Below are 216,014 nucleotides of genomic sequence, written 5' to 3'. Positions count from 1 at the left end.
CCCTCTGTATCCTATCCCTACCCTCCAGCGTATCTACCACTCCTCCCAGTTTAGTGTCATCCGCAAACTTGCTGAGGGTGCAATCCACACCATCCTCCAGATCATTAATGAAGATATTGAACAAAACCGGCCCCAGGACTGACCCTTGGGGCATTCCGCTAGATACCAGCTGCCAACTAGACATGGAGCCATTGATCACTACCCGTTGAGCCCGACAATCTAGCCAACTTTCTACCCACCTTGTAGTGCATCCATCCAGCCCATACTTCTTTAACTTGCTGACAAGAATACTGTGGGAGACCGTGTCAAAAGCTTTTCTAAAGTTGAGGAATAACACGTCCACTGCTTTCCCTTCATCCACAGAACTAGTTATCTCATCATAGAAGGCAATTAGGTTAGTCAAGCATGACTTTCCCTTGGTGAATCCACGCTGACTGTTCCTGATCACTTTCCTCTCCTCTAAGTGCTTCAGAATTAATTCCTTGAGGACATGCTCCATGATTTTTCCAGGGACTGAGGTGAGGCTGACTGGCCTGTAGTTCCTAGGATCCTCCTTCTTCCCTTTTTTAAAGATGGGCACTACATTAGCCTTTTTCCAGTCATCCGGGACTTCCCCCAATCACCATGAGTTTTCAAAGATAATGGCCAATGGCTCTGCAATCACATCCGCCAACTCCTTTAGCACTCTTGGATGCAACGCATCCGGCCCCAGGGACTTGTGCACGTCCAGTTTTTCTAAATAGTCTCGAACCATTTCTTCCTTCACAGAGGGCTGGCCACCTCCTCCCCATGCTGTGCTGCCCAGTGCAGCAGTCTGGGAGCTGACCTTGTTCGTGAAGACAGAGGCAAAAAAGCATTGAGTACATTAGCTTTTTCCACATCCTCTGTCACTAGGTTGCCTCCCTCATTCAGTAAGGGGCCCACACTTGCCTTGGCTTTCTTCTTGTTGCGAACATACCTGAAGAAACCCTTCTTGTTACTCTTAACATCCCTCGCTAGCTGCAACTCCAGGTGTGATTTAGCCTTCCTGATTTCATTCCTACATGCCCGAGCAATATTTATATACTCATCCCTGGTCATTTGTCCAATCTTCCACTTCTTGTAAGCCTCTTTTTTGTGTTTAAGATCAGCAAGGATTTCACTGTTAAGCCAAGCTGGTCGCCTGCCATATTTACTATTCTTTCTACACATCGGGATGGTTTGTCCCTGTAACCACAATAAGGATTCTTTAAAATACAGCCAGCTCTCCTGGACTCCTTTCCCCCTCATGTTATTCTCCCATGGGATCCTGCCCATCAGTTCCTGGAGGGAGTCAAAGTCTGCTTTTCTGACGTCCAGGGTCCGTATTCTGCTGCTTTCCTTTCTTCCTTGTGTCAGGATCCTGAACTCGACCATCTCATGGTCACTGCCTCCCAGGTTCCCATCCACTTTAGCTTCCCCTACTAATTCTTCCTGGTTTGTGAGCAACAAGTCAAGAAGAGCTCCGCCCCTAGTTGGTTCCTCCAGCACTTGCACCAGGAAATTGTCCCCTACAGTTTCCAGATTGTTTGGAACCACTGCAGTCCAATCCCGATGCTTTTTAAAAGTAGGTATACAGTGTATGTGTAGCCATGTCAGTCCCAAGATATGAGAGCGGTAAAGAGGGTGAATAAACATCATTAGTAGTGGGGAAGCTTCAAAAGTGACGGCGGTTGGGTTCCTCTTGCACCTAAACACTGCATTGATTTTATGAAATTTATCTGAATCTCCCAAGGCTGTAAAGTTGCACTGGGATTATGATGCCAGGCTGAGGTTTCAGAAACTGCCTGTCCGGGTTGGAAATAGTGCAAGGAAGGAAGTGTTCATGTTCTTGCAGCACTTCCAGGCCTGGCAGGCAGCCTGAAACTATGTGGAAATGCAGACCCACCAAAAATTAATTGGAGTTAGGTTCAGCAGCATCCCTTTGAGTAAATCCTGGGGGAAGAGGTTTCTGGACCACTCCTTTTCTGAGGCATAAACCAAGGTCTATAGCCTGAGATGACAGGGAAGATGAAGGAGAACCCCAGTAATTCCCCATGAAAAAACTCTCCCGCACTATGCGAGCAATCACTTTACACTGTGGGATCTCCTTTGACTGCTAAGGCAGAAGCTGAGGCAGCTATTTGCACTTGCTGGGCCTGATTCTCCTGCTGACAAACCAGCTTTATTCAGGGCCTCATTCTCCACAGCCTTGTATCTCACACTGTCATTTAGTCCTGTGCAAAGTTGGTGTAAAATGCTTCTTTGGTAGGAATTACAGCCATTTGAACTAATGTGACTACACAGATGTAAGACAAACTGGCCACAAGTGAGTATGGCCATCTGGACCTTGGCCAATATTTACAACACTCTACCCCAGCAACACAGAGAGAGATTTTGGCTTTGCAGGGCACCATGATGCATGGGCTTCAGCACAGTCAATGGAAACATTCCTTCAAAGTATGGGAGGGCGGGAAGAGAGCGGATAGACTAGCCACTGCATTGTTCCCATGGGTAAATTCTTCTTTGCCATCCTACATGCGAAGCGCTAGGAATCCCAGCCAGGCACAGTCAGGTTTTCCTACTAATACTGCGCACATTACAGACCTGAATTAGTGAGCCCTTGCAACACCCCTGCCATATGATCCCCATTATACGGCGAGAAGAACTGACATGAAGCGATGAAGTCACTCAAGTCACGTGGCAGCTGTAGGCGCTTGGCAACTTTGAAGCCATGGCCACACAACAAGGGATCAGAACTCAAGAGTTCCTGACTCCAAGCCCCAGGCTCAGTCCACCCCTCACACTGTCCTGCATCGCCCCTAATAGCAGCTGCAGGCATTTTAGTCAACAAGCAATTAGGGCCAAGGGTAGAAGAGGGACTGACGTGCACAGACACTTGTTTGGCTTGTCGTATGAGGAAGAGAAACAAGATGACCTCAATCATCTTTTTGCAGATGCAGCCAAGTGGCAAGAAGAAGTGTATTCAATGACAAGGCTTACTTTTGAGCAGTTGTCTGGAGACCAGATACCAAGTGCTGTGCTCAAAGAACAAATAAAAGAGGAAGTAGCTCCGCTAGAACGGCCTGCCTCCTACAGATAAAGGAGGATGGAGTGCAGCACTCTGCCCAGCCTGGAAAGGTGAGCGAGAGACACAGAGATAGGTAGGAGGTGTATTGAAATGGGGGCATTTTGCCTGAGAAGAGGAGAGGGGCAGGAGGAGAATCCAGTGGATTTCTCTATTTGATTTACCCCGTCCTGTTGCGAGACACCTCTGTGATCATGCGTAATTGGACTAAATTGATGACTAGCGGATGTGAGCAGAAAGCTAATCCAGAGCTGCATGCTGTTATCTTGCTGTGCTGCGTGGCTGGTAAGGAATTGTGGGACATACTCAGGATTCTGTGCTGGGGGGGAGGTGTTCGTTTGGCTCAACTGGCAGAGAGCACTTGCTGGAGAGAGCTAGGGCCTCTGGGAGCTCCATCCCATCCCTGACTTCTCTCTGTTTAGACACACAGGTGCATGCAGATTATTACGCTGTTTTTTGAGGGATAGTAGCACTGTCAGAAATCCCTGGCCACGTCAGACAGTTGTCACTATGCTGTACAGCATAGCCAATCAGATCTCCAGGGATGGAAGAGAAAGACCTAAGACCCCCTTGCTCCAAAAACTCAGACCCGGCTACTTGAACTAGAGGAGAATTTTTTTCTGTTACTGGTATAGGGTCTATGATACCTCAATGAGCAGTTCATATGCATCCACTAGGGGGTAGTGGGGCAGCTGGATCCAGCACCACCCTGGTTTTGGTCACACCCATTCTGCTGGGAATTGAAGTCTGGAGGGACAGCTGAGCATTAGAGGCTATCACAGCAAAGAATTCTATGAAGGGGCCAGAAGATACCACCAGATCCCTTCCCACTTAAGAGGGAAAACTGATAAGAGGGTCTGTTAAATGGCCATGCAAGCCCAGAAGGCTGAAGAAGAAACCCCAGGAAGGGGAAGCTTGTTTAGTCTGGATTTTGTTATTTATTTGGACTTTTGCTCCTGGACGTCTAAGAAAGCCTGAAGACAGCACTCCCAACAAGGGGAAGTTTGGCTGGAGAGCGAGACGCTGTTACACAACAGACCGTGTAAATCCTTCTGGGTCATGAGGGAAGTACTTTGGGAAGAGGTGAAGGAAGTGGCCTTGGGGCAAAGAAGCTGAGAGGGTTTGAGCCTTATATCAGTCATCCGCTTCTTTTTCAAGGTCCAAGGCTGGACCTCCCAATAGTGGGTGGGCAGGAGCTCCTCTTTCATTCCCTCTGCAGTAAGGTGGGAGCTTGTCGCATACACACACACTAGCCAGGTCATTACAGTCCCTGTAGTTATAGTGAGACCCCTTAATTGCCAAAGGGACTGCTGGGTAGCTACAGTGTATAACACACTGCAATTAATAGAGAGGAACTCTCTCGAGGCCAGAGATTTTACTGGACCTTAGGGAAGGTGCCCACCCTACCCAGCTGATCATTAGCACAGGTTTCACTGGACATGGTACTTTTCATCCACAAGGATCCCAGAGCATTTTATAAACCACAGGTGGGCAAACTACAGCCTGTGGGACCCTCCTGCCCGGCCCCTGAGCTCCTGGCCCGGGAGGCTTGCCCCCAGCCCCTCCCACGCTGTTCCCCCTCCCCTGTAGCCTCAGCTAACTGTGATCCTGGTGCAATGCTCTGGGCAGGGGGGGCTGCGAGCTCCTGGGGCCACGCAGCTGCAGAGCCCAGCCTGACCCGGTGCTCTGTGCTGCACAATGGCATGGCTGTCTCCAGCCGGGCTCCAGCCACCGGTTCTCCAGGCAGTGCGAGGGTTGGATAGAGGGCAGGGGAGTTTGGGGGGGGTGTGACATGGACAGGGGTTGGGGCGGTCAGAGGGTGGGGAACAGAGGGGTTGAATGGGGGTAGGGGTCCTGGGGGGGCAGTCAGGAAGGAGAGGAGGGGTTGGAAGGGGGCAGTCAGGGGACAGGGAGAAGGGGTGGTTGGATTTGGCAAGGGTCCCGGGGGGTAGGGGGGGAATCAGGAAGGAGAGGGGGGGTTGGATGGAGTGGCGGGGGCAGTCAGAGGGCAGGGATTGGATGGGGCAGGAGTCCACGGGCTGGGGGCGGGCCAAGCCTGGCTGTTTGGGGAGGCACAGCCTCCCCTAACCGGCCCTCCATACAATTTCCGAAACCCGATGCAGCCCTCAGGCCAAAAAGTTTGCCCGCCCCTGTTATAAACCAAGGGTAAAATGTTCTGTTCTTATATGCCAAACAACCCACTAAATGCTAATTTCGCCCTTATTGCAAGAATGATGTTCCTGTGTCAAACAAATCCTGAACATTGCAGGCAGCAGAGATCCCCACGTCAGTGAGAGAGAAGAATTTTGCCCTATACCTGTATAGAGTTGTATAGAGGTCATTCACATCACCTGAACACAGCCACCTCTGGGACGGATCATGGCAGCTATTCTGTGCTAGCAACACTGTAGATCAGATTTATTAGTGTGATGACAATTAAGAAGGGGAATGGAAAATAACTTCTCCAAATGAAGCTGCAGAATAGTTAGTCAGGCAGAATGTAATTCCTCAAATTAGAAGTTGGCCAGCCAGGACGCTGGAGCTTTCAGAGGATCTTTAATTAATGACCAAGAGCCCAACTCACACAGTTCTAAGCAGGAGCAACTCCACTGATTCTAAAGAAGCTGCATCCTCTGTCACTGTTGTGCATTTGCTTCTGTGTGGGTTGCAGGTAGGGCCATCCCTGGCTATTCTGGGGTGCGTGGTGTGTGGGGCCCCAGGCCTCCATGTGGGGGGGCTGGCTTGGGGGACAGGAGGGAACCACCTCCCAGCCCTCACCAGCGGCGCGGCTAGGGCCAGGTCTGTACTTCCCGTGGCTGGTGAGTGCAGGCCCGGCCCTGCTGCAGTCCTTAGGGGATGGGGGCGGGGATGGGGCAGAGCAGGGGCAAGAAGAGGCGGGGCTGGGATGGAGCAAGGGCTAGAGCAACATGCAGCTGCGTAGGGCACCAGGAAATGTGGTGCCCCAAATTTCCTGGTGCCCTACGCAGCTGTGTACTTTGTGTATGGGTAAGGACGGCCCTGATTGCTGGCCTCAGTTTCAAAAACTGCAACTTCCAGTGATTCCATGTTTGGACACTTTACCCTCCAGCTGAAGTTGCAAACCATCCTGTAGGCTCTTTCAGGTTTCTAGTGAGATGAGCTAATAGGACTCCTTCCCAGGCTGCACACTCCCCTTTTTTACCTGTTCAATGTAAATATTTGGTTTTGGACCTGCATGTGGCGCACGGACAAGGTTTGTTATCAACCAATGTGCCTACTGAAAGCCCAAATCACATTCTTTCCTTACCACCTTGCCCTCTCCTTCTCCTCCTTGAAAACATACAAAAGAGCCATAAATGAAACATGTTTGTAAAAAGGGCCTTCAGATTCCCTTCTCCTTCTCCTGCTCACTAAAAAATGACAGATGCGATCCTCCTTGTTTATTCTCAATCTGGAAGGCACTCAGGTGTTATAAGAATCTAAATGGAATAGACTAAACCAGGTCACTAAACGAAGTCTTGGAGATGGGCCCAAACCAAGCTCCTAGATTCAAATGCAGGATATGGGTGGATGCTTCAGAATCTGATACAAATTTTGTAGCTGACCCTTTCTATCCAGACCAGCTGTTTGGATCTGAACACTGCTGAATATTGGTGGGGAGCTGGAATTTGAATCTAAGTTATGCCCTTTGGGCCTATCTGTACTAATTGTAATTCATGACATTTCAGCATGACACAAAAATACTCCTCAGGCAGAAAAAAGAAAAGGTTTTTTGTTTGTGTGTTTTTAAAGTATCATTGCAGTGTTTGTTTTCCAAATGGCAAGGGGTCATTTTATTTTCATTTTGGCTTAAAATAAGTTGCTGGTGATTGAGAGAGGATTTTTTCTCCCCGTAAGAGGGGAGCAGCAGATTGAGAGTCACTCAGATACACAGGAAATAAATATCTTCCAAGCTTCCAGGCATATGAAAATCACAACACGTTTGCAAGAGTCACGGGGATCTCTACTCAATTCAGATGCAACGGCTCAAACCACTGTGCAGCACAGCCACTGTGGGAGGAAGAGAAAAAAGGAGTTTGTCTAGAAGGTCCATTACATGTCTTTAGTGGAACTACATATGGGCCCTGAAACTATGGATCCAAACACCACGGGACTTTGGGGAAGATTAGATCAACATCTAAATTTCTTTTATGGGGTAAACAAAAACCCACAGATCCAATTGCTCTTGAACTTTGGGGAAGTTCAGAACTGGGAGCTGCTTCAAACTTTGCAAATAGGCCACTCTCTTGGGATGAGAGAATGCAACAAAAAGAGATGCATGATCTTTAAAAAAAAAAATCGTGGAGCCAGATTCCTCCCACATCTTAACAGGATACAACGAACTGCCACTGGAATCATAGTGGGGGACTGCCATTCATTTTTCCACTTGGATTTTCCCTGCAGAGGAAGGACTGGGCCTCATTACTTTTGAACAACTTTGGTTTGAACAATGAAAACCCTCATTTAAAAAGGAAGGGGTGGGGGGAAAGACATGACATCTTAAAAAGGTCTTTTTCAGGTGCTGTTAGGTCATTTAGTTCACCCTCTGCCTCTGCAAGAATTGTTCCCTGCTGTGCATTTTCTAGTGGTTTGCTCCACTTTAAAAGAAGAGAATGAAAATACCCATAAGGATATCATCTCCTAGACAAATGGAGGCATTTTGAATAAATTCTCTCTCACTGTATGTGTGATAAGTGTTCATTCTCTGGAAGAACAACTACTGGCTTAGGAAGGATTTTAGTAAGAGCTTTTTGTCTGAAAAATCTCTCTTTCGCTGCTGAATCTTCAGTAGGTCTCCTGTTTGAATCGCTATTTCATTTGTTTATAAAGCTGATAATGGACATCCTGAGGAAATATGTTTTAATTGTGACCAGTCATCACAACAGTTTAACCATAGGGTAGTTTGATGTAACTAGCCTTACCTCAGCCAAAGAGAGCTGGATGACTCCATTCTTGTCTTTGTCTAGGAGCTGGAACATTTCTGAAGAACAAAAGAAGGGAAGAAATAAAATATAAGTAACACGGTGTCTGACAAAATATGGAGGCCTCCCTCCGTGGCCTATTCAAATCTGGATTCAGGTGCAAATTTTGAGTCACAATTGGATAGGAGCATTACAGATTATTTCCCTCCCTTCCTCTTAAGTATCATTCATAAGCCACTTATAAGCATGGGATAGCATATCAGGCGGGACCCACTATGACACATTGTGTGTTCAGAACAGGACAGCCACAAAGCACTGGCCATTTCACATGATATGTAGGGATGCACCCATGAATCTGAGATCTGACCCAGGCACAGATAAGGTAAACTATATCACTAAAGTGATCTGTAGCTCACGAAAGCTTATGCTCAAATAAATTTGTTAGTCTCTAAGGTGCCACAAGTACCCCTTTTCTTTTTGCGAATACAGACTAACACGGCTGTTACTCTGAAACCTGAAATTAGTCTCTAAGGTGCCACAAGTACTCCTTTTCTTTATATCACTAGTGGGAGATGACTAATGTGGGGGCAGAGCACTGGAAACATAGTGCATGTGATTATAAGTCATAGGAGGATTAAGAAAAGCGTTTCACCATCTTGGAAGAATCCCCAATGGTCAGTCAAATGGAACAGTTAACATTAGACTGCATTCATTCAAAAGAGTGAGTTCTCCTCTTTTGTCAGCCCATCTCTATCAACAATCCCTAAAAGAATCAGACTGTCCTTGATCTATTATTATACTGGGTGTTTCTTCAGAATTTACAACAGGAGGTTAGATGGCTACTCCTTTTCCTCCCTCCCATAATCCTAGAGTACAACAGCTTCTTAAGTGGCTGATTAGATACAAAATCTGATTTTTATAGCCGTACAAACCCATGAAACTCCTTCACTGCCCCGAAACAAAAGCATATTCTAGATTTCCACTGTCTTCTCAATGTGAACATTGAGTTTATTTTTAATTAACCAAGCCTCAATACAAGAGAATAATCTGCATCCTTGACCCTTTTACAGACAAAGGGCTTTGAACTGGTGCTGGGCAAACCTTAAAAAGGGTTCAGAGGTTCATTTGAGATAAATGGCACCCAGAAATCATTTGAACAAGTTAGAGAAGTTGGTTTGGTTTCGGTTTGACTTTCAGGTGAAGATTTGGGCCAGTTCTTATTTTTATCAGAACAGCTTTCACCTTCCCCATTTTGAAACTTTGCCATTCTCAGAACTCATTGGAGTTGCTAAATTCAGTGTGGACTAGAGAACCGAGGAAAGGGCAGGCCATGGTGGCAAGCCTCCAGCATGGATACATTTGGTTGGCTGAGCTAGGGATGCCTAACTCCTGTTCCCAGTTCTGCCCAGGGGCTTCCTGGTTGGCTTGAGGCAAGTCTCTTAACCTCTCCGTGCCTTCCTTTCTTCACTTCTGAAATGGAGCTAATGGGGGTGCTGTGAAGATTAAAGAGGTATGGCTTGCAAAGCTCAGAGGGACAGATTTTTAAAGATATAAAGTGCCTAAAGATGCAGATAGGTATCTAGTGAGATTTTCAAGACAACCTAGGCACCTAACTCCCATTAAAAACCCCACTAGGCACTCATCTACATCTTTAGGGACCTAGAACCTTTAAAAATGTGTCTGTAAGTGCAAATTTACGGCTAGATTGCACAAGCCTTACTCATTTGGTTGAACATTTACTAACACAAATAGTCTCATTGAAGCCAGTGGCCTACTTGCATGAGTAGGAGATTCTTCCAGGCTGAGTAAGTGCTCCACAATCTAATCCATGACTATTGTCTAGAAGAAAGATGATTAAGGTTTGGATCTGGACTGAATTCCTCCAGTTTTTGTCTGGGGCCTTCTCTATTGGTTTGCGCAGCAGAGCCAGTTTTGCTGGCTCCCTTACACTTCCACACAGTACTCTGCACTCAGCACTCCAATTTAAACAAAAATACCAAGCACTGAACAAACACCCCCGTCCCCCCCCGCAATGTTCAGCAGTTCTGCTCAGCGGCTTCGAAAGAAGGAACTTACTGAAGAGGGTCTCTAGGTGGATCATACAGGCAACAAAGCCGTCAAAGTCAATGGTCATCTTGCTGCTGGCGTAGCGGATAGCAATGATGTTTTGCACCTTATTGTTGAGAGTGAAACCTGAAAGCACAGAAATCACTCAAGCAGCAGTTACATACACTTTTTAATGCAGGTTGCACATGGAATTTTTGCAGCTGCAGAAAGACGTGGCTGAAGAATTATGGACTATTCCTCCTAGAAGAGTTGTTGGTCTCCATTATCTCTACTGTGTATTCTCCTTTCTATAGCCCATTGTGCTATGGTGGAGACAGGCATAATTCTCTTCCCAAAACCTTGACAAACTGTATATGTTCCACTTGTTCTGCAGAGTTCCTTAGCCCAATATCCTGAGATAAGCACCTAATTAATATGACTTACTGCACTCCTGGGGCCTGAGCCAAACAGCAGCAATTGCAGCAGAGTCCATTACCTACATAACACGCTGGTGTTGAGTTTTAGGGCTTGATTTAGGATCATGTTAATGAGACGTCTTCTGGCCTAATCCAGAGTGCAGGGACCCACCCACAGAAAGTCCCCCAGGAAAGAGCTTGCAGAGGTACAAATCGTCCACAGAAAAACTGCTCCTGCAGGGGGTCCAGAGCTGGCCAGCACCACCCCAGAAGTGGACAGTACGGCCAAGGAAGAGGCATGGCCAGGGGATATATATGGGGATCAGGAAGAGAGAGAGGCAAGTCAATGATGTCACCACAATTATGAGGCTACGAGGCAGGAGGGATAGTAGAGTAGTCAGAATGCCTCAATATTTTCATTTTTTTAAAATATGGAATACCACATTAGGGCATCCTTTCTACACGTGATATTTACCTGCTTCCTTGAGGGCATTTCGCATCTCATGAGCATCTATGGTACCAGAATAGTCCGTATCCACTTTCTTGTAGATCTCCTGCAGCAGAAGAAAGAGGAAGTATTGAATCTGCCTTTAGACTGTTAGGAGCCCTATCTGATTGACTGGGAGATGCATTGCTTCTGCCAGCCAATGCATCGCTACTGCCAGCCAATGCAGCTTTTCTCTGAAAGTGTAAATGACTGAAGGAAAATTTTCAATTAGCTAATGGCAAACTGTGCCCTGGGAAACTATTCCCAGTGGTCTGGCAGCTTGCCCATCGGCATGTTGTGCTGTGGCAAACAGGCCCTTAAGGAATATCGCCCTCACTCAGCAAACACTGTAATATACAACTTCCATTTTGGTTAGCACTTCAAAAGAAACAACAGGCAGTTCTCACAGCCAATTGATCTGCTAGCCAGCTCTAGCTGAGTAATTAGAAACTATTCTGGCCTGCAGCTCAGAGGGGAAACTGCACTTGGGGCATGTTTTCATTTACGCAGGCCATCTACTCATTGCATGCTGGTGATCAGAATGTGTCCAACCTGTGAGGAGCTAAGCACCTCCTCCTTGGCTTCAATGGAAAAGGAGGGAGCTCTGCACTTCACAGGAGCAGGCCTGTAATGCGTACCATCCCAAAAGCTTATCTTAAAGGGGCATTATCAAGTAGGTTAAGTCCAAACTTTGGCCTTCTTTAAACTGATTCTGCAGAAAATCTTCTGGATATTAAACTTTCTATGGGGGGGGAAGCACTTTCGTGGAGACTGTGACACTGCACCCCATATTTGTCACAGTAATATTATATAATTATGGCATAATTATGATGCATTTTGTACAAGATAAGTCATGTGAGGTGTGATTGGAAAAGTTATGATTTGCTGAATATGATTATCCTATATGCATGCATGTATCATTTTTGTATCTGATGTTATTAATATTATGTATCTATTATGAATGTAGTTATACCAAGTTGATACCGAATAGGCAAAATGCTTTCAGTCTAGATAGTGGGTGGGGATGGGCCTATTCAGGTAATGGGCCATTAGGAAAAAACAATAAGCCTTAGGAGAAGCTTATCCATTACCTGGTGAGCCTCCCTGAGAATACTCGAGGGCCTGTAAGTAATGGCTGTTATGACTCAGCAAGGTATGCAAGGTCCTGTGACCAGGCCATGTGACTCTGGACTCCAGCTTGGGATGTCAGTATTTTTCCACAACGTGGTCTGGGAACCAAGCTTTGAAACAAAGGGTTCCTGCCATATGCTAAAGCTATATAAGGCAGGGAGTGACATCATTGGTTGTTCTTTACTCCCCCCACAAGAGGACTCCTGGAAACACCTAAGGAACAAAGACTGAACTGGGGAAAGTTCTGGATCCAGGCTAAAGGGATTTCTTGCCTATGTATGGAAACCTGAGAAACCCAAGCTGCAAATTAAATGCAGCTTGTGCTTTGAGAATCTGCCAGACTGCTGGTATCATCAGTCAGGGTGAGAAACTGCTAATTCATAGTCAATCTAACTAGTGGATTAAACTTTGTGTTTTTATTTGTTTGCTATCCCTTATAATCACCTAAAATCCAACTTTTGTAGTTAATAAATTTATTTTATGTTTTAATCTAAACCAGTGGGTTTGGAGTGAAGTGCCTGGGAATCTTGGCTCAGAGGGGCTGTTGCATTTCCCCTCCGCACTGAGTGGGAGGTGAACAGGGAAATAAATTCATAGTGGTTGTGGTTTGGTCCAGGGCAGGATAGTAAAGCTCTGGGGTCCTAGGCTGGGAAGCTAGTGGTTATTTTGACTGTAGCCTCTCTATTGTTGGTTCATGCAGTGGCTGGTCAAAGCGACTGCATGTAACTGCAACTAGGTGCTTCCATATCTGTGCGTATGCTGGTGGAAGTGCAAGACCAGGAGCATGTCTGCAGCTTGTCACAGAAACACAGTGTGAGCAGGAGCCCAGGCTGGTGGGTCAAAGGGCTCAGTGGTACCCCAGTTCCAGGTGGCACCCAGGGGGAACCCGTCACAGAGACATTTAAAAAAAAAAAACCTAAACAATATCTATTTTAGTCAGCCCTGCAAAAATAGAATTGCCTTGTATTCTGCTATAGCAGTTAACTATAAAACTCTATTCCAGAGCAGGTATTAGAAAGTTTGGTGCACAAGTAATTATGTTGCACAGCACAACAACAGAGCCGTGTTCATTTCAGCTGTATTAAAATGCAAGAGGTGGGGATGAATCCATGTTTGCCTAGCAGGTAGGAATGAAATCACCAAGCAAAAGGAGTTGTTCAAGCTTCTAAAAAAGTGTTCCAAAATAGAGTGGGAGGGGCTAGGGTGGAAGAGGAATTGACTATGTCTCTTTAAATCAGAAATGTATCTGAACTAGAGCTCTGAGCAAAACTCCAAACATAATGGGAAATTGGGACCTGTTTCTGACCTTGGTGGCTTGGACCCATCTCTGTTTAAATCTGTATTTCACAGAGCTAGATAGGGGCAGGGAAACAATGAAATAAGTTAGTTACCAAATATTTTTGAATCTTCAGCCAAAGTATCTTGAATTCTACAACATCCAAGGTGCCAGTCCCATTGGTCTGGGTATGTTAAGGCCTGGTTCAAATTCAGAATGGATCAGTTTCTACCCATATCAAAGAGGAAGAGTAACCGGCACTGATACAAATAATGACCCATTGCAATGTAGTGTACTTATTCATAGTAGTTTTCATTTGTAATCCACCCATTAGAGAGAGACTTGCAGTTTTAAATTTGCTTAGCTAAGGGTGTGCTAAGAATTCCTGGGCTATCTGCAGTACTGTAGTGGATTGTTAAAAAGGTACTACACCTATTAGATTACACTCCCATTTCATACAGAGAGGAGTAACCCACTACTGAAAGTTCTTTTTTAATAGACTACAGGTATGTCTACGCTACGAAATTAGTTTGATATTATAGAAGTCAATTTTTAGAAATCAATTTTATACAGTCGATTGCGTACGTCCACACTAAGTGCATTAAGTCGGCAGAGTGCGTCCTCACTACCATGACTAGCAGAGGCTTACAGAGCAGTGCACTAGGGGTAGCTATTCCACAGTTCCCACAATCTCCATTGCCCATTGGAATTCTGGGTTAAGCTCCCAATGCCTGATGGGGCAAAAATATTGTTGGGGGTGGTTTTGGGTACATTAGTCGCCCTCCCTCTTTGAAAGCAATGGCAGACAATCGTTTCGTGCCTTTCTCCACCCCGTGCGAACACCATTCTGCTTTCAGCAGATGGTGCAGTAGGACTGCTAACTGTTGTCATCCACCGCTGCTCTGCTGCTATTGTCTCAATAGCGAATTTCTCCATGTTGTCTGTCACGGGCTCCTGGGTACATGTGTTCTTCCTTGGGAAATGTGTGCGGTGCTAACCGTAGTCCTCCACCACTTCCGCTGCCATGCTGCTCTCCTGAATCCACCTCACAGGTCCTCTCATCATTCTCTATAAATATCTATTCTCGTGGCATGTGTCATCAGCCACCGCTTCCGCTGCCACTCTGCTCTCCTGCAGACGCCATACCACAGCAAGCATGGAGCCCACTCAGATCACCGTGGCAGTTATGAGCATTGTAAACACCTCACGCATTATCCTGCAATATGTGCAGAACCAGAACCTGCAAAAGCAGGCAAGGAGGCGACAGCAGCGCGGTAATAAGAGTGATGAGGACATGGACACAGACTTCTCTCAAAGTACGGGCCCTGGCAATTTGGACATCCTGGTGGATGACCTTACATTGTGATTGACCTTACAATAAGTGATTGACCTTACATTGGACACTCATTAGCTATCAGGATCAGAAGCTGCCCTGATCTATGCTGATTACATCTGTGCTGAGCCAAGAACCTCTGACTGCTAAAAAGAACAAAGGTTTCAACTAATAAGAGATTCTGAATTAAATTAAAGTTTGCAGGTGACACAAAAATTGGGGCAGTGGTAAATCATGAAGAGGCCAGGTCACTGATTCAGAGCAATCTGGATCACTTGGTAAACTGGGCGTAAGCAAACAATGTGTGTTTTAATACTGCTAAATGTAAAAAGTATACATCTAGGAACAAAGAATGGTAGCCTTATTTACAGGATGGGAGACTCCATCCTGGGAAGCAGGGATTGTGAAAACTGTTTTGGGGTAGTGGTGGGTTCAGCTAACATGAACACCCAGTGTGATGCTGTGTCCAAAAGAGCTAATGAGGTTGTGGGATGCATAAACAGGGGACTTTCCAGTTGGAGTAAAGAGGTTATTTTACTTCTTTATCTGGCACTGGTATGATCACTGCTGGAACACTTTGTCCAGTTCTGACCCCCACAATTCAAGAAGGATGTTGGTAAATTGGAGAGGATTCAGAGAAGAGCCATGAGAACGATTAAAGGATTAGAAAACATGCCTCCTAGCAATAGACTCAAGTTGCTCAATCGGTTCTTCTTAACGTGAAGGTTAAGGGGTAACTTGATTAGTCTGGTTGGCTCTTCAGTCTAGCAGAGAAAGGTACAACACATGCCAATGGCTGGAAGTTGAAGCCAGACAAATTCAGACTGGAAATAAGGCGTACATTTTTAACAGTGACAGTAATTAACCATTGGAACAATTTACCAAGTGTTGTGGTAGATTCTCCATCATTGACCATTTTTCAATCAAATTTTTAAATCTCACAGCTCCCATTGGCCAGGAATGGTGAACCGTGGCCACTGAGAGCTGCGGGCGGCCGTGCCTGCAGATGGTCAAGTTAAACAAACTGTCTCATGGCCTGCCAGTGGATTACCCTGACCGGCTGCAGGTTGCCACCACCGTCCTAACCCTCGTCCTCTGGCCATATGAAGCTCATCTCCCACAGGAGGCATGCAATGGGACGGGGCATGCAAAGCCTTTCCCCATCACATAGTTCCTCTGATCTTTCTCTGCACCTTTAGGGCTATACTGTGTAAAGAGAGAAGACCATACGGACCAGCAGAAGGAAGTTCATAGTGTGTATAACAACCACTGCACAGCTTCCCAAGCACACTGGGTATGTCTACCCTGAGCTCCCATTGCTGCACTAGGTGAATTCTGGCAGAATGCCCCTGCTGTGCTGCAGAGTAGACCAGCTATGTCTAAAGAAAACATTAACATATGAAAGCCACAAAGCAGGGGTGGTGAAGATCTGGCCACTTGAGGGTTAACGTCTCTGCCACACTGTGCTGACAGAGCCACTTTTCTGAATTTTATGCCTACAGCAAGTGAAGGCAGATGCACTGGGAAAATCGGAAGTGTAAATCTAGCCTTATCTAGTCCAAGGTCTTTGCCAGGGAGATCTAGGAACTTCAGAGAACAGTGAAGTGACATTTAAAGGATACATCTAAGAGACTGATCATCTCTCTACAGGTGTTTATGGTGAATCCATCACTTTTAATGTCTGCCCCTGAATAAAAACAAAGTCAGAAATACTTTAGACAAATATTTTCTGCAGCCCACAGAAATACAGTCCACCCACAGTCAGCATCTGCTACTAGGGCAAATACACTTTCATTACTACCAACATTTCTTCTATGCACCTCCTCTCCCAACTTATTAAAAAAAGAAAGTGAATATTTAGTACAAGCGAAAGGGTTTGGATTAAAAAAATACCAGAGAGGAAAGGTCTGTTTATTCACAGAACATATACAGCATGGGCAATTGCAGTACATGCTTTTCCCAAACTGCCCTGGCAAGGATCTATGTTGCATCCATTGTAAAGAAAGAGCTTCTGTGTTTGCACTGAACAAAATTGATCCTTTTGTGATCAATGTAGGTTACACAGAATACACTATAATGAACCGGGTAGCGTGTATGTGCAGGTGCCCTCTACTGGTAGAATCAGAGTTGCACATTCTATCATAAATCCTGTACTGCTAATAGAGATTTCCCCTTAGCCCATGTGGCAGAGGATTGTGCTTTTGGAGCAGGAAAACCAGATTACATCTGTGTTGTCAATATAGGGGCCATGGTGTGCCACACAGCAGCACCTCTGGAGTCCTCCTTAGGCATGGATTTCAGACAAGTACCTGTACAGTTTGTTAGGCCAGATCCAAATGTAGAAACACACAAGGAGTGAGACCCAGTCACTTCTCCCAGGGCAAGCCCTGACCTCTCTATTCAGACTCCACATTCCAGTCCTATTATTTGGGGTGACAGTTATCTTACAGAAAGATTCATTACCCTGAACGGATCCCAGCAGTTCTCTTTTAACATTATTACTTGTTTACGTGCTAGCAGAAAGGACCATGGTACAGAAATTCATTGTGAATCAAAGAGAGATCCTGTATGTCTTACTTGCAGCATCTGCCTACCACCCTTGCTCAGTGTGAAACATCTAGTGTCACTTACTCTTTGCTAATACCCTATTCAGAAGAGTTTGAAGTTCATTTGCTGTCATTTCACAGTCCTGGAAACAAGAAAAAAAAAACCACATTTCAGGTGATAACATAAATGTTTGGAACAAACCAATTGAGCCTTCATTCACTGCAATACTCCTACAGACAACTCCACTTCTCATCCTTATCTTAAGGCTTGGGACTCTAACGCTAAGGTCTCCCGTGTAGCTGCTCTATACCGACAAAAGTTTTGCCGACAAAAGTGCTACTGTAGACAAAGCCCGAGGACACACCACAGATATTTCCTTATACTTAGAATGTGAAGTGAGTGGTATCTCAGGTACCACAGTGTGGCAACCCACTAAATGTGACGTGTCTACCAGCAACCACTGGCTCAGTTCCTCAACTAAGGAGATTCAGAAACACATCCAGACTTATGGAAACTGAAAGGGAAGCAGCTGAAATTCACCAATCACAACTCAAACAGGCTTCTCTGGCTAAAAATGATGCTCTCACACTTAAAATTGGCCCCAGGTATTTGCTCCTTAAGAGCAAACCCAATGCGACAGCTACAACTAGTTTGTGCAGCAGGATCCTGCAGATGCCAAGGTCTCCTATGCAGTAGAGAGTGCAATACTACCCTCTAGCTAAAGGATTCCTGAGTCCAGCAACTTCTAACCAACAAGGAATATAGTCCTAATATCTATTAGTACAACACTCCAAATTATGCACCAGCACCAGGTAACTGACTCCCCAGGTAATTTATATCACCACATAGTAACATCACTCACTTCCACCATTCTTAAAGGGAGGCTACACCTTGAGAGAATCACATTCAGCACCGATATGAGGAATAACGTAGTACAACTGTTCTACTGTAAGGTACATTAAATTGGACCAAAATGGTAGCTGAGAGTTAATAAAAGGGGAAATCCATTCTATTCTTCAGAAGACTAGATAAACAAGAGAATTGGTACTCAAAATAGTTTTCTACCTCTGTATTAAGATGTCACTATCTTTTTCTCTCTTTAAACCACTCACCTCTCCAGAAAGCTTCTGAAACAGGCTCTTGAACTCCTTATCTATGCCCTTGTCATCAACATGAGGCTAAAGGGAAGAGAGAACCAATAATGTGGTTTATTATTCCAGACACAGGTGCCAGGAAATGGGTGGAGGTGTTTGAAATTGCCAAACAAAATTTCCTAAATAAATGGCTTAATTCCATTTGGAAGATGAGCGGGGTCAGAGAGCTCTGGCTCAAGCCCAAGCCTGAATGTCTACGCAGCAATTTTATAGCCCCGCAGCCTGTCCCAAGTCAGCTGCGGATGTTTAACTACTGTGCAGTCAGACCCTGATTGGAAAGGACTCTTGTGTTATCACATTAGGATCACAAAATAGATGTGGAGAAAAATTATATTGAGCCTGTCTATAGCAATTACACAGTTCCTTGGAGGTCTGCTTTTGAAATTCTTCTTTATGGAAAGGATCACACTATACCACGGTATTATATTCTCCTTGTGTATATGTATTCTGAACTGATGTACTACAGCTCAGTTACAGAATTGCATGGGCAAAATTTTGCCCCAAAAATGCACATGGAACCTGTAAGCCAGATAGATAGGGAAAGGAGGTTTTCAATTACAGGGCTTCTTTACACGAGTATGGATACTCTGATTTCAGCTCAAGCCAACCGCAACAAAATCCCAAATCAAATGTCTGCTTGCCCAAGAAGCTGTTCATTTAGACCTAACTGGCATTTACCTCATATGGTTTTGCAGCCACTACATCACCAATTTCCCTGAGGAAAAATAAAAATAAAAGAAATGACCAATCTAGTATTTACAAAGCAATGGATCCTTGTATAGGACTGCGGTCTCTAACACGGTAACTTGAGCTTTTCAGTCTGCAATAATCCTACCTCAGCACACACCACTACATTTTTAAAATCATGCACACCAGGTGAGCTTTTCTTTTGCCATGTATTCAGCCTCTCCAGCCTTTTCCTTCTACTGGCCACTTTGTAGGATATATATGCTTGACGACCGTCTCTTCCCCCACACTTCTGATCCTTCCTCTGAAAACATCTGCTCAATGTACAGTAGCAGTCAAAACAGCTAAATACTATGAACCATTAAGAAAGGGACAGATAATAAAACAGAAAATTTCAATGCCACTATATAAATCCATGGTACACCCACACCTTGAATACTGTGTGCAGTTCTTATCAGCCCATCTCAAAAAAGATATTGGAATTGGAAAAGGTGGAGAAGGGCAACAAAAAAAGTTAGGGGTATGGAACAGCTTCTGAATAAAGAGAGACTAAAAAGACTGGAACTTTTCAGCTTGGAAAAGAGAAGACTAATCAGGGATATGATAGAGGTCTATAAAATCGTTATTTACTTTCTCCACACCACTCATGAAGTGTTATTTACGCCTTCACATAACACAAGAACCAGTGTCACCCAATGAAATTAATAGGCAGCTGGTTTAAAAAACAACAAAACACAAAACAAAAGTAAGTACTTCTTCACACACACAGTCAACTTATGGAGCTCCTTGCCAGGGGATATTGTGAAGGCCAAGACTATAATGGGGTTTAAAAAAGAAAAAGTTCATGGAGGATAGGTTCATCAATGGCTATTAGCCAAGATGGTCAGGGATGCAACTCCATGCTCTGAGTGTCCCTAACCTCTGATTACCAGAAGCTGGGAGTGGACAACAGGGGCTGGATCACTTGGTGATTGCCTGCTCTGTTCATTCCCTCTGGGGCACCTGGTATTGGCCACTGTCGGAAGACAGGATACTGGGCTAGGTGGACCTTTGATCTGACACAATATAGCCGTTTTTATGTTTCCCATGGCACTTTTTGACAAAACTTTTACTCTGTAGACCCCAGGTGGTATTCAGATACTACAGTAGTGGGTGCTAGAACATAGTGGACAAGCCATTGCTCTATAATGTGGGCTGGAGCACCCACAGAAAAAACAATAGTGGGTGCTGAGCACCCACCAGTGGGCCCTGCCAATCTGCTCCTCCCCCCACCCTCACCTCCAACCCACTGTGGATCAGCTGTTCAGTGGCAGGCAGGAGGCCCTGGGGGAGGGGGCAGAGCAGAGACAGGGCGTGCAACAGGGTGGGAAGAGGTGGGGTGGAGGCAGAAAGAGGGCGGGTGGAGCTCGAGCATCCCCAGAGAAATGAGAAAGTTGGCACCTGTGTGTGGATGTATTGACTGATACAAGTAGCCCTGAGTTGGGGGCCTTAAAGGTTCAACTCGCAAGTCTCCCATGTAGTGTGGATCATTCCACCTTGCTCCTTGCATACCTCACCTTGAGCAGACAGAATTATGAAGAAGATACATACTGAGTTTTAGCCTGTTTCTCAGAGAAAACTCTAAGGCAGAACTCTCCATCTTTGAAAGGCTCGAATGTGGATGGCACAATGAGGTACTCTCCTGGGGGCAGTTTGAGACGGCTGGAGACTTCGCGCAGGTTAACATAGGTGTCAGACCGGGCTACTGGTCGGTGGGTTGTGAAGAAATCTCGGCTCAGATGGACATCTGTGTGATTTTTCAGCTGGCAAAAATAATATTCTATTAAAAAAAAATCAACTGGATAAAGTCACCAGAAAGCCTAATTTCCCTAGTTCTATTTCATTGTTTAAAAGCCATCCCCAGAACTTTATGCTACTTGGAAGCAATATAACCTCTGAGTGCAGGCAAGGGAGACAAGCACGAATGTTCTGCCATATCAACATAAAAAACAAACCCAGAACAGGCTGAACAACAGAAAGGGGATGGTGCTTAACTCTATCAGGATCAAACTTATGTGTCTCTAATGTCTGTGAGACAATAGCAAATAGAACCATGTTAATGTGCACTCACAGCTTGACAAATTTGTTGTGAATAAGTTGTTCTGTTAATTTAGCACTTTCTTTTCATGAATTGTACATGAAAAGACTGATTTTTTACAAATTTTGTTCAGCCTATGGGGTGTTTGCAAACTGTTCGCTTTGACTATTCATGGCATGTGATTGGTCACCTAAGCCACATAGTGCTGCCAGCCCTCCAGGATTGGCGTGGAGTCTCCAGGAGTTAAAGATTAATCTTTAAAGATTATGTCATGAGATGAAATCTCCAGGAATACATCCAGTGAAAACTGGCAACCCGAAAGTCACATGCTGTTTCTGCTCTGCGATTGGAGGACTAAATTTTTTTAAACAGGAAAAGAGTGAATAGCTAACACGCTTGTTCTCATATCACTGTGGCGTTCGTGAGCACAAAATATTCAAGAGGACAAAACCCTAGTCATGAGAGTGTTCATGTATAGCAATAAGGGACACACATATGAACAAGCCAAATGGCCATTCAGAATTCATGCAGATGTTTGTTAGCATTGAAGCTCTAGTACCTATGTACCATGGCTAACTCTCAGATTTCTTCAGTCACCTGTTTCACCAGCCTCACAGCCCTATCATCTATTCCTTGCTTCTGACAGTATCCATAATCCAAAACTGTGAATGGATGCAGGTTGTCCTTCAGCAACACTACAAACAGAATATTCTTTTTATTGGCTATGTTAGGTGAGCTATGAGCTGCTGCAATGGAAACTTCAAGCACCTTCTACCTCTAACAGTAGGCATAAGGATAACATGGCTTGAGGTTTTCAAAGCCAACGAGGGGATTTAGCCACACAACTCCCCTTCATTTCAGTGGGAAATGTGTGGCTAATCCCTTATCTGTTTTGAAAATCCAACTCAACAGTTCCATGAACTGATAATCTGGTTACACTCTACAGAGTTTAAGCAAATCAGCCACTCATAGCGGAACACAATTAAAAACAAGATCCCAGTGCGAAATACACCTTTAGAAATCTCATTCAACTTACCTTTACTCCATAAACTTTTCCTTCAAAATGTGTGACTCATCAAGGCAATGATACAAGAAAGGTGGAGCATGTTTGACAGAGGGTGTGCCGACTGCTACACTGATTGTATTTCTGGCTTGACTATAAAGCCAGGTCACAGGGTAAATGAGCTGAACTCATTTGTAAGGGTGATCAGATGTAACTTCTTATATAAAAGTAGTATATTTAACAATAATAGCCCTAAACACTACAGCATCTCTGTTGTAAGCTATAGAATAATGTGGTGCCTTTTCTCTTTTTTTAAAGTAAGGATTGGGTTTTGGTATAATCAGCTATTCAAACTATTTCTCCCCACCCATTCTGAAGTGAAACTACACGCAATGAAAAATTCAGAAATCAGATCCAGCATTTTTTCAATGTATAAGTTCCATTTCCCTTTGTGTCTGAAGCTGTAAACAGAGAGCAGATAATTGGTACATAGCTGCACATTACGTTATTGGGCAAGAACAAAGGGGATGAAAAAAAAACAGCAAAATTGGCAGCACAGAATGCTACACTATAGTAATGAACATGACTCCATCTAGCTCTAAACACCCCTTTGTGGTCCTAATTTTAGAAATGGAAAGCCTCTTTATCTTAACATTGACACTTGATTGAGGAGATAGAGTTGGGTAAATTGATGACATTGTGCCACTGCCCAGCAAAGATAGAGGGAGCCACAGAGTTTGATATTTCTTTAAATAATGTAAACTGGGTTTCCTCTAAGCAGGAAAGGAAAATACAGTATGGACCTTGTTCTGCCATAATCTTTACTAGACACACAGATCCAATTCTGATCTTAGTTATATTAAGATCAATGGCAGTCAATGGAGTCACTCCATATTTAGACTAGTGTAAATGAGATCAAAATCTGACTGGGATGAAACCTCATCCTACAGTTCCTTTAAAATGGCAATTCAGAAGTGCAGTGTTGGTCTTCAAATATCAATTTAGTGATTTAAAAAAAAAAACACCCCAGTCAAAGTTCTCCCGAAGGTTTGTAGTCAGTTTAGAAGGCACCATGCTTTAAGCAGCAGTTGTATTAAACAGGTGGTGGCCATCTGGAGGATGGAAGTCTCCAGTGGAATGTACATACCTCTTCAGGGACCTGCAAAAGAGAAGTTAATAATGAAAAGAGGCTGCTTAGTATCTTCTGCAGTCAGTTGGGTGAAATGTTAACTAATGCCACATTTTATAGACTCAGGTAGTTTGTCTTTCATTCCTATGTACAACCATTTAATGCAATTCTAGTCCATGCACAAAGTTTCCACTTGTGCTAGCACTGTTCCAAAGGAAAATTAATTTCAAGATTTGGCCAAATGTTCTGCTTTTACTCAGAGGCAATGAGAACTTAGTTCAAAATTGTTTTGAAAATTTATGAGAACAGGCATAAAATCTATTTGCCTGCCATTACCATAATACTGATGAGAAATGTAATGATGATATCTGTTTTGACTTGCGATTAAAATATTTGCCAGAAGGCAAATAGTTTTGCAAAGCAATTTTAATCTGTGTAATTTAGCCCTTGATAAGTTAATAAAATAGCTAAAAAGCACTGCTGCAATTTGCACTTATGAATATAGGACATGATTTTCAAAAGCACCCAAGTGATTTGAGAACACAAATTTCAATGGGACTTGTGCTCTCAAGTCACATAAGTGCTTTTGAAAAATTCACCCATAGCCTCTTAGCCCTGGTCTACACTAGGACTTTAGGTCGAATTTAGCAGTGTTAAATCGATGTAAACCTGCACCCGTCCACACGATGAAGCCCTTTATTTCGACTTAAAGGGCTCTTAAAATCAATTTCCTTAATCCACCCCTGACAAGTGGATTAGCGCTTAAATTGGCCTTGCCGGGTCGAATTTGGGGTACTGTGGACACAATTCGATGGTATTGGCCTCCAGGAGCTATCCCAGAGTGCTCCATTGTGACTGCTCTGGATAGTACTCTCAACTCAGATGCACGATTGTTTGCCGTTGCTCTGATGGAGGGAGGGGCGACTGACGACATGGCTTACAGGGTTGGTTTACAGGGAGTTAAAATCAACAAAGGGGGTGGCTTTACATCAAGAAGTATTTCAGGCAGGACTTCACAGAGGGTTCCAATAAGAAATGGTGCACCTAAGTTATTGTTCTTATTGGAACAAGGAGGTTAGTCTGGCCTCTGATTGATACATGGCTAGATTTACCTCGCTGCACCTTCTCTGTGAGTGACTGCAGTGTGACCTAGAGGAATGAGTCCCCTAGACGGGGGGGGGGGGGGGTTGCAAATGAGTACAAAACAAATCTGGTCTATTTCTTGTTGTGATACACTCCATCTATCTTTTCCATCTTTGGCTGGCAACAAACGGTGCAGAAGGACTGCATGCCATCCACATCTCATGGCTGCTCGGCAAAAGATGATGCAATAGGACTGCTAGCAATCCGTATCACCTGCCTGCTCACCATAAGATGGTTCAATAGGACTGACTGCAGGACTAAAGAGAATGACCTGATCAAGTCACTCCAAATTTAGTCCCTGTGCCCATGTCTGCCCAGGCGCTCCTGATCAACCTCACAGAGGCAACCAGGAGCACCTCAGACATGACGGTGACGGCTACCAGTCGTACTGTACCGTCTGCTGCCACAAGGCAATGGGTTGCTGCTGCTGTGTAGCAATGCAGTACCGCGTCTGCCAGCACCCAGGAGACATACAGTGACAGTGAGCTGAGCGGGCTCCATGCTTGCCGTGGTATGGCGTCTGCACAGGTAACTCAGGAAAAAAGGTGTGAAACAATTGTCTGCCCTTGCTTTCACGGAGGGAGGGAGGGCCTGATGACATGTACCCAGAACCACCCGCGACAATGTTTTAGCCCCATCAGGCATTGGGATCTCAACCCAGAATTCCAATGGGCAGCGGAGACTGCGGGAACTGTGGGATAGCTACCCACAGTGCAACACTCCAGAAGTCGACGCTTGCCTCAGTACTGTGGAAGCACTCCGCCAAGTTAATGCACTTAGAGCATTTTCTGTGGGGAGACACACACTCGAATATATAAAACTGATTTCTAAAAAACCGACTTCTATAAATTCGACCTAATTTCGTAGTGTAGACATACCCTTATAGAATGTCTTTTATGTCTAGTTTAGATAGGAGTGCATTGGTTGGAGGCTCATACCATATAAGAGTATAAGCCTGTGCACTCAGTTGTAAGAGTTATTACTACTGTAATTGTCTTTCAGTTAGCTTCAGTGACATGACTTATATAAGATTCTACCAGGCAGGTAAGCTTCAGTATGCCCATTCTCTTTTCTTGTTATACACATCTGCTCAGCATTTTCCTGACTAGAGTAAGTCTTCCTTGGCCATAGTCTCAGCTGAAATTATATCCATCCATAGGCGAAAGCACCAGTGGTAGCTTGTATCATGGATGAGCGTCCAGGTTAGAGGATTTAGCAGCCCTTCCTTTCAAGGTAGAGTTCATTTGTTAAGAGTTACTAGATCTACCCTAACAAGTAAAAGATTATTAAGTGGGCAGGTGAGTGACAGACAGAAATACACTAAGACAGAAAGATTGTGTTTTGGTCTGTCTATGGTGATAGATAAGTAGAGAGAGCCATTCTTTAATGTGCAAATTCTAGAATGCAAATGGATTGGGTTGCCTGGTATTAAACAGATGGCATGGGAAACACAGAGCTAGCTGTGTGCACAGACACGCTAGCACCAGGGAAAACCCTTGCCAATTTTGTACCAGTGCCACATTTTCAGCCCTGAAGAAAAGCTATCCCACATGTGCAGGAGATAAGGGAACCAAAATGCACAAGCTACTTTAGCAAAAGTTAGTCATTCCCATTAAAGACCTTTGCCTATGGGAGTCTATGCTACACTTCATGATCTCATATCTGCAGAAAAGCAATGAATTATGATATCAGTTGGAATTTCAGATTTTTTGTTTTGTTTCCATGGCATCACAGAAGTTAGAGATAGAAAAGTCCTACTCCCATCTCTGGCCTCTGCAGAATTGTTCCCTACAGTATATTATCCAACTGTTTACACAGACAGTGGTGACGCAAGTGTTATATAAAACCAGAAACCAACAGAACAATACTATGGTAGGTAGTGAAGCTAACACAATCTGCATATTCAAAGAAAAATAATTCAAGCGAACAGCAGGAACTAGTGATGGGCCTAAAACTGAACCATTTATCTGGAATCTCCTTCCATTATGAACCAGCACTGTTTAGGCTTTGCAAGAGAAAAGACCTGAATGAGACTGTTGATAAATTAGCCACCTCCACTTTTGAAGCGCTCTGTTAGAAACTGAATGGTACAAACCCTGAACCATTTATCTGAACACTCCCATGCGACGGGGGTCAGATCGAATGAGAGAAGGATTTGAACCATCTCGCAAAACCAAAACCTGACTGAGGTGATGCTGAAAAGTAAAAAGCCTCCCTGAGCGTTGCTGATCTCGAGGAGAGCACAGCATTGAGTAACCCCTTAAAAGGGTCTTACTATACCTGATACAGAGAATAGCCAATACTGAGTAGACCTTCCCCCATCTTCTTCTGTCTCCTGCGGTTCTTCTGCATAAGGCCCACCAGCACAGTGCTTCCTTCATCATCATCATCATCGGGCTCATCCAGCTTGATTTTAAACTGAGGATTGGTCCAGTATGTCACTAAAAAAATCCCAAGAGAAAATTATAGGAAAGAGCATTTGATTTCACTGCCACTGAGGTCATTCTCATGAGACGTACAGAAACAGCACTTTGGAAAGACCTTCTTTGGGGTTCAGTCAAACCTTTCCATTACATTATATGATTCCATGTTTTTCCAGCTGTGCTGTATATTTATTTAAGCAATAACAAATTACAAAGACATCTCCTGGGGAGTAATGACTAGCTGGGAGGAGCCAATGCCATAAACACCAAGTAGTCATTTAGTCCCAGGAAATGTCCTCTGCTGAGACTCTTGTTGTTATATGGCCAAATCCCAGAGGGCCTCTCTTCAGGTTTGACCTGAAAATGCAAGGCCAAATTACGATACTCTGTGTCTTTTAGTGTTGAATTGTGACTGTATTGTGGCTTCCACAATCCACTGGTGATTAGTCCAGTCAGAAGCCTGAGTAATACAGGCAGGGAAAGTGCATAAAGAAAGGTTTCAGAGTAACAGCCGTGTTAGTCTGTATTCGCAAAAAGAAAAGGAGGACTTGTGGCACCTTAGAGACTAACCAATTTATTAGAGCATGAGCTTTCGTGAGCTACAGCTCACTTCCTCAGATGCATATCGTGGAAACTGCAGCAGGCTTTATATATACACAGAGAATATGAAACAATACCTATTCCCACCCCACTGTCCTGCTGGTAATAGCTTATCTAAAGTGATTTCCAGCACAAATCCAGGTTTTCTCACCCTCCACCCCCCCACACAAATTCACTCTCCTGCTGGTGATAGCCCATCCAAAGTGACAACTCTTTACACAATGTGCATGACAATCAAGCTGGGCTATTTCCTGCATAAATCCAGGTTCTCACATCCCCCCCACCCCCATACACACACAAACTCACTCTCCTGCTGGTAATAGCTCATCCAAACTGACCACTCTTCAAGTTAAAATCCAAGTTAAACCAGAACATCTGGGGGGGGGGGGGTAGGAAAAAACAAGAGGAAACAGGCTACCTTGCATAATGACTTAGCCACTCCAAGTCTCTATTTAAGCCTAAATTAATAGTATCCAATTTGCAAATGAATTCCAATTCAGCAGTTTCTCGCTGGAGTCTGGATTTGAAGTTTTTTTGTTTTAAGATAGCGACCTTCATGTCTGTGATCGCGTGACCAGAGAGATTGAAGTGTTCTCCGACTGGTTTATGAATGTTATAATTCTTGACATCTGATTTGTGTCCATTTATTCTTTTACGTAGAGACTGTCCAGTTTGACCAATGTACATGGCAGAGGGGCATTGCTGGCACATGATGGCATATATCACATTGGTGGATGTGCAGGTGAACGAGCCTCTGATAGTGTGGCTGATGTTATTAGGCCCTGTGATGGTGTCCCCTGAATAGATATGTGGGCACAGTTGGCAACGGGCTTTGTTGCAAGGATAAGTTCCTGGGTTAGTGGTTCTGTTGTGTGGTATGTGGTTGTTGGTGAGTATTTGCTTCAGGTTGCGGGGCTGTCTGTAGGCAAGGACTGGCCTGTCTCCCAAGATTTGTGAGAGTGTTGGGTCATCCTTTAGGATAGGTTGTAGATCCTTAATAATGCGTTGGAGGGGTTTTAGTTGGGGGCTGAAGGTGACGGCTAGTGGCGTTCTGTTATTTTCTTTGTTAGGCCTGTCCTGTAGTAGGTAACTTCTGGGAACTCTTCTGGCTCTATCAATCTGTTTCTTTACTTCTGCAGGTGGGTATTGTAGTTGTAAGAAATCTTGACAGAGATCTTGTAGGTGTTTGTCTCTGTCTGAGGGGTTGGAGCAAATGCGGTTGTATCGCAGAGCTTGGCTGTAGACGATGGATCGTGTGGTGTGGTCAGGGTGAAAGCTGGAGGCATGCAGGTAGGAATAGCGGTCAGTAGGTTTCCGGTATAGGGTGGTGTTTATGTGACCATTGTTTATTAGCACTGTAGTGTCCAGGAAGTGGATCTCTTGTGTGGACTGGACCAGGCTGAGGTTGGTGGTGGGATGGAAATTGTTGAAATCATGGTGGAATTCCTCAAGGGCTTCTTTTCCATGGGTCCAGATGATGAAGATGTCATCAATATAGCGCAAGTAGAGTAGGGGCTTTAGGGGACGAGAGCTGAGGAAGCGTTGTTCTAAATCAGCCATAAAAATGTTGGCATACTGTGGGGCCATGCGGGTACCCATAGCAGTGCCGCTGATCTGAAGGTATACATTGTCCCCAAATGTGAAGTAGTTATGGGTAAGGACAAAGTCACAAAGTTCAGCCACCAGGTTAGCCGTGACATTATCGGGGATAGTGTTCTTGACGGCTTGTAGTCCATCTTTGTGTGGAATGTTGGTGTAGAGGGCTTCTACATCCATAGTGGCCAGCATGGTGTTATCAGGAAGATCACCGATGGATTGTAGTTTCCTCAGGAAGTCAGTGGTGTCTCGAAGGTAGCTGGGAGTGCTGGTAGCGTAGGGCCTGAGGAGGGAGTCTACATAGCTAGACAATCCTGCTGTCAGGGTGCCAATGCCTGAGATGATGGGGCGCCCAGGATTTCCAGGTTTATGGATCTTGGGTAGTAGATAGAATATCCCAGGTCGGGGTTCCAGGGGTGTGTCTGTGCGGATTTGATCTTGTGCTTTTTCAGGAAGTTTCTTGAGCAAATGCTGTAGTTGCTTTTGGTAACTCTCAGTGGGATCAGAGGGTAATGGCTTGTAGAAACTCGTGTTGGAGAGCTGCCGAGCAGCCTCTTGTTCATATTCCGACCTATTCATGACGACAACAGCACCTCCTTTGTCAGCCTTTTTGATTATGATGTCAGAGTTGTTTCTGAGGCTGTGGATGGCATTGCGTTCCGCATGGCTGAGGTTATGGGGCAAGTGATGCTGCTTTTCCACAATTTCAGCCCGTGCACGTCGGCGGAAGCACTCTATGTAGAAGTCCAGTCTGCTGTTTCGACCTTCAGGAGGAGTCCACCTAGAATCCCTCATTCTGTAGTGTTGGTAGGGAGACCTCTGTGGATTAGTATGCTGTTCAGAGGTATTTTGGAAATATTCCTTGAGTCGGAGACGTCGAAAATAGGATTCTAGGTCACCACAGAACTGTATCATGTTCGTGGGGGTGGAGGGGCAGAAGGAGAGGCCCCGAGATAGAACAGCTGCTTCTGCTGGGCTGAGAGTATAGTTGGATAGGTTAACAATATTGCTAGGTGGGTTGAAGGAACCATTGCTGTGGCCCCTTGTAGCATGTAGTAGTTTAGAAAGTTTAGTGTCCTTTTTCTTTTGTAGAGAAGCAAAGTGTGCGTTGTAAATGGCTTGTCTAGTTTTAGTAAAATCCAGCCACGAGGAAGTTTGTGTGGAAGGTTGGTTTTTTATGAGAGTATCCATTTTTGAGAGCTCATTCTTAATCTTTCCCTGTTTGCTGTAGAGGATGTTGATCAGGTGATTCCGCAGTTTCTTTGAGAGCGTGTGGCACAAGCTGTCAGCATAGTCTGTGTGGTATGTAGATTGTAATGGATTTTTTACCTTCAGTCCTTTTGGTACGATGTCCATCTGTTTGCATTTGGAAAGGAAGATGATGTCTGTCTGTATCTGTACAAGTTTTTTCATGCAGTTGATAGATTTCCACTCCATACGGCTAAATGCAGTGCCTTGCATAATGACAGGTTTCAGAGTAACAGCCGTGTTAGTCTGTATTCGCAAAAAGAAAAGGAGGACTTGTGGCACCTTAGAGACTAACCAATTTATTAGAGCATGAGCTTTCGTGAGCTACAGCTCACTTCCTCAGATGCATATCGTGGAAACTGCAGCAGGCTTTATATATACACAGAGAATATGAAACAATACCTATTCCCACCCCACTGTCCTGCTGGTAATAGCTTATCTAAAGTGATTTCCAGCACAAATCCAGGAAAGACAAATAAAGAAAAGACACTGTGCAGTAAATTAACTGCTCAAGTGAGGAAAGAAACCCTGATGAGAAAATGGGTCTGAATCAGGTTTTGATTTAGACCACATAGGTTTGGGTTAATATCAACACGTATAGAAAATAGGTAAAAAACCCTAGAGAAGGAACTTCAGATCCAAACCCTTCTGGCTCTTAACTGCTTTCTAAGCTTCTCGTTCCAAATTAGAGAAAAGGAGACTTGACCTATTTTCTGAATCAGGCACTGATGCAGCCCAAGATGGCAGAAATCTCATGAAAATGACTGATCTCAGATTCCCAGCCAGTCCTGATAATGGAAATCTCCAATTACCAGCTGATCTCATGAAATTTCTGCCACTTTTGGCTGAAATCTCATGAGAGCACTTGCAAGTTTTCAACTTCAAACCCAAACAGACAGTCCTGATTCAGCCTTGAGCCTAGACCCCGGACTAAACCAGTCCAGATCTTTGCTTCACCTCTTTGATCCAACTATAAAAACACCAGAACACACACCTCCATGAAACAACCCACACTGCTGCTTCAACAGTGATACAACATGGAACCTGTGTTGGAAGAAATTGTATCTATTTCTTCACCACACAAACAAGTTTCACCTGGGTCTTTACCTGGATAGTTCTGGCAGCCACCAGCGGTAGAACCCCGTCTCCACTGACCATTGAATAAGGTCAGGCCCCATTTATGAACCTTGTCATTCGTCAGGGTGTCAGGAGTCAAGTTGCAGATTTCAAGCCGTGTAAACTGTCTTTGAAAATCTGAGAATGCCATCCTGACAAAGAACACAAAGAGACCATGGTGAATTCATGAACTTGGAACATAGCCAGACCCACTGTGAATTGATCCCTTTTCTAATGGGGCAGAAAATAGCAGAACCACAGGAGAATTCCCTGAAATTCAGTCTAATTGAACTTTGGAACTAAAATTGGCTTTTAGGAACCCCAACCACCCCTTTAAGGCAACAGTTCTCAATGGCTAATATTCATTAAGGGCTCAACTGTGCCACCTTTGCTCATGCTGAATCATACTTTAGTACCCAAATAATTTCACTGAAATCAGTGCAGCTATGTGGGGAATGAGCCATACATCCAGATAGTCCCAGAGATTTAAAAAAAAAATAAATTGGTTATCCTTCCATTGTTGATGTTTCTTACCCCCCTCTGATAGCTCAGCCTGGGTAACATTCACCTTATTATTACATTAGAAGATAATCAGGTCATGTTGCCAGCTACCCAGGAAAGCAGGACACACTGCCAACAGATATTCAAGCACTCATGGGGACTGACACCATTCCTTGCACTCAGAATGATTCTGATTTCACTTCCACTGGCATAAATCAGGCATAACTCCATCACTGTCAGTGGAATTAACACTGAATAAATCCACAGCAAAGAAAATCTGAATCAGATCCGTCCCTGATTCTCCACTGTCTTGCACCTTGTGTAGCTATTTACATTTGCACAAAGAGGACAACTGCCATTCTAATTGAGGGTAGAGTTCTACAAAGATCAATTCAATATTAATCCATGTAACCAAATACTGGGCTGGATTTTCCACTCACTCCCGGTAAATAGATGCTACCAAGCTATAAAGCTGAACTTCCTCACTACTATTTAGCCAAATCCAAGCCACAAAATATTGAGCATCTGAGCTACATCCTTGCCACCTCATCATGCTATAGAAACCCTAATATACAGGTCATATTTGAATGGGAAGGGAGATAACCAACAGGCTCTCTCACACATCCTGGCTGTGTTATTAACCCTTTGGATAGTGGTATTTTCCTCAACCACCATCCAAAGCAATGCTGTACATCTCCATGTACAGTTTCCTAAGGATTAATCCCACTAAATGATTCTTACCAAAACTCTCCATCATCTGCTTGCTTATCCAGAGCCTGTTTTTGTTTAGGATCAATATAATTCCATTCTAGAGCACTGCAGGCAAAACACAAGAGGCAATAAGTATAGTAGTTACATTTTACTTTATAAAAATGTCAGGAAGTTGGAATCTTTCTATACTTACAGAAGATAAAAGTACATATTTCCTTCAATGACTGGATTTTTTACTCATTCCAAGGGCTGTGCAAAATGCAAATTAACTCTATATACAGTTGGAAATTTAGACAAACTGGTCAAAGAATCAGGCTTTACATTTAACTGTATTTGTGGCAAATGAACCCCACATTTAATCATAACTGCAAGTATGCACAGATATCACTAGGACTATCAGGAAATGTTCTCTCAGTGTGAGATCTATTCTAATGTCTAAGTCTCCCAAGCAGAGTGGTGAAACCTCCATTATTTGGGACATTTTAAAACAAGAATGGAGAAAGAGCACTAGAAAAATATACTACAGGGAGCAATCCTGCACTGGTCACAGGGAAGGACTAGGTATCCAATGCTTCTATTCCATCTCTATCATACTATTGTAGAGTAGGCCAGGCTCTCATCTGATCCCATAAAAATCTGGAGTAACTCCATTGATTTCAGTGGAGATGATCCACAGTAAAACAGGTGTGACTGAGATCAGAATATGGCCCTGTTAGTCTATATGAAGCAGACTACTTTTAGGGTGAGCAAACCAGGTCCAATACAAGTAAGATTCACCCTAAAGCTTTGCTCAAGTTGCACACAAACTCAATGCTATAATTTCAGCCAGCCGGGATGAGAAGCAGATATATCAAAATCCTGCGTGAGAAATGTTCATGCTATTTTCAACCTGACCAAACCCAAGAAAAATCTTAGAAACGTTGTGACCATACTTCTCACGAGATACCAAGCCCACCTTCCAGCTCAGAGCGGTTCAGATGGGTATTCAAATGTTTGGGTGCTTAGCTGAACACAGAGCCTTTTGAGCTTCTCCAGCTGCAGTGAAACATTGCCCTTTCTTAGGCCTTGCAGTCCCATCGATGGCGTTGCACAGCAATTTGGCCCTATTGTGTTTTCTAGCCATGGAAATTGACTGAATACTACACTGGTATTTCACCAGCATCAGTAGGATACAGGCATGAGGAGAGTCACCTTGCGAAATGACATGGGTCTGACTTCCTTGGTCCTGTTCACAGCAAGAACTACAGACTACTCTCCACAAATAGAGAGCCCTGCCTAGACAGCAAATGTGAAAAATCGGGACAGGGGGTGGGAGTAACAGGAGCCTATATAAGAAAAAGACCCAAAAATCGGAACTGTCCCTATAAAATTGGGACATCTGATCACCCTAGTCCTGTCTGGGGGGAGGAGGTAAATCCCATGATGAGAACAGATCAATAGCCAGCACTGCTAATTTATGAATAATGCTTTACTTCTGACAAAGATCAATTGATTTAACACCTTTTCCAAATGTGCTGTGTGGCTTATTAACTGCAGATATTACCAATTTAATTTTTAAAAGATATTGGAACACAGTGAGGAGAGGGATGGCACAGAATATAATAACCTACTTATCACTCCAGGCTCCGGTCCACTCCACTTCACCCCAGGGATTTCTAATCCTGACTAGCTTCTCTGGGCGTCCACGGTAGTTTACCTGTAGGATCCACAGCAAGCAGAGTCTGAGCATTATGTTAATTTACTCATTATCCTGTAGTATGCGCTTTTACAGCTAGAGAAAAAAACCCACAATTTGCACTCTAGTGGGATGTCAAGAGAAAAAACCCACCAAACATCTCCCACCCCCATCATCATTTTACTCTCCCCTTCACCACCAACCCAGCACTACAAAAATAGCATTACTTACAGGCCTAATGGTGAGTCATACAATATATGGGTAACATGCAAGGATGAGCATCAGCTACAGCACAGCACAAGATCTGCATTCTCCACAGCATGTGACATTTCAGAAGATTGTACCAATTATGCTGCTGCACTAAGTTATTTAGCAGAATCTCCTCTATAATCACGGTAGCTTGTGATATGTAGGGAAAGCTTGTGAAATGTAAGGTTCAAGTGAGTTTATAATATAGTCAGTTAGTACAATGCAGGTCGCAGGCTATGCTAATTTGCTGAAGAAAACTGGTTTGAATAAGGTATCTGAGAGGTTATCACCAAGGGGAGAGATTTCAAGCTAAAGAATTATTACAGTCAATCTCTGTCTCTGTGGCTGTAAAGATATTAGCAACATTTTCATATGGGGTCAAATGTAGAGAGCCATCAGCAAGTTGTCAAAGGCCGTGTAGTATCACAAACCCAAAATTATGTTGTTTGTTAGACTGGTAAATCATTCTGTGTGATGGCAAGTTTCATCAACGCTGTATAGGTCAGGTTTACCCATAGGAAACCTAATAGGTTTAGCCATTATGTATGAGCTTACCTCTTCTGCTCCAGTGAGAGAGTAAGCATGTCCCTTTACCAATTTCTTACTTGTGATAGCTTCAGTTTCAGCTGCACTGGTGATCTAGGGCAATGAAAATACTGTGATATATTGCGCGCGCACACAGTTTTAAAGACCAAATTAATGCAGTTGCAGATATCTAAATGGTATTCTAAAAAAATTCAACAATACAAACTGTGTTAAACAGAAATGGACCCTAACCCTGGAGCTCTGCTTTGTATCTCCAGAACCCCAGTTCCAAACACATCTGTGACTTGGGATGAGGGGGAGCTGAAATATGAATCCAAATTTTCTCAATTTCAAAGATTCAGGTCCAGTCCATTATAGAGAGAAGTTTCAGTTACAAACTTTTATTTGAACTGAGATCCAGAGCTCAGCTCGGCTGGTTAGAATCCAGTAAGTCAATAATAAACTCAGCCTCTGGTGAATATAAAGGGCTCAGTATGCCAAGATTCAGATATACAACACTGACCTTTTTACTGTGCAACTTTAAAAAAAAACGTTGAGGGACAAGAGGAAGAAACAAATTTGAAAGATGTGGGCTTCTTTTAACCTATCTAATGTTTTCTATAACTGCTGAGACTGCCTATTACAGATGTCGGTGATTTATAGGATTGAGAAATGGAGCCAACTCCAGGTTGTGTGTGAGGAAAAGGGTGAGTGTGGGTCTCAAATGACTGACCTAGAGTACCTCATAATAAAGCATACTTGAAAGGCACCATAGAGCGAATGTAAGATATTCTCAAAGAGTTTGAGTCTGTCACCTTCTCCCCATTTGGGTGTCTGGGGCTGTAGGCAGGCAGCATTTGAATCCGAACAGTAGTTAGAATTGCATTTTAGAAGCTGGATGAACCAGGCAAATTAGTCGTTTCTTTTCCAGTGTCAAAGGAATGTGGTCAGAGAGGAAATATCGTGAAGGAGTCTGAGCTGACATGCTGTCACTAAGTAAATCAGACTTGGGGCAGATTGCCACAACTCTATGAGGGACTCATGCCATCACCGGTACATGTGATTGGAATAACAGAGACTTGGTGGGATAACTCACATGACTGGAGTACTGTCATGGACGGATATAAACTGTTCAGGAAGGACAGGCAGGGCAGAAAAGGTGGGGGAGTTGCACTGTATGTAAGGGAGCAGTATGACTGCTCAGAGCTCAAGCATGAAACTGCAGAAAAACCTGAGTGTCTCTGGATTAAATTTAGAAGTTGAGCAACAAGGGTGATGTCATGGAGGGAGTCTGCTATAGACCACCGGACCAGGGGGATGAGGTGGACGAGGCTTTCTTCCGGCAACTCACGGAAGTTACTAGATCGCAGGCCCTGGTTCTCATGGGAGACTTCAATCACCCTGATATCTGCTGGGAGAGCAATACAGCGGTGCACAGACAACCCCGGAACTTTTTGGAAAGGGTAGGGGACAATTTCCTGGTGCAAGTGCTGGAGGAACCAACTAGGGGCAGAGCTCTTCTTGACCTGCTGCTCACAAACTGGGAAGAATTAGTAGGGGAAGCTAAAGTGGATGGGAACCTGGGAGGCAGTGACCATGAGATGGTCGAGTTCAGGATCCTGACACAGGGAAGAAAGGAGAGCAGCAGAATACGGACCCTGAACTTCAGAAAAGCAGACTTTGACTCCCTCCGGGAACTGATGGGCAGGATCCCCTGGGAGAACAACATGAGGGGGAAAGGAGTCCAGGAGAGCTGGCTGTATTTTAAAGAATCCTTATTGAGGTTACAGGGACAAACCATCCCGATGTGTAGAAAGAACAGTAAATATGGCAGGCGACCAACTTGGCTTAACAGTGAAATCCTTGCTGATCTTGAACACAAAAAAGCTTACAAGAAGTGGAAGATTGGACAAATGACCAGGGAAGAGTATAAAAATATTGCTCGGGGATGCAGGAGTGAAATCAGGAAGGCCAAATCACACCTGGAGTTGCAGCTAGCAAGAGATGTTAAGAGTAACAAGAAGGGTTTCTTCAGGTATGTTAGCAACAAGAAGAAAGTCAAGGAAAGTGTGGGCCCCTTACTGAATGATGGAGGCAACCTAGTGACAAAGGATGTGGAAAAAGCTAATGTACTCAATGCTTTTTTTGCCTCTGTCTTCATGAACAAGGTCAGCTCCCAGACTGCTGCACTGGGCAGCACAGCATGGGGAGGAGGTGACCAGCTCTCTGTGGAGAAAGAAGTGGTTCGGGACTATTTAGAAAAGCTGGACAAGCACAAGTCCCTGGGGCTGGATGCGCTGCATCCAAGAGTGCTAAAGGAGTTGGCGGATGTGATTGCAGAGCCATTGGCCATTATCTTTGAAAACTCATGGCAGTCCGGGGAAGTCCCGGATGACTGGAAAAAGGCTAATGTAGTGCCCATCTTTAAAAAAGGGAAGAAGGAGGATCCTGGGAACTACAGGCCAGTCAGCCTCACCTCAGTCCCTGGAAAAATCATGGAACAGGTTCTCAAGGAATCAATTCTGAAGCACTTAGAGGAGAGGAAAGTGATCAGGAACAGTCAGCATGGATTCACCAAGGGCAAGTCATGCCTGACTAATCTAATTGCCTTCTAGGACAAGATAACTGGCTCTGTGGATGAGGGGAAAGCAGTGGACGTGTTGTTCCTTGACTTTAGCAAAGCTTTTGACACTGTCTCCCACAGTATTCTTGCCAGCAAGTTAAAGAAGTATGGGCTAGATGAATGGACTATAAGGTGGATAGAAAATTGGCTAGATTGTCGGGCTCAACAGGTAGTGATCAATGGCTCCATGTCTAGTTGGCAGCTGGTATCAAGTGGAGTGCCCCAAGGGTCGGTCCTTGGGCCAGTTTTGTTCAATATCTTCATAAATGATCTGGAGGATGGTGTGGAGTGCACCCTCAGCAAGTTTGCAGATGACACTAAACTGGGAGGAGAGGTAGATACGCTGGAGGGTAGGGATAGGATACAGAGGGCCCTGGACAAATTGGAGGATTGGGCCAAAAGAACTCTGATGAGGTTCAACAAGGACAAGTGCAGAGTCCTGCACTTAGGACAGACGAATCCCATGCACCGCTACAGACTAGGGACTGAATGGCTCGGCAGCAATTCTGCAGAAAAGGACCTAAGGGTTACAGTGGACGAGAAGCTGGATATGAGTCAACAGTGTGCCCTTGTTGCCAAGAAGGCCAATGGCATTTTGGTAGGGGCATTGCCAGCAGATCGAGGGACGTGATCATTCCCCTCTATTCGACATTGATGAGGCCTCATCTGGAGTACTGTGTCCAGTTTTGGGCCCCACACTACAAGAAGGATGTGGAAAAATTGGAAAGAGTCCAGCAGAGGGCAACAAAAATGATTAGGGGACTGGAACACATGACTTATGGGGAGAGGCTGAGGGAACTGGGATTGTTTAGTCTGTGGAAGAGAAGAATGAGGGGGGATTTGAGAGCTGCTGTCAACTACCTGAAAGGGGGTTCCGAAGAGGATGGATCTAGACTGTTCTCAGTGGTAGCTGATGACAGAACAAGGAGTAATGGTCTCAAGTTGCAGTGGGGGAGGTTTAGGTTGGATATTAGGAAAAACTTTTTCACTAGGAAGGTGGTGAAACACTGGAATGCGTTACCTAGGGAGGTGGTGGAATCTCCTTCCTTAGAAGTGTTTAAGGTCAGGCTTGACAAAGCCCTGGCTGGGATGATTAGTTGGGCATTGGTCCTGCTTTGAGCAGGGGGTTGGACTAGATGGCCTCCTGAGGTCCCTTCCAACCCTGATATTCTATGATTCTATGTGAGGCCGTGTCAGACATCAGGGCTGAAGAGATAGTCAGGGAGTCACATTAACCTAACATTTAAGAAGTTTGTGCTGATAATAGCACTTTATACATCTCTAGCTCTTTTAATCCAAGGATCTCAATAGCCCCAAATTAATAAAACCTCTCACAATTCCTGTGAGATAGGCATGGCAGTGCTAACCTATTTTACAGATGAGTAAAATGAAATGGTAATGAGAGGAAAGTCAGAAATAGAACCCAGAAATATGGTTCCTAGTTCCCAGCTCTAATTATTAGGGTCTTTCCTGAGCAGGGAGACACGATGGGTGGTTGCCCATTCAAGACCTGAACCAAAGCCCACTGAAATCAGTTGAAAGTCTCCACTGACTTCAGTGGGCATTGAAAAAGGCCCTTCCATAGTAACAATGCCTGCTGCTGACCTGAGCTTTTCCTGCTACACAGATCAGAGTTCTGATGGTGAAAGAATAAAATACTGATGGTATCTCACATCAATGGAGCAGCCAACCAATGACCCAGTTTGAAGGGCCTTCTGGATGATCTGATATAGGTCTGGTGGGGCCTTCCTCAAATCGTAAGACTCAGCGATGCCTCCCGTGAAATCCTCAAACCCTTCTATACTGGAGCCTCCTGTGAGAGCCTCATATGATCCATTCAATCTATGGGGAAGAAAATAAGATAACAGAGATGCAACAAGGAGCATCTGGCCAGTTTCCACACACACCCCCACACATTTGCATTACAGAAATAATGGTGTAGAACCCAATCTGTTACTGTACACATAAAAGTGTTACTTGTGAAACTAGTAGATAAAACATCTTGGGGCAGAAGATTGGCAGTTCTCCCTGAAGTGTTTGTGGGAAACAAGAAATGGTGTGGAGAGAGGAAGGAGGAGGAATAAGAGACTGACACTAGGGCAGAATGTGTTGGGCCTGGCACCAGCATGGGTTGAGACAGTCGCATTCCTTGCACTTATTATGGCCTCTCTCAGAATTAGCCCCACTTACTTAGCATAGGCCTTCTCCAGCAGGGCACTCCAGAACTCATTGCCTTCCTCTGAGTGAAGGAAGAGCAGCTGCCCATTTTTGGTGGGCAGCCTGTCGTCAACAATAACATCCACCCACTCCCCAAACTGCCAGAACTAAGGAAAGAAAGAAAGGGTGGTTAGAGTGGTGTGCTACAGTTACCTTCCTGCTAAAAATCCTCCTGCCATTCTCTGCTTCTCACTGTCCCCTGTGCTATGGAACAGTGTCCCACTTCTTGCTGGCCATTCATCTTCTCCTCTCCATCTCCACATCCCTCATGAAAACCCACTTTGAGGAATCCTTCCGACACTGGGCTCCTCCCCATTGATTTCTCCTCAGTCTCCCGTATTTGAAAACATATTTGCATTTTGTCCCATCGATATTACGCTGCACATCATTTGGAACAGAGACCAATGTGTTTTCTATGCTCTGCTTTACTAGGTTCTGTAAGGCTTTGGTACATTTACAAGTACTATATGAAGGTTTATTAATAGGTAATGTTATTGCTGCCTTGGAAGGAACATCTAGAACATTCTCATAGTGTGGTCCATGGAGTACTTTTCGTGTTCACAAAGACCTGGCTGGCAGCTGGGATGTATTAAGGCCTAAATTTTGAAAAGTACATTAGGGTGCCTAACTTGAGGCACCCTGAAGAGGCTTCATTTTCAGAAAGTGCTGTGCACCCACCCACAGAAAAAATAAGGCCCCCTTAAAAAGTACTTCAAGTTGGGGCACCCAAAAACACTGGTCACTTTTGGAAATGTAAGCCTGTGTACTTAGCTAATATTTATTCTCTGTGTAAGTAGCTGCTGGAGTTGCCACCAGGATGTTATGTGATCACAAATGAGGGGGCAGATAGACAACCAGACAAAGTTTGGGAGGCAGGCAAATCCACAGGACAATCTCCCTGTGGAGATGAAATGTGGCCTATACTGTGAAAAAGTTGGCACCTGACCTAGAACATTCTGCTCTAGATCACAGTGTTATTAATCTGGAGTAACTTTCTTGCCACCAGTGATGCAGCACCGGGTTTACACAGGTGTAAGAGAGCAGAATTCTAGCCAACAGAGTATGTATAATTCCATTTTGTTATAGTCTCCTCTATTCTCCCCCTCCCTGTCTATCTCACTTGCACACCTTAATTGCTGAATATCTAACTTGTCATCAGCAATGAGACAAGCTACATTTACCTAAATATTGGATCTTTCTTTTGTTCCTCACATCTTGATCCTGTTTGATGGATTAGCAAGAGTTACCTGGAAATGAAAGATCCCAGCGTAGTTATTCTGGAAGCTCTGATCTTTGGGAACAATTCGATACAGGATTTCTTGATCCAAGGTAAGAGATGCAATGGCTGCTAGGAGCCAGCAGTCACCTGGGAACATGCAAGTTTCAAGATAGAAATGTGCATCAATAAAATATGGCCTTGCAGTTCCTTCATTTTGTCCTACACCACTAATTGAAATACTCTTTGAATAAAATGCCAAAGTAGAGTGCCCTGTGAGATCCTATTGGAAGTCTAGTTGCTGGATTGTTTTGTTTGTTTGTTTTTAAATATATCTATTTTGCTTATTTTTCCAGGAGGGGTGGGCAGATTCTAGCTTTTGTGTTTTTAATACTGTTAGGCCCAAATCTTGATTTAAATTCTGCCAAAGTTTCCAGGGCTGATGACACTGGTGGATTTGGTGTTCCAGTCTGGGGCCTGTAGCAATGAGACAACCCACCAGCACAGCACCTCCTGCTGGACCTCCTGGGAATTAGCTCTCCAGAGCACCTTCTGCAGGCCAGTGTCTCACCTGCACTGGCCCCCATGTGCCTCCCAGACCCTGGTGTCCCTTTACCTTGGGGTGCTGCCCCCTGCAGTACCCCCATAGTCTCTGGGTCTCCCCTCCCAAGGGAACACCCATCCTCTATCCCCACCTTGCCTCAGTGGCTACTGCCAGTCACCATCTAGCCTGCGCTCACTGGGGCAGACTGCAGTGTGTAATCCAGTCATCATTGGCAAGGAGGGTTTGGGCCTGCTGCCTTTGCCTAACCATGAGCTGCACCTCTGCAACCCCAATATCTTTCCCAGCCTTTAGTAAAGCCTGCAGGCTGGAGCTCCCCCACTCCTCTAGCCTTTCCCTAGCCCTGCTCCACACCAGGTACCCATCTCCCTCAAGCTGCCAGATCCTTCTCTCTCCACTGCTAGAGAGAGACTCTCTAAGCACCTGGCTCACAGCCCTTTTATAGGGCCAGCTGTGGCCTGATTGGGGCATGGCCCCAGCTGTGGCTGTTTCCCCAATCAGCCTAAGCTTTTCTCTCACCCCCAGCCCTCTCCAAGGGCTGGCTTTTAACCCTTTCAGGGCTGAAGTGGGGTGACGGCCCTGGTACAGAACCACTTCCAAATTTTATTGGTGTTTAGACCATGTTTTTACATGCTTTTTAATGCCTTCAGGGAGCAATTTATGTGACTGAAGCAATCCAAGGTCTGGGCTTCCCACAGAATTTTAATTTCTGGATGATGGAAATACCATGGGGGGGAAAAAAACAGACTTCATGTTCTTTCATGGCCCCAAATGGCTCCCTGAGGCATTAGAAAAAGATCAGGAAAACAAATACTACTTCTGAGATATTTGCGTTGAACCCAGCCTTAGTTTCTTCATGTGGACACACATAGCAATATCATCAGTTGGTGTAAATCAGCAGCTGAGGATCTGGCCCAAATAGTCTAAACTGGTGTGTGCTTTAACATCAGAGGGCAGCAGTTAACTTCTTAAAAATTAGATAAGTGTATTCACTGTAGCAGAACGTCCAACCCAGTTCGGCAAGAGGCTGGGAGCCGCATGCCCTTGACTGTCACTAGCTTGAGATTAACCTTGAATTGGAATGAAGGTGCCCAGCACCTCCCAGCATCAGAAGCCTAATTAGGAAACTGCTGATGGTTAAACTGCTGCCCAGGAAGTTCTGAGACATGTTTGTACCAATTCCCATAGATGTGCCCATCATTTAGCGAAATGTAACTCTCAAACTAAAACATGCATAGCTCTCCTAGCATTGTAGTTCGTGTTTTAAGGCCTGGCTCTTAAAAAAAAAAAGTTAGCTGATATAAGCGGAGATGAGAAAGATCTCTCCCCACACACACACACACAATGCTGGTCCGAGGGGTAAGGAAATGCCATACTGGTGTCACCATGTTTCCAGGATACCAGCACGTACCATGAGAGTATTTCAGTACCGCTTTGCATACAGGCAGGGTCCATACACGTTGCTAGCACTGAACTGTAGTATCACACATGTTTTGCCCCACATGAGCACGGTTGAAGAAGCAGAATTAATCATGGTCCTTGTGGTAGCAGGGGGGTGTGGTAGAGGAGGGGCTCCTGATGTGGAGAGGAAAACAACAGCTTTTGAAGTGGGAATTTAAATCCTCATCTTTCTATGTATCCCAGCTACTGGCTCCCCTGCCTCCAAGTTCCTCGGCTGCTGCTGCTGGCCTGCTCTGAAGCACACAGTGCTAGTTTTGAGGAGATGGTGGAGCAGCTCTCCTGGTATTCCTGCTATAACAGCATCCAGCGGAGAACAGACACAGCCCATTGGTAAGGACGAGTTAGAGTTCTCCCCATATGTGATGTCTGGAAATGCCTTCTCTGTGTTACAGGCCAGGCTGTTGCAACTATTGAAATAGAGCCTGCCCCATTAACTACTGTGTGTCAGCAGCTGGGAATTGCTTGACCTCAAGGATGGCAACCTTGGGAATGTTTAGTCAGCACAAAACTATATAGACTCTTCAATTAAATGAGAAGCCTTCCCTGTGCTCATTCTGAGTCTTACTATAGTAATGTAAGGTCCTGTTCCCCTAGGACAGCATGCGTGCCCACAGAGTGAAGTCCTTCACAAGAATTCCCCAGGGGAAATCTCCCTCTGTCCTAGCATTTAGGCGAATGCCAGCAATTCCATCACTCAGTCATTTCTACTTCCTTCAAAGGAGGCTAGATCACAAAAATATGGGGTCTTGCACGTTGTTCCAGTTAGGAGGAAAATTTGATGATGGAGTCAGGGACTTTTGATGCATCTTGTTTATTTACAAGGAGTGTACGAAGTCCTATTTCTCTGAACAGAGGAAGAACCAAACAATAGTTTCCTTGCTCACAGCACTAAACCTCTTTTAGCCAGCACCAGACCCAGGGGGGAGGGATAGCTCAGTGGTTTGAGCATTGGCCTGCAAAACCCAGGGATATAAATTCTATCCCTGAGGGGGACATTTAGGGATCTGGGGCAAAAATTGGGGAGTGATCCTGCTTTGAGCAGGGGGTTGGACTAGATGACCTCCTGAGGTCCCTTCCAATCCAGAGATTGGAAACTTAACTGTTTCTACTATCTTAAATGAAGGGCAGTAGTTACACCCACCAGCATGCGTCATGAGCTTTAATCCAAACTATAACTATATTTTAGATAGACATTAAGGGCTGGTCTATCCACCCACAACTCACACCAAAAGAACTACAGTGCTTTTAAGTGGCACCATTTGTTATTTTGGCACAAGTCTATGTGTGGATATTCTTATTTCAGAATAGAACACTCCTATTTAAAATGAAACTGTGTGATATCCACGCACAGCCTGGCACTGAAATAACAAAAAATGCGAATCAAACCCCATTTAGTTATTTTGGTACAAATCTGTGGATAGATCAGCCCTCAGTCAGGTATTCTTAAATAAGGAATCATGGTTCAACACTGACCTTAATGCTGCACGTCAGACCCTTCTCACCGTGCAGGGTCCTACAGACTTGAATGTGGCTCAATGAGGGTGCTGGAATTAGCGATGTCAAGGCATTTTCAGGATTGGGCCTAATTAGATTAAAGAGCTAGGCTTACTTAGAATGTAAGCTTTGGGGGCAGGGACCATCTCTGTTTGTACAGTGCCTACAATAGGGTCCTGGTCTTGACTGGGGCTGTTATGCACCACTGCAATAACAATAATAATACACGGATAAAGAAAAGGAGGACTTGTGGCACCTTAGAGACTAACAAATTTATTTGAGCATAAGCTTTCGTGAGCTACAGCTCACTTCATCGGATGCATGCAGTGGAAAATACAGTGGGGAGATTTTATATACACAGAGAACATGAAACAATGGGTGTTAACATACACACTGTAATGAGAGTGATCAGGTAAGGTGAGCTATTACCAGCAGGAGAGAAAACACACACACACACACACTCACATCCCTTTTGTAGTGATAATCAAGGTGAGCCATTTCCAGCAGTTGACAAGAACGTCTGAGGAACAGTGGAGGGGGGGAGGAATAAACATGGGGAAATAGTTTTACTTTGTGTAATGACACATCCACTCCCAGTCTTTATTCAAGCCTAATGTCATGGTGTCCAGTTTGCAAATTAATTCCAATTCAGCAGTTTCTCATTGGAGTCTGTTTTTGAAGTTTTTTTGTTGAAGAATTGCGACTTTTAGGTCTGTGATCAAGTGACCAGACAGATTAAAGTGTTCTCCGACTGGTTTTTGAATGTTATAATTCTTGACGTCTGATTTGTGTCCATTTATTCTTTTACGTAGAGACTGTCCAGTTTGACCAGTGTACATGGCAGAGGGGCATTGCTGGCACATGATGGCATATATCACATTGGTAGATGTGCAGGTGAACGAGCCTCTGATAGTGTGGCTGATGTGATTAGGCCCTATGATGGTGTCCCCTGAATAGATATGTGGACACAGTTGGCAACGGGCTTTGTTGCAAGGGTAGGTTCCTGGGTTAGTGTTTTTGGTGTGTGGTGTGTGGTTGCTGGTGAGTATTTGCTTCAGGTTGGGGGGCTGTCTGTAAGCAAGGACTGGTCTGTCTCCCAAGAGCTGTGAGAGTGGTGGGTTGTCCTTCAGGATAGGTTGTAGATCCTTGATGATTCAATGGAGAGGTTTTAGTTGGGGGCTGAAGGTGATAGCTAGTGGCATTCTGTTATTTTCTTTGTTGGGCCTGTCCTGTAGTAGGTAACTTCTGGGTACTCTTCTGGCTCTGTCAGTCTGTTTCTACACTTCAGCAGGTGGGTATTGTAGTTGTAAGAACACTTGGTAGAGATCTTGTCGGTGTTTGTCTCTGTCTGAGGGATTGGCACAAATGCAGTTGTATCGTAGAGCTTGGCTGTAGACAATGGACTGTGTGGTGTGGTCTGGATGAAAGTTGGAGGCATAAGTATAGCAGTAAGTATAGCGGTCAGTAGGTTTCCGGTATAGGGCGGTGTTTATGTGACCATCACTTATTAGCCCTGTAGTGTCCAGGAGGTGGATCTCTTGTGTGGACTGGTCCAGGCTGAGGTTGATGGTTGAACAGCTTAATGGACTAAATCAGGGGGCCCAGATAATCTTCATCCAAGAATATTAAAGGAATTGGCCCATGAAATTGCAAGCCCATTAGCAAGAATTTTTAATGAATCCGTAAACTCAGGGGTTGTACCGTACAACTGGAGAATTGCTAACATAGTTCCTATTTTTAAGAAAGGGAAAAAACATGAGCCGGGTAACTACAGGCCTGTTAGTTTGACATCTGTAGTATGCAAGGTCTTGGAAAAAATTTTGAAGGAGAAAGTAGTTAAAGACATTGAGATCAATGGTAATTGGGACAAAATACAACATGGTTTTACAAAAGGTAGATCATGTCAAACCAACCTGATCTCCTTCTTTGAGAAGGTAACAGATTTTTTAGACAAAGGAAACACAGTGGATCTAATTTACCTTGATTTCAGTAAGGCATCTGATATGGTTCCACATGGAGAATTATTAGCTAAATTGGAAAAGATGGGGATCAATATGAAAATTGAAAGGTGGATAAGGAACTGGTTAAAGGGGAGACTACAGCGGGTCACACTGAAAGGTGAACTGTCAGACTGGAAGGAAGTTACTAGTGGAGTTTCTCAGGGATCGGTATGAGGACCAATCTTTTTATTACTGACCTTGGCACAAAAAGCGGGAATGTGCTAATAAAGTTTGCAGATGACACAAAGCTGGGAGGTATTGCCAATACAGAGAAGGACCGGGATATCATACAGGAGGATCTGGATGACCTTGTAAACTGGAGTAATAGTAATAGGATGATAGTGAAAAGTGCAAGGTCATGCATTTAGGGATTAATAACAAGAATTTCTGTTATAAACTGGGGATGCATCACTTGGAAGTAACAGAGGGGGAGAAGGACCTCGGAGTATTGGTTGATCACAGGATGACTATGAGCCGTCAATGTGATATGGCCGTGAGAAAAAAGCTAATGCGGTCTTGGGATGCATCAGGCGAGGTATTTCCAGTAGAGATAAGGAGGTGTTAGTACCGTTATACAAGGCACTGGTGAGACCATTGTTCCCTCTAAACTGTGTATGTGTGCGCACGCACACAGATCTAAACCCCGTGCACACGGCAAAATGCCGCACGCACAAAAATTTGCACAGAAGCACAATTCGCACAGAAGAAATTATTTGCGCACACGGCCTGTCAAAAATTAGAGGGAACATTGGGTGAGACCTCATCTGGTATATTGTGTGCAGTTCTGGTCTCCCATGTTTAAGAAGGATGAATTCAAACTGGAACAGGTACAGAGAAGGACTACTAGGATGATCTGAGGAATGGAAAACCTGTCTTATGAAAGGAGACTCAAAGAGCTTGGCTTGTTTAGCCTAACCAAAAGAAGGCGGAGAGGAGATATGACTGCTCTCTATAAATATACCAGGGAGGGAGAAGAATTATTTAAGCTCAGTACCAATTTGGACACAAGAACAAATGGACATCAACTGGCCATCAGGAAGTTTAGACTTGAAATTAGACAAAGGTTTCTAACCATCAGTGGAGTGAAGTTCTGGAACAGCCTTCCAAGGGAAGCAGTGGGGGCAAAAGACATATCTGGCTTCAAGACTAAGCTTGATAAGTTTATGGAGGGGATGATATGACGGGATAGCCTAATTTTGGCAATTAATTGATCTTCGACTATTAGTGATAGATTTGCCCAATGGCCTGTGATGGGATGTTCGATGGGGTGGGATCTGAGTTACTACAGAGAATTCTTTTCAGGGTGTCTGGCTGGTGAGTCTTACCCATATGCTCAGGGTTTAGCTGATTGCCATATTTGGGGTCAGGAAGGAATTTTCCTCCAGGGCAGATTGGCAGAGGCCCTGGGGGTTTTTCGCCTTCCTGTTCAGCGTGGGGCACGGGTCACTTGCTGGAGGATTCTCTGCACCTTGAAGTCTTTAAACCACGATTTGAGGACTTCAACAGCTCAGACATAAGTTAGGGGTTTGTTACAGGAGTTTGTGATGCAGGCAATATGCAATTTTTTTTACTTGTGAAGTGAGCAAATTGATATCTCAAATTGTAAGAAGAAATAAACATGAAATCCCACAATGTCATTTTTAGAATTACTTTATTGACTACACCCTTCATTTAAAACAAATTGTTCCTTCTTCACAACTGTACCGTGCTAACTGATGTTCTCTTTGAGTAATGCTATCAGCTTCCTGGTTTGATAAAATAATCTCAGTGAATGCTAAATCTGTGGTAATCTTTGTGGCACCTTAGAGACTAACAACTTTATTTGGGCATAAGCTTTCGTGGGCTAAAACCCACTTCATCAGATGCATGGAGTGGAAAATACAGTAGAGAGGTATAAATACACAGCATATGAAAAGATGGGAGTTGCCTTACCAAGTGGAGGGGGTCAGTGCTAATGAGCTAATTCAATTAAGGTGGAAGTGGGCTATTCTCAACAGTTGACAAGAAGAGGTGGAAATCACTTTTGTAGTGCTAATGAGGCCAATGTAATGAAGGTGACCCATTTCAAACAGTTAACAAGAAGGTGTGAGTATCAGCAGTGGGGAATTAGTTTTTGTAGTGACCCATCCACTCCCAAACTGGACACCATCAAATTAGGCCTGAATAAAGACTTGTTTTTGCTGATACAGACTAACACAGCTACCACTCTGAAACCTGTGGTAATCTTGGAACTCTGACTCAGATTCCTGTATAATTATATGATATTTGCTCACCTGTGCTGCACTCATGGTGACTATAAAATAAAATCCACAAGAAATATTTACTTAGAGTCACACAGAGGCTTCTTTCGTTAATGCTAAAAGTGTCTAAACTGGTAAGAATTTAATTCTCTAGTCTTAGAGATGGACCCAAACTGAAAGCCCAGATTGGAGAGAGAGAGAAAGAAACTCCCCAAATTTAGAATTTTTGAAACCCAGGTCTGAATTTTGCAGCTCAGAGGCATCTCTGTATTAAACTTTTCCTGCTATTTCAGCAAGCCCTTAAGCTCAGAATAGATCCCAGGCAAAATGCTCTCACTCTCTTCGTTCCCAGCCTGTGATCCCTTCCTTCAACATCTGCCCTCTACCCAGACTTGACTCTCAGTTCTACCCTTCACTGCCAGCACTTGCCATGGAGCTCACAGCACACAGACTAGACTACCCGACTTCCGCAGTGCAGTGGATTACAATACATTAGATCAACAAGTTTATTACTTTTAAAGGAGGCCTGTTAAAGTTTTATACTAAAATGAGTTAAACTCTACAATTGTGTGTTAAATGCTGCAAATAGAAGAGGTGCAAAGGTACATTCAACAAAGAAATAGGCTTTTAGGTTCCTCAAAGTCTATCTAGTTGGCCTCAGATCCCCTGATCCCCAGAATGCATCAGTCTGTGATATAGCAGCTATCAGAAACCACACAGCCTATGGAGATAGGCTTTATGAGGGTTATAAACATATTATACAGTGAAACCTGTCACAGAAACCACTAGTATTAAGCAAACTCCTGTGTTAAGAGGCCAAAAAGAATCCCCAAATATACGGAGTACAGTTCAGATCCACCGTTATTAGAAGACATCTCTCCCAGCTAGGTTTTTGCCTGAATGAGCACTTTATCTATGCATATATAATCGCTACACATAGAGAGAAAGTGTGCATGGGACAGATCTTCAGCTGGTGTAAACAGGCATAGCTCTATTGGCTTCAATGAAGCTACACCCATGTACACGGGCAGAGGATCTGGCCCTCTGTTTCTGACGTGTGTACAGTGCTTCAGGAGCCTTCAGGATGAACGGCACTTTACACATGCAAATGGCATGGATCTGGAAAGCTATTTTAAGTGTATTTTTTCATCCCAGTGGATGTAAAATACTATTTATTTTTCAAAAATAAATCTCTGCCACTTGCTATTTGAGGCCTTCAGCAAATAATGTTGGGGTTAACTTATTTGGATAGCTATAAGGAAACTTCAGAGGTCACCTTTAAATAATAGAGTGTGTGTGACTCTGCATTTTAAGTTGTAACGAGGCCATCAAAAAGAAATGGTTCAAAGAGTGCATTTAAAATATTTCCAGTCTTTCAAGTTCCCATCAAACTCACCATGCTGATATTCATCTAACTTACGCTGTTGTCAACTAAATAAAGTTTAATGGAGTGAGACTGTAACTCTGGATTTCCTGCTTTTGTTCCTATGAGCTCAGACCTGTAGTGTTCTTTTTAAAAGCAAAACATGTCACAAAGAAATATAAAAAATGGAGTTTATTCCCCTAAGGGACTAGTCAGTGAGTCACACAGTTGACTTATGTAAATATGTAACCAAGGTTTGTTTCACTAAAAGTGTTTTACATACAGGGCTTAATAATCAGCACTTTGATATTCAAGCTATTAGATTAAATAACAAAAAGGCCCACTGTGGCCTCAGCAGTGTTAAGCAACTACCACCTGAACATTAAAAAATCTGCTCCCTGGTTATGCTCCAAACTCAAGTCAATTTTATGTATGTATGTATGTATGTATTTTTATAAAGAGACAGAGTACTGTGGAGCTGATAGAAGTGATTCTATTCAGAGATGCAAGCCGCCCTGCATTATATTATCAGCCTGATTTTCTACCCTTCCCACAAGCCAAAGAGGATTGTTTTGAGAGATGGGCTCAAGCCAGACAATTTTGATTCCGATTTCAAGAACCTCCCCAAAAGTTATGGGGTGATCAGCTCCCAGGCTTTGGGGTTCTCCCTACAGGACTCTGTTAGGAAATCTCAGAAACATGCCCCACCCTCTAGTTCAGAGGAGGGGGATTAGTTTTGGCCCATCTTTATTATTCCTGCTATGTGATTTACTTTGGCATTAGTCCATGGTGAAAGTCTCTGTTTACAAAATGCCGCAAGGCCGTCAGACTTCCACGCGGGGGCTGAAATGAAGAAGGTAAAGAAGGAGCTGGAACAACTGGCCCTGAGGGAGCCTGCATTCTATTTAAGGTGTTAACCAAAACGATGTTTGTTATGTCTGTATGTCAGACTAGACAAGGCTGGAAGTATGCTCCAGTCCCTTAGCTTGTAAACTGCCATGGAAAAGGGGTTTGTGTTCTGGGCATGTAAAAAATTCACATCCATTACAGAAGCTTCATAAACTGTGATGCTGACAAGAAATGAAGCCTTTACTATTCTTACTGAACAACCCTCTGAAAATGCAGTAAGTGATCTCCTATGCCCAGATCCATAAGTGAGTAAATATTCTGGAGCAAGTATAGGATTGTGCCTCTTATTTTTAGCAATTGGAACACACCACACTGAGGATTTTCTAGCAATTGCTTTAATGGAGCTGTGTTCACTGGGGCAGCACTTGTGTCATTTACTGTCAATGACTTGCAGAAATGGCATGAATCTTATTTGCAGAATTGATGAGACTGAGGTAAGGTTAGAACTACTGCAGTAAGCACCTTGGAGGGGAGGGAGCTCAGATGCAATCTAACTAATCTATCACGTTCTTATTACAGGGCTTTCAGAATTTTAGGCTGTGTGTGTTGGCAAGAAAGCCTGTAATGAATGCTGCTGCTGCTGTTTTCCAAAGATGGATCTTATCAGTTGGGCAGCAAAGAAAGAAAGCATGTGTTGGGTTAGAATAAGGCCTTAAAAAGGAATTTAAAAAATAGTTAAAGACCCTATTAAAGTTCTATGTAAAGCAGCATTGGAAAAGCGGGTAAGGAAGAGTCAGCTTTGCTGTGATGAGTGATAAAACGTCTTCCAAATGTTCATCAATGTTGCTCTGCCATTCAAGGAGAAATGTCTGATGCCACCTTGCCCTGCTATACTTAAACTGTGTGCCTGGTGTACGGTCTCCCCTTTCTTTCTCCAGTATTTGCTACTGTTCTGCACCAAATGCTGTAGAAATAGAATGTTCAACATGAAATTGGAACAAATTACTTGTTAAGGGTGACCCTGCTTAGCTGATGTGCTCCGTTAATTTCTGAATGACGTGGTCAGCATTCCTAACTCATGGCCATGACCAGATGGATTGTCTTGCCAGTATGTTGATCTGGCAGATATAGCACTGACCACTGTTATTCAGGTTGTAAAACAATTTCCATTTTAACCCCTTGTTCTCACATACTCAGACCTTTCGGAAATATTGAGCTTCTGGGATGAAACTGTCCATGCTCACTACCTGCTCTAAGGTGAAATTGTTTGGAAAGCCTGAATAAAATCCCCCAATTATTTTAAATACATGACAATGTTTTTTTAAAACAAAAACAAACAAACAAATTTTTATTGTAAAGTTATGACAGGGTTAAAAAATCCCACAAACACATATTTTTCCCTAATATAAAAAAATTCTTACTTTTTTTAAGTGATAACTTAAAAATAGCTGAACTTCAAACTTGCTATGTAAAGAGGAATGAATGAGCATTATGTGTGCTGCTGAGTTTGGGGGGAAATGATATAAAAACCCCTCCTGTTGATCATCAGCAGGGTTTGAACCTGAGACCTTCAGCACGGATTTCAATTATTTGATCTAAAAGAGTAATTCCATTAGCTGATAGAAGTAGTAGGTCCTGTCCTTTTGCTTCTGTGTAGCGCAGAATGGAATACACTTAGCTAGTGTGTTACATGGCTTTTCAAATAACAAAAGGTATTTTCCTGTCTCTCAAACAAGCAAAATTCTGCTCAATTACTCTACTCACCCAGGATCCCTTGGCGAATGTCTGTCCGAGTGGCTCCTCCAACTATAAACTGAGGATTGGTACATAACTCCTGAAAATAATTTTGTTAAATTCATGTTAATCTTGGCAGTCTGACAAAAGCTGCAGTTTGTTTCTGACCTATTTCAATTCAAAATCCAGAAAAAGACGAAATGTAAACATAAAAGATCAAGATTTAAAAAACGCTTTGGAAAAATATTCTTTAACTGTGTTATTAGCAACTTCTCAGGTTATAGATTTCAGAGTAGCAGCCGTGTTAGTCTGTATCCTCAAAAAGAAAAGGAGTACTTGTGGCACCTTAGAGACTAACAAATTTATTTGAGCATAAGCTTTCGTGAGCTACGTGAGCATAAGCTTTCGTGAGCTACAGCTCAGTGAAGCTTATGCTCAAATAAATTTGTTAGTCTCTAAGGTGCCACAAGCCTCCTTTTCTTTTATCTCAGGTTATGAAAACTCAGCTGAACTTTAAATTCTAATGTACTTTACACCCTTTGAGCCAAATCCTGATGCCCTTACTCAGTCATTTCTGCCGTTGACATCAATAAGAATTTTGCCTGAATAGGGAGTGAGTAAAAACTGAGAAGGAACTTCAGGGTTTGGCCCTTTTTCTTTACTCTGCAATTCATTGGGCTCAGTCAATTCAACAAGGTTGGTCAGTTTCACTTCCTGGTACTCAGGCACCAGCATCCTGCTGTTATTTGGGCTTGTGTTTGAACTTCCCACACCTATTTTCAATGCACTGAAAGGATACACATGCAAACATTTCTATTGCTATTAGCTTTTGTAATTCTCCCACTTTTTTAGAATCTTATTTTGGGGCCAGTCAGGGATTTTAAGTTAGAATGTCTTCTCTCTCCACTGCAAGTCTGAATAGCCGAGTTACAATTAGGGATGAAATTGTCCATACTCACTACTGTACTTGCTCAAAGGTGCAATGTTTGGAAAGTCTGAATAAAATCCTCCAATTATTTTAAACCTAGGACATAGTTTAAAGTCTCCCTACTCTCTCCAAGGACAAAAGTCTTCACTTGCTCTGAGCACTTCACCTGAATTTCTAAATGAAGGTGATAAGCAGCATACAGAAGAGTTTTTGGGGTGTAGGTGTTAAGAGAGAAGCTGAGATTCTTTCCCAGTGGGAGCTGGGCCCTGTTGACAGAGAGCTTGCTTCAGAATACGCATCTTTGGACGGTGGGGGAGCCAGGGTGGGTCTTATGATTTATGCTGCCCCAGCAAGAGAGGTTCCTACAATGCCTGAGAGGAGAACTAGTCCATTAGCTGGTTCTCCCTTTAGTCATGCTGCTGGAGAGAAAGGTGGGTCAGCTTTTGAGTCTCAGCTTGCATGAGATAAAGCTCTCTGAGGTGCTACTTGCTTTGCTTATGCCTGCTTTTGGCCCGTTGTCGAGCAACCCCACCCCGACCGCCCCGCCCACAGTATCCTGTTCTCTGGGTGGGTAGGGTGTAGGAAGGGGGCTGGGGCACTGAGCAGCCCCCTCCCAACTGCCCACATACTGCAGATCTCTGCTGCAGCAGCACCTCATGGCAAAAAAGTCCAGCGTGACTCATTTTCAGTTAGGGTACGTCTACACAACAATTAAAAACCCGCAGAGGCCGGTGCCAGCTGACTTGGGCTTGCAGGGCTCAGGTAAGGGGCTGTTTAATTGTGGTGCAGATGTTCAAGCTTGGGCTGGAGTCTGGGCTCTGCGAGGGGGGCAGGTCCCATCTACACCACAATTGAACAACCCCTTAGCCTGAGCCCTGTGACCCCAAGTCAGCTGGCACCAACCTCCATGGGTTTTTAATTGCAGTGTAGATGTACCCTTCGATACCTGTCATTTCTGAATCTATGCCAAGTGACTAGACAGTAAATATCTTCCTAGGCATTGTCTACTTTCCTCCAATCAATTTTATACAAAACCTAGTGACAAAGCACAGAAAAGAGGCCTGTGATGGAAGGATATCTGTCCATAAAACGGAGATGCACTAAGCACCAGGTGCGGGGGTGCATTTAGCACTGAGTGTTTGTTTCATGACTGGACATTTTCCCAGCAGGAACTTACAGACTCTGTCCAGTTCAGACAAAATCAGGTGAAGGGTAATTTCATTCCCCCAGAATCCAGGGCAGAGCTTACAGCAAGAAAACCCCCTGCAGAACAGAGAATCCAGGGGGGGAAATGAGCAAGACCTTTAAGCATGTTACTTGTCACTGAAGATTTCCATTCCTTTCAAAAGTCAGAGTCAGAGCCTGGTCCCTTCTCAGGTGAACTAATAAATGGAGGGTTAGGAGCTGCCCTTGTAGTTGCTACCGCATCCTTTGTGGTTGCTACAGCGTCCTTGAGGCTGCAGTAGTGTTCTACACAGCCTCTATGCACAGGGCATAGTCCAGCAGAGCTTTGTAGTTGTAGATTGTCTATGATTCTGTCCCTCCCCCAGGTTCCTTTCCACCACTTTGCTGCAACGTGCAGGGGATAAAAAGTTCCTGCCCCTGCCCAGGCTGGCTTTGCACCATTCAGAGCTGGAGGATTTAGCCCTTCTATTAATCTTTGGTGTTAACCCTAAGGTTGTCCATGACCAGCTAACATGTTGGTCATCGTGACTCTTTGTCTACGCTAGGCACTGAGTGGTGTTTAACAACATGTTAATTCAAATGTGTGAGTTAAAATGTTTTCTCATCCAATGCCAAGTGTGGACATATACAAGATATGTTTCCCTAGCACCCACGCATGAAATATTCAAGTGCCAAATTAGGAGGTTGTCAAAAAATAAGGGGGTTAGGGTGGAGACTTGTAATAAAAAACATTTTAGTGCAGCAAGTTTTAATTTTTCATTCATTTGAAAATTTTTGCAACATTTTTTAATTTTTTCATCTTGGAGGAGGTTTGTGTTCAGTGTTACAGTTTCACTTCCCCTCCCCCCCCTCCGCTCTTCCCCTGTGCACACACATTCTTTTTTCCTTTTTACCAGTTTTTCCTTTTGTCACTGAAGGAAAAAGGGAGAGGGAAAGGGAGAGAAACAAGGGAAAAAAGGAAACCCAATAAACAAAACGAAAAAAGCCACAAACCCCTACATTTTTCATTTTCATCGACAACACTAATTTTTTTCTATGAAAAAGCCTGTTTTTTAAAATTAAAAATAAATTTCATTTAAAACGTTTCAACCAGCTCTTCAAATTATGGTATTTTGGAGGTTGGAATTTTTAAATTTTTATTTTAGTACAAGCCTAATTTTCCTGGAGTAATACCGGAAAACACATGACACCAGTAATAAGCTTTAACTGGCGACCAACAATTCCCAGGAGGTTTGAAGGTTCCATTTGGATAAGCATCAAAAGTTCAGATGCTTTTCTCAATTGTACTGAAACCTCTCAAATCGGCAGCGTGGTGCTGGAAATCTTACGAGAGCAGGCTCTCCCTCTGCATTTCTGGGGCTTCTCCCATCCCAAAGGGCTTGAAGTTGGACAGCAGCTTTTTTTATGATACTCCATTACTTTCACTTCTCGTTAGAAGGGGCGGGGGAAGGGAGATGATGAAAGGTGGCAAAGAATGAAAGGGAAGGCTAATCTGTGCCTTTTCCAGACTTCAAGAAAGTTCCAGCTCAGATTCAGTTTGGATTTTGGAGTGAAAGTTCAGGTTGAATCTGATTTGATCTGAATCTAGTAAAACATGTAATGATGAAGCTCTCTTACCGTGGGTCGCTTCCAGACAATACCCTGCGTTTTAGGGGAATATGGCCCCAAGTCCCTATAGCCCAGGGCAGAAGGACTGGCTGGGAATTCTTCATCCTTAAACAGAGTGCCAGACTGCAAGCACTGCTGCCTCAGAGCCTCATAATCCTGATTTAAATACTTCACTGCCTTCTCATTGGAGCCAAGCCCTTCTAATACAGCTCTCTCTTTGGACAACTTAGCTGCGACTCCTGCCATCACCATTTGCCTCCAGCGTGGTGGTGTGTGTGTGGACAGGACAGCTCCTATCTCATGAACAAGAGGGAATGAATATAAGTGAGTGGCCAGGTGGGGTGGAGCGAGTGAACACATTACACAGTCCAGCACCTTTGGAGGGAGGAGGCACAATGCAAATGCACATATGTACTCAAGACAAGAGGAAAGAGAAGCTGGGAGGAGACAAAGTTCCTGGGCCGATGACTCATTGTAGATTCTGGCTCTCATTATCTTCTCTATTTGTATAACAGCGTGGGAGTTCCCTCTCTATATATGTTTAGCAGAGGGCAGGGAATAAGGGGGAAAGTGTTTTAACACTAAAGATGGCTCCGAGCCACATAATTAAGATCAGTTCTGAGCCTTCATGGGTGCTTGGATCCAGGGGTTTTGTTCAGCCTGTTATAGAGGACAGATCAGGATCACAGTTGGGATTCTGATACCTTGGTCCTCCTCAAAGTTCAGGGATGTTCAACTTGGGGGAACATTATCAGAGAGATGGGGGCTAATCACAAAATCCAGGTCTGGATTTCCACCATCACCAAAGGATAGGGGTGCTCAGACCCAGGGTCTCACTGAGCTTTACAGTGTTTTACATTCAGAGAAACCTGCCTTACGTGACATTGCAGGTCAGTTTGAACCAAGTTGAAACATTGTGGCTTGTTGAACTGAACCAAAAGATTTTATTTAGAGTCAGTTCATCTGCATCCACCTCGATACTGCAGTGCTCCGTGGCCTGATTCTCTGCTCTGGGGTGGGTTCCTTAGCGAAATTACATCTGCCATGATGCACTGTAGTCACCTCTCTGACCAACCCATCTGATGCACCATGGGAATCCATGACTGCAGGTGCATCATGGGAAATGCAGTCTGGCTGGAAAGTCCAGGCTGTAGGACAGAATGAGGGCAAGAGGCATCCAAACTACAGCTCCACTGAGGCACCACAGCACCGGGTGCAGGTACAGTTTAATGTCAAAATGATTCCAAGTGAATTGCTTTGATTTGGCTCAACAAATTGAAATGAAATATTTCAGTTCAGAAATGTTGAAACATTTTGCTTTGAATGAAACTTCAACATATTTTGGAACTTTCCATTCTGTGACTAATGTCAATATTTCTTTTTTTATCCTGAATCGGGGCAAAAACAGATGCTGAAATATCTGAAGTTCTGATTTTCACTCAGCTCTAACTCTAATAGAGGTCATTGTTAAATATTCTTCTTGATAATCAGCATAAGATTTTCTTTGTTGCTTTCAACCCATTTCTCTTAATTGTGCCATTCCAAATCATTCTGCTCCTGCCTTTGTGTTTACACCCACCAAATACTTGTAGACAAACAACCTGACTAGCTTTTAACAGGTTCCCTTATCTCAGAAGAGGTTTCCTCCCCTAAGAAAAATTCTTTCTCTTTTCAACCCTGCTGCCTAAACTTACTCATATCTTCTGTAAACAAAGCCATTATTTACACAGGCCTGCACTGGTTCCAAAGCAAACTCTGCTTGGGAAAGCGTGATCATTCTAAGAGAAGGCAGGAGGGTGAAGTTATGTGCAGTGGGGACTAGCCTCCAGAAAGTTGCAGACATTGTACAGAGAGGAAGTTGTGCATAGGTCAGCTCCAATTGTATTGGCGGAACCAGAGCTGTTACTTTCAAGCTCCAATATCTGATTTAAAGAGACACTGCCACACCAGGGATATTTGTTCATAAAGGCAATAATATTTTGCATGTATAAAGCATCTTTTTTCCAAGGATCTCAAAGCATCATACAAATGTTGGTTGATTACACTTCACAACAACCTTGCGAGATAAGTAAATGCTGTTATCCCTGGTTTACGGGTGGGGAAACTGAGGCACATAGCACTTAAGTGATTTTCCCCAGGTCACACAGTGAATCTGTGGCAGAGCAGAGACAGAACCCTGGAGTACTCATTACTGGTCCATCTTAGATTTGACTGATAAGCACAAGACGCTGCCTCCCAAGACTTTCATGTAGCTTGCTGTTTGCAACATGTAGGTAAGCCTATTTTACTGGGCCATACTTCCCAATATTGCCAATGGCTAAAGCAGGATGCAGCACCACTCAGGTTTGGCCTGCCATCCCTCTCTGTCTGGAGAAGTAGAGGGGCCAAACCTGAAGTGTCATTGCAACCCTGTGTACCAGGTCATAATGCCACTCGGTTTGGGGCCCCTCTCAAATAGGGGGGCCTGGGGCAAACTGCACTTCAACGAAGACAGGAGGCTTTCAAGGGTCTAAGTGGGACAGTTCTATAAAACCTGGGGCTGCTGGGAGGTCTGCTGGGCTGGGTATATCACTGCCCTGTACTGGACAGAATGTCAAAGGACGCTAGTCTCCAGCACTGTCAGGGCACACCTTCTACTGGCACTAAATTAATTCACAAATGCATTTCTAAAAAAAAAAAGAAAAAAATCACTGCATCTCATTAGAGCAACCCCACTAAAAGCCAAGACACTGTTATTGTAATTAGAGATGGGTGCAAATTAAATACCAGCGTCCCACGCCCTTAAACTCTGGGGGAAGGAGGAGCTGGGGCCTGATTCTCAGCTTGCAGGTGGCCTCTCTCTGTGTAACGGATCACATCAAAACCCTGGCTCTAAACACCTTCACGTTTTGAAGTGTCTGAGTCCCAGCTCTGATCACAGTACATGTCTTTCCTTCCCCTTTCCCTGGTATGCTGCACAGGACTCTTGCTGTGCTGCTAAAAACAACTGTGTAGATGTTCCAGGTCAGGCTCTGAAGATTAGGGTGGGGGAAGGCTGCAGAGCCCAAGCTGCAGCCTGAGCTGCAACAACTACACAGCTGTTTTTAGTGCTGTAGGGCAAGCCTGAGTCTGTTGACCCGGGGTCCGAGACTCGCTGCTGCGGGCTGTGTGGACACAGCCTATGGTTCCCAGGCTGGGAACTTCCTCAGACCCCTTGTCTACAGGCTATATAGATTCTCTATTCTTACATTCAGTTTTGGGGGGTATTGGCAGCTCCAGGCTACAAATCTCAATTGCACTGTTTATTGAAATGCAGTGTTCTCTGGGATGTGTGAATCATCATTTAGGTTGAGAGACTGTCACTTCCTCTATGTTCTTTGGCGAGCAGGCAGCTCCACGCTGCAAATATATTAGCTTATGTCACTTATATTACATCCTGTCTACACTGTAACTCCTACCAAAGTGGGGGACTTAGTTGTAAAGCCACGGCATGGTTAAAACATAGTTTGTTCCCGTCATGCACCGCATGACTGAACTGTCTTTTCCCCATCTCAGTGCAGTACCATGTTGCTATTGGGACCACCACGTTGTTTTTACCAGGTAGACAGGACCTTAAAGATGATCAGCTGCATGGTGCAAGCTCAGAAAGCAGAGCATTTTCCTCTGCTCCCTCCTCTGATAGAAATGCTTGTTGTGATGTTATCAGCTCTTAAAGGGAAACACAGAATCCTGAACTCAGGGGCAGCAGGGCAGGTAAATTTTCCAATATTTTGTTTTTTAAAAGTATTGTAACAAACCCATGGGATTTCCTAGTTGTGTGACCATACTGCACACCATGACCCCTTAGAACTTCATGGAGGCAGCAGGGATAGAACGCAGATTGTCCTACAACCAAAAGCCCTCCCCCTACCGCTTCAACAAAAGGAGAATCTCCACAATCAATCATCAGTAGAGGGTCTATGATACAGTTGAGCAGTTTTGATTCTGTTCAGTGGAGGAAAGTGATGCACATGCACTCTAGCCAGTTCATTATGTTAAATATCCTAGAGCAATACCAGACTATACATGTAGATTTAAAATTATAATTCCAAAAATTATCTACAGTATAAACCATTGAAACTTTTAACAGGAGAAAGAGCAACCTGACCACAGAAACACTGTTTCCTATACCTAGTGCAGTGCTTTATCCAATTCTGACCATACCATGAGCATGCTAAGAGATGCTTTGGGCATGAATCCTTAGATTTCTTCACCTTTGCAGCAAATGATGTAATTGATGATCTTACGCTGGCTGAAAAAATTCCTCATTGTGACACATTAACTGTATGTGAAATACAAACCACCATACTGAATTCTCATTGCCAGTCTAGCTTTAATGGACAGAAGATAGGAAATGTAAAGTTGAGACTGATGTTACACTTTGCCTCATGCCACTGCAGCAAGAAAAGGAAGCTAAGCAGGGCGAGTTATTAACCATACATTTTCTGGTTGGTATCCCTTTGATGTCCCTATATTGCTTGGAATGATCAATTACTTTGTCCCAGACACAAACCTCCTGCACTTTCCACAATAGCTGATTAGCAGGGAAACTGGTTGTGACGAAGTGGGACTGTTCTTAATGTTTCCTCTGAATAGTGTGAGGGTGCCTCAGTTTCCCCTATGCAGTTCTTAAGTATCTAGGTGGTAGGGTAAGGGTGTATGATCATTGCAGAGCCCTAGAGGGCAGGTGTGTGCAGGGGTCTGGACACAGAGAATGGCCGACACCCTGTTTCCTGTCAATCCCCCTTCGTTTTACTGCTCCCCAGTCACTTACTGCAGGAAGCGCCGTCCAAGGGGTGCAGCACATCCCACCACTCCCACCAGTTGTCACGGAGTCCCTGGGCGATGCTCTGGAACTGCTCCCCATGAAGCCAGTCAGGACTCTGGAGCAGTCGCCTTTCTGTGAGCAGCCTGTCTTCAGGACACACAGCTCACATGGCTTCCACCTTCCTGGGTCTGACCTCAGAGCATTCAGCCTCCTCTGCCCCTCCGTGCACTTCCCACAGCGAGTCCGCCCAGGCGGGGTCCTGGGGAAGCCAGAGGGTCCTGCACCCCAACTTCACAGTCAGACATGACTCTCAGCCAGCCAGTAAAACAGAAGGTTTATTAGACAACAGGAACATGGTCTAAAACAGAGCTTGCAGGTGCAGAGAACAGAACCCCTCAGCTGGGTCCATTTTGGGGGGCCGTGAGCCAGACAACCACGTCTGCACTTCACTCCATGTCCCAGCCAGCCCCAAGCTGAAAACTCCCTCCAGCCCCTCCTCCTCTGGGCTTTGTCCCTTTCCTGGGCCAGGAGGTCACCTAATTCCTTTGTTCTCCAACCCTTTAGCTCTCACCTTGCAGGGGGGAAGGGCCCAGGCCATCAGTTGCCAGGAAACAGGGTGTCGGCCATTCTCTGTGTCCAGACCCCTGCACACACCTGCCCTCTAGGGCTCTGCAATGATCATACACCCTTACCCCACCACCTAGATACTTAAGAACTGCATAGGGGAAACTGAGGCAACCTCACACTATTCAGAGGAAACATTAAGAACAGTCCCACTTTGTCACACTGGTCAGGGACTGGTTAAATGTGCCTGTCTCAACAAGCCAAATGGAAACACATTTGTAGGGTCCACTTGCCATCCTCTGAGGATTACAGGATCAGGATTCGTCTGTTGCCTACTCTCTTAGCCTTCATGTCAGGGTCAGGACAAAGATTAATTTCCATTTCCTGTTTCCCTTTTAACTCCCATTGTAGATCCCCCTGCAGGCCCTGGTGATCTAATGGGGATTTGGTCGGTGGGAATCAGGGGCTTCCCGAACCAGGACACGTCTTTAACTATTGTGCTCAAGGTCTGAGCACTTCTGCCATTGGGCACCTTCCGATTCAGTAAAGATGGGTCAGCTGATGTGGGCTATGTGGAGAAGAGGAATGGTTATGGTTTTACAGGATAAAAATAAGCAATAGTTAACTGACCTGTATTTCAGGAAAACTTCCCACAGGGGAAATCTAGAAGATAGGAATATAGTTTCCCAGGGAAGTGGTAAAAGCCCCACCACTGTCTATCATACAGAACAATCCTTCATGGACTGGGAGATGGACTGGACGACCTGATTGTTTCGTTTCCACCTCAAGCTTCTGATTCTAGTGATAAATCCTAAATTTTGCACTTCTCCCTTTGCAGGATTGATCAGTGTCAGCACTGTCTATTGCCAGAGTAACATGGAAAACGATACACAAGCACCACCTAGAGACAGCAAAGAGGATTGAAAGGAGATGATCACTTATTCCCATTCAGCGATGAACAAATCAAGTCAGGTTTCAGAGTAGCAGCCGTGTTAGTCTGTATCCGCAAAAAGAACAGGAGGACTTGTGGCACCTTAGAGACTAACCAATTTATTTGAGCATAAGCTTTCGTGAGCTACAGCTCACTTCATCAGATGCATGCAGTGGAAAATACAGTAGGGGGATTTTATATACACAGAACATGAAACAATGGATGGTACCATACACACTGTAATGAGAGTGATCAGGTAAGGTGAGCTATTAACAGCAGGAAAGAAAAAAACCTTTTGTAGTGATAATCAAGGTGGGCCATTTCTAGCAGTTGACAAGAACATGTGAGGAACAGTGGGGGGAAGTGGGGGAGAGAATAAACATGGGGAAATAGTCTCTGGTCACTCGATTACAGACCTAAAAGTGGCAATTCTTCAACAAAAAAAACTTCAAAAACAGACTCCAATGACAGGTTTCAGAGTAACAGCCGTGTTAGTCTGTATTTGCAAAAAGAAAAGGAGGACTTGTGGCACCTTAGAGACTAACCAATTTATTTGAGCATAAGCTTTCGTGAGCTACAGCTCACTTCACGAAAGCTTATGCTCAAATAATTGGTTAGTCTCTAAGGTGCCACAAGTACTCCTTTTCTTTTTGCAGACTCCAATGAGAGACGGCTGAATTGGAATTAATTTGCAAACTGGACACCATTAACTTAGGCTTTAATAAAGACTGGGAGTGGATGTCATTACACAAAGTAAAACTATTTCCCCTGTTTATTTTATTTAATGAATATATCTAGAGCTGGTCAAAACATTTTCACTAAAAAAATGGCTTTTCAGAATGTGAGAAAAATGAAATGATTTTTGTGTAATTATTTTATATCATTCAAAATGATCCAGTTTTTCATCAAAGTAAAATAATTGCTTTGGATCAGTTTTGTAAGGATTATCTTTTTTGCCCCATTCTCTTTTTCAGGGGGAAAAAGGGGAGGGAAAGGAGGGAATGAACTATACCAGGAAACAAAAATAATAGTTTCAAAAACTCTATGAGCCATTTTCGAATGAAACTAAAATTGTTCAATTTTCTTTTACATTTTTGGTATAAATTAATTTGCCATTTTTCAACCAGTTCTAGATACATCCTTTACAGGGGAGATTTAATTGTAGCAAAATTACTAGTGTAACACTGCTCTCTACTGGAGGGAATCAGAGCAGCTTAGCAGTGGTGTTGGCCCTGTAGTGAAGAGAAATTCTTTTATTTTGACCAGTAGGGGGGCAGGAAAACATGAGATCTATCTCACTATTACTGCAGAGTTCTGTATGGCCCATACTAAGCAGCACAGGAAGAACCATGACGTTCCTAAATGGTTCCAGGTATGGCTCTGAAAGTTTTTTTCCATTGCAATCTATGATGATCCAAGAGATTTTCCATACCGAGGTATGAGGGAGTGTAAGATGCCATTAAACCAGTGAGGTTTTATTCCACGCAAATCCAAAAAATGGTGTCCATTTCTTAGACCTGGCTGGGGAAGAAGATGGCTCACTTGCACCAGTAGCACTCATGTTCTGGTTGCAATTATGTGACAGGCTGAAGTTGCCACCGCATCTTGGCTCATACCCCAAACTGACAGTACAGTGGCATTACAATGCAGTAGTGAAGTGCAAAGAAGGGCTGCACTTTTAAAGATGACATACATACAGCTCGTGAAGTTTTGGCCAATATCTGCATCTATGCATACGTGTTTGAGAGACTGAGGGGCTGACTGCCTTGTAGTGATCAAAACACTTTCTCTCCCAATAAAACTGATCCCCTAACATCGAGAGGCGTTTGTAAACTGAGTACAAAATGGCTGCCACGTTCCCCAACACTGCTTGCTAAAGGGCTTTAGGGGGCTGTAGAAGATGGTTGAACAGGCTGTATGCAGAATTATATGTGCCACAGCTGCCGGACGAAATCAGAGAGGTCTACACAAAACTCAGTTCCATTTCATTGCCTTTTTGCTGAAAAATCACACAGTGCCGATTTGTGGCAGCTATACACATCTTTACCACTAAGTGGAGCCACACACATTTTGAAAAGCAGTCATAACAATTACATCCTACATTGCAGATGAGCCATGATACAGCATAGTTAAATTCTAGGCTCGCAGGAGGTCATCTCATCTTATTGTCCCCATTAAGCAGATGAACTTCTTGCACCAGTGACTGCTTCTTTAAATAGGCCTAGTCTTTCACAAGGTAGTTGTTCAAATGTTCAGTGCTGTCTAGTGAACAGGTTTGTGGACCTAAACTTGTCTCTACTACTGTGCCATGTACCTGTGGTGTCTCACTGGACCTGGTGTGGTCTTATACAGCTGTCAATATGAAATTGAATACTATCATTTAAGCGTGCAGCTCAGGGATCTTTGAGAGAAGAGGTCTTACATGTGGCCACATAGGTCGAAGGCCTACAGTTGCTTCTGCTGCAGTGGCATGTGACTTCAAGGAATTTGAATTTGCTGTTTGATAAAATATGTTCAGATGCAAAGAAGGTTTGTTCCTTCATTGGGTCAATTTTTCTACAGTATTTAACTGTGCTTGCCAGTTGCCACACAGCAACAGCAAAAGCCACTGGAGAACCCAGCAGTGAGCTCAGCCACTGTCCTCATGTTTGACTGAATACACACACATACTTTGAGTCAAAGGCAAGCCAGCCACATTCTTGGTGTCTGACTTATAACAAAGGTTCTGAAGGCTTCCTCTGATATAAAGTGTTTAATGAATGCATAATGTATGCCACATTTTCGCATTTGGTAGTAGTTGCAGCTTACATTGTCTTAAGTGAAGGATAAATGTATATGGAGCTAAGATCATGTGTAGTACCTCTTAGTATAGTAGAGACATTTGAATTCTAGAAGATACAAAGGCAGCACCAGACGCACAGAGTGATGCCCTAGGGCCACAATATTAAAAATAAACTTTTTTCTTATTTTTCAAGAAAACCACCCTGTCATACAACTGAGGTATTTTATGATCCTTTGCATTATTACTGTTTGAAAATATTTTTATCTGATCAGATAGTTGTGAGTAGGTCCTTAGTAGATACATGTCTTGGGATGCTAAGTTTTAAAGAAAGTCCATCTCTTAAAATATAAGCCAGATGGTCACTGAGCACAGAACATGGATGCAACGCAGAATGTTAAAGTGCGTTCAGTCAGTGCACAGAATATTAATACTCTTCACTGGAAAGTGAACTGTGATTGGCTTCAAATAATCCCTGACTCAGACAGAAAAATATGTAACAAACGGTTTTAATTTCCCCTCAGGACAAAACAATATTACATTGGCAGCAACTGGCATGTTAGCATGCAGCTCAAATGAAGAAACTGCCTAAATATGTGTCAACTACTTAAGATAAACAATCTGTTCCATCTTGTATTTAGCTGTGACACTCTGAGTAAGTTTCCCAGACCTGAAGAAGAGCCCTGTGTAGCTCGAAAGCTTGTCTTTGTCACCAGCAGACAGGGACGGCTCCAGGCACCAGCTTTCCGAGCAGGTGCTAGGGGCGGCATGGAGAATGGGGCGGCAATTTGGCGGCAGCTCCGCTGCTCTTCCGGGTCTGGCGGCAATTCGGTGGCGACTGCTTGGGGCGGCACAATTGGTAGAGCTGCCCCTGCCAGCAGAAGTTGGTCCAATAAAAGATATTACTTCACCCATCTTCTCTTGCTAGTGCAAGGTACAGTCAAAGCGTGTTTGGCAGGGAATTAGCAGCATGCAGGTTAGAAGCACAAAGGAGAATGGATAGATTAATCAAAACAATCGCAGTGGTAGATCTTCTTCAGCCACCATGAGCAACTCCAGCCCTGAGAGTAATTTATGGCTGCAGCCATACTAGAAAAGGTCAAAGAGGAGGAAAAGGGTGAGCAGGGACAGCAGGAAATTGCAGAGGATATAAGGTGACTGAGCGCAGATTTGGACTCTCATCTATGTATTTATTCTAGGTTTGAATTGCTTATTATTTCACTTTCAGAAGGAGACATTATATAGGAGCATTTTTCAAACTTCAGGTCGCGACCCAGTATTGGGTCACGGCATGTCAGGCACTGGGTCACTCTGGTCAGCACCGCTGACTGGGTCATTAAAAGTCCCATTGGCGGTGCTGCCCAGCTAAGGCAGGCTAGTGCCTACCTGTTTCGACACCGCGCTGAGCCCTGGAAGTGGCCAATAGCAGGTCCGGCTTCTAGGCAGGGGGGCCCAAGAACCCACACTCCCATTGGCCGGGGGTAGGGGGCGGTGTCTGTGGGCGAGAGTCATGCGAAGCTGCTTGCGCGCCTCTACCTAGAAGCCAGACCTGCTTCTGGGACACAGCGTGGTCTGCAGCGCCAGGACATGCAGGAAGCCTGCCTCTGCACCCCAGCTGCGCCGCTGACCAGAAGCTGCCGGAGGTAAGTCCACGCCCCAACCCTACACTCCAATCCCCTGCCTCAGCCCTGAGACCCCCCAAACCTGGAACCCTTTCCTGCACCAGCCCAGAGCTTGCCCCCCAAGTCGAGAGCCCTGAGCCCCTCCCGCACCCCAATCTCCTGCTCCAGCCCAGAGCCCCCTCACACACCGTGAACCCCTCATTCCCAGCCCCATCCCACAGCCCTCACCCCCACACCCTAAACCTCTGACCCAGCCCTGAGCCCCTCCCACACCCCAAACCCCTCATCCCCAGCTCTGTTGGGTCGAGGGCATCAACAATTTTCTTCAACTGGATCTCCAGAAAAAAGTTTGAAAACCACTGCTATACAGAGTAGTGAACTGGCTACTGTGTATTGCTGCTCTCTGCTGGATGGAATCAGAATTGCTCAATTGTATGTCAAAGGTAAGGCTACAATTTAATCATGGGCATTTTTAATAAAAGTCATGGACAGGTCATGGGCAAGAAACAAAAAATCATGGCCAGTGACCTGTCCGTGACTTATACCATAAATACCCTTGATTGAATCTTAGCAGGGGAGCCATACTGGGGGAAGCATGGGGTGCCCATGGCACCAGTGGCCAGGGAGGGGAGCCCTGGGGGGACAGGGGCTGCTCCAGCTGCCCTGGGATCGCTGCTCAGGCAGTCCCCGGTGCCAGCCGCATCAGCCACTGCCCTGGTGGTCCCGGGGGCCAGCTGCCTGGAGACGCCAGAGCAGCGGCCAGTGCAGCTGGCCAAGGAGCCGGGACCAGTCCAGTCGTGGCTGGTGAGACTGGCTGCTGGGTCCCCGGAGTGGCTGGCTTCAGAGCCGCTCCAGCAGCAGTTGGTGTGGCTGTCCCCAGGGCTGCCTGAACAGCTGGCCCCGGGGCCACCTGCTTGGCTGGCTCTGGAGTCAATCACACTGGCTTCTGCAGAAGTCATGGAGGTCACAGAAAGTCACGGAATCCGTGACTTCCACAACCTCCGTGACAAACATGGAGCCCCAGTCATAGGTATATCTATGCTTGCAGCCACATATAGAAAACTGACACCACATACTCAGCTAGCACAGGCATAAATAGCAGTACAGATAGTGAGGCATTGCTTAGGTGAGTAGCATACAGACACACAACCACCTTCGGGTATGTACCCTACACGATTCTCTATATGTCCAAGCAGCGTCTCTCCATCTACACTGTTATTTTAACACTGCAACGTCCCGCTGCTGGAGCCTTTCCCCATTGCCTCCACCCTAACACAGCATTTCACTGCCACATGTAGCTGCACACCGCAGTGTGGCTGGAGCCTGCTTTTCACTGCGGCATGTAGCTATACATACCCTACACACCATTGCAAGTGCAGGCAAGGCCAAAGGCCATATAACGCTACCAGCTAAAGCGAATTCTCTAGAGAGGAAGCGGTAGAAGCCTGTAACTTTGGCACAGGTGGATCTGAGTTGCCTTCCTGCTGCTGCTGAATATCTCAGTGGCTGTGGCGTGCAGCGTAGTGACAACCAGGAAGTCCATCCAAGGATTTGTTACAACATGAGTATGCCCCTCCATTATGTTGAGCAAGATCTCCTATTCCAGTCTGACCAGTATACTTTTATTTACCTTTAATGAACTGTTATTTACCTTTTCTTTGGTTTAATTGTGTATCTTTTGTCCTTAGGGTTAATGGCAGTTATCAGCTGTGACTCCTTTTGCCTAAAGGTTGTCGTTCCTTCTGCATGGAAAGTAGAAGTGCTCACTTCCTCTTCTGGTAAGCAAGACTCTTACTTGTCCCCGTTTGACTCATCAGTTCAGCCGAACACACTTGAAGAACCACCCATAGGCTTTGGATTTAAATACATTGAGAGGAAAGGCACGGGCGGCTCTAGGTTTTTTGCCGCCCCAAGCAAAGACATTTTTGCCCTTGCCCCCTTTTTTTTTTTTTTTTTGGCTTTTACACGTTTGCACTTTACAACGTTTTTTGTTTTGGTTTGGGGTTTTTTTGACTGTTTAAAAATTAAAAAAAATATGAAAACAGAATCTGTAGTTAGTGAAATAAAACAATTTCCTACTAGTGTACTCATTTAATTTTAACAAAGTCACAATTACAAACAATTTGGTTCAACTATATACTGTAATGAAAAATGTTAGTGTCTTCCAGTGTGCCCAGTTTCTCCTAAATTAAAAGATTTATATGAACTAAATTTTTCTGTTTTTTATACTTGCGTAGTCTTAATAATTCAGTGAAATCTAAATTTTTTGCAATGGTACTTTCAATTGAAATTAATGCGAGTCCTGACAAATGATTTTGAGACATGGTGGACCTCAAATAATTTTTAGTAATTTCAGTTTTGAGAAACTGCGCTCACCAGAAGCCACTGATACTGGTAATGTTAAAAGAATGCGTAATGCTATAGCAGTGTTTGGAGTGGGGTGCTCAGGGCTGTACATCCCGCCTGTGGGCCCCCAGCCCGATCTCAGACCCGGCCCCACCCCCGCAGAGGGGACAGTAACTGACAGAGTGGCTAGGGGGCAGGTTAGCCATGGGGAGGGGGGCGGACCAGGGTAGTGGGTCCCTTACCAGCCACTGGTCCTGCCCCTGCTCCGCTTGGCTCCGGCTCCTCCAACGCTTGTGACACATGCGGCAGGGGCGGGGGGGAGGAGCTGCATCACTCCACTCCCCTGGCGGCAGAGGGCCAGGGCAGAGACCACCCCTGGACCGGGACCCCCACGCTGAGCCCGCCGTCCTGCCCCATGCAGGGGCTCATTGGTTGACTGAGCAGGGCCAGGGGGAGAAAAAGGACAGCCAGAATGCCACCCCTGGAAATGTGCCGCCCCGAGCACGTGCTTGCTTTGTTGGTGCCTAGAGCCAGTCCTGAGGAAAGAGCTTCTCACAGGCAGAGTTTCAAAGGCAATTATCAGCAGCAGTTATTCTCTAAGCTAGAGCTTCCCCCTCATCTACAGGGCACAGGAGAGAGGCCAAGACCTGCCTCCTAGAAACCATGCCCCTCAAGACAGAGATTCTTAAGAGCTTACTCTACACAAAGTCCCTCTGGAAGGAGAAATTCACTTAACTGAGCTTATATGGGGGCTTTGTGATTCATCATTATACAACAGAAATTGTAAGCTATTCTCTCTCTCTCTGAGCTTTCACTGAGCCCAGCAGCAACAGAAGTGGGAAACCAGACTCCAGGAGACACAACAGACCCTCTACCGGAAGATGAGGCGGTTAGTACGCTGCAGTACAGACCCAGCGCATAAGAGGGCGCTACCCCTCCCCGACAGGCACACACCAGCAGACTGAGCCTGAACAGCAGCACTGGTGTGGCTCTGGTCCAACTGCCCCTTGCGCAGCACAACTTTTGTGGGGAAGGAGCCTGCCCCTTTAATGGCGTAGTCTCCTCCACCTCACACACACACCAGAAATAGCAGCGGGGAGTCGGCACGAGTAGTGCAGCTCTGGCCCAGCAGCCCATCCTCATCCCCGGGAACAGTACTAGGGTCGCCAGGTGTCTGGTTTTAGACTGGAAAGCCTGGTCGAAAAGGGGACCTGACAGCGTCTGAGCCGTACTACTGACCGGTCACCAAAAGTCTGGTGACCTGACTGTCCACAATTGGCTTCCGTTCCGCTGCTGGGAGGGCGGGAAGAGCAGCTGCTGCCGGAGCTCGCGGAGCATTCGGGAACTTCCTGGCTCCGGCAGAGAGCGGTACCAGCGGCCGGCTCCTGGGGGAAGGGATACTGAAGGGTGGGGCATTTGAGGAGTAGGGCCGGTGACCCTCACTATCCAGGCCCCTTTGCCCTTGCCCCACCCCCGGCGTGCTGCCCCCTGTCCTGTCCCAGTCAACCCCAGAGTGGGGCTCTCCCTCCCCTGTCCTGCCTTGCCCCAGTCACCCCTCCACCCCCAGAACATGGCTCGCTCTCCCTCCCCCATCCTGCCCCAGTCACCCCTCCACCTCTAGAGCCCTGCTCAGCTTTCAGAGAGAGGAGATGAGGAGAGCAATGAGCTATGGGGAGGGGGAGGAGAGAGGAAGAAGAAGAACAGGGGGCGGGGCCTCGAGGGAAAAGACAGAGCAGGGGCGGGACCTTGAAGGAAGAGGCAGAGCCGGGGTGGGGCCTCAGTGGGAACAGGTGAGGCAGGGTAGGGAGTAGGGGAGGTTCTGGCCCTCAATGTCCAGTTTTCACAAATTAGAAAATTGGTTACCCTAAACAGTACCGGGGTGGCGCCAGCCCAGGGAAGACCTGTGTAGGGGGGTACCTACACAGCAAAATGTCTAGCACCATCCCTGTAGGAGTCCAGACTTCCTGCAATCTCACTCCATCGCTTTATCTCTCACTCTACAAATAAAAATCCACTGTAGCACTGGCTTCTCATGCCCTGATTACAGACTAACAACAGTTTCCTTCAGCAAGCAGCAAGTTCCCTCTCTGTTTGGGGAAAGTTGACAGTTCAAATGGCCAGCAGTGGTGCAATCACATGGAAAAAGTAAAGCCATGCAACCTCATGAGTAAGGAAAACAACTCTGGAATTCAGTCACCCCTCCCTTCCCTTCTATGTCCTGTCAGCACGGCTCCCATGACCAGCAGCCATGGTCACAAAGCTTTGGGCTCCACCTCACCAGCTGCAGGGCTGGTTATTGTTAGCTCCTTTGCAAAGCAGTGAATGGATTTTGCAAGCATACAAATGACAAACCGAATTAATGCTGACTTGAGAGCAGGGACTAATATGGGATTTCAAAGCAGTTAAAGTTCATTAACTCTGCCACTCTCCAAATGGCTTGAATCATTCAAATAAAGAATCCAGCTCATCCTAAAAGGCTTGTATTACTTTGAGTGTTTTACTCCCCCTCTGTGGGCTGTCTGTATTGTAACTGCAGACAGTGTAGGACAATGCCGTAATCTTACTTACGCAAAACTTTCTTTCATCCCAACAAGAGTTTGGCCTGAGCCAGGACTAGACCCAACGTGCAGGCTGGTGTCTGTGAGGGTTTAGGTTTGGCAGTGAGAGAGTGGGCGAAGGCAGTTCAGAGAGCTGGAACTGGGAGATTTCTAAATGGGGAAAGGCTGGATAAAGCATTTAGGATTTTGCTTTTCCTATTCCTGAAAGAGAAACAAGCATTTGAAAGAAGAAAAAAAAAAGTCACGGTTTTATTTTAGTGCCCTGAATGTGAACACATCAAAGTAGCTCTTTGTCTAAATAGAACCTCATGATTCCTCCACCCAAACTGGGATTATACTTGTGGTTCAGGTTGCAGGAGTAAACAAAGCAGTCCTAGCAAGGTGGATCTGCTTAGAGACAGGTGTGGCTTGGTGTCTTTCATCACTCTTCAGTAGTGAGACAAGAGGCTGAATTCTGTGTGGATTTATGGCACATGCAACCTCAGCTGTCACTGGGACTGCACAGGGTGTATATCATCAGCAAGTTGGCCTAAGGAACTGGTAAGGGGTGCTGTGATGGGGTGTTCACCCCCCACCACCCCAAAAGGGTCACCATGGCTCACAAGAGACTATTTGACAGGATTGGCTGCACTGGGTAAGGTGTAAACTGGCTATACAGCCTTAACTGAACCTGACACAGCTGGGCAGGAGGAGGCGGGGCTCTTATAAAGCCAGAGAGAGGAGAGCCCAAGAAGGCTGCTACAGGGAGAGAGAGAGTCAGCAGCAGTTATTCAGGGTGGAGAGAAACGAGTAGGAAGAAGCCTAGGGAAAATAGGCATAAGCATGAGACTGTGTAGACCTCAGCTGCTGATTTTGTGACCCCTGGGCTTCTTCCTACTCCTTTCTTGCAACCCTGAGAGTAACTGCTGACTCTCTCCCCCTGCAGCAGCCTCTTTGTGCTCGCCTCTCTCTCTGGCTTTATCGGAGCCTAGCTGGGGTTTAGTATAGCCAGCCTACACCTCACCCAGGTGCAGCCCCTCCTGTCAAATAGCCTCTTGTAATCCATTTTAACCCACTCAGGGGTGGTGTGGGATGAGTTCAGTTGCTTGTCCATTCTGCTGTTCAGAAAAGGACAGTACCCACTGTGCAGAGCATCTTCTTTGTGCTGGTTTTATACTGTTCCATAAAGCATGCTGTGCCAGCTTCTGACTCAGGGCTTGTCTACACTCACAGCTGTAGCACTTAGTGAAGACGCTATCTATGCTGGGGGGAGAGCTTCTCCCTGAGAGGTGGTAGCTTCATTCCTGGGGGTTCGCTTGGTATAACTACCTTACTCAGGGGGGTGGATTTTCAGCTAATGTCCCATGTCAGGTGGCACCACTAGCAGCCACTGTCTTGAGAGTCAGAGTAGCTGAAGCCCTTCACTTATAGCCACACTATATAGGGGACTAATAGTGGGTGGAAGGATGGACTGGGGTTAAAACACTGTACTGGGATTCAGGTGAGCTGGGTTCAATTCCTGGCTCTGCCACAGACTTCGTGTGTAATCTTGGGTAAATTACTTACTTTCCCTGTGCCTCCATCTATAAAGTGGGCGTAATAATACTTCCTTTCTCTGTTTAGACCAGTGTTTCTCAAATGCAGCCACCAGCGGCTTTTCTTGTGGCCACAGCCTTCTGGGTGGTTATGGGGGGCAAAGCAGTGGCCCCGCTCTGGAGACACAAGAGCTGGAGTAGCCAGTGAGTTCCCCACCTTCCCAGGGATGGTGGGGTCAGGCTTCATCCCTGGCAGGTTCCAGGGCTTTGGGCTCCATTCCCCAAGCACATCACCTCTAGCCCGCACTGCCCCTGGCTCCCGCTGCCTCTGTACCCACCTCCCCATCCAGGGCTCAATTTGTCCCCAGGATTCCCAGGGTTGTGTAAGTCTGCTGTGGAAAGTGATATTTGTGTGTTTGTTAATATCACTTTTCACAGCAGACTTAGTAGCTAGCAAGTCTAAAAAAAAAAGCAACCAGAAAAAGAAAAAGAAAGAAGTCAAGAACATGCGAAGCACCTTATTAGTGTTTCTATTCTGTTTAGGTCCAGTAGGAATAGCGACAACTGTACATTATTTTTATTATTGAGTCTGCAAAAAAAAAACCTACATAAATAAATTACAATGATTTGGACATGGATATGTGCATATTCATTTGTTTTTCCTAAAGTTAATTGAGTATTTTAGGAAAAATTGTCAGAGCGGCCACCAGCAAGAGCTGGTGGTTGCACTCTGAGGCCATCAAAAAATGTGCTGTGAGAACCCCTGGTTTAGATTGTAGGGCAAGCACTGGTCTCTTATTCTGCACTTGTACAGTGCCTAGCTCAATGGGGCATCTGCTGGAATCTTGAGGTGACACTATAATATAAATAATTAACAATAACAGAGGTAATTGTAGATATTTCTTGCTACCTGGAACTCCAGGAAAGACAACAGAACAATGCAAATGGGGGAAAGGACCATGCCAGCCATGTGTACAGCTAATGTTCAGTTTTCTCCTTTTCCTAGGTATTTTGTACAGCATCAATAGAAAATGTTTCAGGATTTAAGGATCCCCTCAAAATGTAGCTCGTCAAAGGGAAAGGTGATACTAATCCTCCAGAGCCTTAAATTCCAGAGGATCCCAAAGCATGTTACAAAATATAAGCATTGCATCACCCATTACTGTCAAATACAGCCAGTTTTGGAGTGGAGGAACTAAAGAGGAAATGCAGTAAAGAGAAGTTTTACATTCAGTACAGGCTGTTATCCCATTTAGTTTACAGGGTAGAGGCCTGGGCTTTGGTGCCCAAAGGTTTGAGTTTTATTCCTGCTGACAACCCAAGCCAGAGATCACGAGAAAGTGATGGGTATGGGATTTTTACTCCTGCGGACCTCAGATACTCAGAATAAGCTACCCTGACAGTCAGAGTGTATAACACAGTGGCTAGGTGGATCATGTCCCCTTCAAATGGCTGATCCATGCAGCGGTTAAGAGCTGATTCCTACCAGCTAAGAGGTCACTCCTTTAGTTCAACTGGCAGAGTTCTGTGCTTTGGAACAAAAAGGTCCCAGATCCTGTTCCCATGTTGAGGGCCAGTTTTTGAAGACTTCTGATGGAGGGAGGAAGCTGTTCAAAAAAACAAAGAAAAGGACATCTGCTTAAGGGGGATAACAGGCACTGGAAAGGCACATCCCAGTAAGGAGGATTGCACCTTACCAAACAGGCAAGATGTAACTGTCAGTAACACTAGCTGACAGATGGTAACACCCCGGCACCGTGCATCACTGCCCTCTAGTAAATACCCTCAGAGGGACACTAGGGGGAAGCTAAAAGCTTTAAGCACGAGCCACACCCAGCTTTTGCTGCAGATTCCCCCCCCAACCCCCGATGATTCACCAGCGGTTCTGGCTCCCAATACAGCTGCTGCTGTTTACTTCAGGTTTCCTACGTCTCTGCTCAGCTGGAAGGTTTGCATTTTTATGTTACCCACAGGAGAGCAGACGGCAGCAAAACACCAGCAGCAGCGGGAGAAGGCAAACATGTCTGGGATTGCAGCTAAATTAGCTAAGGAGAGAGAAACAGCCAGGGGCTTAGGCTCCAACGCAAAGGCGTTTAAGTACCTCAGTCAGGACTTTGAGAGGCTGAGGAACGAGTGCCTTCAGGCTGGGAAACTCTTCCAGGATCCATCCTTCCCTGCGATTGCATCCTCTCTGGGGTACAAAGAACTGGGACCAAACTCACACAAAACTCAGGGCATCACGTGGAGGAGACCAACGGTAGGATACCTGCGTGATGGGCCCCCTGGGCAGCAGGGAGGAGGGCGAGAGAAGGGGGTCAACGTAAAGGGCAGGGCAAAGCCATGCCGTTGTCAGGAATAGCTGTGCTGGCTTGGCTGGTGCGGGGAGTGCAGTGATCAGGGTGAGCTTCCCCTGGAGGGGGGGGGTTCCCCCTTCCACCCCCATGCAGGGGAAGTTCTGGGGGGGAGGAAGATATTTCTAAATGAAAGAGTCAAAAGATACTGTCTATAAAAAACTGAGCTGGACTTTTCAGTGCATCATGACAGCATGAGAACTGCAGATGAGCTCAACCCCCTGATCTTAACCTCCAACCTCTGAATTTTTAGGGGCAAGGTGGGGGAGGGGTCTGCTCTGAATTTTGCATTAGGTCCTTCTCTTTACTAATGAGCCAAACCCAGTCCCTGGGATGTTACTACCCCAAAGTGGTTGGGGATTCGGATCAGGATCTATTGGCTTGAGCCCATCTCTAGCAGGAAGAGAGATTAAATTACACCTGACTAGGTTATAGAAACTGTCTCTCCTTAAAGGGAGAGGGGGAAGACACATGGATTGAAGGTCCCTGGCAAAGCAGCGCTACCTGACAGCTGTTTAGCCAGGGAGGATGAATGCACTCTTTCCAAGCTCAGCACACACAGCAGTGAAAGCCTGTCTATTGATCGAAAACCTTTTCCCCATCCCATAGAGAAGAATGCGTATTACTGGTTCCTGCTAATGGGCAAGGGATGCACGTCCAAGTTGCCTGGTGCTGTCACACAGCCAAGATATGAGGGTGCAGATGCAGGCAGTTAATGGCTCAGTGATGTATACCAGGCAAACCTAAAAAGTTCCAGCAGTTCGGTTTGGATTTATTCAAAACTCTTTGGTCTATAAAACTAGCTGGAAGGTTTGTGGGAACTGTGGAAATATCTGGGCTTGAAATGCTGAGGCACAAAAATGAACAGGAAGGTTAAGTGAAACTCTGTTTGAACTTCAAAGAGATTCAGTCCAGTTCAAGGGCCAGAGTCACCTGGTGTAAGGTCTGAGTAACTCCATGGGAGTCAGGGGAGCTATATTGATACAAACTTGGGCCCAGATCTTCCTCTCACATCAATTTTATAATTATGCCAGATATCTTGTTTATCTTGAGTTCAATACAGGAAATCTTTTTACTTTTAAGACAGGAGCCAGTATTTGAAGCCAGCCAGAGCCATGGCTGGTTTTCAGTGCCAAACTCCATGAAGGGCAAGACACACAAGAATCCGCATTCACATTCCATTGCCCTCCCACTATGCTTTCAGTTGAAGAGGGCTTTTTTTAACATGTAATAGCCAGTGGGCTGTTCTTAGCTGTTAGTTGACTCATTTGTTGGCATTTCCAATCTATATAACTCATGCCTGTTTACACCTGTTTGATATGAACAAACCCTGCTGATTTAATCCATGTCCCAACTCTCACACCATCCCCACCCTGAGATCCACACCCTGCAGCTACACAGGTCTTTTGTGAACTATACCTGTCAAGTTTTGGAGTTGTTACAATGGATTCTGTCCCCATCACTACTTATTTCTTTTCCTTCTCTTCATCCTACTAATGTTGCCTGCTTCATTCTTCATTTTCCAAATCTCTGTGATAGTCTTTCCCACTTTAATGTCCCTATTTACACACCCCTTCCCCCTGCCCTCTCCATATACCCTTTCCTCTACTCTGACTGTTACAGGGAGGTTATATTTTCCTGCCAGCTGTCTAGCATCCCTTACCACTTTGTTTAGTGCCTATCTTTTGTAGAGGTACAGCTGAATAAAGCTTCTTTGCACAGGGCCACATTCATCCTTGGTGTATTAGGAACTCATTAGGGAAGAATTTGGCTCAAAGTGCTCCCAAGGAGCATTGAAACAGGTCCAAGAACAAATGGAAAAATCCTTCAGGGGTAAGAGCCAAACAACTAGAGCCCAATCAATATGCTATTTTATGAAGGGGCTGGTCTCCAAGCCTCTGTTTACTCAGGGAACCCACTGTGGGGTGGCCAACACTGTACAAAGTTTTCTCTGCTTATGTTTTGCCTTAGAGCCTACACCACCCTCTGCAGACAAGTATGTTAGCTTTGGGTACCATTGCGATCGGTCACTGCAGAAAGCTGCTTTTCTTAGCACAGGGATGAGTTGTCTGAGACATGGAGGCTGTTCTATACAATGTGCCACTCAGCCTTCATCCCTGGCAACTTAAAGGAGCTCGTGCTTACTATGCAATTTCCAAGCACCCATTCAGATCCCAGCAGAGTCCTCTCAGCTGTTAATCCTTCCAAAGCAGATATGGGTTCCTCGCAATTAATTGTCTCAGGGTCCTTCAAAGATTAGGCATTAAAATCTTGTATGTATAAGCCTGAAATTGTGCCTGTTGTAAAAACAGATATTTGCCCTGGTTTTCCTTGGCCATGATTTCCCTTCCCCATTGTTGTGCTGTGTTACCAGGGCCAGCTCTAGGCACCAGCAAAGCAAGCAGGTGCTTGGAGCGACACATCTGTAGGGGCGGCATTCAGGCCATCCTTTTTTTTCCCCCCCCCCACTTCAGGGCCGGCCCTGCCAACGCTCACCCAGGTAGATGCTGTCCCAGCCCCCAAGCTGCTGCCGAAGACCAGGTGGAAGAGCCACAGCGAGTGGCCAAAGCTGGCCCCGGGACTGGGGTCCAGCAGCAGCGGCGTGGGGGTTGCCCTGGGACTGCTATGGTTTGCGCCGCCGGCGGGCTCCGACATGTGGAGGGTGGGACACTTGGGCTGGGGTAAGAGATTTTTCGCAGGAGTGGTGGGTGAAATTCTGTGGCCTGTGTTGTGCAGGAGGTCAGACTAGATGATCATAATGGTCCCTTTTGACCTAAATAGCTATGAAGTGACGCAGGGTGGCCGTCCCCCAGCGCAGCAGCCGGGGCTGGGCGAAGTGGCCTGAGCCGCCCAGGGGCCGCAGCAGGGCGGCTAGGAGCAGCAGTGGGGCCATAGAGGGGACCGGTGCCCAAGGCGCTGCCATGCGGGGCCTGCGTCCCGCTCTCTGGGGCTCTGCTCCCTGCTGGCTGCTCCCTCTGGGGCTGCCCTGCCCCGGCTCCTCAGTGCCCTGCCGGGGCGATCCACCTGGCTCTGCCCTCCCGATTCCTGGCCGGTCCTGTAGGCAGAAGCCCCGGCTGGAGGGACCCTGGGCTGAGGCATAGCCCGGGAGCCCCATTGCTTATCCTGACCCTGACCCGGACGGGCTGGAGGTGAGAGGTGAGTGGGCGGAGTCAGGGTCCCCTGGGTGCCAGGAAGGAGTCGAGTGGATGCAGCCTCTGCCCCTGCCAATGTCATGAACGGGATGCTGACCACCCGCCCTGGGAGTGAGTTACCAGTGACCCAGGGTTGGGGTGGCAGGGGGTGCGGGTGGGGTGGGGGGGTGAGAGCCCAGGGCTGGGGCAGTAGGGGGCTGCGGGTGAGGTGGAGGAGTGAGAGCCCAGGACTGGGGCAGCAGGGGGCTGCGGGTGTGGGGGGTGAGAGCCCAAGTCTGGGGCAGCAGGGGGGTGCAGTGCAGGGAGGGCACTGGTGGGGGGGAACCCAGGGCTGGGATGGGGGGCAGCCCAAAATTTTTTTGTTTGGGGCAGCAAAAATCCTAGAGCCAGCCCTGGCTGTGTTAGTACACCAGACGCCCCCTGCCCTTCTCCATTCTTGACACGACGGTATCCTCTTTATGTAATGGTTTTGATATGCTTTGCAATGGAGGGGGCAATCATAACTAGGGCTCCGTTTTAGTCACAGGTATTTTTAATAAAAGTCATGGATAGGTTATGGGCAGTAAATGAAAATTCATGGCCTGTGACCTGTCCATGACTTTTACTAAAAATACCCCTAACTAAAACTTGGGCCAGGGACTGCGGGCACTCTGTAGGGGCGGGCCGTGGGTGCTGGGTGGGAGGCGGTGCACGGCCTGGGACCAGTGCTGGGGCGGGGGGTGTTGGCAGGACTGGTAGCCTCCCTACACAGCTCTGACTGGCATGTTTCTGCAGCTCCTAGGGGGAGGGGCGGCCAGGGGAGCTCCGTGCTCTGGTCCTGTCACAGCGCCATTTCTGCAGCTCCCATTGGCTGTTAACCGTGGGGGTGGTGCCTGCAGGGAGCCCTCCTGGCCACTTCGCCTAGGAGCTGCAGGGACATGATGGTAGTAGCCTCCCACCTGCCCCCCCCTCGAAGGAAAGCACCACCATGCACCCCAAACCCCTGCCCCAGCTCTGAACCCCCACCCACACCCCCAAACTGCTGCTGGCCACTGCAGAAGTCACAGAAAGTGACTTCTGTGACCAACACACAGCCTTAATCGTAACACACCATGGCTGCAAATGTACAGAAACTAAGATGGTCAGTAAGGAACAGACTTGGGATCTCCGGCATCTTAAGTACACTGCCTATCCCATGTCTGTCTATTTATTAAGTACTTTATGTATTTCATTCCAGGAGCTGTGTTCTAATCCCCAGTTTATTGTTGGAGGTGCCACCCGCACAGATATCTGCCAAGGAGCCTTGGGTAAGACAGAGATCACCTGTTTGATTTTCGGTTGTGGTATCTTAACATGCTGTCCAAGTTCCACACCGTTAGTGTTTCATGTTAGACTCTTAAATAACTGTTTAGTTCTCTCTCCAGTTTCCACCCCTTTGCCTTTTGCCATCTCCCCTTGTATTGTTGATGACCACGTTTTATCTGACCTTCGCTGAAAGCTCCTCCAGATTGGATTCTGTTTTCTTTGTCCATTGTATGCAGCATCACTGTCTGAATTAATAATAATATTTGTGACAAGTGGCAAATGCTATTCTGGTGGGGTCCTGTGTTTCTCCTTCATGTGATGGGTCAGGGTGCTGCCTCTATTGTTGACAGCTCTGCTAGTGCCCTGGTGGGGGAGGGAAGGGGAGTGGGGAAGGGACCCAGGCCTGCCCTCTACTCCAGGTCCCAACCCAGGGGCCTTAGGGAGAGCAGCTGAGCACTTGGAGCTATAGTTCTTTCCCCTAGGCTACCTCCCATTCTGCCCCTTCAGCTTCTCGGGCTTCTTACCCTCTCTCCCACTGGGCAGTCCCTCTGCTCCAGCAATGTTTCCCTCCCCTGCTACTCTGGTCATAACAGTGCTCCTCTAAACTACAATCAGCTCTTCTCCTCCCTTCTCACTGAAGCAGGGGTTTTTATTAGGTCTCTGGCAGGTCCTTAATTGGCTCCAGGTGCTCTAATTAACCTGTAGTAACCTCTCCTCAGTCCACAGGCTCTGATCATCCTGGGGCCCTTATACTTCGCATGGATGACTATCCTGCTGCCATCTGGCCCTGCTGTATCACATACTACGGTTAATTTTCTATTCTGTATAGGTTCTAATACCACCTTCATCACTGTAGCGGCTGAGCATCTTTCAGTAGTGCCTTAAGTGATGTGACTAATAGCTGTCATGTGTGGTTTGTTCTCTCATCCTCTCTGCAATGTGCAGTGGGGTGTTTTGGTTTTTTTTTAAATTAACAAACAACTGTGCAGAGTGCACTAGTCCTGCAGTTTAAAAAAAAAAAAAATCAGTGAGGAAGGAAATGTTATATGCAGTTTCATTGGGTAAAGGAGCATTTCTGAGCATTCCCTTGGGAACCACCTCATGATGGACCTTCTGGTGTATTGACCCATTTTGATTTTTAAAACACTATCAGTTTGGGGCTCAGGGGTGTGGTGGCCTAGTATGGTCTCATCTTGACATTTCTTCCTCCACAATATGTCTAAAATCCATCCTTTTCTTTCTGTCCAGTCAACACTCTCATCCAGCATCGCAACTCCAGTCATGACTGCTGTGTTATTTATTATGTGTATTGCCTTAGCACCTAGGAGCCCCAGTTATTGACTAGGATCCCATTGTGCTCAGCACTGTAGAAACACAGAACAAAAAGATGATCCTTGCGCTGGAAAGCTTTAATTCCTTCTGTTTGGCTGCCCTAACACCTGCATCACCTCCATGCTGCCAAGATCACCTTTCTTGTCTGTTGTGATGATCACGTCACTCTCACACACGTACATCTGAGACCCTCCTCTGACTCCCTGTTGAACTGCATAAAGTTCAAGCTTCTTGTCCTCACCTTCTAGGCCCTTAACAACTCTGCTCCTCCTTCTCCACTCTTGTCTCCTGTTACATCATCCCTTGCTGCCTCTGCTTCAGTCAATCAAATCACTAAAGGTTGTGGTCTCATCCCTCAAGCACACTGTGCAGTCTGCCATGACTGGCATGTTCTTTGTGCTTCAGAGGAAATACAGATTGATTTAAAGCAGCCTGATCCACGGTCTGCCTGTGGTTAGACCATCTATGGCGAGACAGTATCTCTTTTTAAAGATCTTGGCCTCTCTTTCCTTTGGTCACTTGTTTGGAATTGTCAGATTTTCTTCAGTCTGAATGACTGACTAATTTTAAGTTAAAGGAGAACAACAAAACAAGAAAGAACAAAAGTCAAATCTCAGAATGGCAGCTGGCCCTGCACACAGGTAGGCTCCTGAGAAATTTAAAAGGTGCAGTACAGAGAAAACAAAGCCACGAGCACATATACCATATCTCTGAACAAGCTGGTATTAAGCTAAAACTAACAGAAGGGAATGTATATCCATCCCTCCTGATAGATATGTCTATTACTGGCTCATTCCTGAGCTGCCTGCCACTGAGCTTATGCAACTACAGGTCCAACCGGTTCCAGGAGTAAAAAGTTCAAGGTGAACCACGGAGCAAGGTGAAAGTGTAGGGAGTGGCTATTCCAGGGAGGGATCTAAATCCTGCAGTGAAAAATCTCAGTAATCTACTCCAGCCCCTCTGTGCTCCCACCCCAGGCAGTTAGCACTGCTAGGGCTGAACTCACCAGAGGAGAGCCTCTAGGCCAGACTGCAGTACTGCACTGGCTTGTAGTGTCAGGCAGGTGCTGGCAGCAGGGGAAGAATGTGGATACAGGCAATGCTGCAGGAGAAAGAAACTGATTAATGAGGGAGTAGATGATGCGGCTATGGGGTGTAATGTAGTCTTGATATTTTTTTGTGTGTGTGTGCAGGAACTCTGCCCTGACAGGTGTGATTCCTTCCCCTCCCAGCCCCCAGCATGTTTCTGTATAAAAGGCGCCCTCCATCTGGCATGACCGCACAAGTCCAGTGTATGTGAGGTCAAAAGTGCAGGAACATCTTTCCCACTGGTTCCCACCCCACTGCTTTACTCAGCTGTAATACACTTATCTATAGAGAACACTTTTTTGATTTCAGTTTAAAGTGATAAATGCAACTAACTGAAGGGAAAACTCCAAGAATAATTGTTTAGTACAAAATACAAACAAAGGGACGAACGTTCCCAATATTTGCAGTTGTGTTTTCACTATTGTTTTTTCAGTTGGAATTGGCAAGCAATTAAAGGCCAAAAGCATTAAAGGTTGCTTTTCATCAGAACGATGTGGAGGCAAGACACCCTACATTGTTCATTTCAGATCCTACTGCTGCTGTTTTCAAGTTATGGTTACAATTTTTGCACTAATGAGGAAACTGGGTTTTGGTTCATTTAAGAAAGGAAGCTGTGATACGTGGTGGCAATCAGAGTGACTTCCTACTAATAATAAGTAAGGCACAATTTCTGTAAGAGTCCTGAAAATCAGAAACCCTACTTACATTGTGACAAACCTCTGGCCACCTATGGCGTCACAGTTATGATGACGCTGCACGTCATGACCATCTAGAAAGTCACCGTTACAGCAGGGATAGAGAACACCAAAACCACAAGATCCTACCTCTTAAACTTAAGGAGCATCTCTCTTATTTGCTCACAGTATAGAGTGTATTGTTGAATCGTTCTAATTTTATCCAGTACAGGACTGTGATACACACACACACACACACACACACACACACTGTAGCCGTTCATTACAATGTAAAATATATAATGCATTAGGTTCTCAAAAGCACCAAATATCTCCCCTTTAGGGTTTAATTTTTCAGGAGAGGTGCTTTTATTATTAATTATTATTATTATTCCACAATTCTTACAGTTCTGGCGACAATTGTATTTAGTTCAGCAACATCAGATCGAACATTACTCAGCTATGGTATTTGGCTAAAAAAACCCATCAAATGGGATGTAGTGACTCATTGTGGCAGAAGAAAGGAAACAATGCCCATTGCATAGAGGATGCTTATTCATTCTTTACAATTTTTTTCAAAAGGAAGTCACCATGGTATCACAACACTGGAGCATACACAGCACGGTATCTCTCATCTGTGTATAGACATAAATGGCGCCTCCCTAGAAAAAAAGTTTGAAAAATATAACAAAAATCAGATAGGGTGAAGTCACAAAATTAGATGCGTGTTTTCCTATGATGGGTTTACTGTGTTGTGAGTAACTCATCCATTCCTCTCACTCACTCAGACAAATTAAAACCTGGAAAATGTAATGCCTTATCAAAAAAATTAGTCACTGTACTCTAAGTAATAAGCATGTCTGCTAGATGCTTCTGATGGAAAGCCCCCCTGGGGGAAGAAGAGTAAAACATTAGATATCATAATGCAGTTCACCACTGTGACTATAAAGTGTGTCACATGGAGGCTACAAGTGAGTGGACTATCTTCACTTGATCAGCTGCATCCTGGGCTTGGTTGATTGATTGATTTTTGACCCTAGCATGGGATGGAAAGTCCTTGGAATTATCCCATTTGCCACAGTGAATCCCACCCTGCAACTCCTGGTCTGCCACATGCCAGTATGTTCAGGAGCATACGTGCTAGGTGCAGTGAGTATTGGGGGTAAATCAAAAGGTTACATACACCAGGAGTCAGAATGCTCAAACTTGTGTATGGACCCATCGGCCAATATTTTAAAAGGGCTTAGTGAATTCACAAGGGAGCAGTATTTGCAGCAACAGTCATTCTCAGTGACTAATTAAGGTGCCTTGTTTGAACCAAGTGCAGAGGGTTCACACCAGGCATCTTAATTAAATGCTCTGTGGGGCTGGGGTTATGGAGGGGTGCGGTGGCCAATAGGGTGCATGTAGAGTACACAAGGAGCAACAGCCACTGTTCCAATCTATAGGCTGAAAGAATGACCATGAAACGAATACATCGCAGACTCCCAGGACTGAGAGTCACCTTGTTACCTCTTGCCTGCAACGTGAGGGAGTCTTTCTGGTGGTAGCTGGGTGTCAGCTGCCTAACACTACCAGCCTTTCAGGCACTCTTTTCTGGACTATGCCAGCCCTGTCCATGCCTTGCAGGTTAACAGTGGGTGCACTCCAGTCCCTGAGACCCTTGAAGCATTCCCCTGTGATGTTTAGCCCCTGACACCAGTACTCACAGAAATCCGAGATCCTCTGCCCCCAAAGGATCAGTGTGCCCAGTTTACCAGTTTTACCTTAAAGCTCTGTCCCTGTAAAATGTACAGCACTTAAATAACCCTCCTCTTCTTTTACTGCAAGAAAGAATAGAGATTCAACTAAAAACAGCAGAGAGTGGCAAAAACAAATGGTTACACTACAAAACAAAAATCAGAAAATGCAAACTAGGGCCTACACTTATTAATAGTTACCTTTTCTCTCTAATAAAGTAGGTTTCCCCTGCAAAGTTCAGTCTGTTGCAGAGCTTCACAGAAACCAGAATCCAGATTTTCACAAAAAACATGTCCGTTCCACAAGTTGCACTTCTCCCGGACTTCTGTTATCCTGAAAAATGTTTTGTCTCTATTCATAGACAGGGCGATCCCCTGTCTGTTGTAATAAGAAAAGGAGTACTTGTGGCACCTTAGAAACTAACAGATTTATTTGAGCATAAGCTTTCGTGAGCTACAGCTCACTTCATCGGATCATCTGATGAAGTGAGCTGTAGCTCACGAAAGCTTATGCTCAGATAAATTGGTTAGTCTCTAAGGTGCCACAAGTCCTCCTTTTCTTTTTGCGAATACAGACTAACACGGCTGCTATTCTGAAACCTGTTGTTGTAATGTTCCTTTTTTACCTCCAAGTGGTTTCCGTTGTTTGCAGTTGTCTCTGATGGTTTTCCATGGTTAGTTTTGGGATGCAGCAATGCTAGACAATTAAGCCTTGTATTATATCATTGGCTAACAAGGAAGGGGTGGCAACTCCCTCCTGCTGGAATTATCCCATGATCTCATTTTTACTCCAAGATCATAAAGCATACTTTCAATATAGTTACATTATTCCTTAAATATTATTCATACATACGTCTCACAATGAGTCTCGCTACATTGTGAGCTCTCTGTAGATACCTTACATGTTACCCCTTATGGATAAATACGCTACAAGACATGTATTTGGTGTAGTGAGTTTGTCAGACCTCAGATGAGTTGTTTGACAGAGGGTCCCCTTTTCTTTGCAAAGGGCCTCTCTGTCACAGTAACTTCACTCTCTGCTAACAGGTTTCAGAGTAACAGCCGTGTTAGTCTGTATTCGCAAAAAGAAAAGGAGTACTTGTGGCACCTTAGAGACTAACCAATTTATTTGAGCATGAGCTTTCATGAGCTACAGCTCACTTCATCGGATGCATACTGTGGAAACTGCAGCAGACTTTATATACACACAGAGAATATGAAACAATACCTCCTCCCATCCCACTGTCCTGCTGGTAATAGCATGCTCAAATAAATTGGTTAGTCTCTAAGGTGCCACAAGTACTCCTTTTCTCTCTGCTAACAGTAATCCTACCTTGTGTGTCTTCTTGGTCTGAGCCTCTTGCACACACATGCAATTTCTTACAACCTTGGGCTCAAAATCACAAAGGCACTAGCAGCCTTCACGTTCACACTGAGCCATTAGCATTACAGAGGCATGTGCCAGGCCGGTGGGTAGCGGGCCCTCACTCTTATCCCTGGTGTACAGAGTGAAGACATTTAGGATGATAGGATCAAGTCAGTCAGAAGTCACATGCTACTGCAACAGTGGGGCTTCCTGACTACCATTGCCAGGTACCAGCACTGCCCCACCCAATACCCCTCTGTCTGCATCTTTGTTTACCCAATAAATGCTCCCAGTCCAGGCTTCTTGAGATCCCATGGCAGATAATTACCACTGGATTATCACAGCTGCTTCCTTCTAGCCAATACCAGCTGTGACGACATATTTGCATTTCTTTAGAACAGGGGTGGGTAAACTTTTTGGCCTGAGGGCCACATCTGGATGGGGAAATTGTATGCAGGGCCATGAATGTAGGGCTGGGGCAAGGGGTTGGGATGCGTGAGGGGATGTGGGAGGGGGTGCAGTGTGCAGGAAGGGGTGAGGGTTTCAGGAAGGGACTCAGGGCAAGGGATTGGGGTGCAGTGTGCAGCAGGGGGCTCAGGGCAGGGGGTTGGGGTGCAGGAGGGGTGTGGCAGGGGGTTGAGGGCTTAGGGCAGGGGGTTGAGGTACAGGAGAGGGTGTGGAGTGCGGCAGGGGGTTGGGGTACAGAAGGGTTTCGGGGTGTGGGCTCCAGCCCAGTGCGGCTTACCTTGAGTGGCTCCGAGGGGGCAGCGGCACACAGCAGGGCTAAGGCAGGTTCCCTGCCCTGGCCCCATGCCACTCCCGGAAGCGGCCAGCATGTCTGACAGTGGCTTCTGGTGGGGCAGGTGTCTCCATTGCGCACTGCCCTCGCTGGCTGGTACCATCCCCGAAGCTCCTATTGGCCATGGTTCCCTGTTCCTGTCCAATAGGAGCTGTGGGAGGCGGTGCCTGCAGGCGAGGGCAGCACACGGAGCCCTCTGCCCCCCCACTTCGTCCCCCAGGTGCCACTTTAGGCCCGCTGGCCCAGATTGTGGCCCAGCTTGAAAGCCCTGATGGGCCGGATCTGGCCCGCGGGCTCTAGTTTGCCCTCCCCTGCCTTAGAGGGTAGTTTAAATACATACTTCCACTGAACCTCTGCAAATGACTCATGGGGGAGTGCTGACCCCCTCATCTCTCTATATTTTATGGAAGAATAGCTAAACTCTTATAATTATTAATGAATAATCAGTCACTAGTGAGGTATATTAATATTTCTAACACTTATGACTATAATCTAAGTTAATGCACCAAGAGATAGGTAAAGATAGGATGAGGAACACTGAGCCATTTATACAGGAAATACAGTGACAAAAATAATGGATTCCTCATACTTATCGCAGAGGACGCTCTATGCATAGCATGCCTAGACAGATGTGGGGTTAATTCTGGTGGAATCACAGTGGGATTTCTGTAACCTGCCACTCCTTTCCTAGAGGTTTATTAGACAGTCTGTTCTTCTCACACAAAGTCTCTGTCACGCCTTGGGCTTGGCACTCCTGTCTCTGCCCAAGGACAATCTCTATCCAAACCTGTCAGATAGCTAAGCTTGTAAAAGATGCCAGTCCCTGGAGTCCAAGGGTGATGGAGCAGTGTTTCCTCACACATGGCTAAAACTCCGTATTCCATCACCAGGCTCTTTACTTGTACAGCCTTCAATTTACTATGACTTAGTGGGCTAAATTTCCAGTAACCGCTGGAGTAGTGGGACCTGAACAGTAACAATCTTCTACTCAAGGTGGTCCCAGTGCTCACATCCCTTCCACACATGGAAACCGTCAAAGGCTCCTGCTACCCTTCACTTCCTGGATTTTGGGGTGGGAAAAGGGAGAATGTTGTGTGTCTGGTTTACACCTCTGGAGCCTGAGAAGCCCCCATAGAGAGGATCCATGGGTACAGGCTCCAAGTTATGTCAGATCCAACCCCCGCAAGCCCAGGAAAGAAGGCAGCATACATTACAACAGACAGACTCAGAGAAGTTTACAGTATTGTTATGGTTAGAGTGAGCTCACCCCCAGGCTCTTGTATTTGCATTGTGGGTTGAGCAATCACGAGGAAAAAGTGCCTCCTGACCTGAACCTCCACAAGCTAGGAGTGTAGAACCTGCCTCCAGCTGTCCCACCCAGCCCACAGAGCACAGGCAAGGGGACCAGCTGTAGCTCTGCTCGGTGTCTTGTTGTACTCCACTCTCAGAGACCGACAGCTTTATCTGCCTCCCCAACCAGGCACTACACACACTCCTGGCAGCCCCTGAACTCTTCTTCTTATTCAGGCTGATCTCACTCTTGGCACATGGCCATTAGCTGTGAACTAAGTCTGGTAAAAGGTGTCTGGCCGACTAAGAACCCTGGAGGCTGAAATCTTCTCTGCATGCAGCTCCCACACATATGCCTTAACCCTGAGCATGAGGCGGTTGAGTCTCCAGGACCCATTCAGTGTCTGGACTCTCTATGGAGATGGCTGGGCCCAATTAATGTAATGGTGGGTGTGTGCGATTTGCAGATCAGTCCACAGGAACTAAACAGTCAGCGCAGTTCACGCTGGTTGTTAGCCAGGCATTGCCCTTCAGTCACTGCCAAAACAGGACAGAGTTGCACTGGGCACGGGGAGGTGAAAGCTCTGAATTCCACAAGGCTGGGATGTTTGCTTTGTCTAAGTGTTGCTTTCAGTGCTTTGCACTACAAACAAGGGGGGAAAGCCCCGGCATACTGCAGTGAAGATGACCCATCCCAGCGTGAGGGAACAACGGAGCCAAAGCCCAAAAGGAAGGAATTAAAACACATGACTTTGGCTACTGTGCTTTTTTTTTTTTTTTTTAATGTTTCTACATTCAGAAGGGGAGTTTCAGCTGGAGCTATTCCTTCCTGTGTCTCCAAATGCACAGGAGGGGGGAGGAGGAGGAGGTGGGGTGGCCAGACCAGAGAGCTCTTTATTGATTCAAAATGTGCTCAGAAATCTCTGCAGTACAGCTCAGCTGTAATAAACTCTTGTCCCATACAGACATAGCCATTAGCAGGGATGGAACCCAGGACGTTCCTTCAGTGCCGAAAGCAAAAGACCCTAAAGGAATAAAGCTGTTAGCTGGGCATATGCATCAGGCTCTTAATTTTGCTGGGCTCTGTCCATCAAGAGAGACATGATCTCATCCGCCCCCTGATCACCAGGCCCACCGACAGCAATTCCGGGCCCCAGGGCAGAATAGTCAATGGGCCCCCATGCATGCACAAGCCACGCCCGCGCGGACTTGGTCCACCTGACATTTGGGAGATTCTGCGCCTGTGCTGGCTGGTGCCCAGCAAGCTGCTGGCTGTGATGCTGGGCGTGCTCTTCCGGCACAGCCAGGGCTTTCATATGCCCGCCTGGTAGGGTTGCCAACTGCCTAATCGTGCAAACCCAAAGACCCTTGTCCTACCCCCTGCCCCGCCCCTTTCCTGAGACCATGCCCCTGTCCTGTCCCTTCTCTGATGCCCTGCCCCCTGCTCACTCCATCCCCCATCCCGCTGTTGCTTGCTCTCCCCCACCTTCACTCACTTTCACCAGGCTGGGGCAGGGGGTTGGAGTGCAGAGTGCAGGCTCTGGGAGGAACATAAGAAGATAAGAATGGCCCTACTGGGTCAGACCAAAGGTCCATCCAGCCCAGTATCTTGTCTGCCGACAGTGGCCAATGCCAGGTGCCCCAGAGGGAGTGAACCTAACGGATAATGATCAAGTGATCTCTCTCCTGCCATCCATCTCCACCCTCTGACAAACAGAGGCTAGGGACACCATTCCTTACCCATCCTGGCTAATAACCATTAATGGACTTAACCTCCATGAATTTATCTAGTTCTCTTTTAAACCCTGTTATAGTCCTAGCCTTCACAACCTCCTCAGGCAAGGAGTTCCACAGGTTGACTGGGTGCTATGTGAAGAAGAACTTCCTTTTATTTGTTTTAAACCTGCTGCCCATTAATTGCATTTGGTGTTCCCATGATATAAGAACTAGGGGCCAAGTAAATAACTTTTCCTTATTCACTTTCTTCACACCACTCATGACTTTATATACCTCTATCATATCTCCCCTTAGTCTCCTCTTTTCCATGCTGAAAACTCCTAGCCTCTTTAATCTCTCCTCTTATGGGACCCATTCCAAACCCCTAATCATTTTAGTTGCCCTTCTCTGAACCTTTTCTAATGCCAGTATATCTTATTTAAGATGAGGAGACCACATCTGTATGCAGTATTCAAGATGTGGATATACCATGGATTTATATAAGGGCAATAAGATATACTCCATCTTATTCTCTATCCCTTTTTTAATGATTCCTAACATCCTGTTTGCTTTTTTGACTGCTGCTGCACACTGCATAGATGTCGTCAGAAAACTATCCACGATGACTCCAAGATCTCTTTCCTGATTAGAGGAAGTTTGGGTGCAGGAGGGGATGATGGATGAGGGCTCTGAGAGGGAGCTTGGGTGCGGGAGGGGGTGAGGGGTGCAGGCTCTGGGAAGAAGTTTGGGTGCAGGAGTGGTGCAGACTCTGGGAGGGAGTTTGGGTCTGGGGTGTGGTCTCTAGGCTGGGTCAGGGGGTTGGGGTGCAGGGTGCGGGCTCTGGGAGGGAGTTTGGCTGTGGGAGGGGATGTTGGGTTGGGCTCTGGGAGGGACTTGGGTGCAGGGTGTGGGCTCTAGGCTGTGGCAGGGGGTTGGGGTGCAGTGCTTACCTCAAGCAGCTCCCAAAAGCGACCAGCACGCCCCTCTGGCAGCGGCTCCTAGGCAGGGGGGCCAGGAGGTCTCTGCGTGCCGTTGCCTGCAGACACTGCCCCAACAGCTCCCATTGGCTGCAGTTCCTGGCCAATGGGAACTGTGGAGTTGGCACTCAGGGAGGGAGCAGTGCGCGGAGACCCCCTCCCCAGGGGCTGCAGGGCTTGTCAGCCGCTTCTGGGAGTGGTGCAGAACGAGGGTGGGCAGGAAGCCTGCCTTAGCTCCACTGCACTGCCCCCAGGCCCTTTTAAATCACCCAGGCCCCTGGGCAATTGCCCCCTTTGGTCGGCGGCCCTGCCCATCACCACCATATCCTACCAGCATACTCGTGCTCGCAGCCTTTGTTACTATTTTTATGGCTAGTAGGAAACCATTTATCACTCTTTATTGTATATGATAATGATATGCGGTGGAGCATCTTAACCAAAATACCAGACAAACTATACCTGTCAGTGGCTCCAGGATTTTAGGAAGAGCTCTGATCTTCCTTAAACCTCCTTTCCCTTTCCTCTGGGCCAATAACTTCTTTAATTGTCCTTGGTGGAGACAGAATGAGCCAGTGACCAAAACCCTCTCAGTTCAAGGATTAAGAAAGAAGAACTTGTGTAAAAACAAGATCCTCAGTGTGGAAAGAATTTCTGGGGATTCCTTTCCACGTGCATCTGAACCCAAGCGGAGCGCGTGACTGTTTGTTTGGGGATTCCTTGGTAGAAAAACAGAAGAACAATGGCACTTCTGTACAGACAGGCTGTGTATGGGAGAGCATGAGGCCTCTGCATTCATTAGCCTAGAGGGCTGGTTGCAAGGGGCCCTGCAACCTTTCCCTCCACAAATAGGATCATTTTGAGGTTCTGAATAACCCAGGCAGCAGGGGACAGAGGTGTTTGTAACTAATTGCAAACTCATCCAAGGCCAGAAAGGACCATTGTGATCATCTAGTCCAGAAGTGGGCAAACTACGGCCCGCGAGCCACATTGTTATACCAATAAAATAAAATCAGCAGGATCTTATTAAAGGGAATAAGGCAAAATGCCACATTTATTGTGAATACAGAAAGAATCATAGTAAGCAGTTAGTTATAGCTATAACATTCCATTCCATTTCATATTTATTCACACATTCATTCATACACACATGCACAAAGTTCTGCAAGGTTGTCATCATAGTTACCAGCCTTAGAGTTGCTTGTGCCAAGCCACTGGCCAGGTGGCCTGGACATGAGGAGGGAAAAGGACCTTGTCAGATGCCCATCTGATGCTCCTGGAAGTTGGTTTGCAGAATCAGACCCCAAAATTCTCAGTTTCTAGAGTCCATTTTTATAGGAATTTATTCCTATGCCAGCCTATGGGAATTGGTTCATCATGCTGTTGCTGAATCAATCAGCAGATGGCACATTCCTGGTGGCTCCCTGCTCCCAGATGTTATCTTGTTCTTTGATTCTCCCATCCTTGAAGCTGTTGGGTGGATTTCAGTCTGCCCTCTGGGGGTCCTCTGGTTGTTTCCACTTGATGCCGTCTTCAGACGATGGACACTGGATTCTTAGGCTGGCACCTCCCTGATCATTCAGTTATTATCCACACCAAGCATCCATCCACATACATCCTCTATCTCTATTTTAATCACAATTGTTAACAAAGCAAAATGAATACAACAAAAGGGCGGGGAGTCTCTGTGTGCTGTTTCTGTTGTTACAGAGTATTGCTTTGAGTCTCTCTGTGTGTGTGTAGTTGTTGTTACAGAGTATTGCTTTGAGAACAGACTCTGTTTTAGGATGTACTAACACAATTAGCAGCTTGCAAGTTTCACACAGAGGGGGAGAGAAACAGTAAAAATAAGAGACCAAAAACCAAGAGATCTCTTAATTAGTAATACCCTCGAATTTAAACTATGGGGAATCAAACTAATTTGTGATTTTAATACAGAACTTCTTTAATATGATCCACCATAACAACATCTGGCCCGTGGGACTGTCCTGCCTGGCCCTTGAGCTCCCGGCTGGGGAGGCTAGCCCCCGGCCCCTCCCCTGCAGCCTCAGCTCACTGTGCCGCCAGCACTCTGGGCGGCGGGGCTGCGAGCTCCTGCCGGACAGCGCAGCTGTGAGAGCCGACAGGTGTAGTGTATTAAATTGCTTCCCACAGGAATGTGCTACTTATGGCTTCCAGACCTGATGCTCTGAACAGCATGGTAAGGGGGCAGGGAATGGGGGGGTTGGATAAGGGGCAGGGGATTCCAGGGGGCAGTCAGGGGACAGGGAGCAGGGGCGGTTTGATGGGGCGGAGGTTCTGGGGGGGGGCATGGTCAGGGGCGCTTGGATAGGTGTGGGAGTCGCAGGGGGCCTGTCAGGGGACCGGGGGTGTGGATAGGGGTCGGGGCAGTCAGGGGACAGGAAAGAGGGGGGATTGGATAGGGGGTGGGGTCCCAGTGGGGTGGTTAGGGGCAGGGGGGTCCCAGGAGGGGGCAGTCAGGGGACAAGGAGCAGGAGGGGTTGGATGGGTCAGAGGTTCTGAGGGGGGCAGTCGGGGGTGGGAAGTGGGAGGGGGCCGATATGGGGAGGGGGTCAGGCTGTTTGGGGAGGCACAGCCTTACCTACCCGGCCCTCCATACAGTTTCGGAACCCCGATGTGGCCCTCAGGCCAAAAAGTTTGCCCACCCCTGATCTAGTCTGACCTCCTGTTTAGCACAGGCTAGAGAACATCCTCAAAATAATTCCTAGAGCAGAGCTTTTAGAAAAGCATCCAAGCTTGATTTAAAAATGGTCAATGATAGAGAATCCCCCATGACCCTTGTAAAGTTGTTCCAATGCTTAATTATTTTCACCATTAAAAGATTACACCTTATTTCCAGTCTAAATTTGTCTCGCTTCAGCTTCCAGCCATTGGATCTTGTTATACCTTTCTCTCCTAGATTGAAGACTCATTATTAAATATTTGCTCCCTATATAAGTACTTACAGACCAGGGGTGGGCAAACTTTTTGGCCAGAGGGCCACATCAGGGAATAGAAATTGTATGGTGGGCCATGAATGCTCACAAAATTGGGATTGGGGTGTGGGCTCTGGGGTGGGGCTGCGGATGAGGAGTTTGGGGTATAGGAGGGTGCTCTGGGCTGGAACCGAGGGGTTCGGAGGGCGAGAGTGGGGTCAGAGCTGGGGAAGGGGTGCAGGTTCCAGCTGGGGGTGCGGGCTCTGCGGTGGTGCTAGGGATGAGAGGGTTGGGGTGCAGGAGGGTGCTCCAGGCTGGGATCGAGGGATTCGGAAAGCAGGAGAGGGACCAGGGCTGGGGAAGGGGATTGGGGCATGTGGGGAGGCTCAGGGGTTGTGGACTCTGAGCGGCGCTTACCTCCCGGAAGCAGTGGTATGTCCCTTCTCCGGCTACTACATGGAGGTGCGGCCAGGAGGCTCTGCACGGTGCCCCGTTCGCAAGCACCGCCCCTGCAGCTCCCATTGGAGCATGTAGGAGCCAGAGCGGGGCCATGCCACAGCTTCCGGGAGCCGCGTCATGCAGCCCCAACCCAGCACCCCGGCAGGAGCAGGGCTGAGCTGCTGGTCCAGCCTCGACCCAGTGCCCTGGCCGGAGCGGGACTGAGCTGCTGGTCCAGCCCCTGACCCAGCACCCCAGCCGGAGCACCAGAGCGGGACCAAGCGTGTGGTGCAGCTTGTGGGCCTTACTTTTCCCACCCGTGTTATAGAGGGTAATCAAGTCACCCCTTAGCCTTCTCTTTGTTAAGCTAAACGGATTGAGCTCTTTGAGTCTATCACTATAAGACATGTAAATAGCCTGTTAAGAATGTATTTCACACCCCAAATGCCTTGTGTCCATATCCTCTGCCCATTTCCTGAGCACTGTGGCATTCCAAAATGAGTGAACGGAGCTCTGTTCCTATGATGACTTCCCCTGTACTTCATCTTTACATTTTTAAGGAGTCTGCAAGGGCAGTTGGCATTTTGTGAGGCAGAACTGATGAAGCATCTTACAGAGGAGCATTATGCTCTCTCCTGGGAAATTGACTTCTGCTCTCTGTCATTGTACTTTAATCTACAGCTAGAGTCATTCCAACTGGAAGTGTGTGCTTGGTCTTTGTCTGGAAAAATAACATCCCAGCTAGCAGGGACTCCTTTACAGCAACAGAGCTGGCCATTGGAGCTCGGCTAAGGGGTGGGTTTTAAGGTTTATTTACGTTTCATGCCATTTGGTATAGGAAATGGGAAAAGGAAGAGGGACTCAAGCCTGCAAATTATTGTAAAAATCCACCGCTTCCAGCTCTTCTTTGAGATGTACTGAGAGATAAATCCAGTCACTGTGATCTGTTGACAGAGAAAAACTACAGAACAGAGGGGGTGCGAGGGAGTTACAAGGTCCCCGTACTTCTCAAAAGGATGGTGTTTGTGCTGCAGGCGTTAAACTTGTGGCAGCACTCAGTGGTGGATTAAGGCTAAATGACCCCACCCCAGACTTCCTCCCAGGCACCCAGCTGAACCCTTCTCTTCATCCCCTTCACAAGTCTTTGATCTTCCTTCCAGTGGTGACAGCTGGCCGTCTGACAGCCATTGGTTAACTGCTGCTCCATCCAGCCCCCTCTTGCCATGAGTCTTGGACCCCACAATCCCCAACAGCCCTTTTGCTCTCCAACGCCTCATCTCAAGGCTCTCTTCTATATTTGGGGTGCACAGGGAGAGGAGGAGCATGACTTATTTTAGAGATGGGGGAAACTGAGGCATAGAGATTAAGTGTCTTACCCAAGGTCATAAAGCAAGGCAATGGCAGAAATGGGAATGGAACCCAGGAGTCCTAACTCTTAGCTTCCTGCTCTAATCAGCAGAGCCTTCCCTTGTAGGCTACAGGAGTAAAAAATCAGTTGGAAAAGTGCAGTCAAAGGAGCATACCCTGGAACTCAGCTCTTTGAGATCCTGAGGCTCTTTAAAAGCACTAGTCACCTCATTAACATGCTGCTCAAAGGGTCTGAGATTGCACATAAAGGTGATCTTTCACTACTGAACTCATGTTTGTTATTTCCTAGAGTAACTACAAAAATAGATAATTTGCTGTGTGTATGGAGTCAGTCTCCTCTCCCTCCCCTCCACGAAGGCATGTTTTTCTGTCTGTCTGTCGGAAAAGTACATTGCCGGTACTGAATGTGAGGCTCCAGCCTGCAGCCAGAGTGTACGTTGGCTTCGTCCCAGAGAGGGCAGAAGGGCTTACCGCACTAAGAAACAGGGCTGGCCTTCAGACCTTTTCTGACTTGTGGGTGGCAAGTCTCGGAGGCTGGAACTTTGGGCTGGATCAGGAGGGCTTCAGTGAATTTCCACAGAGACAAATAAGAAAGGTTGGGAGATTGAAGGACCTTGGTTTATAAATATCATTTAGGAGGATGCTGTATATGGGAATTTGTGAGAGCGTCAGTCCCTAGAGTATGTCTCTGCAAGAGCAAATCTGCAGTCGCTCATGAACTGGAGAGGAGTGGACAGGGAAACATATCCTCTGCTTGCCTAGGCAAGTACTGGCCCTACGAATGAGGAACATCCTTGGAGCTGCTGCACGTGCCTAGAGGCACCATGCTTTCTTCCTCCCCATGCCACTCCGTTCCCTAATTTGTAAATAAGCGCAGAACGGCTCATTTTCTGTAAAATACATTAAATGCATTCACGTGGTGGAGCTTGTGGTATCTTTTGCCTTTTACAGAACAAACAAACAAAGAAGAAATCTGGGCACAAACTGAGTCCCTAAAAACAGTATTTAGTAAGTACCCACAAACACAGGAGGCAGTGAGCCCCACAACGGGGTTCAGAACAAACTATTCAAAGGGATACAGAGCCAACTACTTTCAAACTAATTGAGCCCACACTGGGGTTCTGCATTTCTTCCAGGAACAGCTGAAAAGGCATCCATGGTCCATTGTAGACAACAGTGTTAAGTTTCAGAGTAGCAGCCGTGTTAGTCTGTATTCGCAAAAAGAAAAGGAGGACTTGTGGCACCTTAGAGACTAACCAATATATTTGAGCATAAGCTTTCGTGAGCTACAGCTCACTTCATCGGATGCATTCAGTGGAAAATACAGTGGGGAGATTTATATACATAGAGAACATGAAACATCACAAACAGCCCATTTCCACCTCTTCTTGGATACAATGCAGCATTTGCATGGAAATAGCCTACAATTATGCTTATTTCTCAGTTATGCCTAGAGGCAAAAGTGGTGGCTTAGATTGAACAGGGAAGGAGGCTCTTCATTCCTGAATGGGTCAGGCATCTAATGTACTGAAAGGAGAGAGAGCCCTGCAGGCCTGGAGAAGCCAAGAAATCGTCCTGCTGACTCAGCAAGGTTAACTAGCATTATCTTTGCAGTGGAAGGACACAGGGCGGTAGTGATCCCAGTCTTAACTGAATCTTCTTTTTAAATGCACATATTAAAGCTGGTTTCATTCATCACTAATGTTTGTTTTATCAAGGATGGGCCAAGCCACACCAAATTTGTTGTGTAATGTACATCTGGGTGCTGTTTAAAGGCGGCCCACAACTGACAATCTCAGCGGACAGGCGTAGAATTGAATGGGCCATTGGCTGTAAATTACCCGCCACCCCCACCCCTCAAAGGTGTGTGCCCAGCTCAGGATTGAGGCACATTGGCAGGGCAGAGGATGCAGAAATTTGCAGTGATGCTACCTGTGCTGTGGTTTGACAGAGGACTTCACGCGCCAGGGCTGGCAGTCCAGAATCTTTCATCAGAATCAAAGTCACTTCATGTTTTGTAAAGGCTGCTGTCTTCTATCGCAGTGGTGATTACTGTCACGCTGTCTGGAGTGGTTTGTAACTGTGGGTGCCAACCTTGGGGAAGACTGTCAAAAAGCAGGGCAGACACCCCAAACTGATTGAATGTTCTCTAATTATACTTCACCAACCCAGTAACAAATGTGAACTCCTGAAGCACTCTAACAGTGTGACTATGGAATCACGGAGAGTTCCCCTGGGCATTCCAGTGTATCTTGTCACCCAGGCAAGCTGGACTTAGAGATAGTTGGTTGCTATCCATCAAAGATCACAGAAGATTCAAGTTGCTTCCGGTTCCAAGAGACCAGTCACTTACCTCAGGTCAACTGGTACCCCCAATCTCAAACCAAAGATAATGCTTGTAGCCAATCCTATAATAAACTAATTAAGGATTTATTAACTAGGAAAAAGAAATGGAGAGTTATTTACAGATTAAAGCAGGCAAACATATGCACAAATGAGTTACAGTCTATGGTTCTGAAAGGTGACAGAGTTATAGTAATCTGTCAGCACTGAATGTCTCTTAGGGCTAACCCAGGTTGACCCAGGAGATCTCTGCTTGTTTCCTACCTGCAGCCATGAGAGTCCAACAGCAGAAGATTAAAAAATTTCTTGTTCGCTATCTCGAGTTCCTTCTTCCAGAATTCAAGCTGATGGGATGAGCCCTTTTGCACGTAGCATCTTCATGGCTGCGTAGGGGCAATTAACAAAGTTTCATATTACGATGTCTCACAATGGCCCATTTAGTTTTGGTAGAAGGGATCAGCTCTTGTCCATCAGGCAGGAGTGACAGGCTGACCCTTTCAGAGCAAACATTTTTTACAGTTATAAAGCAAAAACTTAAATATTACCTTATAGCGTGTGATAAAGACATTACAAGTGAAATTATGAAATGCTTGTAAATTGCTGCATGCACTGAAGTCTAAACACTAGTTGTTGGTAGAAGTCTAAGCACGTTGTTAGAAGTTCAGTACCCGTCTGAACCATACCAGCACACAGATGTGAAAGACTGGCTTCCAGCAGTAAATTTGTCAGTGCTTGGTTGAGGCCTAAAGCCTTGGCAAGAGCTAGCACCTGGTTTGCCAGCGTCACGGCTGCATTTCAGTGATGGGTCAAGTGATGTTAGTGCAGAAAGTTTGCAATTATGTGTAAAGTTTGTCAAGCGCATTGAGAGGGGCCATGCATGTTGGTTATTTATCACCCCCGTCATCACTATAGCTACACTTCCATTCATTAAGAAACAAAACAAGATTTTCTGTCAGACCCAGGACTTGACCACCTGGTTATAGCCTTGAAGGTCTGATCAGTTATGTCAAGTCCCTGAGCTCCGAGAATAGTAGAAGCATAACATGAAGCAGAGGTGAAATCCTTCCCTGTCCCTATTCTCAGACATATAGAAATTCCTTCACAGTACGAGAACTAAGGGCTAATACTTTCTGGTGTGTTCACAGGTGACTGCTGGCTGCTGGCCGCCATTGCGTCTCTCACCCTGAATGAAGAGATTCTGGCCAGAGTTGTTCCCAAAGATCAGAGCTTCCAAGACAAATATGCAGGAATCTTCCACTTCCAGGTACCTGACTTCTGCCTTTTGCTAAAGAGTCAAATACTGACAGAACGTGAGGAACATGGTGGGTCGGATCACCTCGTGTAAATTGGTATAGTTCCATTGAAGTTAATGGAGCTGCACCAATTTACACCAGCCAAAGAACTGAAAAGGCATATTTTGGTTACTGTGTCTCTCAAAGATCAGTGGTGGTCTGTCAGACTGGAGTGTGGGTTTCATTCCAGTCCTGTAGTGTTTGTTGTCCAGATCCACTGTGTAGTCCCCACAAAGGACCATTCCCTCCACTCTCACTCCAGAACAGAGAAGTGAAGCATCTCAGAATAAGGCAGGATTCTTCCAAGGATCCCTGCCAGACTGATCCTGGATACGGAAACCATTATCTGTCTGGGGAAGTTAAACTGAAGGAGGTACTTCCAGCCAAGATCATTAGCATTAGGTGACCAGCTAGAGAGTTTCAGAGGAATTTCGATTTCCTCACGCTAGGGGTAAAGGCCTTAGCAGACCCAGCTTCTTATGGGAAGTTTCCCAAGCAACATTGTGATGGGGGTGGAATGCTGGCTGAGTCAGTACCATGTTTCTAAGCAGGTGGTTCTAAATATTCAGCCAACAGCCCTTTCACTGCTTATCATAACCCAAGCAGTAATACAACCTGAGTTAACACTGTCTGGGGTAACCAAGGTATCACTTGATGTCTATGGCAGAGAAGCACAAACTTGTGGCAAACAAACTTCAAAAGATTAAAGCAAGTCAGTTTTTCACAAGACACCTGAAAGGTCATGCTTACCCGACCCCTGACCTTTCCTGGGGGCTTATTCTTTTCTCTCCTACACTGATGTAAATCTGGAGTAACTCCAGGGAAGTCAATGGAATCTCACGGGTGTAAAACTGGAGTTAGGGGCCCTTCAGTTTGCAATGTGGGGCGCTAATCTGATAAGAACAAACTTTCCAGAACTTCCTCCTATCCATGGATCCAGAAACATGAGGAGAGCCGTTTCTTGTACCCTGGTTTGGCACTGACATTTGTTTCCCCCGAGAGAGCCCAGTTGCGTGAGTTATCCAGAGCTTTTTGAACTTCAGAAAAGTCCCATCCTGGTTCAGGTTGAGGCTCGAATGAAGGATCTGCTTGACTCTGAAATGCATCCAGACCAGTCTATCCATCTCTGCAGCAAACTAAGCAAGCAGAACTAATCAAATAACCCTAAAGCCCACAGTACAGCTGGTATTGTGCTATATAGTGAGCCACATAACAATATATACTTTACATGTTCAAAGCACACAAAAATCCATGCAAGACTTACAATGAACTAAAAGCTCAAGAAAAATGTTTAATGAGCAGCCAGGCAGCGAACAGGGAGACAAAACCAAGGAGAATAGAAGAGAATGCAAGAGAGGACATGCACGGAAACGAAAATCAGCTGTGAAGGTTCTGTCCAGAGCATGGCTATGTAACCCATGCACTTGGCAATCAGCAGCAACTAGGTCCTTTTCATTCTCTCTTTCAGTTCTGGCAGTATGGGGAGTGGGTGGATGTTGTTGTTGACGACAGGCTGCCCACCAAAAACGGGGAGCTGCTCTTCGTTCACTCAGCAGAGGGGAGTGAGTTTTGGAGTGCTTTGCTGGAGAAAGCCTATGCCAAGTAAGTAAAGGGTCAATTTTTAAAATCAAAGGAAACTTCTTCCTTTCTGCTTCACCTTTTGACCTCCTCATGCCTAAGCTAATATCTGGTGGAGTATCTGTCCTTTATCTGGAACTATGTGGAGGTAGTGTCAGTCTAATTAGTCTTCTAGGGTACATATCATTGACTGCTTCAGCTGATTGTATAATGTGGGCTTGAGACAGATGCTACAGGCTGTAGCTGAAAAGGCTAATGTTTGTGGTTTCTTCTGGGGCCAAACGTTTTCTCTGTACTTAATCTCTGGTAGTCCAGGTTGTGGAAGAAACATTACACGTGTCCCAAGAAGGTCATGACTGAATACCAGTCGCACTGCCTTATTACCCAGCTGACCTCTGGGGAGCTCATGTTATTCCAGTTCAGTGTGTGCAAACCTCTGATTCATGGTAAGGACACCCAAGTCTGACGTTCCAGTCTCAGGAAGGACAGGAAGGAACTCTTGCATCTAATAGTGGGAATCTTATTCTGAATGTACAGGGCCAGATACTTGACTTCAATGGAACTATGCTGACTTATACCAGCTGAGGTATAAAGGAGTCCGAGGTCTAATTTCTGTATTGAACCTGGGGGCAGAGGGCGCATGTGCTTGATTACATACAGTCTTGAGCATTTGTCATTGCATGTTTGGGCATATCAACCCATATTCCTGACGTACAGCATGTTAGTTCCTACGTGTGGCTTTTCTGCCCTGAAGAGGTAGGAAAGACATAGATGGAGAGGATAGATCCTCAGCTGGTATAAATGGTCATAGCTAAATTGAAATCAGTGGAGCTCCATTGACTTCTTCTTAGCTATGGTATTTATATACTAGGTGAAGAGCTGCCTCAGAGAGAAGGTTGAAACAGTACATGTCCTTTGTGCAGGGTGAATGGGTCATACGAGGCTCTCTCTGGAGGATCCACCACTGAAGGCTTTGAAGATTTCACCGGTGGAATTGCAGAGTGGTATGAGCTGCAAAAGGCACCACCCAACCTGTTCAAAATCATCCAGAAAGCTCTTCTAAAAGGCTCCCTCCTCGGATGCTCTATTGATGTAAGTCAGTCCAGCTCTCTACCAGACTGTTGATATCCCTTGCAGCAGGAGTAGATAGGAAGCAATCAGCATAGTGCTGTGCTCAGTTACCACACAACCCTTGGGATTTTCTACTCATGCTGCTAGCTCAGGGAGGCCAGCTGTCCTCTATTTCATGGCTAGAGAATTTGACACAGGAGTATTAGGGGCAACATAATCCTCTGTGGGGTCAGATCACAGAATATGAAAAATTCAGCCATTACTGATCAGCGATTTAGTGGCATATAAGAGCCAGAGATCTTTTTTTAGAAGGATAATTTATTAACACTTCTGATATGCCCAGATTACGTGGGAGTTGGATTTAATGGCATTGTGTACCACATCCTTGCTTTCCACTGTGCATCAGAGACCTAGATGGGTTAAATAAATCCCACTGGTTTGGCAGGAAGTTATTCCTGGCTCTGGATTTTGGGAAAGAAGGAATCTCAGAATACTTAGGCAGGGATCCCAGCATATTGCTGCTCACAACGATTTCTGCAGAGTTGGGACTGCAGGCCACTAGCATTGCAGTAATATCTTTACCTTATTGCTGCAGAAATTGTTCCCAAGGGTTGCATGAAATTCAGGCTGAAACAGGGAAGCTAGATACATTGGCAGTCTTTTAAATGGCCCTAACAGAATAGGCCCACTGCCAAAATCTCAGTCATCATGGTGTGTACTTTATCTGTATATAAACAAAAAAAAGAGCTTTAGTACTTCAAAAACATTTGAACATACCCCCTAATTAACACAAAGCAAAGAATGTCTAAAGGAAATAGACCAGGAAAAGAAAAAGCCCTAAAGACAGGCACTTTAAGCCAAAAATGTATCGTTAGTACCATAGATTGAAGTTCAGATGATATTAAGCACTGTATGCTTGCTAAGTATTGTCAGTACGGGATAGTCAACTCTCCTAGGGATCATAGATCTTATTTCTTTTTAGTGGGAGGGTAAGTCGTTTAAAAACCTCCATTCACAACATAAACTGAAATATTTCCTCCAAATTTGAGTTAAATCGAAGAGCTACAAGAGAGAGAAACTTCACAATGGGAAAAATAGTTTGCTAAGCACAGTGCACTTCCCTACTCAGGATTTCCCTGCATTTTCTAGGTCCTGTTTTTCTAGCATGCAGTTTGATAAGCATCTGACATCTGGTTTTCTACCCCAGAATGATCCAGGTTTTCAAATCTCCTAGCTGGGAAGAGAGAGACTAAAAATACTGAGCTCCTTTGTTGAAAGGTGTTAGAGAAGCACAAAATGGTTTTATAAATATTTTAATTAGTTCAACCTCAGAACACCCCTGCAAGGTAGGGAAGTTTTATACCCATTTTACAGAGGGTAAAACTGATGCTAAACAACATGCCCAAGATTACCAGCAAATTGGTGGCAGAGCATGGATAAGAACCCAGGAGTCCTGAGTTCACAGCTCCTTTGGTGCACACTAGATAACGTACCTTAAAAATAAAAAATGGCGGATTTGCAGCCTGCTCCTTTTAAGACTTTACAGCTTGTATACAGATTTAGACAGCTGTTGAGTGAGGATGAATGTTCAATGTGCAGCAAGATGCACAATGGGCAAGCTCTTGTCTCCTTGGTTCTTCTAGCTCTGCCATCTCAATAATCAGGGGTCCGAATGCTACTCTTAAAAACCTGAGCTACTCACACAGCATTGCACTAAAATGTGTATCTGTGATGTTCATGCTATTTACCATGAATTGTGATACTGTAGCAAGTCGGTGGCCACTTAGGCCTTTATGTGTGTCCTATGCGCACCTGTGGCCACTGGGAACTTCATGGGCACATCAGGAAGTAAACTCCTATCCTGCTACCAAAGCAGAAGCTCTTCCAGAGCTCAAGGAGAATGTCCGTTAGATGCCAGCTGTATGGCACAGAGCTGAGTTTAGATTGCATCCACTACCAGAGCACCCTGGGACACATGGACACTGGCTGGTTTCAGAGCTCTGTTCAAACACCCAATTGATCCTTCCAGTACCCCTGTGCAGCAGCTAAACTCTTGCTCTAAGGGAGCTTTATAAAAGCTGTAGTTTGTTGTATCCTCAGACTTGCAAGCAGCTAATAAGCACCACTGAATTGCTCTGTGTTTCCAGATCACAAGTGCTGCCGAGACCGAGGCAGTCACTTCTCAGAAGCTGGTCAAAGGCCACGCATACTCCGTTACAGGAGCCGAAGAGGTAACCTCTCTCGCGTTGTCCATGGATTGTATTTGCCTGGTGTCCTGCTTGCTTGCATCACAGTCACATTTCACTGTTGTTGTTTTTTTAACCTGTTGGGTAGGTTGAAAATTTTCTGTCAAACTAGTTTTTGACAGAAAATTGGGTTTTGATTTGTGACAATTTTCACAAACATGTCTCCTCCCCATCGCAACTTTCAGCTTTTCACTGAAAAAAAAATCAAAAACTTTTCAGCTGAAAACAAAACTTTTTGGGTTTGGCAAGAAACATTTTACATCCCCTCCCTCCCATTTTCTGACCATTTCTACCCTTGCAGTGAGAGCCTATATACCGAAAACTGTTGAGTCCAACTGCCATCTTGTGGTTAAATTACCTCACAAACATTTACAGTATGCAGAATTTTTAACATCACTTATTACTTATTGAATGCTCTTTTTTATTTAAAAAAAAAAACCCTAAAACAATGTGCATAAAATTGGGTGGATAGAGCAAAGTTCTGAGTTCTCTCTGCGTTTGGAACGGTTAGCCATTCTGCATTGTTCCAGTGTTCCCCAGAGGACTGGGCGTTGCCGAGGCAATACCCAGAGTCTCAGTGTGTGCTGGGTTAATGTGACTCTCCGTGCGTCTACAAACAGCTGGGTCATTTTCCAATCAAGGTCAACAGGCTTGGGGGAAGGAGGCACTTTCCCCTAGTCACCCAGGAGAATATTCCCTCACACACTATCCCTGTGTTTTAGACTCACTGGGCCTCAGCTTTTGGAGTATTATGTTTGGAAAATGGCATCGTCCTAGACTGTTGTTACCACTTTATAATCTTGGAGCTTGATACTGTAAATTGTCCCCGCACAGAGCTCCCAATGGGAAATCCAAGCCCAGCACACTGTACTGTGGGTGATTATTACTCTACTCTGAGTAATGAGGCAGTTCAGAGAACAGCAGGATGCACATATGAGAGAAAGAGGAATGCATACCCAGGGGAACGACATATTCATCTCCTGGTATAGCTGCCCAGCAGCTCCACTGGAAGGACTGATGATCTCACTGTGTGAAAGACGTTTATCTGTGTAAAAGAAGGTGAATTGCCTTGCTCAGTAAAGGAAAGATGGGAGAGGATAGAAGGGAAGCAGACGGATTATGGAAACAGGGGGCCTTGCCACTGATTTTCAATAGTCTTTGGATCATGGCCCTATTCATTACTCCTGAAATGCCCCTGCCTCTCAAATGAAAGTGGTGTCAGTCCCTGGCATGCTGCATACAGGCTGATGAAGCTAAATGGGAATTGGCAGCATGCAGGATTGCAGCTAGCCTTGCTTGTTGGCTCTCCCCCTCCCAATGACAGAAGTCAGTGGGGAGTTCTTCTGTTCCTGACTCAGACATTAAGAAGGCTGGGCCAGCTTTAATCTTTGGAAATCTCTGCAGGCTCTTCCTAGTGGCTGTTTCACTTCGGAACCCCGTTAACCTTCTCAGACCTCAGGCCCACCAGTAACCCCCACAGGCTTCTCTGTGCTGTTTCAGCTACTGCATGCACCATAGTGCACCGGTCCTCATGAGAAAGCGTATCCATTTTCTTGGCTTCAAGCTCACACCCACTGTGCAATTCCCTACTTAAATGAATCCGGTGCCTCCCCCCAAATAACACTGATTTCTGGTTGGGATTTTTAAAGTTCCGAGGGGTCCTAACCCTGATGTCCAGAGTGTTTGTGGTGAGGAAACAGCCTGTGGCAGTTTTTACAAGAACAGGAGCAGTCAACCCAGTGTCCTGTATGTAGTCAGTTGCAGGTATGATTCTGAATACATGTGGGGGACAGAGCGGTTGAGTAGGAAGGTACCGTTTTTACTCAGGCGCTTTTTAGAGTAAAGCCACACTGTAAGAATTGCCGTTGTGCTGTGAATAACCTCACATTCCCTCCGCAGCTCCGCTCTTTATTATTAAACTCTCTTAGACGTGTCATTCTTCCAGTACAAGAATGATTTTGTTTGCCCCCAAGCACACAAATATTTGATTTGCACACAATCTAAATTTCCTGTCTGCATGCATTAGGTAATCAAAGTTTATCCAAAGCCAATGTGGCTTTATGCCTCTTCAACTAAATAACCAGGTGCAAAATTACATAAATAGCTAAGGAATAGGGTGCAAGTATTGTATTTCAATCACTGTGCTTTCTTCTGTGTTTATTACTACACAGGTTCCCTGTGTAACTAAGTCCCTTCTGCACTTCTAATCCTATCAGGTGAATTGCCGAGGAAGCATGCAAAAGCTGATCAGAATCCGAAATCCCTGGGGGGAAGTGGAATGGACTGGAAAATGGAATGATAAGTGAGTTAAAGGTCTAGGGGACTTATACATTGTAAGAGGGTGTTCATCCCAGTGGCATGGCTAAATTTCCACTGGGAATTGCATTCTCCCTACCTGAAATTCCCCCTGAAGTTACCGTTGGACCCAGTATTCTGTACTTTTTATCCTAAACTGTTGTGTGGTGTTGCTTTGTGCTGTTTAAAAGGACCATAGCTTTCCCCACAGAGACTTTACAGTATGCTCTGCTCTCTTTATAAACCCTATTGTAACACACTCTCATGTAAGTTACAGTATTTTGGCTACAGTATAGGGTTACTATAAACCCTTGAGTCATTTCCACCTTGCATGATTAAAGACTTGGATCCCAGTAAGGTCTTCTTCAGAAAAGACGTCTTTGTAAAGTTATACAATTCTTGACAAAGAACTTAATATTTGCTGTTACACTGAAAACATAGATCTGCTGTCTTCAGTGGTAGGAGATCATTGGTCCCAGTTCCTCCTTTTCCAGAAGGAGTTATCCTACTGATGGACAGTTCATTAAAGCAGTCATTTCTTAAAGGCACAATGCCTAACTTTTCAAAAGTGTCTAATGAGTCTGGGTGCCTCCATTTTTGAGTGTCCAACCTGAGACACCAGGCAGGATCCTGATTTGCAGCAGACAGGCAGGTGCTCCACACTTACTGGAATTCAGGCACGTTTAAAGCATCTCAAGCTGGGCCCTCATATAGTGAGGCACCCAAAATCACTAGGCGCTTGTGAAAATTTGTACATGTCTTAACTGTACATGATCTAAATTGCTACCATACTCCACTGAGTTTGGGAGTTCTGCTGAGCTGGGCACAGTAGCATATTGCAATCACATGGAGCCACAGGAGAGCGAAGTGACCCCATCAAAGTCACTGCATTAGGGATGGACTTTGAGCTGTCATTTGACAATTAAGCAAACTCCCCTCTTTATGTTGTAGCTGCTCAAACTGGAACAGCGTCGCTCCTGATGTGAGAGAGCGATTGACCAAGAGACAGGAAGATGGAGAATTTTGGTGAGAAGCTCTGGGTTTTTGAACAGCAGGGGAGATTGGTTGTTTTCCTTCATTTTTTAACATAAAGTACCGTGGGCCAACAAACAGTGACTCAGATAAATAGGCCTGGGGATAATATGGAAGTGCACAGCTATCTGCGAACCTGAGCAGAGACGTTGTAGCCTATCCCATTGGATGTGGGGTCCAGGATCCGGATCACCAGAAATGTGATGGATCGGTGTAGTGGCCATATAATCAACGTAGGAGTGATTTCAATCACATAATACCAAAGGTCCCCACAATGGCTGGATAAAGCACCTCATCAGCCTGGCCAACAACTGTAGTGTCAGGTCATAGTTAGAGTTATTAGAGGGAGGATTAGGAAAAGCGGCATGTGGGAAAGTCTCCCATTCTAAGCAGAATTAGTGTGTGGTATTGCTCTTCACAGGATGTCATTCAGTGATTTTCTGAGACATTACTCCCGCCTTGAGATCTGCAACCTGACTCCAGACACGCTGGCAAATGAAAAATACAAGAAGTGGAGCCTGACCAAGCTTGATGGGAACTGGAGGTGTGGCTCCACTGCTGGGGGTTGCAGGAATTACCCAAGTAAGACCTCCCACGTGCTACTTCTGCATTCACAGAAAACACACATGGACTTATTCTAGCTAGGATTTCCTTAGGGCGTGGGGAGTTCTATAAAATCCCCTCAGTCGGGGCTCATCCTTCAGTGTAGCCTCTACGAAACTCCCATTTCTTCTTTCCCTGGCAATTTTTTAAAAATCTAGATCGTTGCCTTTGGCTTAATCCACTACTTGTTTAAAACGCTCAAACAGCCCCTGCCAAACACCAGCTGGATTCATCTTTCTCCAGGGATGTGTCTAGACAGAGAGCTATGAACTAGTGATCTAACCATGGGACTGGCCCCTGGGAGCTTGGGGGAGTCTAATCCTGGTTCTCACGTTGACTTCTTTTGCAGCCTTGGGCAAGTCCCTTAGGCCAGCGTTTTCTGGTATCTACCAACTATCGGGTGATCGGGTGCTCATCTTGAGACACCTAGAACCTGATTTTCAGGGGTACTGAGTCCCCGCAACTCCCATTGACTTCACGGGAAAATAGTTTCAATGAGAGCCACAGGGGCTCATCGTCTCTGAAAATCAGACCACTTGCATAGGGGCATAAATCTGGACAGTGCTGCTGTTCTTTATGCACCCCAGTTTGAAAGTTTAGGTCTGTATCTTTAAGGACACGTCCAAGCTACCGTGGCTGCTGAGAAATGTCAGTATGGGCTGGTTTCAGAGAAGGCTCTGAGGGGTTTGTGTCAAACTCTGTTTTCTCAGATACTTTCTGGATGAATCCGCAGTATTTGATTAAGCTGGAGGAAGAAGATGAGGATCCCGATGATCCTGAGAAAGGCTGCACCTTCTTAGTTGGCCTGATTCAGAAGCACCGCAGGAGGCAGCGGAAGATGGGGGAGGATATGCACACCATTGGCTTTGGGATCTACGAGGCAAGTAGCGCAATGCACATACACATGCAAATTCCTTGAGGGGAAGAAACTAGAAAAAGTTCCCAGAACTTCAAAAATGGGGAGGGGTCATCAGTGAATGGTTCCTCTGCTTCCCTGCCGTCTAACGCTTCAGGAACAAGACACAAAGTCAGATGCAGCAATGCCCGTCCAGCACCTGGTACGTCTAGCCCCTCTGAGTGCCAGCTGCTGAACACCTCTGGTGTACAGGGGCAGGGTAGGGGATTAAACAATGAAAAGTCAGAAATGCATTCTGGGTTCCACTCACCTCAGCCTTTTTCAGTTGATCAAATCATGGGGAGTGGTGACAGAATGGGAGTGATTCTGGCAGGGGATGGGACACTAGTTGGGGATCAGAGCTAGTGTGAAAAAGATCGGCCCAGGATCAGAGCCAGTGAAAGCATGTGTAAGACTAGCTGGGATAAAGGACTACAGAAAGGGGCTGGCATTGGTGTGTGCATCTAAACCAGCTCCACCTCTATTTCCTAATAAACACACCCAGGCTCACTGGTACTTCCTTTAAACATAGTGCCATCTAGGGCCTAATTCCCCAAGTTCTAGTCCCAGTTGTGCCACAAACTTGCTGTATGAGCTTGGGCAAGTTACTGAACGGTATTCTGCTGCCATTTCCAAGGCTGGAAAATAGATGTCACACCATCTGCTCCACCTGGGCATTGTGAGACTTAAAGCAAGTTCAGGTTCTCTGAAGAAAGTTGCTAGACAAGCGCAAGATTCATTAGTTATGGTAATGCCAGTAAATGAACAGCCTGGTCCCTTTTGTGCATTTTTTTGTGGGACAACAAGCAGCCCATTCTACAGAAGAGTTGCATGCAAATCCCAAAGGAAAAACCCTGAACTGGGTGCTGCTTGAAACCTCCTGCTGTTTGGAATTGTTAAATCCTTGGCAGTTTCATGCCAAGGCAAGTGAGCCAGAAACCAGCAGCATTCCAGATTCCTTTCAGTACGAGAGTGGACAAAGGGATGGAATGACCTAGGTTTGATGTGCAAACTAAACGTGTCCAATGGAGAGCTTCAACAGAAACCACAGTTTCTCATCTTTGATTTAGTGGGTCAGTTTGCAGAGACTACAGTGCCCACCATGATGTAAGAGGTTTTCCATTCAGATCATGACAGAGCATTGCATGATGGGATCTGTAGTCTCCAAAGGCCATATTGCTGTTTTGAAGAAGGAGATGGCTACTAATGGCTCCATTTTATACAGATTAGGTGTAGCCCTCAGGGTTCTGACAAGTTGCCACATGGCCTTTAATTGGATAAAGCTTGGGTGCCCTGTTTTAATACAAGACAGAGACTATACCTCAGCTACCAGTATTGAGTATAGTCATATCTATCACAGTGTATTTCACTAGATATGTGTCAGAGAGGTGCAGAGTGAAGTATCAGCAGAAAAATGTCATGACCTTGGATAATAGTAATAATTATCTAACCTTTCTGCTTGTTTCCTTTCAATGAACAAATGAATAACTTGTGTCCCTTTCTGCTTTTTCTGCAGCTGCCCTCGCAGGTATGTAATGTGCATTTTCTCTTTCCTCCATTCTCGGGTTAATGTTCATAGACGGGGCTTAATGGCATGGATAAAGAGAGAGCACTCCACTGGACAGACAATATTGACCTTGCTAAGTCTATAAGTAGATCTTCCAGGCCGGAAGCTATTTGTTTTTGTTGTATTGCTGCTCTGCACATGGGTAGGATTCTTTGCTGCACAAACCCAGCAAACCCCCCTTGGGTAGCCTATTTTCTCAGGCTGGCACAGGGTCCAAATTTGGCACAAAATGAATATTCCAAATAACGATTTTCTGTTGTCCCTTTTGGTCCCTATTGTCAATTGCATCTAGTTAATACAAGCCTGGGCTTTTGTATACTATGACAGTGTTTGAGGGCAATTGCAATAAGATTGATTCCCTGGACACTAACAGCTCCTAAAATTATGCTCTGTTGTCCTAAACCAGTAGACACTGACTTGTATCAAGTATAATATTAACATACACACACTGCATTAGCAGAGAGAGAGACCCTTAGACATCCCTGGCTTTCCAGGGTGGGGGGGATGTGAAAATAGCACCCAGCACACGTCTTTAAAATCCTAAATATTTTGCCAAATTCCTCCCAAACTGTGTAACATATCTAGAATTTGACAGCCCAGGGTAAAGGTTTTATTGACCCTCATTTGGAATGACCTGCGTAACATGCACTATCCCTCAAACTCACAAGTAAGGTGACCATCGCAAACTCATGCCAATGAAACCTATATACCAAGCCAATATTTATTCTCTCTCATAATTCTCTTGCATTGATCTTTACCCAAGGAGGATAACATGTTACTGTTCTGTTTTCACCTTCTCTCTGAACTGAAATAACTCGTTATTTGTTTGAATAAGTTTTCTGGCCAGACAAACGTTCATCTGAGCAAAAACTTCTTCCTGACGAACAGAGCCAGAGAAAAATCAAACACCTTCATCAACCTCCGAGAGGTACTAAACCGATTCAAATTGCCTCCAGGAGAATATGTCATTGTGCCATCCACTTTTGAACCCAACAAGAATGGGGATTTCTGCCTCCGAGTCTTCTCTGAAAAGAATGCAGATTCACAGTACGTAGCTAATGCACCCTCTCTCTCCTCCTTATGGTAATCCAGAAATATTATCCTGATAAATCTGATGTCTCTGAGGGACTGGATGGCTCTGAGAATTGCTAATGGGATCCCCTTAGCTCATTGCTTTAAATGTAGAATGATCAAAAATTGCTACTATGGCCCATGTAAAAGGAGTTCATGGTTTTGTTCCATTTCCCCGTGGACAGGTATCTGCATTAAAGGAAAACCCCACAACCATTGGCATCCTTGTTGAGAGCCTCATCTGAGAGGCCAGTGATCAAAGGCACCATGGTGTCTGAATTACCCTCTGATCTCTAGTGGTGGTCTCTTCTGGTTAAGGACTGTTTGTCCTATATGCAGGGAAGTTTCCTGTTATTGTTAATCACATTTATTGCAGTAGTGTCCAGGGTCCAACCAAGATCAGTCCCACTATGCTAGGCAGTATAAAAACCACAAAGTAGTAGACAGCTTTGCCCCCCCAAATAGACAAATGAGACAATGTGTAGAGGAAAGGGATGTAGCAAACCAGCAGAGTGATCAATGTGACTGCGGCCAATGTCATGTTAGTTTCACAGCTTGCAAAGGCAGGTTAGTTAGGAGGGGATTAGCTCAGTGGAAAGACAGAGAAAGGGAGTGTGGTGAGGGGGACAGAGCTGGTGAGAAGAGGAAGGGAGATGAGTCAAAGGTGCAAGGGGCAGATGTAGAGTGACGCTGAGGTGAAGTTTGCATTGATTCCCCCTCTTATACTGGATGAAGGACTTCAGTTTCCAGGGCTGTCAGTGCAGCATCTTTAAACTCACTCAGAATCAAACATTGTCTTACTGAAACCAACAGGGCCCAGCTAATGCAAGACAAGCTCTGTCTTTCACTCATACTGCGTACTTAATAATCCAGGGTGAGCATCTAGGCCAGAGGTAGGCAAACTACGGCCCGGGGGCCGCATCTGGCCCTCCAGATGTTCTAATGCGGCCCTCGAGCTCCCATCGGGGAGTGGGGTCCGGGGCTTGCCCTGTTCCGCGTGGCTCCTGGAAGCAGCGGCATGTCCCCACTTTGGCTCCTAGGTGTAGGGAGCAGCCAGGGGGCTCTGCATGCTGCCCCCACCCTAAGCGCTGCCCCCGCAGCTCCCGTTGGCCAGGAAACATGACCAATGGGAGCTGCAGGGGCGGCATGCAGAGCTGCCGTCCACACCTCACCGCGTAGGAGCCAGAGAGTGGAACATGCCACTGCTTCTGGGAGCTCCTTGAGGTAAGCACTGCCTGGAGCCTGCACCCCTGACTCCCTCTCGCACCCCAACCCCCTGCCCCAGCCCTGATTCCCCTCCCACCCTCTGAACCCCTTGGTCCCAGCCCAGAGTACCCGCCTGCACTCCGAACCCCTCATCCCCAGTACCATACCCCCAGCCGGAGCCCTCCCCCTCTCCCAAATTTTGTGAGCATTCATGGCCCGCCATACGATTTCCATACCCAGATGTGGTCCTCAGGCCAAAAATTTTGCCCACCCCTGATCTAGGACCACAGAGCATCAGCCTGAATTCCAATTTCCTCTTTAATATGGGATTGAATCCAACCCATCATCAACTTCTTCATTGCTTCTGAGCACCAGTGAGGAGAGTTCTAATTAAACGCTGCAGAAGGTGAGGGGCAGATTTCATATCAATCCTGGCAGCGTAGGTGCTGATTATTGAGCAGGAACCAATTGAGTCTTAAGTGTTAAAGAAAGCACTCAAGAATAGCAGGCTGGGCTCTCTGACTCACGGAAATGTTAAATCTCACAATGAGGATGTACATTTCCTATTGCCTCTAAAGCCCAATTGCAAGACTAGTGCCCACAAACAGACACAATTAGACATAAGAGGTGAGCTCACACCTTTGAAATCTTGCTGGGAAAAGGCCCAGGGAACTAGCCCAGCTGAACGTCTTCCTTGATTAAAAATATGAAACTTCAAACACGACTGATTCGAAACGGCACCATTTGGGAAGTATGTGGAATAATCATGATTCTAAAGAGAAGAGAAGAATTTCAAAACTGTCACCATGTGAGGAAGGGATGGCTCAGGGGACTGGAAACGTGTTAGGAAGCTTTTCATCTCTAGGCTTTTCAAACCCTGTATACAAACACAAAAGGCCACTTACTCTAGGCCTGCACGTTACACGGCCCCCTGTGAAAGCTGGGTCTCCTGCCACATTGTTTATTTTCAGCCTTCAAGTAGCTATTCAGTTTTAGTTCTACCCTCAACCATAACTCACCAACACTCCTTCCCCAGGTGATAGATCCACACAAGTAGCGGCAGATGAGCTGAATAGCTCCTCCTTTGGTTTGCTGCATCTTGTGTACTAACAGAATGGGATGGTCTAATCTCAATGGAGGAGTAGGAGCCAGGGACTCCTGGGTTCTAATTCCAGCTCTGACTCAGATTACTTCTGAAGCCTTGGATAAATTACTGAAACTCTCTGTGCCTATTTCCTTCTCTCTGAAATAGAGAAGTTAATAGATATGGGTTTGATGCAGGCATTAGTGGGTGAAAAAAAAAATCTATGTAGGAGCTCAGACTAGATGAGCATCCTGGTTCATTCTGGCCTTAAAATGAATCTTCTGTGAATCTGTAATACTGCCTCATAGGAGCGTTGCATGGTTTGTAAAAGTAAAGTGCTTTGAGGGTGAAATGAACTAAAAATTATGCTGTCATAACTGGAATAATGTTAATGGCACTGGTTTGCTTGAAAGTCAGTTTCTGTGGGCAGTCATCCACAAAAATCAATATTTGGGCCTCTGCCTCAAACATTGATTATTATTAACTTGATTTTCAATTAATATTTAAATGGATTTTTCTAGAATTTTCTAAAGCTATATTATAGGAGTTAAAAGAACTAGTATTGAAGTAAAACTTCTGCTTAAGCTGCTTTATTTTTTATTAGTTTGTTTTAACATCAATCCTTTTATCTTTCTAGGATTGTAGATGATGCAATTGAGGCCAATATTGAAGAGGTAAATCTTCTCCCCTCCCTCCCCCTTAATATTGCTAATTGAAGCGATCCTATCACAGACAGAAAGGTGATAGTTAAGGATACGATTCGGTCACGGAAGTCATGGATTCCGTGACTTGCTGGGACCTCCGGGACTTCTTCTGGGGCAGGGATGGAGCAGCAGTGCCTGGGGTTAGGTCAGCGCCCTTGGGGCAGGAGCAGCAGCCGGGCGAGAGAAGCTGCCAGCCATCAGCCCTGGTGCTGCTGCAGCAGGAGCAGCAGCCCCCAGGCCCACCAGAGCAGCAGCCAGGGTTGGATTAGCCCCTGCAAGCCCCTGGCAGCACTGTTTGTCCTCTGCCACCCTCCCCCGGCTGGGTATTTTTAGTAAAAGTCAGGGACAGGTCGTGGGCTTCTGCGAAATTTTGTTTATTGCCTGCAATTCGTCCCTGACTTTTACTAAAAATGCCTTTGACAGAATCTTAGCCTTATTGATAGATCATGCCTTTTTTCCATTTATCTGACTCCCCTCTTTCTCGAGCAGCACAAAACATTCACAGTATTGTAGTCTTTTTCTATTAGTCCATAATCCGTCAAGAACTTCTATTTCATCCTGAACCCAGATTCTTGGATGTACACACATAGCTCCCAGTGAAGTCAATGAAAACATCTGAAGCAGCTTTGAAAACAGATTTCAGCCCTTACCTGCAGCAACAAAACTCAGCCTGTTCAGATACCAGATCAGACATTGTTCATTGAAATGATTCAAGCCTCGGCAAACAGGCTTCAGTTTTCAAATGTAGACATTAAATCCACATTTGAGTAGAGGGACCCAATCCAGCAATACATAGTCATGTGAATAGTCCCACTGACATTATGAGATGGCTTGTGTAAGGGATGCAGGATAATATGTATAGTTTTGTAAGCAAGAGCATGTCCTAGTAGTTAAAGCAGCAGATTACTTAATTAGCATGTATGTAAATCTTTGCAGGAGTGGGATCTGAATGTTTTACATATGTTTTTTTAAACAGACACTCTGGGGTTCAGTTTAGTCCAATATCTGGTTTTGTTTAAAAAAAAAAAAAAAAAGACAGACAGACTCAATGGTAAAAGTTAGATTTTAAAAATTCTTTCCTTTGCAATAATCTGCAGTGTTGCTTGTACCATAGCTAAGGAAATGCATTCGTTTAAATGTGATTGCTAATGAAACAGCATCTCCGACACAATGTCCCTTCTTATAACAGGTTGATTTTTACCATTTGAACCCTTTTCTAGAATGACATCAGTGAAGATGACATTGAACCCAGTTTCAAAAAACTTTTTGCGCAGTTGGCTGGAGCGGTGGGTATTTCTCTTACATATTCTTATCCATTATTATCAGTGTACATGGTTCTCCACAAATCTTCTGCGTCTTCTACCCCAAGGAGCAGTTTAACTCAGATGTGCTGGCCAGATTTGCAAAACATACATACACAATTGTGCATGCCAAAATGTCCACAGTTGTGTGCCTAATTGCCACAGGCAATTGGTCTGTGTAATGGGGTTTACTCACCACTCCGGTGCCTCCTTGTGGCTGAAACGGAAATTAGCTCTGGTAGCCAGTGCACCCTCCTCTGGTGGTTCCTCACTGCCATCACTTTTGTTCCCAGACCCACACCACTCCCAGGACTGAGGCGTCCTCTTCATAAACACTGCCCTCTGGCTGTGCCACCCTCTGTGTTTCCCCCTTCTGGGGGACAATATCACAGTCCCTGAATCCAGCCACTTCCTCAGTGGCAAGTGGGGGTGGGGGGAACTCAGGCCCACTCACTACTCTGGGTCCCAGCCCAGGGACCCTGTGGATGGCTGCCACTTGCTGCATCTCCTCAGTTCATTTCCTTGGGCCACTGTCCTACAGCCTCCAGCACCTTCTTCCCCTTACCTCAGCACTTCAGCCTGCCAGTCTTAGCAGCTAGCCAGCTCTCTCTAGCTTCCCGGGTCCCTGCTGGCAGCACTGCTCTGTCCAGGGTGCTGGCACCCCTTCCTCCTGCCAAGAGTCTGAGCTTCCCTCATCAAGCTCCAGGTAGATACTGCCACTGCTCTGCAGCTCCTCTTATATAGGCCTGCCCAGCCCTGATTGGCTGCTTTCTCCACAGCCTCCCTAGGGCTCCATTAACCCCTTACAGGCCAGTGTGGGGTGGATGTCCCATCACAGTCTCATATAGCCCCCAGCTAAAGAACTTACCTCTTTGGGTCAAGCTCTTTAGATTCATGCCTTTAGCTCTGGAAGTTCCTGGTTCAGCTCATCCAGCAATCACAGCAATTAAGCATGCAAAACATGCACATGCACTTTTATGCACCCTGCTGAGCACATGCCCTTCTGAAAATCTGGCTTATGGAGTAACCAAGTATGACAAGGTACAGGGGCAATATCTGGTCCCCAGAGAAAAAGGCTTAGCTGAGCGTTCCCCTTGCATGGGTGCTCAGAGGAAAGAGCTTCCTGGCTATACACCCAGGGCTCCTGTGAGTGGAGCAAACCCCAGGCAGGGAGAGTTACTATTACTCTTTTTATGTGACATTATCTTGTTTTAGACTTACTCTGGTTAAGCCCTCTGCTGATTGCACCTGCGGTTGTTTCTGCTGAGTCAGGCCCCTAGCTCAGTGGTTTTCTACCTGGGGTACGCATACCCCTGAGGGTGCACAGAGGTCTTCCAGGCAGTACATCAACTTATCTAGAGATTTGCCTAGTTTTGCAACAGGCTATATAAAAAGCACTAGCGAAGTCAGTACAGACCAAAATTTCATATGGACAATGGCTTGCTTATATTGCTCTATATACTATACACTAAAATGTAAGTACATTTATATTCCAATTGATTTATTTTATAATTGTATGGTCAAAATGAGACAGTAAGCCATTTTTCAGTACTAGTGTGCTGTGACACTTTTGTATTTTTGATGACTGATTTTGTAATCAAGGAGTTTTTAAGTGAGGTGAAACATAGGGGTCCACAAGATGAATCAGACTCCTGAAAGAGGTACAGTGCTTTGAAAAGGTTGAGAGCCACTGCCTTAGAGAAGCAATGGAATCCAGACCTGGCCAGTGAGATCAGCATAGGAAGGTTTCACAGAAGGACTTCAAATCCTTCCATAAAACCCACTCCAAGACAGAGTGTGCTTGGAGCACGAGAGGTGATGGGAAATTTCAGGGGTAAAAGCTAGACCTGGCAAACTCATCAGAAGGAGTCCTGAGCATGCCCGGTAACTGCTGTTAGCATATGAGGTGATAGCCAGATTTAAACTGTCTGCATTTTCTAAGCATTGCAGAGCTTTTGATTTCATTTGTGCAAATTTTATTCAGTCTGGGTAAATGCAATAGATCTTCTAGCTAACCCTCTCACGCCCTTCCCTGTTACATAGATTCCACATCTGGCTTGGCTTACTATGACTATTTTGTTACAACTGTTTTGTTACATTTCCACAGGATGCAGAGATCTCTGCTTTTGAATTATGTAATATCCTGAGAAAAATCATGGCTAAACGTAAGTGTTTTCCTCTCCTCTGAGAATACATTGTCTGTGATGGCCAGTAGTAGGTTAGAAACAGAGCACCCACAACTTCCAGAGAAGTCAAATGTGCAGACATCGATCCCAGTCCTGTGCTTCACAGAGATCTCAAACTAGCTGTGCCCCTAATTCCTGCACTCCAGAGCTGCAGGAGAAACTCTTGGCAGTCTGAGCTCAGGACTGCTCAACACCACACCGGCATGAATGAGGAACACTCCTTGTGTGTGTATAGGTGTTACTGGGTCTGGCTAGTCAGATAGAAGCTGGTTAGCTCAAGGGATTGGTAATGGACAAGAGTGTCACTATCCTCTAGTGGTTTGAATCCAACCTAGATTGATATTGATGTGAAATAATCAGATTATGTGATCACATTACTCAAACCAATGAGCAGACATGCTGCTGGATTCTGAATAAGATGCAAGCAACACCAAGAAGCACTGCAGAAGCCTTACTATGAGTGAATTACAATGATCAGGGCTGGTGTCAGGTGTCAAAGGCATAAACTGCTCTTGCAAGTTCCTTGTGAAATAATTATGGTCACGGCCTGCACAATTGAAAAAAAAATCCACCTTTCCCTGTACCTGAATCAGTCACAAACTGGCACGTGGTGCCAACTGGATTCCGTTGATTACAACAGAGGTGGACTGTGAAGACCATGTTGCTGTCCTTAAAGGGCACTGGTTCAAATGAGAAGAAGTTGTTGGCCATCAGATTTACTTAAAGAAAAGTGAATCTGTTGCTTTCAAGATGAACCAGCATCTGAGAGAACTTTGTTTGGGGAAAGGTAAGAGTAGGGGACTAATGTGAAACACTGAATGAATGGGAATGTTAGGACGCGTACAGCTCCTCTTTCTGGTTTAGAAGGGGGAGTAACTTACACAGACAGCTGCCTATTTTAAGCCTCCAAGGTTAGTGACAGCACAGGCAACTGGCTAGGGCTTCTCTCAGTGATAATGGAGGGGTGTTTCTAATCTTGTTTTTCTTGCACAAAGGGACTCAGGACTTGTTACTGGTTTAGTCTCCCCTTGGACACTGATAAGTTCACAGAGATAAAAGCCCCACTGATTTTTACAGACATCAGCCAAATAGACAGGGAGGTCCATGCTGTGCTTTATCCCCCTAGATGCACCAGCGTGGTATAGATTGTCTTTCCTGTATAACTGAGCTCAGTCTCCTTCCCCTTTCCTTCAGTCCCCACAGGAGCACTTATGTTTACTGACAGGACCAGAGACACTTGATCTCTGCAGCTCACATACAAACCATTTATGCGTGGAGGTTCTGCTTCGAAAATTTCCCAGCAGCTTTTACGCTTAGGACTCATGGTCAATTGCCTCAAAGTGCTGAGGATGCTGATCATGGGCACTTTGCCCATCCCCTTCATTCCAGTCACGTGACCCGCCACTGTGCAAAATGAGAACTTTCCTGCAACCCTTTGCAGAGGGTCCTCATCCCGGTAGACAGACCCTCACAGACCCTGTCCTGCTTGTAGACAGCCTGCTGTTTAGCATGAAGCCACTCTGTATTCCATGCCAGTAAGTCTTGTCCCCCTACATCCCAGCATCTACTGTAGGCACATGCTGTGTCCTTTGTTGAGGGAGAGCAGGATCCAGCAGCCGAGAAAGCAGGTTTCACTAAGAGGGCCTGCAAGGGGAGACGAGGTTTCCATCAAGCAGGTAGGAGATGATAGGATTCTCTGGAGGCAGGAGTCCTGCCCCAGGCTCTCCTCCCAGCACCCTCAGACTCTCCCTACACGTTTCACACCAGTCACATAAAAATTAACCAGTCCCCTGGCAATGTCCAGCTGAGAACTATCCAGTTTCCTAAGGATTAAAATTACATTTGTTAGGAGCTGGAAGCAGTTCCTAGACTAGTGGGTAGCACCACCTACATCTTACTATAGGGAGTGGTTGTGAGCGTATGTATGATTTTTCCCTCTAGGCGCTGCTCCACAGAAAAAATAAGGGTCTTGCTAACAGGAGCTAAAGGAATTTCACTTTCGTCCGATCAGGAGAGCCTTGTATTTTTGGAGCTGAAGGCCCAGGGTTCTGTTAATGGCTGCGTGCATACGTGTGCATGCAGGTGGTAGTAATGTTACCTCCCTCCAATGGACCTACCAAAAAGCATAGAACAACGCTAGCCTGGAATCAAACTAGAGACGGCTCATTGCCCCATCCAAGCCCAAAGGAAAGGTTCAGGTACAGACACTGAATTACTGGCTATTGAACAGCGGAAGTAGTAGAAAAGGCACTATAGCCCTGAGCTTTCTAGGCGTGAGTTGTTGGTCTACACAACATTAAAAACACCCAGACACAGTTGGGTTCCGAAGCACTCTTCACTATCTCTGTAGACAAACCTACAAAGTCTAGCTCCATATCTGCACAGCTGTACTTGTTAGGGGCTGATGGCTTCTGCAGTTGAAGACAGGGAGGCCCACTAGGAGGTTTCCCAAACTATTTAAAGGGTTACTATCCAATTCCCATACACTTCCACATATAACTAACCTGCCTTCTGTCCTCTTTCCTTTCAGGCCAAGATATTAAATCAGATGGCTTCAGTATTGAGACGTGTAAAATCATGGTTGATCTGTTAGATGTATCCTTTGATTGTATTAGCTAGACTGTGTTCCTCTATCAATGCTGAAATGGATCCAGTGGGGGAGTGGGGATGTCCCTATCAATCCATCCCTTCCTACCCACAACCCCTGCAGGAGGGAAGGCCAGATCTGCTTGTGACAGCCACTCTTTAAAGACTCTCTTGCATAGAGACTATACATATTAATAGTACTGCCAGTTAATGCTGAATCTACGGTATGTCTAGCAGTGGGAGCCTGTATTTTTAGAGCAAAAGGTCCTGTCTGAATTCCAGCCTTGATGCTACATGTGTGGTCTGGCTGGCAACAGCCTAGGAAAAGATTGATCCCAACATGGAATCGGTATCATGGGCTCATTTAGAGGACTGAAATCTGTATATTAGAAGTGATATCAGTACATTCAATCCATGTCAGATTTGGCCAGAACATAGTAAAATCACAAAGATTTCACGGTTAAAAATAAGGGAAACCAGCTAGAAGCACAGTCCCAGAACTTCTTTCCAGACAACACATAGTTTTTCTGAGCCCAATGCTCTAGGAAGAAATCTACCATGATAGCCATGCTCAGTTTCACTGGCAGGAGAGGGGAAGGGGTTTGTTTGATCTTTTAAACCATCGCAGGTTTGAGAATAACGTGGTTAGAAAAAGAAAATTACCGAACAAAATGAAGCTCTCCTGCAATTTGTTGTAAAATGTGGCAGAGCCCAGGATTCCACTGTTGTAGTTACAGTAAGAGACAGACAGTGATGTTGGGATTCTTTTGTTAGGGGTTTTCTGAAGACCTACAAATTCTGTCAACAGCAGCTCTTGATTTTGGTTATGTCTCTGTTTCAAATCCAGACATGGTATGACTCAGATTCCCATCAATAGGTGAACCACCACTGGGGAACAGAATGGCATCCTCTCGGTACACATACTGAATAGTTAAAGATTACCTGTGGAAGGCACTGAAAAGGCTTGGGGAAATATTCAGAGATTCAGATTTAATTCATCCAAACAGATGATTTAGAAACTTAAAACACAACTGAAGAAAGAGAGGAAGAGTCCCTAGATCCTGCAGGATGAGCCAGAGTAAGCCATGCATCACAAGATGATTTGCATCCTTCTCTAAATTTGACATCAGAAAAACAGTGTTGAGATTATATTAAAGCAAACCTAATGTAGAGGAGGGAAAACATTTCTTTCCTGCCATCCAAAGAGGTTGCCTTAACTCTTCCTGCAGTCGGATGGAAGCGGTAAACTGGGACTGAAGGAGTTCTACATACTCTGGACAAAGATACAGAAATATCAAGTAAGATATGATTTCTGTAGAAGGGAACATGCAGTATACTACTTGTGTCAATGTAGTCTGGTCTGTTCAATGGCTGTTGGAGCACTGTGGGTGTAAATCTATATGTATATTGTGAGTACAGTATATCTATCTATATGGGCAATTCTGAGCACATATTGTTAAACGGAAAGATTGAGTTCTTCAGTAAAAACCTGCTCCCCGGCCCAGTTCTGTGAGGCACTGAACTTCCTCCACTCCCACTAAGTGAGTGGGAGCTGGGGACACTCAGTGCCTGACAAGAGGGACACAGCATCTTGCAGGATGGGGCTCAGTGGGACTAGCATGGCCTTGAGCATCACAAGGCCATGGCACACACAGACCACAAATGCAGAACGTAAAGGCAGGACGGTTTCAGTCCTATCCTTTCCTCACTGGGAATTCCTGCTCTTACTTGCACATCAGCTTCACCAGCCACTCAAATTTTAAAAAGTTATTTTTATAAAAATAATAGGCCTCCAGAATGGCCACGGAAAGCAACAGTAGATAAAAGAAACAAAGTATTAGACTTCTGTTATCAGATAACTCCACATTTTACAGCTGGGGACCACACTGATGGCAACCCCAAACACAGGGAGCTGGGACCCTCCGGCTGGTTCACTCTCTGTGACCAGTTTAAAACAGGGGGGCGGAGCCTCAGCTGGTTTAAGACAATTTACACAAGCTAAGGATCTGCCCCCTGGGATTTTAAGTTTTAAAGCCCTAGAGACAAGTCAGCTGCTCTTTAGAATTCTAGGGTGAAGAGCAGAAGGTGGAGCCACCTCAGCTCCTGTGACTGCTCCTCACGTTAGCTCCACGTCCCTCCCACCTCCTTAGCCTTTTCACTTACAGGTCTGATAGCTTTGACACAGGACCAAGTGCTAGACAGTGCCTGCTTTGTCAGTGGCTCTGCAGTCCCACATTGTACTTACCCTGCGATCACTGCACTTTCAGGTGACTTCCTTGAGTCTCCTCCCTACTGGATGCTGCACTGAAAGGATTAGCTATGGCTCCATCTTGGCCAGGTCTACACGACAGCCCTATAGCGGTATCACTATGTCACTCAGGGGTATGAAAAATCCACACCCTGAGTGATGTAGTTATACTGACCTTAGCCCCCCACGTAGACAGTGCTAGGTCGATGGGAGAGCTTCTCCTGATGACATAGCTACTGCCCCCTGGGGAGATGGAGTATCTGCGCCGATGGGAGAAGCTCTCCCGTAGCAGCGTCTTCACTAAAGCACCTTCCCCAGTGCAGTTGGTGAAGTTCTGTATGTGAAGACAAGCCCTAGGAGCAGTTGTATGACTGACACTAATTAAATCAATCCAAAATCCATGTTAGGTTCCATTTCTCAGGAAAGCAGAGACTCTGCTTTCCACAGGCATTTATCCGACTTCTGGCTGAAGTCAAAATAACCAGCTCTTAATTATTGATGATCTCCAACACTGGATTTTGTGTTCTACAGAAAATCTATAGGGAAATAGATGTCGATCGCTCTGGTACCATGAACTCCTATGAGATGCGGAGAGCATTAGAAGAAGCAGGTACTTCCATTCCTCTATAGCTGTATTACCCAACATTTATCTGCCTGTATGCAGTATAGGGTTATGCCACTTCAAGTCCCTTATCTAGACCAATAATCAAAGTCAATAGGTGCTGGTGTAAATACAGTGTAACCATTTCAGTGATCTTTATCAGTGACACTGGCTTATTGTGTACACTCATCTTTCTCTCTGGTGGTTGGCCATGATATCTGGCTATACTCAGCAATTGAGGCACATTAAAAGTGGCCCAGATGAGTGGCTTCCTGTTTGGGGCTACTCACTTAGGACCTGGCACAGTAGGATGATGAGAAGGCCCTTAACAACCAGGATCCACAGGCTGACTTCCTTCAGTGATAGAGTTGGCCAGGTTGCCCATGAAGAGGAGGCAATCAATGCAAGCACCTCCTCTGATGAATCACCATTAAATAATAATACTAAGCTCTTCTATAGCACTTTTCATCAGTAGATCTCAAAATGCTTTAGTACAGATGTCAATATCATTATCCCCATTTTACAGAGGGGGAAACAGAGGCATAGAAAGGGAAAGTGACTTGCCCAAGGTCACCCGGCAGGTCAGTGGCAGAGCTGGGAATAGAGGACAGGTCTCCTGAGACCCAGTCCAGTGTGCTGTACACTGGATTCTTATGTCCATTGCACAATGCCTACAAGGGGAATAAAATACACAAGCCCAGAATGAACTGGCTCCCAGACAAAGCTCCTCATAAAAGCATAACATCCACTGAAGATCTCCATACCACAGCTGGGTGCTGGAAACCAGCATCAGCACAGCAAAATTACACTGTAAACCAGCTTCAATAGAGTGAAAGTACATATTCAGCTATGGATGGGCTAGTCTCAAGAGTCAGAGTTTGAATGCTTATCTAAACTGCTGGAGAGGTTCACAAGGCTGCAAAGCCATGGGTTCTACCAACAACCCCTAATCATCCCCACCTGCTGTTGTGTTTGTGTGGGTAAGATCAGATATCACTGTTTGGCTTCCTTGGTGGAAAGACTGCTTTCCCTTTGGGGGTCTTGGGACCAGTAGGCAGCAGTTCTGTGCCCCTCAAATTCTGAATGGTCTTTGGGTAAGACACAGCCCACACTTACTACAGTACAGAGCTGCTCCTTACCATCAACCATTTTTCTCTGACTGGTCCACAGAAGACAGCCACTCCCTCTAAGACAGTGAATCAAATTAAGTTCTGCTAGTCCTCCTGAGTACATGGAGTCGGCTCAGCCAATCAGCACTAATACCAAACAACTTAGAAATGCCCACAGAAAAACAAAGGAACCCATCATAACCAACCAGCTCGATAGTTAAAAAAGCAATTTGAAAACTAGACACACAGATGTCACCAAGTAGCCAATATAGATATGAAAATTTTCCAACATTGCTCCCAGTTTGCAAAGACTTTGTGATCTTAAAACAACTTTTTTTTTTTATACAAAAACATACACATTGCTCCTGCTATTTCACCAACACCTGATTGCATTATTAGGTGGCCAAATGTTTTCACCTTTTATTTTGCCCTGTAGGGTTCAAGCTGACTTGCCAGCTGCACCAAGTCATTGTGGCTCGTTTCGCAGATGAGCAGCTTATCATTGACTTTGATAATTTTGTCAGGTGCTTGATTCGGCTGGAAACTTTGTTCAGTAAGTATGTTCTTAATAAATCTTCACATTGTGAGCAGCCCCTCGCCTTGCTGCATTGTATGAGGTCCAGGCTTATTCTAACACAAGGCTCCTGGCTTTGCACCAGAATAAATTTGAGACAAGCCGAGATTCCAATCCTACATTCTGATCTGCGCAGAAAGACAGTTGTACTTTCCCCAGGGGTGCAAGGATCTGTCTGCATAGATCAGACTGCAGGATTGGGCTTAAAACATTTTGTTACAGGCTTTAGTTACACCCCACGACCAAAAACTAGATTCATAAGGGGGATTTAGGCATTAAACTGTTTAACATCTAGCTGTCCTGCTGCCTAGTGGAATTCACAACCCTAAGTGAGTTGTCCAGGCTTCCCATACAATGCAGGGGGAGAATTAGGTGCCTAAAAACGGGATTTACAGAAGCCAGCATGCTGAGTGGGATCTGTCAGTCTCACCTGTTGAAATTGTTCCACTTGTTTGAAATACTTTTAGTCATTCGGCCAGAGAGCATGAGAATGACTCTTTAGTCAGTGGTTGCAGCTGGTAGGGGGAAGACCAGGGTTTGAATACCAGCCATGAACCAGCCAGAGTGAAAATTTTATCCCTGGTCTCCACCTCTTGGATGAATGCTTTAACCACTGAGCTTTTGGATGCGGGGAGGCACCACCTCCACTGTATTTTGTGCGGGACTCAATCCAGTAGGAGTGCTCTTAGGTGCCAGTGGGAGGATGCCTACTGAATCAGGCCCTGCAGGCGAGACAGGCGTGAGAATACCTAGCTTGTGAATTCTTGTGGGACTTAAGCCTGAGTGAGGCATCCAGCTGCTCAGTGGTGTCAGGATTTACCTGGTTTTGCACAGGCTCACCAGCAGCAATTTAGGCGCCATAGGAACTTACCACTTAGACAGCATGGGACTTTAGGAGCCTCCAGGGTTAAGCGGCAGCTGAGTTCTGGTTTTCTGAATGCCAGTGGTGGTTAAACGTTGGCGTTATGTGGCCTAAAGTGGCAGCTGGGCACCTACATCCCCCTTGTGAATGGCACCTCCAGTGCTAACGTGACAAAAATAGAAAGCACTTCAGTTTGCAACAGCTTTAAAAGAATACTTATTTTCACAGACAACTCTCCTTACCAGTGTTCTAACCGTATAATGGACCATTAAAATAATTTTTCAAACAATTTAACATTACAGTCTTTATGTTGCTTGTTTATTTTTTTCATTTCACTCAGCTTGAACTAAGCAGCCGCTAGTTTTCATGCACTAGGACAAAGCTGCACTGTTTTTGCTGTAAATAGTGGACTATTTAAAAAAAAAAAAAGGAAGCAGCTTTCATGAGATTTCTCTCGGTTTGGTTTTCTAAAAGGTTGTTTTCAAACCCTAAATTTGTCCCTTTGTCTCAGATTTAAACATTCATAGTCGAGACATAGTCGAGATTCAGCTTCCGGTTCCCACGGCTTTCTTCATACACACATCTTATTTCTCTCTTCTCTGTGACAGAAATATTTAAGAAACTGGATGTTGAGAAAAGTGGAACAGTGGAGATGAACCTTATCACTGTAAGTTAATAAGCCTGCTTGGGATCAACAGCACAGATCTGTGGCTTGCTGAGATGGTTTAGGAGAAAAATGCTCGTTCGGTTCTAAAAGCTGTTTCCCCTGGTAGTACAGGATCTATACATTTGGGATGACAGGTTTCAGAGTAACAGCCGTGTTAGTCTGTATTCGCAAAAGAAAAGGAGGACTTGTGGCACCTTAGAGACGAACCAATTTATTTGAGCATGAGCTTTCGTGAGCGACAGCTCACTTCATCGGATGGTTGATGCACTCTCTAGTGTGCCAGTTTCACACCGAGTTGGGAATCTAAGCACAAGAAAGATTTTGGTATCTTCTGTGTCGAGAGTTCTTTGTGCATGTGATTAAAGAAGGTAAATCTCTCTCTAATCCATTCATATCACTCTCTACTTGCTCACATTGGCCTCTTCCAGTCAGGGATGCTGGAACAATTTGTACAGTGCAGAGAGCCATTGAACCAAACTGTAAACCCTGTATATAGTGGAAACCACTTCAAGCCAGGGCATGAGGCAACACCCCCAGTTCCAGCACCTATCCTTAGTTAATAACCTTCTATTTCACTGGGATGAATTTCAATTGCAGCCTGCCTAGTTTACTCCTGGGGCAACTCTGTGCCAAAAATATTCAACAAACAATTAAAAATTATGTGCACAATATTTTACAAATCTGCAAAATTCTGCATATTTTATTTGTCAAAATAACAATATAGTCACACCAGTTTCAATTATTTTTGGTCATTTATTTCAAAATACCTGTGGGCAAGTATGTCTGTAACAATACAGACAACAAAAAAGATTAAGAATATGTTTTTTGACAAATAGATTCCTTACTAGGTATATTAATACAGAACTCTGAATACTAATGCATTTGAACTACAATACAGAACCTTATTTCCCTCAGCCCTCAGAAGCAGTGCAAAGGCTTGGGGGAGTCAGGGGTAACGGAGGAGCTGAGGGAGAGGGAAGTAAATTGCTGGGAAGGAACCTGGCTATGAACTTGGAGGGTTGTTGGGTATGGGTGGGAAAAGTATGGAACAGGTTTTTTTTTTTTCTTTTTTTTGGGGGGGGAGGGATTGTTATGGAGCTTCCCCCATGCAGACTCTGGCTGACCTCCTAGCCTCTCCCAGTCAGGCACATCTTCCCATCCCATGTGTTCCTGCACCCCCTGTCCTTAGTGTCCTTCCATCCCACTCAGATACCCATTCCCCCCATGCCCATGTGGCTCTGTACTCCTGTACCCCCTCCCTCTGTCTCTATGTAGCTCTGCACCCCCTCCCAATCACCATGTGGCCCTGCGCCTCCACTCCCATTCAGCCTCTGCCCCAGTTTGTCCTCCCACCACTAGCCCTTATGAGCCCATCTGACAACCCCCTGCCCCCATCAGCCCCAGTCTCCTGGCCTGGCCGGTGCTGCAAAGAAGGCAGGCTTTTTCTCTTCCCTAGATGGCTGGGAGCTGCTGCTTTGTTCTAGCGCCACAACACCTTCTGGTGGGCAAAAGGCAGAACTGCAGCAACGTTTCAGCAAAAACTTTTTTCTGCACAAAAAAATTAAAAATATGCACAGATAATTAATTATGCATGTGTGCAGTAGTGCAGAATTCCCCAGGAGTACTAGTTCTCCTATTTCCTAGTTTTCCCATCAATAGTAGGTCATTGTGCATTCCATCTTCCCAAAGTCCTCTCATGCCTCCACCCCTATAATTGTATCCTCTACCACTTCTATTCTCCTTCAAAGGGGATTCAGCTAATGTAAACTAAGGCCACTTTACTTCTGAATGAGAGTGCACACATGGGTTTAATGTACTTCACAGCTTTAGTTAATTCATCTTAATGTCCCTGCAGAGACAAGTCCTCAGTGTATGAGATAAGCTCGTGTTGCTCCAAGTAATTTGAATGCTACTTGGAGTAAGGTTGTTATCTTCTGGTGACAAAATCAGGTTACATTACTATAAGAGAATAGCTGAAGTTGGTTAATTTTAAAAGGTGTTTACAATTCAGACCTTAAAATGTGACAGGAACATTTCAGGCAGTTCACTGCACAAGGATGCAACTGATAACATTTGTTCTACATTTCATATGCATTTGTAACCTAAACAAAAAGTCTACAAATGTAAGGTGTTCAGGAAACATCCCACAATGTCTTCCAAAGCAGTGGTTCTCAAAGCCGGTCCGCTGCTTGTTCAGGGAAAGCCCCTGGCAGTCCGGGCCAGTTTGTTTACCTACCGTGTCTGCAGGTTCGGCCAATTGCAGCTCCCACTAACCGTGGTGCGCCGCTCCAGGCCAATGAGAGCTATGAGAAGGGCGGCCAGCACGTCCCTTGGCCTGGGCAGCTTTTTGCAGCCCCTGTTGTCCTGGAGCGGCAAACCGCGGTCAGTGGGAGCCGCGATTGGCCTAACCTGTGGACACGGCAGGTAAACAAACAGGCCCGGCCTGCCAGGGGCTTTCCCTGAACAAGCAGTGTACCGACTTCGAGAACCACCATTCTAAAAGAATAGATTTTCCTTCTTTGCACTAAATATGTTCTTGTCCAGACTGCATCATCTCAAGAACTTGTTGATATACATCTTGCTAAACTTGAATTGTGCTTTATGTTTTACGGTAGATGAGGACAGCCCTTAATTCATGTTTTTCCTTCTCTCCACTAGTGGTTGTGTTTTACTAGCATTTGAAGCAATAACTGACCTCAGCTGAAGACATCTCATGGAATCAAGATAATGCAAAAATGTTCATACAACTTGCAATAACCGGACCCCACTGTATCCCAACATCAACCTGTTCCTTACATTTTTTAATGGAGATGTTTAAACTAGTGTGTAGGAGGGGATAGGTAGAATATTTTGAAGTACCTGAAAAACCAAAACTCCAACAATACAAAAGCTTGCAGTCTCATTATATATACACAGACTGGATATTTTTAACTACCTTTATAAGTTCAGGGTGAAAGCTCTACTTTTGTATATAATTCTTCAGTTCTATTTTTGACAATTTTGCTTAATTGATCTGTTTTACATTTAATCAGGAAGATATTTAAAGTGCAGTTAAATGTGACTTCTGAGGAACAGCAGTTTTCACTGTAAATTAGAAGGAAGTGAAGTTTGTAGTTTGTTGGCATTTTTAAGCTGCCTGGGAATGAATAGTGGCTATCTTATTTAAAAAAAAAAAAAAAAAAAAAGAAAGAGGTAAGTGGGAGGTCTGAATAGAGAAAGCAGTAGGGGCCCATTGCCCTTCAGTTTTTTACCTATTAGAAGAACTATTCCTTTTAAAATTAGAGCAATATTCCCTTTTAAATATGGCCAATATTGCCTTTTAAATAAGCAACACACTGAATAAACTTCCTATTGCAATCTTGCTACCCCTTAAATGCATTGGTAATCCTGTTTCATACATGAAAACCATAGCATTCTTTGGGTTAACCGTATTTTGAAGGATTGGATTAAGTAGTTTATGGCAGTTTGACCAGCAGGAAACCATACATGTAAGAGAGGACAAGATCTTATTAGTCTGATATTTGATCCCCATGCAAGAGGATTGCTACCAGTAAGATCTGTGTCATCAACCAAAGACTTCAAGGGGGAACAAATGCTGCCATGTATGGTAGGGAATATCACTGGTTATGAATTATAAAAATAATAAAACCCCTTAAACCTTACAAAATGAATGTAATGTAATGAATGTAACATTATTTGAATAAGTAGCTGGGAGAAGTGAAGGCAACAATAGAAATAAAGACAATTCAGGCCTGGTCCAGCTGGAAGGTGTTTCTTTATAATGGGGATCAGTTGGGTGCATAAAGCCCTGACTGTCAACAGAATAATTTTTTGGGGGGACAGCTGGGGACACAATCTTAGGTTCACTGCAACATGTTTCTATATGCTGTGTATTTGTTGCATAATCACAGATTACATGTTCTTTTAAGTCTGCTGTAGAAAGCAATGCTGATAATTGAGATACAGGAAAGGCATCTATAAAGTACTACACTGCATACCGAAGGCATGAAATTACCAAGTATCCAATACATGTACATGGCCCCCTATTAAAAGCATAAGCATGAGATTATGAACATTAACAGACTTCAATTTCATGACCAAGTTGCATTTACTATCATCTAAACTTCTGAGGAATTGTGTGGTGGTAGAGCTTTTGCTTGTGCACGGTAAAAGTCTTTGCTCCACTGCTGAGCATGGCCTTCCTACTGCAAGGCCCCATGTGTTGGTAGGTCTTTTCAGCTGGGCAATGGCACTCCTATTTATCCAGCAAGGGTCTGACAGCAGCAACCCAGGCCCAGATGGGCAGCAGGTTTGATATTCTTGCCTACCAAGGATTCCAGCAGGGCCTCTGTTACTTGCATCTTTTGTTCAGCATGCAGCCATGCATCAGCTCACTGGTGTGAACAATTAAGCTCATTGCTCAAACTAGGTAAATGGTTACTATACATCATTGCTAAACTACGTTGGTCCTAGAGGTTACAAGCACTTTTGCCCACTGCCAATCCCCTGAGCTATCCAGTTCCACATGTTCATGTCAGTCTGACAACCCTTTTCACCAGATCTAATGAGAGATCACACATTCACAAAGCCATATACAGTACAATTCCCAAATCCTGAGCTGGAGTAGAAAGATCACACTGCAGAGTGTGGGTCAGAGAACTTTTTCAGTTTGTATTTGTAGATTGTAGTGATTGTCCAGGAAATTCATGGACTCAGACTCCTTTCCTACAAGGAAAGGTTATTGAACTTCAAGTTTTATTGACATGTCTTTAACAAAGCTATGAATAGTACAGTAATATCACCTATAAGATTATCCTAGTGGAAAAGGCTAGTTAGAAGTAATTCTTCTGCTATAAAACTTTCCATTTAAAAAATATATCTGTATAGAGTAATTAAATTTACTTAAGAAGATCTAGCAGTCACTTATAACCTTCATGTTATTCCTAGAACTAACAACAGATATGGCTGCATAGCAGGTTAGATGAAAGTTATAAGTCAAAGAATGTTTTCCACACTGATACTGTAATAGTTGATTACTGGCATATTCCAGGATGTTATAATGTATTGTGTTTATGTATCTGCATAGCAGGTTGAGATTTCTCAGTGACATGCTAATGCAGATGTCATGGATAGAGTTGGACATGAAATGCCAAAGAATTAAATCTTCAGAGGAGACACCATTTTAATCATATCACAATTAACAAAAAATAAACACACATATTATAATAAAGTTTGTAAGTTTTAAAGGCTACAGAAAGTTTCTACGCTTAATTTTCAGTTACAAAAAAAGACAATAAATACAGGGGTTTTTTTTTGTACAAACAGATTCTAAAACTACATTACCTCTGATATAGCACAAAGTATTTTGAATACATGGAATTTCTAAGATGCTACAGCATTTTATAGTTATTGCTCAATGGACTGGTCAAAAGTTCTTCACTGTTAGACGCACTGTTTTATCTTCAAAACTTTAACTCAGCTACTTTAACAAATACTCTGCTTACAGAAATGTGCTTTTGGGTACTTTGTGGGTAGCTCAGATGACTAATTTCCTCCACTAGGAACAAAGCCAAAAACAGATTTGGAGAAAGCCAGTTGTGTGGAACATGAACTCCCTCACTGAGTAATTGAAAAGTTGATTGCATATGATGCTCGAAATTTAAAAAAAAAAAAAAAAAAAGTGAATTCTGTTCCTGTATGTATGTGTCATTTGGAAAAGCAGAGTGGGCACTAGCTGAACATTAGGCTTGCTTAGGCCAGATGTAGCACAGCGTCATTTGCTTGTAAGCAGCATTTCAGCTTATGGAATGCCCTCCTCCATTTGTGAATCCATTGATCCTTCATTTGTTTTCAAGCACATTCTTCATTGCTTTCAAGTTACACTGTTATTAACATAAGTCTCATGAAATTGGAACTAACACAAAATGAATGATTTCTTTTATAGAAGTGATAAATCACCCATGATCAGAACTTCATGACTCAGGAGTCTGTGCAATTTCATGCCAAGCTTCTTTGCCTTGGTTTAATTCTTGGGTACAGCTGTGGGGGAGAAAAAGGAAGAAAAAAGATTTAAAAAGTGTTAAAAAAAAAAGAGTATAATGGGGCAGCAATTCTTAAATTTAAGAAAAGTAAATGTAGACAAGAATTTCTATCATGAATACCACGAGCCACTGGTGTCTAATTATATACACATCATCTTCGGTGACAAAGGAGTACTTACATAAAATTCCCACAGAGGCAACTTTAAAAAAAAAAAAAAAAAAAGAAAGCAGCAATTGCAAAGATTTTTTTTTTTAAAACTTTCTCCAGGCAAGCATAAAAATATCATAGGGATGTATCAATTGTGACAACTCCGTAGCAGAGTAATAGGAATGTCAAAAGCAATACATTGAAAAGCAAGCAATTCTAAATTATCTAAGCCCTTAGGAACATTCAGCCCTATTCAGATAGGCTGTCGTGCAATAAGTGATCTCTACTGCACAGTGAGCTTTAGAAGGTATTTCTATTATATTTGATAAACAAAAGGAGAGATCAGGGTCTACAGTCTATTTGATTTCATTCATCTCGGTGCATATCGAACAGCTTTTGACTAGCAACAGGTAATCTGAAAAAAGAAGAAAACAAAAATCTACCCATATGTTATAGATAATCGCTACCAATTGTCTGGTTCTGTGAGGACAGTCAGTATGACATTTTCCCTGCTTTGATCACTGAATACTGGTCAACACCCCTTTAAATGACAGGCCCCAAAACAGGTTTAAGATCTTCCACAATCCAAACCAATCACATATCCATATGTATCAAACAGTGTCTCAGTGTTTGAATACAGCAAGTTCCTATCACAGTCAGTAAATTGCTTCTGAAGAGAAGAACTGTAGACAGCCACCAGAACTCAAATCCATTTGGTCATTTTTCACCATCAGCAGAGATATGAAATCAGATATTAAAAGCTACCAACAGATCAAGTCCATTAAAAATCTGACATTGCCCAAAGTGTTTCCGTTTTGCACAGACAGAGTCAACATCTGTATTATAATTAGGATTTGAAGACTTGTAGCCACTATCTTGCCATTCACATAGGATTCAGCAGAGTTCTCACATAGCCTGGTAAGTTTCACTAACCAAGAATAATCTTCCAGACAGAAGGTATTGAAGCAGATGATCATTAATCCTAGACTCACCGAATGCACTTAACCTCAAAGGGGAAAGCAGCTGTGATATCATACAAATGAGAAAGAATGTGTCAAACTACTGAATCAATCTCTCCCGGCTAAACACCTAGACTTGAGTTTCAGGCAATGCCACGGATGTTTGCAGTGTCCAAGCACTTTTCTCAGAGGCTAACGAAGGATCATTTAGTTATGGGCTTGTCTACACTACCCACTAGATCGGTGGGCAGCAATCGATCCAGCAGGGATCGATTTATTGCGTCTAGTATAGACGCAATAATCGACTGCTGAGCACTCTCCTGTTGACTCCGGTACTCCACCAGATCAAGAAGCGCAAGCGGACTCGACAGGAGAGCGTCAGCTGTCAACTTACCGCCGTGAAGACACCACGGTAAGTAGATCTAAGCACGTCGACTTCAGCTACGCTATTCACGTAGCTTAAGTTGTGCATCTTAGATCGACCCCGCTCAGTAGTGTAGACAAGCCCTATGAATACTTAATCGACTGAAGACTGAATAGGCAGCTCCAAAACTTTAATGGCTAGCATGTTTAATTCTGGGTCTTCTAGTCCTTCCAGAGAAGAAGACAGGAATTCCACTGTGGTGAGGCTCAAAATAGCTAAGAAGCTTCCAAAGGTTTATTGCTTTACAGGTTTTAAACTGTCACAGGAGAACAGAAGTTTCTCGTGTTCTCACACCTGTGCTCTTGCTCAGCCTTGGAGGGGAAACAATCCCTGCAGTATCGCCACAGGCACAGTCCTTCCACTGGAGGAGGAGAGACATTTAGTTTCTGTTCCTGACCTCTTCTCCAAATGCCCCCAGAAGCAGTGGAGTCTTTTGCAGAGCTGCTACTTCATGGAGTGCTCCCTCTCTGTCCCCACAGCTTGGCATGAACAGCATGCCCATCCAAAACTGATCAGGGATGTCTCTTAATCCTGATGCCCCTAGACCAGTGATACTCAGACCTCAGTGGTTCCCAGAGCCAAATTAGCAATCAACATTACCCAAAGGAGCCACAGTACTGTGAATTCATGGTTTCCTTTACTATTTTTATGTATTATATATCATTTTAATCACAGCAAAAATGGCCAACCAAGTATTTTCCAATTGGTTAATAACATAGTAAAAGCACCCTGATTGGTCAATAATTAAATCATTACAGTAATATCATCATGTGCTGCAAAGAGCCACTTGCGACTCCTGAGCCTCAGTCTGAGGGCTTGGCTACACTTACATTTTATCGCTCTCTAACAGACAGCTGTCGCGACACAGGAGCCAGCAAACAGAGCTGTAAACAGGGGAGTTTGTCTTGTGGTGTTTGAGATTTGTTTTTGCTGTGGGTGGTGGTGTTTGGGTGTGGTTTGTGTTTCCCAGATTAACAGGATTTAGGTGGGAGGCCATGACAGATACAGAGGCAGCAGTGGGCGTGACCCATGTAATGGAAAACACGATGAAGATGAGTGGATGTGGAAGCTGCGGTATGTACATGATACTGGAGGGGGTACTTGGTAAGAGTTTTGTCTGCATGAAATGCCGTCTGATAGAGCTGATGGAGGAAAAGATCCGAGGTTTGGAGATGCCGGTGGAAAGTCTGGTTGAGTTTAGAAAGGGGTTCGAGCAGATTATTGAGCAAAGACCTTTGAAGGTATCTGAAGGGAAAAAGCTCAGACTTGCAGATGGAAGCAGGACTGAGGAATTCTGAGGGGAGACTGCTGGGTGAGGAAAGTGGTCATTGGAAGCATGTGACCAAAAGAACTAGGCAGAGGAAAAGACGGGCTAGTGAAGGAGAAATAGGGCTCAAGAATAGGTTTGTAGAGTTGGAAAATGAAGAAGAGGCTCAGCAGGTAGTCACTGAAGGTGGAAGGGCAAGGAAGAAGAGAAGAGCAGCTAGTCCTATAGGAAAAGGGGAAGAGTCAATGGAGACTACACCAATATCCTCCTGGGGCGATACAGGGTGGGTTGAAGAGGATTACAAGGGAGAATAGGAATGGAAAGAACTTGCAGCCAGAGGGAACAGGGGATAGACTGGAGAACAGCACAGTCACCAGGAAAAGGCAGGTCTATGTGATTGGGGACTGAGAAGAAGAGACAGGCCTGTAACCAGAGCTGATCCAGAGAATAGAAGGGTGTGCTGTCTTCCAGGTGCTAAGATACGGAATGTAGACCTGAGGTTGAAAAGGATCCTAACAGGAGCAGGAAAGAATCCCCTAATTAGCCCTCATGTGGGAACAAATGATATGGCTAGATTCTCATTGGAAAGTATTACAGGAGACTATGCCAGGCTGGGGAAGATGCTTAAGGAAATCGAGGCTCAGGTGATCTTTAGTGGGATTCTGCCTGTTCCTACAGAAGGGCAACAAAGGTGTGACAAGATTATGACTATCAACAGATGGCTTAGGCAGTGGTGCTATAAAGAGGGCTTTGGGATGTATGGCCACTGGGAGGCATTCATGGACAGAGGACAGTTCTCTCGGGATGGACTTCATCCAAGTAGGGAAGGAAATAGACTTCTAGGATGGAGGTTGGCACAACTGATTAAGAGAGCTTTAAACTAGGAATCTGGGGGAGATGTCCAGGTAATCTCCACGCTGGATTTTAGCATTGAGAGGGAAGAAAATGAAGAAAGGATACAGCTGTGGGTAGGAGAATAGATATAAGGAGGAAGGGCAGTGTGGATACCAGTCTAATAGGTTATACTGGCTGTAGAATGACTGTGCCTAATTGGGTACAGAATGTGAGCGAGGCCAAACAGCAAAAATTAAGGTGTTTGTACACCAATGCAAGGAGCCTAGGTAACAAAATGGAGGAACTAGACCTACTGGTGCAGGAAGTGAAACCAGATATTATAGGGACAACAGAAACATGGTGGAATAGTAGTCTTGACGGGTACGTGCTGTTTAGGAAAGATGGAAATAAAGGTAAAGGTGGTGGAGTAGCACTGTATATCAATGATGAGGTAGAATGTAAAGAAATAAGAAGCGATGGAATGGATAAGACAGAGTCAGTCTGGGCAAAAATCACATTGGGGAAGAAAACTACTAGAGCCTCTCCTGTGATAGTGCGTGGGGGTGTGCTATAGACCGCTTGGATCTAATTTGGGTATGGATAGAGCCCTCTTTAATGTTTTTAATGAAGTAAATACTAATGTGATCATGGGAGACTAACTTCCCAGATAGACACTGGAGGATGAGTGCTAGTAATAATAATAGGGCTCAGATTTTCCTAGATGCGATAGCTGATGGATTCCTTCATTAAGTAGTTGCTGAACTGACTAGAGGGGATGCCATTTTAGATTTGGTTTTGGTGAGTAGTGAGGACCTCATAGAAGAAATGGTTGTAGGGGACAACCTTGGTTCAAGTGATCATGAGCTAATTCAGTTCAGACTGAACGGAAGAACAAACAAAAATAAATCTGCGACTAGGATTTTTGACTTCAAAAGGGCTGACTTTCAAAAATTAAGGAAATTAGTTAGGCAAGTGGATTGGACTGAAGAATTTATGGATTGAAAGGCAGGAGGCCTGGGATAGCTTCTGCAGCTTTGACTTGAAGTTATCTGAAGCCTGCATCCCAAGAAAGGGGAAAAAATTCATAGGCAGGAGTTGTAGACCAAGCATCTCAGAGAGGTGATTAAGAAAAAGCAGAAAGCATAGAGGGAGTGGAAGATGGGAGGGATCAGCAAGGAAAGCTATCTGATTGAGGTCAGAACATGTAGGGATAAAGTGAGACAGGCTAAAAGTCAAGTAGAGTTGGACCTTGCAAAGGGAATTAAAACCAATAGTAAAAGGTTCTATAGCCATATAAATAAGAAGAAAACAAAGAAAGAAGAAATGGGACCGCTAAACACTGAGGTTGGAGTGTAGGTCAAGGATAATCTAGGCATGGCCCAATATCTAAACGAATACTTTGCCTCAGTCTTTAATAAGGCTAAAGAGGATCTTCAGGATAATGGTAGCATGACAAATGGGAATGAGGATATGGAGGTAGATGCGAAACTCAAACAGCTTAATGGGACTAAATTGGGGGGCCCAGATAATCTTCATCCAAGAATATTAAAGGAATTGACCCATGAAATTGCAAGCCCATTAGCAAGAATTTTTAATTAATCTGTAAACTCAGGGGTCGTACCGTATGACTGGAGAATTGCCAACATAGTTCCTATTTTTAGGAAAGGAAAAAAAAGTGATCTGGGTAACTACAGGCTTGTTAGTTTGACATCTGTAGTATGCAAGGTCTTGGAAAAATTTTTGAAGGAGAAAGTAGTTAAGGACATTGAGGTCAATGGTAAATAGGACAAAATACAACATGGTTTTACAAAAGGTAGATTGTGCCAAACCAACCTGATCTTCTTTGAGAAAGTAACAGATTTTTTAGACAAAGGAAACGCAGTGGCTCTAATTTACCTAGATTTCAGTAAGGCATTTGATACCGTGCCACATGGGGAATTAGTTAAATGGGAAAGGTGGGGATCAATACGAAAATTGAACGGTGGGTGGATAAGGAAATGGTTAACAGGGAGACTACAGTGGGTCCTACTGAAAGGTGAACTGTCAGGCTGGAGGGAGGTTACCAGTGGAGTTCCTCAGGGGATCAGTTTTGGGACCAATCTTTTTATTACTGACCTCGGCACCAAAAGTGGGAGTGTGCTAATAAAGTTTGCGGAGGATACAAAGCTGGGAGGTATTGCCAATTTAGAGAGAGACTGGGATATCATACAGGAAGATTTGGATGACTTTGTACACTGGAATAATAGTAAATAGGATGAAATTTAATAGTGAGAGTGTAAGGTCATGCATTTAGGGATTAACAAGAATTTTAGTTATAAGCTGGGGGCGCATCAATTAGAAGTAACAGAGGAGGAGAAGGACCTTAGAGTATTGGTTAATCATAGGATGACTATGAGCCACCAATGTGATATGGCCGTGAGAAAACAGCTAATGCGGTCTTGGGATGCATCAGGCGAGGTATTTCCAGTAGAGATAAGGAGGTTTTAGTACCGTTATACAAGGCACTGGTGAGACCTCACCTGGAATACTGTATGCAGTTCTGGTCTCCCATGTTTAAGGATGAATTCAAATTGGAACAGGTACAGAGAAGGGCTACTAGGATGATCCAAGGAATGGAAAACTTGTCTTATGAAAGGAGACTCAAGGAGCTTGGCTTGTTTAGCCTAACTAAAAGAAGGTTGAGGAGAGATATGATTGCTCTCTATAAATATATCAGAGGGATAAATACCGGAGAGGGAGAGGAATTATTTAAGCTCAGTACCAATGTGGACACAAGAACAAATGGATATAAAACTGGTCATTGGGAAGTTTAGACTTGAAATTAGACGAAGCTTTCTAACCATCAGAAGAGTGAAGTTTTGGAATAGCCTTCCGAGGGAAGCAGTGAGGGCAAAAGATCTATCTGGCTTTAAGATTAAACTCGATAAGTTTATGGAGGAGATGGTATGATGGGATAACATGATTTTGGCAATTAATTGATCTTGAAATATTCATGGTAAATGGGCCCAATGGCCTGTGATGGGATGTTAGATGGGGTGGGATCTGAGTTACTACAGAGAATAGTTTCCTGGGTATCTGGCTGATGAATCTTGCCCATATGCTCAGGGTTTAGCTGATCGCCATATTTGGGGTCGGGAAGGAATTTTCCTCCAGGGCAGATTGGAAGAGGCCTTGGAAGTTTTTCGCCTTCCTCTGTAGCATGGGGCACGGGTCACTTGCTGGAGGATTCTCTGCTCCTTGAAGTCTTTAAAATCACAATTTGAGGACTTCAATAGTGCAGACATAGGTAAGAGGTTTTTCACAGGAGTGGGTGGGTGAGATTCTGTGGCCTGCGTTGTGCAGGAGGTCGGACTAGATGATCACAGTGGTCCCTTCTGACCTTAATATCTATGAATCTATGAAAACTTGCTGACTCAGGGGTGTGAAAAATCACCCCCTGAGTGCAGCAAGTCAGAGCGCTTTAAAGCACTAGTGTGAACAGGCTCCGAGCGCTGGGAGCTGTGCTGTCAAAGCGCTGTTGCGGGAGCATTCCCGCAACAGCACTTTGAAGTTTCCAGTGTAGCCATGCTGAGTATTACTGCCCTGGACAACCCTCTACATACACAGACCTTGCATGTTGCATCTCTGCTGCCTTCTCTCTTTCCTTTTCCAGACCCAGGACTGTTCCTGAACTGTTGCTAATACACAGGGGTGGTACAGTGAAAGTGAGACAAGCCTATTCAGTTTCACTCTGCTTCTCCTGCTGAGTACACAGATCCTGAGGAAAGGAAGGATGCCATGCCTTCCTCCACTCATCTCCTGAAGACAAAATTAGGAACACCAGACCAACTCTCTTTAGCCTGCTCTTAGGGAAGGATCTCCCCTAACCGCTACAAAACCCAATCTCACACCCACTCCCTTCTACCCCTTGAAAAACACACCAGAAGAGTAAAATGATTTTAGAACGGATGAAGAAAAAACTAGTCTCCTTCCTTCCCCTTCCATTCACCAGTAGCTGAAATAAAATCCCTCTCTCCTTTAGCCCATTTTAAACAAACACTGAATGGGATGGTAGGAAAGGAACACCACAGCCAAGAAATTAAATCCTCAACTGTTTTGTTGAAACACTGTTTGGCAAAAAAGAGTGTTTTGCCAGGTGACCGTATAATATGAAGGGCCACTCCTACTGGTATAAGAGCAAAGCGAAGCTTGATCAGCAACATTAGTTACCCTGTACTCCAGAACTCTACCTTTCGGAGGCTATGTCTTCAAAGGTAAAAGTGCATTTTTACTTGAGATAGCTATCTCTCTGTAAGATCTTAGTGGAGACAGGGAACTGTGTGTTTAACTTCAATGTAGTCAGTCAAAGCAAACACCAGGTTAGATTAGCTACACTGAGGTAAAAAGCTTTTTATCCATTGAGAGCTATTTTGATGTAAATCTTAATGTAAACACACACACACACACACACACGCTTGGGGGGTGGGGGTGGGGAAGAGATGCCTAACAGGAAATTCAGTAATAACCAGACTTTTTCCTTTATGGCTGTTTGCCACAAACGCAGCCTTCAGATTCCAAGGCATTAATGCTGTTTGAGAAAAGACTGGAAGCATGAAGAGATATTCCTAAAAAATATTAGACCAAGCAGAAGAGGTACGTCAGGAAGACTTTAAAACATTATGAGTAGGCCTGTCCTGAAAGACATAGGAATCCAGTCTTCATTTCCATCCATTTGTGAAACTCCCTCTGGAAATCCTAGCCAGCTTGTGTGCATGGATTATCTGTATGAGGTACAGCCTCTTTGAAGCATCAATCAGCTGAAATTCAGAGCAGTTAAGAGGTTCTGCCAGCACTGAAGGATTATCTCCTGTAGCAGGGATACTGGACATGGATGAAAAGCTTAATGGGGAGAAGTTTTAAATGAAGAGACAGAAGTGTCCATCTGCTACAGATTTCTGGGAATCTGGGGGAGAAGGGAGAGAGACGAAAATGTGTTTCAAAGAGATCTGCCCCATTTCCCCATTAACAAATGTTGTAAAGAATAGAACAGAGTGGGATGAAATCACCAGCACCACTCACTTTAACATGGATTTCTGTGATATGCTTCCATTTATACAACAATTGCTGCACCAGCAGAGAATTATAAGTAGTATTTTTCCAGCCTCAAAACATAGAATACATTTGGGGAAACAAGTTAACCTAGAAGGCAGAGACTGATAAGAATGGAGGCACCTCTGATCTACAGGAGGCAAATGTGTGAATCACATCCCAGGACCGACATCTCATTCTCATCAACCTGACAATTTCTTATTAGAACAATACTTCTCAAATTGCATGCTGCAAGGCTTAAATTGTCAATGTACGGATTAAAAGATAATTTACTGAAGTTTCAGTGCTTAGAGAATTGTCATTTGTTTTCTTCTGCTTCTAGAAGAGATTTCATGACAGCTGACACTAACTGAATAATACAAGGAGGACAATAAGAATCTTTACAGGTCTTGCTTTTTTGACAGCATGATCTCTCTCTTCCAGACTGGAACTATTTTAACTAGAATATTGTGGCATGCCCCTTCCTATGAGATCGCTCCAGGGATAATTAAAGGGGAAGATGCAAGATGCGCATTTAGAGTATAGGCAGGAGGGCTGGTGGCTCACCATAAGTGATCTTCCTGGGAGCAGAAATAGACCACACCCTTAAACCAAGTGTCAGATTTGCAGTTGACTATGCTTAATAAAATAGCTGTATTTGAGATGCCCTTTTCCAGAGAGTATCACTCTGGAAAAGAAAACACTAACTCCTGCTTTCCCCATAGCAACCGAAAAACCTTTGGTCAAAATGGAGCTTCAAGTGTAAGTCACCTGTTCAGTTGCAAATTAGTAATTATCTTTTTTGAGTTGGTAAAAAAAGATTGTATGTGCATGTAGAATCAACACTGACGTATCGGTTACATGACTGCTTTTCCATACATGTAGTTTGTATTTCAGTGATCACATGACTAACTAAGTATCAAGAGCAACTCACCCCAAGCAGGTTGCGTGGTATGTATCCTTCCTTGTCATTTAGCCGTGCCCACCACCACTCAATTTCATCTTCATCTTCCCGGCGTAGTATTGTCATGCAGTCTCCTTCTTTCATGGGCAACTCATCATCATTCTGTGCGTCATAATCCCAGAGTGCGTAGATCACCCCTTTGTTCATTATCCCCATTTTCTCCTGCACTCCTGGAACATGAAAGACAGAACAAAGCAGCTCAACCTAAATTGGATCTCAATGTCATGGTCACTTGGGAATAACTGTTGTACCATATCTGACAGCCAAACAAGGGATGTGCACAAGAAAGTCATGACTCCTATCAAGTTAGCTACCTAGTTATCAGCAACCAAATAACATGTTCCTGGAAAACTATTAAAGGAGTAAGACGCATTAGAAAACTTCAGGCAATTTCAAACATATGTAATTGCCTACTTACATTATGCTCAAGAAGCATTAGCTAGATAGAATAGACAAGTCCAAGAAATGGGCAAGTCAAAAAACAAAAGGGGGGGGGGGGGGAGACTAATTTTAACATTAAACAAAAAAAACCAAACAACAATAATCCAGGTTATGTAGTTTCAGTCAACACACCTCTAGTGTCCAAAAATAGGTATTCCTTAAAAAAATAGTGCTTATGTAAAGAGCCATTGCTTCCTACAGTGTTTGAACAGGAACAACCAGTGTGCCTGTTGGCCCTTGAAAAGATGGAATTCTGGTAGCAAAGTTCCCCCAGATAGGAATGGTGAAGCAGATGATGAAAGATCACATGACCTGGGAAGAGACAGGTGACATGGGAATCGGGTGACTACTCCAGTGACAATATGAGCTCTAGGCACATTTCAGAGAGCAGGGACTAGGAAAGAGCTGGTGTGGGTCTCTCTGCAGCAATCTGCGGGGCAGTTTGACTGGGGTAGAGCCAGGATGTCAGAGAAGGGCCAGCAGAGCTCCTGGCATAGAGGCAGCTGGGACAGGACCTCAGGAGCATGATTACACAGAAGCCCTGACAAAAAGATGTGGGGAGCTTGAATACAAGGGTGAAGGGTTGAATTCCTTTTTAAAAACGTAATAAACCAGACCCCAGTGTCAAGGTTCCTCCCCCACTCTGAACTCTAGGGTACAGATGTGGGGACCTGCATGAAAAAACCTCCTAAGCTTATCTTTACCAGCTTAGGTCAAAACTTCCCCAAGGTACAAAATATTACCCCCGTTGTCCTTGGACTGGCCGCTACCACCACCAAACTAATACTGGTTACTGGGGAAGAGCTGTTTGGACGCGTCCTTCCCCCCAAAATACTTCCCAAAACCTTGCACCCCACTTCCTGGACAAGGTTTGGTAAAAAGCCTCACCAATTTGCCTAGGTGACTACAGACCCAGACCCTTGGATCTTAAGAACAATGAACAATCCTCCCAACACTTGCACCCCCCCTTTCCTGGGAAATGTTGGAATAAAAAGCCTCACCAATTTGCATAGGTGACCACAGACCCAAACCCTTGGATCTGAGAACAATGAAAAAGCATTCAGTTTTTTACAAGAAGACTTTTAATAAAAAATAGAAGTAAATAGAAATAAAGAAATCCCCCCTGTAAAATCAGGATGGTAGATATCTTCCAGGGTAATTAGATTCAAAAACATAGAGAACCCCTCTAGGCAAAACCTTAAGTTACAAAAAAGGTACACAGACAGAAATAGTTATTCTATTCAGCACAATTCTTTTCTCAGCCATTTAAAGAAATCATAATCTAACACATACCTAGCTAGATTACTTACTAAAAGTTCTAAGACTCCATTCCTGGTCTATCCCCGGTAAAGACCAGCATATAGACAGACCCACCGACAGACACACAGACCCTTTGTTTCTCCCCCTCCTCCCAGCTTTTGAAAGTATCTTGTCTCCTCATTGGTCATTTTGGTCAGGTGCCAGCGAGGTTACCTTTAGCTTCTTAACCCTTTACAGGTGAGAGGAGCTTTCCCCTGGCCAGGAGGGATTTCAAAGGGGTTTACCCTTCCCTTTATATTTATGACACGCCTGTATGTAATAGCTGCCCCCAAATCTCAGCTAGGGTGAAGCACTGGCTGGGATTTCTTCCTGGAGCTCTAGGAAAAACAGAGTTAATAAGACACATGCATCTCTAAATATACTACCAAGTACATAAAGACTAACAATATTTTCCACATCTCAAGGACGATTTTAACCAGTTGATTCTGGGAAACTTTCACGGGAGAGTGCATCAGCCACTTTGTTAGAAGCTCCTGAGATGTGTTGGACGTCGAAATCAAAATCTTGGAGAGCTAAACTCCACCGAAGAAGTTTTTTGTTAGTTTCCTTGACGGTGTGAAGCCACTTCAGTGCAGCATGGTCGGTTTGCAGGTGGAAACGCCGTCCCCAAACATATGGGCGTAGCTTTTCCAGAGCGTAGACAATGGCGTAACATTCTTTTTCAGTGACTGACCAGTTGCTTTCCCTCTCAGACAGTTTTTTGCTGAGAAACACTACAGGGTGGAATTCTTGATCAGGTCCTTTCTGCATTAAAACTGCTCCCACACCACGCTCAGACGCACCTGTGGTTACTAGGAATGGTTTGTCAAAGTCTGGGGCCCTTAGTACAGGGTCAGACATGAGTGTCTCTTTAAGCTTGTTAAAGGCCTTCTGACACTTTTCGGTCCACTGAACAGCATTTGGCTGTTTCTTTTTGGTTAGGTCTGTCAGTGGGGCAGCGATTTGGCTGTAGTGCGGTATAAATCGTCTGTAATAACCAGCCAAGCCTAAGAAGGATTGAACCTGTTTCTTTGACTTTGGGACAGGCCACTTTTGGATAGCATCCACTTTGGCCTGTAGGGGGCTGATAGTTCCTTGACCCACCTGGTGTCCAAGGTAAGTCACTCTGTTTAGGCCTATTTGACACTTCTTAGCCTTAACAGTTAGTCCTGCCTGCCTTATGCGCTCAAGGACTTTTTGTAGATGTTCCAGGTGGTCTGCCCAGGAATCCGAAAATATGGCCACATCGTCAAGGTAGGCGACTGCATATTCTCCTAATCCCGCTAGGAGACCATCTACAAGTCTTTGGAAAGTGGCGGGTGCATTTCGCAGCCCAAAAGGGAGTACATTAAATTCATACAGCCCGAGATGTGTGATGAAGGCTGACCTTTCCTTGGCAGATTCATCTAGCGGTACCTGCCAGTACCCCTTGGTTAAGTCCAAGGTAGAGATGAACTGGGCCCGTCCCAGTTTCTCTAATAGTTCATCTGTGCGTGGCATTGGATAGTTGTCTGGGCGAGTTACAGCATTTAGCTTACGGTAGTCCACGCAAAAACGTATTTCCCCATCTGGTTTGGGAACTAGAACCACTGGAGATGCCCATGCACTTTCAGAGGGGCGGATTACACCCATATGTAACATATCCTGGATCTCCCGTTCTATAGCAGTTTTAGCTTGAGGAGACACCCGGTAAGGTTGAACCCTAATTGGGTGAGCATTACCTGTGTCAATGGAGTGGTATGCCCGTTCAGTCAGTCCTGGGGTGGCTGAGAACGTTGGCGCATAGCTAGTGCACAGCTCCTGGATCTGCTGTCGCTGCATACGCCCAAGGGTCATGGAGAGGTTCACCTCTTCCACACCACCACCACATTTCCCTTCATAGTAGACACCTTTGGGCCACTCAGCATCGTCTCCTCCCTGGGCTGTAAACTGACAAACCTTTAATTCTCTGGAATAAAAGGGCTTTAGAGAATTAATATGGTACACCTTAGGCTTCCGGTTGGAGGTGGGGAATGCTATGAGATAATTAACAGCTCCCAGGCGCTCCTGGACCGTGAATGGCCCTTCCCATGATGCTTCTATTTTATGGGCCTGGAGCGCCCTTAAGACCATGACCTGGTCTCCTACTTTGAAGGAACGCTCTCTGGCATGTTTATCATACCAGGCTTTTTGCTCTTTTTGAGCATCCTGTAAGTTTTCTCTAGCAAGGGCTAAAGAGGTTCGGAGGGTGTTTTGTAGGTTGGTTACAAAGTCCAGAATGTTAGTTCCTGGAGAAGGTGTAAATCCCTCCCATTGCTGCTTCACCAACTGCAATGGCCCCTTAACCTCACGGCCATATACAAGTTCAAATGGGGAAAACCCTAAACTGGGATGTGGTACAGCTCTGTAGGCAAAGAGCAACTGCTGCAACACTAGGTCCCAATCATTGGAATGTTCATTTACGAATTTACGTATCATGGCCCCCAAAGTTCCATTAAACTTCTCCACCATGCCATTTGTTTGATGGTGGTAAGGAGTGGCAACCAAGTGATTTACCCCATGAGCTTCCCAAAGGTTTTTCATAGTTCCTGCCAGGAAATTAGTCCCTGCATCTGTGAGGATGTCGGAGGGCCAACCTACCCTGGCAAAAATGTCTGCTAGTGCCTGGCACACACTTTTAGCCCTGGGTGTTGCTTAGAGCTACTGCTTCCGGCCATCGGGTGGCAAAATCCATGAAAGTCAGTATGTACTGCTTTCCTCTGGCTGTCTTTTTCGGAAAAGGACCCAGAATATCCACAGCTACTCGCTGAAATGGAACTTCAATGATGGGGAGTGGCTGGAGAGGGGCTTTGACCTGGTCTTGGGGTTTTCCCACTCTTTGGCACACCTCACAAGACTGGACATAGGTAGAAACATCCTTGCCCATTCCCTCCCAGTGGAATGACCCCCCCCCAAACGGTCTTTGGTCCTGTTCACCCCAGCATGGCCACTAGGGTGATCGTGGGCTAAGCTCAAGAGCTTGGCCCGGTATTTAGTTGGAACTACCAACTGTCTCTGAGGATGCCAGTCTTCCTGGTGTCCCCCAGAAAGAGTTTCCCTGTATAAAAGTCCTCTTTCTACAACAAACCTGGATCGATTAGAAGAGCTGAGAGGCGGTGGGTTGCTCCGTGCCGCCGTCCAAGCTCTCTGGAGGCTTTCATCTGCTTCCTGTTCGGTCTGGAACTGTTCCCTTGATGCTGGAGACATCAGTTCCTCATTGGATTGTGGACCTAGGCTTGGTCCCTCTGGAAGCGATATAGGGGATGGAGCTGTTTCTGTTGACTGTGAACCGCTCTCTGCTGGTGCACTATGTTGGGATTCAGGCTCCGGCTGAGCCTCTTGTGTAGAGTTATCGGCTGTTGCCAGTTCAGGTTCGGTGGGGCCCTCTGGTGTTGAGGTTGCAAGTACTGGATTCAGTGCTGACACAGGGTCTGGTGTTGGTTGTTCGGCTGGTTCCGGTTCTGGGACTGGATCCACTACTGCTGTTGCAGACATTGGCCTGGGGTCCGGGTCCATCACCTCTGACCGGGTCCTGATAGAAGTTTCCGGAACAGAGCTAGGCCTCACGGCTTGTTTAGCCTGGCTGTGGGTGACCGTTCCCACCCTCTTGGCCTGCTTCACATGATTGGCCAAGTCTTCCCCCAACAGCATGGGGATGGGATAATCATCATAGACTGCAAAAGTCCACATTCCTGACCAGCCCTTGTACTGGACAGGCAACTTGGCTGTAGGCAAATTGAAAGAGTTGGACTTGAAGGATTGAATCATCACTTGGATCTCTGGGTTGATTAAATTGGGGTCCACTAAGGAAGCATGGATAGCTGACACTTGTGCTCCGGTGTCCCTCCACGCGGTGACCTTCTTTCCGCCCACACTCACAGTTTCCCTCCGCTCCAAGGGTATCTGGGAGGTATCTGGGCCTGTGGACCTCTGGTGTGATTCCAGTGCAATGAACTGTAATCTGTTGGGGTTCTTGGGGCAGTTGGCATTTACATGCCCCAGCTCGTTACACTTAAAACATCGTCCAGCTGACGGGTCACTGGGGCAAGGAGGGTTGCTGGAGAATGGGGTGGTGGGACGATAAGGGGTCTGGAGGGTTCTTTGGGAGGTAGGTGGGGCTTTGGGCGGCCCCGGGAATAGGGTGTGGTCTGGGGTGGTCCCTTCTGGTCTCCGCTCCAACTGCGACCAGTTTTCTTCTTCTCTGCCACCTCCACCCATCTGGCTCCAATCTCTCCTGCCTCGATTACAGTTTTGGGTTTCCCATCTAGGATGTATCTTTCTATTTCCTCAGGAACACCCTTTAAGAATTGTTCCATTTGCATTAGGAAGGGCAAATTTACTGGAGATTCAACACTTGCTCCTGATATCCAGGCATCCCAATGTTTCACAATGTGGTAGGCATGTCGGGTAAATGACATGTCTGGTTTCCACCTTAGGGCTCTGAACCTCCGACGAGACTGCTCGGGTGTTATCCCCATTCTGACTCTCGCCTTGGATTTAAACAGTTCATACTTGTTCATGTGTTCTTTAGGCATTTCAGCTGCCACCTCAGCTAAGGGTCCACTGAGCTGCGGCCTCAGCTCTACCATGTATTGGTCAGTAGAGATGTTGTACCCAAGGCAGGCCCTTTCGAAGTTTTCTAAGAAGGCCTCAGTATCATCACCTGCCTTGTAGGTGGGGAACTTTCTGGGATGGGAAGTGGTACCTGGAGAAGGATTGCTAGGGTTTGTTGGTATATTCTGCCAGGCCTTTATCCTCTCCACCTCCTCCACATGCTTCCTCTCTTTTTCCTTCTCCTCCTCCACATGCTTCCTCTCTTTTTCCTTCTCCTCCTCCACATGCTTCCTTGCCTCCATTTCCCTCTTGTGGGCAGCCTCCTGTACCTCCTTCTCCAGCCGCATGAGTTCTATCTGTCTTTCATGTTCCCTTTGTTTTTCCTCAGCCTGAAATTTGGCTAATTCCAGCTGTAGTCGAGCTGAGGATTTGGTCATTCTAACCTCTCTGTTTTTAACTAACTTTACACCCGAGGTTTAGAAATAAACAAACAAAACGTGGCTGTAAAATTTTGCTGTGCTGGAATAGAATACCTATTCTCTGATAGTGACTGTCAGCCTACAGAAAGACAATTCCCTTGTCTCTGCTCTGGGCCCAAATTAAAGCAAAAAACCTCCAACTACTTGGAAACCTACTTACCCAGCCCAAAGAAAAAGCAAATGGGTAGAACACACACCCCCTATTTACTTTTAGGAAGAAAAGAAAAAAAAAACCTCTGGGTTGGAAGACTGTGAATTTCCCTGCAGGAGTTAAGTACCCTGCCTCCAGGCAAAGAAAACCTGCAATTCACAAGATAATCCCCTTTTGTCTCTGCTTGGCCACAAGCTAGGCCCGGCTCCCCTGTGCCAGAGCAGGTGCCCCCATTTCCCAGTTAAGAGGGTGGGGCAGCACTGGGAGACTCTGGGATCCAGGAGGGACCCAGTGAAAGGAAGTCCAGAAGGGAAGCTAGAAAAGAGTACCAGTGAATCACAGCAGACTACTTTAGTCAGGACAGGCAGGTGACCGCTACCAGAAGACCATGGACGGTCCCAGAAGGAAGCCGGAGGTGATTCCTGGGGGAAGGCTGAAGGCAGGGAGAGCACCAAGCAGGTTTTGCTGGCTGACTTCCCCAAACCAGAGAGCCAGGGCCAATGGCACGAGGAGGAGCAGAGGCAGTTGCTTGCTGGCTCGAAGCTGGAGAGCTGGAACCAAAGGCTGATGGCAGGGGAGGAGTTTACCTGGTGACAGCTCCAGGGCCAGACAGCTGGTCCCAGAGGAACAGAGAGAGGGTCATGAGGAGTGAGTGATGCTGCTCTGGCAAGGAGGCTCCCAGCAGAGAGCTAAGGGGGTTCCTGATGGGAAGAGCAGGGATGCACTCCAGTTTGAAGGGCTGGGGCAGCTATCCTGGTACAAGGACAAGAGAGGACTGCACTGGAGAGAGCTAGGATGTGGTGAGGGACACTGGGACTGTATGTTGCATGTACTGTTTGGACTATGCTAGGGGAATTTTACATTATATGGGGGTGGGACTTTTGTTATGGATTTATGTGCATGGGACTTTTGTAATAAGTGACTCCCTCTCTCCACCCCAAAGGCTATATTTATGCTTGGGAAGATGCTTTGGACTATGTCTGAAAAGCTGAGGGAAACTGAGGCAGGTACACCTGTCATGCTGTGGTCTGCCAATGGAGGGCACTCTGGGCACGGCTGACCTTACACAGCTATAGGCGCATGCTTCAGGCAAGAACATTAATACATCTCAGTATCGTGTGTGTGGTGTGGTGTGTGTGGTGTGTGTATATTACTGACTCACCATTCCTTGTCAGAACTTTCAAATATAACTCTACCAAACCCATTTCACCTTTCACAAGATTCCTTAACAATGTCTGCTAAAGAAAGGTTTGTGTTCAGACTAAGGCCCTCGTTTTCACCATCTACTTGACCTTGCAGTGAAGTGACCCTGTTGCACATGGACCTTAGTTATGGTCTGTAGCAACATGCAGGGATAGCGAACACAGGATTAGGATCTCAAAGGATTTGGCAGAAAGAGAAGCTAGGTTGTGAGAGGAAAGAATTGCAAGTCAAAACATGAGAACACTAGCGGTGAGACAAACTTACAGGTAATGGACATGGGTTTGTTTAATTGCTTCCCCCCGACCCCAGTTTATCCATGTGTAGAAATTACTCTTAAAATGAAGATGGTAAAGCCAGCAAATCTCAATGGGGATAAGATTACAAGCATAAGTAATATCATAGTTCTACTTTAAGCCTCTAGTCTTTCAGCCCAGATTGGCTAGATGTGCTGAAGCAGCTTTACGAGTATTGTAATTTCTTTGCCGCTAAAATGGATCAGGTGAATATTCTTCAGGACTATATATTAACTGCTTCACTGCTGTCCAGTACACTAAATACACCCATCCAGTTTATATGCGGCTTCTGTGCTCCGTCTACTGTGGAATCCAGAGGGTCAGATTTCAATTCAACATCCATTCTTTAAAAAGCAACATGTGAAAAGGCAAATGGAAGGAATATTCTGAACTCACTCCTTGGCACCAGGAATCAGATTTTCCCAGTTTATGAACTTACTATCATTGTTGTAGATTACCAGAAACATCATATTAATAGGTTCTGAAGTCCAAAAATAACCAGACATCAAATACATAACCAGTGTCCTACTGCTTGCTTAAAGACGCTAGTTTTATTCTGTAAAAACGGACAGTGACCTAAAATTTTGCCACTACAGGTCACCCTGAGGCCTATCTGAAAGGACTTCAGTTTAAATCCTACTTAGTTGGGTTCCCTACTTTCAAAAGAACACCTTTCTATTTGGAACCAAGTGACTCTTTGGTTAGCAATCGCAATCCAATGAGGACAGCTGAATAGACATGGAACTTTGAGACAACTGGCTTAAGCAGCTTGCAGAAGTTTGTACAAACTACTGCCTATGTTCTACGTATAACTAAAAAGCTGTGTTTTTACTACTGTCCTCCAGTCTCTCTCTCACACACACACTTACTTCTAAAAAGACAGTCGACTCCTTAACTGATCAGTAGACAGAAGACAAGAGAAAAATACATTTGAACTTTCAACACGAATGTGTTAAAAAAGCTTGGGATCCTCAATGATCAATATATTTCCCATATTGTGCAGAGTTCAGAAAGGACAAAGATGGCTGTACTTTTGAACAGCTACTCCTTCTAGCCTTACTATTTGAACAGGACTTAAAAAACATCCTGCATTGTAATTATGGGGTAACAGAATACAGGAAACAGTATGGAATCAAGTTTAGAGCACAAAACCTCTGCTCAGAAACTTGACAAAAACTTTCTTGCTTCCGATATTCATTTCTAATAAATCTAGCACGTGAAAGCCAACACACAGTAGCCTTTCAGCAAACATTAACAACCCAAGTAGGAGAACTCTGTACCCACTTCAGTTAGCACATATAGGTGAATTCAGGCTGACTTTTCCCCGTGGTCTTTGGAGGGTTTTCCCATTGGGTTATCTCACTCAGCTTCTCCAATTAAACCAAAGTATCCTCTGCTCAGCAGGCCTTGTTCATTTCACGCTCGCCACACTTCAGTAATCGGACCCAAAAAACATACTGAAAGGCCCCAGGGAGCAGCTGGTATTCTTCAGAACTGAACTCGGAACACATACCATACAGAAACTGAGAGCACTGGGTGTAGCCTTCTTCCATTTCTTCACATTTGTCTGCAGCCGTCTGCATGTCACTGTAGGTCATAGCAAACACAGCAGCACCTGATTCCACTAGGAATTTGCACACCTGGACGTTGTTGCAAGATGCTGCGCAGTGTAAAGGGGTCCTACAAATTGGGGAGAGGAAGAGTGATTGTTAGGTTCAAGACATCTTTTCAGGGTCTTATTGGGTATGTCTACACTGCATCTGGAAGCGAGCCACGCACCCGGGCAGACAGACTTGTGCTAGCAGGGCTCACACTAGGGTACTAAAAGTAGCTGTAGAGCTGCAGCGGTTCAGGCTGGAACCTGGGCTCTGAAGCCTGCGGGGAAAGGAGCTTCAGAGCCCGAGTCACAGTGTCGAAGCAATGTCTTCACAGCAGCTTATAGTGCACTAGAGTTGGTGTACTTGGGTTAGGAGGCTCGCTCCCAGATGCGGTGTAGATATACCCATTGATTTCTTGGGGCAGACTGCTTTTATGCATGATATAGCAATAGATGTTGCATCGGTAAAGACCCCACATGTGAAACAATGAATTTCTAGAGCCAACAGTAGCTGTATTTCCCAGATTACATCAAGTTGCCTCCAAGTGGATGCAGCACAACTACCAGTATCTGGCTACCAACAGGAAAGTGTAATCATGCTAGTTTTCTGCTCTGTCAAATTACAAGAATGTTCATTAAGACAGGTAAAGCCACCTCAAAAATCCTACTGAATTCATGTCTCAAGGACACAGACAACTACAAAATCCTGCCTTCCATTGGTCCTAATTATTTTATTGTGTGTGTTTAGATTTATTATCCTGGGTTCTAGGCACTTTTGATATAATTAGAAGTACAACAAACAATGGTAAAGCCAGCAGCCGTCACATTGGCCTTTATTAGCAAGAAATTCTTCTCCCCTAAAAAAAAAAAAAGTCTTCAGTGTCTGATACAAGAAAGATCCCCCCTCCCCCAACCAGTCACTCAAGTAGAGGACTGACAAGTTTGCAAGGCTAATACACTCACTGTCCTATGCCAGGGTGAGCAAAATGTAGGTTTTCACTTTTGTAGGGGACATTTGGAATTTGGGCAAACAAGCTCCTCCTCATACAATTAGCTGCCTCAGCTAAAAGATTTAAAGAATTATAGAATCATAGGACTGGAAGGGACCTTGAGAGGTCATCTAGTCCAGTCCCTTGCACTCATGGCAGACCATTCCTGACAAGAGTTTGTCTAACTTGCTCTTAAAAATCTCCAGTGATGGAGATTCCACAACCTCCCGAGGCAATTTATTCCAGTGCTTAACCACTCTGACAGTTAGGAATTTTTTCCTAATGTCCAATCTAAACCTCCCTTGCTGCAATTTAAGCCCATTGCTTCTTGTCCTATCCTCAGACGTTAAGAAAAACAATTTTTCTTCCTCCTTGTAACAACTTTTACATACTTAAACTATCATGTCCCCTCTCAGTCTTCTCTTTTCCAGACTAAACAAACCCAATAGGTCATGTTTTCTAGACCTTTAATCATTTTTGTTGCTCTTCTCTGGACTCTCCAATTTGTCCACATCTTTCCTGAAATGTGGCACCCAGAACTGGATACAATACTCCAGTTGAGGCCTAATCAGGACAGAGTAGAGCAGAAGGATTACTTCTCGTTTTTTGCTTATAATGCTCCTGCTAATACATCCAGAATCACTTTTTTTTGCAACAGCGTTATACGGTTGACTCATATTTAGCTTGTGATCCACTGACTCCCAGATCCCTTTCTACAGTACTCCTTCCTACGCAGTCATTTCCCATTTTGTATGTGTGCAACTGATTGTTCCTTTCTAAATGGAGGACTTTGCATTTGTCCTTATTGAATTTCATCCTATTTACTATAGACCATTTCTCAAGTTTGTCCAGATCATTTTGAATTTAATCCTATCCTCCCAGCTTGGTATAGTCCACAAACTTTATAAGCGTACTCTCTATACCATTATCTAAATCATTGATGAAGATATTGAACAGAACTGGACCCAGAACTGATCCCTGCAGGACACCCCTCGTTATGCCTTCCTAGCATGACTGTGAACCACTGATAACTACTCTCTGGGAACAGTTTTCGAACCAGTTTTGCAGCCACCTTATAGTAGCTCCATCTAGGTTGCATTTCCCTAGTTTGTTTATGAGAAGGTCATGCAAGACAGTATCGAAAACTTTAGTAAAGTCAAGATAGCTTGCAATGTTCACTTGAAAAAACACAGATTCTCCTTGAGAGTTGTTTCCACCCCAGCAGGATTCAAATATTAATTTTCAAACAAAATAAAACCCAAACAAGAACAAGTTTTCTACACCAAGTATAGCATTACTATAGCTACTGACTATAAGCCAGAAGCATTATAGTCAGGGTCTTTTTGAGCCACGTCCTCTTCAACCTCAGGATTTTCTGTCCTCCAAACTTCTCCATTGTGGGTTACGCCCTTCTTCCTCCTCTGTCCCACTCAAGGTGGTGGCCAAACTGAGTGAGGAAAACTGATCTAGCAGAGGTTCAGAAGCTTACGCTGCAGGGCTTCATCAACAGGCCATATTTTTACCCTGTCTATATCCTTACTTGACACCTCACCAACCAGGTTCTCCAGCAGGAAAAGCATCACTAATTAGCTCTGTAATATTCCAGCACTTTGTTTACATTGGAGTGAATAATTCTCACGCTCCATTCTCTTTCAATAAGACCACCTTGTGCTGCAACAGTTGAAATCCCACCTGTCCAGAACTCAGAGCTTCATGGAGGGAATGCTTCCAGCTCCAGTTTGCTGTACAAAAAGTAGGGTGCCAAGTTCGAGAGTCACACTCCCATAAGATTAATTCAGGGCAGCCCAAAAGGAGCTGTTCTTTGGCAATGGGTTTTCACACTAATACCACTTAAAGGAAACTGAAGACTGTCCTTACCATCCATCACTATCTGCAGCATTAACATTCACACCAAACTGTACCAGAAACTTTACAATCTCTGTGTGACCAGCACACACGGCATTGTGAAGTGCTGTAATTCCTTCATCATTGGGCAGGCTGGGATCTTCAACCTACAGGGCACAGAAAAAGAAGCCATTCACATTCAAATGCTTTTGTCTACAACACTATTGTCCAGATGGAACCATATATAAAAATGGACAGACTGTCATCTTGTTTTGAAAGATTACTTAAGAGCGAAGTTTCTGTGATGGATATGGGCAACAAGCAGCAACTAAATCAGTGGTTCTCAAACTTTTGTATTGGTGACCCCTTTCACACAGCAAGCCTATGAGTGCGACAGCTGTTATAAATTAAAAACACTTTTTATATTTAACACTATTATAAATGCTGGAGGCGAAGCAGGATTTGGGGTGGAGGTTGACAGCTAGCAACCCCCCAAGTAGTAACCTTGTGACCCCCTGAGGGGTCATGACACCCAGTTTGAGAACCCCTGAACTAAATGAATACAAACCCCCATGAAGTCTCACATGTACACTTAACTGAAATTCACTGTAACAGTCAAACACTGAAAATGGTTTACAGGGAATACTTGCAGTGTCCAGATAATTACAGAATTGATCAGAGCTAAATGTTAGAGGGATGGCATGGCAACTTTTTGGATTTGGGAGTCAGGATTCTTGAGTATTTCACATTGAAACGTAAGCAAGGTAAGTTAGTGATTTGTATTTGTGTGTTATCAAGTCATTTGATATATTATAGATTACATATTGTCAGAAGAGGTCAAGACATACTATGGACAACATGGCAAAATTATTCCCTAAAAAGACTTAACATTGAATATCCAGAACATACACTATGGATATGCTGCCAATTGAACTGACCCATAAGTGGGACCATCTCTTATAGACCTGATGCCATCTTCTCAACATTTAATGTCAAAGTTTCTCTAAATTACAAACTGAGACATGTACAGATAAACTTCAATTTTAATCACATCTCTTATAATATTTTTACCTCATAAATGATTCTCTGCACAAGGTCAAATTCTCCCTCCAAAGATGAATCTAAAAGCAATGCAAGGGGGTTGAATTTCACTCTCATTCCATGGGCAATCCTGTCGGAGCCAGTTTTACGTAAATTCGTCCTCTTCCCCTGGGGGGCGGGGGGGAAAAATACAGGTTTTAGGAATTCTTGCCTAGGTGGAACAAGAATACAAAACTGATACACTGAGAACAATGGTAGAAACTTATTATGAAATCTAGACTTATGATGTTCTAAACCACTACTCTTCCTGCATAGCACTGCAGAGATAGCTAGATACATAATGGGAGATTTTTGCCAGCCTCTGAGGGCTCAGATAAGGGCCACTGCTGGAGATGAGACTGATGGTCCAGTCTAATACAGCAATTCCCATGGTCCTAACACGGCAAAATCATTAAACTAGAAGCCAACTAAAAATACTAACAAGATAAAATATTATTGAATGAGTGCATTTTTGTATTCACAGCATTTTATCATCAATCTGTCAAAAGCTACACAGTAACTAGAAGGATGAAAAATTAGGATTCCATAAGACATTTTTAACACGCTGGTGTAAATTACAGTCCTTCTGGATTTCAACAAATTATTAAAAACTCGTTAGTAGGAACAGGGATTACAGAAGCAAGTCATCTGGCTACATTAAAGAAAATTTTAAAGGGATCCTGTAGAACCATATTTAGATCTAAGTTAACACTTTTACAGCTGTGTTGGAAACAATTTTGACTTTACAAACACTTATTTTAAAGCCCAACACACTATTGTTGAGAATGAGTATTTGTTAAAAACAGCGATATCCCCAGCTGCCCGTGCAGCAGCAGCAAACATTATTCATAGGGCTATGCAAATTCCTGCTGACATATGTCAGGAAAAAAGATGTCAACAGAAGTGAGTCATATTGGCTTCTGCTCATTTAAATAAACAGGAACAAAAACAAAACAAAAAACATTCTGCAGATGAAGAGACCAATCTATGATCTGTAAGTGGATTGACACTACTTTGAGATTTCCAGAAAAATAAATTACAAAAAGCCAGGATTTTTCAACAAAAACAAAAAAAACCAAACACACCAAACCAAACCAGCCTGTCAAGAAATGGGCTCAACTTCTTGACTCATTTCTTCACATCAGTCTAGAATCAGTATTGCAAAGAGAAAAGTTTCCAAAATACATTCAAAATGGCCTCAAAGGTGATCAACTGAATTGAGTTCTTGGGATATGGGAAATCCCAATTGTTCAAGTTCTTTACATCTGCAAGTTTTCTGCTAAGGGCTTTTTTTGGGGGGTGGCGGAGGGAGGGGGAAGGTAACTGGTACTCCATGCGACATCAGAAGACAAAGTGAACTGGATTGAAAGCTATTAGCTCCTCTGCTTTCCAGTTGACTTTGTGGAATCCCACTTTTGTACACCAACCTATTGCGTGCGGAACCGAAAACATTTAACATTTCTGTTCTAAACCAGTGGTTGTGAGGCATGTTTTGTCGTCTCAAAACGGGTTTTCTTACTGTTTATTTTAGTAGCTCGTAAGTGGCACCATTAACCCATATGGACTCCATATGGACTACACTGATGCTAATTAGTTGGAATTGTAGAGAATCATAAAAACAACTAAACTTCAGTAAAATGGATGCAAGTATCTTGTGCTAATTTTAGAATGAAAGTTAACTATAGCCTTTAGCACCACAAGTTGTTTAGATAGTACACTTCCAATATACAACATGATCCTGTACTAAGCATATTAGGCTCCACCAAGTATCAATAATAATGTGAATGAAGATTTCAAGAAGCATTTACCATCTCAAAACCACAATTTTATTACCTCTAAAATGGAATTAGCTTTGCATGAAATGGAGATTTATGCTGAGAACGCCGTTTTCACAAACACAAAAAGGAACTCTAGGATTGTTCTGTGTTGAGTAGTATTTGAAATTTTTAACCAGAGTAAATACTTTTAGAAAAAAACAGGATATCAATACAGCTAGACTGGACACTGACAGAGAGGGACTTATAGCCTGCTAAGGTGACTATTCTCCCACATGCTGGTAGGAAATCTCTACAGCCTACTACACAGTGCAATGCACAGCTTCTATTGGTGAAGCCTAAAACGACCCATGAAGTAATCAAATCTTAGGTTAACTAGAGGGGCTGGTACTTACAGGAGGTAAGGAAAACTGTCCAGTGACTTCAGGGGGTCGCATACTGAAGGAGTCCTCTCCCAATCCTTCTGGTTCTCCTGATGGGTAAGGAGGTGGTGGGTATGGAGGATATTCCTCCATGTAAACTTCCAGTGGTTCTGATGACTCTAGACTTGGTTCCTCCATTTCAGATTGCACGAGTGCATCACTGTCTGATGTTACCTCAGGCACGCTATCTAGGCCTGCTGAAGGCAGAGGCACTTCATTCTGATCTGTGCTTGTGTTTTCTGCTTCCTCGGTGATGGCTGGTTCAGGTGTGGAAGGAACCACTTCTTTCTCAGATTCTGTGCTTAGATAAGGGTTCTGGATTTCCATTGGGCTTTCAGGACTGGCAGACGTGGAGGTTTGTTTAGATGGATATGATGGGGTTGAGATAGTCTCCATGGCAGCCAGAGTGGTTCTCTGATACAAAAGCTTCTGAATATTAGGCCCATTCGGACCTTCTGGCTCAGTAATAGAGCTACGCTTCTTCAGTGGCCTTGGTGCATTAGACAGCTTCTTCCTTAGGGCCTCCAAATCGGCATCACTCTGATTTCGGTAAGGGTTGGATAAGAAAGGCAACAGTTTGGTTGGGCTGAGTGGGCGAGGAATTCGTTCAGTTTCAGGATTCTCATGGGCAGAAGCTATTGTCTCCATTTCGGGCTCCGGACTGCCTTGGCTATTTGAGTAGACGTTCTCCGTCTGCTGTGACGGATTTTGTGCACCGGTTCCAGTAATCACAGGCTTGCCGTACACTGATGAGCAATTCAGAAAGAGAAAACTAAGTATTTGACCAACAAAAAGAACAATCTACTATAGTGAGAAGGTAGAATAATCGTATCCTTTTGAATCTGCTAGAAACCAGCCTTATCCTACAGATATTAAAATAACACCTCCCCAAAGTTGGAAGAAAGGTATTGTTTTAGAGACCAGGGTAAGAGGACAGATACAGGTAACCATATTTTACACAAGCATCTTGCGGGGGGGAGGAGGAGTTGACAGTGTACACTTCACTACTGTTCTCTCTACTACAAACACTGACCTTTAGTAGCTAACAATTTATAGCTTCCATATCACTCTTGATTCCCTAAGAAAGAGATATACACATTACAGTTCCCATGGAATTTTACAAAGGAAAGTGAAAGATATCCACATCCTTACTGCTTGGGAAGTGGGGGCCTCTGGTCTGTGCCCTTGTCAAGGCGCTCTGCACTGCCTGCTGAAAATTCTTCCCAGGGGTCTGCTGCTGCGTGTACATGCTGTATATTGAACTAGCAGCCACGGTCTGTGGCTTTCGAAATGATGGAAGTGGAGTTTCTTTGGATGGCTGAGGGGTGAAAGGTCTCACAGCTGCTGCAGGTGGGCTCTCTTGTTTGGATGAGGAAAGAATTTGGTCCTGGCTAGTGGCAGGACCACTGGGAGGCACAGAGATTCGTTGTTGGATTTGCTGGGAATTATGGGGTGGCTGCTGGGCTGCTGACTTCTGTTTGTTCCCCACTGTTACAATAGCCAAAGGCAGCTTCTGTGGATTTCCATCAGGCTTAGTATCAGAAGGTAGCTGACTGGCTTGACCAAAATAAGGCAAGTTTATCTGTTTTGGTTTAGTGGGAACAGGCGGTGGTACTTTTGTCACATTTTTGTTGGCAATCTGCAAGACAAAAAAATATAGCTGAATTAATGAAAGTCTAATCTGGCACTGTTTTAAAAAGGGTGTTCTAACAGATCTGGTGGGAAAGACACTGTGTAGACAGCACAATAGCTACAGATGTGATTATTTCTGCAGTGCTATTTATGGTCTCTATTGTTATTCATAAGAATGCACGAAATACCAAGATTTGAATTATAATCACAGCTGTTGTACACAATCCCTGAATTGGCCACAGAAAGTCTAAATATCTGGCAGTTGAAAGGGTCTGTTAAAGTGATCAAATTATGGAGGAATCACAGTAGTTCTGTAAGGCTAGCAGGATATTTACTACAATGATACATACATACATACATTTATTCTAACTTCTGCATCCTCTCTATTTTCACATGTAGCACCTGAATTTTTAGTCACAGATTACTGAATCCTGTTGTGATTTATTTAAGATCTAAGGGATGCTACCAAATTGTGTAAACAGATACTCAAACCTAAACAGTTTGTTTTAAAGCATAGGTTCTGTATAGCATCTTAGCAAGGAAATATTGATTGCATGCAAGCAAATGTGAATAGCACAACTACTTGCTCATGATAAATACTCAGAGTAGGTAGAGGGTGTTGATTTTGAGAGCTACCTACTCACATTAGAACCCTACAATTCCCCTCTAGTATTCCCTGAAAAGAACGGGGGCCCTTTCACAATTTTTTTATGGCAGTGTTTGTGAAGCTGTGCGGCAATCATTAATGGAAGGGTTTCCTGGAATGCAGGAAAATGAGATAAGTGCAAAACTAGAAGAGGACTATGCATTTTCTGCATACCTGAGCATCTCGCAGGAGGTCTTCACTGCTCTGGTTTTTTCTCAGCGAGCCCAATGCTGGCCCTCCAGTGGACTGATCCACAGAATCAAACATTGAGAAAGGACGCACTTTCTCCTTCTTCTCTCGCAGGAGAGTCTCTCCATCACCAGCTGAAGGAGAGGAAAGGCAGAATTAAGGCAAATATCTGGAATCCATTTGCATCAATAAGAGGCCCATTTTACTCTTCTGTCACTGTATGGACTTGTATAGGGAAGCTTTTATATAATCCTACCCCACACCCCCAAGCCATACTCTAAAGACCCCAAGAAAAGTTGTACATAAGATGCAAACCAAACCAGACCAGGTCTGTGGGCAATATTCTCTACTGTAACACCACCATACAAAATTAGGGGCTTTAAAAAACAAAAAACCAACCACCAGTAGATTGTTAGTGGTTTTTGCAGGTTACTGTAGCAAACCTACTGTCTTCAATTCTATTACTAAAGTGAATTATAGGCATCAACTCATAAATGTTAACTGGTTTCTCACCAGTGTATAGATTAGCAAATATGAATAAAACGTAAATTTTGTACAAGACAAATAAGAACTTACCTTGCCCTTCATTAGTCACATTTCCTTTTGCTGAAGAAGAGACTGGTCCTTGGCTAATGAAATTGTCTGCATTTGAATTACACCATTCAGGGACAGATGGTGGAGGTTTTGAACCTGGGATTGTAGGGCCTAGTGTGTAAACAGAGGAAAGAAAAACAGTTTTAACTAAAACCATTTTCATTTATTGACCATTGTTCATTAGCCTCTTCATTAAATGAGATTCCTCCAGCATATAATTTAAGATAAATATCACTCTAGATTCCTCAGGCTTTTTAAGAATCCATTGCAAGGCTTGGACACATTTTGCCTTTAATTACAACATAAAAAGTTAACCCAACTTTTATATTTCCCACAGCAGTGAAGCTCACTAATGTCGGTATTTGTCTGCATTTTGGGATTGTAACTTTTTTAGGCAAAATCCCCTAGACTGGTGTTTTCACTGGCATGCTCCTGGTTGGTATGCAACTTTTCTTGGCTAATAAAATATAGTCTGTAAAACACGAAACTGGGGTGGCGGGGGAGGGGGGAAGGAAGAGGGATTTAATGCAAACTACAGAAAAATATGATGCATTAAAGTAGTAGTAAATCCAGCTAGTGACATCCAAAACAACAGAAAAATAATCTGTATATTCAGTGTGCAAACAGACACTGAATTAGAGAGGGATGCTCTTTAAATTCACTAGAGCAGATATAAAGTCTACTTCAAAAACAATTAAGCTGATGCACAGATCTTGTTCTTAGTTTCAATATTGTAGAAGTAAACAGTTTCACTATGTATTTGCAAGATAACACCCTTCTAATAATATTTGAACTGGATTTCTACTTTAACAACAGAGGACAAACTTTTAAGACAATTTCTGTTCTGAACTAAAAGATCAGAAATAGTACCTCTTGGTAACCAGTGACTATGACCATGCTAGAGATAAAATATAACTAGAGTGAGTCAATCTCATGCAGAAGCAGCACAGCACTACACATAGCAAGGTTTCACTATAGAAAGTAAGGTTAGCAACCTATTTGCTGTCTAAAATTAAAAGCCCACTCCCCTTCAATCAAGAAGCCATGGAACCAGGGATCAGCTGATTCCCGGGGTCAACAAATGAGAAAACAGGGGCAGGAGCGAGGTCATAGGTTCAAGAGAAGGGAATCAAAGGGGGATATAGGACAGAGAGCTCTGGTGATTAAAATTTAGGTTTCACTATGGCCAAGTGTGATGCTATGTACCAGATCCTTCGTGGCCTCCTACTGGAGGCCCCATGGTCCTACTACACATAACCCCAGGAATGGGGCAACCAAGGTGGGTCCTCCAGGGTTGCCTAGAGAGGCTGTACAGAAGCAGCCAATCCGAGCCCAGCAGGCTCAGATAAATGGGAGTTGCGGGGCCTTGCCTTAGTGAGTCAGTTCCTTGCTGGGACCAGAGAGAAACGGCAGGGTGTTCTTCTCTGGCCACAGGAGCTTGAGGGACTACTAGAATTTGGTAGTGTCTGCATTTGCTGAAGCTGGGAACAAGAGGTCCTGAGAACTTTAACCCCTAAGATAAAGGGGCCAGGTGGGAGGAGGCCCAGGGAAGTAGCAGCAACAAATTGAAATGAGCAGTATGTGGCTGTGGTTATAGGGTTCAGGGGTTGGAGCCCAGAGTAGTGGGCAGGCCCAGGTTCCCCCACTGGTGAAGTGGTGTAAACCCTCAGAAAGAGACAAGGCTTGTTTGGAAGTCCAAGTAAAGAGCTGAATTTAAAGGGCCCAGAGCTAGGGCTGAAGACCCTAATGAGGGTAGATAAATAGCATTGTTGGACTTGTCACCCCTGAAAGCAGCAAGAGGCACTCAAGAGGTGAGAGTCCTTATTACACCAAGGCTTGAGTTCCACTCCAGCAATTTTAGTCTCTACTTCCAAAATATTTGCTGAGCACTGAAGGACATTTGCACCATCTCTGTGCAATGACTACTTCTTAAATATTAGTGATGGGGAAGGAATGAAGAAGAGGAGCAATGAGTACTGCACAATTCAGCCTCTTTCCCCCTTTTGTGATATGTTGGGTTTCTCTTATGCATTTCTCTCTCAGGGGTCTTGTGTCCCTGTGAAAGCACAAAGGATGTTTTTACATCTCTCAGTTTTTCCACATTGACTGATTAGAGGTAAAGCAAATGTCATTTCATGGCAAGAATTGCATGGAAAAAACATGCCAAGCCCACAAGCACTCCTTTTACACCAGCAGGAGTAACCAAGACCAGTAACCAAGACCAAACTGTTGCTCCCTACATAGATTCATAGCTATTTAGGTCAGAAGGGACCATTATGATCATCTAGTCTGACCTCCTGCACAACGCAGGCCACAGAATTTCACCCACCACTCCTGCGAAAAACTTCTCACCTATGTCTGCGCGATTGAAGTCCTCAAATCGTGGTTTAAAGACTTTCAAGGAGCAGAGAATCCTCCAGAAAGTGACCCGTGCCCCATGCTACAGAGGAAGGCAAAAAACCTCCAGGGCCTCTTCCAATCCCTTCCCGACCCCAAATATGGCGATCAGCTAAACCCTGAGCATATGGGCAAGATTCATCAGCCAGATACCCAGGAAACAATTCTCTGTAGTAACTCAGATCCCACCCCATCTAACATCCCATCACAGGCCATTGGGCCTATTTACCATGAATATTTCAAGATCAATTAATTGCCAAAATCATGTTATCCCATCATACCATCTCCTCCATAAACTTATTGAGTTTAATCTTAAAGCCAGATAGATCTTTTGCCCTCACTGCTTCCCTCGGAAGGCTATTCCAAAACTTCACTCCTCTGATGGTTAGAAAGCTTCGTCTAATTTCAAGTCTAAACTTCCCAATGACCAGTTTATATCCATTTGTTCTTGTGTCCACATTGGTACTGAGCTTAAATAATTCCTCTCCCTCTCCGGTATTTATCCCTCTGATATATTTATAGAGAGCAATCATCTCTCCTCAACCTTCTTTTAGTTAGGCTAAACAAGCCAAGCTCCTTGAGTCTCCTTTCATAAGACAAGTTTTCCATTCCTTGGATCATCCTAGTAGCCCTTCTCTGTACCTGTTCCAATTTGAATTCATCCTTAAACATGGGAGACCAGAACTGCATACAGTATTCCAGGTGAGGTCTCACCAGTGCCTTGTATAACGGTACTAAAACCTCCTTATCTCTACTGGAAATACCTCGCCTGATGCATCCCAAGACCGCATTAGCTGTTTTCTCACGGCCATATCACATTGGTGGCTCATAGTCATCCTATGATCAGCAATTTGCCACCAAAGGTCAGCCTGTTTCCCCTCCACCCCACCAATGACTGAACATTTATAGTAAAGCCAGTGTTACAGGTTTTATTCCCCAAATGCGTGATAAAGGATCTTGGATTGCTTCATTACTGAGTTTAACATCTTCAGGATTCCCACCAATCTGCTAGGGTACACAGATGCTGAATTGGTCTCCTTCTCTGTAATGGCAGGAAAATCGCTAACCAACAGAGTCATTTTAATCTAGTTGTAATACTGTTTGGGGTGCTAATGTAAAGACAGAGAGACTAGAAGAAGATGAAAGTTTAAAAAAAAAAAAGCAGCTTTTGTGGAAGGAATTTAATAGAAACTGAGAATTAGATAAATTACCAGCAGAAGCTTTAGCTTGAGAAACACCTGCAGCTCTCATATTCGGCAGAGTTTGTGTTTTCAGTGGACCATCAGGTGCCTGCAAAGTTGGGATCCCCTCTGGAAATGCAGGTTTCACTAGAAGTTCAGGCCTGGACGCAACACGTGGCATGGTGGAGGATTGGATATAAGGACCTACCGCTGCCACGCGACTTGGGGCAGATACCACTTGCTGGGGTAGATTCCCATCTGAAGAAATCTAAATAAAGAATGCAAGTAAAAATAATTGAATATGGCAGTACACACCACAGGAGTCAGGAAAGAGGCATAAAAAAGCAGTAGCATTCTCTTATTAAAAGTAAGGTTTCTTTACAGTCCAAGTAAATATACCAGGGCTATCTAACAGCAGCATAAAAAAAGCTCTTGACTATGAACACTAAGTAGGTTAACACCAACGCAGCATGAAAAGCACTTTAATAATACAAGACTATCACCACCAAGGGTGAGAGAAGAACAGCCTTCCCCACAAGCAGGGTCTTGACTTAATATTGTTTGGGCAGCAAACTAAACAGGATTATCATCAACTATCCAGCCCTTACCGGTACATTCTCCTTCTGTTGCAGTGCTGCCTTCTTCTTCCACAGTCGATCTCTCAGCTCATTAACACGCTTATCCATAACTGCCACCTCTGAGTTGCGCTTGTTTAAACACTCCCTCTGTTGCTGCAGCTTGGCATTCTGCTCCTGGTTCAGTTTGTTCCTCAACTAAATATATTCAAAAGGGGGGAACAAACCAAGAACAAAAAACAGATCAGCATTCAGGATGAAGACCAGGAGGCACTTGAGGAAATAAACAGAATTCTAAAAGGTAAAGTCATACACACAAATTGAGGTTACTTTTTTCTCCCCCCCCCCATAACAATCTGTTGATTAGTCAATTTTGCTTTAACAATATATACAACCTGTTCAATACAGTATATTCCACCTGTTATCTTGAATAGGATAGATATGCTGCTCTCACAATACTGAAGACTATGTACATCTCATGCAGCTCTATGGCTTTGGAGGAATAGAAATGTGCTGTATTTTTAAGACAAGTAGCGGACCTACCAACTTTTAGCCATTATTGAAAGTTTTCATTTACAAAGCAGATTTGCCATCACCTGCAGCTCCTTGTACAGTCGGTCAAGCTCAGCTACAGCAGACTGGTTGTCATGGTAACCATCAATCCGGCCATTCTTCAGCATCTCCAGTTGTCTGGTAAGTTCCTCTACCTTTGACACAGCCAGTACCAGCTCTCGCTGCTTTTGCTGGAACAAACTGTTCATCTGTTCAATTTCTTCCACTAGAAAGGAAGAAAGCACAATAGCTGCATCTGAGAAAGAACCAAACGTGGGTTGCATCCAAGGCAGCAGTTAAGGGAACAGAGAACACCCTGCAGTTCTTCAGCACAGTGCTGGAGCCAGGTCTACAACAGGCAGTTACAAATCAATTGGACACAAATATCCTTTATAGGTGCTTCTTAGACTAAAGTTAATTTGTTTTCTGGGTCTTTGCAAAATACATAGTAAGGAAAGTTAGTTCCAGTAAATCCCAAATTTAACATTAATTCTGTGCATCAAATGCATTGGTGAGAAACAACCAAAATAAATATTGCTTTGATCATTTGAATGCAAACTTATCAGGCTGAGTTACCAGGAGGAAGCTAACTCCAGCATCATGCAAGAACTGCTCAAGGAAATTAACCCCGTAACACTCAGGTAGGTGCTTTTACAATATGCAGAGTCTTATCGTTAGATAGTATGAATGACTGAGTATATATCCAAGTTATTCAATATGTCATCAAATCTCTTGGGATCTCTGAATGGACTTACAAGCTTATCACAAATAGCATTCTATCGAGACACTCCAAATCAGGAATTTCTACTGTCTGAACCCATTGTGTTAAACTTTAATTAATATTGTATGTCTTATAAGTAGTTAATGAGACATGACAACTAAAAGGACTGCCAAGTATCAGAGGGGTAGCAGTGTTAGTCTGTATCCACAAAAACAACGAGTAGTCCGGTGGCATCTGAAAGACTAAGATTTATTTGGGCATAAGCTTTCGTGGGTTAAAAAAAAAAAAAAAAAAAAAAAAAAAAAATACAACCTCAGTTCTTCAGATGCATGGAGTGAAAATTACAGAAGCAGGCATAAACATACTGTCACCTATAACATATATTCTCCCAACAGTTTCCCAACTTTGCTTATTTTGTTGACCCATTACTACCTTCCACTCATTATCTGATGTCTGCTCATTGCATTATCTTTGAGTTATACTGTAAGCTGCTCAAGCCTGGGGCCTTGCTTTAATTTATATCTGTAAAGCACCATGTGTGTTTTTGACATGAATAAGACTATTTTTCTTTCAACTTTGCTGTAAAAAAGCCTCTTTGCACAATACTATTATATAGAAGGGGAAAGAAAATATTTGAACTCATATGAAATTTGAAGCAAGCATGTGACACTATGATCAACTGGCCAAGATGTGACACCCCAAAAAACTATTTGGTGGCAAGATAATCACAAAAGTAGTATTGCAAAAAAATAAACTAGAGTCTAAGAAGCCAGCTCCTGTTCAAAAGGCAGTAGGGATAGTATGCCATGCAGCATGCAGAGCTTTTGTCAGGGATGATTAAAGGAGGAGGATGTAACAGTCTAAATATTTAAAGGTTGCTAATATCAAGGATGGAAAAAAAAATATTTAAATGTGATTCAAAGGAAGTTTAACTAGGATGAAGTTAAAAACACTATACTAGGCTGAAGAATAGAGTTTCCCTAGGGATGTGGTAGAAACATTGTTTGGACATTTAAAATGAAATTGGACAAAAAGATAGAAAAATGTACTTTAAGCATCAACCCACCATTTGCAGGGAGATCAAAGGGATCACCTAACAGATATTTTAATAATATTTTTCAGATTTTTCAAAACATTCAGTTGATTGACTCTGCACAGGAACATTTTAACTGAAAAGCTTTAAATTTTAAAATGGAAGTTCCACTGTCCAAGAATGTTTTATGAGCTATTTCAGACAACAACTCTCTCCCCCCACCCCCAATATGTCCTCTCTAAAGCGGCTCACCGAGTTTTCCATTGCTGAGTCTTTTCTGCTCCACATGGCCTTTGAGTGCTCTCACTTTCTTCAACTTGGCTTCCTGATTCTCAGCAATTTCCTTTAGTCGCTTAAGTTTTTCCTTTTCAGCAGCTTGCTGTTGCTGTCGCTGATCCTGCTGTTTCAGGAATTTCAAACGCTGCTCCTGCAGGTAGAGACAGGAAGCAATTTAGCAATTAATTTTTGAATAGGTTATATGCTTGATCAAGGTAATGTACTGATGGATATAATCTCAGATGCAGTAGTCTTAAGAGACAAAGTATCATGTCACGTATTGCATATTAAGGTTCTATCCCATAATCAGATGTCAGACGTCTCAAATCAGGAAAGTAATGATCACAGCTACTACAACAAAGGTGATTGGCTTTGCTTACAGAAGTGGGTTGTGAAGTCTTTCCAAGAGAGAAGCACACAGCATAGAATCCATGTGCTGAACTGGCCACATCAATTCTCCAATGACAGCCTTGGCAGGAAAGGTGCATTTGGTTTAGAACTCTTGGAGAGACAGAGTACCATTGATGCTGCACTAGAAAAGCATCTCCATATCTTAAAATGTATGACTCTATGAACAATTGGATTAAAGGCAGAGGGACCATTATATCATCTAGTCTGATCTCCTGTATGTGACAGGCTAAGAGATTTTACCCAGTTACCCTATATTGAGCCCAATAGCTTGTGTTTGACTAAGTCCTTCCAGAAAGGCACGCAGTCTTGATTTAAAGACTTCAGGACACGGAGATGCCACTGCTTCCCTTGGTAGTTTGTTCCAGCAGTTAATGGAGAATATATAGTTACCAGGGGTTATTCAAGCACCCCATCAAAATATCATGGCCCAGATTTTCAAAGATGACCAGTGTTTTGGGGTGGGTGCTCAGCACTTTTTGGAAACAAACAAACCTCACACACACACCCAGGCCCCTTTAAGGCATCTCAAATTGGGCAGAATTTGAGGCACCCAAAATCACTAGTCATGTTTGAAAATATTGGTCTTTAATGATCTTGAAGAAAAAAGGGCCACGTGGGTCACTTTCATAGTTAACCCAAGTAGCACCTGCAGTATCCTATGTTGCATCAGTTTGGTGTTTTCCCCCACGTGCTCGGGAATACCAACTAGTAAACATCACAGCCTCACTCTAGAACAGTGGTTTTCAACCTTTTTTCATTTGTGGACCCCTTAAAAAGGGGCAAATGGCAGTATGGACCCCTTTGGAAGTCTCAGGCAGTCTGTGGACCCCATGTTGAAAATCACTGCTCTAGAAAAGCATAAATTGGTTTATTTTCTTCAGAGATGATCTGATAGGATTCAGCTGGAAGGTGGCCTTGAGAACAAATGGAAGGAGTAACTCAGCAGGAATGGTGAAAAGACTGGGTGTGTGAACAACTTGGACTTCCTAATAATCCTCCAGGAAAGAGAGGCATCCCAGTTGAAACAAATTCTTCTTTTGCAAGGTGCAGGCCACATAGAAAACCTGCCTGATGGATGGTCATCCAGATTATTTATGCAGATGCTGGAAGACAACCACAGGGCAGATTGAGAAACTGTGTACATCCAGTTTTTCCTGTTTGATTTCCTTTGCAATAAGAATTTACTATTTTTGTTCTTGCAGATGTCATCCTGATTTAGATTTATTGCTATTTCTAACACTATCGGCTATTCCCCTTTATTTTTTGGCTGGTTATTCATAGTTGTTAAGTGTTTATATAACCAGGTGAGTTTAGCCTAACAGCGATTCATTCTTGATAACACAGGACATTCTTATCGCTAATCTGGCGGGATTAGGGACACAAAGCTTTGCCCCTGACTAATTTACCCAAGCAAAGTAGGTGTTTGTTGGCAGTGTTAACTTCAAGAGTAAAATCCCAGTCACTTGTTAGAGTTAGATTCAGTTTGGAGCGGACCATGACATATGTTAATATGACAGTGCTTCCAGTCACTATATCCCTGATGTGTGCTTACATGTGATATTCCACACCACCTTGTACTGCCAAATGCAAACAAATTCAGACTAAGTCTCAGTGGATATTTTTTAAATGTGCAAGATTTGGTATCAAAAGCTATTATACCACTTCGGATTTGCTCTAGCTGAGTTATGAAACTGGCTTTCAGCACCCAACTGAGTAAGACTTACTGAAATTCCAGTAACCTTACAATTGGTATGGAGAATCAAGAGTTTCAGTACCCATATTTAAACTTTTCATGCATTAACCTGTAGAATTCTACAGACCAGTCTGCTGATTCAGATAATAAAATGAGGGATGTAAGCCAAGGAAACTCTGCCCTCCCACATTCCCTGCCTATTGTCATAGTCCACTCTTTATTCCCTCTCCCAGAAGCATCCCACTCTCCACCCTCCTAACCTCCCAGTCTTGCCCTATAGGCACAAAGCTGCTCTCTGGTCCATGCTGGTCCTACTCCAATCACAGCTATGGCAGACAAAGACAGGCCAGTGGTGACGTGACAGCAAAGGGAGGCAGGGTTACTAGCAGAGAAAGAATGTTGGGATGAGACAATCGGCTCAGGAGTGCCAATACAGCCCTTCTTCTCCAGTACAGCACTCTCCAAAGCACAGGAAACTGGAGAAACCTGATAACAGGAAACACGTCAGGATAGGCCAGCATGTGATGGGTTCACAGACAACGGCTCATCAACTGATTGTGACATTCTCAAGAGCAGTATGTCTGAATGATCCCTGAATCAAATACAATGTTTGCACCCTGATTTTGCACATGAGTGTTCAGAATGATTTTTGTTGATTCACTAGTTCCCGTTGTTCCCTCACTAGTTTTGTTGAACAGGAACTGAGGACTTAGTCTGTAAAGACGTTTCTAGTTCCTTTTTATCACTACAGCCAGCCCATCTTTTCCAGATGGCTGCCCTAGGAAGCCAGACATGTTGAACTCTATAATGAAAAAGCAAGATAGTTACAGGAGAGTATTACACCAAGAGACAAAAGCATGGTTCACTGATGAAATCCAGTGAATAGCTGGTGACTATACAGAGCAAAATGGGGTTGGCAGAGCCACTACAATGAATTACAACATTGGTGTTATGCTCTATCATCTGAGCAAGCTGTGCGATTGATTTAATCAGCATTTTATTTTAAAACTGTTGGCTATTTACAATGTTGGAGATAAACCCCTGACCAGAAAATACTGGTAGGAACGGAACACTTATTGAGATTATTGTCCAAATGTACAAAAGGGAGCCGGCGTACTGAGAGTACTCAGAAAAAGGGGCGGGGGTGGGTGGGTGGGTGTGTGGAAGGGGAGGAAAAAGGACTCTGCTGATCTTTTGTTCCTGGACTGTAAACAAACATATTTCAAGTGTACCTTGTTAGCCAACATCTGTTGTTGAGCCTCAATTTGTTGCTGTTGGCGTGATGCCATTTCCTGCAGTTCAGCCAGAGTCATATCCATTCTGGGAACACTGATCTGCAGATGAAAATCCAAAATATGTCAAATCTAATGTTTTCAGACTTTGAAAATATGTGTTCTGTTCAGTTATTAAAGAATAAAGGCTTTTAAAAAGAATATATTGAGTCAAATTTATCTACCAGTGTCATGCATTTACAATTCATCCCAGAGGATCCCTTTTAAAAAAGTTTTGTTGGTTGGTTTGTTTTTTTTAAATAAAAAGACTGATGCCACTGTGGATCTATTACGAAATACCTGGCCTGTTTGGTCATCTTTCAAGAGAGCATATAAAGCAGCAGTTCTCAACCAGTGGCCCGTGGGCTGCTTGCAGACCAATCAGCACACAGCTGCAGCCCATGTGACTTCCTCAGGGTCATACAGGTAGTACATATATTGTGGTTTTATGTGGGCCTCATCCACACAAAAATACAAAGAGCTGCATATGTGGCCCGTAATGGTAAAGAAGTTGAGAACCACTGGTATAATGGTACTGTACAAGCTTGTAAGGTACTGAGCACTCTAGCCCCAACCCAGCAAAGCACTGGGTGAATAGCCCATTGAAATCAAAATAGCACAACGTATATGTATTCAAAATATTTTATAAGAACCCATCTGGATTAAGATCAGCATGAACTAAGTGCTTTGATGGATTCACAGCACCTTGCAGGATGGATCCCTGAGCACAGAGAAGTCATCCTACAAAGCAGTCTAAGATCAATTTGTTTTCTGGAATCAGAGTTTAAGTCACAATTTGAAGTTGGCCCAATCACCACATTATGTAACTGGCACACGCTAAACCTGGATTTGGGAACTTGCAGTTAAGGTGGCAGTGGTTTCAACTCCTAAGAAACTGATCTAGTTGAGCTCAACGAGAAGCACAGAACCAAGATGAACAACCTTTTAGCAATATTTGGGAAAAATAAGCAATAAACTAACAAAGGATAAAGGAAATTTATCCTTTCCTTCTGCTTATTGGGTGTTTGTTAAGAGAACTATCATTCTGCAGATCTAATGCTGATGCAGGAATCTGATTGACAGTACTGAGACTGAAGTGCTCTGCTTGGCCACAGAACAGGTACACACTAGTGCAAGCTTCCTCAGACTGCCTTTGCCACTGTGTTTCAACCTAGTGGGGATGATATATAGGAACTGGGTAGTTCAGTCTATTCCTTTCCAGTTCTTAACATCTCTACAGAGACTGCCAACAAGGGTGTCAATTGTGATAGTGTTTTTGTGGAGTGGACTGACCGCATATTTCCAGAGCGGCCACCAAAGATCCAGCAAAATATCTGCCTTTGTCTGCCGGGTTTGGATTTGCACCAGTGACTCAGAATGAAAGGCTCTGCTTAACTGAATTAGAGAGACTTTAACTGAATGCTTACCCCATTTTCTAATCGTCGATCAGCAGCCACTTTTACACCATTTCTCTTTAAGCTCAGATCCTGTGGTCTCTGTCCACTCCCTAGATTAACACACACACACCAGTCAAGGAGAATGTAACACTTGAAATATTTGTACTGCTCCCTTTACACACAACATTCTTTGCAAAGGAGAGGGAGTGCATTTTCTTTCAGTCTAGATTTTGAGAGACTTTCTGGTTTTCTTCTTACCTTTATCAACACTAAAATAAACTTAACTGCAGACCATGAATGTTTTACTAAATGGGCTGTTACAAGGTTATTCCCACCATTGGTGATATGGAGAGCACTACAACACAGGTCTTACTTCTCTTTTCATGGAAATTAAAACAGTCAAATCCTAAATGAAAATTAAATCTAGCACTCGGCCAGGAAAATCATCTGCATGAACTCACTCTCCTTATCTCATAAGCAAAGGGGTTGACTGTTTCAACAGTAAAAGAGGACACTTCATTCTCACTACTGGACATCTGTACTTCACATGGGCAGACAGAGGAGAATTCAAAAATGCAGCCCAGTCAGCCAAAACAATAACAGAGGGAGTTTATTCTCTACTCTGGTGCAGGGATGATGTGTGTACCTGGTGGTTTGTCTTGGCAAAAATTGAAAAAAGTTAAAAGGTCACATTATTGTGAATGCCAAATCATCTACATGCTATTAAAAAAATAAAATAAAAAGAAGTTATTTAAGATCATTTGATAACCCAAGTCACTCTTCTGACCAGAGAGGCATTTATTTTTTAAACAAGAATTCAGGTAGAAGTCTCACTTTGTAGCACACTTACTAGGGTGATAAATGTGATGAAATCCTGTCCCCATTTAAGTCTACGGCCAACACCTGCCGCCCCGCGCCTGCCCCCCCATCACTTCATTGTGACAAGAATTTCACCCCATGACTTTGGGGGGTGAGGGCGGAGGGATATGATACAGGGGGGTGGTTATTTTCATACAATGACTAAAACATTTTACTGATATGGGTTATTTTCATCTCTAATCACAAAGATTTTTTTTTTATTATGGTGACCTAATGTCAACATTTATTTTTGAAAGGTAAGATGGTTTTAAACGGTTGTATACCACAAAAGCACTCAAGCCCTCAGAAGACCCAAATAAGTAGGTTCAATATTTTCTCCCTCAGTCAGCAAACATCTTAGGCAATTGTCCCTATATACTTAAAAGTCAAGGGCTCACATACCATATACTATTCTGCTAACCTGAATGAATATGACAAACTCCAGGAGATGAAACCTGAAGTAGCCTGGCCCATACACAGGTAATGCCTGTATAGGGTATGATCTAGACCAAAACGCAGTGAACCAAAACATTTTGGAATGATATTCGGACGTTGCTTTTTAATTAGTGTCACTGGGAATTGCCTAAAATATTAATATTTACCATTTGAATCTTTGGCTAGATACTTACACTTGTAGGGAAAAAATACTTATTTTACACTGGATCTGTCTCCAGGTTTAGCTCAATCCAATACATTTACTGCCATAAGAATTATCAGGACGCGTCTTTACCTAAAAACTATAAGCTTGTTCAATTCTACCAAAATGTTTACATACTAAAGACACAGAGACCAAGTGCCAATATCATGCCTCACCCTATGCCCCCAGTATGCTGAAGGAAGAAGCCATCTTGATGCAGCATTTTGCAAACTAACATTATGTCCACTCTGAGAGCTTGGTACTGGAAGACTTATTAAATGTGGCAGCGTTCTTGCCTATGTGCTTGCTTCTATATGGATACAGCATCTGGCCAAGTTAAGGCCAACTGAAGTCAGACAGACACCACCCTCCTCTGCTCTGAATCCTGATTCATTTGGATTAACAACTATGCCCAGCCACGTAAGTTGTGGAGGAAGGGTCTTACTAGATAAATGTGGTCTAGAATAAGCTTTTCATTCTCCTCATTCTATCATCAATATGAAATTTCTTGAGCTTCAAGATTTGCTTACCTAGTTTAGATCATATGGACTTTAATGTACATAAAAACACTTTTAGCAACTGAGAGATGGTATTACAAAAAATCTGAAGACCAAATGGCAAAAAAACCACCCCCAAACCATCACTTCACATTCATTTAAAAGTAAACATCTTAAAGGCTCTACAGGAGAGAATTCGGATGATTATGAACATTATTATGTAAACCGAATGATGTGTGCTTTTATATGCTTTATCAATTAGAATCACAAAGCAATATTAATTATCACATTCTAAGAATGTGACAGACAAATGCATTGCATTTGACCACCAAAACATGTACAGGCTTATAAACAGCTGGAAAGGGTAAAATATTACATCTTTTAAATTTGCCAAATAATGTTTACTAATTCGGCAACACAGCAGTAAAATATTCTCCAGGTAAAACCCATAGAATACAGATTATAAACAAATGGAGGAGGAAATGGGCAACAGTCACAGTAACTATAATATAGGGTTAGGGTGCAGATATTACTTGGGGGAATACTGAAGTTCTGTAGGGACTTAGCTACTGCCAATCTATTTAACACTGAACGCTCTCACATACCATGGTGATGGATAGCTGTATAAACTTCACGGAGATAGAAAGTAGTTTGGCAAATATGGGTTTCTCTAGATCATACAAGAATTGGGGGCCTGGGGGTGGGGGAGGGGAAAAGAGGAGGAAACAAATTAAACCAGCCCAGTTCTGCCTGAAACTTAATAGAAGTCATATTTCGTGTACGTAGTGAGTCTAAGTTTTTTGGCAGTAGCATTTTCTTGCAGGCAAAACGAAGGTCAGACCAAACACTGCCCCCGAGGATCCCGGCTCTCTGCTAGAGAGACTAGTCATCAGACATGCAACAGTTAACCTAACCTTAAGAATGCCTGAAATTAGTTTTTTCTTTTAAGTCAGATTTGAGCAATTCAGATCACCACATACCTGTTTCCCGACTAGGGGGACGTTCATGGCGAAGGAAGAAACGAACCTCGTTTCTCTGGACATCAAAGTGCTGCAGAATATCCAACATCCGCTCATTATCAGCTACAGGGCGCTCTGAAAAAGCAGAACGCCAATACAGTAAGATCTCTTTCATATCCCACCAATGCTTTTCATGCCTCACAAACACTCACCATAAACACTGGAGTGGGTGGGAGAAAAATCCCCAAAACTTTATTAACTGACACAATAACATGTAAACATAGGAGTTGTACAGAGTGCGTTCCTGAAAATGCATTCACACCTCTAAAAACAAAGGAAGTAACCCACAAAAATCTGGTGCTATGAAAGAGGAGTGTGCAAATTGGCCTCCCAGGCAATGCTGCAACTCAAGTGGTTGCCAACAGATAGTCTATAGCTTTGGTCTATAGCAGGCTAGTGCTATATTTTGAAATCATTTGATCTTTTTAACATTTCAAGGAACCAATTTTAAGTTGCTTTTCCTCCAATTCCATGGTACCTCAGATGATACTATTTCTCCATTCCTTTAAAATGGCAACCAAAGGACTGGCAGGAGGCCAATCATATGAAGATGCTTTTGCTACCAATACTGCTGTGAATTAGGGTTAGTGGCCAAAAAAAGAAAGGGTGGCCAAAGAAAGGATTCTTCTTCCCTTAATTATACCAATAGATGGTGACTCACTGCTTGACTGCAGCTTTAGGCACTCAAGCTCAGGCAAAGACTTTTGGGTTAAGTATTCAAGTAGTGTTTTTCAGGATAAAAACAACCCAGGTCAAAATTTGCAAGCTTGTATGCTTTAAACTATCTGCCTAAATCCATAGCTAAAACACCATTCAACCCTTAAGAGCTTATATCAATAAGAGAAAGTTTTTGAAACCCTTTAATATATTAAAATCTTCCTAATAACCTTTGAATTTTAAAGGTGCACACAACTCAAAATACATATATATTACTGGACTCTAATGAGGTCTCTTCTATGCCCTGTCTGGGTGGAGAGGATCCTACAACAAAAGCAATAAAGCGACAAGAGACAAAGGCTTTACTGTGGTGGCCAGTTCATCCATCTTTTCCTGATGTGCCCCAAGCTACTCATGCTCACAGGTAAAAGCTGTTGGGCCTAATCTTCAGACAGCGTACGTTAGCCAAGCTCCATTGACTTCAGTGTAGTTATGCTGATTTACATCAGCCACTGATCTGGCACAATACCTCTGAAAGCAGAATTTGTTGCCAATTTTATTTCCTGTTAGATCATATGCATTTTGGATGACGCCAGGCTTAATTTTTGATGATTCTGAAAAGGCCAAACACTTAACATCTCGGATTCGTGCCTCAGAGAGAAAACAAAGGAGGAGGAGACAGTGGCAATGGGAAGTCAGAGTTCATGGGGCAAGTATCCAAGAGGTTGCTAATTCTTCTACATTTTTAATCTACCTATTTAAGCTAAAATAAAGTTATGCATAAATTATTTTTTTTCCATTCCTGCTCCCAGCTTCCACAACCAGAAATCAGGCCTTTTTAATTAAAAAAAAAAAAAAAAAAAAAAAGCTTCAAATCCATCATTCTTTGGCCGTTTGACTCCTACAGGATTTTTAGAGTGACCAATCTTTGCCCCAGTGGATTACCTTTGTGTATACTACTTCTCTCCCTCCCCAGCATATTTTTCTCTTGCAATTTGACCACTCTTTCATGTCTTGGGGTTTAGAGGTGGAAAGTACTTAGATTGACTTAGGGGCCTTCTGTCTTTGCACATGAGCCAGGATTTATTTATTTTTAATTCTCCTAGATACTTACCCATTTATGTGGTTTTTATTATTTAAAGAATAAATAAGAATAGCAGCATTGTCTGAAGCCTCATCCACACTAGGTAAAATCGGCTTGTGTTTACAATGAGTTAGCAATGTAAAATCCTAGCATAGACACAACAAGCTGTAGTTTTACCTCAATGTACCCAGCTGAGACTTACTTGAGTTTAGGATTCATCTTGATAGAGCTGGTCAACGTAAGGCTACAACTTGCCTAGTCTATACTAGGCTTTTTACAACAATATATTAATAACTCGTTATGTAAACAGTTTTTTTTCCCTGAGCATAGACAATGTCTGCGATACAACAGTAAATTCCACATATGTGGAACTTCCATTATTATTTATAAATGTATATATTATGGCAGCACCTAAAGGGCCCCAATCAGGATCAAGGCCTCCTTGCCCTGGGTGCTGTACAAACCATAGGAAAAAGACAGTCCCTGACCTGAACAGCTTACATTCAGAAGGCAAGAGCAAATAGAGGGTGAATGATGTGATATAACATACAGGTAAATGTCACAATGATGGAGGCAATTTTTTGTTGCTATTGGATTTACAATCTGCATTTTTTAAATTCAAGGCAAAGATATAAGGCTGAGAGGAAAATGATTTAAGTCAGGAAGTATTTCATCTTGAATAGAGAGTTTTTCTTTAAGAGGTAAATGTTAATTTTAGACTAAAGGCATTTATGCTGTTAAGCATGAATGCCCCCTTATAAAACTGAAAGGGGACACAGATACAATAGTATCTGAATACTTCTTTCTTCTTCCACAATATAAAAAGGGTTTCTTTAAATGAAAAATTCCTCAGCTATGTTGAAGCCATCTAGGAGGGAAAATTACTGGAGTCATTGTCGGAAGAGATTAGATTTATAGTATAAGCAACTAGGTCACTGTTACAGAAAAAGCAGTCTCCCAGCGGTTACTTGTCTAGACAGCTAGAAAAGCTCTTCATCTGCTAAACCCCAATGTAAAAAAGTTACCTCTGTCAGATTCACATCTTAAACAAGGAATATTTAAAAGACTGATGAGGCATATTCCTAGCAAACTGGGCAATACTTCAATCAGAACTGAGTAATCAAAAGTAAGAAGATGCCCTTTACAAGAGGATACTGTCAACACTTAACTGGTGAGTTCAAGGAAGGTCAAAACAGATTTTTCGAGTTCTAATAGAAATCAAAACACAAACTACCCAAGGACAGGACAAAGAGGATCATTCAGAAGTCTTCTGTTTTCACTTCTTCTTTCCTTGCATCAAAAAGCCACATAACATACATACTCCTTCCTTTTAATTACTTTTCTTGGTAATTAAGGAAGTAGAAACAGTTTTCCTGGCCAAAACCAGTGATCAAGTAGCAGGGCATATGATGCCACACAGGGGATAACAATTTATTAAAAGCTTGGCCTCCTATTTCTCAAACCAAAAAGAGGATGGGAGCACTGTGGAGATAGCATGTATAGCTCCTGCAGAAAGAGCCCCTTATGTCAGTTTCCAGCAAATCTACTCGCCAACATTCACAGCAAATTTAATAGGCTCCAAGAACAGGAGCCAAAACCCCCTGAACCAGAGAAAAGTTTATTGTAACTTGTGGCCAGACAAAAAAAAGAGGAGGAGGAAGTGATACCCAAAGAGTACCCCAGTAATTTAATTTGGAGAGCCCTCATTTTTCAAGATGCGCCTCATAACTTGTGTTTCTTCGTCAGCAGTGGAAGAGCCTGTCTCCGTGTTTAAGTCACTTAACAGTTTTAATAACTGTATATTTATATAGCTGCCTGCCACGGAAAGCAATTTTTCTAAACTGTCTAGCTCAGGGGTGGACAAACTACAGCCCGCGGGCCAGATCTGGCCCCTTGGGGCTTTGGACCCGGCCTGCAGGATTGCCAACCCTGTGGCGCTGCACCACTCTGGGAAGCGGCCACACCACGTCCCTGCAGCCCCTAGGGATGGGGGTGGGGGGAAGAGAGCTCCACACGCTGCTCTTGCCTGTGGGTACCTCCCCCAAAGCTCCCACTGGCCAGGAACGGTAACGCTCCAGATTAGCGGCGCCGGGCCAGAGCCTGAACCCCTCCTGCACCCAACTTCCTGCCCTGAGCCCCCAGCCGCATCCCACACCCCAACTCCCTGCCCTGAGTCCCCTCCTGCACTGCACACCCCTCCTGCATTCTAACCCCCTTCCCTGATCCCTCTCATACACCCCACACCCCTCCTCTGCCCCAACACCTTGCCCTGAGCCCCTTCCTGCACACTGTACCCCCCTCCCACCCCAACCCCCTGCCCTGCAAGCCATTTCCCCACCCAGATCTGGCCCTTGGGCCAAAAAGTTTGCCCACCCCGGTCTAGCTCCTAAATCTCTGCAAAATAAAGTGGACTCATTTTGCACAGCCTCATCTTAAAGGTGAGAAGAGTTGAACAGCAATTTTCTCACAGGATAAAATGTGATTCATTTGAAATAACTGCAATTGGCCACTACTGGTGGCACAGTAGCGGTTTTGGATCAAATATATCCCTTTCTAAATGTGTTTCTAATTCATACTGCACCAAAGCATCTTTTTCTGCCTTACACCATTTTCAGTCAGATTAATAGATTCCAAGGCCACAAGGGGCCATTGTGATCATCCTGTGTGAACTTAGGCCATAACACAGGCCATGGAATGTCTCAAATTCCTAGAACAGATCTTTTGGGGCGGGGGTGGGTGGGATTTCTTGATTTTAAAATGGTCAGTGATGGAGAATCCACCATAACTAATTGGTTAAAAATTTACACCTTGTTTAAAATTATTTGTTAGGCAATGCAATTTGAAACATGCAGATAGCTTTTATATTTACAACCAGTAAATACTGGTTTTGTACAAAGGTAAGCAAATGCTTGTGTTGAAAAATGAATACAAAATTCCATTAGTAAACACAAATGTTCCCAGAAGAATATCGGATATTAGTTCAATTTTTCCCCCAAAACCAAATTTCGCTTGTTTCTCCTTACAAAAGGGAATACTCCCTAGATACCAGGTTTATTTTTATATGGCTTATAAAAACACAATTGTACAAACAGCATTTAGACATCACAAGGATAGGGTAACACATAAAACCACACACACAGGTAATTGTTTTATTTCTTGTTTCTGCATCTCTCTTCTGGGAAAGTGCATTGGTCTGTTACCTAGTCTTTAAAGGGTCTCTCTCCAGAGTACAACCAATACAGCTAATGACTGGATTTTACAAATAAAACTCTGTATGTTTTATGGCCCTGAGTCTGCAAAACACAGTGGAAAAGTCCCATTGAGCTCAAACGGACAATTAAACGTGCATAAGTGTTTTCAGGATGAGAGCCTATATCAAGATCCTAACGGACATGCAGACTCCAAGGTTCTCTCTTTCTTAGCTAAGAGCACGTATACATAGTTCTCTTCCAGTGAGCTGTACAACACCACTTGGAAAATAAATGTAAGAATTCAAAGTAACAAAGCAAACCAAGAACTTGATTTCATTTGTCTTTCTTTCTGTACTTCGTGATGATTAAAATGAAGTTGTACAATCAGTGAATTATACAATAAAAAATACTTTCTTAGAAGGTCACTTTTAAAATTGAATTTGTGTTTTCTTTTCTTTTTTGGCCTATTTATGATGTATGAAGGCCTGGAAGCTTTTTTGGGTGCATGTGGTTGTTTTTGTTTGTTTGTTTTAAAACCATAATAATAAAAGAATGTGTTTTAAAGGTTAGAAATATGAGGAATACCAAGTCTGATCTTCCCTGATTTTGCTGGAGAACCTTTTCAGGCTCTTGGAGCATGAGTATTGTTAATTCTCAGGACTTAAAAATTCAACTCCCACCTTTTCATTTAACAGTCATCATGTCTCCAAAATGTTCATGAGGCATTGGAATTACATAAACCCCCAAAACGCATTAAACTGTCTATTTAAAATCCCTTCTCCTCTCAGTTGCTCAGCCTTCAGTCTCCAGACCCGCAGGATGTCACATTCTCCAGTCACCAGACAGCCTTGCATATATAGCTTATATTTCCAGTGAAGAGATTAATGGAAAGAAAGGCAAATGGTAAACACTTCAGGGCAGGGACTATGTTTACCACAATGCGGCCTTGGCCTCTAGGTGCTATGGTAATAAAAAAAAGGAAAAGCAAACAAACAAAGGATATCGAATGATCACAAAAGCTGCATCTCTCATACCTGAGCCAAACCACACTTCAGCCAGGTGGCAGTCACTCTCACCAGGCTCTTTACACAGCTCCACGACATCTCTGCAAGTGGTTTCAGGTGTAATTGGCACCTCTGTGAAGTGTTGTTCATTGTTACTGAGGTACACAGTAAGAAACATCTGGAAGAGAAAGATAATGGCACACAGTAGAATACACAAGGTAGGTTGCATGCCACACCCATGTCCTTATTATTAAGCTCATCACTCTCAGCCTAAAGCACTTGGCACCATTCATTAGTGATCACTGAACATACACAGTCCTAATCAAGATCACAAAAATTCACAGAAAAGAACTGAGCAAAATGAGATGCTAGGGAAGTCCCTTCCAGTTTATGTAACCAGTTTAACTGGCTACATGTCTCAAACAATCTGTACTATATATTGCATCTGCATCCCTTTCTGAGATATTGGAGTTCTGAGAAAAAAAAAAAAATATGGAGATGCCTGTTCTTTCAGGCCAAGAGTTGAAAGAGCAGATATGAAGTGTCAAAATTCTCTCTGCATCACTCTAAGGTACCTACACACTGCACAATGATTTGATGTAGAAGCAGAAACAGTCCTCTACAGTTCAGAAGTGTTCTTAACCAGAAACAACTTCTCATGAAGGAGAACAAAGGTAGTTAAAGTCTGGAGAAAGAACCACTGTCATTTCTTATCCAGTAGAAGCTAATATTTTGAATTTATGTAGCTAGCACTTGTCACTTGAGGATCTCCTACAGATAGCACAACTCAACTTATTATGCCCTTAAACATGCCCTGTATGAATACAAAGTTCCCTGCAAATGCAGTCAAATGAAATGTGCTTCAAATCTCATCTGGCTTCCTCTCTTAGCAACTCACTGTTCTTTGATTAGGATTATTCAACACAAGAAAAGTTAAACAGCTACCTGCTCTTCTTTGCTGTTATTTCTCTACCCTCTGCAATAGGAAGCTCAGATCTTTTTTTAAAAAAATTAAAAAAAAGAACAAAAAACTATAGCCTAATTTTCAGCAAAGATGACTTCAGTGGGAGCTGTGGATGATCAGCATCTCTGAAAACAAGGCAGTTTGTTGGATACTACTATTTTAGAATTATAAATTTAAGAAGCTGACTCAAAAATTAAATAGGTTTATTTCATTCCTGGAGTTCCTCTGAATTTTAATTTCAGCACTAGCTGAAAGACAACTTCCAAAATCATAAATCTGTCAAATGTCTTCACAACAGCAATTACTCTGCTAAACCGATTGAACATTTTAACTGTACGTCTCCTAGCAAAATATGTTCATGTCAACAAAAAGACTGGATCTTGGAAGCCAGCCATGTTTATTCTCACTCCCTACCCCCAAAGCTATGTTAAAGTCATATGGGGTAAAAGTGGACAGGTGAAGATTCTTTATGAACCATAGTTTAAGGATTCAAAATATGCTGGGCCTGAACGATGACTCAAGCAAGGTACAATGGAAATGTTTGTTTCCCTCTAACTTTAAAAAGGGAGCCATTACAGCATGTACTTATTCAGTTGTTTTCTGTAGATACAGAAGGTCAAACTCATGCCTGGCGTCACTGTACTCACTAGAGACAAATTTGGCTCACCATATTGAGGACTTAATCTTTTGAGGAAAGGATGAACATAGTTTAAGGTGTGCATTTGTCTGAGAAAAATCTTGTTTACTTTGTCAAGGATCTTTCAAATGCCTGGGTTCCTTCCCCTCAAAACAAGTTGCAGCAGCCATCTTACTTACATGTAAAACTGTCAAATTTAAGATATTCTACTACTTTAAGGGATTTCAAAACTACAGTATACAACATTTCTGGTTACACAGTCACCTGGAGTGGGTATGTTGAATTGCCAGCTCCTAGGCTGTATCTGCACTGGAGTACTAAACCACTGGTAACTAAACTGATGGGACTGCACCCAAGTATTGACAGCCCAGTAGGTCTACAGTTCCTGGTACTGCTCCCTGAAGCAGTGGCATCTGAGAAATTTCAAAAGGCCTTCCGCAAGCAGTAAGAGAGTTAAAAGGAACTGAGGAAAAAGAGCTCACAACTCCCAGAATTCCTAAGGGAACTCCCATAAATCCCCTGGCACCATTTCTTAGTCACTGCATCACAGTGACAGCAAGGGAAAAGATAAATGGGATGAGGAACAGAATGGGAGTGAAGAGACAAGAAAGATAAAAGGGAGTGGGGAGAGTGTGTGAAATGCACAGGTGGTAACAACAAATGTGTGGTACTGAAGGAATGGGGGGGGGGGGGGAGGAAGGAAAATGGGGGCAAGAGATTCAACTCTTCGGTTTTAAGATGAAATTCAGGAAGTCATTTATTTCCCACACACAGAAAGAGAGAAGGAAGTTGTAAGCCATGAAGGCCCTTCTCCTTCCCTCTCCCACCCTTGGCTGGAAGCAGATAGTAAGTTCGTGCTATGTGCCAGCAGTGTATGCAGCCACACAGCGTAGGACTCTTAGTTTAAACACTGAGCACTATTGGGGGCACGTTTCCATGTAGACTAGAGGTGTGTTACAGGCATGCTACAGTGGTTAGCGTTCCATATGTATCTAATGTGGAAAAGGCCATCATGACTTTGTGCAGTTTATGGGAAACTGCCAATAATGTGTCAATGGTAGTTTGGTTCTATTTAAAGCTTTCAAATTGAAGCTTTGACGTTCAACTTTAAATTTACAACAATGCTCCACGACAGAACTCGAAAACACACATTTTATGCACACTATTTTAAGGAGAGAGTTTGAAGGTGGGGAAGTGACATTCCACCAGGCAGAGCTACCATGTAATCACAGAGACAGAACCAGAAACCAGAAAAACAGTTTTGTTTTCCTTAAGCTCAGCCAGCTGTGCAGCTGCAGTGAAAACCTGGAGTTTTACAGGAATGTACAATAGACCACCTTTTGTAGCATTAGCAATGACTGCCCCAACCACTTCACACTTAAAATGACTGCACACAAAACTATCTCCCAGGTCCTGTGTATCTGCAAAATGTGCTGCATCTAGGGACATTTGTTTTCAGTGATTCACTTTCAGCTGGGAATGTTTTTAATTAAAACAAGCATAATCATGGGTATTATATGGAACCTCAGACAGCCAACCTAATACAAGATTATTCACTCCTCAAATGAGGATAAATAAGTCCCACTGCTAATCTTGAGGTTTACATACACAGAGACAACTGTTCAGAAAGGGTCACAAGTTGCCCATTTATACCCTGAAAATCCCAGATAAACTACTTTACCAGGGTGTTCAACCTCCCTTAGCGATGACTATGTCAGAATATTTGTATTCATTGACAAATTGAAAGTGTATTTCCAGAGCGACATCAAGTAATTAACTGAAGTGTTTGGATCAACCCCCAGGATGTAGTAGGGGGCATGGCCTACCCAACTACCTGCTGCTCTGATGTGAGCCACCCCTTCCCTGCTATTCAGCAACTCCCACACAGGCCATCTACTGCATTACTGAGGAGGGAAGAGAAAGCAGCACTGGCTGCTCCATTGCCTGGTAGGCTGTATAAACTCCAGGAAGAGCCAAGTAAGAGCTTGCCTGGCTCTGCCTGAGCCTAAAGGGAGTATCTAGCAAAGATGGCTGCCTTCCCTATCACTGCAACCTACGACAACACAGAACAGGGGAAGGGAGAAGCTAAGAACCAGAAATCTTTTATAGCTCCCTGATTGACTGCTTTGGCATGGGTGGGTTATAGTAGCCTGGTGGCTGCTCTAACTTACACAAGCTGGCAAGGCTCCCCAAGAGACCACACACCAGCAGGGGATAGCTGACACGTAGCGTGCACCAGTCACTCTCCCAACCCAATTGTTGACATGCTGCTCCACATCCCAGCATAGCCCCTAGGCAGAGGCTGTGGGGAGAGAGGCATGGGAGTGGAGTAAATTGGCACCATACCACTGGGGAATTGCCAGCAAAGGATGTTTGGTGCTCTGCACAACATAATTGGCATAAATGGACCATAAGAGCCCAGAGAGACTGACCCAAAGTACTGGCTGTAGCCCTTGACCTTCTTGAAATATGTTTGGCCCCAAAACTCAAGAAATTGGACACCACCTCTCCAAATGGGCATGAGTTACTACGACAAAAGAAAAGTGACTTGTAACAGGTAAACCAAACCATTCAGTCTGAAGAAGTGGAGGAAAAGAGTCAGCATTTGAGGATCTATTACAGACAATACCCAATGAGGCTGAAAGCTCTGACAATTGCAAGTAGCTCTGTGCCAAGTTTAATCTTGTTTTACAGAAGTGTTAACTTACCAAAACTCCAACTGAAGTCAATGGGAGCTCCAGGTGCTGGGCCTCACTGAACATCAGGCTCTGAAATTCTCTGTTTTGCTAATATCCTCCATTGGGATAGAGATAGGTTACTTCTGGATGTGTCTTGCAGTTCAATTTCTAGTTTGGACACCTAAAGACCGTCTCCTCCCACATATATATCCATTTATGTATGGGGGAATGCATTCTGGTCACTAGTGGGGACAGGATCAACCATGCTCAACACGTGGTGGCAGTATTAAAAAGGACTGATCGTGGACACTTTGCCTTGTCTACAGCAGTGTCTAAGATGTGTAGAATTATGACCGGTCAGGTGCCAAAAAATCATCTTATTTTCTAGCATACACAGGACCTACGTGGACTTGAGTGTACAGAGTGTTATTTGCCATTTATTTTGTTCTACTCCTTGGACAATCATGACTGAATATTTTGTTTTGTGATTTATGAAGGGGTTTTAAGTGTAAAAGCACTGGATCCCAGCAGTGTAGCTCGTGGCATATTCACCAGATGCCAGAGATGGATGGTAGATCTAGCAATGCAGGTTCCTGCATGGTTTACCGTACATTTCAGCTGGCAGTATTGTCCAGCCTAGAAAATAAACTTTGCAATTATGGCTCCTCCAGCAAAGGAGAGACTTTAATCTGATGCATCAAGGACACTGAAGGGATGACTAACATGTGCACGTTCACTTCAGCCAGAGACCATTTTTTGAGCAGGCATATGAATCTTTAGAAATGCAAGTGAAATGCACAACCTGCAAGTGTTGAGATGGCAAAGCAAAGCACATATTTATAAAGAAGAACTTTTCACATCTCTATAAAAGAACAGACCAGATTCAGAGGCAAATCTAAGGGAATCCAAATTGGTGCAAGTTGCACCTTCTAGTCCCCTCATCATGAGTTACAGCATTTGATTCCAATCCATGTAATTGACACAGCATCTTCTCTGTATATAACCCACTACATTTGAATCATAACACCTATCGAAGAGGCCAAAAAGGGAGGTGGTGTGGCAGGACAAGCAATTAGAAAGAGGATGTCAGAAGGTGTACATTAAAGCAGGCTACACCCTACTTTAAAATTTCACCCTCTTCTGTTTCATCAGCATGCAAGTTACACCCACATAAACTTCCTGAGATTCACCTCCAATTTTTTTTTTTTAATTCAGTGACAGTATCATTTCAGACAAGCTTTTATGTGTAGTTTAATATAGCATATATACTGTTTCCCAGCTCTAACATTTGTGGATAACTATTTCTTAAAAAAAGTTGCTGAGCTCTGCTTAAATGCAGATCTATATGCCCACAAAGGGTTTTAACTGCAGCTCTAAGATCGAGGAGTACTTGTGGCACCTGAGACACTAACAAATGTATTTGGGCACAAGCTTTCGTGGCCTAAAACCCAAGAAAGCTTAGGCCCAAATACATTTGTTAGTCTAAGGTGCCACAAGTACTCCTCGTTCTTTTTGCTGATACAGACTAACTTGGCTACCACTCAAACTACAGCTCTGTCACTTTAAAAAACAGAATCAGTTTTCCTAACTGGTATTAAGCCAAAGTTCAAGTAGCTAAGAAGATATTTGCATTATGCAGTTTATTGGCCATTCAACTGAGCAGATATGGTGGTATGCGGAGAACAGCTGTGTTTTCCGATATTACTATAGTGATTAAAGTGTACTGGAGAAACTAAGGGAAAAAGAAATACACTTGTCTTCTTAACTTGGCTAGAGATGGACCATTGGTCTGACCCAGTATGGCCGTTCTGAAGTTCTTAACTTTGGCAGGGTCCCTTTTTAAGGGCCTGGGTTTTCCTTTTTCTACGCTCTAAAAAGATGGTGGCAAAAATCTTCAAATTTGTAAAGTAGTTCCATTACATAATTTTGCATCAACATAATATTTTAAATTAAGTCTTCAGTTATATCAAATATTTTAAATCCCTAAGTGCATGTGCTGACTGGAAAACTCAATTATGCAGTTTCTCTGACAGCATGGATTAGGTAATTCCTGAAATTAACCTAAGTAAAAAGGACAGTCTGTACTTTCAGATAGGTTCTAGTCAAAGCTCTTATGTAGAAACTTTGTCAGCCTTTAATTAGCAGCAATACTTTAAGACAAAACTATATACACACAAAACCTGTATATCTCACATAACACACTATATTCAAATATGGAGTTCATTAAGGGCCTTAAATTCCCTGCATAAATAATGTTTGTAGCATTGTTGTAGATGTGATAGTTCCAGAATATGAAAGAGAAAAGGTGAGCAAGGGAATATCTGTTGTTGGACCCACTTGTGTTGGTGAAAGAGACCAGTTTTTGACATAGAAATAGGTTACTTCTGGATGTGTCTTTCAGTTCAATTTCTTGTGTTTGGACACCTAAAGACAGTCTCCTCCCGCAGATATCCATTCAAGAGTGGGGGAAACGTGTTTTGGTCCCTGGTGGGGACAGGAACAACCATGCTCAACACCTAGTAGCTTTTGAGCTTGTCTCTTTTCACCAACACAAGTCAATTCAAGAAAAGATATCATCTCACCCACCTGGTCTCTCTACAAAAATAATGAAATTCAGGGTTAACATTTAACCTAGCCCTGTTCTGCCCAGGTATAATGCATCACAAATGGTATAAGAGGCAATAACGCTCTCCACTTACATAGCACCTATCATCCAAGCACTTTACAAACAATAAGCCTCAACACAAACAGGCAAGCAAGTAGTCTGCTCATTTTACAGATGGGAAAACTGAGGCACACAACTAATTGGCAGAGATACAAGAACCCAGTAGACTCATGAGAACACTACACCTCTATAAAAAAGCATGAACTATTTTAATATTGTGAATCAGTCTAAGCAAGTGATGTCATTTCAGCATTCAACTCTGAGGTTTCTCTCTCTGTGAGTTTAAGACAAACATAACTTTAATATTCTTAAACCACAAAAAGCTAGTTTTAATTCCCTAGATATTTATAGCAGCACTAGGAAATGGTGTTGGAGAGACATTTCATGGTATACAGTTTAATGTCCCATCAAAATGAGACTGATAAATGAAATTCTTCAGATTAATAGCGATGTGTAATAGAATCACATACTCAGCACTGTTTGTATCGTATCTAAATTAGACAGCAAGCTCTTCAAGGCAGGGACCTCCTCTTCCCCCAGTGGATTCCATGTACAGTGAGAATGTAGAAGAACATTTTAGCTGTATACTAGAAAGCCATCATTTCAGAGGTGCAGTAGCTGCTTTTAAAAACAGTGTGGGAGGTGGAAGAATTACAAGAGCCAGATTCATATCTGGAATTAAATAAATGGTAACAGAGTTATTTTCAGTTAGAGTACAAAAAACAAAAACAGTAATAGCTAATGTTTTAGGGTGAATAAGAACACTTAGCTATTAAATTGAAAAAGCAATTTGTATGAGAGAAATATACAGATGTAACTACTTCCAGGCAGAGACCTTGCATCCAAAGTTTCAGCCCGGAGTGAGTTTTTACAGGTAAGTAAAAGCTCCTTTATAAACAAGTCCTGGATCTTACCTAGCCCTGGAAAACACAAACGCTGATGCTTCATCTTCACAAGCCAGCCATGAAGAAATCAGCTATTAAAATGTCTTACATTTCTGCTGACTTGACTGCAACTTTCTAAGCAAAAAGCAGCTTGTACAATGGCAAGTTTTTTATATTCTGGTCAACAGAATTCCACATTGGTACGTAGTTCTAGCTCTCAATTTAACAGGAGAGAGGCAGCAACTAAAGTTGATACACCAAGTTTGTATCAGTAACAAAAGGATTCTTTTCATATCAAGTTCTTCAGAACGTCTATCTGGTCTTCACTAGCCAGCCAGTTCAGACTCTGTATTTAGAGATTAAGGTAAACAAGAGGGTACATAATAGCCTTCCTAGAAGAAAAAACACATGATCCTAGCTCCTTTCATATTCAGCAGTTCACTTTAATAAGGTAAGACTCAAAGTGTACAGATAAGTTTAATATTTACCTACAGCCACACCTGATACACAAAGTATGATCCTTCCTTCTCAGCCACTGCGCACACAGCTCAGTTTATTATGCAGTGGCACTTAGCCATAACTATGAGAAAGGAAGTTATGATGCAAAGTAGGAGTGGTACAGTAGGAAATACTGTAATTGTTAAGATTATTCTTGTTCTAAATAAAGGACAGCCCTTCTTCCTTTTAATTGTACTGCAGGAGAATAGAACTCGACCTTTAATCCCAAAGACACAGTAGTCTCTACTCTCTAAATTAGGTTAAATTCTCATTGAAGAGATATATGTTCCATTTTCAGAGGAGATAAAACAACTTGTTTTCTATAAATATAGGGAAACAGTTAAGAGGAAGCTTTTTTAAGGGTCGAGAACAGTGAAAACAGTCTGATTTTGGAACACCACAACACAGAAAATACACGATGAACACACTGATTTTTGCTATTTTAAGTTTTTTCTTCCCCCACATCAGCAACACTGAGAAGTAGCTGGAGACTGTGCGACCAAAACCCATGGACTTAATTTCCCTAGAAAAATACAGTTATAATTGGAACACAACGCGCCCCTCCTACTTCACAGATGACAATTTCTGTATTCCAGCAGATCTCGTTTGAAATCTCAAGTGCGTCTGTACATCTAAACAGAAGTGATCCATAATTATAGCTTAGATACTACCTTCATCACAAGGTCTCTTTTTCTGCATCATCTAATTTGGCCATATTAATTTTCTGAAGTTTGTCAATCTAGAATTGTTTAAATCTGTTAAACACATTAGTTTCCTAGTCTGATGTTCTTTACTTATGCTACTACCAGGAAGGACAAGAGGGAGGAATCCATTAAAGGGCCATTTACCAAAGCTGTAGTCAAAACTTTGAACTACCCTACTTGGATCAAATATGAGCACTGGGATGCATGTGACCAACAGAAAAAGGCATTCCTCCTTTTATTGTCAGCTCTCGAACTGAGCAGTTTACAAAGAATCTTGAGCTCAGAAGCCCTCGGTTATTAAAAATGTATTCTATTAGTTTATGTACAACAGAACATGCAGGCCAGACTATCCATAAGCAGGACATTAGGAAAAGAGCAGTTAAAATAAAACTTCAAACATGAGCACTTTGCCTTGGTACTCAGTGAAAGTATTTAGCCAAAAGTTATATCTACATAACTGTGGTACTTCAGTTTTGTATCTGAATTTACAACCAAGCATGCCTTGGATCAAGGGTATCTTTTAAGGGTGATTATATTTTCAGACCACCCACGTCCGTAATATCAGTATGGAAAGCCAGATGTTTAACGTGAACTGGGGTTTGTAACAGTTTCAAAGCACTTTCTATAAATGTTTTATTTTCAGATTTTAAGAGTTACACTGGCTATATGATACAGAGAATAAGGGTTTATCTATATGCAGTTTTGTAATGGTTTTAAATAAATTGGTAGAAAGAGTGATTTAGTTAAATTAATGTTATCCCCTAGTATGGATGCAGATATATTGGCATAAGGGGTCTTATATTGCTATAGCTTGTTTCAATGAAACTGTGTATCAACATAACTGAATCCACACTAGGGGGCTGAACCAATTTGATTAAATTAGTTTTTCTACTGATTAGTTAAATCAGTGCAAAAAAAAACCTGGGTGTAAACAAACCCTAATACGTTCCTGAGATTCTATGATAGAACATACAATATACAACTCTTTTCACAATGACATCTATACTTGGAACTCCCTTCCTGCACATGTTCCCCAAGTGTCCAATAACCAGTTCTGCATGTCCTCTCAGTGAGAACTAGTCAGCCATTTTGTATCATTAACACTTAACAAAAGCTTAACTAAAACGGATGGCATGAAGGTTTGATCTTCAGCCACTGTTTGAACTGTACAGTCTGTCTAAATAAGAGCTCAATCCTCCTACTGAAGTCAGTGAAAGGACAGACCAGTCCTCTGGATCATATGCCCCTTCTGGCAGACACTACATTGCTCAACCCAGTCTGTGTTCAGTCCTATCAAGCAGTCAGGGTTCAAAGAGCAATTAACACTTTTCAGCCATACAAACTCAATACCCCCCCCCCATTTCTAAAAACAGATACTGCACTCTAAAATAGAAGGATCTAACTTACTCAACACAAGCAAAATAGTTTGCAGATGCCTCTCTCCTTCCTCTGTTAAGTACTGCAACATACTCTGCATGGAACAGATGACATCTAAGGATAATGAATGGAGTTATGAAAGCAACAACCATATGCCTGAACTGTCTTGCTTTTCTCAGCAGACATCAAACTCATAAGGAGCCTTTGTATTTATTTTTTTTTAAAAACTGTTCCTGAAGCTCAACTGCCATGCCACTCCCACTGAAAGCAGTGGTGCTGTTATGTCAACAGCGTTCCTAGATGGCAATTGGCCAGCAGAAAGGCTTTCAAAGAGTTCCTGTGGGATGCTATTGTAAAAAACTCAATTGTTCTCACTGGCCTTTCAAGGCACACGTTCCCGCAATGAAAAAAGGAGCTAAATGTTTCTCAGTGTCCATAGCAAATGAATACGGTTCCATACCAGCTGTGATCTGTACATAAACTTTATTTCAGGAGGCCCAGTGGTGAGATGGCAGCACATTTAACCCATGCTTCCTCTGAGGAGACCAGACTATCATGGAGAGGTGGTAACTGCACCAGACACACTTTGCTACTTGCTGGCGAGGGCCAGCTCTAGGTTTTTTGCCGCCCCAAGCAAAAAATTTGCCACCCCGAGCTCCGAGAGCACAACTGCACAAGGAAAAAAGGGTGGCCAGAATGCCACTCTTAAAATTGTGCCACCCCAAGCACATGCTTGCTTTGCTGGGGCCTAGAGCCGGTCCTGTTGCTGGCTAACTGATGTCCGCAATACTACAGAGGGTTTAAAATATTTACTCTTCTCTTTTCCATCTCGCACTTAGAAATCACACTGATAAGAAAAGATGACTGATACTTCTGCCTCAAGCAACAGGAATACCCATAACCCAAAATCACATGCAACTCTAGCCCGTAAATCATAGTAAGGTCAGGTGACTATGGGGAAAAAGTTTCCCTAGAACAGGTGAATTTATCACCTGTTTCTAATGCAAGTAGCAAAAGCTTACTGTTAAATTTTGGGGGGGTGTTTTAGGTCTAGTCCTTTCACTTAAACCTAAACAACAACTGCAGCAAGAGAGTTATATGGGAGCCACTATTGGGCTTATTATAAAAGTAGAATGTGTAGCAAATAAATTCTCGTTTACAAAAACAAACATTCAGGGTGCAACTCAAAAGCACCCAGTGTTGGCATCCTCTAGCCAGGGGTAGGCAACCTATGGCATGTGTACTAAAGGCGGCACACGAGCTCATTTTCAGTGGCACTCACGCTGCCCGGTCCTGGCCATCGGTGCGGGGGGCTCTGCATTTTAATTTAATTTTAAATGAAGCTTCTTAAACATTTTAAAAAACGACAGCAATTAGAGCAGAATAAGGCCAATGCGGAGTGCTTTAGAAAATCCTACTTTTAATGTTTAAAACATGCTACTCACTACACAAGCAGTAGCAAGGTCTGAATGTCTGTTAGTCTCTCCTCCATGAGCTACAGTGAAACACAACCCCTTCCAACACCCACATTTCAGCTATATTTAAAAAAAAAAAAATTTAAAATGATTTCGAAGACAAAGGAAATCAGACCATTTACCAGAACACTGGACAGGAAATCAGGAGACCACAGTTCTCTTTCCAAGCTCTGCCAATGACATGTTTTGTGACAATGGGAAAGCCACTTAAAAGGGACAAAATTTGAATTTTTGTAAGTGTATTAATCTATTTTTAAATCAATTAATTTTCCATTGGAGCACCCTCTAAATAGATTGTAAAAAAAAAGAAAAAAAAAAGTTCTTTATTGAATGTCAGGACAAATTCCTGCTGCTCTCTTTACTCCTGAGGCCATTCTGCGCCAAAAAAATTACAATTCTGCAAATTTTGTCAAATAAATGTGCAGGCTCCAGCATGGCATTGGGGAGCACAGGCTACTGGCTGCACAGTATGTAGCTCCTCTCCAGGACATGAACTTGGCATTGAGGCTGCACACAACCCTGACACAGCCCAAGGACAGAGCCTGCCCCAGAAACATCCGAGGGCCCTGCCCTTCTGTGCCAGGTGCACCAGGTAGGCTCAGCAAGGCAGGATCCATGAGTGGAGGGGCTTAGTGTAGGGGGATCCAGGTGTGGGTCGAGATGGTTCTTCTGTGTGGGGCAATCTGCGTGCAGGCAGCGCTCTGGATACACAGGGACTCGTTGCGGGGTTCTGGGTGCAACAGTAATGGGACTCTGCAGAGGGGTCCAGGTGAAGGTGGTTGAGGCTCAGTGGGGGAGTGTAGCTGTGGGAATAGGATGGAGCTCGCCAGGGGGTCTGCGTGTGGGGGGCTTGGGGGGGGAGGGTCCAGATGCTGGGGGAGTGGGGCGGAGATCCAGGTGCAGCTGGTTGGGGCTCGGCAGGGTGGGAATCCAGGTGCGGATGGTTCATTGGGGTGGTCCAGGGGCAATGGGGCTCATCGGGAGGGGGTTCTGAGTGTGTGGGGGTTGGGCAGATGGGGGAGCAGCTTCCTGTACAGTAATCCCTCCCCCTGCAGCTGAGGAGCAATGGGTACAGAAAGCGGTGGGAGGAGGGGAAGGAGTTTGCAGAGCTTCCTGCAGCTGTGGGAGGGTCTGACCCGGCCCCGGATGCCGTGCAGCATCCTTCCCAGCCCAGCCGGGACTAGCAGCTGAGCCTACCGCAAGGGTAGGAGCCACCAGCCGGGTCTTTCCCCAGTCACGCCTCCTGCCCCATAGTGATTTACCTGGCTGCCTGAAACATACTGCTGGGGAGGGTCAAATGACTGCTCTTGTGGCTATCCTGTCAGAAAGTCATTTTTCTGCAGGGGAGCAAAGAAATCTGAAGGGACAAATTCTGCGCATGCGCAGGGTGCAGAATTCCCTCAGGAGTATGTGTTGTTCTTTTGATGTGTCTTTTGGACCTGAGAGCAACACTTCTCCCTTTCCTTTCTCTGAGCAAAGCCTGCTTATTGCCTGTTCTCTTTCAGGTTCAGATCTGCTTCTGCTGGTAGAGGTGAATACCTCCTTCTGGGGCCTGGGAAGGGGTGAACATGATCAACAAACTAGTGAAACTGACAGACAAGGAGCTGGCAAATACACAATGTAAACAAACTAAAAGATTTCTCTCTAATCTTTCAGTTATAATGATTTTAGACACTATTTGTAGCAATAGGCACGAAGTTTTTATATGGAAGTGGAATTTTCAAATTGACAGCGCCCTCTATGGTCTCTACCTCAGCTGCACCACCTGTAAAGTGATAATAGCACTTACTCCCCCCACACCCCACCCCAACTTTGAGAGCTGTGCTTTGAGATCTTCAGATTAAGACCTGCTTAGAGCTAATTATTACTTTCATATCCTCTGTTCACCAAAATAGGTTTGTCAAGAGTGGCACAGTAATGAAGTGCAGCTAGTGAAAAATTTTTCACACAAGGATTGTTTCAGAGAGTAATATTGAGAATCTCCACCCAAGGTAAAAACAGAGGGAATGGAATGACAAAGCAATGTATTAAAAACAAAAAGCTCATTTGATGATATATCTGTAAAGAAACACAACCTCATTGCTTAAACACAGTAGGTACCCTGGCACCAAGAAACTGACAGATAATTCCAGAAACTCTCCCTTAAAACTCAGCTCAAGAGAACTGTTAAATTTAGTTTTGCACTACTACAACAAAACAGAGTGAGAGTCTAAATTTAAATATAAATTTGTGCTTAGTAGTTCACCTCACAGAATTGAAGAATCAAGGCTGAAGAAAAATTCTTAAACTTGATAAAACAAAGATGTGCCATTTTAAATGGATCTCAAAAGTATGAGAACTAGCTACACAGTTGAATGTATTAAAGGAGGAGTGTAAGGGGAGCATGCAGTAGAAAGCTGATTTTAAACCTCTTTTCAGCCCCACCCAGTCAGTCACAGTCCAAATCTGCTCAGAGGCACAGTCCAGAACACAACCAGCTCAAGGTTCCCCTAGCATCCGTATATCAACAACCACAAAACCCTGCTGTAGTGTGCATAGAGATGATACGATTATGTCAGACAATGACATTTAGTGATACTTGTGTGTGGCCAAAAAAAAGGAAACTGACATCACGAGTGTCCCAATTAGTAGGACTCCCAGGAGCAGGAGTCAGCAGCTGAGAGATCTATTCCCAGCTCTTCCACTGACTTGCTGCATGATCTTGGGCAAGTCACTTAGCTCTTCTATCTTAAATTTCCCTTTCTACAACTCCTTGATCCACAGCAAAGAGTCCTAAATAAACTAACAACTCAAACAACTGCACCGAACAACTCAGAACATTAACATATCAGAAGCTTTTCAAGGCTTTGGGTGGGAGAGCATCCCTATTATTTATTCAATTTCAGACACTATACAGTATAATCTAACTGGATCTCTCCCACAGAAACTTTTCCACATCAGTTTCACGTTATCAAAAAACGTTTTTAAAAAGTGCCTAGTAACTGTTCTAAAACACTGGGGGAAGAGTAGGCTAAATCTATTCACGTATGTTTTATTCTCATAAAATTGATGTTGCAAGTATTAAAACGGAGACGACAACCACCACCAGAGAAAATTTTCCTTGATTTTTGTTTTCTTAAACGGCTCCCACAACACACTTACCTCAGCCTAGTTGAGCCACCTACACACACACAACCCTCTATCAAAAGGACCTCTTCCTGCTAATCAGCGTTAGAACCTATACCGTGGGTGGTTCTGTAATGTAGACAAATGGATACAGAAGTATCTACTCAAATACCTAGCATACCTACCTCAGACCGATAAAAATAGAAGAGGGAGTGAGGAATGATGAGTTATATCCAGTTGCCACATAAAGAAAACATTCTTGATACTAACATCACTAAAACAGAAACCGGAGATTTCTAAACACATGTGCAAAACTGGCTTTGCACTAAACGTAACTGTAGCACTATTAGTAACTATGCAACAACTGGTGATGTCATTGGTGTTACTAATTTTAACCTGATTACAGGACTAACAACAACAAAAATATCAGTGATTAACAGCACGATGGGAATTGGTTTCTACCTTTGAATATTTCTGGTAACAAGGAATCCTCATGGATTAGAGCAAGAGCATCATTCGCCTAAAATTCTCATCCAAGTGACAGAACTAGCTATTCCACACCATCTGCAATTCTCCCACATTCCAAAAGTTTGGCATTTTCTCAAACAGTTGAGCATCATATAAAAATAGAACTATTTCACATGACACCAAAGAACTCTGTTGACCTTTATACACTATACCATCTTGACGTCAAACAAAAGGCCCTGCCTCAAGCTCCTTAATCATCTCTTACTCAGACACAACTAAGTTCGGAAAGAGGTTTACCTGAGCAAAAAGTGAGTAAGGAGAGTTAAAACAGGGCTTTAAGACAGTAATGCTGTGAAAGAGCGAAGAGCAGGATGGCTTAATTTGCTCGTGACCTCAAGAATGTGAGCACCTTCCAGAGTATTAAATAACCCTCTCTTTGATACTAGAACTGACATTTGTGTACATTCCCAGGATAACAAGGGAACCCTCCAACCTCTTCCCCAGGGAGGTCACAGATGTGAGGAAATAAAGTTACTCCCCTTCCTCCTGATGCTATAACAGCCAAGCCGAAAAAGCCACTCTAACCAAGTCATTTCTGCAGTGCGTCCCACCTCCTTATTCACAGGGCTTCCCTTTGAAAGAGACAAGACCCGGTCCCTATTGAACAAACTCAGCAAGCCCAGTGGCATGCCTTGTGGGGGCAAGGAGACCCCCCAGGCAGATTGCTAACAAGGAGAGCTGGTAAACCTGGAAAGCATTTTAAAGCCAACTTATTATCATCAATTTGAAATGAACACTGAGCACAGTGCCACTTTAAGACACCAGAATGAGGATAAACCAACAAATATGTTATCTCGATTGTACCTGCCTCTATTAAAACTCCGTTGACCTCCATGCAAATTAATCTAGCATACAGCTCTTCAGACAGGCCCTTCATTAATAAAGCAGAGACCCCATCTGGTAACAGCCACAGGGGAAAGGAAATGTTTTATATGAAGTGTCCATCCCCATCTGATCCTCCTGTGGATTGACCCATGCAACAGTAACAGGAAACCCACAAGGCATTCACAGTCTGAATTACTGATGAATGGACGGATCAGGAGCAAAACCATAATAAGTGATTTCCCAGGACTTCCACAGACTGATCTAGTGTCGGGGGGGGGGGGGGGGGGGGAAATACAGATCATTTGTGATGAAAGCACTTAAAGAAACTGACATACTGAACAAATTGTCATGTACTACAAAATACAGATTTCAGGTGATTTTTTTCTGGGAGAATGGGGTTGTTTGTAAACAGGGACAACACAGAAATAAGTTTTATTTTAAAATTGTTTCACAAATTGAATAGGAAGTTATTGATCAATAGACAAAAAAACCTGCTGAACTATAGGGGTACAGGAAACCTAGTGAGACATTATTTACTGTCATGATTCACAACAGCTCATGGTCTGTAAAATGTTATGCACACCCAAGGCACTGTAGAGAAAAGACCAGCAAAACATGTTCTCAGAATTATTCAGCATTCTATGCAAAATATCCCTGAAGTTAAGCCCCTGAATACCATGTATTAAATGATTTTATGAAATAATATTTTGGTAACATTACTAAGTGACTTGCTTTGGCTAAAATGTCCAGAATTATATTTAATAGTTATCCAATGTATACCAAGCCCTTAAACAAATTAGGAGGCAAAGCCCCTGCCCTGGGGTGCTTACAATATAAACCCCAATCTGACAATCAAATTCATGCTGAAGTCAACTGGGTGTCACAGACACAGAGGTCTGGCTGCGTGGATCCCGTTGCAGGACTGGCACCTAAATAAGCAACACAGATGAAGAAAGGTGGTTCAGGGTGAACAAAAACAACTGTTTATCTGCATCATACTGTAGACAGACATTTTTTCCCCTTATCTAACATTAAAGTAGTGAATACTTACTGAAGATGCATGGGTCTGTAAATCCTAAGTAGTTAAAACCAGATTTTCTCATAATACAATTGAGGGAAGTATTTTAGTCAAAGAAAACTGCACTAGATGGATCACTGATCTGATTCAGTGTGGTAATTCCTATGTTACTATTCAAGGGAACATCCAATGGGCCCTTGAATGTTTATTTCTTTAGAGTGCTCTAACCACTGGGCTATTACATACTCTGTGGTGAGGGCGCTCAGCCTATTCTGCTGAAGGTGTTCCACTGTGGATAAATAAAGAGTTATTTGTCGAGAGTGAGAATGACTCTGTAACCTAGGTGGAAGCCCTAACCACTAGGAGGTAGGCGATGCAGGGTCTCGTCCTCTTTCTCCAAAGACTTTAAATTATTTAAAGTCTAGAACAGCTTCAACAGGAGAGACTGAGGGCAATCTACATCAAGATATCCCATAGCCCAGTGGTTAGAGCACTCTGAGAAGTGTGGGAGACACTGTTCACACAGAGGGGAGAACGGTCTCCCACATCCCAGGTAAGTGCTCTAACCACTGGGCTAAAACTTACGAGGCAGGCAGGGGCATTGCCTTCTCTGTGCACCACCTCTTCCTCTATTTTGCACTGAGTGAGGCAGGCACTTGGCTCATTCTCACAAAAACAACTTTGGCTGCTAAGCAACTTCACTCCAGGAGAAGGATTTGCAGTTGTAGATCATAGGTGCCCAAGTCTGGGTTGCAGCAAAGGCGCCTATCTCCATGAGAAGGGTAGGCATTTGGACACACTCTTCTCACTGGCATCTCCCACTGGCTATCTTAGCCAACTCCCCATCTAGTGTGTAGGCTTCTGTAGAGCACATTCCGAGGCACCTCTCTCCTCCATTTATCATATAGGGAGCCTAGCGCCTAACTCGGGATTTGTGGATCAGCGTTGTTCCTGAGATTGTCTGGGCGCCTAAATGTTGGTCACTGCAATGCTCTGCATCGCAACACAGATCCAGACCTTAGAGCTATTATGACCAACAAGAATTTCAGACTGAATTGAAGCCTCTGCCTATAACAGTCTCTGCATTAGCTCCATCTGTGAAACCGCCCACCCCTTCAGCAAAGCTATTTATCCAGCATACATAATGACGCACGTTATTTCCCAACATCTACTCATCTTTATGGTAAGAATGCAAAACACGCAAAGGGGACCAATTATGTTGCAGAAAGATATGCTATTTTAGAAAATGTGCTAGCTCTTCATCGCAACACAACAGTACAAATTGCACTCCCACAGGCCTTCAACAGATGGAAGGTGAGACAATTTTATATGGATCATTTAATTCTCTGACTTTAACCCTGTCACTACTTCTGCATGCATTTCTAAGGTGCCATCAGTTTACCTGTACGTAGAGGTAATTCATTATACTCTTGCTATGTATGCATTGCACTGGCTGGGGCAGAAGAGAGTATGAGACTGGTGCCAAGGGGTTCGGTCAGATTGTTTTATTGTGGAAGGAAGAGATAAGATAGGGAAGAAGCAGAGGAAAATATAAAAGTTACCACAAAAGGAATTAAAAAAGGGGGATGGGGAAGAAGGGGCTGGAAGATGCTTAAGGATCACCTTCCTATTTCTCACTCAGCAGCATGGATGAAGATATTTATGCCCATAAGAGTCCCACCATCACACCAAGGAGACGACCGCTCTCCTAAAGCGTCACGCTTGGTACATTTTGGTTCAATGTCATTCTTGGTTGCTATACATTTAGACAGATGTTAAAAAATACTCTTTTAAACAGACTCCAAAATCTCATCATTTAAATATGATTTTTGCTGGTACAAAACAGCGTTAGTCATCAAAAGGGCGATCGGATAAAAGAAGCTGCAAAAAAGTGCAAGAGATTGTTTTAAGGTTTGCTATTATTTATGCTCCCAAGTGTTTTGAGCACTGTTTGGGCTCCAGGTCGTTTCTGTTCCTATCCATTCAGAGTGTTTACACGACAGAGGAGATTTTCAAGGGGCTGTTTAGGCACCAATTCACAGTGGGCCACTATCTCCTCCTACATCCCCCCGGATTAATGTAATTATTAGAAATGAGAGCCTGTAGAGCAACAAAATAGGTTATAACCTTTAAAAATGCTGAGTTCTAAATCCACTATATTTGCACTCTAGAATTAAGTCACTTAACCCGTTCTAATTTAAACGGATCCATTGCTTTATGTAGTAAACACGGTATGGTAACGGTTGCAGGGATCCTTTATTTTATTAATTTAAAGCCGAATGACCAACATTTGCGTCATCATGCAATGGAAGTCTGAGCACCTACAGCAATTCATGCACTGGCACCTGTCTCAACCGACCACTGAAAGGACAGACAGAACTAGATTTTAAATGGAGGTGGCATTCAAATAAAGAAGGAACAGAATTGTTTGGGGATACTGTGGGATGATCTTCAAAGACAGGCAGTTAGCTGATAAGGGTAGTCTCTTGTACAGATTTACTATCTGGTGACAGCATGTTTACTGAATTATGATGATCTTTGAATTAAGACCTTGCTACTATATACATTGCTTATTTTTCCTCAGATTTCCAGGGGCTGATGACAATATAATTCTCCAGAAAGTCTGACTACTTTAACTACACCAATACTGATTGTGGTCTCTTTAATTACACCAATTAAAGTCACTTACTCCTGCCTTGATTTGTCTGCTGGACTAAATCAACCCTCATCATTGCCTCCTCAATGAGGAGGAAAGAGTGACAGGAATGGGAGAAGAGACATTAGCTTCCCTGGAACAAGCAAACCACCTCAGCCTGAGATACTCAAGTGTAATCTCCTTATAAATGGAGATTCTCTTCCTGATTATGGATTCCTATTTGTTTCAGTCAGCTTCCAGGGTTCGTGATAGGAAGGGTGTTTTTAAATTGACAATATGCTGCATCATAAGAATACAATTCCCCAATTCTGCAAATACACTTGTGAATAACATTATATACATGAATAATCCCACAGAGTTCAGTGGGTCAGCTGTGTAAAGTTACTCATAACACATAGTGTTGGCCCTGATTTTGCAAGCACTTAAAGAGCAAGGCCATATAGGCATGGCACACACATACACACTGCAATCTAAGATACTTATAGGAAAGCATGAATGGAGACTGTTTTAAGCACAAGAATTCCCAACACATTTTATTTACTTGTAGTCTGCCATTTTAAGAAATAACCAATAGAGCCCCAAATGAACCATTGTTGGTTAATACCAAATATTCAGAGATACTATTACTTCTCACTTGGCCCAACTGGAACATGGGGACTAAGGACCTCCCTCTTCCCACAGTCAGAGGTTCTGTGCCAAAAGCAAAACCTTTCCATCCCTTCATTCAGCTTCAGCTGTATTCAGTTTAGGCCTTGCCTTCACTAGGAACAAAGATGAGTTTTTAAACCCATGTTAGAACCATAGGTTAGACATAGCACTTTATATTTTAACACAAGTTAGCTGGTAGGGGTCAATTTTAAAGTATTAAAAACACACCTTTTTTACCTAGTGTGGACACACCTTTAATAAACTACAAATGTCTCTTGGTAATTCCTACTTCAGTGTCAATGGGAGAATATCCTGAAAGCAAGCAAAACCAGTTTATTTTGTGAACATGGGCACTCATCCTCTTGGAGCTTGGGCGTTTTAAAAAAGAAAATGGATGTGGAAAATCTTAGGGCCGCAGCAGGGGTCTATGTCTAGACAAATATAGGAACTCTAATTTGCTAAGAATTGTTAATGAATTTGTTACATAGAAGTTGCAAACTCACACTGAATAAGTTAGAGAGAACAAAACAATTTAGCTTATTCAGTCCCTCCTCCTGCCAAACAGGCCAGTTCCACCCATAACATCTATAATTCTCAGAGTGAAACAAACTCAATGTTCAGGGACTGTTGTGCATCTGAAGATAATTCAGACTGGCGGCTGGTTAAATTCTTAATAAAAAGTCAGGAGAACTATCTAATGCAAGAAGAAATGGGGGGTGGGAGGAGTAAGGGAAGTGTATGGCAAACCCTTCCCTCCAAAGGCCAAACGCCACTGTCCCTTTAAATGTGTGGAATGTTTCACCAATAACCTACCTGTTCCCCAGCAGTTCATGCCCCAGTGCACTGGACAGCCCCCAACAAGCCCTGCCCCGCAAGCCTAGCGCCTATCAGGGCTCGCCGCTCTTATAACTTAGATAATATTTTTACTTCCCAGTCCAAGAGACACAGACAAGGTTTTCATCTCGAGGCCAAAAGACCAAAAACATCAAGACAGTTGATCATGGCCTTTGATAGGCCAAGAGACTACTGACACTTGATCCTAACCTGGGGCACTTTTCCCTACAAGGTTCGCTCTTCTCCCCCGGAGGGCTCGTTACACTGATCTCAGCGTGAAACCGGAGCAAGCAGAATAGCTGTAAACACTGAGATTAGAGGTGGGAGGAAAATCCCCCAACACAAACCAGCCCAGATTCGGACCAAGCATAGGGCTAATCTGATGGTCTCCCCCAGCTCCTCCGTCTCTGCCTCCACAATGGCAGGATCCATTTTCTCTTCCGATGTTTACTGGCGCTATCAGATCCTTCCCTAGGTAAGGAGTCAGCTCCATTTAATGACCCGTCTCCAAGCAGCACCGCCCCATCGTACATACTGAACCGGGGGGCGAGGTACACGCGGCTGATCCCCCCCCCCCCGAAAACCGCCAAGTTACCGAGAGATCCTGGAGTCAGAAGCAAAAGGCAATTTCCAGTCCGAGCCCGAACTTCCCCCCCTTCCAACTTTCTCCACGAAACTCCCTCTGGCCTGGCTCTGCCCACGCTTGGCCCCAGCCCATGTTGGGGCCAACGAGTCACATGCGCTGATCGCGGCGCCCCCGAGACTGAACAATACGGGATGGGAGCAGAGTCCAGGTCCAGCCCCAGCCCCACGTGTCCCCCTTACCTTCCCCCCCCCCGGCACTGCCCGCCCACGCACCCCCCGAGTCCGCCTCCCCCCCGCGCGCTCTTTCCCGCCGGGACCCCGGACTCACCGGCATCATCTTGGAGCCGAACCGCATGGAGGCGGGTGGTGCCGGGTCGCCCCGCCCGAGACCGAGGAGACCACTGGCCGGGGCCTGGGGAGGCGGAGCGGCCTGCGGTGCCCGCCGCAGCGCACAGGGGGCCGGGCAGAGCTGGGAACCTGTTGCGAAGAGGAGCCCGGCCTGCGCCGCTCTCTGCCGGATCCCCGCCGGGCCCTGGCGTCCGCCCCCGCTCAGCCCCAGCGCCGCCGCTTTGTCTCCTCGGCGACCCGCTCTCCCCGCCGCCGCCGGCTCCACTCTCCGAAACTAACCCCAAAGCCCAGCGATTGGCGAGGAGGAGCCGACAGCCCCAACCCCGCCCGGATCCTACCCCCAGGAGGGGCCGGCCCAGGGAGGGCCAGCTCCCTCCTAAGCCCTTCCCCTCCCCCAGCACGCTAGACAGCGGCGGGCTTTGCCTTGTGTGGGACAGGAGGGAAGCTGCCCGAGACCGCCTTTTATGCGGCTCATCCCCCTCCCTCACAGAGACCTCCCCCCTTGAGGGCTCATCCCCCCTCTGATGGGGCGTCCCTCCCTGCTGGCTCATCCCGCCCCCTCCTCCAACTCTCTGGGCCCCATTCCACCCCCCTCTTTGCTGAAGCTCGCTCAGTCTCTGGACATCTCTGCGCCACCCTCCCTGACGGTCCTTCGCCATGACCAGATGGACATTTTCATTATAATTCACTCCGGCCCTCGTTAAAATCAGAAATCGCTCAGGCAGATTTGGATTTCACACGCAGTTGCTGAACCAGCCCTGCCTTGCTGACGTACTCCTGTGGCTCTTGAGGGCACCTGCAGAGAGGATAAGTTTTACCTTTGGCATAATCACTTTCTCACTTCTCGTATTTTGAGTGTGCCCATTCCTATGTATATACATGACAATGGATTCCCCACCCCTAAGGTATCTATCTATTAATTGAATTCAAACCCTGCCCTGGGGGCAAGAACTGGAAAGTCGGTACTTACTATTCACCCCCTTATCTCTGTGATCGCACAATCTATTCACTCTATTCAGCCATGATCACTTTCAAAACCCCTGCTTAAATGAACTAAAAGATACCTGTAAATGCATCTAGCTAAATGTTCCCCTGATTTTAAGGATCGTTGGAGGGCAAAGTGCAAGATTATCTCGAGTGCAGGGATTCCTACAGCCCCACTGACTTCCAGGGGTCTCCACTTTTGCAGAGGCCAAGGCTTAAAAACATCTTTATTAAAGGGATATGGCAAGATGATAAAATTAAAATCCTCATACTGTTAACAGCAATGCCTTAGGTTATTAAATTACAGTAACACCTGTAAGTCCCAACTGAGACAGGGCCAAGTTGTTATAGGCACTGTACAAACCCACAACAGCGGACAGTCCCTCCCCTAAAAATCTTATAATCTAAACAGACAAGACATATAGGTGAAAGGGAAAACAGAGGTGAAGTGACCAGCCCAAAGTCACAGAGCACTTCAGCAGCAGAGCCAGAACTCAGGTTTCAGAGTACCAGCCGTGTTAGTCTGTATTCGCAAAAAGAAAAGGAGTACTTGTGGCACCTTAGAGACTTACCAATTTATTTGAGCATAGCTTTCGTGAACTACAGCTCACTTCATCGAGCCAGAACTGGATCCCTTATCTCCTGACTTTATTTTGCAGTGTCTTACCTCCTAGACCATGCTGCCTCCTATCTATGCTCTCCTTTTACTTTTTTCATATTACTCACTTTGGCTAGTGATATTAAAATGGTTAATTTTACCTTTGTTTCTAGTTACTTTCACTTTCCAATTCTATTCTGTTATGTCTAAGTTCAAAACCTTGCAGGGCAAAGTTTAAATATAAAAACAAACAAAAAGAAACCATATCTTTCCATGGTTTTTTTATCATTTATTTTCTTTACAAAATCAAAGGCCCTACCTTGCAAATTGTACTATGAGTACAAGAGTCCACCTACACAGAGCAGCTTGAAGGATGGGGCGTAAATTACTGGCCTAAATCAGTTGGTAGTGTAACTTTAAAGATCAAGAAAAAGGCTGGAAATTGAAGGTGTGGTAAGTCAGTCACCCTTTAGGACTCTGCATAAAATGCTGGTCTTCATACCCATTATTTCTAGAAATTAAACATTTTTAATAATTTTAGACAGGAATCCCCAAATGCAAGGAGAATAACAATAATACTCAGCATATATATACCAGTTTCACGTTCAAAGTGGTGTAGAAAATTTAACCATATTATTAGAGCATTAATCCTCATAACCTGCTTGTGAGGTAATGAAGCGTTTTTATTCCTGTATTACAGATAAAGAAACTGACATAGAGTTTACATTTTATTTTTTAATTAATTTTTTAAAATTACAGTTTTCTAAAAGCACCCTTTAAACATATGTATGTAATATAAATTATGTCCTGGAAATCATATCTACATAACAAGTCATGGCAGAGCTGGAATTAGTTTTCAGGAACTCTTGACTCTAGTCCCAGCTCTGTGCTCAGTCCATTAAAATATGCTGTCTCTGTAGAAAAAAACCACATAGGACGGAAAAGGGAACATAACACAGAAGAAGGCAGGACAGTTCACAGGGTGCTGAAGGGAACAGAAAAGACAAAAATTTAGAAACTAAGAAACTTGGTCCTGATTTTTTTTACATCTGCACAGGAGGAGGAAGCGTCCTGGCATATAGCAGGAAATTAATTGAACATATGGAAAGCTGCTCCGTTCTGCTGATTCTGTCATCTTCTCTAGGGCAGCCAGCTTGCTGCTGCGTCAAGCACTTTACACACAGTGACACGCAGGCATTACACATCTGCAGGATCATCTTGGCAAACAGAGAGACGCACAAATATTTGTCCTTAAGAGTCAGTAGATTTCAAAGGTGGTGAAAAAGCTCATATAAAAATGTTTCCTAAATGAACAGTCATCTGAAGGGTGAAGGTGACTCTGGGACACACATCTTTCCACAATCCCTTAATAGTCAAATATTCCCTTACCATGTGTTTGTTATTATAGATGACTGTACTACTCCAATGCATTTTTCATGGCACTAAAGACTGCCTCTGTGGAAGACATAGGAGAGGTGTACAGGCTTTATCACCCATCTGAAATCATCCTTTCAGACAGGGCTAGTGCTCTGTTTGTAGCAATAGTAAGTAAAAGTTCAGAGGCGAGTTAGAAAATAAATTGCCAACTTTATTTAATTAGAGCTTAGCTAAACTGTGTGTATGAGGAAGGTGGAGAAAAGTTGAGGCTTCCAGAGAACCCCAGCCTATTAACCCTCTAGTAGGGCATTGAGTGGCAACAGATCCAACCAATGAAACACAAATTTTGAGCATTACATCATCTACTCAGACTCTCACTGGACATACCAGGAGGACATGACACTGTTTCTTAGCAACTTCTTAGAGCTGCTGAAAGCTGGCATTAACCTTTTCATGGGTGTTAGTTACCACACTCTTCCCAGTTGTCTGATCAATTCTAGCCTATTTTTAAAATAATACAATAAATAATAAAATAAAACGTTCTTGCCACAGATTTAGTCTATGTAGAGGCTTCCTAGTTCATTGAGTTCTGATTGATAGATTAGCCCTATTATCAACAAGCCTGAACAATCCTTTGATTTTTTTTTGGTTCAGTAACAATGCATACATTTTTCTGTGATTATGGGGAAGATTCAGCATATCTCAATTTAGAAAACTGTGGCTTCCTAGGACTTCACAGCTGTACACATCACCACTCAAAACTTCATGACAACAGATCATCTTGCTCCAAAAGAATAAACTCTCTACCACTTGAGCTGCAGGATATTCTCCACTATCTTGTACTGTCAGTGTGGAGCATTGTGGGAAGGCTCCTGAAAGCCACTAACAGTCAGCATAAACAACACAAGTGTCTGCACTGACACTGCAACCACCTAACTACATCAACCTTGACGCTATGCCGCTCATGGAGGTGGAGTTATTAAGTCAGTGTAGCTGGGCAGTTACAAAATTTAAATGTAGAACACTTCCATAGTTAGGTCAACGTAACCTGCCTTGTGTCAACCTAACTCTAGTGTAGCCCAGACCTGATTTTTATCTTTTCTACACACAACTAAAGCCCCCCTGCTAAGGAGTTGGAGTCCTCATCAAGCATCATTTGTTTCAGGTTTAGTCCAGGCTGTGTGACTCATATGCCACCTAGCAATTCCTTTTAGATCAGGGTCCCCACTACAACAGAAGAGGGCATTATTAACCAACTTAGCAGGCAACAGACTAGACACGCATGAAATAAATTGTCCACAACAATATATGAATTCCAGGAAAGATCAGTTTGATAGCTATAAGAAAAGGAGTACTTGTGGCACCTTAGAGACTAACCAATTTATTTGAGCATAAGCTTTCGTGAGCTACAGCTCACTTCATCGGATGCATACTGTGGAAACTGCAGAAGACATTATATACACAGAAACCATGAAACAATACCTCCTCCCACCCCACTCTCCTACAGACTAACACGGCTGTTACTCTGAAACCTTTGATAGCTATGGAGCAGATCACTCCCTCCTTCAGAGAGCCCAGTGGAAGGGGGCTGAAAACTCTGCAAGGTTCATCTCACAGAGTTTTCAAGAAATTGTCCCCCGGTGGGAAGGAGTCTGTGGGCTGCAGAATCGACAGGGTGGCAAAGCCTCCTCATCCTGCATATCCAGGGGTTCCATGAAGAATAGAAGGTTAGATCCATGGAAGTTGGAGCCGTCCTGCCTATGCAACTGCCTCTTTGTGATGCTTCTCAGGCCCCACTTCTGGCAGCATAGCTCTAGAAAGAGCCATGGTTCAATTGTCTGTGTCCCTATGCAGCTACTCACAAGCAGTAAGGGAAGGGATCCTGTAGAAGTTAATGCTTCTGGAATAGCTTGTATAGAATCCAAAGGAGGGGTGACAATGCAGAAATGCCATCCCTATTCTCTTTATGCTTTTAGGAGGAATCCACTTGATATCAACCCTATTCACTTACATAAGCAGAAGGGTGATCTGGGCTGCTAGTGGGCATCAGTTGTAACAGTAGCCGCCGGAGTCAGTGGAGTGCTATATGATAGGGGCCTAATCTTTTGTTGCCCTGACCCATACAATACAGGTCCAAGAAATAAAAATCAGTTTCTTACCAGCACTCCTGCCTTTCACACCTTTGCCACACCTGTGACAACTCTATAGTTTCTGTTATTGAATGCATTCCTTCAGCATCAGATCAGTAAAGTCTCATCTTCAGATCTGTAAATTCTACATCTTCTCATCCTGCAACCTGTCAAATACTGAGTCCAAGTTGCTCAAGTGCATCTCTGCAGCATCTCTCCACAGCTCTTCTAATCCTTTGCTGTATCTTGTCCATAATGTGTTGAAAAATCACTGCTAGGCTTGCCAGCTGGTTATACTGGGAGATAACCTCTTTAATGGCAATATGCTGAGTCTGATTCTTATGTCTCTTAGAAGAGAGTAAATAAGGAGTTAGTCTGTTCAAATGAATGGAATAATATCACATAAAATTAGTACAGGAGCAGATTCAGGCCTGGTGTTTTACATTTACTATCCAGCGCCACCTGTTGTTAAGTCTGTGTCAAGTCTAATATGGTGAACTCGCTTCCAATTTTTCCTGGTGGCTGAGGGTACAGAGAGCCAGGAGAGGGATGGAGGGTAGGGGGAAAGGGTTGCTGGAAGGAGAATGGTGGGAGGAGGGCTCAGTTAAACTCAAGAGGCTTGAGGCACAGCATTCCAAGGGTGGAAAAGTCCAAACACGCATGTATCCCTTTGTCTCCTTTTTCTCTGTTTGCCATGTCTGTAGGTGCCATTTTCACTTTCTTTGCAAACAGGTGAATTAAGAGATTTCACTGAACCACTGGAAAAAGAAAACCTGTATAATCCACACTGCTCTCACCCAGCTTCACTAAGCCACCAGCTGATCTCTAGTGCTTCTTACAGGTATTTTTAATTTATTATTTATATGCTCAATTTTTGGTATCCAGATTATTTTAGAAAATAAATAGTGATACTTGGCCAGATCCTCCTCCTCCCATAGAAGTTGTGGGAGAGACAAGATGCAGGGAGATTCTGTTTTTTTGATTGTGGCGGCAGAGTTTGCCCCTCAGAAGTTAAGAGGAAGGAGTTTACTGACTCCAGAATCTTCACCTTTCTGAGATCCATTTAGATCCCAGGAGATGGGCTAGGGGCCAGGGTCAGTCACAAAGCACTGTCTCTGCACCAGCTCTGGAGCCCCATGCTACCCATCTGGTTACTTTTTGGAGCCAGATTCCTCTGGCCTCCACCACCCCTAGAACCGTTCCTCAAGTGGCATGCCTTGAACTGTATTAAATGGACCCCATTGTCAATAGGATGAATCTAGCATATCCAATTCCTACCTCCTGCCCTCTACATATGGGGATCCCAGGCAGTGTGAAGTACTCTCCATTGGGTCTAAGGAGTATTATAGAGGTGACTGTTTAATTCCATACCTGTGCTGGTTGAAAGGGGAAGATCCACTCTGTGGGACAACTGAACCTACTCTCCTCAGCTGTAGTGCACTTTCTATTGCTCAACGCATCAGTAAATACCTCATGAAGAATCTATCAGTTATTGTGCTTTTGGTTGGATGGTTTGGTTTTGTTGAAGGATTTATTGGATGACCATTTGAAGCACTCCTGTGTGGTGTGTCATAAATACCCACTTGAGATAAAAACAGGAATAGCTGTGCTGAAGATTATGCTGAACGAAAATCCAGACAGAAAATAGAACTCTATGTGACATTCTCACCCCAAACCAAACAAAAACTGTTTTTCTCAGCAATAGGAATGGCCAGATCACACAATGTTATCACATCTGAAAGAGCAAAGGCTTGTCTTGTATTTTGTATTGTCATTTGCACCTGTACAAAGTGGGTATAAAATGCTACCAATCTGATCTGGTATCACAATAGACCCACTTAGCACTTATGTGAATGGCTACACAACAAAGCAACATTTGATTCTTTGGATCTTTAATCGGAAAAGTAAGTAGCAGTACATTAGACTGGAGAACTTTAGAAACCATTTATCTCATAACCTAGAAGATTATCTCTGTAAAGTGCCATGTGCTTCCATGGTGCAATACACAAATGTCAAATCATAATAACAACAGTGACTAAGCTAATAGCTATTTACAAGTGAAGAGCCAGCAGCACCCAGAAACTACTGTAGAAATTGTATAGAGCTAGGCTGTAATATATTCTGCTCTTGGTTTGAGATTTCTGTGAAGATTTTAAATGGAGATTTCATAAATGCAGAGGATGAATTGTCAGTACCACTACACACACACAGCATTCATAATGTATATAGTTTTTCACTTCTTCCAACCTAAAAAGAGATGAGTGAGCATCCATGAACCAAAGTTTCTGCAAACACTCTCAAAGTATTTGTTAGATTAAAATCCTAGTTTTCTACCCGTAACTCTACTCTCTGTAATTTAAAGCCATGGCTTTTTTTCACAAGTAATTCAATATACAAATCAAACATTTTCCGAACTAAAGAATGCTTATGCTGTGTATTAAGGACAGAAGAAATAAATTTCCCCTACACCAGCCCTTCTCCCCCCCACCCCCAAAGTTGGTTTGACACAAATGGGTGCCCTGTATGTAGCATATATAGTGTATTTTTCCTCCCTCTCTCTGTTGCTTGCTTCTCAGTACTGAATTGTATTCACTGGACCAGATTAATTCTGGGGTCTATGCCAACTTTTCTCAGCACAGACCCTGGCAGAAGGCCCTGTGCAACAGAAAGTCTGTTTGGAGCAATTGAAGCAGTCCAAGGGAGCACAAAGTCCTTTCTGCCTGGAGGCACCATCTAGCCCCAGAAGTAGAGTTGACACATGGCCAGTGAGGAGGAGTGGTTAGGCCAGCTGAGGAATGTGCTGAATGAGCAAATCCCTTATTTAGCCTGTGACTGAAACTGCACAACCCCCAGCAAAAACCACAAGGTACTGATTGGACACAAACTGGTGCTCAGTGTACACCCGAGCTGAGTATTCATGAGATGTGGCGAGCAACTTAATACTGAAACTTTATTCCTACCCCCCTACCTACTTCCTCTCTCCCATTCCAAGCACCAGTTACCTCCCTTAACTCACATGAGCATTCCAATGAAGTCAAGAGAAGAAGGAGACAGTGAAATCTGTTGTTTCACAGCATACACACACAGAAGTTAGATAAAAACATAAAATACTCTTGCTGGAAGCTTGCAACAAACACTACTTTATTCTTAGAATTCAGAACAATAACAAATAAGAATCCAAAATCAGAGAGAGAGAAAGCAGGCTGCTCCCTAAAATGCAGAGGCACAGCTCACTCTGACCTTGTTTGTCACTCTAGGCTGGCTCGCTACGCACAGAGTGAATCTGATCACATGCTTCCCTACAGAGCCCTAGCAAAACCCCTGGGAATGTAAAGTGCTAGATCATAATTTTAACACAATTTTCAGAATACCACAAAATCAATGAGTTTTGTATGCAAAAGGAATGCAGGATCAGGCCCAAAATAGTTTTCTTAGGCCTGTACCACACTTAAAAATGAGATAATCGTCACTCAATGCTGTGAAAAATGTTGCATCGAGCACCAGTTAGGTCAGCCTAACCCCAGTGTGGATGCAGCTTGGTTAATGGAAGAATTCTTCTGTTGACCTACCTACTGCTTCTCAGAGAGATGGATTAACTACACTGACAGAAAAAAACCTTCAGTTGATGTAGGAAGCATCTACATTAGGGTGCTACAGCAGCACAGCTGCAGTGCTGTACTGTGCCACTGTAGTGTAGACATGGCCTTTAAAGGTCTGCAGGTTTGGATCCTTAGGTTAATATATTCTCGTCAATTTACATATTCTCTTCATATATTTTCATATTGACATATCCTCCCAGTGCTCATCACCAAATGATATTCTGTTTTGGCTTCATGTTACAGCAACCTGCTACAAGATCAGGAATGGACTGTAATAATCCCAAACCCAGTGTGTAACTCTTTTCTGGATGGCTCATACCTGCCTCTGACAGATGATTGATGGCCTGTCTTTTTCTTACACTTTGGCAACACTCAAACAGCTTGTCATGCCAATAAAGCCTGATTCAGCTGATGACCATCAAAGGCATTTCCTGTCTGTCCTTTTTAGGGCCAAATTCTTTTCTCAAATACATTAATGTAAATTTAAAGTAACATGCTGAAGCCAAAGGAATTACTCAGGATTTACACCAGTGTAGCTGACAGAATTATTGGGCCCTTAATTAGGAAATCAGACAATCTTTTCCTGTTTTTGTGAACGCTCTAAGAAAAGAGGTGGAGAGCGAGCAAAAGCCATGTAAGTTAATACCTCCTCATATTTCTCCTTCCTATTTCTGTAGATACTGCTTCACTGTTTTTCTGAGTCAATGCCTCTTTAGTTAATTGTACTTTTCCCAGCATACCGTAAGCACTAAATCTTTAGATCGTAAACCTTTCAGGGCAGGGATTGTTTCTTTTTTTGTGATCACACAGAGCCCAGCACAATAGGGCCTCAATCCCAATTGCACCCTTGGGTATTACCATATTTACTACTATTAAACAAGTGATAACTTCCTCTGTTGCACAATATACACTGAACCCATCTCCTTCCACACACCAGACCTGTTCCTCAGCATTGGGCCTATCTGGAAATGAACTTGAATGGTTCAAAGGCCTTGGAGTGGCCCTCTACACAGAACTGGATTTCACACCTTTGTGAATAAAGGCATGTAGTTTCCCAAACTGACCATAAGGTGTCCCCACAAATCCACTCCAGTTAATATGTAACTTTAGGGTTGGACTGTTCAGTACCTGATGGCAGTAAGTTGGATTTGCAAGGAACATCCAGGGTGATGTGGGAAGTGGTGTTGGTGATTCTATAGATGACACTCCTCCATTGAATCAGTATCAAACCAATGGCCAGTTGGTTTTGGATCACTGTCTTGACCTTTCCGATGAGACATAAAAACAGTATCTGGGTAAATTCTCAGTTGGGTAATTGTGACCTATGCCCCTTAAACTCAGTTCTTATCTGTGGTCATTAGGCATTTCCTACGTGTCTGGAGGCCTGCAGTTTTAATATTAACACTCCTTAGAGGAAAGGACCCTTTTGACCACAAATCCAGAGAAAGGTGGGCTCCAACAACCTTTTCTTCCTTACCTCATCTTGGAGGTTGAAGGTTTCTAGCCCTGCCCAGCGTAGTTTGCATCAATTTCTCAAATACCAATCTTAAACCACCTGAATTGTAGAAAAACAAAATTTGTTGAAAAAGAGAGAGAAAATCAGACTGAGCAAAAGAAACTGTTTGCATGACATGTCCAGCCTGAAGCTGCAGAAGCTAATTAAGATCAGTCCAATCCATGTTGTTTTAATTAAGAATCACAATCTTACATTTATAGAGAATGCATTTTCTCCTTCCCTGGCTAGTCTTTTTCTACCTGTTCTGTTCCAGTCTGAGACCCAGCCCTCCGGTCTCTGGGTGGGCATGATACATCTCCCACCTGTTTTGCAATTTTGCTTTCCTTTTCAGATTTCTTTGATGTTTTTGATCTATTATCATATGCAACACCAAACCCAAATGACATCTGTATTGATTAATTGATCTGTAATATAGCATTGCCTAAAGGCCTCTACCAGGTTGGGAACCTCTCGTACTGTGTGCTATACGGATACGGCTATCTAGTAAAAGAAGTCCCTGCCCCAAAGAACATACAATTTTAAAGACAAGCTACAACAGCTGGATGAAACAAACAAAGCAGGGAGTGTGTGAGTAAGGACAAGGAAACAGTAACATGATGTTTTTGCATACACTACTTGTGTTTGGATCGTAGGTGTAACAAACAGATGAGGGGCAGTATTCTCAGTTTGCCATGTGCCTAGTCAGCTGGCATTGTTCTGTAGGCATGTTAA

The 216,014-nt window shown here is 44.2% G+C and overlaps 3 protein-coding genes and 1 long non-coding RNA gene across 6 annotated transcripts; 2 read left to right on the top strand and 2 right to left on the bottom strand.

Annotated features, from left to right (window-relative positions):
* Nucleotides 1-6,869: 6,869 nt before the first annotated feature.
* On the bottom strand, nucleotides 6,870-56,899 carry LOC311517666 (calpain-8-like). Its single transcript, XM_084622697.1, has 21 exons — nucleotides 56,588-56,899; nucleotides 52,888-52,957; nucleotides 41,186-41,304; nucleotides 39,912-40,045; nucleotides 39,395-39,563; nucleotides 35,129-35,212; nucleotides 34,260-34,345; nucleotides 32,680-32,754; nucleotides 31,429-31,589; nucleotides 26,735-26,895; nucleotides 23,330-23,341; nucleotides 20,693-20,904; nucleotides 19,094-19,130; nucleotides 18,374-18,439; nucleotides 17,346-17,403; nucleotides 16,337-16,401; nucleotides 13,497-13,565; nucleotides 10,963-11,041; nucleotides 10,102-10,218; nucleotides 8,026-8,084; nucleotides 6,870-7,114 (listed from the first exon to the last, which is right to left on the bottom strand). Exons 1-21 carry the CDS (start codon nucleotides 56,828-56,830, stop codon nucleotides 7,091-7,093), a joined length of 2,100 nt encoding a protein of 699 aa, XP_084478823.1. The 5' UTR covers nucleotides 56,831-56,899; the 3' UTR covers nucleotides 6,870-7,090.
* Nucleotides 56,900-75,550: 18,651 nt separating this feature from the next.
* Nucleotides 75,551-131,385, top strand: CAPN2 (calpain 2). Its single transcript, XM_084624171.1, has 20 exons — nucleotides 75,551-75,935; nucleotides 80,398-80,467; nucleotides 99,674-99,792; nucleotides 101,289-101,422; nucleotides 102,322-102,490; nucleotides 104,617-104,700; nucleotides 106,932-107,017; nucleotides 107,962-108,036; nucleotides 108,464-108,624; nucleotides 109,356-109,537; nucleotides 111,943-112,154; nucleotides 115,106-115,142; nucleotides 116,393-116,458; nucleotides 118,581-118,638; nucleotides 121,190-121,254; nucleotides 122,475-122,543; nucleotides 124,025-124,103; nucleotides 125,640-125,756; nucleotides 127,248-127,306; nucleotides 129,965-131,385. Exons 1-20 carry the CDS (start codon nucleotides 75,639-75,641, stop codon nucleotides 129,986-129,988), a joined length of 2,163 nt encoding a protein of 720 aa, XP_084480297.1. The 5' UTR covers nucleotides 75,551-75,638; the 3' UTR covers nucleotides 129,989-131,385.
* Nucleotides 131,062-215,335, bottom strand: TP53BP2 (tumor protein p53 binding protein 2). Of its 3 annotated transcripts, XM_084624168.1 has the most exons (19): nucleotides 215,265-215,335; nucleotides 214,916-215,051; nucleotides 182,702-182,849; nucleotides 176,697-176,810; nucleotides 173,755-173,834; nucleotides 172,289-172,390; nucleotides 168,929-169,103; nucleotides 166,967-167,148; nucleotides 166,404-166,568; nucleotides 165,826-166,063; nucleotides 162,200-162,328; nucleotides 161,609-161,757; nucleotides 160,309-160,795; nucleotides 159,130-159,902; nucleotides 156,951-157,088; nucleotides 155,913-156,046; nucleotides 152,962-153,128; nucleotides 142,981-143,180; nucleotides 131,062-133,345 (listed from the first exon to the last, which is right to left on the bottom strand). In XM_084624168.1, exons 2-19 carry the CDS (start codon nucleotides 214,946-214,948, stop codon nucleotides 133,304-133,306), a joined length of 3,456 nt encoding a protein of 1,151 aa, XP_084480294.1. In that variant the 5' UTR covers nucleotides 214,949-215,051; nucleotides 215,265-215,335; the 3' UTR covers nucleotides 131,062-133,303. The 3 variants fall into 3 exon arrangements, with proteins under 3 accessions (XP_084480294.1, XP_084480295.1, XP_084480296.1); XM_084624169.1 differs by lacking the exons at nucleotides 214,916-215,051; nucleotides 215,265-215,335 and adding an exon at nucleotides 205,081-205,409; XM_084624170.1 differs by lacking the exons at nucleotides 214,916-215,051; nucleotides 215,265-215,335 and adding an exon at nucleotides 204,763-204,892.
* Nucleotides 205,712-214,906, top strand: LOC311518396. Its single transcript, XR_014710974.1, has 3 exons — nucleotides 205,712-206,005; nucleotides 210,921-211,029; nucleotides 214,031-214,906. It is a non-coding gene; the product is annotated as an uncharacterized lncRNA (long non-coding RNA).
* Nucleotides 215,336-216,014: the final 679 nt, after the last annotated feature.

The sequence above is a fragment of the Lepidochelys olivacea genome (genome assembly GCF_965140295.1).
Source record: "Lepidochelys olivacea isolate rLepOli2 genome assembly, chromosome: 3".
NCBI lineage: Eukaryota > Metazoa > Chordata > Testudines > Cheloniidae > Lepidochelys > Lepidochelys olivacea.
Note: the sequence above shows the minus strand (reverse complement) of the source record. Positions and strands in the feature narration are given on the sequence as shown.

Coding starts and splice junctions, on each gene's coding strand:
- CAPN2 (XM_084624171.1), top strand. CDS start 75,639: ATGTTACCCACAGGAGAGCAGACGGCAGCAAAACACCAGCAGCAGCGG. Junction 115,143..116,392: donor TTGAGGCCAATATTGAAGAG/GTAAATCTTCTC, acceptor ACCCTTTTCTAG/AATGACATCAGTGAAGATGA. Junction 116,459..118,580: donor TTGCGCAGTTGGCTGGAGCG/GTGGGTATTTCT, acceptor ACATTTCCACAG/GATGCAGAGATCTCTGCTTT.
- TP53BP2 (XM_084624168.1), bottom strand. CDS start 214,948: ATGTTCCTTGCAAATCCAACTTACTGCCATCAG. Junction 176,811..182,701: donor TGAAGTGTGGTTTGGCTCAG/GTATGAGAGATG, acceptor CTGCTTTTTCAG/AGCGCCCTGTAGCTGATAAT. Junction 153,129..155,912: donor GCTGCAGATAGTGATGGATG/GTAAGGACAGTC, acceptor CCCAATTTGTAG/GACCCCTTTACACTGCGCAG.
- LOC311517666 (XM_084622697.1), bottom strand. CDS start 56,830: ATGGTGATGGCAGGAGTCGCAGCTAAGTTGTCCAAAGAGAGAGCTGTA. Junction 17,404..18,373: donor TTCAGAAGCTTTCTGGAGAG/GTGAGTGGTTTA, acceptor TCTTGTTTCCAG/GACTGTGAAATGACAGCAAA. Junction 11,042..13,496: donor TGAAGATTCAAAAATATTTG/GTAACTAACTTA, acceptor CTTCTGCTGCAG/GAGATCTACAAGAAAGTGGA.